The sequence below is a fragment of the Molossus molossus genome, unplaced genomic scaffold (genome assembly GCF_014108415.1).
Source record: "Molossus molossus isolate mMolMol1 unplaced genomic scaffold, mMolMol1.p scaffold_m16_p_3, whole genome shotgun sequence".
Taxonomy (NCBI): domain Eukaryota; kingdom Metazoa; phylum Chordata; class Mammalia; order Chiroptera; family Molossidae; genus Molossus; species Molossus molossus.
This window is the reverse complement of record NW_023425366.1, coordinates 26,069,288-26,339,317: the sequence shown is the minus strand read 5'-3', so window position 1 is coordinate 26,339,317 and position 270,030 is coordinate 26,069,288. Positions and strand designations below refer to the sequence as shown.

The following is a 270,030-nucleotide window of genomic DNA, read 5'->3' as shown; positions in this document are numbered from 1 at the left end:
GGGATGGAGCCTCAGGGAGCAAGGAGGGACCCTTGCTGGACAGGACTCCCTCCCAGCACAGAGCACACTCACACACCCACACTCACTCAGATTGGAACAATGGAGACACACCCGTTCACCTCCCGTGCACATCTCGAGGATGTGGAGGGAAGCCCATGCAGACATGGGGAGAATGTGAAAACTCCACACAGAGTGGCCCTGGACAGGAATCCATTTTTTCCTCATCAACATTATAATAAATGACATTGAACACAAGGACATTATTTGAGGACCTGCCATATTTGCTTGTAGGCCACTTTATTGAAAGTTGATGGTTTCTCTCTACTCACTCCTGTCTTAAATCAGGCCCTTTGGTGCCACAAGCAGTGAAAAGAAAAAAAGAAAGAGAGAGAGAGAGAGAGAGGAAGGAAGGAAGGAAGGAAGGAAGGAAGGAAGGAAGGAAGGAAGGAAGGAAGGAAGGAAGGAAGGGAGGAAGGAAGGAGCCAGGGGAACTCATTCTGGGTTACGTGGACAAGACTCTGGCTGGGACTGGAGAAGGCCTTTTTCCTTTCTCCAAAGAAACAATGCACATAAATCCGGGATCCCACAGGTTCAGAGGCCTCCAAAGCCAGCTTCCCATGGGCCCTCCAATTCCCCAGATGCTAGGCAGCTGGGTTTTCCAGACAATATCTGCAGTCTGCTGGCATCCATGTACCTATCTCAGTTTGTTCTCTCATTGACAATGAAGTTGTTCTTGATTTTGCCCTATAAGAAACAGAGGTGGCAGAGTTAGAGGGGAGGGGCTCCTTCCCCAGGAATGTGCACTGCAGTGGGTCCCAAGAAGCACCCTGGCCCTAGCACACACCTTATAAGTTAAGCCTGTTCCTTAGTCTGTACCACAGGGGGTTTCTGATTCCTCATAAGCCCGACTGGGGAGGACAGGCAGAGATCAGAAAGAGCCCGTCTTGGCACAGGCAATGGTATTTACAACCTCCCTGTCAACTGCAGTAACTCACAGTCCCCATGGCAAAAAATATGGGAGTAAGTTTTGCTTCTGGTCTCGGGTTCATTCTGTCTGCAGTAAGCATATGTCAGGCTTGTCCACCCTGTGGTGTTGGGGGGTTAGAAGATGGACGTTTTCTAACCTTGTATTAATGCATTCTCGGAATCCCAGCCCCCGGGGAAACCTGGCCAGCCCAGGTGTGTTGGGTGCTTCATTTGCATGTGAATAAGGGTTTGTTATCTTTTGGCTTCAAGGTCTCTTTCGTAAAAAGCAAGAGACAAAGCGAGAGTGTTTGCAGTAATGCCATCTCAAGGAAATAATTTACTTAAATCCACTTGTGTCCTGGGGGTACCAATCTGCAAATAAATGGGACTGCGTCCAGAGAACTGGAGCATTTTGCTACCTTGCAAAGCTCCCCCTCACTCCAGGCAGCGTGTGCTTGTAGTTTCATTGCATTGCACTGATCCCGGCAGGCCGAGAGACGGCACACTCCAGTCCTGGTTTATGCCTGTTGTCTGGCATGCTTCATAATAGCTCTTCACTTTCTTTCTCAAAGGTGTCCCTGTTTAGATGATAAATTATATGGACTCCCCATCCATCTCCAATCTGTCAGCCACTGCTGAGAATTCTTCCTCTTCAATGCTCCCATGCCCATATCCCTGCTCTCCCTTCTCAGGGCTGCCATCACTGTTCAAGCTTCATCACTCGGTGCCTGTCTGAGCCACAGCATCTTGTACCTCTTTCTCTTCCAATCCACTTTGCACGGCCCTCCTGTGAAACACATGTGTCACCCACCCAAGCACTTACAACAACGCCCAGTTACACAGAGCAGCGAAACTTAAAGAATCATAAACTGCCTTCGACAGCCCTACTTCATCTTTTCCTTAAGCTTTATGTTTTAGGAAGATTAGCTGCTCCCTGGTCTGAATACTCAGCTGTAGTCAGATTAGCTCTTCACTGAGTCCCACTCCAAGCAAACTCACATCTATGCCTTTGCTCACACTCTGCAACCTTCCCAGTCTTCTCAGACTGCTCCAGCCCCAGCTCCTCTCCCTGAGCCTGCTCACTCTCCTTCCATTAACATTCCTCACGTGGAAAGAGCATAGGTTTCATAGTGAGGAGGACCTGAACCTGATCCTAGTGTCCCAGCACTAACCACTGTTTCACTGATCCTAAGACACACATGCTCCCCCCCCCACATTAACATACTGAGAATGAAATAGACCTTAACATCTGTATCATCTTAGACTCACCAAAATATACTGGCTCTCTGACTTTGTGGTATAACACAGTTTATCTGAGTCTTGGCTTCCTCGTCTTTTAAAACAGGAATAATACCCGGTTCTCAAGACCGTTGTGGGAATTACTTGAGATAAATGCAGTTGAGACCAAGGGGGAGAATATTTCTGTGGGAATCTGGATTCTGTGCCCAGCTGTTTGCCCAGTATCTCTTGGGAAGACCTGTACCACATGGAAAAGTTGTCGCAGCAAATACAAAGGTTTGTGTACTAATAGAATTTCATAAAAATTCTCAGCAGTGTGCAGAGTGAGAAAGAGAAACCAGTCTCACTTATGGGTGGTTTAACCACAATACTCCACTGAAAATTCTTTTCAGCAGAACTAGCTAAAGAGGACATTTTTCCAGCAGTAATGGGTCAAGTAGCTTTTTGTTGAAAGTGTTATTTGCATGGAGAAAATTACAAAAGCAGCTTTCTTTTTAATTTGTTCTTACATAGAACATCTTCAAAAGCTGATTCTAAGTGAGAAGCCCACAAGTAGGTTCTTTAAACATTGGGTCAGCATTGGATGTTTTAATACTGTTCCATTGGACAACTGCCCTCTCTTGTGAGAAGCCCTCTCCTTTTTGTATATAACTGTGCTCACTCCAAGGAGCCTGGCAGCCAGCTACCTTGGGGTACATCCAGCTAACTGGCAAGAGACTCTTGCCTTCTGCCTCTCTTTCCACCACTGAGAAGCCTCAAACCCAGATAACCAAGGCTTGTTTTACCTTGTGGCTCAGGAGAAGGGCTTCTCCCACACCACCATAACACCAATGAGGGTTTTCAGTGAAGGGCAAGAGAAATGGAATGGGGGAAGTGAAGAATAACCCTGTGCTGAAGGATTTGAATTGGAGCTATTAGTAAGTACAAGATCAAGACCTGATATTCTAGCTCTGACAACTGGAAGAGCCTAGAATCCCTGACACCCCATGGCGGTGAGCTGACCTAGAGACCAGGTGCTGGTTTCTGACTATTATATATATATATTTAGAGAGAGAGAGAGAGAGAGAGAGAGAGAGAGAGAGAGAGAGAGAACAGGTGCTCCTTAGAGAATTGGCTGATACTAGGTCTGAGTTAGGAACATTGTGTATACGAAAAGCAAAGATATGTTTAAAGATTATTTATATTCAGTGTCAAAAGGACACTGAAGCCAGATAAAAGGGAATCCCACTGATCAAATCTGGGAAACTTTGATGATCAAAAAGAATAATATTGTTAAATGATTATAACACATTGAGTTAAAAAAAAAAATCACAACTCCATAGTGATTCTAAAAAGAGAGAAAATCTCTGCTTTACAAAAGATTATAGGCTAAGAAATAGAGACTAAATTATAGATTTAGAAAAGTACCATTTCACCTGAATCAAATCCTACAAAACAGAGGAAACTAGAATGAAGGACATTCTGCAGGTCAACCTGCCTGGATCTTCAAAGTGTGTGAAATCAAGAACAGACAATGAGTTTCAGGAGGATAAAGAGATGTCACAGACAAATCAGTGTGTAAAACTTGATTGGATTCTGGGGCAAAAGAATAGCTATCAAGGACATTTGGAGAGAAAATTAGAGAAACTTTAGTCCAGGCTGTATGCTAGATAATTCTATTGAATTAATATCGCTTTTCTTAGGTGTGGCAATGGTGCTATGTTGGTGCAGGAGAAGCTCATCTCCTGAGCCACACAAGAGGCAGCACCCAGGGGTGAAATGCTATCTGCTTTTAGCAAAAGGGAAGTGTGTATATATAGAGAGACAGATAAATAGAGAGAGGAAATGGGTGTGGCAAGATGTTGGTGAATCTATGTGAGGGGTATCTGGGTGTTCATTGTACTGTCTTTTAAACTTTCCTGTGGATTTAAAAAGTTTTAAAACAACAAAAATGTTTTTAGAAGACTAAATAAGAGAATAGGATATAAACAAATTTCTTATTAAAAATATTTTTAAAGTTTCTTTTGATTTCTTTTTTCCCCAAGACTGTGTGACCTTCAGTGATTTGTTCTTTCCATAAACTCTTGTTTGGTTTAAAATCATTGTAAAACCACTTACCATGGGAATGCAATGATGGTTGAAATACTATAGCGACAGGAAATGAAATATTTCTGTTCTCTCCAGAGAAAAGAAATGTATCTCTTTAATTCAACTTTTTTTTTTTATATTGAGTGTCATCTATGTTCAAGATCCTATGAGAGGCACTGTGAGTGATATATGGATGAACAGCCTTAAGGTTTTTGCCTTGAAAGACTTTAACACAAAAATAAACTCAGCAAACATTTTTTGAGGGGCTATTATGAGCCAAACAAAAGGCAAGACTAGGAATCTAATTATGTATAAAACACAGTCCCTGCTATAAGAGTTCCTTGTCTTTTGGGAATTACAAACACAGACATTAATTTTAATACAATAAGACAAGATTATAAACAGACCTTTATCAAGTTCTAAAAATTATGACCACACAATCAGGGACAGCTTTAGAACAAAGAGTACCTCTGATCTGGGGCTTGAAGTGTAGGTCACAATATTTTCAAGACAAATTGGTAGGCACTTCAAGCAAATGGAACAAATTGTGCAAAAGCATGCAGGTATAAAATAGGCATAGCATATTTGGGAGTCTGTAGTTAAATATAGGTAGAACTTTGGACGTTTATAAAGGAATAAGAGATAGAGCTGGGGATATAACAAGGGCTGCTTGATAAAGAGCTGTCATAATAAAGAGTGTGAACTGTACCTGTGTGTGATGAGGAGATTTTGGAGGTGACATAATCAGATTCTTATCTTAGAAAGATAACCTGGTGGTGGAGTGGCAGGTGGATTGAAAGGAGTTGAGGTGGAGAGACTGGGTAACACGTTTGTAATACAGTTGGCCCAAGTTTATGGAGGTTAATCAGTTCCAGACTCTATCGTGATAAATTAATTTCTGCAAAGTAGGATTCTTTATTTATAAATTGAATATTTTTGCAGTTAGAACATAGAAAATCTGTTTATGACCTTTTAAATACATTTTTAACATTATTAGAGCCCACTAGACATGAAATAACACCCTTTAGTCACCATTACACTCATATTACCCAATATATTAGACAAAACAAGAGAAAATAAGACATATTAGATGTTACATATATCATATTATTATTGTACATTTAATTACACACACAGTTCTTACACACAACCATTCACCTATGAAAATAGTGCAGCTTGTTTGATGATGAAGCGATGAAGATGAAGAGATGTACTGCACAGCAAAGAAGGGCAAGGTTACTGCTCCTCTGAAGGCACAACCTCAGTAGGAGAGTCTTCAGGTGGTGCAGTATCTTCAGCAGGTGCGTCATTGTCTTCTTCAGTTGAAGGAACACTAGGAGTAGGCAGTGGGTGTCTGGGTGTTTGGCTGAAGAACATAGTGATAGGCAGTTGCTGGTGCTGTCTTTTCATATGTGTGAGGAGGCTTTTGTAGGGTTCTATCACTCCATCAAGTGCATTCTGGAACCACAATTCACGCATTATTTGTGGGTCCCATTCACCAATCATGTCCTGTACTACCTTAATAGTTCTCATGACTTTTGAGAGATGTTCAAGTGTAAGGCCAAGTTCCTTCACCTGACCCCCAGGAACCTCTGGCTGCTCTTCCTCCTCCTCACACGCAGAGTTAGTTATCTCCACCAGATCCTCATCAGTTAAGGACACCTGTTCTGGATGATACTCACCCTCCCAAAGGATCTTCTGGAACATGCTGTTCATGTAGTCCTATGCTGCTGGCTGGTCAGCAGAGGCAGCTTCTCCATGGAGAATGATACTCTTCAGATGATACCTCTTCTGGAACTTCTCCAACCAAACTTCGCTCTCTGTGAAATCCATGAATGTGACAGAAGAGGTCCTAGTTGAGGTTTATCCACCGTAAAGCTGATAGAGCTGCCCTGCCTCCTCCTGGATGACCAGTGAACCCAACAGAATGTTTTTCTTGTGGCTGTCACTGATCCAAACGGCTGGGGCAGACTCCGTTTTCACTATGAACTTATTATGATGCACTTTGCTTCCTTGTTGAAAGAGACAGTAGCTGTTGCACGAATGTTCTTTTCATCTTTACAGTTGGAGCAAAATGTAGACTCATTCAAGTCATAATGGCGGGCAACCTCCATGATTTTCTTGTCATCTTTGATCATATCCAAAAGTTTCACCTACTCCTGGATGGTAAGCATCTTCCTCCAGTGCTTAGTTTAATTGTCAGAAGGCTTAGAAGAAGCAGCACATTTAGAAGCCATAGTGGGGCTGAGTTAATACAAGTTCTCAGAAATCACAAACCCTTACAAGAGCAAAGATGCTTCCAATGTGTAGCAATGTAGAAGTGTGTATGACAGAAACAAACTTGCATGAGGCTGAGCCAATCAGTGGCCAGGATAGGAAGAGGATAAGGATAGCAGATCAGTGAACAGCATGCTCTGATTGGCTTGGTTTCACCACACCTGAGTTCTTGGAAAAAAGTTATTGCCCACACACAAGGAGTGGTCGAGTGGTTGTACCTGGCATTGAAGAATTCCTGGGGTGCTTGAATACATAGGCCTACAGTAATTACGTACAATAATTTTAATTTTAATTATAATACAGAGGTGTATAATTGACTCAGACAACCGAGTATGCACTGTATCTTTTTCACTGTCTCTATCAACTTTTTAATAAATATATTTGGAAAAAAACCATGATAGAGTGAAGCCACAGAAGTTGAAGCCTGAAGTGGTGAGGGACAACTGTATTCCAAGTGAGAGAAGCTAAGAGTCTAAAGCAAGACAGCAAGGTGAAGACAGGGTAGACACAGGAGACATTTTGTACTCTGCATCAGTAGGGCTTTGGTGACTCAGAGAATGTTGGAAAGTTAAGGGGAGGGGATCATCAAAGATAATCTTTATATTAGGGTTCCTTAGAGAAACAGAACCAATAGGATTGTGTGTGTGTGTGTGTGTGTGTGTGTGTGTGTGTGTGTAGGGCTGGGGGAGGGGAAAAAAGATGAGATTTAAGGACCTGGCTCATGCAATCAAAGACACAGGCAAAACAGAAACCTGCAAGGTAGCCTGGGAAGATGATAGGGGTTGATGTTGCAGTCTTGATTCTGAAGGTAAACAGGAGACAGAATTTCTTTTTCTTTAGGTACTTGTCTTTTCTCTTAAGGCTTTCAACAAATTGGATGTGGCCCACTTATATTATGAAGATTAATCTGCTTGACTCAAAGTCTACTGATTTAAATGGTAATCACATCTAAAAAATAACTACACAGCAACATCTAGACTGGCGTTTGACCGAACAACTGGGCACCATGGCCTAGACAAGTTGACACATAAAATTAACTATGATCACAATCCTTTGAAAGATTGCTTGTGTATTTGTGCCATTACTAAACTATGGCATAGAGAAGAAAAGTTTGGGGAGAAAAAAATAACATCAGTTTAGAAGATATTGAATTTCAGTTAGTCATGTCCAGTAGTCTATTGGACTAGAAACTCAGGAGACAGATATTCCTACTGGGCCAAATGTAGAGATCTCAGTGGAAGCCACAGGGACAGAGGAGAGTTTGTTCATTCATTCAGCAAGTGTTTGCTCTGTGCTTCTTTGGGCCAGACAGTGAGGCTGGGAAACCAGAGTGCACTCTAGTTTCTATCCTCATGGAGCTTACATTTTGGAAGGGTTGGCAGGCAATGAACAAATATGCACATAGGTACATACTTTTAGATAGTAATGCATATTGTTTACTGCTGTATAACAAACTACCTCAACACTTGGTGGCCTAAAACAAGTTTTATTTGCTCATGATTCCATGGGTTTGGCATTTGGGGACAGATCAACTGTAATGGCATGTCTCAGATTCATGTGGTGTTTCTGGGTTCACATATACCACCAGCTGATAGATGCTGGGTAGCAATAGGCTGGACTTTCAGCTGATGTACCTCAGTTCTCCTCCACGTGGCCTCTCTGGCAGGCCAGCTCAGGCTTTCTCATTTAGCAGCTGGGGTTCTAGGAAGGCAAGCCCTTAATATTCAAGCACTTATTGGACCTCTGCTTGGGTCACATTTTGTAATGTCCCAGTGGCCAAAAGCACATCACATGACCAAGCCCAGAGTCCATGTTGGAGGGGACAACACAAAAGCTGGTAATTCATTGGGGACCATTAACATAACAATCTAACGCTTGTTAAGTGCAATGAAGAAAATCCAAACAGGGTAAAAAAGATAGAGAATTCCTTCAGAAGAGGGGGCTTTAATTCACAGGGTGGTCATGGAAGTAACTTTGGAGCAGAAAATTAAACGAAGACAGCAGTTATATACAGTTCAGGAGTCAAGAGCAGGCCAGAGAAAAGGAATGACAAAGAAGACAGTGAAGCTAGAGCTAGCTTGAAGTGCTAAGAAATGAGAAGAAGGTTAAAACAGGAGAGCACAGGGAGCCAGGCTGGGGGTAGAGGAGTCCAAGGTGGTCAGCTGGGGGAGAAAGGCCGAGAAAAAGATCATAAAGGGCTCTATAGACCATGGCAAGAAGATTAGATATTATTCTAAAGGGTGATGATGAAAAGTCAATGAAGGATTTTGTGCAGGAGGTGACTTAATCCCCTTTTCATCTTTAAAAGACTGTCTAGTCTTTGATGAGGAGACAAGCATGGCAGCAAGGAGATCCGTTAAGGGGCTACTGCACTAGTCACAGAAAGAGATATGGGTAGTGGTGGGGGTGGTGAGACATGGTTGGATATAGAATACACTGGGGAGGTTGAGCCAACAGAAATTTTGAATGGATTAGATTGGAGTGTTAGCATCAGAGAGGGATTAAGGACGATGCCTAAGAACTGAATGAGGTAGGGGAGATTTGGGAGGGTGAGGCTCTGAAGATTGGGGTCACGCATTTGAAGTGGGAATCAGCATGGGTGGGTGTTTCTCCAGCAAAATTCAGTTGCTCAAATAAAGATTGGGAGAAGTGAGTTTATTTAGGGATGCGGTTTTTAAAGACACGTGAAGAGGAAGGGGTGAGGAAGAAGTTGAGGGTATATATAATTGAGTGACTACAGTGATGGACCAGAGATTCTAATCTGGGGAAGGAGGAAAGTGAAGGCATGAGAGAAGTGATGGGCACTGAAGAAAACGGCAGTCTCAAGGGTCAGAGGTCCTGGTGAGGTAGCGCTGTTGAAAAGTCTACTAGAGGGAGTAGCTGAGAAAAGATGAAAACGGAGTAGAAAGAGGACAGAGTTTGGACAGGGAAGATTGTTGCAAGTGAAGAGGTCGAAGCACCACGAGGGCAGGGCACTAGCTGGATTGTTTATGAGAAGAACGTCTCCAGAATAATGGTGCAGAGAAGACAGTGAGTGAGATGCTTGGATGAGGAGGGGATAATGGATGGTATGGCCCAAAGGCATTGCCCTAAAGATCCTGAGGATTTTCAGCAAAAAAGAGTGAGAAATGGTCTGGAAGTACCAAGGGGATGTTGCTGTACAGCAGGCCCAGGGGTAGGGCTGGAAACCAAACAAAGAAAAAGTTGAAAAAGCTGGTGATTATGGGTGATTTGGAGATGACCGATGGTGAGCTGCAGAGGGCACAGGGGTGAGCAGAGGGGAGGGCACCTGTTGCATGTGTTGAAAGGCAAGATCAGCTTCCTGACCCTCTTCAAGAAGAAGCAGAATCAGCAAAGTGCACATGGACTCAGCAGTCATTTCTCACACAAAGCCAAGCTGTGCTTCCTTGCAGAGCCTTGGCCATGTCTGAATGACTGAGTTGGCTAAAGAAGTACCACATAAATAATTTTTATTATCATGTCATTTTTAAGCTTTAATTATATAACTGTCTGAAAAAATAAACCCTATCCTACATGGTCTGTTTATCTTCAGACGTGCAATTATAGATTCTGATTTAAGTTCACTAAAAATTAGTTCAGAAAACAGGATTCCAAGGAAGAATGAATGTTAAATCACACATAAAGCCAAGCGATTTTTACCTGACAACACTGCAACATCTGGCACAGCAGCTGCCATCGGGACTGCGGCTTGGTTGACTCTGCTGTAGTCCACGGGATTGGACTGGGGCAAGACTTCTACATTGAAAGGAAACATGACGAGGCCTTGCCCTGAATCCTCCAGTTCTTAGGGATGACACTAATTTCTGCCACCAGGATGCTGTATCAGTTTTGATTCACTGTCGTGGTCGTGGAGGGAATTCTTTTTGGAGCATTCTTAGCTCTCTGCACTCTGGTAGTCTTACTCTAAGCCAAGGAGCCAGTATGAGGTCGTGCCACTACAAAGAATGTCTATTTCTATTACAGATTTGGACCTGGGGAAATGGCCACCAGGTAAAGCCACAGACCCGCTGCAAGTTGGATCTCAGCCAGCTCTCCATGTATCACCTAGCCCCAATATGCCCACACTCGAACAGAGGTCACGGTGATGATCAGTGTCTCTAGGTATGAATGTCCATTCAGGCCTTGCCTAGCAGTCATCAAAATGCTTGGTTATTTCTCAGAGTTCAGTTATCCAAGTAGATCCCCTTGGTGAAGGACAGAGAGCCAGGAGCACACATACACCTGCGTGGTGTTGCAGGGTTTCGCCTCCTGGGGCACGGACTTCTCTTCAATAAATGGGTCTGGCTCCAAAAATTAGCTCAGGACTGGAAACTGGGCAAGAGATTGTGACTTTTTATTGGGGTGGTGGGCCCCCAGCCTCCTGATTATTCATTCTTGACTTCTTTTGATTATGTAGATTGAATACTCTGGTTGGTGAACCATCAGTTTTGCCCCTAGGGATGCAGTCAGTAACTAATAGGATTTTAAGCTAAATTCTTAAAGTGGTTTTTTTTTTGGCTGAGAGAAGAGTCTTCATGAATATTTCTTGGCCAGAGGGCCACACTGTGACAAGTGACATGTAGCAGTCCACCAAAGCGTCATCTTCACCTTGACATCATGTAGAGTTGTTACCAAAAAGGTAAGGTTGCTGAGCCTAGACCTATATTTTCTGGCATCTATTGCATGTAAGTAACACTGTAACTAGATCTTGCTAGAGCAGTGATTTTCAACCCTTTTCATCTTATGGCACACATAAACTAATTACTAAAACTGTGTGCCACACCAATATATTTTTGTTTTGTTTTGTTTTGTTTTGTTTTTATCCTCACCCGAGGATATTTTTCTATTTTTTGTACAGATAGAGTGGGAGGGAGAGAGAGGAATGGAGAGAGAGAGAGAAACACCGATGTGAAGGGACACATCGAGTGGCTGCCACCCGCACGACCAACCAGGGCCGGGGACAAACTGCAACCGAAGTACGTGCCCTTAGCGGGAACCGAACCCGGGTCGACGCTCTAACCGCTGAGCCAAACCGGTCAGGGCCACACCAATATATTTTTTGCCTATCTACTAGAATAATAGTAGGTATAACTTAATTTATTTACACCAGACAGCTATTGTAATGTTGTCTCTATCATTTAAAAAAAAAAATAATCTAAGGGGGAAAAGCTCAGTTCCCCTGACTACATAGTCAGGTATTACATGTTCTAAAAATTCTTGCGGCACATCAGTGTGCCATGGCACATCAGTTGAAAATCGCTGGTGGGACGACTGTAAGAACAAGTGATGTCACTTCCAGGCTGAGATGTATGTCCTTTTCCAATCAACGGCTCATTTTCTACCAGCTGTTTGTTTATGCCCTGGGTGATGTTGGCAGCTAAATGTTGAAGGCAGAGCATCTGTCAGCCTAGGCCCCTAAATAACCACAGAAGTAGAACCACCATCCTGCCAGCAGTATACCCATATTGGACTGTTGTGTATGTAAGAAACATCTTTAATATAGTAGATTGTTGAAATGTAGAAGTTTATGGCTAGTTACCCTGAGTATATGTTCTCTATAAATTCTACATCAAATCATGCCCTGGCTGGTTTGGCTTAGCGGTTAGAGCCTCGGTCTGCAGTCCAAGGGACCCGGGTTCGGTTCCTGCTAAGGGCATGTACCTTGGTTGCAATTTGTCTCCAGCCCCGGTTGGGGTCATGTGGGTGGCAGCCAGTCAATGTGTCTCTCTCATTTCGATGATTCTCTCTCTTCCTCCCTCTCTTCCTTCCACTCTATCTGAAGATAAATGCAAAAATGAAAAATCAAATTGACATAAAATAGTTTCTGTCTGAAAAGATTTTCACCAAATTTAAAGGTATATTTGTGATGGTCTGACTTAGAGTATAAATTGTGTGACATGTTTAAAATTTACTTTGGGAGGTCCAGGGCATTTTACAGAGCTAGGCAGTTATGCCTCACATGAAAATGACATGTTAAAAAGCAATGTTAATATGATCAACTTACACAAGTTTCCTTTTCTGTCTTCAATGTTTTTAAATAAACAGTATTTTTTGTTAACCTCGCCTATGACAGATTTTATTAATTTTAGAGAGAGTAGAAGGGAGAGGGAGGGAGAGAAAGAAACATAGATGTGAGAGAGAAACAATAATAAGTTGTCTCCAATAAGCACCCAGTCCAGGGATCAAACACACCGCCTTTGGAGCAGAAAATGAAGAGAATCAGGAGAGAGGGGCGAGAATGCAAAAAGAAAAAAGAAAAAAAAATGGAGAGAATGCGGAGAGGAGAGAAAGCAGAAAATGGAGAGAATCAGAAAAGAGGGTAGAGAACACAGAAATGGAGAGATTCAGGAGAGAGAGGAAAGAACACAGAAAAGGGTGGGATTTGGGAGAAGGGAGAGAGAACGCAGTGACCAGAGACAATAAGGAGAGGAGGAAATGCATAGAACAGAACGAATCCGAAGAGACAGGAGAGAACGCAGAACATGGAGAGACTCAGGAGTGACAGGAGAGAATACAGAAAGCAGAGATAATTAGAAAAGAGGAGATAGAACGCAGACATTGAGAGATTCAGGAGAGAGAAGAAATAATGGAGAAAACGGAGTCAGGAGAGAGAGAGAAAACGCAGAAAGCAGAGAGAAAAAAGGCAATGCAGAAAACGGAGCGAATCTGGAGAGAGAGGAGAGAATGCAGAAAATAAGGAGAATCAGGAGTGAGAGGAAAGAACGCAGAAAACAAAGAAAATCAGGAGAGAGGAGAGAGAATGCAAAAAAATTGGATAGAATCTGAAATGAGAGGAGAGAACAAGAAAAATGGAGAGAATCTGGAGAGAGAGGATGGAATGCAGAAAATTGAGAGAATCTGGAGGGAGAGGGGAGAAGGCAAAAAACAAAACAAAACAGAAAACATCAGAAGAGAGAGCAGAAAATGCAGGGGAAAAAAGCATCAGGAGAAAGATTTTTAAAAAATCAGAAAGAATCAAGAGAGAGAGCAGAGAAAGCAGAAAATGGTGAGATTTAGGAGAGGGAGCAGACAACGCAGAAAATGGAGAGAATCAGTAGAGAAGGCAGAAAACAGAGAAAATCAGGAGAGAACGCTGAAAAGGATATAATCATGAGAGAGAGAAGAGAACGCAGAAAACCTAGAGAATCAAAATAGAGAGGAGAAAAAGTCATGTGAACCAGGAGAGAAGAAAACACAGACAATGGTTAGAATCAGAAGAGAGAGTGGATGACACAGAAAATAGAGAATCCGGAAGAGAGGAAATACGCAGAAAACAAACAAACAAAAAATCAGGAGATAGAGGAGAGAAAACAGAAAGAAGAAAATCAGGAGAGTGGACAGAATGCAGAAAACAGACAATCAGAAGAGATAGAGAGAACACAGATAATGGAGAGAATCTGCAAAGAGCAGAGAGACCGCAGAAAATGGGGAGAATGATGGGGGGAAGAGAGAATGTAGAAAATGGAGAGAATCAAGAGATAAAGGAGAGAAATCAGAAAACAGAGAGAATCAGGACATACAGGGGTGAATGCAGAGAACAGAGAGAATCAGAAGAGAGAAGACAGAATGCAGAAATTTAAAAGAATCAGGAGAGGGGGCAGAAAACACAGAAAATGAAGAGAATTAGGTAAGAGAAGAGCGAACACAGAAAATGGAGAGAATCAAGAGAGAAGAGAGAATGCAGAAAACAGAGAATCAGAAAAGAGGGTAGAGAACAAAGAAATTGAGAGATTCAGGAGAAAGAGAGAGAAAAACACAGAAAATGGTGAGATTTAGGAGAAGGAGAAGAGAATGCAGAAACCAGATACAATAAGGAGAGAGGAGAAAACGCATAAAACGGAAAGATTCAGTTGAGAGAGGAGAGAACGAGAAAAATGGAGAGAATGTGGAGAGAGTGGACATAATGCGGAAAAGAAAGAAAATAATAAGAGAGAAGAGAGAACTAACAAAACAGAGACGGTCAGAAGACCGATGAAAGAACACAGAAAACGAAGACGATCAGGAGAGAAGGAAGAACGCAGAAAGCAGAGATTCAATGGTGAGAAAAGAGAAGGCAGAGAACATAGAAAATCAGGAAGGAGGGGAGAGAACGCAGACAACAGCGACAATGAGGAGAGACGGCAGAGAATGCAGACAATAGAATCAGCGTGAGAAGTGAGAAGGCAGAAAACAAGGAAATCCGGAAACCGGGGAGAAATCGCAGAAAATGGAGAGGATCAGGAAAGAGAGAGGAGAACGCAGGAAATGGAGAGAAACAAGAGAGAGAGAGGAGAGAATGCAGAAAACAGAGAGAATCCGGAAGCAAAAGAGAGAACGCAGAAAAAGAGAGATTCAGGAGAGAGAGGAGAAAACTCAGAAAACGACGAGAATCGTGAGAGAGAGGAAAGAAGGCAGATATTGAAGAGAGTAAAGGGGGAGCAGAGAACACCAAAAACGGAAGAAATCAGGAGACAGAGGGGAGAACACAGAAAACGAGGAGAATCGAGAGAGAGAAGAGACAGTGCAGTAAACGGAGAGAATCAAGAAAGAGGAGAGAGATTGCAAAAATTGAGAAATTCGGGGAAGAGAGGAAAGAATGAAGAAAACGAAGAGAATCAGGAAAGAGAGTAGAAAACAGAAAAGGGAGAGAATGAAGAGAGAAAAAACACAATGCAGAAAATGAAGTAAATCAGGAAGAGAGGAGATAATCCAGAAAATGGAAAAAATCAGGAGAGAACATAACGCAGAAAGTGAAGAGAATCAGGAGAGAGAGGAGAGAACACAGAAAACGGAGAGAATCCATAGATAGAGGAGAGATGCAGAAAATGGAGGGAATAGAAAGAGAGAGGGGAGAACGCAGTAAACAGAAAGAATAATAAGATAGTGGTGACAACACTGAGAACAGGGAGAACCAATGAAGAGGAAAAAGAATGCAAAAAAAACGAAGAGAATCTGGAAAGAGAGGAAAGAAGGCAGAAAACGGAGAGAATTGGGAGAGAGGAGAGAGAACATGAAATTCGAAGAGGATCAGGAGTGAGAGGAAAGAATGAAAAAATGGGTAAAATCAAAAGAGAGGAGAAAACGCAAAAAAAAAAAAAAAAAAAAGAAGAGAATCAGTAGTGAATGGAGAGAATGCAGAAAATGGAAAGAGTCAAAAGAGAGAGAAGAGAATACAGAAATGGGAGAGAAATATGAGATAGAGGAGAACATGCTAAAAACAGAGGGAAACAAAAATAGAGAAGAGAATGCAGAAAATGGAGAAAAACAGGTGACAGAGCAAAGAACAAAGAGAATGGAGAAAATCAAGTGAGAGAGAAGAGAATGCGAAAAACCAAGAGAATCAGAAGAAAAGGAGAGAACACAGAAAATGAGGAGAGTCGGGAAAAGAGAAGAGAATGCGAAAGCGAAGAGTATCAGGTGACAGTGTTAGGAACACAGAAAATGGAGAGGATCAGGAGAGAGAGAATAGACCACAAATAAAATGGAGAGAATGAGGAAATAGGAAATAATGCAGTAAACAAAGACAATCTGTAAGCATAAGAGAAAAAGCAGAATATGAAGAAAATCAGGAGAGAGAGGAAGAGTGCTGAATACGGAGATAATCAAGAGATAAATAAGAGAACACAGAATATGGAGGAATTAGGGAGACAGATGAGAAAATGCAGAAAACAGAGATAATCAAGGAAGAGAGCAAAGAATGCAGAAACTAGAGAGTATTAGTAGAGAGAAACGATAATTCAGAACATGGAGAGAATCAGGAGAGAGAGAAGAGAATGCAGAAAATGGAGAGAGTCTGGAGATACGGAAAGGAATGCAAAACAACAACAACAACAACACAAAACAAAACAGAATTAGGAGACAGTGGATCGAACACAGAAAACAGAATCAGGAGAGAGTGAAGACAACCCAGAATCGGAGAGAATTGGGACATACAAAAGATAATGCAAAAATCAGAGAGAATCTGGAGAGAGAGGAGACGTCTCAGAAAACGGAGATAATCAAGAGAGACAGAAGAGAACACAGTACATGGAGATAATCAGGAGTAAGATGAGAGAACAGAGAAAACAGAGATGATCATGAGAGACAGTAGAGAACACAGATCATGAAAGAAATCAAGAGATACAGAAGAGAATGCAGAAAATGAAGAGAATGAGGAGAGAGAGAAGACAACTCAGGAAACTAAGAAACTCAGGAGAAAGAAAATGCCATGCAGAATATAAAGAGAATTCAGAGAGAGTGGAAGGAATGCAGAAAATGGAGAATATCAAGACAGAGAAAAGAGAATGCACAAAACAAAGAGAATCAAGAGAGAGAGGAGAGAAAGCAAAAAACCCCAAGCAACTCGTGAGTTACAGAAGAGAAGGCAGAAAACGGAAAGAATCAGGAGATAGAATAGAGAACTTGAAACACGAAGGGAATCAGGAAAGAAAGGAGAGAATATACAAAACAGTGAGAATCAGGAGGGACAGTGGAGTACACAGAAAACAAAGCGAATCAAGAAATATGGGGGAAAAAACTCAGAAAACATAGATAATAATGAGAGAGAAGAGAGAAAGCAGAAAATATAGAGATTTAGGAGAGAGAGAAAAGAGAATATGGGGAGGCTCAGGGGAGAGAGGAGAGAACTCAGAATACAAAGAGAATATGGAGAGAGAGGAGAGAATGCAAAATATGGAGAGAAGCAGGAGCAATTAGAGACAACAGAAAACGGAGATAATCAGACGAGAGAAGTGAACGCAGAAAAACAAGAGAATTAGGAGACAGAGAATACGGCTCAAATACGAAGAGGCAGGACGATTGTAGAGAATACAGAAAAAGAAGAGAATTAGGAGAGTTAAGAGAACTCAGAAAATCATGAGAATAAGGAGAAAGTGAACGCAAAATAACAAAGAGAATCAGGAGAAAGAGATGAGAACCCAGAAAATGGACCGAATCTGGAGTAATTGTACAGAACACAGAAAACAAATTGAATCAAGGGAGAGTGAAGAGAAAGCAGAAAACAAAGAGAATTAGTATAGAGAGAAGAGAATAATGAAATTCATCGCAGTAATTGATGAAATTCAGCAGAGAATGTAGAGACTGCAAAAAAATGGTGAGAATCAGGAGTGAGAAAAAAACAAAAAAAAACAGAAAATGAAGATAATCAGGAGAGAGAGAAGAGAACACAGAAATTAGTGAGAATTAGGAGAGGGAAGAGAATGCAGAAAATGGGGAATATTAAGATAAACTGTAGAGAAAGCAGAAAATGGAGAGTATCGGGAGAGAATAGAGTCTGCCGAAAACAGAGAATCGGGAGACTGAAGAGATGGCGGAAAATGGAGAGAATGAGGAGAGAGAGCAGAGAACGCAGAATATAAGAGAATCGGGTGAAAGTGGAGAGGACGTAAGGTAGAGAGAGAATCAGGAGATAGAGTAGAGGACACAGAAAAATGGAGATTATCCATGGATAAGGTAGAGAATGCAGAAAAGTAGAGAATAATGGTGAAAGTGGAGAGAACGTAAGGTAGAGAGAGAATCAGGAGATAGATTAGAGGACACAGAAAAATGGAGATTATCCATGGATAAGGTAGAGAATGCAGAAAAGTAGAGAATAATGAGAGAGAGGAGAGAAGGTAGAAAAAGAAGAGAATCAGGTGAGAGGGTAGAGAACAATGAAAACTGAGAAAATCAGGAGAGAGGAATGAATGCAGAAAATGAAGAAAGTAAGAAGAGAACACAGAATATGGAGAAAATCAGAAAAGAGGAGAGAACGCAGAAAACGGAGAGAATCAGGGGAGAGAGGAGATCATGGAGAAAATCAGCAGAGAGGAAAGAGAACACAAAATGCAGAGGGAATAGGGAGAGAGTGAAGAGAATGCAGAACATGGAGAGTAGCACGACAGAGAGAAGAGAATCAGGGGAAAGAGGAGAAAATGTAGAAATGGAAAGTATTCAGAGATACAGAATAGAACGCAGAAAACGGTGAGAATCAGAAGAAACAGGAAAGAATGCAGAAAATGGAAAATCAGGAGAGAAAGCAGTGAACACAGAAAATGAAAGTATCGAGAGAAGTAAGGAAGTCACAACGAGAATCAAGAAAGAGTGGAGAGAACCAGAAAACAGAAAAAATCAGGAGAAAGGGAAGAAAACTCACGAATCAGAAAAATCAAGAGAGTGAAGAGAACGCAGAACACAGAGAGAATCAGGAGACAATGAGGAAGAAACAGAAAATGGAGAGAATTAAAAATGAGAGGGTGGAATGCAGAATACAGAGAGAATTGGGATAGAGTGGAGAGAACGCAGAAATGAAGAGAATCAGAAGATTCAGAAGAAAACACACAGAATGAAGCGAAACAGGAGAGAGAAGACGACACAGAAAACAAAGAGAATCAGGAGACAGAAAAGAGAATGCAGAATAGGGAGAGAATCAGAAGAGATTCTGATGCAGAAAACGACGAGTATCAGGAAAGAGAGAAGATAATTCACAATACGAAGGGAATCAGGAGAAAGAGGAGAGAACACTGAACTCAGAGATAATTGGGAGATACAGAAGAGGACGCGGAACATGGTGAGAATCAGGAGAGAGGAGAAACGCACAAAACGGAGAGATATGAACATACAGAAGAAGACGCAGAAAACGGAAAGTATCAGGAGAGAGTAGAGCGAATGCAGAAAATGGAGAATATCAGGACAAAGGGAAGAGAATGCACAGTACAAAGAGCATCAGGAGAGACCGGAGACAACACAGAATACCAAGAGAATCGGGAGAAAAAGAAGAGAACGCAGAGTATGGAGAGAATCGGGAGAGAGATTAGAGAACACAGAAATGGAGATAATTGGAAGATACGGTAGAGACTGACTGCAGAAACGTAGAGAATAATGGGAGAGAAGAGAGAAGGCCAAAACCAAAGAAAATCAGGTGAGAGGTGAGAAAACATTACACACAGAGAAAATCAGGAGAGAGAGGAAAGAATGCAAAAAAACAAACAAACAAAAAAAAACAGAGAATCAGAAAAAAATAGAAGAGAAAGCAGAATACAGAGAGAAGCAGGAGAGAGAGGAGAGAACGCAGAAATGGAGAGAATCATGACAGAGAGGAGAAAACATAGAAATCGGAAAGAATCCGTATAGAGTTAGAGAACGAAGAAAATAGAGAGATTCAGGAGCGAGAGAAGAGAATGCAAAAAACGAAGAAAACATGCAGAGAGGGAAGAGAATGCAGGAAACCGAGATAATCAGGAGAGAGTTAAGAGAATGTAGAAAATTACGAGCATCTGGAGAGAGTGAAGATAACTCAGAAAATGAGAGATCCAGGAGAGAGGGAATTATGTGCAGAAAACCAGGAGGGAGGGATGAGAACTCAGAAAACAGAGAAAATCAGGAGAGAGTAAAGTGAATGCAAAATACAGAGACAATCGGGAGAAAGTGAAGGGAACTCAGAAAACAGAGAGAATCATGAAGATGGCGGCGGGCAGGACAGGAGCAAGGGTGTGTGTGTGAGAGAGTGACCGAGTGTGAGAGGGATCGAGAGTGAATGCGTGTGGGGATGACCAGCCCTGAGTAGTGCACATACGCAGAACTGAACATTCTTGTCCTGTGGATGGGGAGGAGCTGGCTACTGTGGTAAGCAGCCCATTAGTGAGGTTCTCCCTGTGCAGACCAGAGGTCCTGCCATTTTGGAAGATCTCCTGTCTTTTGTGGGAGGAGGAAGCAGGGATGGGTTAGGGCCAAGCGACCTGAGTCCACCAGAGCACCTTGCACCTTTGGACCAGAACACAGTAGAGGCGCTATGGAAGTGTGTGCTGCAGTAGCCAAAACCACATGGGAGCCAAGCACTGTCCCCCATAGCAGAAGCCTGATTGGAGCCCAGCACCTTCCTCTACAGCAGCAGTGACTGAGTAAGAGTGGAACCCCACCCCCAACAGGTGGTAGCAACTCAGAGAGGCAGTTGAGACACATCTCCAGTGGCATCAGCAGAGGCTGATCAGGAGCAGTGCCCCAGCCCAAGCAGAAGGGCTCGGGCAGCGAAGACCTTCCCCTGACAACTGCAGCAGTGTATTTTGAGTGGAGAGCCTCCCCCGTGGCAGCAGAAAAGTCCTGGGAGCGAAGCATCAAAAGATTGGGACCTGAGAGCACGCCCTGCAACAGCAGCAGCAGTAGCAGTGCAAACCAGGAGCTGACACTCATCCCCAGCAGTGACTGGTCAGGAACTGAGCCCCACCAGACAGTAGCATATGCCCAAAGCACACCAATTGGACCCCATGCACTGCAGTAGAACATGAGCTGCTCCCACGCACCCCTACAGCACACCAGCTAGATCCACACACCCCAGCAGCATGCCAGCAGGGCCCATAAACACCAGAAGTGTGCCAGTAGAACCCATACACCCCAGTGGAACCTCACACCTCTTAGCAGCATACTAGTGAGACCCATGCTCCCCAGGCCACAGCAGCACAGATTGGCAGCTGAGACACATCCCCAGCAGCAGCAGCAGAGGCTGATCAGGAGTGGTGCCGCAGCCCAAGCAGCAGCAAGACTCAAGGAGCCAAGACCTGCACAACAGACCAATACCAGCCACCAGTCTTCAGTCCTCCAAGACCCACATCAGGCAAGAGGCGCCACACACCAAAACAGTCTGGGAGGCACAGCAGCCTTAATTGATACATACCGACCTGCCTACACACTCCAACGTCCCTCACTGGGCCTAACACTACCAGACGGCTAAAATGGTGAGACAAAGAAACAACACTCAAAGAAAAGAAAAAGAGAAATTATCAGAAAAGAAACTACAAGAAATACAAGAAAGCAACTAGTCAGATAAAGAATTTAAAGCAGTGATTTTAAGGGAGCTAAAACAATTTTGTGAGAACTACAAGCAACTTAATAAAAATCATGAAGAGCTCACTGGGAACTACTTCAGATCCTCCTCCTCCTCCTTAAAAAAAGAGGTAGAAGCTATGCATAAAATTCAAGAGGAAATAAAGAATGACATAGATGTTATGAAAAATACCTTAGAAGGGTTCAATAGATTAGAAGAAGCTGAAAACCGAATCAGCGACTTAAAAGACAAAGTAGAAAAAAACACACAAATAGAGCAGCAAATGGGGAAAAAAATTAAAAGCAGGAGGAGAGTTTAGGGAAGCGGTGGGATAGTACAAAATGTAACAACATTCACATTATAGGGAACCAGAAAGAGAGGAATCAAAGAAAGGAATGGAGAACCTGTTTGAAGAAATAATAACAGAAAACTTTCCTAAACTGGTAAAGGAAAAAGTCACACAAGTCCAGGAAACACAGAGCATCCCAAGCAAGATAAACCCCAGAAGACCCACAGCTACCCACATCATAATATAAATGGCAAACATTAAAAATAAAGAAAGGATCTTACAGGAAGCAAGAGAGAGACAGAAAGTTACCTACAAGGGAGCTCCCATTAGACCAACAGCTGATTTTGCTCAATAGAAACACTGCAGGCCAGAAGGGAGTGACAAGAAGTGTATAAAGTACTGCAAGGCAAGGGTCTGAATACACGACTACTCTATCCAGCAAGGCTATCATTTAAAATTGAAGAAAAAAATAAAGAGCTTCACAGATAAAAATAAACAAACAAAAAAAGCTAAGGGAATGTACCACCACCAAACCAGCACTGCAAGAAATATTGAAGGGACTGTTGGAAGAATAAGAAGAGGAGGAAGAAGAGGAGGAGGAAGAAGAGGAGGAAGAAGAGGAGGAAGAAGAGGAGGAGGAGGAGGAGGAGGAGGAAGAAGAAGAAGAAGAAGACGATGACGACGATGATGGAGGGGGAGGGAGAGGGGGAGAGGGAGAAGGAGGAGGAGGAGAAGGAGGAGGAAAAACAGCAAGAGAAAGAAAAGGAGAGAGAGAAGAACACAGGAATAAAATAAAAATGACAACTAATAACTATCTGTCAATAATAACCTTAAATATAAATGGCTTAAATGCTCCAATCAAAAGACATAGGGTAGCTGATTAAATCAGAAAACATGACCCATATATATGCTGTCCACAAGAGACCCACCTCACAACAAAAGACTCACACAGGATAAAAGTGAAGGGATGGAAAAAAATTTTCCAACCAAATAGAAATGAAAAGTGGCTGGTGTAGAAATATTTACATCTGACAAGGTAGACTGCAAAATGAGGGCCATAATTAGAGACAAAGAAGGTCACTACATAATATTAAAAGTATCAACCCAACAAGAGAATATAACCCTGGTAAACATATACACACCAAATACTGGAGCACCAAAATATATTTTAAAAATTCTGAAGGACTTCAAAGGAGAGATCAATAGCAATACGATCATACTTAGTGACTTTAACACCCCACTGACACCACAGGATAGATCTTCTAGACAAAAAATTAACAAGGACATAGAGTCCTTAAATGACAAACTAGATCAGTAGGACTTAATTAATATTTACAGAACATTTCAGCCCAAAGCTGAAGAATGTACACTCTTCTCAGGGGCACATGGGACATTCTCAAAGATAGACCACATGTTAAAACACAAAGTAAGTGTCTACAAGTTTAAGAAGATTGAATTCATATCAAGCATCTCAGATCACAATGTCATAAACTAGAACTAAATTACAACAAAAACATTCAAACACTTGGACGCTAAATATCATGTTATTAAACAATGAGTGCATTACCAACAAGATCACAGAAGAAATTTTAAACTTCCTGGAAACCAATGAAAACGAACACACAACACAAAATCTATGGGATGCAGCAAAAGCAGTCCTGAGAGAGAAGTTTATAATACTACAGGCCTACCTCAAGAAACAAGAATAATTCCTAATGGACTTTCTAAACCTACAACTTAAACAACTAGAAAGTATACAAAAATAAAACCCAGAGCAAATAGAAGAAAAGAAATAGTAAAAGTCATGGCAGAAGTAAATGACACAGAGAAAAAAAAACAAAAACAACAATTCTAAAGATCAATGAAACAAAAAGCTGGTTCTTTAAAAAGATAAACAAGATTGATGTACCTGTGCAAGATTCACCAAGAAACAAAAAGAGAAGACCCAAATAAATAAAAGCAGAAACAAAAGAGGCAAAGTAACAACTGACACCACAGAAATACAAAGGATCATCGAAACGTACTATGAACAAGTATACGTCAATAAAATGGACAATCTAGGCAAAATGGATAAATTTCTAGGAACTCACAGTTTTTCAAAACTGAACCAGGAAGAGATAGAAAAGTTGAACAGACCAATAACAACAAAGAAAATTGAATATGTAATTAAGAAACTCCCAGCAACCAAAATCCCAGGCTCAAATGGCTTCACAAAGGAGTTTTACTAAACATTCAAAGAAGATCTAATACCCATTCTCCTCAAACTATTTTTAAAAATCCAAGAAGACAGAAGACTTCCAAACTCATTTTATGAGGGCAGCATAATCCTAATTCCAAAACCGCATAAAGACCCTACAAAGAAAGAAAACTACAGGCCAATATCCCTGATAAACACAAATGCCAAAATCCGTAACAAAATATTAGCAAATCAGATCCAGCAATACATCAAAAAAATTATTCATCTTGACCAAATGGGATTCATCTCAGAGATACAAGGATGGTACAATATTTGCAAATCAATAAATATGATATATTACATAAAATGAAAAAAAATGATCTTATCAATAGACACTGAAAAAGCATTTGACAAAATCCAGCACCCATTTCTGATAAAAACACACAGAAATGTGGGGATAGAGGGATCATATCTCAATATAATAAAGGCCATACAATCCTCATCAAAATACCAATGATATACTTTACAGAACTAGAAAAAATACTTCAAAACTTTATATGAAAACCCCCCAAAAAGGCCCCAAATAGCCACAGCAATCTTGAAAAAGAAGAACAAAGTAGGAGGGATCACAATACCAAATATCAGGTTATACTACAAAGCTACTGTAATCAAAACAGCCTGATACTGGCACAAAAACAGGTATATAGATCAATGGAATTAAACAGAGAACCCAGAAATTGACCCAAGACAGTATGCTCAATTAATATTTGACAAAGGTGGCAAAAGCATACAGTGGTGTCAAGACAGCCTCTTCAATAAATGGTGTTGGGAAAATTAGACAGCAACATGCAAAAAAATGAAGCTAGACCACCAACTTACACCATACACAAGAATAAACTCAAAATGGATAAAAGACTTGAATGTAACTCATGAATCCATAAAAATCCTAGAAGAAAATGTAGGCAGCAAAATTTCAGACATCATGCACAGTAGAATTTTCACTGATACAACACCTAAGGCAATATAAACAAAGGAATAAATGAACACATGGGACTACATCAAATTCAAAAGCTTCTGCACCGCAAAAGAAACAACCATCAAAATGGAAAGGGAACCCACCATATGGGAGACCATAATTGCCAATGATATATCAGATAAAGAGTTAATTTTTAAAATATATACAGTACTCATACAACTCAACAAAAGGAAGATAAAGAACCCAATTAAAAAGTGGGCAGAGGATCTAAAAAGACATCTCTTCAAACAGGACATACAAATGGACAAGAGACATATGAAAATATGCTCAACATCACTAATCATCAGAGAGATGCAAATTAAAAATGAGCTATCACTTCACACCTGTCAGAATGGCTGCCATCTACAGATCATCAAACAAGTGCTGGCGAGGGTGTGGAGAAAAGGGGACTCTGGTACACTGCTAGTGGGAATGCAGACTGGTGCAGCCACTTTGGAAAACACTATGGTGTCACCCCAGAAAATTAAAAATTGAACTCATTCCACCTCTAGGAATATACCCTAAGAAGCTTGAAACACCAATCAGAAAGAATATAGGTACCTCTATGTTCATAGCAGCACTATTTACAATAGCTAAGATCTGGGAACAGCCCAAGTGTTTATCAGTAGATGAGTGGATAAAAAAGCTGTGGTACATATACACAATGGAATACTATGCAGCTGTAAGAAAGGAAGACCTCTTATCCTTTGAAATGACATGAACGAACCTGGAAAGTATTATCCTAAGCAAAACAAGCCAAACAGAAAAAAATAAATATCACATGATCTCACTTATTTGTGGAATGTAATGAACAAAACAAACTGATGAACAAAATAGACTCAGAGACATAGAAGTAAGTTACAGACTGACAAACTTCAGAAAAGGGGGTGGAGCAATGGGAAGAGATAAACCACAGAATTTATATGCATGTATGCATAACCAATGGACATACACAACAAACATGGGGACAGGGTAGGTGACGGTGGGGAGAAAGGTGTCAATGGATAAAAAAGAACAAATATAAATTAATATAAATAATTTTTTTTTTTTTTTTTTTTTATCCTCACCCGAGGACATTTTTCCTTTTTTTTTTTTTTTTGTTGTTCAGGTAGAGTGGGAGGGAGAGAGAGGAACAGAGAGAGAGAGAGAAACATCGATGTGAAAGGACACATCGAGTGGCTGCCACCTGCACAACCAACCAGGGCCGGGGACAAACTGCAACCGAGGTACATGCCCTTAGCGGGAACCGAACCCGGGTCTCTCCGGACCGCAGGCCGACGCTCTAACCGCTGAGCCAAACCGGCCAGGGCTAAATAATTTTTTAAAAAGAAAATGGGGAGAATCAGGAGGGAGCTCAGAGAACTCAGAAACCAGAGAGAACGATGAGAGTGAAGAGAATGAAGAGAGTGGAGAGAACTGGGAGAGAGGGAAGAGAACTCAGAAAATGGAGGAAATCAGGAGAGAGTGAAGAGAAGGTTGAAGCTCAGCCAACACATACTAAAAAGTAACCAAAGTTCTACTGAAAGACATCATCCTAAGATATGGAATGCCTTTGACCGTAGGATCAGACAATGACCCAGCCTTCATAGCAAATACTGTACAGCAGGTAACTAAAACTCTAGGCGTCCAGTGGAATTTGCACATGGCCTACCAGCCCCAGAGCTCAGGGAAAGTAGAACGCATAAATCAGTCCCTTCCGCAGACCATGGCAAACTATGTCAAGAAACCAATCTGCCCTGGACTGACTGATACCAACCTACTCCTAGCTCTTCTGTGAACACATTATACCCCTTGGCAAAGATAGAGTTCTCCTTTTTTGAAATTTTATACGGGAGACCTCCCCCACTGATTAAATTCAAAGGGGATATTAAAAAACTGGGAAATTTGGAAACCCAAAAACCACTACAAGGACTAGAAAAAAACATTATTTTTTTTTATCCTCTTGCGAGGACATTTTTGCATTCATCTTTAGATAGAGCGGGAGGGAGAGAGGGAGGAAGAGAGAGAGAGAGAAACATCGATGTCAGCAAGATACATCGAGTGGTCACCACCTACACGTCCCCAGCTGAGGCCGCGGACAAACTGCAACCACGGTACACACCCTTAGTGGGAACTGAATGTGGGACTCTCCAATTTGAGGGCCTATGCTATAACCACTGAGCCAAACTGGCCAAGGCTGGAAAAACCATTCTCGAGGTACTTAAATGGATAGAATACCATTTCCCTGGGAGTAACTGTACACCCCCACAGACCAGGAGACCAAGTCTGGATAAAAGACTGGGAAAGGAAACCCCTCAAACCAACCTGGAAAGGGCCCTATTTACTTATATTAACCACTCGCACAGCTCTCAAGATTGCAGGTCTGAATACCTGGATTCACCACTCACAGGTGAAGGCAGCTCACCTGCTACATGACAACCGACCTCCCTGGGGAGCAACCACCAGCCAGAACAATCCTCTGCAGGTCTCCCTTAAGAGGACAGCAAAACCTGCTGATCGGTCTCTGGCAAGCACCTGAGGACTCTGCCAGTAGAATTGATGGCCATTGCCTGCTGGACTGATCCCAGCACTGGACTCTGTATACTTAGTAGCCTTACAGGATGAAGTAGACTCCTTAGCAGCAGTAGTATTGCAATATAGAAGGGGTTAGACTTACTGATTGCTGAAAAGGGAGGAATATGCCTCTTCTTAAATGAGGAATGTTGCTTATATGTTAATCAGTCAGAAATTAAAGCATCTCTTAATGCTTTTTATAGCGCTCCTGTTTGGCCCTTGTATTCTCAACATGCTAACCTGTTTCATTTTCTCTCACTTGGAAACAATAAAGCTCCAAATGATGCTTCAAATAAGGACCCCCAACAACTCACCTCTGAACAGTGAAGAACTTTAATTGCTGCATCCCTCCCCGTCAATATCCCTATTTTAGCAGCCAGAGAGATCGTTGCCCCTCTTTCTCACACGGCACTAAGGAAACTTCCTGGCTTTTATGATTCCCTTTCATCTGCCATCCACCTAAACTACACAGGAACTAGAAAGCCCCCAAATACCCGGAGGCTTATCATGCATAAAAGGTGGCTGAAACCTGGGCTTGGGACTCAGCCTTCGGAGGTGACTCCGCTGGGACAGCACCACTGCGCATTAAACAGTCCTTTTCTAGTCCTCCCAGTGCGTGCAGTCTGCCTCTTCCCACTGACCGAATTTCCCACCACACGGGAAGATGGTGAAGGCCATCAACAAGTGGACTGTGAGACCATGGGAGCTAGCTGGCTCCTCAGTGATGAAAACAGCAATTTGGATTGCACACAGTTTTCAGGGAAACACACCCCCCTCCCTTCATGCCATATGTTTCTGTTTTCTGTAAAGCTTGTGCTGGGAAAGCTACCCCCCCCACACCCTGTGCCCCTCTGCAGCTGAGTGGAGTTTAGCAGGTCAGCTTCAGAGGTGGCAGCCCTTGGGTGGAGCAATAAACGGCCACCACCTGGGCTCCAGGAGGCCTAATAAACCCCTGTCTTTCGCAGCAGTCCTCCCAGCTATTTCTTCTAGTCCAAAACAATGCGCTGAGGTTTTCTGAGACCTCAGCACTTTGCGTGACATATAATCCTAATGTATACACTCAGTTGGTCCTTACTTGGCCAAGAATTAGTCCTTGAGGGACCTGCAAACTGTTTTTTTTCCCCCACCCATGATAAAGCCATAGAATGACTCTACTAATTAAGAATCTTGTCTCCGGCCCTGGCCAGTTTGGCTCAGCAGTTAGAGCGTAAGCCTGCTGTCCAGAGAGACTCAGGTTCAGTTCCCACTAAGGGCACATACCTCGGCTGCAGTTTGTCTCTGCCTTTCACATTGATGTTTCTCTCTCCCTCTCTCTTTCTCCAACTCTATCTGAACAAAAAATGAAAAATGTCCTCGAGTGAGGATATAAAAATAAATAAAATTAAAAAAAAAGACGAAGCTTGTCTCCGTGAGTCTCGGTGGGGGTGAGGTGGAGGACTGGAGGTTGGCATCAGCTCTGGCAGGGACGCTGGGAACCAGCAGAGAGCAGAGAGACCCGAAACCCAACAATCTATTCACAGGGTCTTACTCCACTTTATTACTATTGTGTCTTTATAATACAATGTATTTTAGTATCTGGTTAGATTTTCTTCTCTAATCTCTCTCCTAATTCTTTCCATTCTCCGCGTTCTCTCTGCTTTCTCCGAATCCTCTCCATTTTCCACCTTCTCTGTCTCATCATTCTCTGCATTTTCTTCATTCTTTTGCCTCTCTCTTCATTTTCTGTATTCCCTCCAATCTCACCTGATTATCTCCGTTTTTTGCTTTTTTCCCCTCTCCCATTATTCTATCCATTTTGTGCATTCTCTACTCTCTGTCCTTACACACTGTTTCCTGCCTTCTCTCCTCTCTCCTGATTCTCTTCGTATTGTGCGTTATCTTCTCTTTGTGCTGAAACTGTTTTCTGCATTCCCTCTACTCTCCCCTGATACTCGCCGTTTTCTGCATCTTCTTCCCTATTTCCCAATTCTCTCCACTTTGAACGTTTTCTTTTCTCTCTCCTGATTCTCTCCATTTCCTGGGTTCTCTTCTCTCTCTCCTGATTCTTTGTTTTCTGCATTCTCTTCACTCTCTCTTAATTCTTTCCATTTTCTGTGTTCTGTTCAATTACTCCGGATTTTCTCCATTTTCTGGGTTCTCTTCTCTTTCTCCTGATTCTCTTTGTTTTCTGCGTTCACTTTTCTCTCTCCTGATTCTCACTGTTTTCTGAGTTCTCGTAAATCTCCTAATTCTCTCCTTTTTTCTGTGTTCTTTACACTCTCCTTGCTTCTCCGTTTTCTGAGCCATATCCTCTCTCTCCTGATTCTCTCATTTCTCTGTGTTCACCTCTCTCTCCTGATTATCTCCATTATCTGAGTTGTCTCCATCGCTCCTGCTTTTCCCCATATCTTGCATTCTCCCCTCTCCAGATTCCTTCGTATTCGGAGTTCTCTCCTCTCTCTTCTCTCTCGCTGTTCTAATTCTCTCCATTTTCTGCTTTGTCTCCTTTCTCTCGTTCTCTACCTTTTCCGAGGTTTCCTCCATATCTCTCAGTTCCCTTTGTTTTCTGTGTAGTCCACTGTCTCTCCTGATTCTCACCGTTTTGTGCGTTCTCTTCTCTCTGTCCTGATATTCTCCATTTTCTGCGGTCTCCGCTCTCTCCTAATCCTCTTCATATTCTGCCTTGTGTTTTCTTCATCTCCTGCATTGTCTTCTCTCTCTCCTCGTTCTCTTCGTTTTCTGCATTCTTTTCCGTATCTCTCGATTTTCCGTGTTCCGTGTCCTCTACTCTCCCTTGTGATTATCTCCGTTTTCCGCATTCTCCCCTCTCTGCCCTGAATCTCTCCCTTTTCTGTATTCTCTCATCGGTCTTCTGGTTATCTTTGTGTACTGCGTTCTCTTCTGTCTCTCCTGATTAGTTCCCGTTTTCTGAGACGTCTCGTCTCTCGCCTGATTCTCTCTGATTTTTGCATTATCTCCTGTATGTCTCGAATCTCTTCTGGTCTGTGTTCTCTCCTCTCTCTCCTCATCCTCTTCGTTTTCTGAGTTCCCATTCCCTCTGCTGAAACTGTCCGCTCTCTGCGTTCTCTGCTCTCTTCCTTGATTCTCTCTGTCTTCTGCGATCTCTCCTCTCTCCTGATGCTCTTCACTTTCTGCCTTCTCTTCCTTCTGAGCTGATGCTCTCTGCATTCTGTGTTCTCTCCACAATCTCCCGATTCTCTCCGTAGTCTGCATTCTATTTATTCTCTGCTGCTTCTCTGTTTCCTGTGTTACTTTCCCTCTCCCGATTCCCTCCGTTTTCCGGGTTTTCTCCTCTCTCCCTTGATTCTCTCCATTTCCTGTGTTTCCCCTCTGTCTCCTGATTCCCTCCGTTTTCTGCATTCCATCCTCTCTCTCCAGATTCTGTGTCTTGTGTTCTCTCCACTCTGTCCTTATTCTCTGCATTCCCTGCGATTGCTCCCAGCTTTCCTGATTCTCCCCGTTTTCGGCATTCTCTCCTCACCCCCGATTCTCTCCATTTTCTGCGTTCTCTGCTCTCCTTCCGGAATTTTGCCATTTTATGCGTTCTCTCCACTATCTTGACTTTTTTTTCTGCTTTCTCTCCTCTCTTTACTTATTATCTCTGATTTTTAAATTTTCTTCTCTCTTGCTTTTTTTGCATTCTCTCCTCTCTCTCCTTAGTGCCTGCGTGTTGTCCTCTCTGTCCTGGAGTTCTCCGTGTTCTGCATTCTCTGCTCTGTCCTGATTCTCTCATATTCTATGCTCTGTCTCTCCTCTCCGAATTCTCTCCATCTTTGTGCTCTCTCCACTATTTCCTGATTTCCTCCCTTTTCTGCTTTCTCTCCTCTATATCCTCATTTTCTTCATCTTCTGCATTCTCTGCTCTCTCTCCTAATTCTTTGCATTTTCTCCTCTCACTCCGATTCTCTGTTTACTGCATTCTTTACTCTTTTTCCGGATTTTATCCATTTTCTGCACTCTCTTTTGTTTCTCCTGATTTTCTTTGTTTTCTGAGTTCTCTTCTCTCTCTCCTGATTTTCTTCATTTTCTGCCTTCTATCCTGGCTTTCCTGATTCTCTCTGTTTTTAGCATTTTCTCCTCTTTCTCCACATTTATTTTATTTTTTGCTTTCTCTCCTCTCTCTCCTTATTCTGTCCACTTTCTGCATTCTCTCCACTATCTCTTGATTCTCTTTTTCTGATTTCTCTCCTCTCTCTTCGGATTTTCTCTGTTTTCTGCGTTCTATTTTCTCTCTATTGATTTTTTTTGTTTTCTGCACTCTATTCTTTCTCTTCTGATTCTCTCTCTTTTCTGCATTCTCTCCTACCTCTCCTGATTCTCTTCGTTTTCTGTGTTCTCTCCTTTTTTCCCGGATTCTCTCTGTTTTCTGCCTTCTCTTCTCTCTCCTGACTCTCTCCGTTTTCTTCATTCTTTCCTATCTCTCCCAATTCTCTCCACTTCCTGTGTTCTCTTTTCTTTCTCATGCTTTTCTGTGGTTCCGGAGTCGTCTCGCGTCTCCCGACTCTCCGTGCTCTGGGTCCCCTCCATGGCTGTTGCTGGGGCCTCCCGAGCTCCCTCTCCTAGGGCAGCAGGAGCAGTGGCTGCCGCCGGGAGGGTGGGTGAGGGGCCAGGTTTCACTGTGAGGGTGTGAGGACCTGCATCCGCCTCGTCCAAACCCACTCTTAACCTGCATGTAGCATTTATTTCTGCAATTAAAAAATTATTAACATACTTTCAGTAAGCGTGACCAGTCCCTTGCAATCCAATGGTCTTAGGTGACACATTAGACGTAGTCCCAGTCTGAGACTCCCTTCCCACAGTGTCCTCACTGGGCGGGCACGACGGGGTGGGCGATGCGGGAAACGCAGACATTTACTGGGCAGCTCTCAGGGGAGCGCCGAGCAGCTCTGTTCCTGTTCCTTCCCCCTCCCAGGAGAGGGAAAACCCCAGAACAATGAGAGGACAATCAGCAGGGGGAGGAGAAGCCTGGGTGGGCAATTTACATGTTTGAATTTTCCTTATTTCAGGGTCCATTCTATTAATGTGAACTTTTACTAGGGAATCACCCATTTTCTCTAGTTTTCCTATTTGATGCAATGGGTTTATTTTATTTGACTCTTAATTTCTCCCCTCTTTTTATTTATTTTACAGAATTGTTATAATTAACAAATATGGATACATTATAAATGATGAAAGTCTATATTTTACTACATTTCCCACATTCAAAGCTCAGTCTCATTAAAAGCCCCTAACAATCCTCCAGCCAGAGAGGTTGATGCTGACATGGGTTCCTGAGGCCCGGCTGGGTGGTAGGACATGAAATCAACCAGGAGGAAAAACAGGCCTGATGAAGAGTCAACTCTGTGCCTGGGAGACTTCGCTCTCAGTCTCCGGGGGAGCTGTTGGTAGATTTATACATGATGTTAACTTTGAAACATCAAGCTGGTCACAGTGAGTGCGTTAGATCCGACGAGAGGGGGACAGGAAGCACACTGGGGAGAGGTGGTGCTGGCCTGAGCCGACAGGGTCCGTGCGCTGGCAGAGGAGCAGAGGTGTGAGGACCAGAGAGCGGCTGTGGTTGATGCTGCCCTGACGATGAAGCCGGCACAGGTGCAAGAGTTAGTTCCCATGGGGACTTTGTCTCTGGACACCAGCACAAGAACTTATTCTGCTAAGGATGCTATTTGCTAAACTCTTCATTTACCCAGACGTGGAAGTCAGGAAAGAACTAAGAAGGGAAGAGGAAGGGAGAGTGTGTTGATCACATGTTGGGCAGGAGCTACATGTACCCCTCACAGAATCCTCACAGCCACTCTGAGAAGGAGCGGTCACCACCCTCTGACGGAGCAGGAGACTGGGTTTCTGTTTCTTTGCTTGAAGTCACACAACTAGTAGGTCAGCTCTGCACCTGTCTGTGGCTCAAGCACTCCCCTGTAGGGAAACTGCCTCCCTGGACTCCACTCCGAGGGGAAGCAGACCTGTGTTCGGATAGAAGAACACATTTTAAACAGCTGGAGGAGAAACAGGGTGGAGAAGTCACTATTACAGGGATCCGGTGTTGGCTGTGCTCTTGTGAAGGGTTAGTTCACCTCCTCCCTCCCCACCTGTTCCCTTCCAAAGCTTCCTGCTCAAGTCCCACCCCAAAACCCAGGTGCAGCGAGTACATGGCAAGCTGAACCATTAGGTAAGGTGCAGGTTTTCTTCAAATAGAATGAGCAAGAGGCCTCTGGTAGGCGAGAATATACGATTTTAGAGGGATCAAAGATACTCAATACAATACTCTCTAAATCAAAACCCCATATATTCAGAGTGAACATAATAACATAGCATTTCATAGCCAGAGTGGAACAGTATCCGACTTGGGGCAACTTATTCTGTACCCCTACAATAGCATATTGTAACATAACCTTGAATTAATATTCAAGATGTGGTTATTTTGGCGCCAGAGAACAACTCAAGAATCACAGAGTACAAGTTGCACACTAGATAAAATGGCCCCGCCCAAGGTTCTCATTGCTGCCCCCCCCCCCAATTTGCTTGTTCACCTATTGCAGATCCTCAGGGCTCAGAGAAGGAGCCCCATCACTCCAGGCACTGGGGAGTGAGGCGTGACGCTGAGTATTACCTTAATTTTACCTGAAGAACACCTATATTAACTAACCCACAGAGGTGAACACTATACCAAGAGCCCATTACTATTTTGTTTGAATGGAGATTTTAAAGACTCTATCAATAGTCACCAATCTGAAGAAGAATATTTCTATGTGTTAGGATTTATACCAATGTGAATAGAATGCTTTACATTTTCAAGTGTGGAAGCTACTGATGTAAATAGTGAAACAAAAAAACTCAAAGAAACTCCTTAGTAAAATCTGTGGAAATTTCAGAAAACAACCTAATAGTGGTTAAAATCTCAGACATGGGAGGATACTGAGTTTTCCACAAAATTCCTGTTGACTGAATAGATAGCTCCAAACATTGAAGAAACTAGGAGTCAGAGATGAATTCATTTTGCAATGAGCTGATAAATCTGTGCTCATTAGTGTACTCGATATGTAGTGTACCTGAAACACTCCTAAAATAGCGGTTTAATTGCAGTAAACATTGTGCCTAAGGTATTGAAATAGTTAAATATAGTGAACGGAGAGCTAAGAATATGAATGAAAGGAGGTACCCCAAACAGTATGTTGTCTAAGTAACCTGCTCTGACTAGAAGGAAAGGCCAAGTTGTTGACCAAGGCTGGCTGCTTCTGGTGCCGGGCCTGGGCCACTTAACGAGAGGTATGGGGAGGCTTCTGCACAGCTGAAACTCAGGGTTCTCATTCCAAGGAAGAAGGAGGTAAAGATAATGCCTTCTAGTAGCTAAACAACTCCAGTGTTTACAAGCCTCACAACTCCAGACCTCTGTCAGGGGACTTCAAAGCTGTGTTCCTGTAGATGCACAGACACAATGGACAGAGCTTGCTGAAGGCAGATACATCTTTTACTAAAGAAGTTATGCCCGGCCGGTGTGGCTCAGTGGTTGAGCCTTGACCCATGCAGCGGGAGGTCACTGGTTCGATTGCCAGTCAGGGCACATTCCCAGGTTGTGGGCCTGGTCCCTGGTGGGGGGTGTTGATGTTCGTTCCTCCTCTCCTCTCCTCTCCTCTCCTCTCCTCTCCTCCCCTCCCCTCTCCTCCCCTCCCCTCTCCTCCCCTCCCCTCTCCTCCCCTCTCCTCCCCTCCCCTCCCCTCCCCTCTTTCCTCAATGTTTCTCTCTCCCTCTCCCTTCCTCTCCCTCTGAGAATCAATAAAAATTAAAAAAAAGAAGTTATGTGCCTGGGGTGCCACTATCTACTTTGACCTATCAGGAATTTATAATCTGATGACCTAGAGGTTATTTTCCATAGAACCCCATTTTTGTCTACACTGTATATCTTTGGCCAGGGTTTGAGATCTTTACCCATTTTTATTGGAGCTGTTTATAGTACAATCCTTTCTGTATTTTGAGCAGAAATTTCTTATATTTGTTTTGCAAAAATTTTTCCCAGAGTGTGACTGTTTTTTTTATTTTTTTATTTTATTTATTTAAACAAGTGATTTTACTGAGCATTTTTTAAGTTTATAAAGTCATGGTTGTAAGATTGGGGTGAAGCCAAATGTGAGGTGAGTGAAGGGCCCAGAGAAAATTGGATGAGCCCGGGGTGGGGGCCGAGTTGAGCAGCGACGGGAGCAGGTGCAACCAGTCTGTGAGGAGCAGAAGAGGGTGCCCAGACTGTTTCTGGGGCACAAGTCTCAGGTGCCGATTTAAGTGAGCAGTTCCTGTGGGAACACCTTTCGGGAGCATGTCCTCGAGCCTGGACACTGGACTTAGGGGTGCGCAACTCCTGTTGTCGGTTTACTTGAGCATTACAAGCTCTCGGGAGCAGAGCCGGCTCTTGCACCTCGGTCTCCCAGCAACGAATGTTAAGCTACAAAAACGAGAAATTTCTTAGTAATAAAACAAAGACCCTAAGAGGTTTGTTCCCTGTCCAAAAAGACACTGGTTGTAAATGACAGACCCAGGCTCAGATCCGTTTTGGGGACTAAAATCATAGGAGTTTCCTCTATCAGAACTGCTGCCGTTGTCCACGAAGGAGTGAAAATTAGAAAAGGAGCAATTGTAGGCTAAACAATTCGTAATATCCACGCCCCGCCCCCACTGTTGAGAGACCAAAGTGGGTGAGCAAAAAAAAAAAAAAGACTTTTGTTGTTGTCACCACAATAATCTAGGATTTTATGTTTTTTTTAACTAGCCCATGTTTTTCTCTAGTTGTTTGTTTCAAAATGAAAATGGCTGTTTGTTACAACTTAATTAAACGATACAAAAAAATACAATTTACTAAAACATCCTACCTCAAGAGGAAAAAACTGCTTTAATATTAAGTACATACCCTTCCAGACAGCTCTGTACGCATGTACTTTTACTTTCTTCTCCTTTCTGTGGATTTAATGTTCTCTTCTAGGTTCTTACGATGGGTGTAAAACTTGCAAAATTTCAGCTCTTCTCCTTTCTTACTATGTGCACTAATAATGCACACTTTTCTGTAAGTTTTGGTCTGTAGCCTTTTTATTGTTATTAGGTTCTAATTATTTTCTAACTCTGTGATTTATTTGGGGGGTTATTAGTGTCTTTCATAATTTCTAAATATAAGCCCTGGCTGGTTTGGCTCAGCGGTTAGAGCGTCCGCCTGCGGTCCAGAGAGACCCGGGTTCGGTTCCCGCTAAGGGCACGTACCTCGGTTGCAGTTTGTCCCCGGCCCTGGTTGGTCGTGCGGGTGGCAACCACTCGATGTGTCCCTTTCACATCGATGTTCCCCTCTCTCTCTCTTCCTCTCTCTCCCTCCCGCTCTATCTGTACAAAAAATGGAAAAATGTCCTCGGGTGAGGATAAAAAAAAATAAAAAATAATTTCTAAATATAAAAACTTTCTAGTTAAGTTTATTACTGATTTGTAGACTAAATGCAACAGGAGCAAGAAACATTCTTTATGTAATTTATCATTTTAATTTTTTGAAGTTTGTTGAAAAGTGGTTTTCCTAGCACAGTATGGTCACTAAAAAAAAAAAAAAAAGTTTCAAGTGTGACCCTCTGCTGCTATCTAGTGTGCATACTGGAAATAACACCGTAGTGCAGGTCAGCATCAAAAATGGATGAATATAGTGCATGTAATGAAAGTTGAATTTGATTTACTGCTCAAGTTAAGGTTCTAATATGATTACTGATTTTTGGTTGGTGTCTTTGGTTCTAAAAGTGGTATGCTCTGTCCTTGAATGAGAGCTGTGTTAAATGTATTATAATGATAAATTCGCCTATTTTTTTCTTGCAGTTCTGATTTTTATACTGTATTTGTTATAAAGTGCTTGTGAATTAGAAACTTCCTGGTAAATAGAAGTTTTGAGGTGCTCTTCCTTATTTCTAGAAATGCTTATTGCCTTCAAGTCTACGTATGTTATTATACGGTTTTTATTTAGGTTGTTTTCATCACATATCTTTTCACATGCTTTCACTTTCAATCTTTTTGTACCCTTATGTTTTTAGATAGCCCCCAGTGTTTTGTATTAATAATGAGTGCCTGTTAAAATCCATAAGGAAGTGCTTTTGATGGAAGGTATGATCTAGGGATCCAATATTTTTTCCTCTATTTTCTGCGTTCTCTTATCTCTGGATTTTCTCCATTTTCTGTGTTCTCTCCTCTATTTCTTGATTCTTTCTGTTTTCTGCATTCACTCTTTGTACTGAATTTCTCCGTTTTCTACATTCTCTCCTCTGTCTCTTGATTTTCACCGTTTTCTGCGTTCTCTCCTGTCTCTTTATTCTCTCCATTTTTTGCGTTCTCTCTTTTATGTACTGAATCTCTACATTTTTGCCTTCTCTCCTCTATCTCTTGATTCTGTCTGTTCTCTGCATTCTCTTCTCTCTGTATTAAATCTCTCCGTTTTCTACATTCTCTCCTCTAGCTCTTGAGTTTCTCTGTTTTCTGCATTCCCTCCTTTATGTCTTGATTTTCTCTGTTTTTTGTGTTCTTTCTTTTCTGTACTGATCTCTCCGTTTTCCGCATTCTCTATCTCTTCATTTGCTCCACTTTCTGCATTCTCTCTTCTATCTTTTGATTCTCTCCGTTTTCTGCACTCAGTACTCAACCTCTCCATTTTCTGCGTTCTCTCTTCTATCTCCTGATTTTCTGTTTTCTGCATTCTCTCCTCTATTTCTTGATTCTGTTGTTTTTTAAAATGTGTTTTTGTTGATTTTTAGAGAGAGAGGAAAGGAGAGGGAGAGAGAGATAGAAACACTGATGAGAGAGAAACGTCAATCAGCTATGTCCTGCGTGCCCCCTACTGGGGATCAAATTCACAACCTGGGCATGTGCACTAACCAACAATCAATCTGGCGATGCTCAACCACTGAGCCACACTGGCCAGGCTATGTACCTATCATGTTCAGACATGATTCTGGTTAACAGAATGACAGTACTAAATATGAAAAGGTTTCTGTTCTCACCGAGGTTATATTCTCATTGGGGAAGACATATAACAGACAAGAAAATATAATTTACTGACAAACACGGAGATGTGAGCAGGACTAGTGATTTTATACTAGCTGAGTCCTGAATGACAGTCATTGCACAGAACCAAGGGGTGAGGACGTGCCCGTGCTGGCAGGTATCAGTTTGCCATTGATGTGCTTTGCACATGGACGATCCCAGGTGCACGCTCTGGTTCAATAGCAGCAGAAATTTACTTCTAAAAAATTCCTGATTCTACCAAGCCAGATGGTTTAAAATACAAAGTAAACATTTCAAGCAGAAGGTCTTTACTAACCCATACTTGGGAATTTCTCTTTGTCTTAAGGAACTGTATTTTCTTTTATCTTAGAAGTTAATTTTTTTTACTATGTTTTATACTCAACATCATTGAAGAGGAAAGACCTTGAAATGAGAAGGGATGTCATTAGCTTCCTCACCTGGATAACAAATAAAATGGGCTATAAACCTAATTACTTCTAGCTCCAAATGTTTTTGTTTTTATGATTAGCTGATGTTTGTATCATAGTATTTTCTGTTTCACTTCATTTCAAATGCTTGTGTAGATGAATTTACATCTCAGTTCTGACTGTAGTATACAGGAGCTGCCACGGTCTTTGACGTGAGAGGATACAGTATTTCTTTAGATTTTCTCTTGGATATTACATGTTTTTTGTAATATTGTGAAAGGTATCATTTAAAGATTTTGTAATTGGCCCAGCTGGTGTGGCTCAGTAAACTGAGTGTCCATCCCATGGACTGAGAGGTCCTGGTTCGATTCCAGGTCAGGGCACATGCCTGGGTTGTGGGCTCGATCCTCAGTCGGGGGTGTGCAGGAGGCAGCTGATCGATGTCTCTCTCTCGCAGCAGTGTTTCTATCTCTCCCTTCCTCTCTCTCTAAAAATAAATTGTAATTGGTTATTTCTGCTATATAGAAATTGTTTTTGATTTTTATTTATTTTTTATTATAGTTGACATACAGTATTGTTTCAGGTGTGCAACATAGTGATTAGACATTTATATACCTTGAGAAGTGGTCATCCTAAAAACTGTAGTACCCATCTGACACCATACATAGTTATTACAATAGTATTGACCGTATTCCCTATGCTATACTTTACCTTGGTTTTTAAAACACCTTTTCTCTAGTGATCTTGCTGCATTCACTCATTAATTCTAATAGAAAATCCAGCATGATCAATACTAGATAAGCTAAGTGCTTCCTTGTATCAGCTGTATACAATGACAGTTTTAAATCTTTCCCATGCCTAAAAGTTTTATTCCCCTTTTTGGCTTACCGACGTGGCTGGAACAGGGCATCTCAGTGGGGCAGCTGGGGACTGCAGTCATGTCTGTCTAGTGGTTGATGCTGGGAAGACTTCCATGGCTGGGGGCAGGCACAGCTGCAATTCCTCGGGCATCTTTCCCTCCACAGCTCCCCACCTGGGCTCTCCAGCTTGGTGGCTGCCATGGAGCTCCCAAAGCACGTGTCCCAAGGGTCAAGCAAAAGCCGTGGTGTCCCCTTTTATAACCTAGCTTTGGGAGTGGCACTCCATCCCTTTGGTCACATTCTATTTGTTGCAAGGAAAGGAGTATCAGACTCAACCTTTTCATGGGAAGATTATCAAGGAATTTGTGGCCATATTTAAAGCCACTTCAGCTGGTCTCTTGGCCTCAATTATTTACATTTCTCCCTCAAGCATTTCTGAAACCCAGCTGAGCACACATTGACAGGTCCATGGTTAGAAGTCAGTTCTGCTACCTGGAAATAATTCTCCAGGGGTTTTGGATATATGCCGTCTCCCTTCTTTGTCCACAAATGCCGTGGGCCAATGACTGTGTGTCTCCTGTTTTCCCCTTTTTTGAATCAGAGCATTTATAGCAGTTTTCTTATGCCAGCCCCCTGCTGTAAGTGGACAGAAAACTTGTCACTTGAGGACACAGATCTTCCAAGCAAGAAGCATGTCAATCAATGAGCTGTACTTCAGAAAGTACAAGGAGCCTAGTTCACACAGGGATCTCACTTAGATGACAAGACCCTGGGTCTCAAGCCTGAACCTGATGCCGTAGTAGAGAAGACGTGACGGTTCCTGAGAGGGGGGAGGTGTGTTGCATGAAGGCTGGCTTAATGCTGTGGCTGGAATAATCGAAGACTCGCTCATCTTACGGCTGAGGCTGAGCAGACATTCAGTGGGGGGATGGAGCACGTGGGGCCTGTCTCTCTCTATGTGGCCTCCTTAGATAGTCTTGGCATGGCAGCTTCAGGTTAGTGGGATATCCTTCATGTCAGCTCAGAGCTAATAAGGGCAAACAGCAGGCAAAGAGGTGTCACCTTTGATGACCTGGCCTTGTAAGCCACGCGGGATTATTTCCACCACATTGTTTTTAGAAGTGTAGTCACTCTGGCTGGCCCACATTCGTGGAAATTAGTCTTCACCTTTTTATGAGAGGCTATCAAGAAGTTGCAACATGTTTTGAAACCACCACCACACACTAAGCTGCAAGGGAGGCTAGGAAATGTATAGTGTAGCTTAGCAACCATTGTGAGCTAAAACTTAGGGGAATTCTATTACTAAAGGGTAAAAGCAGAGAATGGGCAGAGACTGGGGTGGTGAGCAGCCTGCCACAGGCAGCTTTGTGGAGGAGAAGTTAAAATCTCAACAGATTGTCATGGATAAAGGGAATATGAACAGGGAGAATGGTCATTTCAGGCAAGAGAAGAAAATGAGCAGACACTTGGAAAATGGAATAGGGCAGGCATGTGTGTCTGTTCACATTAAAAATGTGCCTCCAGTTAAGGGACGGGCGACGAGACAGTGGTAAGCTGGCCACACAGGAAGGGTGTGGCACAATAAAGAGAGATAGACAAGCTTTAGCTTTCAGTATAGCTTTGTGATAAGAGCCAGATTTCAGAGACGAACCTGGATTTGAATTCTCTGCCTATCGCAGTTGTGTGATTTTTCAGCAATGGGGCCCATTTAAAAAATGTCGCAGTTCTCCAACCTCTTAATGAGTGACTTTGCAGCAACTTCCAACAAGATATGGAGTCCGGTACGGCCAGTGTTGCTCAGTGGTTGAGCATCGACCCATGCACCAAGAGGTCTCCGGTTTGATTCCCAGTCAGGATACATGCCCAGGTTGTGGGCCCAATCCCCATTGGGGGGCAAATAGGAGGCGGCATTCGATGTTCTCTCTCAATGATGTTTCTGTCTCTCTCCCTCTCCCTTCCTCTCTCTCTAAAATCAATAAAGGGGGAAAAAAAGATATGGAGTCTGTTTCCCCACCTCTTGGCTCTGGTCTGATACTGGGTCTTGCTTTGGCCAACAGAATATTGCAGAATTAACAATGTGCCAGTTTTGAACCTAAGCCTCAAGAGACCTTGCCCATCCCCACTAGCTTTCTTGAGACCTTGCCAAACGTCCTGTGAATCAGCCAAGGCTAACTGGAGGATGAGAGCAGGAAACAGAGCTCAACCATCTCATCTGAGGCCCTACCTAGACCCCTGAGAAAGCCAAGGCCAAGGTCAACACAGTGGACATGGCTGCAGTTGAACTGCAGGCAGACTGCCCCGCTGAGCCCAGCTCAAACTGATTTATGACCTACACACATTAGCGTTGCTTTAACCACTGAATTGTAGAGTGATTTGTTACACAGCAAAGCTGTTGCAGCGAGTTCCATTGCCTTCTAAATCTCCGTATCAATGAAAAACAGGTTTGGTAGCACCTACACCATGCTTTCTGTGAGGACACAGGGAGATAACGATGGTAATGCACCCGGCACAGCCTGAAATACAGTGTGTGCTGAGCAGATGGTAGCTAATGCCCCCGGCCATGTCGAAAGAGAGGGCCGAAGAAAAACCACAGTGGAGTGTAAGAAGTCTTACTTAGAAATCCAGATGCTGCGCTTTTCCTCCTGGCTTTTCTTCATTCATTTGTGCGCTGGCGTGTGCTCACACTACACACTACGTCTGCATCTTGGGGACGCAGTGTCCCCTTTGAGAACTCTCCTCCTCGCACTCTTGCTTTCTGGGCCCCCCTTTAACACGTCCGCAGACGGCCCCCACACACTTGCCGTGCCACAGCCAACTTCTCGTTTCCTGTGTTTATACCTTTTACCTGAACGAGTTTCTACGCCTCTTAAGACGGTTTTGGTTCCTTTGCAAACCCCATAGAAATACTTTTTAAAAAATCTGAACAGCAAGAATTTAGTAAACATGTAATAAAGTAAAGTAAATTAAATTGTTATGGTTGGTTTTGATCCTTGGGGTATCTCTAACCATGAGGCCTATGAAATTCCAATGTCAAGTTACAAAGTAAACTAATAGAGAACAATTCCCCCAGGAGATCAAAGTTGTAGGAATTCCTTGTCTTCTCTTCTGGTGGGTCATGAGGAATCATGAGAACTCTAATCGGGCATCTGGTTCTCACCAAGCCAACATCTGGGTGCCTCAGGGGCAACAGGCCCTGTTTATGTCTCAAACTGCGAATCAGCTGAAATCCTGTTATTACTTGAAAGAGAAAACAAAATCTCTGGGAAAACTAAAGATAGGAACAGATTATACACTTTGAAAACCTCTTCAATTTTCCCACATAACTTTCCCCGACTGAAAGTACTTAAAGTTTTATAAGTGTCTTTTTTTTTTTTTTACTTCTGAGGTTTTTTTTTTAACTTAAGATGTTTTCTTCTCAATGAGATGACTTTTTTTTTTATTGAAAAATGATTTACTGATGTGACCTCTCAGTGGTGTGCAAGGCCAAGCTCCTGCCAGCGCTCGGACCAACCATGCCTGTCGTTACAACTCTGCGCACAGTGATGTCTCCTCGCAGCTTGAAATCAGCCCCGGTGGGAACACGGACACCAGAAAACCAGCCAACACTCCACAGCGGGACTGTGTTCCCTGGAGAACCCGCGAGAACACTTACCAGAGCTCGTTACCCGGGGATGACTGCTCTTGTCTCCTTGAGCATGACACGGGCTTCCACCAGGAAACACGTTACCGTCCTCACTGCTGGGCAGCGAATATACACTAGGTTGGGGGGCTGAGAAAGTGGGGATGAAATGAAAGGAAGAGCCAGCACGGCTGCAGCAGGAGGAGGCGGAGTGGAGGGAGACAGGTCGGAGGCACGCAGGGCAGAAAACACAGGGTACTGGAGCAGGGATTTGTGTTTTGCTGAGAGAGTGCTAGTTTTGAGTAGTAGAGGCGTCTATTTAGATTTGTGTTTTATAAAGATCCCTCTGGGCACCTGGTCTGTGGAAAATAGTATTTATGGGGAGCTGAGGGGGTGGTGAGGGGTCACAAAGGTGGAATCATGTGGAACCAATGAAGACGCAATTTGGGGCCAGGGCAATGGGACGGCACCATGGCTTCAGACACCTGCCTGACACCAGCTCCGTGCCCTCCCCACCCCCACCTGTGCGTGGACTCTCTTGCCCCCGCCCCGAATTCCTTTCCCTCTGCCGTATTGCCAGACCAGCTCAAGGCCCACCACCCCTTCACGAGTCCTTCCCCGGCCATCCCAGAACCATCGACCTACCTGGGATCTGGAATACCACTTCCTGAAACTCAGACTTTTGTGTCACCTTTTGTGGCCATTTACCATGTTCTCGTGCTTTTACCTGATCACCGTAATACTCCTCGAGAGCTGGGGCTGTGATCTGATCACCGTTTGTGGCTGAGGGAGCCCCTACAACGGTCCAGGCAGGTATGATGCTGGATCTCTTAGGTCATGTGGAGGAAAGACATTTTCTGTCTTTCTGGAGCTCTAATCAATTTCCTGACTGATTAGGCAGAAATGAGAGGTGATGCTGAGCCAGTCTGTGCTGAAACAGGGAGAGGGGGATATCGGGGAGGTCCTTCAAAATAGTGCACAAGAAACATGATAGCACCCATCTCAAACCTGGGGACTGTATTTCTAGCATAACACGTGGAGTCAAAACCCTACTATAGCCGACAATTGGTTATAAAAGAAATGTTGTACTTCCTGTACACTTGCGGGTATGCAAACTCTTTCTGTAAAGTACCAGAGGTAAACATTTTCAGCTTTGCCGGGTGTCTGTCACTAGTCAGCTCTGCCATGGGGCACAAGTGCACCTGTCGACACACACACATCAACGGGTAGGAATCTGTTCCAATAAAACTTGACAGAAGCAGGTGGAGGGCTAGATTTGGCCTCTGGACTGTAGTTTGCTGCCTCAGACCTAAAAGATTAAAATTATATATTCTGAAAATGGCCATGCCAAACAGACTCCGGGCCCATTTTCTCCCACATACCATGTTTCTCTGATCAATTGTTGTAATAGGTATAGATATACTAGTTAAATTTAGTTTGCTGTATACGTGTTTGTTCCCTATTAGATAATAAGCTATTAGTAGGTGAGGATTTTCATATTATCTAAAGCACTTATTTTGACACCAACACATATTTCTAAAATTTATCAACTAAAGGTCCCAATGCATGAGATAACACAGAATTTACCATAGCATGTATATGACAACAATGTGTTGAGTAAAAAATCAAGTCAAAAAAGTTTGTCTTCTTAGATTTCTTAACTATATTTAGAGAAATTAGGTGCCCCCTCCCACCCCCCACCCCCCTGAGCTATCTAGGATGCTGTATACAAAAAGAATAAGGCAACTCGAAGGTACTATGTGGAATCCTATCTAACATTATTCAGGGAGAAAAGCAACGTGCAAGAGAATTTATGCTTTTATATGTATTTTTAAAAGAAAAGGGGACAAGGATCATATATGTGAGTATATGCTGAAAATATTTCTGGGAGGGATACTTGAGAAAATGGTAGATATTTGTTTCTGGGGAAGGAAACTAGGTAAGCAGGGGCGATGGCTTTGAGGAAATGTAACTTGAACCATTTGATGTTTTTAAAACCCACTTATATATATTCTCCAAAAGAACGGAAACTTAAAACACGAATATGCTAGGTAGTCCCAGTCTGCAGTGATGCCATTTCATATTGACGCCTTTCTCTGTAACAAGCAAACATTCAAAATTACTCCACTGACCACATACCAACCTATTAAAACCACACACAAATGAACGTATGCAAATTTGGTGAAATAATTCTCTGGATGGAGGAAGCTCATGCATTTCTTTTTCTATTAAATATGTTTCATTGATTTTTTAGAGAGGAAGGGTGAGATAGAAACATCGATGTGAGAGAGAAATGTCGATCAGCTGCCTCCTCCATGCCCTACCCACACTGGGGATCGAGCCCAAAACCTGGGCATGTGCCCTGACCGGGACTCGAACTGGGACCTCAGTCCATGGGGTGACGCTCAGCCCACGAGCCACAGCAGCCGGACACCAATGCATTTCTTAGCTGTGCTGCTGTTCTATGGTTGTGCTGAGACGCTACCACTGGGGAGACCTCCCTGTACATCCCATGGCAACCTCCCCTGAATCTATAATTATTTCTAAATAAAAGATCAAAACAAAACGAAGCCCTCGACATGTCAAGGCGTGTGTGCAGAGACCTGGCTTTGATGCTGCCAGTGCCCTAGTTGTCACGCTGTCCTGTGCCTACTTCCTCACAGGCAACGGGTGTGGGTGGTCGGCCAGGATACAAGAATCACACAGGAATTCCAAGTGGTGAGCTGTGAAAAGGCACGTCGGCCCGTTCTCTCTGGGCCTGAGATGAAGACAAAGACAAGAACAAAACCTCCTGGTCACAGCTCACCTTCCTCTCGTCACTCAAGGCCACAGGTGCTCGGCAGCACCTGCCCTCAGGTACTTCCCAGTCCTGGGGAATTGGGGGGGGGGACATTCCTGGGCATAGCAGAGGTGGGGAGAATCGGTAAGAGAAAGGGACATTGGGGAACTGGAGCTGCTAAGGCCCCCTATCTGGCCGAGGGGCCTCCACAGGTGAGACCTTGTGTCCCTAGCTGGTTCTTTGGGTTCATTGGTGGGTACATGGCCTACCCATGTCTGCTGCTCCAGTGATCAAGGCCGCAAGCCAGATCATGATCTGCCACCGGGCACATTCTGGGTTGGGCCATAAGAGACTGTTCAGCCCAAACACACCTTGATTTCTGTGACTTCCTTGAACCCCATCTTTTACCTTCTCAGCTGTCTTGGAGTCATACTCTGTGCCTACAAGAGCAGTCGAGATGTCTACATGTCTGGTTTAGACTGGTGTTGAGGGCATGAAACATACAGCTGAGACACCCTGAAGCCCAAAGCCTTAAAACCCCAAACCAACAAAAACAAGATCCCATATGTATTTAGAGCCACCCCGATAAAGAACATACACTGTGCATTAGCTAATATCTTTTATTATCAGACTGTCTGGGAGCCAACAAACAAGGATTTCAGTTTCACATGGCTGTCTGTAAGGGGTAAGGCATCTTTTTTCTTTGTGGGTAGACTTCGTTGGCCTAAGTCGTGACAACTTTTCCATATGAAAATAAGAGTCCAAGACCAGATAATTTTTCTTCTGGTCATAAATGCTGATTTATTTACAGGTGCCTTTTTCGGACCACCATTATAAACTCGAGATGAAATATGTGTATTATATTAAAGCCTCAGCATTTAATGTTAGGGTCTTTTAAAGATGCGCACACATATTCCACCTTTGGGGAGGTACAGCATTTCTCCCCGTATTCAAATGGTTATACAGTAATCTACCTGGAGCGATACAAGCTAACCTTCAAAGAAACATTTTTTTTTAACTTAAATCTTTTAGAAACTAAAGACTCCAAAATGACTTCATACATTTCTAAAAACAGCCCTGAAGCCAGCTGTTTAAGAGTGGTTTATAAATACAGTTATTTGCAGGCTGCATTTCTGTTTATAATACAGCAGACACAGAATGCAGACTTTGCTACATGTATAATAAAACTGAGTCCAAATGTGGCTTTCGAAATACAGCAAGGACAGGAAAATCCAGAATTCGGTTTGTTAATATCACTGCCTTATAAAGTTAACAACTGGAGACTATAACTCTGAACTATTAAAATATACAGACAGACTGTTTACACCATTGCACTTCCTTTTTCCCTTTGCTTTTAATACTCTTGAAACAGTGATTAAAGTGGTGAGTTTATGAACACATGCATGCACAGGCCAGCACAGACACTTAAAAGATGAAACAAAAAAAGTTACTATGTGTTGCGAGGAAGGCTGCCAGCAGCACCCCAACTAAGATACACTGTCTCCTTGCGCTCCCTGCCCCCTCCCCGCTCCCTCACCTTCCCTCAAAGTCGGGAGATCAGGCTGAGAGGTTAGTGCATAGGTGACGGATAAACGCCCCCACCGCCAAGCTCTGTCAGTCTCCCCGGCAAGGGGGAAGCTTTCCCTTCAGTAGCACAGTTAAGGTCCGTTAGTGTTGCTCCCACACGTTAAGGCACTTTTGGCTGCTTTGGCGGCAGCGTGGGTTTTTTCTTCTCTTTTTTTTAAGGCATGTGTCATCTAGGAGTAGTGAAGCGTTGGAAATTGGGTTAAGGTTGACAGCTTAATACATGATCACTGAAGTGGACAGGGCGAAAGGTCCCTCGGGGACACCTCCTCCCGGAGGCTTCCCGAGAGCCTGGGCAGCTGTGCTTGGGCTCTGCCCGCAGGAGCCAGCTGAGGCCAGAGGGGGGCGTGTTCAGGTCCTGAGGACACGTGGGCTCCGCCTGGTTCACCTGGAGCTGCCCTGGCTGCTGACGGAGCGCGAGGTGCTGTAGCGCTTCTTCACAATCATGCTGATGTAGGCTTTCATGAGCTTGGCCACGTCCACCACCTGCCAGGGAGGCAGATCGGCACAAGGTCAGCTGGGTCAGTGGGCACAGCAGGACCAGCTCACGTCCTCCCAGCAAAAGCCACCAGCCTGCCATGCAAATCCACGGCTCGCGTTTTGTACGAAGGCACACGTTTACCCGCTTTTTCCTGTTCCGAATCAGAGAGGGGCAACTGGCTTTTCCAAATACAGTGTGCACCACCGGCTGGTTTTTTCATGCAAAAATGTCGGACTTTGCATATTAAAAAACCAAACAAACACCCTATGACACTAAAATTGGTATTGCTAGGGCTGGGATCTCTCTCCCTACTTAAAATGAGGGTAATCACCAGGGCCCACAATCACAGCTGTGAAAGACTGGATCGCACAGTTCTAGTCAACTCACGATGCAGCTGGGCAAACCACCACGGCTCTGGGGACAGGCAGAGTGGCAGATGGCCAGTTCTGCTCCTTGCCAGCTACGATCTCAAATTTGGCCCATCACTTCTCATGGCTGGCCTGGATCCCTGCTAAGACATCCTAACTGGCTTCCACTTCCCGGTTCTCCGTTTCCTGCCAGCCCTAGCCCACATCACTGTCTGTGAACGCGCCGTCCTTACAGCGTGCACCGAGATCCCCCAGAAGCTCCCTGCTGTCTACTGGGGTCGACCAAACTCAGCAGCCTGGCACCTGAGACGCTCTGGCCAACGGCCCCACCTCTCTCCACCTCTAGTCAGCCTCGTCCAGCTCCCACAGCACGTCCTTGGTCTGACCGCTCCTTCCAGCCCCTCTCCAGGACCTAACAGCCACAAGGGCAGCATGGATCCATCTCCATTCCCTGCCTCTGCTTGTAGGCAGCTCCTTCAAAAGGCTTCTGGTATTATCATTATTATTATGACATTTCAAGCTTTGGAGTGGATAGAATACATATTTAAAGTGTGTGCGGACGGGCGCACGTGTGTGTGTGTGTGTGTGTGTGTGTGTTTTGTGAGCCAGAATTAGCTCTGCCCAGCAGGTCACAGCCCTTGCTCCTGCTCCGTGGACACTACAGAGCTGAGTCTCACTGCTGTTACTCACTGTCATCAGCATCTCCTAATCTTCACAAGGCTATACTGCCCACCTATATATTTTTTTCTGGAACATCTACATCATTTCTCTTTCTCTTCCTTTTCTCCATGGGTAAGACCCCGATACAAGCGAACCAGATTTCTCTGTGGCAGAGGTATAGAGAAGAAGTCTGGGGTGATCGGATTTCAGCCCGAGGAACCTGAAGCTGGGCAGGGCCGTCATACTGTGTCCCCATGCCTTAACAGAAACGTTCAAATAAAACTGCTTGGCCAAAAGCATCAGAAAGTGGCGTGTTGTTTTTTTGCCTGTTCAAGGCCCTGCTTTGCCTCTTACCTCACTGGTCTCAAAGAGCAGCTCCCTCTCATCCACCACAATCTTGTAGGTGTTTGCCAGGGGGGCGCCGAAGGAGAGGATGTGCTCATACTGGAAGACTTCTAGCGGTTTCCCCTCCCCGCGCTTGTAGACGGACACGGCGTCTGCGCTGACGCCCAGCCAGAGGTCCTGGGGAAAGCCGCCTTCCTTGCACTGCGGGGGCAAGAGTCAGCGTAAGGTGTTAGACCAGGAAGCACAGGACCAGAACACACAAGACAGGTTTTCAGGCGAGTCCTCTGCACAGAATATTGAACACAATCAATGCACATTGATGTCAGGGAACCCGAATACGAGAAATGATATCCCTGCCTGACTTATAATCGGTACATCCCAACACCTTGCTCTGATTCTCCAGCTCTGGATGGCACCCCTCTACGGGTCATCTGAATCAACCACGTGGAGGTGGCCGCATCGAGGAACCGACAGCGACCCCAGCAAACCAAGCACCTGAGCCAGGTCTGCTCTTCCAGCTCTCCTTCTGCCTCCAACCCTTCGATGATTATCTTTCAAATACAAAATCTAGGATCACAGAGGAAAACTGTTTAAATCGCCCTGTGCTGAGCAGTTTGGCTCCTTGTGAACAACATGTGTCTTGATGAGGAGCAGCAGTGACCTGCTGTGTACACAGTGGTCGATCTCACTGGGTAATGACCGACTTTCCTGCACAGATCAGTGAAGGAAAACAAGAGCCCCAATGTAGGGACAGCAACTCAGGGCCGAGCTGAACCAGCACAAACAGGAGGGTGCACATCAGCGACACCAAGAGGAGCCACGCGGACAAAGCATCTGATTTGTACTCAAAAACCAACATACCTGAATTAACCAACCAAACCAACCAACCAACCAAACATAGCATCCCACAAAAAGCCACAGAAGGATCTTGACATATAGAATCAATATTTAGATTTTTTTATAGTCTCATTTAAAGGTCATCAGATAACATGCTGAATAATTGTGACAAGAAAAACGGAAGCTCCTCTGGACCTCTGGTGTACTCATGTTAAGGGACAGACAGGACCTGTTTTAGGCTTTGTGGACCACATGGTCTCTGCCACAGCTACTCAATTCTGCCACTTCAATGTGAAGGCAGCCGGAGAAGATAAAGGAATGAGCATGGCTGGGTTCTAATAAAACTTTATTTAAAAAAGAGGCAGGCATCTGGCCAGTGTGGCTCAGTGGTTGAGCGTCGGACCCATGCACCAAGAGGTCACTGGTTCGATTCCCAGTCAGGACACATGCCCAGGTTGTGGGCCCAATCCCCAGTGGGGAGCATGCAGGAGGTGGCCAATTGATGTTTCTCTCTCTCCTTCTCACTTCCCCTCTCTCTAAAAATCAGTAAAGGCCAAAAAAAAAAAAAAAAGAGGCAGGAACAGTTTGGCCCTCAGGCTGGTGGCCAAGCCTGGATCTAAACCATTAGTAAGATTTTCTTTCAGTAAGTGTCTACTTCAACAAAAGTAAAGAAGGTATGAATCCATACTTAGTTGATGTTAATGGCTAAATTCCAATTATGACAGAGAAATTCTTCCCTGCAAATAGTCATGAGGAAAAAATGTAAAATTCAAGTATACCCCAAGTTTCTAGTTTTGTGTACATAGTTCTAAACATTTTTTTAAAGTTTTCAAATGCAGGTTTTAACCAGCACTTTTTATTGGATCTATAGCTTCCATTAGAGTAGAAATTATTTTAGAATAGGTGATATCTTAATTTTTCACTCACTCCTAATATTAAAAAAGAAGAGACACACCAAAGAACTTCTGCATGTAAGCAAACCAATGGACATAGACAACAATGCTGGGGGGGACGGGAGAAGGAGGGTGTCAGGGGAGGTATCTGTAACAAAAATAAATTAATTAAATAAAAAAATAATAAAATGAAAACGAAGTCAAAAAAAGCACTTAGTATAAAGAGGTAAACGCCTTAAGTGGGTGGGTGTGCTAAGGGTGAGATTTGGGGCTCTAACAAAAGTGGGTAAACAACAGCAGCGTGCAGCCCTTCCTCCCTTCGCCCGAACCTGGCCATGGGCCCCGATATATGCTCTGGGGCACAACCAGATCCCACAGCCCACGGCAGCCAGGTCTCACCTCCACGTCAAAGAGCGTCGACCCATAGCCAGGCCACTCCTTGATCAAGGCCATGTACTTGGCCATGGCCTGTTCCTGGCTCATTCCCTGAAACTTCTTCCACTTGTCGATGATACTGGCTCGAGCAGAGGAGACTTCTTCCTTGACCCACATGTCCAGCATCTGCTCCTCCTCGGCCTTGGGCCGGACCACAGAGCCAGTCCGGAAGCTCCGCCGCAGCGTCCCCTCCAGGAAGCTCGTCCGCCTCTGCCGCTCACACGGGGTGAAGCTTTTGGTGGACTGGCTGATGCGGGCCCGGAGCCTCTGCAGCGAGTAAACCTCTTCCAGGGGCAGGACGGCGGTGTGCAGCGAATAGTCGCCCTGCAGGTACTGCAGCCGCAGGGCTGCGAGAACCTGCAGGTTTTCTTCCGGGGCCGGATAGTGGCCGTGGATGACAGCTTCATGGGCCTGGAAGGAGGCGGGCAAGGGCGTTAGGGGCAGACACAGGGGCCCCCCCCGGCTCACACCGCCCGCTCCACCAGGATTTCCATCAAATGTCACCTTCCCAAAAAATGGTGCCCTGATCCCGCTTCACTGCTTTAAATTTCCCCCTAGTATGGACACCAGCTAACTTGTATATTTTACGCCTTACTGTCTCTCTCTCTGCCCAACTACAACAGTTTCTGGAACAGGTGTTCAAATAAAATGTGCGTCGATTTCATCTACAGATGAATGCAAGCAGCCGACCCTGTCCATGCCGGGAAACTGCTTGCTGTGCATGATTTCTAGGACTAGCAGTCAGCTTACCAAGGACATTAATGGGTGTCACCCCTGTTCTCGGCTAAAGGAATCTGTTTCTAAAAATTCCTCTTACCTGCTCAAACATAAATGCAAATTCCACGCTGTCTTTTGGCACATTGTCTGTGTCCAGGAAGCAGTAAAGTTTGAAGTAGAATTTCCAGGGCAGGTCACCCACCTCTGAGGTGGCAGCCAGCCTGCAGAAGAAGTCGAGAGAGACTCAGAGAGCAAAATGAGAGATGGGCCTTAGGTGACCCTCAGGGAGCTGGCTTGACTTGGTTTATTCCCCGTAAGGATGCAGACATCCTGCCCGTGCTCAGATAACCGCGTGGTGGAGAGGGCGAGAAAACAGAACAAGAGTGAGGTGTACCAGAGTCCTTCATGAACTTGACCAGAGAGGGACTGTTTTCATCCATGTCTCATTTTAACACAGCACACAGATCCCTTCCATTAAACTAGGCTAACAAGTATTCTTCAGGTGCCCCAGTCTCATTAGTACTAAGCATCATGCTGAATCCACACAAAGAAAAGTAGCAAAGGCTGTTTCTTCGCTCCCAACCCTTAAATAAACTACAAGATTTATAAAAACTGACACGAATGATATGGAGGCTGTGTTTATATTGAACAGAAATATCTTTTAAGGGGATAAAAGAGGAACAGATCAAAATTAGAGTTCCAACAGAGATCAGAGTTTCTAAGGTGGCTTCTGCTAGCCCTGTTTCAAAGCGAACGGACAAGTGAAAACCTGCGAATCAGGAATCTCAAGGTAACGAGTAAAACGGAGGTCTGAAGGGATGGGGTGAAAGAATCACATCTGAGACAGGGGCTTTATCTAGGAATTAAATAATCAGCCCACAGAGATGAACAATCAAATAAGCTCCAACATGGGTAAGATAAAATATAAACTCCAATACACGCCGAAGCTGAAGACGGAGGTTCAAATCCCCAGCTCTTGCTCTTAATTGCCGTTATTTAATCGGCTGGAACTTCAGGGAGAAGGAACTCACTTTTCAAACTTTGCTAGCACATCGGCCACAATAGTCCGGCTTTCGATGGCTTTGTCAACGTGTCCGTTGGACTCAAACAGGGCGAACATGTTCCTGCTGTCCTCCATGGCCAGGCCTCTGATCAGCTTCTCCACCACCTGAAAGACACACCCCGAGGTCACCAGCTCCCAAAGCCATGGTTCTAGAATGTTCTCGCACCTGAACTCAGGGGGAGCAGCCAGCAAAAGTAAGGGTGCAAATAGCCTCCTAAAACTGCCATGTGTGTCACCCAGAATGTCTCAGGTGCCGTTTCTCTTTTGTTCTCTTGAAACCAGTTTCATCTCTTTCTTGCCAAAAAGAACACAGGTGGAGGCAGATGTAGACCCAATGTCTTTCAAACCCATACAAGGAGAGAAAGGGCATGAAAACTGAAGGCTGTGTTTCAAAAAACTCCAAGAAACAGCCTGGCCGGTGTTGCTCAGTGGTTAAGCATTGACCCATGCACCAAGAGGTCACCGGTTCGATTCCTGGTCAGGGCACCTGCCCAGGTTGTGGGCCCAATCCCCAGTGAGAGGCATGCAGGAGGCAGCCAACCGATGTTCTCTCTCATCGATGTTTCTATCTCTTCCTACTTCTCCTTTCCTCTCTCTCTAAAATCAATAAAGAAAAAAAAAATTAAGAACTCCAAAAAACAAGTGCGACTTCCTCTGATGTTTTCTACATGAAAAGTATTTTGGGTTTTACTTCAATTTTAAGAGAGGGAAAACAAACAGAAACAAAAAACAAAGAAAGGTGTTCATCTGACCCAACATTCTAGATATCCATGTGGCAAATATAAATACCTTATTGCAGAAGCGTGACACCCTGGTCATAGTGGACGGCCTGAGTCAGGGCTGTGATCTCTATGTGACACTCAAATGCTTGTCAGATTAGCAGGACGGGGATTGTCTCGGATATTTTGGCCCTTTGATTTGGTGTCTATACTCATCTCTAATACATGTTCTGATCTCTCTATACATGTGGTTGGACGCAGGTTATGTTTGTTTCTGTGTTTACTGAGCAGCTGCACTGTGCAAACAGCTGGGCAGCCAGTCTAACTGGGCTTAGGCACACTTTCCTGACTTAGGCACATGGACAGGGGGCATCAAGGGAATGCGCCGCAGGCCACCCCTCACCTCCCCGGCTGTGGTGTGGGAGTTAATGGTGATTTTGCAGGAGCCGCCGCCGTGGCAGTACACCATGGATGTCATGTCCTGCCTGTGGATCAGAGCTTCTATTTCATCGCGGGAAGGCACAAATTCTCTGCACTTGGTTTTCTTAAGAGATTCGTAAATGAAGAGCGCGTATTTTTCCATCTCGGTTCCTGGGAACTGTTCCCGTATCCTAGAAGACAAACACTAACTGTTAAATCGCCAAACTGAGGACGGGTGGCAGCTGGGCTCCTTGGAGGCGGTAGGCAGACACCTAGCCGTGAACGGAGCAAACACCAACCACTTCCTGGCAGGGACCAGTGCAGCCAGTGCAGGTTCCGTTTAAATACAAAACAAAAAGAAAAACAAAAAGCCAGTGTCTGGCTGGGGGCAACTTCCACCTCTGCAGGGCCTGTTATACTTGAAGGAGTCCTGCTTCAAACTGGTGTGAAAATTGTTTTTCCACGGTTAATCAAAATCTGAATTAGACTGTTTCTACTGCTGTTTTATCTGGAATAAGTGCCTAAGTTTTCGGGTTTTCCTATTTATATACAGTAGTAGTAATTAAATGTATCCACTGTCCCACACTTTGAGAACACTACCCTGAAGGTAACCTGGTCCCTGAAACAGCCGTGTGGTTGAGAGAGAAAGATGATGTCTGTGCTCATTCTGTGAGCTCGCTTACGTGACCGACAAAATCTGACCCAAATCTCTGACCCACACTGGGTGTCTCCTAGACCAGGTCCTCTCTACCTGAACCACAATCCATCAGACCACTGGGCTCTGGCCAAGCCACCACAGACCTTTCTATATTAAAAAAATTTTTTAATTTAAAATTACAGTCCACATCAATATTATATTTGTTTCAGGTATACAGCATTGTGGTTAGACATGTATATACCTTACAAAGTGATGCTCCCTTCCCCCCATAAGTCTAGTCCCACCTGGCACCACACATCATCCTCACAGTGTTGACTATATTCCCTATGCTGAGCTTTACATCCCGTGACTATTCTGTAACTAGCAACCTGTACTCGGTCCCTTCACCTTTGTCACTCAGTCCCCCAACGCCCTCCCTCTGGCAACTGTCAGTTTGTACTTTGTATCTGTGAGTCTGTCCCCGTTTTGTTTGCTTGTTTATTTTGCTTTTCAGATTCCACATGTACGTGAAAGCCTACAGCGCTGGCCTTCAGCTCCCGTACCTCTTCAGGTGGAACTTGAGGTACTTGAGGATCCCCCGACTCGGCAGGAAGGTGCAACTCAAGCACGCAAGGATCTGCCAGCTGCACAGGTTGCCGGCGCTGCCCGGGTGCGGCACGTTGTTGGTCTGCTTGATGAGCTGGCAGTACAGCTCGTCTCGCAGGGGGCGCAGGTCATGCCCCGTCTGGAGGATGCCCTGGATGATGGGAGTGGGGTCAGACATGGATTCCAGTTGCTGGAGGGAATTGAAGATTTTGATGGCTTCATCCTGGAGGGTGGTATAGCCTTTGTCCTTGAGCACTAGGAAAAGCAAATCAACGCGTCACACAGGAGGTCAAAGACGGTACCATCTGAGCAGCAGATAAGAGCAGGGACAGACCACTGCACTTCATGACACTGCTCACCACAGTCCCCGTACCTTTCAATCAGCTGGAAAATACTATCAAAATACAGGGGGTGCCCTGGGCAGTGTGGCTCAGATGGTGGAGCATCGTCCCATACACCAAACTGTAGCAGGTTCAATTCCCAATCACGGCACACACCCAGGTTTCAGGTTCAATGCCCGGTCGGGGTGTGTGCAGGAGGCGACTGACTGATGTTCTCTCTCACATCAACATCTCTCTATCTCTCTCCCTTTCTCTAAAATCAAAATAATAATTAAAAATAATAATAACGGGGCAAGTTATCTTATGTAATTCGTAACTGTTTATGTAATTCACTGTTTTGTTATATAATTTAACTATTTTATTGTACAAAATTCTTAGTTGAAAGTTGGTCTGCTGCCAGTTGGTTCCATAACCGGAATCCAAGGCTGCACGGATGTGTTCTCGAGGGTACGAAGGCGGCTGAGAGCGCTTGGGGCCACTGGCATTTTCTGCTCCCTTACACGTTGTTTCCTTTAGTACCACAGCCCTTGCACCCCTATAGCCAACAAGTACTAACATTCCAGAGCTAAAGACTTAACAGGGAAACAGAACCCGTGTCTGGAGGCAGGCGGAGCTGAGGACTTACAGGTGAGATTGATGTCTCCGTAAGGCAGGGGCAGGAGCGGGGAATGCAGGGGGTGGTGGGTGTGGCGGAGGATGGGGTTCCGCTTGTAAATCTGCTCCACCACGTCCGAGTTCAGGCAGTTCTCCTTGAAAATAAAGGGGCCGTTACAGAAAGCAAGCAAACAGATGGTAAAAAAACATGTAAGCATCTGTATTCTCCTACACACGAACATTTTTCAAAGGTCTAAACCACCCAACAACCCCAGAGAAGGTGGTGGAAATCCAGCATTCGTAATTACCACCACAAAGACCCACAACCTGCGTCTGAAAGCAAATCACAACCACACGTTGTTCTTTCATAACTCTTTCTCTTCGTCTCATATGCATCTATTCTCCCACGGTATTTAAGTTTCCCCCCGAAATTATAAATGTAGTTAAAAAATTAATTTCAAGTTCTCTTGCTAATTATTTAGCCATCAATCATTTAGCCAAACCATGTACCTTTATCTGTAATTCATTTAAAAATGTATTTTGTGCCCAGCCAGTATGGATTGAGCATCATCCCATGGACTGAGAGGTCCCAGTTCGGTTCCCAGTCGGAGCACATGCCTGGGTTTTGGGCTGGATCCCCGGTGGGGGGCGTGTGGGAGGCAGCCGACCAATGTTTCTCTCTCTCATGGATATTTCTGTTTCTTTCTCTTTCCCTAAAAAAATCAATAAAAACATTTTTTTTAAAAATGCATTTTGTTAATTCTTTGTCTTTTGTATTCTCTCTATACCTGAAAGTGTCTGCCTTCTCTTTCACACCTGAAATGTAAGAGATCCTCTCACAGAAATACATCATGTATTTATGCTCCTAAAATGTTAATGAGATGCAAAAAAAAAAAAAAAAAAAAGCCAGTTACTTTTATAACTTTAAATAAACAGAAGAGTTGGAGGAGCGGCAGTGAATCACTCTATCCTGGTCATTTCATTTCCACTTGAAAACTTTTTCAATAACACCCGATTCAAAGTAGGAAAAAAACTTTAATTACTTAGAAAAAAGTGTATGGACTTAATTAGAGCAATTTAGTTTCTTAAAAAGAGCTGTTTCATATTTGAAAAATTCTATTACTCTTTTAATGTCTGATTTCAAATTAATTAGAGACTGTAAGACCAGATAGAGCTTTGAAGAGAAGATTCAGCTGATACAGGCATTTTTTACTCCCACCGCAAAAGAAAGCTTCAAAAATATATTTTGAAGGCTAGAAATAAAATTATTAGCATCCAGCATTCTGGACTCCACAGGAAGCTTTGCAGAACCTTGGAGAATGACTCACTTGGTGGAATTTAGCTTCCAATTCCCAGGAAACTATAACTTCGGCATCAAGAGGCCGACTTGAATTTGGTGGGAAATTACTACTGATACAGGAGACCCTTTCCCACCTTTGCAAAGGTGGAGTTTGCCTCCTGGATCCAATCAGATAACCTCCTTTGAGGCACATCAGTAAATACCTGCCTCACTATCCCTCTGGAATCAGCCCCAGCTCCTTCCTTTGTTGGGAAATCTGTGTGTGTGGACAACAAGGAGGTACGGCAGTAAAACGAATTCCTTTGACCTGGTTCTGCACCGGGGGCTGACCAGCTAGGCAAGCAAGGCTACCAGAACACTCCATGTCTGTTTCCCTTCCTGGAACATCAGTGCAATAATCCTCATGCCGGACACAAATTTACTGAGCAACTTATCCTCATACATACACAGGACACAACAATTTAACATGGACAATGTTGGTCCAGGGACAGGAGCTTTTGTGAGTCTGGAGGCCTCTGATACAGATTCCAAGTTTTCTAGACCCATCTGGGCTCTCTATGAATCCACCTGTGCGGTCCAGAAACTGTATATAGTTAAGGGTAGAATTACCGTGTTACTCCTAGAAGGTGCTCAACCCAGGGCTAAAGTTACCTTTGGCATAGGTGTGTCCCCAACACAATTCACACCACATCCCTTGATGGGGAACCTAACTCCCAACCACAGACCACTGTCCGTCTGCCTATAGAGCCCACCAGTCAGGTCTGCCTCCGTAGCAACTTCAAACACCTCCCTAAAAATATTTTAGCATAAGATTTCACCCAAAATCTTACATTTAGATTCCTAAAAGCAAGGGTACACAAGTCATTTACCAAGAGTCAGTTTTGATTACAGAATAAAAAGGGAGCTTGACTAATGTTGACACCTTGATGTTCTCGGGGTGAGAATCTCTGCGCTACGATGCACCAGCCTGATGAGCTCGGCTGCACCTTACCTTGATGTCTTGAATCAGCTGCTGGGTGGGGGTATCGATGGGGGCCTTGGTGTCAGTCACATTTTGAATGGCGCTGGACCACCTGGTGGCCTCGTTGAGCAGCTTGGTGTAGAGCCGATAGCAGTGCTTGCGGCCGTACACGGTGACGTTCCAGTAGCCTGTGACGGACACATGGCGCACATAGCAGCGTCAGTCTCAGGACCCAGGTGACGCTCCTGCACCGAGTCCCAGAGCCCAGCAGCACTGAAGCCTACGTCGCCCCCACCTGAGCCCCTTAGTTACTGAATCTGCACGTGCCTGGCCCTACCCTGGGTCTCTAGGTATCTAAAGATATGAGGAGTTTATAGTCAAGAGAGGAAGACAAACAAAAAAATAAACCCAGAACTGAAGGTGTAAATTGAAGTCCCTTTCAAGGCTCTGAGACTAGAATAAAAACTGCCCACAGCTTTCTCTTCACTTCCCGAGACGCTCCCTTCACAACACGTGAGCTCCGTAAGTAGTCTGTGTGCCCAAGACGAGTTGTAATCTGGAATACAGGAGCTACACTAAAAACATACAAATATTTTTCTGAGTGGGATAGCTATATTTTTAAAAAGCACAAAATCACAACTAGTAACAAAAATCAAAATAAGTCTAGACATTTTTCTGAGAAGAAAAAAACACGTATGCTTACAGTCTCTTCTATTTAAGTTACGTTTACTAGAATGTAACTTCTCAGGTTGCATTGTGTCTCTCATGCTACAGTAATAAAAAGGACGAAATCCAAGCAAATAAAAATAAAGCTTCCTATAGGATGATATTCACCTGCTTCCATGGTACTGTCCTTAGAAGACTCTTTCTGCCACTCAGTAAGTCAAGGCTTTTTACTCTAGTTTAAATACTACGTGTTCTTACAGCTAACCACAGACAGCCTCAGAAGATAACCAGCACAGAGCTTCTTTTGGGGAAAAAGCACACGCTTGGTAGGAATCTCATTCCTTTGCTCTGAGCCGACCCCACCTCCAAGGATTTGACGCGGTTGTTCTGGGTCCCGCTCGCCACTGGCACACGGCGCTGGTTACCTGTCTCCTTGAAAACCTTCTCGTCCGGAGGGACGACCGAGCAGAGGCTATTGAGGACCAGGGTGCCCAGTTTCAGAGCATTCTTCTCCGAGCTCTTGTAGTAATCCAAGGAGTTGTGGGTCAGCACAAACCACCGCTTCTTCAGTTTCAGCGAAGACATCTTCGGGCTGTTCTTGACTTCTTTGTGCAACCACCCTGGAGAGAAAGATGAACGTGTAAATCGGAAACTGCGATGAGAAACACCAGAGACCAGTTAATAATCTGCAGGATACTTACACATGGGTCGTAATCCTAAAGATTTGCTAGAATCATGGTCATTTCTTATTTCATATTTTTAGCAACTTCAAGAGTCAAATGACTGGAAAAGCTGCTCAAAATGGAAATACTGTGTTGTCTGGTAGGGCTCAGTAGTTAGAGCATCAGCCCGCAGACCAAAGGGTCATGGGGGTTTGATTCCGGGTCAAGGGCACATACCGGGGCTGCAGGCTTGATCCCCGGCCTAATTGGAACACATGCGGGAGGTAACCAATCAATGCATCTCTCACACCAATGTCTCTTCCCCCACCCCCATTTCCCGCTCTCCCTAAAAATCAATGGAAAAACAACAAAAGCAATACACAATGGAAATACTGCAGACGACCATGCAAATCAAAACAGGACTCCGTGAAAAAGGGAAGCATTGGTGGCAGTCACCTCTCACGATAAATTCCTGGCCCTCGACCCTGGTGTCGCCCTTGGATCTCTGCAGCAGTGTGATCCAGTGATGCATCTCCTCCGGCGTGTCGGCGTTGCAGTGGAGCACCCGGTTGGCTGTGATGATCACAAACGAGTTGGGCCTAAGCAACAGGGCGAGAAGAAAGCAAAGCCTCTTAGGGCTACTGTGAGCATCACCTTTGTTTGAACCAGGACGGAATGCCTTTCTCCAGGCTTCTGGGTCAGGGGCATAAAAACTGGCCGTGCTATTTGTATTTTATGGTAAGGACAGCAAACCTTGCTCATTTCCGCAGGATTTATTTTATGCATCATTAACCTTTAAACTTGGAGCGACACACTCTGAAGGCCCTGGAAGGGAACACACTTCTTCATGCAAAACTTTCCAGATGAAACTCGGTTCTGGAAAGGCTAACTAAGGTGACCGTGGGGGGAAATTCTGTTTTGATGCCTCGCCAAAGTAAATTTCTTTCTGCCTCTGGGCACTGCCTTGGATAATATTTCTGTGAGTCGGTAATGAAATGTCAGACACCAGGAATAGAAGATCAGTAAATAGGTGTAAATGGAACATCTTATACACTTGATTATGCCTGGTACAAAAAGCCACCTGGCTCCACGTTTTCAAAGCAATCTAGCAAGGGCTCATTTCCCAGTGCGGGGTGACAGAATAATGGAAATTTCCTTTCTTCCCCTCAGTGCCCTGAGCCTCTCATAGGTCCTTACTCACACGAATTCCTCTGTCCAACCGCTTAAGCTAATGACCGAATCTCTCACGAGTTCCCTGTATTAAGTGCAGCAAACGTTCAAGGAAAAGGAAGGAAGGTTGACAAGAGTGTAGTAGATAGAAAGAGACAGGTGTTCCTTAGAAATAAAGATGTTCTATCGTTGGTAGGGAGCCAGGTGGGCAGCTGAGGAAGAGAAAGCCCGAGCAGAGATAGCAAGTCCTACGCATGGCTCCCCACATGCCCAGCCGGATGAAATGAAGGGGTTGGGAGAAGACACAGCTGAGGTAGAAATGTGACCGTCAAAGTCAGAATCCGGGCTCTGATTACTGGCCTAACACACGTGTGTTACAGGTTCCTGGGCCGGGTGTAAGGAGGTGCAGTGTGACTACCAGAAGGACGGACCTGTGGTCCAGGAGAGCCGCATCCTCAGTGGGCGATGGAGACTCCAGACCTCTGGTGCTGCCTAGTGGACACTAGTTCTGTTGTCAATTTGAATACATTTCTGTTCACTTTCTAAAGCTGTTACTGAAGGCAGGAGTCAATGAGATTCTTACTCAGAATTCACAAGCAGCAAAGAAAAATAGAGATGATAAAAACAAAGGTCACTGGGACAAGACTTCTGAGACCATCTCCGAACACCAAAACCAAAAGCATGCTATTGTGAAGGCACAGATAAAGTGAAAATGTCAATAATAATAATAAATGTATATGGCTTAATTTATTAATATTCTCTATAAAAGTTACAGTCCTTCGACATCTTTTGAATTAACGATTAAGTGTGGACAGAGGAACTGCACCCTTTCTGTAATACATGCTGGAACACTTTTCCTACGCGGGCACTCTCTTCCTGCACGAACCCCGAGTTCATGCTGGATCCAGACAAAGGCTATTTCTCTTACATGTGTTTTTATTTTAACTGACTGTCTGCATTAGGTTTCCACTGTCTCCCCCAGCACTCAAAAGAAACCCGGAGAGGAAGACTTGAGGTGATGCAAGACCCGTTCGAGGAGCAAAGACTCCGGATTGCTGAGGCTGACCAGCGGGAGCAGTAGCTTCGAGTTCACAGCCCAGCGAAGAGGAAGGTAGCCCAGGAGCAGAGAGAACTGAGCGCATGCAGATCATGAATTACTGAGTTGTTAAGACACATCTGGGCTCACCTGTCTGGGCTGTCGGAGGCGCACACGGAATCAATCAGCCCCACATCCAAAGTGCCCTGGAATGGAGCAAAAAGCAGAGAGGTGAGAGAACCATCCAAGTACAATGCGCATTATCTTAATACCCCATATCATGACCCCCTGGGTGGGCCAAAAAAAGGCTCCTTTTTGTGTTAACTACATAACAGTAGTTATCTAAAAAAGGGTCTGAGTGAGTGCAAGCAGCCTCCAGGCAGTTCATTCATTACAAAATCATAAATTAGCCAGAGGGATACATCCATCAGCTGCCTCCTGCACACCCCCTAGTGGGAATCAAGTCAACAACCCAGGTATGTGCCCTGGTTGGGAATCGAACCTGTGACTTACCAGTGCACAGGATGATGCCCAACCAACTAAGCCGCACCTGCCAGGGCTTTCTGTTTTTTTCTTAAAACACCCCCAGTGAGGAGTGATTATAAACTCCTTTCAGTAGCACACATGGTTTAATTTACACTATGATCCATCATTAAATTTTATACTTATTCTGCTAAGAAACTTCGTTTCACGTTAGTTTTTCTTGTGAGGCGATAAAACTTTCTTTCTAAAACAGGATTTTTATGGCTCTGTATATGTGTCAGGGACAGAGTGAAGACAGAACAGTTTAGAATTCACCAAGTCCTTGGAAGAAAGTGTTAAGCGCTTCCATGGGTTGGTAAAACTGGGATTTGCTGCTGCTGTTCTTATAATGGTTTGAGGCAGGAGAATTGGAACCTGTTACTACTCCTAATCTATAACTTATTCTGTTTTTCTGTATGATTTTTAACCAAAATATCCCAAGTTTTCTCTTTAATTATGATACTGTTACTTGAAAAATAAAGATGGTCTAGAAATGTGCGGCCTCCTGGCCTCCCTCAGGACGCCACCCCCGCCCCACCGATGCTCACGCACCACGGCGTTCTGCGGGTTCGCCTGCTCGTCGTGCATCTCCCGGATCTCCTGGTCGGTGGACGCGTGCACCTGACTCAGCACGCTGAACCACTGGCTGTGGGAAGGAGGGAGCGACGGTGAGCGGCCAGCCGCTGGACGTGCCAACAGCCACGCCCTGCACACAGGAAGAGGACCTTTCCTCTGACCGATGCTGCCTCGCACCTGCTTACACGTCAGGGCTTTGCAGGTGCTTGACAGGTTTCCTACTACCGAGGAGCAAAGGGAAAAGAAAGAGTTCGAGTTCCTTAGGTACCATCTGCTGCTCTTTCCGATCACTGGGAGATCTTCCCTCCAAGTACCACAGACCTTATAGACACTGACTAATGATAATGAGTTCCTAGAGAAATTGGCAGGAAAAAATGAAACCCTCGGTTCTACTCAAAACTTTACATGAAAAAATCTTTACTGAAGAGATTATTTAAAACCTGGGGTCATCCAAGTGCCTTTGCATTTTTGCCAAGTAAACTGCACGGTCAGAAGGCCAGTAACGTGGGAGCACCTTCTCCGAACGGCCCCTGCCGTCTGTTTTCCCTCCTCATTCCCAGGATGGGGTTTGCAACCACCCGGCAGCACTTCTACTAAAGTGAATAAAACCACAGGAGAGCTGGACACGGAAAACAGCTGCCTGAAGTAGGAAATGGAAATCTGTTTTGATCAGAGAACTCACTCTGTATCTTCACTTCAGAAGTTTTCTCCCTTCCATTGGAATCAGAGAGTAAAGGAAAACGTGTCATCCCCAGAGAAGTGAAGGAGAACAAAGGTCATGATGTAACTAGAAGCTCAATACATGCTTGAGGAAAACGTTCGTGAATATCCATCTGTCTGTCTGTCTAGCCAACATTTATTAAGCAACTACAAAATGTGAGCAGTACCAACTATGAGAAACACTGGGACATCCTCCTTCTGTAGGGGCCAATGGTACTGGACATATTGGGGGACCACACTGTAAAGTACATGCTTGTCTATCTACTGTGTTGTACACCTGAAAATAAAACAAAATAATACTGAATGTAAACTGTAATTTAAAAAAAAAGACATATATACATACTCCTACTAAGTAAGGCAGAGGACAAAGTACTTAATCCACATGAATATTTAAGTAAAAGAGTAGTACCTACGGGCAAATATAAGTCACGTAAGTTATTTATAGCAAAGCACTAAAATCTCTTTCTCATGATTCCTGAAGGAGAAAAATGTAACCAAGAGCCTGAACATACTCAACAGACACAGATGCCAAGGAAGACACGGGAAGCTTCTAATATGAATTTGCTTCATTAACTCAATGACTAATGACAAGTCTTTAGTCATTGCTTTATGTGGAAACTCAAAAATATCCCAAATTAAACACTACAATCACATACACACATGCAAGATGGAGGCCACACACACACACACACACACACACACACACACACACACACACAATCTGCTGTGCTTTCCATCTGTGCAGAATAACTTGGATTCTGAAATTTTTAAAAATGTGTTCCACTGGTCAGGGAAAAACGTCCTTGGCTAAAATGTTCCAAATGTTAAATTTAGCAGGTTCATCGTGGCACAGAACAGACAGGGCAGCTGCCAAGTGCCGAGCCTGTAATTCAGCTATAAATCTGTGGGCATTCCCTGAACCACACACACAAAAAAACTCACACGTGGTCTCTAGGCGTCCCAGACAGAATGATGGGGCTATAATTCCAGGTTTGCTTGTTTTTCCAGTTTGTGTCATAATTTATGGACCTCAGCAGGTTGCAGGTTGCTCCCATGGGGAGAATTGCTTTCTCTGCCCTCAGTGCTTACCATGGTGTGCTGTCAACTCAGAAATACTCAAAGGGCAGGGCTGACAGAAGACCCTACGAACTCGCTGGAGAATCTAATGATTTCGGAGCTGAAAGGGGAAGATGTCACCCTCAGAAACCGGGAGGTCCTCCCTGGCACTGCTCACAGATGACAGAGACCGCCAACATAACCCCAGGACGCAGAGTAGCAGGAAGCACTCAGAATATGGCCCCAAATCCAGTAAGCTCTCTAGGAGTTAACAGTCTCTTCTATCCTCTGGAATGCTTCAACATCAAGGCCTTGAGCACCTTGCAAATGTCACAGCACTCTCCTTTGTCTAAACAGCCAGTGGAAGCCTCCTGTCTTTTCAGTCCTGTAGCAAACACAAGCTGTTTCCTTCCAAAGCTCCTGGGGGTGGGCTTTCGGCTGCTTGTAGCGGCAGTTCACACAGGCTGCCGGTGACACCAGAAGCCCGAGCAGGGGCGACAAAGGATCTGGCGGGTGGCACTCGAAGCTGGGAACCCTGAACTGTGTGCTGCACGTGGACAGCTCTGCCCAGGAAAAGTCTCCAGAGGAAAAAGCACATCACTCTCTTATGACTCACAGTCCCTCAACCATCCTAACAGAAAAACCCATCTAAGAAATCAATTAAAATCTCTTCCCAGCGAGTGGGTTTAAGCAGGGATCTGAGAGACACCCAGGCCTGTGCAGGAGTGAGGGTGTAGTTACGAAGTCGACAGCACAACGCCTCACCTGGCATCTTCTGGGGACTCCGCGATCAGGTGGAAGGTCCTATCGGCCATAATGATATCAATCCCGTTCTCTTTGCTGGTGTTATCTATGATCTCTCTGGGGAAAGAAAAAACACCAAAAGCAAATCAGGAACACAGAATTCTTAACAATAAGTGAGAAAAGCAATTTCACCAAACCGATGTTTGAGCTGGAAAGTAATTGAAAAATCAGACACCTACTTCGGCCAGTTTTTTAAGAAATGATGATCACTGTGGCCTCTAGGGGGAGCCATATTCCTCATTCCTTTGGAGAGAGACCGGGGCTGCTGGCCTGGCCAGGGGTACAAATTTCCTTGACTTCCCTACTAAGGAGGGGGCCCCTCTCTTCTCACACTGGCCCACTGGGAGCCTGGGCCCGCTTAGCCCCAGAAGGCTTGGGGCTGCAGCTCGCTCTGCCTCCCTTTCCCTGTGGTGCCTCTCACAGCTCTTCCATGGAAGGACTCACAGGGATCAGTCTGTCAGAGTTCTGTCAGAGTTCATTACGGCTTCCCATCAGTGTCAGGCCTTGGCTGACTCCTCTGCTGTACTCAGCCTGATACAGGCACATTATTTCCAGTGGGAGCTTTGGGGTGTTTCTGGATCGCAATATCATCTGACTATCACCCCAACACTCCCTAAACTGCCCTAGAGGTTTAAAATCAGTGGAGCGGGTGAACAACATCCAAGACAAAACACCCGCAGAGTCAGGACTGGCCCAGAGAGGGGACGACATCTGATGAAGGATCTTGGGGATAAACCCAGCTTGCTTGGACAACTGAATTAGTACAACTGTTCACAGTACAGCACTCATTTTACATCTACAAAACTAGTCCAACCGATTAGAAAAAAAATAAATGTATAATCTTATAGCTAAAATCACCGAGTCAGGATAAAGTACTAAACAAAAATATCAAGATGTGCCCTGGCCGGTTTGGTTCAGTAGTTGGAGTGTCGGCCTGTGGTCCAGAGAGACCCAGGTTCGGTTCCCGCTAAGGGCACGTGCCTCGGTTGCAGTTTATCCCCGGCCCTGGTTGGTCGTGTGGGTGGCAACCACTCAATGTGTCCCTTTCACATAGATGTTTCTCTCTCTCCCTCCCGCTCTGTCTGAAGAAAAAATGGAAAAATGTCGAGTGAGGATATATTAAAAAAAAAAAAAAGATGGAAAAAGAAATATCAAGATGTAACTTTATTATAGAGGGGTCTGGGGTGCCTTCTCTGAGGGGCAGGAGAGAGGGGAGCAGTGGGGAGGGACCAGCCAAGGTCTGGCAACAGAGCCTCTGGTGCAGGATGATAATCCCTAGGTAAAAGTGTCCAGACCAAGTGGTCCTGGATTAGCCACTGTGCCTCCTAGGAACTCAGTCAGCAACCTTGAATGTTGAGAGGGTGAGACTGTGATCTGGCTACAAGGTTGTGGTTTTAAATTCTGAGAAGTGTTCAGAAAACACAGGCAGGGGGCACTCTGTGGGTGGAACTCAGGGGCCTGTATTTGTAGAAAGCATCCTTGGAGATGGGGGTGTGAGGAGGCTGTCAGGACCATGGTAAATGACAATGTGTCAGGGAAAGAAAAGATGGAGGGGGAATTTATCCATTAAGGGACTTGAGATATCTGTCAACTGACTAACATTATAAACCTTATTGGGCTTCTGATGTGAAGAAATAAACCAACGCAAACCAACAAGAACACTATCACCTTCGTTTTTAAGACAACTGGGGAAATTTGAACAATGATTCAAATTTGGATGATAAGAAGTTAATGTTTTTTTAAATGTTACAATAATATAATTAATCTTCAAATGTATACTAAAATATTTACAGAAGACACTGCATGATGCCAGGGACTTGCTTTAAAGGATGTCGTTTGTGGGGGGATTGAGGTGGCGGGGGGGGGGGGGGCGATGAACAAAACACTGTGGCCACGGTGCGTCACTGCTAAAAGCTGGGTTAATGAGACAGGGATTTTATTACATTCCACCTGCTCTTGCATGTGACTGAAGTTTTCTATAATAAAACATTTCAAAATATGAAATAAAAAAATCTTAAACTTAATTAATCTTAATAAAAAATCCTAATGTGGTGAAATCCTAACAACTCATTGCCCGTCCTCTAGAGACTATGACAGTAATGGCTGAGAGCTCACATTTCCTTAACTCGGAAATGTTTGCAAACACCTGGAGAACAGGGCTTCATCAAGAGGCAGAGGGAGCTGTGAAAGGAACATAATCACTTCCCACAGGCGAAATTCACCCCCGGACTCAGGTGCTCTCTCATCTTCCTGGCATCGGGACCCTCCTACGGGGCGGACAAAGAGGAAGTCACGGTCTGTAGGGCTGAGGGAAGACCGTGTGAGGCAAAGGGCTGTGCCATCTGTGAAAACTTGTGTGGGGGATTCAGATTCGAATCCCCCCAAACTCACTTTTGCAGAGCATGGGCTCCTAAAATGAACCAACTCCAAAGGCAGCCCGGAAAAGTCCAATAGTCTGCCGTCTACACCTCATTATCTGCCTGTAAATACACAAAACAATTTCCTTTCCTTGTTTAACTTCCCACTTTTTAATGAGTAAGTTTCTAAAGTTGATAATGCTGGCTGATTAGAATCAATGTCATTTTCAAGACTCATGACTTCAGGAGTTAATTTGATCTCTCAAAGCTTATTTTACCAGTTTTCCAAATGCGTGTGGTTGCTCGAGTGCAGTGGAATATGGCTACAGGTTCTGTCAAACAAGTTTTATGCACAGTTCTAGTTACCCAGCTGTCCCTAACTCCAACAATTTTCTGAAAACCTGACAATGTTTAACAAGAATAATCGGTCCTCAAATGCTTTGGTTCTATAAGAGGGTATCAGAAAAGGGGTTCATGTTGGGTTCAAAGAGCAGTTCCGTTTCTCTCATTGCTGAGAAAGAAGATGGTATGTATTCACCTGAAACAGATCTATTCAATACAGGTAGAAGACAAATGATTCATTTCAAAAAATACCTCATGGGTAGAAGGTGATCAAAAAGTACAAAAAATGGGTGAAGGTGGTCACAAGTTACATACAAACCCCCCATTATAAAATAAGTCAGTCATGGGGACATCATATGCAGCATGGAGACTGTAGTCAATAATACCATATTGCAGATTTTAAAGTTGCTAAGGAAATAGATCTTAAAAGTTCTCACCACAGGGAAAAAATGTGTATGGTGTGCTGATAACCATTTGGCAATATATACATATACCAAATCTCTGTTGTGCACCTGAAACTAATAATGTTACATGTTAACTGTATCTCTAAAAACAAAACAGAACATGGAAAAACTAAACACCTCCAGACTAGCAGTTGGCTCCCAATTTCGCAATCTGCTGGCATAGCTGAGGGCATACAATAATCGAAAATGGTATGGTGAGTGATAAAAGGATAAAAAGATTCTCAGCCCATCATTCAACCTTCATTCATACCATGAGTCCTGCAAACAACCAATCACATCTCCAATGGGCTAATTATAGGTCCAACGGGCATCTTACAAACCAGAGCCAAACGTGTGAATGTAACCACACGTGAGCTCTTCACAGACGAAGCTGTTTCGTTCCACTGAAGTGAATGATGAGGACTTGCTCAACACCCACTACCATCTACCGTTTCAGAGAACGCACACCAGTTGGCTTTGAAGGCATCAGCACAGATGATCAAGCCGCACCAGAGCACCACCCACTGGGCCACATCCACGGTTCGTCAACCCACCTTGCCGTCCGGACTTCCACGGTGCCCTTGAGTTTCTCCTCACTGTCATTTTCAAAGTACATCAGCTTGGACTGGCGGAGGACGAACCAGCGCTTCTTCCAGTTTCTCCTGGACAGCGTGGAAGAGCCACCACCTTTTTTGTGGAGCCAGCCTTGCTTGAGGGCCTCCTGCTTGGAGCGGAACCACAGGAAGGTCTCGTCCTTGAGGACACACCAGCGACGTTTCCAGGAGTTCATTAAGCCACCTGTTCCCCCAAGACCGGGTAGGGAGGGGTTTAAGAAGTTAATCAAATTGGATGACAATATCAGTAGGTCTAAGGTCTAAGGTTCAGCCTGTCCTTAACTCTGCTTCAAGTGACCTGCCCGCAGATCCCCCTCAGTGAAGGAAGGTGGCACTGCTGGCTTGTTCAGGGGATGCTGGACAGGTATTACACCAGCTTGGGGGATGATACAAGAACGTGGTCCCTCCCGTATACCGAACTGATACTCTAACCCTGCAATGAGTGGGGGCCATGGGACGAGAACCATTTCTGTATGTTTATCTTCAAATGCCCCACGGGGGAAATGAGTTTATAACGTTGTCAGAGTTGACACATTTTCTTCCTTAGTTGGTTGATGAAACATGGCTTGTAAGTGATTTTGAAATTGAGCAATAGATTCTCACTTACATAGGAAAATAAAATAAAGAGTTCTTTGGATAAACACATTTAAAAAAAAGTAACATCATCTGAAAATGGTTCACATGTACAAGGTATACAATTAGAATGTGAAACAAAGTAAGTACTCCAAATTGAATTGTGATAAGACCTAAAAAAATGAGAATTTAGCTATAATTTATTTAGTGGAAAACTTTTTTTTGGTTGAGTCAAATTAGATAAGGAGACAAGGGTACACAGATGTCATTTTTTTTTTTTTAAATGTTTTTTATTGATTTTTTAGAGAGAGAAACATCGATGTGAGTGAGAAACATTTATGGGCTGCCTCCTGCATTCCTCCTGACTGGGACTCAAACTGGGACCTCTCAGTTCATGGGACAATGCTCATTCCACTGAGCCATGTTGGCTGGGAATAAATGTCATCTTTTATAAGAGAAAAAATATTTCTAATAGCTTTCTAGGATAATTTTATCTTAGCATTCTAGATTTTTCAAGGACACTCAAGAGCGATGTCTTACCACCATCATTCAAAAATCTGTTTCAATGTATTCACTAAGAACATAATCTCCTTCAACAATTTAAACATTATAAACATTATAAAACATTATAAAATGTCCAAAAGTTATTTTTGTGGTCAGCCAGTAATGATAATAAGGGACCTTTAAACATGGATACCGAAAGTCAGTATAAAGAAAGTACTTTTCTTTTATAGATTAGAAATACATTTAAATAAAAGACCTTCTCAGATTAATTTCTTGAGTGACTATAGATCTAAACCTCACATTGGAGCAGACTCGGCAGTGCCGACACTGGTCTGTGCTGGGTGTGCACAGTGCACTTGCGATAGACTGCCGCCCTTTCTGTATCTGAAGCACTGCTTGCTCACCTAGCTGGAAAGTCTTTGTGGTCACGCCAAGCTGCAAAGCTGTTTCCTAACAAACAGCAAACTTGCCAAGGTCTACCAGAAACGTTCTTTTTGATTTGTGACTTTAATCTGGGTTTCTCAAACAAGCCCAGAGGAAATGGTAACACAGAGTTATTCTATTGTCTTATCTTTAAATGATAAAGGTTATTCACAGTTGTTTCAAAGACACACGGGTTATTCTAGTCCTCACCAGAGCCGCCGCCACCAGCTCATTCACTGTTGCTTTTATGCCATAATAGGACTAGATCCCAGCCCTTCCTCTACAGTTCCAGTTGCTCTCTCAATAGTCCATCATTTAGAAAATTTGATCAAAGCTATAATTTTCAACTGCAAACACCTTTAGTAGGCTATTAAGCTGGTGAAGACTCATTTATGCTCATAAAATATCTGGTGGTTGGATTTTATCACTGATTTCTCTGATTTTTTTTTGGTCACAGCTTTAAGACTTAATTAAAGATTAATGAGCCCAGCTGGTGTGGCTCACGGGTTGAGCATCGACCCATGCACCAAGAGGTCACTGGTTGGATTCCTGGTCAGGGCACATGTCCAAGTTGTGGACCCAACCCCCAGTGGGGAGCGTGCAAGAGGCGGCCAATCGATGTTCTCTCTCATCGATGTTTCTTTCTTTCTCCCTCTCCCTTACTCTCTCTCTAAAATCAATTAAGAATAGTTAAAAAAAAAAAAAAAAGATTAATGATACATTTATACAATAACTTTTTTAAGAGGTGAGTTTGCCAAAAATTTACTTACTTAGCTCTTTGAGCTTTTAATGCTTTGATGTTGAAACTTAATGCTCTGAAGTAACGTATGTTTACTTTTTCCTAATCTTTCCTTATTTGTCTTAATCAGATAACTATGTAACAAACCAATGCCATATATTATAAATAAGAGTAACATAGTGATACAGAGAATTTGAAAGGTAACTTATGGACTAAAATTAAATAGGGGGAGGGGGAAATACATTAATAATAAAAATCTTATCTTTATTCTGAAAAATACATGAGAAAATCTTAAGAGCTATGGTTAGATACATATTAAAGCATTAGGGCCTGATTTGTGATTACATGTTTTCCTTTATCGAGTGATCCGATGCTAGCTAGGTCATTTGGTTAGACTTTCTCAATCTTTGTCAATCTAAGGTTCCTATAAAAACTTCCACCAACCAGTGACTTCTGCAATAGGCAGATCTCCCCTAAAACAAACCTGGTGTCGTTTCCATGAGCACCTTGGGGATCGGAGGCTGAGAACAGCAGGACTTTGAAAAACGAATGACTGATGTTAGTAACTAAACCAATGTTGAAGAAGGGGAGCAGAGTGGCAAAAATAAAAAAAAATAAAAAAATAAAAATCAAATGAAAGCAAAACATAAAAACAGAAACAAATATTAAGGAGGACAAAAGAGGTATGAAAAAATAAATATGCCGATGTCCTGGCCAGTACGGCTGCGTTGTCTGGGTGTCATCCCATGCACCAAAAGGTGGCTGGTTTGATTCCCGTTCAAGGGCACATGCCAGGGTTGCAGGCTCCATCCCCAGTACAGCGCATGCAGGAGCAGCGATGATGTTGTGCTTTCACATTGATGTTTCTCTCTCTCTCCCCACTGCTCTCTCTAAAAACCAAAAAACTATTCTTTTAATAAATAAATAAATAAATAAATATGCCAATAGAAGAGCGAAGCAGAGGCAAAGAATAGAAGAAACAGAGAAAGGAACACAAGATAAATAAAAAGTTTTCATGGAGAAAAAAGAAAAGAAAAACCGTATGATTCAAGATGGCCGTAGAAAGAAAGTGAAGAAAAGGGGCAAAGAAAACAAAAAACTTGATTCTGGGGAAACAAAAAGAAAGGAGAGAAAAGAAGGGGCCACAAAGTGAAGGACATCATCTGGGGATACTGGTTCTGTCACCCCTGCCCCATCCCCAGGATCTGGACTCTGGTCCCTCATCCAGCTAGGGCCATGTGAGAAACGCAGCAGTCCCCTTATCTGACAAGCCAAGTAAAACTCTGACCAAAACCTGGCGATGGTTATAGTTTCTCATGGCCCCTGTCACTGATTCAGAAGTCGGAGTCGATCATAAATAAGACATGAGTACAAGGTCCTTTCCAAAAGGAGTGTGCTCCAAGGTCCCCAAGGAAAAAGGACCAATACAGTCCATTCAAAGTTTAATAGCAATCAAAACGTACAACTACAATTCTCATCATCAGTGACAGTGGTTGTAAACTCTGTCCGAGGAGAGCCAAGGCAATGCCCTTCCTGGCATTACCCACATCATGCCACCATGGTACCCTCCATGCACCTAGAGAACCTAATGCGGGGCAAAGGTAGGTAGGGTGATATTCCTAACACCCTCAATCAGCCTCAGTGAAAATAAAATCTCAGCTTCCAACGCTCTACCCCTGGACCATGTGCCACGGAGGCCGGGGTCATACCTTTCATGTACAGGAAGCTGTGGAAATAAGGCAGGGTGACGCAGCTGTACACAGAGTCCCGCCGGTAGGACAGTTCATCGTCCGTATCAAACCTCGAGTCGAAGTCCTCTTCACTGTCTTCAAACTGGACAAGAAGAGAGCCAACAGTAAGCAAGAAAACCAGAGAACAGGCAACAAACATGCCCAGCGTCTATCAACATTGAGAAAAAGAAATATGACCAACAAAGAAGCAACATGCCCGTTTGTAACATTACAGCAGAGTGGTCGTCAAAAATCCAGAGTTACGAAATACCGCCTTTTCAGGTCAAATTGCACCTTGCATGGATACATTAAAAACTCTAGACATACTTTCACCCAAAGGCCATCTATTCTAAAAACAACACTGCTGTTTAAAGGTGTAATTTTCATCAAACCATCCAACAGTTAATTCCCTTTAAATTACTAAGCTAGAAATATCAGGTCTTAGGACGTCAAGGCAGTCTTTAATGGACGGCCAGTGGGGGAAACACATAAAAGTAAGTGATAAATGAGCGCAGCAGCTGGAAGGGCATGTTTAAGCCCTTAAAGATCCCTCTCTTACAACCAGAACAAGCTAGAACATCCTGCGGTGTGGTCTGTGAAGCTACTGTAAGGAAAGTTCTCCCAAAGGCCTTTGGCAATTCTAGTTCCCATCAGGGCAGGTCTCATTTCCCGACTGGCTGCAAAGCAGTGACAGATACAGCTGAAGTCTCCACTGAACATGCCAGTTTTCTTAGGCCTTGAGCAAAGTGCAGTTCTGGGCTTTGTGTTTAATCTACAACAGATACATCAGAGCTCCATGTACTAATCCGATTGCTTTTGGGAGAGAAAGGGGTTTGAGATCATCTTTAAGGGCCTAACTCTGAAATCCTGGCATGGTCTGTGAGGAGGTCTTCATCCAAGTGAATGTGCAACAGGGGTGTGGTTCAGGACAACTCCTACCTCAGTGTGGGGGAACCTGGGCCCCCCCAGGGGAGAGGATACTCACCGAGGACTGTGCCCCTTCGGAGCTAAACCGGTATGCCCCAGAGCTGTTGTAGGTCCCCACGGAGCATCGGTAGTCTGGGGACCACTGGCTACTGCAGGAGTTGGAGAAGGTCACGCTGCTGCCGGAGGTGATGGCACCGTCCTCATAGTCGTCCTGGTCGTAGTCGTAGTCGCCCTCCGGGGAGGGAAGGCCCCCGGTGTTCTGGGGCATGCAGTAGGTGGGCACCCCGCTGGAGGAGCCCTGCTCCGAGGGGGCCAGTAGCACGGTGCTGTCGGCACTGGGGCTGGTGGGCACCACAGTGTCGTTCATATAGGGATCCTCCTCCGAGGACTCGTCGCTTGTCCGAATGCCACTTGTTCGCTGGTCAGAGTGGCCGTGCTCGCTCGGGTTGGGCGAATCCTTAAAGGCATCGTCATCGGCCTCAAAGCCCTCGTCGACCTCCTCCTCCGGGTAGGGCTGGCTGAAGTTGAAGTTGGGCTTCTCTGCACTTGCACTCTCAGCAAGCTCACCCAGCTCGTTGGAAAACTCGCTGCCCACGGACAGCGAGCGCTCGATGTTGCGCACGCACTCGTCGATCTCGTCGAAGTTGAGCGACTCCAGGAACTCCTGGGCGGCTCGGCATGCTTCGTCCTCCAGCCTCTTGAGCTCCTCGTCCCGCAGCTGCTGCAGCTTCTGCAGGGAGGCCTCGGTCAGGGACAGCTCCTGCCGCTCCTTCATGCGCTGCAGGTCCTCGATTTCTTTTTCCAGGCGGAGGATCTCTTCCACCTGTTTGTTTTCTTTCTGCTTCTCCAGTTCCCGGCTGAGTTCAGCTTCCCTCCGACTCTTCTGCAAAGCTTCCAGCTCCTGCTGCTTCCGTTCAGCTGCCTCCTGGACAGAGAGGACGGCAGGTGTTAGACGTCAGTGACAGGAGGGTAAGCATGCTTCTCCTTTGCACTGAAGAACCACCAGATGCTGCTTTGAGCTAAAATTGTGACACCCCTCCCCCCCAATTGAGATGTTGAAGCCTCAACCCCTAGTATCTCAGAATGTGTCTATATTTGGAAATGAAGTCTTTAAACAGGTGATTAAGTTAGAACCAGGTGTTAGGTGGGACCCTAACCCAATCTGACTGGTGTCCTTGTAAGAGGAGATTGGATACAGAAGATACCAGGGATGCAGAGCCAGAACGTGACCACCTGCAAGCTACAGAGAGAGGCCTCAGAAGAAACCAAACCTACTGCATCTTGATCTTAAACTTCTAGACCCCAGAATGGTGAGAAAACCACATTCTATGCTTTAATCCACCCGGGCTGTGGTCCTTTGTTATGGTAGCCTGAGCAAACTAACATAGAGGTTATGTTCGTTCAGAGAATTTATGCTGTCATGATTCACACTAAAATTTTAGACATGCACGGATTTTCACCCAATTGTATCATGTTAGACATTGCACCATAAACATCTCTAATGTTCTTCCTCCATCTTTATATTTATTTCAGCTTTAACTCCCGAGTCAAAGGGTTTGAAGGGGGAGATGGGCCGATGAGAAGCCACCCTGTCCCTCCATTTGTCACCTGTTGGGCACGGAGCTCAGCTTCTCTTCGTGCCTTCTCTCTTTCTCTAAGAACAGGAAAGAAAAAAGACAGTGAAAATAAACACAATGGGAAAAAAATCTCAGAGCCATCTGTCAGACAGCTAATTTTCTTAACAGAGCCTGAAGGATAGGACCTCTTCCTTTGGCAATATACCTATCCTGTGCATGAAATAAACACACACACACAGAACCGGCTCCTCAATGCTGCGGAGGAATTTTACATTTGAGTCCCCAGAAGCTACTGTTTCCAACAGCAGGTTGGGCAGCCTCCACTGGGAACTCTTGCTGAGAGGACGGATACTGAGCCTAAAGCTCCAAAGGTGTCCCTGTGTGTCATCCAGGCAAGAGAGGTGCTGCACCTTTCCTCTTGCTCTCGCCTCCTCCTTTCCTCTTCTTCCCGCCTCCTCTTTGCTTCCTCCTCCCGCTTCTCGGCCAGCAGCTGTCTGTAAAGTCGCCGCGCCATCTGACCCCTGAGCTGCTTCTGGAAAACTATGGCTGCTTTCTTCAGGCACAGAAATCTCCTCCTCAGCAGGAAGGCTCTGTAATTCTTCTGTATCGTCACCACACAAGAAAGGACCTTCCTGTACTGCTTCCTGAAAATGAAAACAAAAACACATCACAACAGAATAACTGTCCAGGTAGTGAGGCTTCGAGCTCTTCAGAGGAGTTTCCATTCAGGCCCCAAGACAAAAGAACGAGACCCCGTTTGGGAGGAACCTCTCATTACAGAGTCTGGAGGCCCTTTTGGACAAAACAAAGCAGAAGAAACACAAAAGAACAGTAACCAACAAAAGTCAAGCAAGAACCCTATCATGATCTTGGCAAAAAATAAACACAGAACCCCTAATGCTGACTTTGAAAAGTTTTGGCAGGAAGTTGGGTTGTAAACATGACCAAAAGAGATTTTATATATTCTCCTGTTCTTATGAAGAAAAAACAACAACAAAAAGAACTTGTCACAGCAGGACAGCTTTGCACTAAAGAAAAGTTAACAGTGTAGGGCAGCGGTTCTCAACCTGTGGGTCGCGACCCCTTTGGGGGTCGAATGACCCTTTCACAGGGGTCGCCTAAGACATAACAGTAGCAAAATTACAGTTATGAAGTAGCAACAAAAATAACTTCATGGTTGGGGGTCACCACAACATGAGGAGCTGTATTATAGGGTTGGGCATTAGGAAGGTTTAGAACCACTGGTGTAGGGTTTCATGGGGCACGCTGGTCCACAGAGGTGAAGAGAACTCAAGTGCACATGAAAAGAAGCTGCCTTATTTGGTAAATGTTGAAGAGTGGGCCTCCGTGGACCCAGAGAGACACCAATGTCAACAGCCAGGCTGCCTCTGGCTTCAGGATGAAGGAAGATGAACCGGGGAAGCAATTTAAATATCTCAGCACAGTCCCCTAATACCATTGCTCTCGTTGAAAGGTTGGAGCCCCCCTTCCTACTTTCTGCCAAGGTCAAGCTGACTAGGCATCTGGCACCACTAGCTAGGAGCACTCCTTAGCCTGACCCTGACCCTCCATTCAGGTCTATTTTAAGAAAAAGCAATCAACCAGCCTACCCCACCCAGTGGATTATCCTGAGAAAGGTCTCACGAAGCTTAATGCCTTCTCCCCTCTGATGCTTCTTACCGTGCCAAGTAGCCCAAGATGTGGGCCCGGATCACCATGGCCGCCCGGTTAACTTCCTCTTCACGCAGCTTCTCCAGTTTCTGCTCCAAGGATTCTCGAAGGAAGACCTGCCCAGGAGGGAGCAACACGGAAGAATCAAAGAGTGTAGAGGAAGGTATCTCCGAGTCACAGATATTTTGGGGGGGGGGGGGGGTAGCGTTAGGCTTTATTCCCCCTCTCAAGTTTGCTCTGAACACACACACCATGCTTTCCAGCCCAGAGCTTCTCAGCTCCCTGTGGGAAAAAGCCATTGTTTTCATTTTTTTACAGAAGAAGTATTAACACATAACATATCAGTCTCAGGTGTATATCACGATTCAGTATTTGTATTGTCGAGGAGGGAACAATTTCCGCCCTACCCTTCTTCCTTCTTTTGGCTGATCTAATAATTAAATTGACTAAAGACAGGTTAACAAGAGAAAAAACAATCACATCCACAGGGAGGTCTCACAGAAATGGGCCCCGAAGTGACCAGAGCAGGCTGCTTGGATGGCAGTTTTAGACACAGAAACAATTACCCGAGAAGATTAGACAAAACAAAGGGGTTTGTGTTTGGGGCAGCAAACCGATGAAGCAACAAAGCTTCTTCATGCAGCTTTCTCAGCCTTGACTCCCCGTCTCTAGTGATAAGGACGCCTCTGTCCTCCCATTGGGAGGATAATTCGAGGGAGGCTCATGTCCTGCTTTCAAGGGGAAAGTGGGGGAGGAATCAGAGAGCCTCCTTTTTGCACTGCTGTTTTGCAAGTGACTTTAATTTAAAATAATCAATATGCCACTGTGGTATCCTTTGGGATGGCCTGTCCTGAGCCACAATAGTATATATTAAAAATGATCTCCACAGTAAGTCTAGATAACATCCGTCACCATACACAGACACACATTTTTTTCTTGGGGTGAGAACTTTATGCAATACAGTATTATTAACTATAGTCACCATGTTGTACATTACAGCCCCATGACTTACAACCGGAAGTTTGTACCCTCTACCTCGTCACCCGTTTTGTCCACCCCCACCTCTGGCAACCACCAATATGTTCTCTGTATCTACGAGTTTGGGTTTATTTTTTGTTTTTTAACCCCCTTCAGTTTAGATTCCACATATAAGAGATCATACAGTAGATGTCTCTCTCTACGGGGCTTATTTCACTTAGCATGATGCCCTCAAGTTTCATTCATGTTGCAAATGGCGAGGCATTTATTCTTTCTTATGGCGGCATAATATTTCGGTGTGTGCGTGCGCGCACATGTGACAATTTCTTAATCCATTGATGGACACCTAAGTGGCTTCCCTACCTTGGCTACTGTGCATATATTTTTTGAATTAGTGCTTTTGTTTTCTTTAGATATATAGCCAGAGGTGGGATTGCTGGGTTATATGGTAGTTTTTTTGAGGAACCTTCACACTGACTTCCATAGTAGCTGCACCAATTTATATTCTCACCAACAGTGCACAAAGGTTCCCCTTTCTCTATATCCTCGCTGAGATTTGTTATTTCTTACCTTTTTGATAACAGCCATTCTGACTGGTGTAAGGTGGTACCGCATTGAAAGGGTTATTTCTGTTAGCATTGTTTCGATGATGAGTGATATTGGCATCTCTTTTCATGTACCTGTTGGCCATCTATGTCTTTAGAAAAATGCCTATTCAGATCTTCTGCCCATTTTTAAATTAGATTATTTTGCTACTGAGTTGTATGAGTTCGTTAATTTTGGAAATTAACCCTTATCAAATAGATGATTTGTAAATATTTTTTCCCATTCAGTAGGCAGCCCTTTCATATTAAGGGCTTCCTTTACTGTGCAGAAGGTTTTGATATAATTCCCTTTGTTTAATTTTGCTTTTGTTGCCTACTGTTTTTTCAAGCTTTCGATCTGTCATAGACTAAGACATTTGTAAAACACAGTAGAAATAATAACTAGGAAGAAAAAAGGATATAGAAAGTAAAAGTTTCATTTTATGGTCGTTATTATTAGATTCAACAGGCATAAAAGGACTATGATATTGTTATAAAAGTTTGTGAATTTTTATCTCATCATGGGCCAGGACAAATAGTTCATAGACTAGCACCAGTCCCAAAATAGTATAAATAACAAGAGATACAAAGATACTCCCTACATAAAAAAAGAAAGAAAAGGAAGGAAGGAAGGAGAAAAGAAGGGAGGGAGGGAGGGAGGGAAGAAAAGAAATCTAAGAAGTTTACAAAATGATCTTTATCATCACATGAAAACCCACTCTTCATGCGCATCGAGTGATTACAATCAGAGCATCTCGGCCTCAAAAACGTTAATGCACATAAAAAAAAAAAAATTTACATCAAGAATGTAGTTCTGAAAACTCAATTTGAGATTGTTTCTTTGGTACTGAGGCCCTTACTCTAATGCTTTTTACTCTAGTGAGCAAAAGAAAAAAATAAAATAAAATCTTGGGAAAGCGTGGTGGTGACAATCATGAAACAAACTGTCGATTCTAACAAGCGATACATTAGACAAAGAGAAACCTTTATGAAGCAACAATATCTTACACCTTATCAAAAGTCTACAGAAGGTCTTGGTTGGCATTCGAATCAGACACACAGCTCCTTTAGTTTTACACCCATTAAAAAAATAAGCTCTCTGCTCTATTAAATTTCCTTGTGCATTTCATCCAGATTCTCCTCCACTAACCCGAAAGGCAAACAAATGGAGCAAAATGCTTTCAGAGACCAGACTTGGCTTCTCTAAGGACATCACACTAAATTTAGGCAACACCACACAGAAAGTGATGCCAGCCCTTCCAGCCCAGCGGTGAGTCACTGCCACGTCCCCATGTGTCCAGGACGCGGCCAGGAGTCAAAGGGACCCAGCTGCTCTGAGCAGAGGCGCTGTCCTCAGGCACCATCGAAAGGGAGTGCCCAGGCCAGTGCCTGCCCTCTTACACATGACTCAATATCCACCACGAACAATTTCACAATTAATGAAGGCTCCTCTTTTAACTGGATTATCTGCCTTTAACAAAAAATTTTGAATGCCTTTTTCCATCCTTATCTCAGATAACTCAAGAGCCTATGGGTTATTCTAGTAAGATGTCTTTATAAAAATACCTCCTGCAGGCCTTATTTCCATAGAACAGAGGGGAAAAGTCTAGCAATGTAATCCAGATGATCAGAAAAATGAAAAGTGCCAGAATCACAAGGCAGAAGGGAAAATCAAAGCCAGGAACATAGAGGGGAACAGCTCACCTCTGTCACCCTCCGCTCAACGTCTCAGTCTCCCGCAGGCTTCCTACCTTCTTTAGAAATGTTTCCGCAGCAGATGGGAATTCTTGCCTGAATATGTTTTACTTAAACTGGCTAATTCAGATCTGGTGCCAGGTTTAATTTGCTGGCTACAATACTGCCCACATTTCCCTCCATCATGTAAGTACGATGGTAATTTCCTTACCAGAAAATCCAGATGTTCATCAGAGGTTCAAGGCTTTAAATGCAAAGACCTTCTGGGGGCACTCCTGACCAAAACACATGCTAATGTGTAATTAAGTCAAACATTAGTCAGTTAAGGTCAAAGCTATTTTAGTGCACACAGTTCAAATGCTCTGTTTACATTTACTTCCCAATGTTTCTGATAAGTCTCCTTCCTACTACTTCTTGCAACTTTTTTTTAATCCTTACCCGAGGACATTTTTCCATTTTTTTGTTCAGATAGAGTGGAAGGGAGGGAAGGAGGGAGGGAGAGAGGGAGAGGGAGAAAAGAGAGAGAGAGAGAGAGAGAGAGAGAGAGAGAGAGAGAGAAACATTGATGTGAAAGGGACACATCGAGTGGCTGTCACCCACATGACCCAACCAGGACTGGGGACAAACTGCAACTGAGGTATGTGCCCTTAGTGGGAACTGAACCCGGGTCTCTTGGGACCGTAGGCTGACGCTCTAACCGCTGAGCCAAACCAGCCAGAGCAATTTCTTGCAACTTTTTACCAATTACAATTTAAATCTTCTTTAAAGATTCCCTCTTTCTGACTACTCTGATCATTTCAATCCACGGTGAGCTCTCTCCTAGGGAGTCTGTGTTCGGATTCCTTAAAGAGATTAGAACGTGTGATTTTTTCAGTTGTATGTGGCAGTCTCACCTCCCAGCAACAGAGCAAACTGTATCCCCTGTGCTATGCATGCTCCCAAGCCTTGCTTGGGCCTGGTTTCCATAGTGGAAGTTGTAGGTCAAGTTGGACTGAACCCTCAGAGCTCAGAAGAAACTGTTACTGGCTGGCTGAGTCATGATGCTCTCCGATGTTACTCCAATGTACAAAGAAGTGAGACAGGAGATCAGTTTCTAGAAAGTCTTCCTTGAGTGATGAACACACGATGCCCTTGTGCCAATGACTGAGCTCCTACTGTGTGCAGTGTGTAGAACAATCAGCTCTCCGTTCTCCGTTGCGGCTGCAGAGAAGTCAGCAGCAATGACAAGACGGCGTGACAGAGGCTGTGAGTTACAACAGGGTCAAAAATAGGATGACGTGAGATGACAGAGGAGGGGCTTACCCCAGTTTCGGGGAGAGCTTCTGGGATGGGTTGCACTGAAGAATGTCAGAAAGGACTCCTGTCTAAGTCTACATCTAAGGCGATACCCGAAGGATGACTTGGCTAAAATAAGGAGTGGGGGGAGCAGAATTCTAGGTAGAGACTCAAAAACCTGTGAGGACACACTGCAAGGGGACGCTCCCCAATGAGTTACATCTCTATTTACTCAGACTAGCGTAGGTGGAACCTGCGACTTCCTTCTGGCCCACAGAATATGGCAAAGGTGACTGAGATGTCACTTCTGTGAAGGTGTCAGGTTATATAAGACTCCATCTGAGGAAACTGGAGAAAGAGATTATCTTGCTGGTCTCGGAGAAGTGGGCTGCCATGCTATGAGAGGGTAAGGGAGGGGGTCATGTGGTCAAGAAAGGGGGAGGGGGGGGATAGGAGCAAAGAACAGCTCCAGGCGGGAGCCAGGAAGCAGAGTCCCTGGAAAACTCTAAGACTTCGCATAAATACTGTTTGGGAGACAAAAGATTATGTAGGGCATGACCCTAAGGGTATCTTTCCAATGTTGGAAAACGGGTGGTCAGCAGTACCACAGAGCAGCGAAGCCGTGGCAGGGCCCTCACACGGCTCGGGGGCCCGGGCGCCTTCTTTCTGGGACTCTACCTTCGTCTTCCCCAGCTGCCACTCGCTGCGGGAGGAGTCGCAGAGCTGCAGGAGGGCCGTGCACTTGCCCCGGATGTCGTCGGGCACGGCCATGGTCCTCATCAGCACTCTGTACCTGCAACGCAAAGGGCCAGCGTCACCTGTACTGCCATCCCCTCTTTGCCCAGTCCCTCTGAGAAGGAAGTGGATGTATTCAGTTCCATCTTGCCTTTTGTAAAAGTCCTGGAAGGGTCTCCGGACAGCATAGCCAGCTTTGCGGATCCTCACCGTCTCCAGCATCCCAGAGTACCGCAGCTGGTTCAGCACGACCGCCTGGTCAAACTGGTCTGGCATCTGAAACATGCGGAAGGTGAGATGATCAAGTTAACAAGGCCACCCCACCACTGCTGCGCGCACACACACACACACACACAACACACATACACACATGCACGCACACATACATGCACACACATACACACACATGCACACACACGCTAAACCTACACAAAAGAACTCAGAAAGTGAATCCCCCTCCAGGTACCCATCACCCCTATCAATCCTGCCTCATCCAGGACCCCACTTACTCCTGGATTTTTTTGAAGCAAATCTTAGATATCACACTACCTCATTTGTAAATATATCATTATAATTTTTTATATAGCCACAACACCATTCTCAGATAGTAAAACACACCAATAAGTCACCACAAAGATACCAATAATTCCTTGATATTAATGTCCATGTTTCAATTTCTGATTGTTTTATAAATATCATAAATGTACCACCATATTTAATGTTTTCCAAAGAATCTAAAGTGCCATATAAATACCATTTTATTTACTTTTTAAACTTCAATTACAAGGCATTTAAAGATATTTTTTAGCTAAAAAATACAGTGACCCAGTTAAGGACTGGGAGAGGGGGTTGGGGTGGAGAAAAGAGACAAAAAAGAAGAAGAATTTTAATTTTCTCAATTTCTCAAACACTCCATTTATGGAGAGTTCCATACCATAATCACTAAATAAATTAATCCTGGAACATGCAAATTAAAGAAAGAGGAACTCAAACCAAGCCTTAACGTTCTGAAACATATTCTCTTATCCACTCACTTGCCAAACAAACTGGCATTGCTCACAGGACAATAAGTCTTTCAGAGTCAAGCCTAAAAGTAGGCCACTTCCTATTCACAGCTTTGTGGGCAGTGATTTGTTTTTTAATTCAAATACCCACCCCCTTTAATTAATTTGAATTTTGTTATCCTACACAACAGTGTAGAAAATGGCTGGAAAATAATGCTACAGGCTACAAGTACATTGTTTAAAAGTGCAAAATGTGGAAAGTGGTTCAAATTTGTGAGCCATAAAAATGTAGTCCGTCAATAACACAAAATTAGGCTGAAACCCATGTTATTCTGTATGCTTTCCAAACTAGCAAAAAATAAACTTAAAGAATGCTTTGCAAATCTCCCTCACAGCTTTTGGTGGAATAGCTGCCACCATCTCCAGCAGGCGACTTATATTTAATTTCTTCTGCAAACACTGGTCAAATTGTCTTTACTCAGCAGTACGCTACCCAAGGACAGCCAATAAACGAGGGCAAACATCCCAAGAATTGTGGCTCACAGGTTTTTAGTCTTGATTATTTCAAACATCCTTAGAAAAGTAGGAAAAACATAAAAGTATAAAAACAAAATTACCCTTGGCTACTGTTCTACCTTAATATTTGGATTAACAAAATGGAGAGAGACAGCTGTACTGAGGTATTTGGTTAAAATGCGTGTTGCATTTCTTTGGGAATATAATCTGATCAGCAGCAAAGCCTAGCATAGAGCTAATATAAAACAAACACTGAATAAAGCATCAGACTTAGTCAACTTTGTTAAATTCATAACCAGAGAAACCTCATAATTTAATATATAATTATTTGATGCTCCAAAACTTTTTAAATAAAGACTCTCTCTCAACTTTTCACCATTCCTGACGCATACAGCTTTTCCTTGCTTCTTTTCTTCCAATCTCTGTTTCACAAAGTCCGTACAACCCCTTCACTTGGCACTAGTTTTGAAATGTTCTAAAATATATTGCTAAAGGGATGCCCCGTCCAAAAAGTTCAGCCGCACTTACCATCTCCCAGTCTCTCCGAGGAACATTGCACTTTCAGTTTGGCTCCGGGGCCAAAATTCATATGGAAAACAACTGCCACACTGACCTTTTAGCCACAGCTAAAGACACTGAACAATAATGAACACCATTCCTGTGCTTTAAAAAGTGCTCGGTTGCCATGACAACCCCTTCCATTCTAGGGCTAATTAGTGTGGTGTGGTTGTAGGATTTCATATGGCCCAGGGAGGGGTCGGAGGGGAGGGAGAGAGTCACCAGGAGTGGCCACTCTTTCCAGGCACCCACTGCGATTGTGTTTCTGACCCTTCACAGAAATTTAACCAGGGGCAGGGGGATCTATAGGCAGATTGTCACCCGGGGCAACCCACGCTGCTATCATGAGGGGGATAAACCTGTATTTCCACTGGTGGTTCTCTTTGGAGTTTCCACTTTCTTTTCTGGTGAATTTGGCATTTAAGGATGACACAGCTGGAGACTGGACAAGCCACAAACTTAAAGGCACGGTGCTCTTTGAAACTTGGCGAACTTCCAGTCTTCACTGGTAACTGGCTTTCCAGAGCCGGAGGTCTCGCCCAAAGACCCCGGCAGCGCACTGGCAGTGAAGTTTTGACGGTGACAATTAGGGTGAATTTTGGAAGTAACAGCCATAAATGGGGCAATTATAGTCACAGGAGTCTGGTCTTAATCTATTTACTGAATACTAAATTAATAAACACCTCTACAAGCAAGGTTCCATGATTCTCGCTCAGGGAGAATTAAAAAATAAGGGGGGGGGGGGCTAGATTTTTTTTTTATCCTCACCCGAGGACTTCTTTTTGCATTTATCTTCAGATAGAGTGGGAGGAAGAGAGAGAAACATCAACGTGAGAGAGACACATGGAGTGGTTGCCACCCACACGACCCCAACCAGGGCTGGGGACAAACCAAGGTACGAGCCCTTAGTGGGAACCGAACCCAGGACTCTCTAGGCTGCGGGCAAACAATTTGACTGCTGAGCCATACCAGCCAGGGCTAGATTTTTTTTTTTTAATCTAATCAACATCCCCCACCAGCAAGGTACCTTTGTTGTAACTGATAAACCTACACTAACACATCATTATCACCCAAGTCCATAGATTACATGAGGGTTCACACTTGCTATACATTCTAGGTTTTGGTGACTGTAGAATGAAATATATCCACCATTAGAGTTTCATTCAGAATAGTTTCCCTGCCCTAAAAACCCTCTATGCTCTCTGCCTATTCATCTCTCCACCCTCAAAGACTACTAACTACTCATCTTCTTACAGTCTCCATAGTTTTTTTAAATCCTCACCCAAGGATATGTTTATTGATTTTAGAGAGGAAGGAAGAGAAGGAGAGAGGAAGGAAGAGAAGGAGAGAGGGAGGAAGAGAGGGAAGGGGGAAGGTGGGGAAAGAAACATGGAAACATCGATTGGTTGCCTCCTGTATACATCCCAACAAGGGATCGAATCTGAAACCTTTTTGGGATGACCCTCCAAGCAACTGAGCCACTGGATGGAGCTCCACAGTTTTTTTTTTGGGTTTTTTTTTTTTTTTTGGTGCTTTTTAAGACTTTTTTTTTTACAGTAGTGTTAGCTTCAAAGCAAAACTGAGAGGAAGGCACAGATTTCCCATAACCCCCTGCTTCTCATACACTGCATAACTTCAGAGGGGCTGCATTTTGTTTCCAAGGACCCTGAAATTTAGGATTGTGATGAGTATGCCAAACATTACTACTTCTATAATCGAAAGCCTAAGACAAAACCATAATACAGATTAAAATTAACTTCCTTGGGAATATAAGAGAGAGAGAAATGTGAGAGAGAAGAGACTATGGGAGGCTCATGAATTTGAGCCCAAGTCTGACCCAGAGTTTGAGCTCTCACAAGTATTATTATTCAGTGCTTGAGTGGACAGGCCATTCAACATGGAGAACTTAGCTCAAACAAATGCTAAGAGCCGGCAAATGGACCTGGCGTGTTCAGTAGTTGGGCTGAGAGTGAGCAGAGGGAGGTGGGAAGGGATGATGGTGGACACGGGGCTCAACCTAAATGGCCATTGTTTTCGAGATAAGGGAGGGGAGCAGGAGATGAACACAGTCACACCTATGCCATAGAAGGATCCCCTATTGGCAATGGCAAAACTGGGAACGGGGCATAATTTGTTATCATGCACATCATGAACTGTTATGTAGCCATTAAAAAAAACAAAACAAAGTAAAGCTACATCAGTTGGTTCTCATGCCTTTCACAAGGTGGGAAGCAAGCCACAGGAATTGCAATCATCCCATTTATGTAAAGCAAACTATGGCCTTATGTACATGTGCATGAATATATATGTCTAAATACACACCCAAGAAAAGCACAGAGAGATATAAGCTGGGTCTTTACTAACACTGCTCTGGGTGGGGGGAAGAAGAGACAGCTCAGAAAAAAGGTAAAGAAACAATGAGGTTACATTGAGGGAAGGCAAGAATCTCATGTATGTATGCATGTATATTTAATATGGAAACTTTCTTTATGACCATGTATCATTGAAGACATACAGAAAGTAGTATTGTTCGCCAGGTAAAAATCAGATACAGAATAGATTCTAGAGGTCCTGAGTAGAATCTGGGGAAAGAGAGAAAGGGAATCAGGGGAATCAAGTAGGAAGCTGCTGTAAGGGTACTTAAAGTAGGAACAACCCAAATGCCCATCAACTAACAAAATGTGCCGTATCCACACAAAAGAATATTATTTAGCCATAAAAAGGAAGAAAATATGTACTGACCCTTGCTGCAACATGAATGAGCCTGGAGAAAATTATACTAAGTGAAAGAAGCCAGTTACAAACGACCACATATTATCTGATTGATTTCATTCATATAAAACGTCCAGAATAGGAAATCTGCCAACAGAAAGTAGAAAGGTGGCTGCTTCGGGCTGGTGAAAGGGATGGGGACCGGGGTGGGGTTGAGGGGAGGAAATAGCCAAAATGGATGGGGGTTTCTTTTTGAGGTGGTGATAATATCCTCAAAATGACTATGGTGATGGTTGTACATATCTGTGAATATACCAAAAACAGCAATGAACTGTACACTTTAAAGGAGTCAACTGCATGGTAGGTAAATTGTATCTCAATAAAGCTGCTGTTTGTTTGTTTGTTGTTGTTGTTGTGTGGGGTTTTTTTTGTTTTTTGTTTTTGTTTTTACAAGACAGTATTTTAAAAGCCAGACAAACATGGAGGCATTTCAAACAGACCAGAAGAGATGGATGCGAGAGAAATTCTGCATCCCAGAGACAGGATTAACTATATTTAGTTTCAGGTAATCTCATTCTACAAAAAAAATTAGACAACCATTTTTTTCCCTCTAAAACCTAAAAAAATAAGATTTCAGAACGTCTAGACAAAACAAATAGAGCATGATAAACCCTCCACAAAACTCAATTACGGGCAAGCCCTTCTTTCTGCAGCTTAAAATCTAAATAAAGGGCAATGGGACAGGGTGGTGATTTACAATGAAAGGACAGAAAGAAATTCATTTATGAGTTCATGAATATGATTACCCTGAACATTACCTTGCTTTCCATAATTTCATAAATACTGCATAAAGAAAATAAGAGTTGTGACAGCAGACCTGGAAATCATTACCTGTCTATAGTATGGAGACATTCAAGTTGTGCTTATTTAATTAAGAAAATAGAGTGTGGTTATTAGCTTTGGAGCCTTGAGATTCTAATGCTTTTCATTATTTGAGAATCTCACTGAAACCAACCTAGGACCCAGGGAGAGGGGTGGGGTGGGAACCCAGCCTGCCACTTGGAGGCCAGTGGGGTTTGGTGGGGGCTTTAGAGAGAAGGTACCTTTCTCTACTCTGAAGGTAAAAGTCACACATGCACGACCTCTGCAAGACACAGAGCCAGGTGGTGGTGGGGAAATCAGCGCAACAGCTAGGGTGAGACCATCTGTCTCCTGCAGAAACAATACTTGTACCACTTGTCACTCTAAGAAAGGAAGACAAGGTAGATAAAGACATGGGACAGGCACATAACTGATTCTAATTTCACTCTGCCATCACCCATGGCTATGCAGTATCACTTAACCTGGACCAATGAGATTACATTTTTTCAAATTTGGTTTGAAGGGGGTTGAAAGGGGATCTCTCTAGAAGACATAACATGCGTTATTTCACGAAAAATTTGTAAACTGACAACCATGTAACTCACTGTGATTTACTTTTACCCTACCTTGTGCCAAAGGAATGAAGGCAAGATAAATTGAAAATACAGTGATTAAAAGAAAAACCAGAGTAGAAAATGCTTGGTATTCCCCTTTTTGCCTTGGCTGACAGGAAGCCCAAAGTTAAATTTCATTCTCATTAATAACTGCCGTTAACCAGGTATTTTATATTGTCTTAATTTTTGAATGACTTCATAGGTGTTAATCAACAGATGTCTCAATTCCTTTAAGAAGCATATATTTTTAAAGTCCAAAGCAACCGTAAAAACATGTTAAAAACTGCCCTGGCCGGTTTGGCTCAGCGGTTAGAGCGTCGGCCTGCGGTCCGGAGAGACCCGGGTTCGGTTCCCGCTAAGGGCACATACTTCGGTTGCAGTTTGTCCCCGGCCCTGGTTGGTCGTGCGGGTGGCAGCCACTCGATGTGTCCCTTCACATCGATGTTTCTCTCTCTCTCTCCCACTCTATCTGTACCAAAAAAAAAAAAAAAACATGTTAAAAACTAATCATTTATTATTTTTTTAAATATGTTTCTATTGCTTTTTTAGAGCAAGAGGAAGGGAGAAAGAAACAGTGCTGTGAGAGAGAAATATCTTGATCGGCTATCCCCCACACGCCCCTCACTGAGGATGGAGCCCACAACCTGGGCATGTATCCTGACCGGGAATTGAACCAGGGCCTCTCAGTCCACGGGACAGCGCTCAATCCACCGAGCCACACAGGCCAGGCAAAAACTAATAGTTTTTTTTTGTTTTTTTTTTAAAGAAGAACTCTATTACTCAACCTTCACAGACCTGCTGTTGATTATACACAGAATTTCAAATCCTTGTTTAGCAGTCTTGCAGGAACCAAACACTCGTATGTGTGTGAGGTACCAGCAGCCATCCTTCAAGTCATACACCACTTGACCACATAAAGCCCGAAGGGGTGGGTAGCATGGGTAACATTATTCCATTCTGTAGATAAGGAGAGTGGAACTGAGCAAGGCTCGATGGCCTGTTCAAACCAGTTTGAATATTTGCCTAAATCAAACAATTAGAAAAGCAAGTCTCCAAGAGCTTTGCATTCCTGAAAACTAACATGGGAATCAAGCTTGTACACATCAAACCTATTTTCCTACTGATGTTATAAAACTGGCAGCATATTTCCATGGGATACCTCTCAGAAAGGAATGTGTTGGAAATGTCCTTAGGGAAAAAACTATGCTGGAATCCAGAATTCTTTACTTTGATCAGCAAGTACTGTGGAATAGGGGACAGACACGGCAACAAGCCTTACAAAGAGGATTTAATATATTAGATATGTTGTATATTCATTACCACTATGGGATCTACCTCCACCCCAATTCAACTTCATATACAAACAAGCAACAACAGCAAAAACTAAAACCCCTTACCTTTGATACCTCTTCTTCAACTTTAAGTCAAACATTCCAACATTCCAGAAGTCGATTATGTTACACTAATCCAAGTATCATTCCCAGCCCTATACTGACTGAGCAAGTCTTACTAATAAACAAAAAAACAAAGATGTAAGGCCTCTCGATCTTTATTTCCTTTCTCTGCTACATCAAACGCTCAAAGGCAGAGAATAAATACTGGATGAGACATTTATCAGGCTCTGATGGTTTTCAAGAGCATGGTTGTAACGCAGCGATGATTTCCCTGACCTTGAACAGGCAGCACACACAGCCGACAGAACTGGCGTGAGTTCGTCCTACTTACAGCAATCATTTCTCTCCTGGCTGGGAAACATTTTACACAGTTGTTGCCACTTTGCTAACTCACCCATTCCGATAAGAGAGGCAGAAACTAATGTTCCCCAGAGAAGAGGCCATCCTCTCCCAGGTGAGGAGCAGGAAGCACGGGGGTTGCAGGGCTGGCACAAGCTGAGTCAGTCCTGAAGGTCAGAGTATGGAAATGGCTCACTGACCAAGCACAGCCTCCCCGCCGCACCCCCTGCCAGCCCACGGTCACCACCTGAGCAAGGAAACCCCAGCTCTGTCTCAGCTAGAGCTGTCGTGCTCACCTCAGAGCCACACAAACAACATACATGTGCCCAAACACATACATGAATCCTTTCTGAGGTGCAGCTTTAGCCAGATCATACCTGTTCACACACTTCCAGCACACACCAAGTTAAGACAAAGGCTTCAACTGCACAAGAAAGTCAGTCCCCCACAGTATGTCCCCAATCTACCCTTCCAGTCAATAAACCCTTCCTCATACCCTACACTTGAGTCAAATGGTAGGTAACTAGCCGTTTCTGGCTAAGACCTTTACCGCCTGCCTCAGCTGAACTAGCCTTAGCTTCTCCACCGGAAGTGTTGCCTGCTGTCTCGAACTGCCGAGTTTCATCAACTTCTCAGAGGTTCCCCCTTCAATAAACTGTTCCTGATGCAGCCAGCAAATGCCACCTGTGATCTCCTGGTCCCTGGGTCCCTGGGGCATGAGGTGACCTTGACCATGCTTTCCCTGCTGTCACATGTGTTTGCATATCCATTAGAAACATCCATGTGAATTCCTCCTTAGAGCATAAAGTCTTTTAATTGGAGGAGCTAAGTTTTATGAATTTCTCATTGCATTGCCTAGCACTGGAACTGACACCCCCCCCACACACACACACACACAAACTAATTACTGCATAAATAAAATTGTGGATCTGTTTATAGCTGTTTCTAATGTACTTGGTTTGGCAATGACTTAGAAAACATATCAAAAGCACAGTACACAAAAGAAAAAATTGCTAAGTTGGAGTTCATGAAAATTAACAACTTCTCTGTGAAAGACACTGTTAAGTAATGAAAGACAAGTGAACACACTGGGAAAATATTTGAAAAATGGATATCTGAAAAAGATGGTATCCAAAATATACAAAGAATATTTAAAGCTCAACAATATGAAAACAACAACCCCATTTTTAAAACAGGCAAAAGAGCCCTGGCCAGTTTTCTGAGTGGTTAGAGCATCGGCCCAAAGACCCAAGGGTTGTGGGTTCAATTCCCAGTCAAGGGCACGTAACTTGTTGCAGGTTCGATCCCTAGTCAGGGTCATGCAGGAGGCAGCCAATCGATGTGTCTCTCTCACATCGATGTTTCTCTCTCATTCTTTCTCCCTCCCTTCCACTCTATGTAAAAATCAATGAAAAATATCTTCAAAAGATTAACAAAGAAACAAAAAGTCATAAAAATAAAGCAAGCAAAAGATCTGAGCAGATGCATCATCCAAGGATATATTGAGACAGCTACAAAAGCCTATGAAAATATGTTCAACATTAGTTGTCCAAAGAAATTGCAAATTAAAACAAATACATGCCACTACACACCCATTAGAATGATTAATACTCCAAAACTAAAAATACCAAATGCTGGTGAGGACTTGGAACAACAGAAACTCCAGTTCATAGCTGGCTGAGGGCAAAACGGTAACAGCCAACTTGAAGACAGCTTTTTACAAAGTTAAACATAGCCTTAACATATGACCTACAAATCATGCTCCTAGGTATTTAGCCAAATGAATAAACCCTTATGTCCACAGGAAAAAAAAAAAACATGCATGTTAATATTTATAAAACTTATATTCATAATCATCCAACTGGAAGCAATCAAGATGCCCTTCAACAAGTGAATGGACAAAGAAACTGTGGTACATCCCTACAATAAAATATTCAGGTATTTTTTAAAAAGAGCTCTCATCCCGGCTGGTTTGGCTCAGTGGTTAGAGCATCAGCCTGAGGACCAGTGAGTTGTAGGTTTGATTCCAGTCAAAGGCACGTACCTCAGTTGCGGCTCGTCCCTGGCTCTGATTGGGGTCGTGCAGGAGGCAATCAGTCAATGTGTCCCTCTCATGTCGATGTTTCTCTCTCTCTCTCCCCTTTTCTCTCCCCCTCCCACTCTAGCTGAAGATAAATAGAAAAAGAGTATCCTCAAGTAAGGATTAAAAAAAAGAGCTCTCAAGCCCCCTCAAAGACAGAGAAGAGCCTTAAATACATAGTGTTAGGTGAAAGAAGTCAGTATGACATGGGTACACGTTATTTCATTCTAATTACATGACATTCTGAATAAGGCAAAGCTACAAAGACGATAAAAACATGAGTGGTAGCCAGGATTTGGGAGATGCAGAGTACAGGGACATTTTAGGTTGGTCAAGCTATTTTGTATGCTACTGCAACAGCAGATATATGACATTACACCTTTGTCAAAAATCTGTAGAACTTCACAGCACTAGAGTGAACCTTGGAGGATCATCCCAGGAAATAATGCAGTGTCACAAAAGAATCTAAATGTATGACAAATATACGAAAGAGCCTCACTGAAGGACTGGGGTGAAAAGGGGGCTGGCTTCAGTAACTTTAGGAAGGAGTCTGGAAGATTAAAGACAGAGGGAGCTACATCTGAGCACTATACTGTAGCTGAGAGAGTGGTCTTCTCTGACAATATGGGGTAATAATTCTAATACTATTACACAATTAAATAAACAGATGGCGGGTGGTGGGAGCCAAGTTTCTCATTGTTGGAGTGAGAATTTTACAGGAAAACCTTAATGAAATGAATTCTATTCAACTAGATTTTATGTAATTTCATGAAAACAGTAGCAGAAAAACTCAGTTCTGATGGTGACTTAACTGTCCCTCAAAGGATTGCCAGCCACAAGGTGCAAGCAGTTCTCAAAAGGTGTTTCTAGAGAACAAGCCCCAAACAGAGCTTAATACCGAGCTATTTTTTCAACCACTCATATAACCTAACTGAAATGTATTTCTATGGACAATGGTTCAGTGACAAGATGTAATGAGTAACTTTTCAACATAGATTTTAATGAGGGTGGATATACAAGAAATAAGGAGATACAAGTTGTCTCATTTTCTCCATTAAGTTGTCACTAAATGAAAGAATAATACATGCAAAGGTCCCCCCACCCAGAAATACAGAGAATAGATACAGTGAAAATCCCACAGCTCTCCTAGAGAAAACCATTCTTAGCAGCTTCCGGTGTTACCTCCCAGACATGTTCCATGCACAGATACACACACACACACACAGTTGGAAAAAATGCAGATAAAAACATGCTCCACATTTTGCTCTTTTCACCAGCAGACTCTCAGAGAGTGAGTTCCCTGGTAGGACACAGGTCTCCCATGTTTTCTCAGAGCTACAGAGTCATCACCAGAATGAATTGAATCAGATGTTCCCTTCTGAACATTCAGGTTGTTTTTACTCTTTTGTTTTCTATTCAACTTTTACTGAATGAAAGGAAATAAAATAGTAGAGCCGCAGAGCCACACACGTTTCCTGTCGACGCCTCCACCTCTGACCTCTCCAGAATCCTGTTTCACAGTGAGCACATCTTACACTCCGGATGGCCAACCGTCAGAAGCACCGTGAACCGGAGGCTGGTCGATCACTCTGATGGGAAGCTTGGTAACATCTTCCGTCCCTGTCCTAGTGAGGTGCCTTAGTGTGAGGCAGGCTTTGCTCTACAGCAAAGATGCCACTGCAAGACTCCTCTGCTCCCATTCATGTAACGTGTCAATGCTAGTTCGACATTTTGTCAATCAGTCAGAAAGTAATTACTGATGAGAAGACTCCAGCGATTCAGTTATGCCAATTTTCTACTATGCTCTAGTATGTTAGTCCATAATACTATTTCTAGTCCAAATGATAGAAATCTAAAAGAATAGATTATGACTTTAAAAAAAGAAAAACAGGCTATGTCTTCAACTGACAATTTCATAACACAAATAGCTCTACCTCTCTGGCCGGGGGACTCAGTTGATTACAGTGTCATCCAGTACAACAAAAGGTTGCGGGTTCAATTCCCAGATTCCTGGTCAGGGCACATACCTGGGTTTCTGGTTCCATCCCTAGCTGAGGCTCATAAGGGAAGCCAACTGATCAAACAATACTCCTCCCCCAACATATCCTCAGGTAAGGATTAAAAAATAGCTGAAATGTGCCTTAAGTGTAAAATACACACCACATTCTGAAAATCTGGTATGAGAAGGAGAATATAAAATATCATTACCACTTTTAATGTGGAAATGATAACATTTTAGATACATTGTTTAAATAAAATTTATAATTGAAATAAAAATAAAAAAATAGCCCTGGCTGGTGTGGCTCAGTTGGTTGGGTGTCATTCTGTGCACTTGAGGGTTGCCAGTTTGATTCCCAGTCAGGGCACATGCCTGGACTGTGGGCTCAATCCCCAGAAGGGGGCATGCAGAAGGCAGCCTTTCAATGTTACACTCTCACATCGATGTTTCTGTCTCTCTCTCTCTTCCCTTCCTCTCTCTCTAAAAATCAACTTTTAAAAATCTTTAAAAAAAAAATAGCACTGCCTATACCTTGAACACAAACTGTTTCCATGTATGATCTCACTTAATCCTTATAACCACACTATGAATGAAATCAGACCATATTGATCAAATTAAATGTGATATAAGGCAAACAGAGCAACCATTCAGAAAATGCCATTAGCTAGCATTCACACATTCCGAAGCACTTGTCACCCAACATATCCTGTGCTCGTTTCTCCTACCCTGCAAGTGGGCAGGTCACTAATATTTTCATTAAGTAGGTCCAAAGAATCTGAGTGACCTAAGCCACATCCACCGTAGCTACCAAGCCAGAGAAGCAACAGACACCCACTTTCAGCATCAGTATCCCTGCAGATTCTGTCAAAGCTTCCCTAGCACACTTAACAAGTTCAAGTCCAAAGTGACACCATGTGAGTAGCTGCTGGGAATCACCAGTGAGTGGCTGATGAAGTCGAAGAGCCTCTGTTCCGGTGCATGGGCTGGCTAGTGTGTTTGCATCCCTCTGGTGGCGGCAGCAGCAGCACCAATAAAAGCAGCCAGCAGTCGCGGCCGCAGTCATTGTGAAGGCTAACACGTACCTTTGCACTCACTATGTAGCCAGGCACTATGCGAGCTTTACCGTGCTGCTTTTATTTAATGTCAGCAACTGTCAGGTAGGTATTATCATCATCCCCATTTTACAGATGTATAACCTGAGGCACAAAGAAGTTAATTAACTGGCCTAGGGTCAGAGAGCTTATGCCTGACCGAGCCAGTTTTCAAATCCTGGCAGAATGCGGGTGAGTCCTAGCCGCACTGGGCATCACGAGGGTCACTGCTGGCTCCGCTAGGTGCCCTTCAGGAAGGGGGAGGGACAGTTCCTGCACTTCCCAAGTATTCATTCTTTAACAATGGAGTGTGTTTCCTGGTACATTTTTCCTGAATATTCTTGAATGAAATTCATCACAATAGCTATCTCGGTAGTGGACTTTAAGCCAAAACAGAAATCAACTTCTGTGAACTAAAACACTAATAAGACAATACATGTAACTAATTTAGTTAGAGCAGGGGTTGGAAACTACCACTGTGAGCCCCATTAGCCTGCCACCTGTTTTTGTAAATAAAGTTTTCTTGGAACACGGCCACACATTGTGAAAAAGCCTAAAATATTTACTATCTTGCCAGTTACAGAAAAAGTGTGCTGACCCGAATTAGAGAACAAAAGCCAGGCAAATAGTGCAAACTGAATTGCGTGCTAAAGGTAATTATACACCAGAATTTTTTTTTTTTAAAAATCAATATGAGAAAATGTAAAATATTTCATTAATAATTTTGAAATTTACTATGTTGAAATGATAACATTTGGGAGATAGCAGGCTATGATATATTTTTAAAACTAATTTCACAAAACTAATTCCTTTATATACCTTCAAATGCGGCTATTGGAAGAATTTTAGTTTCATATCTGACTCGTATTACTTTTCTACTGAACAGTGCTTCTGTACTAAATCAGGCTGAGCCCCTGGTCTATTTGGACAGTGCAAAAATAGCAAGGCTTGCCCTGGCCGGTTTTGCTCAGTGGTTAGAGCGTCGGCCTGCGGTCCAGAGAGACCCGGGTTCGGTTCCCGCTAAGGGCATGTACCTCGGTTGCAGTTTGTCCCTGGCCCTAGTTGGGTCATGCGGGTGGCAACCACATCGAAGTTTCTCTTTCTCTCTCTCCCCCTTGCTCTCCCTCCCACTCTATCTGAACAAAAAAAAAAATGTCCTCGGATGAGGATGAAAAAAAAGAATAGCAAGGCTTAAAATTGTAATTTTATTTGCATTTGTTTGATACTTTGGAGTACGTTTTATATAAATGAACTGTGAGACCATTTTAATACAAGGCTTATATAGAGACTAAAATAAAATATATTACTAACGAAAAACAGTACCTATTATTCAACGATGAAAAACACAAAAATGTGAAACAGAATAGTTTTCAAGAGACTAACAGACTCCAGACAAATATATTAGGACATGAAGAATTTCCATTGACTTCAAATGAAGACAATGATTCTCAAACAAAATATATTCATTTCATTTTTCCTAATAAACTTATATTTAGTTTCCAAAGTCACTCCAAAAGATTCCAAGGATTTTTTTTTAAGCAGGTCATTGAATCCTGCATTTTCGGCACCTTTTGTAACACTGCAAAGAGCACCAGTGGGGGAATTTGTAAGAACACTAGTCTGAATAAGGGGCACATACACTGTGATTCCTGCCCCCCCCAAACTGGCAAATATATATGCTTGGAAAGGCTAAGGTTAAGAGCTCCCCAATGTGCAGTCAAGCACCTTCTCTTTCATTGCATCCTGGGGGTACATTTGCTCCTTTGAGTCTTAGCTTCCATTGTGCCCATGTCACATACTTGTTTCCAAAACCCACAAGTGGCCTGAAAACCGCAGTATTTAACGTTTGCTTGAATGCTTCCTTGAGCTACAAGAATGCAAGCCCACCCTCCTCCAGAGGCTTCTTTCTTCCATTCTTATTCCTTTCCGGTTTCCTGATTCTAAGCACCGCCTTTGCACCTGCCTCTCTGACTTCTCTTCCTCCTGGCAGAACACTGCACACGGCTGGCTTTCCTGCCCTCCTCTCCTGCACACACCGGATGCAGACGCCCCATTCTGCCTCCCGCCCACCTGTGAATCCCCAGGAAACTGCAGGAAGTTCCCAGTCTTCAGGCCTGCACCTCCACCTCCTCTCTTGGGGACAAAGTGCCTGGGACTTTCCTGTGGACACCTCTGCCACAGTGTGTTCCTGCACATACAGGACCCCTGGATGGCTAACATCGGAACTGGTGTTCAATTCTCAATACTGAAAGAAAGCTATGGTTTCCTTCCTGAACTGAAAGCAAAACAGCATATGAAGAGGACATACTCTTTAAATATGGGTTACTCCAGACCAAGGATTTTTGTCACCTTAATTAAATCTCAAAGAACCCTACTGAGGCAAGTGGGCAAGCCAGGTATATCACTCCATGATATACATGGGGGAAGTGAAGCTGATGCAACCTGAGTGGCATGCCCAAGGCCACGTGACTAGTAAGCACAAGGACCTGTCTAGATTCTGTGCTCCTCCTCCTTGTAGAAGAAGGGCATGACCCCCCGTGTGGCCTGTGACGAGTGCTGGACTACGATATGTTTACCAAAACTGGGAGTAAGCACTTAGGAACTTTACAGCAATCTGACATGGTTGCATCAATCTTACTGAACTTTTTCAAAAGTACCAGTCCACAATTAATTGGCAACAATAAAAAAGGTACATAGTTAAAAAATTCACATATAGTTTAAGAGTCAATTTTGAGCATGGCTTGTAAGACATTTCTTGATATTTGTGGGTACATTATTACATATTATTAATTAATGTTACATAAAGTACTAGCCTCTTTCCCTCTCTATTGCTGAATGTCAAATCAGGCTCAGGAGATAAGAAAAGTACATTTTACCTAAATTCTTCCTCAAAACTGTTACAAGCGTAAAATGTCTATCCCGACAATCTGATATCACATCCCTACTAAAAGTTCTCCGAACCGTCCACAAGATAAAACCCAGACATTTTCGCATTTCTATCTATCCATCTTCACCTCCACTCCTCATCTCAAGTTTACTCAATCCTCACTTGCTCGTGGAACTCCCATTGCACTCAGGGCAGCTTTGCTCGGACTGAGATCCCTCCAAGCCAACCCTGCAAACCCACTCCTCTTTGCCAGACACCCCCCCCCACCTCCCCCCCCCCCCACTTCCTGCGGCGTGAGGCTCAGCCACAGGTCCCGTCTGGCCCTAGGAACAGGGAAATAGGAGGCAAACCTACTGAGGGGCTCCTGGGAAAATGTTTTCCCTTCCTAATAAAAGAGCAACCCATTTTGGCAACAGCCCGCATTCCTTTAGGAGTTAATGTTTACTCTAGGACGACTAGGTCTCTGTTTGCTTTATTCAGTAATGCATCCTCCCAAGGGCACCACAGATACTCACTCAAAAACTATTTGCAGAAAGAAGTGAATGAGGATGTTCTCTGAGGACGTGCTAGTTGCCATGTTGCAACCTTAAGGACCGAGAGAACCAGAGGCATCTATGCAACGTCCCGACATTGTGCAGCTGCTTAAACAAGAGCTTATTTATTATTAAATGTGATACTTATGTGTATACACTGTGTAGGTCACTGGTGGCCCAGTTATTTTGTGTCTTGTCCCTGAAGAGTCAAAGTCTGCCCAGAAGGAGACTTGAGGGAGTAGCAAGTGTGTGGCATACAGTGGAAGGGACCCTGTGTAGAAAGGGCTGAGACTCCAGAAAGACCAAGATGTATGATGATAAAGCGAGGTTGGTGCATAGCTTAAAACTCTACAGTGGTCAATGCTGTTAAGTCTCAAAAGGCAAATCAACAACGAAGTAGATAGAGGCCAGCAATGGCAACATGAGCTGGTTTACTATACCCAAGCTAGATGGACATCACAGGGTTGTGGTCAAGTTCAAACCTAGGTCTGAGAAGTCAGAATCAAAGACAGAATGCATGGAACCAGGTTCTGTGGCCACAGTGAGAACCACTAGGTTGTGGCCTCACCTGGAACAGCTCAATAGCCAGGTGGCCTGGAATGGAGTAGTTTTAGGAATTGGCTCTCAGCACGTAGTGAGGACCTGACAAAGGAAGACAAAGAGAAACAACACGGTGGAGGAGGGTGGCGAGCTGGCTGATGACAGATGTTCTCAGTCCTTTGGTGGATTACAAGGTGAGCTCATGCTGGAGTGGGAAGGTTGACATCAGGTTCGGGAGTGTGGGAAAGCATTGGTGAGTGGGGTGGGGGAGGCAGGGAGGTCTTCTCCCCCTCCCAGGCTGGTGCAAATGTGAACTATAACAAATCACAGCACATCTCCAGCAACACCATGGGATGTGCCACAGAGGCGAATGTGGGCATTACTTAAGACAAGTCTGGCCATCTGGAGGGAGGAGCGGGCAGCGAGTCAAGGGATCTTCTGGAAGTCACAAGTTCAAGACTAAAGGGCTCACCATCTCCCTGAGCCGGGATGTTTTATGTCTGGGCTCTCTCTGTGTTCATTCAAAGATAGACACTTAGGATTTGACTCCCTTTTAAAATATGTAAAAAAAAATATATGTCATGTTCCAATTTTAAAAAGTGTTTTAAAGGCCCACCAATGAATCCAACTGAGGAAAGGAAATAATGAAATGCTACAGGGGGTTCATGGTGAGACCACCAGGAACTAAGAGACTGAGAGGTCTCTGTGGTGAAAAGAAATACATTCACGCCAATTAGGGAGTAAAAACAATGGAAAGATGAGAGGTTCGCATGAAGAGACAAATTTAAATTTTGGATAAGTAATAACTAATCCGGAGAGTCAATTAATATGCGCTGAAAGAGACTCTCAGAAAAACACAGAGAAGAAGGGAGCAGGAAGAAAGGGAGGGAACTAAAGATTTGTTCTACATCAACCCAAAAGCCTGGGTAAAGAAACCAGAAGGTCCAACCCTCAGTGTAAATCCCATCTGGCAATCCTTAGAGCCGCCTCCCTCTGGGGTATGATCTATTGCCATTTTATCTAATGTACGTAATTAAATCCTTTTTATCTTGGTAAACTAATCTCGCTCTATTCATCATTATTAACATTTCTTCTTCTCCGTCCACCGCATTGAACAGGTCACACCTCGTCCCTCTATTCAGACTCACTCTGAAAATCACACCGAGAAATACAAATGAGAAGGCAGCTGTCTCTCTTTGTAGATGTTGGCAAGGTGGCTCACATCAGCCGTTCAAATGCCAAAAAGCTGTGCAACTTTCCAAGTCACCTGTGCCCAGGTTCTGTAAGAGTGAGGAGGACACTGAGGTACTCAGTAAAGAGTGGAGGATGAGGAAGAAGACCAGAGACCCACGCCCCACGGCCAGACATTCTTGCTCGCCCGGCCAGGTGAATCTGCCATGCTCGGACTTTCCACGCTTGGCCAGTTACTGCTCTTACAGTGCTACACGTCATTCTTTTCTTCCTAATGGAGATGGGACAGGGTCATGGCCACCATGGACGCACAAAACAGTTTCCAGGGAACCACCAGGAGAACACACCCATGTGTTTCTTGCTTTAAGGTGTTTGAATTCAGAGACAAAAATCTTCCAAAAAATGTTTAAAAACTAAAATACGGAAGAAAACAATGGGTCTCAGAAACAAATATGTAAAAAGACAAATTAGAAAAAAGGAGTTTGAACTGCCACAAAAAGTGAAAAATTTGAGCCCAAAGCCAGAAATGTCAGGGATCAGAAAGAGTGTAAGTCCACAGGACTCAGGTGAGCTGACAGCAAGAAAGGACTTGAGAAATGACCCCACCCATCAACCCCTTTATACAGGAAGAAACCAGGATGAAGTGCCCACTCTCCATTTGCTTAACAAAATAAAGCCAAGGAGTTACCTCTTTGAGACTAGATATAGCTGATTTATAAATATTCATGAATATAGATTGGGATATCAGAAAAAAAATCAAATGGAGACTTTTACTTGAAAGCTGTTTAAAGTGGGTGCCCTGAGAGAACCGTTAACATAACTGGCAGGTCCTCGTAGACTCGCTCTGGAAGGAAAAGGGAGGCCTGGCCTGGTGGGGAGGCTGTTGGCCCGTGCAGCTTCCTCGGACTCCTGCCTCTTGCTTATTCGTGTATCCGAGTGGACGTCAGCGAGTCCTAATGGGAAATTAGCCAGCCTCAGACACGGCCAATATCTGTTCCGTATAAATTAGGGACCCACCGCATATTCCTCGGAGCAGCTGGGCGTCGCTAGGCGTCGCTAGGCAACGGGAGGCCTGCGATGCTCAAGGTCAGGTTATTCCCGCCCCGGGGCCTGGAAAGGACTCGCTCTGGCTGCTCAGCTGCTCGCAGCATCGCACCAGCCAGACCCAGGGGCCAGGCTTCTGAGCTCTGTGACTCAAGCTGCTTCAATCCACATGCCCCCTTGCGCTCCCTCTGCCCCCACGGGGGGGGGGGGGGGGGCAGCAGCATGGGAAGGCCACGCCTGCTCATCTGCAACCTGGCACTTCTCCTCGAGACACTGCCTGAGAAATGAATGCCACAGAAAGAGTTTTAAGTTGAAGACTAACTTCAACTGACTGAGCAAAATGGTAAAAAATAAAAACGATAGAGAACAAACATGCTCCTAAATCCAAGGACACATGAAGCACACACATGACAATAAAATACTTTCTCCCAACCTGTCCTTCAAACAACATCCGTCTTCCACATCTTTAGGACCCGGTGGACTTGACCTAACCTTTACCGCAGTCCCCACTCTCGGATGTAAAGAGTAGTTTCAGGGTCCTGATAATCCTCTTCCCGTGAATTTATTTATGTTTCTCTACACCAACCCCAAAGTGAATGTATGTCCCTCATAAATTCTACTGGAGGATGTGGTGCGGAGTTCAGTCAGTGGAGCATAAGTCCCAGTGATGAGTCATAGGAGGAAATGAACACCTCTTTACGCTGGGACAGCCACACAGTGGGCATCACTGGTGTCGGCCATGACACACGCAATGCCTCTTTCATAATGACAAATACAATCGTTATTATTTATTAGCCACCATGACCATCAGTGGCCGTTGCGTGCCAGAGTCTGAACTAGGAGTGTTAGACATGATCACAGCTAATCCCTTGGAACCACCCTAGAAGTGGTTGTTCTGTCCCCACTCCATCATGGAGAAAACTGAGTTCCTAAATGACAGAACCGTGGCTGGTGAAAGCAGTGGGTGCAGCACTTTCCACAAAACTTCGCTCAGCCCGGCCAGTGTGGTTCCGTGGCTGAGCGCCAGCCATGCACCAAGAGGTCACTGGTTCAATTCCCAGTCAGGGGCATGCAGGAGGCAGCCAATCGATGTTCTCTCTCATGGATGTTTCCATCTCCCCCTTTCTCTTCCTCTCTCTCTAATATCAATAAAGAAAGAAAAAAAAAACTTTACCCAGTCCACCAAGAGACTCGGCCTCCCGGTACATCTTCACCAATCATTTTAATCCAGAAACATTTAAAGAGCAACTTGTAGTATCATCCTGTTAACCATACACTGCCTAAAGGACAGACCAACAAAATCAACGTGTTCAGAGGATTATGAAAGCTTTATGCCATTAGCTCCAGAATACGAAGAAAAACAGGCCCAATTTCAATGATTGCCACAGCGTCACTACTGATGAGTGTTGAATTAGAGTTTAAATTCTGTGATTCAGGGAACAAGGCCACATGAGACCATGTGATGTGAAACACTGGTGAACTCTAAGAAATCCTCTGGGGATCTCCCCAATCAATGCTCTGGCATCGTGAGCTGGGATCTAAGGCTGGGCAGCAATATATGAACAGAACAGAAATAATTCAGATATGATCTGTTCATCTCTTCACTCCTTCATAGATGTTTGCACCCACCCCTCAATACAATTACTATGCAACATCAGAGGGTCTGTTTATTTATACCTACACATCAGTGCCCCCTCTAGGCTATACCCTAAAACCTGTTTTAGGCATGCTTACCAAAACGACCAGAACAAAGAACAAGAAAAAAAAAAGCCTGGCCACCCAGGCCAGTAGCTAAAGGCCCATCGAATATTCCCAATCTGCGTTCTCAATCACTGAAGCACGTTAGATCAACATGTTGGAACAGGAGAGGGGATGCGCTTTGGACAGGCCAGTGAGTAATGGGGAACAAACTGGCAGCTGTACTGCAGCTGTACGAGAAGGGAAAGACTTTCACTGTGAACAAGGGCAGAGCCCGAAGTCTGGGTAAACCAGGGCTACCTCCAGCCCAGCTCCAGAGAGCAGAGGCTCCTGAGCAGAAGTGGCCTTTGAGATGCAAGCAGGCTCGGATGTCTGAGAAATGGTCAGTTACATCAAGCTTTGTCGTTTTTTAGACTCTGCTGCACCGTCCATACCACTGGCCCTGAGGACTAAAAGGCTGGGTCCAGAATCCTGGAAATCCAAACCAAGAGATGTCACAACCAGGTCTAACCTGCCACCTCTGCACAGGACTACATTTCCCTAATTTGCAAGGTACCTCCGATTAAGAGGCCCTAAGAGCTCCAACTATTGTCCAATTTAAATAGAATAGTCTAAACCTTCCTGGAATTGATGTCATTAAGTCAATGAGTCAAATATATAGGCCAGTGTTTCAGAGTTAACACCAAAACCAACAAACAAAGGAGAAAATGAAAAGCAGCCAGGCCAATTTTCCTTCTGCCATTTCTCAAGCCACAATTAACATATTAAAACAGCTTTACCTTTAGCTCTAATGGTCTTGTAGGATTTATTTATTCATTTGGCTCAGTAAAATTTGTCTTAGTTCTCTACTTATGTAGTGTAATAACCTTAATGTCCCATGGAAAATGATGTCAAGGTATGCCCTCAGAAATATCAAATTCAAACCCTGTCCTTTGCCTATCAGGCCAAAGCTGAAAAACCAGTTACCCAAATTTAGTAGAGAGACTTTAAAAAGCCTCACTAAACGGTATCTAAAACACTTGTTGCTAGTGAAGTTTTCACCATTATAAACACACAGAAGAGCGGGTGTTTGTGGGGGGGTGGGGAAGAATGCGACAATATTTTTAACGAGGACATTCTTCTTTCATTTCATTAAGGCAAACTGAGTATGTCACACTATGATTCCAAAGCTAAACAGTATTCCCTTTTAGCCGAAATACTGACAAATGAAGCATGTGCCCCCTTTAATGAGCTGCTCTGTCCTTTCAGTGCAGCTGAAATGAGGGCAGCCATTCATCTGAGACAGTGGGCAGCACAGAGATTACGTAATCCTGCAGGGCGCGCTGATGGTAAGGGCACCGAGCCCCCACCCCCCGCCCCAATCCAAAATTTCTACTACTACTTACTAGGAAAGGAAACAATAGGTGTTTAACTTAAAGACTGAGTACATCTGGAAAATGTTAAATGCTACTCAATTTTCTATTTTCACCATGTAGTCAATAGTAAGACACAAGGTTCAAAGCCCTAACAAGCACTATAATAAAAATTAAATTGCACATAGATGTCATTTTTACTGAGCAAATGAAAAGGGGGAAAAATAGTAATAATCAGCATTGACACCTTAACCTAGTGATTTTCAGTAAGGGGTAAATGTGTCCCCTGGGGCATGTTTGGTGGGGTTGGGAGACATCTGAGTGAGGGGACTGCTACACATCCTACAATGCACAAGACAATGCCCCCAGCACAGACCTGTCCCGTCCAAAATGTCAGTGATGCCAAGGCTGAAACACTCGACTGTGACCCGATAAACAAGAAAAGGGTTAAATGAGGAAAGGAAAGAATGTGAAATAAAAGTATGAAGACATTTCCATTTAAAGTACTGGCCAGGTGATGTAGACCAGCACAGAACTAGAAACTTTAGAGAACTAGGAAAAAAGTAGTTCACAGAATTAGACTATGAGGCCACAGCTCAGAAGTCTGGAGCTGGAAAAACACAGTGGAAGGGTACTCACCTAGGCTGAGGGTGGAAGGAGAGAAGTGAGCATTCCTCCAGAAACAGGCAGGTGAGGGAGAAACCTGAGGCCAGGCCTCCACCCAGGGAACCAGTGGAGAGCGAGAGGGGGAGGGAGAGGGAGAGGCTCGTCAGAGAGGTGCCAGGAAGGAGGCGGTGACTGCTAATGTCACGGGCCTGGGGGTGGGGATTAGGCGCCGGGCAGAGAAAACTGCACCTGGGAGCTTTGTGCTGGCTCTGATGGCATAACATTAGAAATAAAAAAATGGGCAGGGGCTCTTTTTAGAAATGTTCTGGTTGTGAAAAGAAGACTATTTAAAGGAAAACCATATTCACTCCCACCTCCCCTCCATTCATTCATATATATATATATACACACACACACACATACATATATGTGTGTGTGTGTATATGTACACACACACACACATATAATTTCTATATTAAGTACTATATTAAAGGTTTCGATATACTTAACACCAGAGTGTGAACAAGGAGATGGACTCCTGGGAGAAGGAACTTGTGATGGAACAAAAGAGAAACATCTGATGGAATATGGTCCCAGGGAGGCAAGAAACATTAAATCAAGAAGACAGGTAGTATATTTGAGTATCAGAAAGGCTGCACCAAATTAAATTCCCAGCAGCCTGGTACATTAATGGCAGTTTCTTAACTATTTACAGACCCTGGGGAGCGGTATGAAAAAGCCACACAAAACCAAACAGCTCCTTTGGTCTTCACACTGGCAAAGTTACCTCCCTGTTTTAAGCTTGGTTTCTTTGATTACACCATTGACGTTGGCAGGTTATTTTCCATTTGTATTTCACCCTTTGAAAACGCCTCATTTATGTGCTTTACTCATTTTCCTACTAAAACATTTGTTGTTTTCTTATTGATTTGTAAGGGTCCTTCATTGATTAAGGTTATAAATCTACTGTTATCCATGTGGCAAAAAAGTTTTCCTGTCTGTTGTTGACTTAATGAAGAGCAGCCTGGCCATGTGTGTATGTATACATCAAAGTCATAATGTGTATGCTCTGATTTAGCAAATAAACTTCTGAGAATTTACCTTATGGAAACAGTCTTGAATGTGCACAGATATTTACACACATGAATAACATACCGACACTGTCTAAAACAAATAAAGAAAATAACCCAATAATAGAAATTTGACTTAAAAGTATAGCCACTAGCAGAATTCTATAGTCATGAAAAAAAGCACAGAAATATTTTAAGATATAGTATTTTTTTTTAAGTTATAAAATGAAGGTTGTTTATGACCCAAATGTCAAGGAAAGAAAGTATATATACAACCCAATGTAAACAGGATTGTCTCTGGGTGGTGAAATTATGGGTAATTGTAATTGTAAGGTTTTTGATAGTTTGCCTATTTTCCAAATTTTTATAATCAATAAGTATTGCCTTTTTTTTTTTTTTTGGTATGTGCCCCTAGTGGGAACTGAACCCAGTACTCTCTGGTCCATATGCCGATGCTCCAACCGCTGAGCCAAATCGGCCAGGGAGGGCTAAGTATCGCCTTTTTTACTGGGGAGGAGTGGAGGCAAAACCCAATACTTATAATGGTGCTGTACTTATTATTGTTTCTATTTATTTTGGTAGTATATTTAAGTATCAGAAAGAGCCAACCTGAGGAAGGAACAGGGAACCTCCCCCAGGGTCAAAGGCCAACACAGTGAAATGCAGAGGAGAGGCCAGAGGTGCATGGGCCTTCCCATGGCTGTGATAAGACCCTGGGAGCTTAGATGCTGAGCCCGAGCACAATCTCAAACCCAGCCCTTTGTTCCAGAGTCATGGAGGGAAAGCACAGCTTTTGGAATTGGACCTTTGTAAAGCTGCTGGGTGAGCAGTGTTGGGTGTTAGAATAAAGCCACTAACAGAAATCACCCATTAAGGAGACCAGGATGTCTGCCTGTGAAGATGCTAGCACAGGACCACTTACAGAGATCAACAACATCTCAGTCGGCATAAGACTGATGGATGGGCTGGGGCTGGGGCTGGGGTTCTGATTGGGTGCTACTCACAGGGTTCATCGGAATCAGACCACGTAAAAGGCACAGACACAGGGATGCAGTGAGGAGGCCGTGGCTATTGGCACAGCGGGCACAGCGGCAAATGTCCACCCCATTTTATCAGCTAGCTCCTCCTAGGAGGGAAGCAAGGAGGGCAGACTGGGGTGGTGTCTTCCAGAATGTACCCTTTGACACACGATGGTACTCGTCAGACAGTGAATATTACACATTAGAAAGTGAATGTATCCAGAGCTCAAGCCCTCTTCCAAGAAAAAAGCAATGGGATTTTAAACTAGGGGTCCAATATTTAAACACACAAATACGGTGACAAAACATGATGGGTGAGGCAGAAATACATGGTACTTTCCCATGACTTACTCTCTTTCTCTTATGTTGGTAATTAATTTTGTATCGGATTAATTGCTCTTAACATTTTAAAAACTGATGGTAAAAATAAAACATTCTAGCATTTGATTTTTACAAATTATCTCAATGAAAGCATATTGAGTTAAGTAGCAGTCAGACACATTATCATTCGTTTCTTTTAAATGTAACTCAATTTAAAATGAAAGACCACCTTCACATTTAAAACTGTTACTCCCTTAAAAGGCACTTTTAGCAATTGAATAGAAATCAACTGAACACATTCATATGTCCCCTAGAGGAAGAGATTAGCATTTCAGTCTCTCTTTATTATGTTCTTTTCTTTGGCGACATCTACTTTGGGGAATCGGGGAATCTCAACAAAATGTGCCTTATCAGGTTTCTCCAGGCAGATTGCAAAATCCCAGCATGTGTAAACTCATGTGAAACAAGCACAGAATATTCAACAGATGACCATTCAGCTCCAGTAACTCTCCTATTGTGCAGAAACCAGTTTATGATATAATTTACAAAGCGATGATTACTCTTAGGCAGAGTTCTTCAAAGTTATACAAACCACAAGGCAAGCTGCATGCCTGTATAAACTTCTAAAGAGAAATTGTTTGAAATAAAAGAAACCACCCCTCACAAATTCTCCCTGCACCCTACCATGAAAAATGATTTTTCCTTATAAGAGGTGAATTCCTTCTCAAAAGCAAATTGCATGATCTGATACGTGCGCCACACATGTCATCCAAATCAGCACTCACCCACTTGTTTATAAACTAAACACTTCTGGTGCTCACAGAGGCAGCAAAACCTGTTCCCCTAACATTGAAAAAAATTCCTCTAAAATGTTACACTCTCACGTTCACTGCAAGGTACTCACAACTCTTAAGCAGCACAAATAAGAGTGAAACTCCTACCTTGGGTGTCTTGTCCCCCCGTCAGTTTCTGTCCACAGTAAATGGCTGCATGGGTTAGCAGTCCGGACTCGGAGCATCTGAGCCGACAGACACAAAAACGGGCTTTCTTCAGCTGGCTGGTGTTCCCAGTCTTTTATGTGGTGTCTTGGGCTCTGCTTGCTTAATTCATTCCTGACTCTACTGAAAGGAAGTCCAGCCTGGCGAGGCTAGTAGGGTAGCAACTGCTGAAGGCACTTTTGACTGGGGGAGCAAATCAACCACCTTCTATGCACCAACAAATGTGCAGATACATTTGAAGGCCAAAGAAGCTTGATTTTAAAAGATAACCTATGATGATTATTATTATCTAATGCTCCGGAACAAAATCAAGTAAATTGTGATCTCAGAAAGTCTACCCTGAGAACAGCACTCTTCCCTTGAGCGAAGCTTCATTTATGGCTATTTATCCTGGTCTTTACATAGCACTACTGAATAGTTGCTATGACAACTCGGTAAACAGGATTCAAGTGACCACCGAGGGGCTTAGTGGCATTGTTTTCTTTAGGGAGAAGAATGGTAGCCTTAATGCTTCCTTTACTAAAATTTCCTGAAAAAGCAAAGCTGCCTTTTCACAGGTCCTCTGTACGTGATGTTCTCAAAAGTCAAAGATGCTGGCTGTGGGGCTCCAGTTACAGGACGACAGAAAACGTGAGTGGCAATCAGAAAGATAGGAAGAATTACGGGCGGCTACTGAATGCTAAGTGGGCACATTTCAGTGAGAAGGTAGAAGAAATGGAACCGTCGCGAATCGCTGTCAGACTAACTAAATGCAGGGAGGAGTCGTGGGGGCTGATCGTCCAGACAGTTCTAAAAATCCTAGCTCCCCAAGCTTCTTCACTCCCCTTTTGATTCATTCAGTCTCTGCTACATAAAACAGTATTATTCACATTTTAGCGGGTGCAATAACACTTTAGTCTTAATACTTCACCTCTGACCAATCACAAACTATCCTACTCTTATTAAAAATATTACTTTAAAAATATTAATCTTACTGTGAATAGCGCATAAATACTGGGCATTTGGACACATCACGATGGCATGCAATCCACTGCGCTTCTCCAGTAACAATTCCACACAGCGACCCTTAATGTTAACTATGTGCTAAATACCAGTTCATTAGTGATAACCACACTAATGAACTGGTATTAGTGTACCACACTAATTCCAGATATTAATAACAGGAGAAACTGTGTGTGTGTGTGTGTGTGTGTGTGTGTGTGTGTGTGTGTGTGTGTTGGAGGGGAAAGTCATATAAGAATTCTATGTATGCTCAAATTCTCTGTAAACTTAAAAGTGTTCTAAAAAATAAAGTCTATTAATTTAAAAAGCTTGAAATAAAAATGTTCATCCTATAACAATGTCAGTGATTAAAGGAGTCTTTTTAAAGAAAAAGAAGCTATTTACAACAATTCCCCAAAGACAGGTGTTTTAAAACTAAACCCAAAAATGAAAAAGTCTGGCAATAGTCTTAGAAAGATTTTCTGTGATTCCACTGAAATCAAGGGGTGAACCTGTGAGGATAAAGTGAGGTGTAATCTTGTCACGCATGCTGTCCACATTCAAACATATAACTCAAGTCTGAAGTATTTCACACGGTCGAATGTAGCCGGTTCCATGTCCACATTACCTCATTTAATACCTACTACTTGCTCCCCAAGCAGGCACTGTCATTATACACACTGGAGAGACGAGGAAACAATCCCAAGGACACCCAAATGCTTAGTGACAAGGCTGGACAGAAACCCAGGTGCACACCTTTGATCTATTTCTAGGTCGTCCCGCTGCTCCACGGGCTCTGCACCTGTACATCTCTGCAGTGGGCTCCCACGTGCACAGGACTGTGGTGTACACTAACAGGTGACTCGGGACACCTCATGCCTGCGTCTCAGCAAGAATGGAGCCATCTATGTCCTTGGCATGGAGCAAGAATGACCTAGTTTCCCAGGTTCTGCAGGTAACCCCACAAGCGCACGGAGGGAGAGGGGCTGGGGGTAGGGGGACCGTGGGAAAACAGTCACAGAGGAAGGAACAAAATTAACATGAATGAGAGACACACATTCAGTAGTCAGACAAGCAAAGCTCTACAAAGTCCAGGTTCCCCAAGAGCCTTGAGGCTTCGTACCATTGTGTGATGTCTGAATAAAAATTCTGAGATAATGTTTTGCTTCGGAGGGTGTTTACTAGAGCAGAAAAAAAATACATTTATTAAGGGTTTAAAAATATCTGAGACACTCTTAGGAATAAATACGGATCTGACATTTCACTTGAACCTTCAATGACCAGATGAAAATCAGGGAAGAGAGGCAGGAGTGCTGATTTCTCCTGCAGTACAACTAAGATTTTTCCCATCAACAGTAAGGGCTTAAAAAATAATCACAACAGGCGGCCTTTGGGTGTGAGGAAGGCGTAAATCCTCTGTCCCTGAGGGTTATTTGAAAAGATGATTCTTCTGTGTCATATCTGAAGGGGATAAATAGACTATATTTCATCAATACCTGGGTGTGTGTGAATTTCATCACAGCCTTTCACTCTACCTTAGCAAATTCTGGGCATTACTGGAATTACTCCCACTGAATCCAGCTATCCTTTAAATGGCACCAAAATACTACACTACAGTTTCATCCGTGAAACCGGATCTTTTTTTTTTTTATCTGTAGAGAGACCTGGAAACAGAGTGGCAAGGTTTAACTGTGATATTAGAGAAGCAAATATTTGTGATGGAGAAATGACCTCTGGGGGGTCCCGAAGGAGCCACCCCCGAGATGTGTCACAGTGGTCTGCAGATGACTTTGAGCTAAAGGGAGGTTTAGCTTCAGGCTTAAGAGAAACTTCTCTTTACTCCCCTTTCACTACCTAGAAGAACTTGAATTAGAGGCTCCGCCCCTAAGAGATTGTAAAAGATAACTTCTTTTGACCTCTTTATAGGGCTGGGCAAACTTCTATTCACAAAAGGTCTGCTCTTTCTATCATCCTGAAATGACCTTGTGAGGCCTCCAAGGCACCTTACCTCATCCTGAGCTCAAGGTGTCTTATATACCTCAATCCCTTACCTCTGAGCCTCTCCTGCACGTGGGGTCTCTGACTCTCTCATGTATGGGGGGTTCCCACGCACATGAGATTAAGTTTGATTTTCTCTTGTCAATCTGTCTCCTCTTGATTTGATTATTCAGCCAGCCAAAAGAGCCAGAATTTTCCCCTTCTCCACACCTCCCGTCCACGTCCATACTTTCTGCAAAGCGACAACCACGGGCTGGGCGCCACATCCCGTGCGTGCGGGGTTAGTAGGCAGAGCTCCTGCGTCCACAGCGGGCCGTGAGTAATGGTGTGTTTTACCATCGTGGGAGTCTAAGATTCAATAAAATATGGTAACAGGGAACGCTTGAACTGACCGACGTACAATTCCAGAAAGTTCAAGCAAAAGGTAAAAATCCAACGCTTAATCTTTCCCTTTAAACCCTTGTGGTGTGACAGATTCCTACTCCAGACCCCCTTGCCCAGTCGCCACTGGTAACAAAGGCCCTGGGCGCCCCATTTAGGAATCCGAGTCTCTGATTTGGCAGTACCAGCCCCAACCTAAAGAACTGTTTGTGAATGCGCCTCTGGGGCTGTGCTTGGCTGTTCCCAAAGGGCCGTGGCCCCTAGCAGGGCAGCTGAGAAGGGTCGGCTGTGAGAGGCAGGCAGGGAGAAGTAACACATTAACATAGAAAGGCATGACCTACAGAAACGTCCTACACACATCCCCAGAGTAACTGACCTATAGAAATGTGCCTAGGGTACTTCAACCACACAAATCAAAGATAACCTGGAAGTGAAAAACCTGCCAAAAATAAAAGAAATTAATTAGAATGGAACCTTTAGCAATAAGGATTAAAGATGGTGCATAAGAGTTTATCTTTGGCAAAGTTAAGCACCCATATACCATGAGTACCTCTCCAGTGTCTTGTCCTGAACATTTTGATCCAACGTTTGCTGAGCACACACGACACCTGGACACCGAGCCAGGCACAAGGGACTGAAAACGCACAAGGCAGGCCCTACAAAGTTATTGTGGTCACGGTCTCCTATATCTATGGACTACTGTACTCAAAACACAGGATTAGGGTAGAGAGACCAGAGCCTAAAACGAAATGGAAAGGGTTGCTGAAATGAAGTTCAGTAAGGTTAATGAGAAATAAGATGAATAAAATGAGAGAGAAAACAATAGAGGAAGAATAAAATTCAGGTAGTTCATAGACTGCATTATCATCAAAACCTTTTTTTTTAATCTTCACCAGAGGACAATTTTTGCATTTACTCCAGATAGAGCGGGCGGGAGAGAGGGAGGAAGAGAGAGAGAGAAACATCAATGTGCGAGAGACACATTGAGTGGCTGCCACCCACATGACCCCAACCACGGCCAGGGACAAACTGCAACCAAGGTATGTGCCCTTAGCGGGAACCGAACTCCGGTCTCTCTGGTCTGCGGGCTGATGCTCTAACCGCTGAGCCAAACCAGCCAGGGCTAACATCAAAACCTTTTAGAGAAATGTTTGGTTTTTGTTTAAGGCAAAAAAAAAAAAAAAAAAAAGGGGAGGGCAGCACCTGGATGACATAAATATGATTCCTGAGGATTATATGTGTGACCTTTCACTAATTCAGTCCAAATCTTTATGCCTCAATAAACAAAAGGCTCTTATTTCCATAATGTGTCCCATCATCCTTACTTCACGTGTGCATGGTGGCTGAGGGTGCTGGCCGAATGAGAAGCCTAGTTTCATGTCAACAGTGACAGCATGAACAACAGGGATGCAGGTCACGAGGATTCGTTTAAGTGCAAAATGCTGGCATTCTCTGACTTTTCTCAAACACTTGAGATTCTCCTGTCTCACAGAGACAGTGCTTCAAGCCAAGGGCTAGCCCTGCTCAGGTGGCTCAGTTGGTTGGAGCATCGTCCCATACACCAAAAGGTTGCGGGTTCGCTTCTGATCAGGGCACACACCTAGGTTGCAGGCTCAATCTCCAGTCAGGGCGTGTATGGGAGGTAGCTGATCTCTCACATAAATGTCTCTCTCTCTCTCTCTCCCTCCCTCTCTTTCTCTTAAAAAAAAAAAATCAATAAACATAACCATGGGTAAGGATTAAAAAGAGAGAGAGAGAGAGAGAAGGCCTAAGCCTTATGTCTCCAGCTTCATTCTCCTCCTTGACATCCCTCTGACAACTGCAGTCCACCTCACAGACCTCGCGGTTTCCCTCCTCTGGGGCCTGGCCTCCAGCCTCCCTCAGTGTGGCCATCCCTCTGCTCTCTCCTTTTCCATAAACTCTCCTCGGAGCAGCCTGTCTTTCAGAAGCCTTCCTCCACCAGCTCCCAGCCCAGAGCTATTCTGGTGACTCCAGCCCTGCCTCTGTGAAGAAGACCTGGAGGAGTCTTCAAGAATATTGTTATAGCGGGTTAACAATGTAGAGAGGATGCTGCTGGAGTCAAGTGCGTTTCCTCCCTAACACCCGAGGGCTCCACACATCAACCTGCAGAAGGAACCGCGCGGAGAGGCGGCCAGTGGAGCAGCTCCAGGTGGCGGCCCTGCTGCTTCTGCAGGAGTGGGCCCGGCCTCGCGGCGGGGCTGGCAGCCCAGACAACCGGCTCTCACAGCTGGGGAGGTTTTCCTGATGTGTATCGTCTGTTCCCTTCTGTAATTCTGTCCAGCACCTCCTCAGGCTTTTTCTGAGGAATGTTAATGACAGACTTTTCTGACTAGAACTCATTTGCTAAAATACCAGGCATGGAGGGAAAGGAAAGATCACAGGCCATGGACACCCTTGGGGAGAAATTCTGAGAAGGCAAAGCAGGTTTCCTTCTATACAGATACCTCCTGGGCTTGGTTCGGGCACTTTCGGCCAGAAACAACTGCCTAAGCAAATACAAAAGAAAAGAGGTAACTGGCCACATCCCCGCCTAAAAATTGTCTAACAAAGAAGTCTGCTCTTTGCAAACTGAAAATTCTGAGTCATGTAAGGACTGTATCCTTCAGTGCTATCTAACAAAGGACTAGATCATTAGGTGTGCTTTTTTATTAATTCACTTTATTTTATTCTTTAAAATATCTTTTTATTGATTTTTTTAGAGAGAGGGGAAGGGGGAAGGAAAGAGAGAAAGAAACATCGATCAGCTGCCTCCTGCAATCCCCCACTGGGAATAGAGCCTCGACCGGGAACTGAACCGGTGACCTCTCGGTCCATGGAGCGACACTCAACCAACTGAGCCACACCAGCCGGGCTATTAATTCACTTTAATTTCTTTTTTTTTTTTTTTTAATCATCCTCACCCGAGGACATTTCTCCATTCTTTGTTCAGATAGAGTGGGAGGGAGTGAGAGAGAGAAACATCGATGTGAAAGGGACACATCGAGCGGTCGCCACCCGCACAACCAACCAGGGCCGGGGACAAACTGCAACCGAGGTACATGCCCTTAGCGGGAACTGAACCCGGGTCTCTCCGGACCGCAGGCCGATGCTCTAACCGCTGAGCCAAACCGGCCAGGGCTATTAATTCACTTTATAACTTAGTACCAGGCAGACTTTCCAATGACACTGGACAAGTGCCTGTTGTGCAATACCCAATATTAGTGGCAAGTGGTTTGTTAAAAAGAGAAAAGTCCACCTATTACTATAATTGAACGACTTAATTGTTCAAGCATTTCAGTTATATTCTCCCTGCATGCACCTGCTTTTCAAAGCAAAATACAAAAACCTGTAACACTCAATGCTTGAGGCCCAAGGTCCGCTGTGAGCTTCGCACACTTCCTAGCAGGGGAGGCTGCCTGTCCCGACAGCCTGGGCCCAGGCTGCTCACTCGCCAGCCAGCAGGGGTGCCATGCTTCTAAAGGACAAGGCAGCTACTTGGCTTTTTCTAAGGCCACAGTCCTCCAGGCCACAGACCTTAGAGCCGCTGTTCTTGTCCCTTTCTGGCCACAGAATTGCACCTCCCCCCAAAAAACTTGCAGAATCTACCCAAACCCATGATACACGAAATACCTACATACACATGTATTTGAATAAATGCTCTCAAGCTCCCGTGATGAACAACTCACTTGGGAAGGGTGTGAGGTGAGGGGAGATGGCCTCCTCCCTCCATGCTGGAAATACACATGCCCCATCTCTGGGGTGAAGGGAGGCAAGATTTTCCCTGTGGAATTTCTAGAAGCATCTATCTTTGGACAAAAGGGTATGTTCGTAAGAAACTCCAAGTGAGGGCTGCTTACACTCGTCATGGAACATAATCACTGGTAACACTCCCATATTTTCAATGGAACCAAACGAAGGTTGAGCAAGTCATAATTTAATATCTCCATATTCTAATTAAAAATCACACCTACAGCTTAGGCCTCAAATAAGTCAGTTCTTGTGTCTGTGACTTTACTGTCTCAGTGTCTTTTAAAATGTCACCAAGAGCCCTGGCCGGTTTGACTCAGCGGTTAGAGCGTCGGCCTGTGGTCCAGAGAGACTTGGGTTTAGTTCCCGCTAAGGGCACGTACCTCAGTTGCAGTTTGTCCCCAGCCCTGGTTGGGTCGTGCGGGTGGCAGCCACTTGATGTGTCCCTTTCACATGGACGTTTCTCTCTGTCTCTCTCTCTCTCCCCCTCCCACTCTATCTGAGCAAAGAATGAAAAAATGTCCTCGGGTGAGAATTTTAAAAAAAGTCAACAAGAGCCCAGCCAGTGTGGCTCAGTGGTTGAGCATCAACCCATGCACCAGGAGGTCACCGGTTCACTTCCTGGGTCAGGACACATGCCCAGGTTGTGGGCCAAATCCCCAGTGGGGGGCATGCAGGAGGTGGCCAATCAATGTTCTCTCTCATCAATATTTCTATCTCTCTCTCTCCCTCTCCCTTCCTCTAAAATCAATAAAGGAAAAAAAAAAATTAAAAATAAATAAATGTCACCAAGACGTTTTTGTCAAAGTCTTTACAGCCCACCTCTAGGTGTGCTATGAATGAGTGTCTGCCCCAGGTCAGGAGAAGAAAAGGGTTGTGAGCCAACACAAATGGAAATAAGAGTTTGGGCTGGATCATTTTTTTAAATGCGAAATCCAAAGCAATTAGGCACAATCAAATCCCAGCGAGGAAAAATAAACATCAAAAAGAGAGTCACGTTTTCACGATTCTGGCTGCTGAACAGCTTTCAATTCACCAGGGCCTAATTTCAAACGCAACCACAATGTAAAAGCATTCCTATCCTTACAATAAAGCTGAGCTAGTAGGTCCCCGTTCTGTGATTCTGAGATGCCCGTTTCTGGAACACTGCGACTGTGTTCCACTTAGCTAAGAAAGCGAGAGCTCCCGTTCAACTACAGCTTAAGCTGTAAATCCCCAGCTCCAAGAGACGTAAGCTGGGGAAAACCATGTTTAAGGATGAAATACAGTATTCTCATCTGTTAAAAAGTCAGAAAAAAATGCTGACAGATGTTAAACAGCTCCTGTGAGTGTAGACCCTAAATGCAAAGCCCATTTATACCGTCTTGTAAACACTGCCCACTGGGGTTATAAAGTGAAGTATAAACTGGCTGGCATGGTATATGGTGATGTCTTAACTATTCATTTCCTATGTCATGTCAAAAAAGCTATATTGCTTATGTGTCATTTTTTTGGTGGTAACCTAGAACAGTTCAATGCAAGTTTGAAAAATGGGGAGGTGAGTTACTATTCAGACTACCAGAACAGGCGCACATTAAATTAAGTCACAGCAGCTCTTCTATGTGAGACCAGTCTCCACCACCTTAATGCCATTCCCGTGCCAGTTCTCACCATCACACTTCACAATGAGGCAACAAACTGAACAGGTTACTCTTCCATAAAGAGAATGGGTACTTTTGGCTTCTGAGAAGAATAGAATTCCATACTGTGATTCTTATAAACATCTTTAAACCATAAATCAGGAACCACTATACTCTTATGTCAAAGGCAATTGGTAAACAATATAAACAGATATAGCCTCAGCCACATTATCAGAATGTAATCTCATAGGACAAATCTCATAGGACACACTTTGGGTCAGATTCCTTATCTTAATCCTTATGAGGATGACATCAGTTTTCCAACATGAGGGGCCCTCGACATTACTATCTTGTCAGGTTTGCCTCTCTTCAGTGGGGGTTACTAAGAGCTAATATTTGCTAAATCAAGATAATTTCAATTTTTTAACAACCCTAAAAGGCAAGTTGCCCATTTTAGTTTTGGACTCAGCAACTGTATCTATACCTAATACTACATTTTCTGTGTTTAAATAGCTTTTTCTTTTAAAATTCACATTGTTTCTGATCAGGACATTGCTAAAATCTCCAAGCCTAGACAAGAAAAGTCATGATGTCAACGTTTCAGGAATTTTCAAATCCGTTACGACCATCTAAAGTCCTCAACACACAGAATGCAGACTCTTCATCACGTTTAACAACAAAGCAAAATAAAAGGAACAGAAAAATCAACCACAGAGACACACCAACTATCTCTTCTAAAATAGAAGCCTGCCCAAGAATTTCACATCAAATGCTTAAAAAAAAAAAAAAAGTGAAGGCTTTACAACGTTTCCTTTTCAACTAGATTTCTCTAAAGCTTAATGGCAGCATTCAAAGGCAGATGAATAGGCCCGAGACAAAGGGAATTTTGCCACTCTGCAATGTTAGCTTATAATAATGCCATATACATCTCCAACCATCTATAATGAAAGCACTTTGGAGACACCAAATCTGTGAGTAACCAGGAGGCAGTGTTCTTAAAGACGGGGTCTCAGTCTAGAACCAGCCTGTCTTACCTTCTGCATGTTTGGCTTGACACAGCGAACAAAGAAAGGGTTAGAGGAGCTTAGCGTTGCCATCAAGGAATGCAGTGAGTCCTAAGAGAAAGAAAAGAAAGTATATGGTGATTTAGTCCCTTGCTATGTCATTCTTTAAATTTCTCAGCACCGTAGACACTTACCAGAAATAATAATTAAAAAAAAAAAAAAACCCCAATATAAATCAGAGGAATACTAGTTTTTATTTTTAATTATGTCATTCTAATATAAAATAAAGCAAAGATATTATAATTGTCACCAAAATTATTTCACAATGTAGGTATACACAATTTATTTATCACTTCCTTAAAACAGTTACCACTAAAAAAAAAACTTCTGTGAACGAGCAAAAATGGCATAGGGTATTTCAGTGGGTAGCACAGTAAACCTGAGATGTATGCCCTCTCCCACTAGACTTATTTCTCCTAACTCATTATTTCCATCAGAATGACAGCCTCTACCAGCATTTGGTTGATCTTTGACCTACAACCTGCACTCTTACCTTCAAATCACCAGGCAGATCAATATTCTGTAATACTACTTTCTTTTCTTTCTTAAGTTTCTTTTTATTGTGAATTTTTAACATTTATCAAAGCAGAGTATAATGACTACTCATCATCAGCTTCAGCTCACAGCTAATCCAATTTACTCTGATTCCTGTCTTCATACATACTATGCCCACTCCTTGTAGAAAAGCAAATCCAAGACACTGTGGTATTTCATCCCCCAATATTTCATATGTACTATTAATGGAAGATCATTTAAAATATATATAGATAACCATGTTCATATCATCATCCTAAAAATATTTACCATGAATTCCTTAACGTTAACATTAAAAAGTACAACTGGCCCTGGCCGGTTTGGCTCAGCGGTTAGAGCGTCCGCCTGCGGTCCAGAGAGGCCCAGGTTCGGTTCCCGCTAAGGGCATGTACCTCGGCTGCAGTTTGTCCCCGGCCCTGGTTGGTCGTGCGGGTGGCAGCCACTCGATGTGTCCCTTTCACATCGATGTTTCCCTCTCTCTCTCTTCCTCTCTCTCCCTCCCACTCTGTCTGTACAAAAAATGGAAAAATGTCCTCGGATGAGGATTAAAAAAAATAATAATAAAAAAAAAAGTACAACTGTCTGAAGTTTCATATAAAAACATTTAACTGTCACAAATTTCATTTTTAAATGCTTTGTTCTCTGAATTCAGAATACAAACAATGTTCATGTATTGTACTTGGTTGATATGTCTTGTAAGTCTCTTTTAATCCATTCGTTTCCCCTCTCCATCTCTCTTTTTCCTTCTTACAATTTTGCTGAGGAAACTGGGTTTCTGCAATACTACATTGATTAGTTACTTTTCTGCTTGGAAAGCTTTAGGGTTTTCACATGACAAAATGTCCTGGGCATTCACGGCCCTTCATGCACTGGTACCAATACGTTCATACAAGGTGAGTGGTCAGCTGGCCCATATTTATTCACAATCCTCCAGGGACAGGACTCATCACATTCCTATCTCAGGAACCCTTCCCTTGTTCTTGTCTCTACCTGGTAGGTCCACCCACTCTTTTTCATTTCCTTTATTCCTAGTCCAACTTAATTCCCAAATATACACAAAGCCTTCCAAGACAACTCCAGACAACACCAAACCAGAAAAAGAAAACTCCACTGGGAGCGTAAAAGCTGGGTTTTAGAGTCAGACAGACTTAGGTTAAATTCAAATCCTGCTCAGTCCTCAGAGGGGCTGAATGGGTCTCCATTTCCCTAAACCTGTTTCCTCATCTATAAAATGGGGACAATAATATGTACTTATAAGATTATGAGGTGAACAAGATAATGTATATTAAGTGATTAGCCCCACACCTGGCACATAATGTTTATATAATAAATGGTAGCTAGCTATTATTATTATATCCTATCTGCCCCTCATGTGATTGTGCTACCCAGCACCGCCAGCCATGTTGGGTGTATCTGGCTCATTGCCAACCACTCTGCACAACCGACCACACAGACTCCCTCCGATGCATCTCACTGGGAGTCCATGAAAGCCCCGCACAGGCAGAGGTTCTAAATGTCTGCAGACTGCTGTGGATTAAGTCAGAAAAATGGTCATCATATGCTCTACCTCTAAACCATATAAAAGGTTTCACATTTAAAATTAAAATGTTCTTTATTTCCCTGAATTCTGAACATGTCGACACAATCACTGACATTAATATTACTTAAATATGTACTTGGTGATTATTCCTAGTTATGATATTGTAAATATACCTGAGAAAAATACAAAAGAAAAATACAAAAACCCAGACATGGCAAGATATACACACTGTTTTCACATGATCATCTGAATACAAATCAGAGTGATCCCACATGGCCAAACACAATCCCACATGGCGATTCTTAAGAACTGCTATTTCATACTCTTAGAATAAGCAACTATTTACTTTTAACAACAACAACAACAAAAAAAAAACCTACATATTTTCATCTGGCTCAGAAAAAAGTATATTTTAGTTCTGGTTTAAAGTGTGATATAAAAAAAACAAAAAACACGCTCATGGAGCTCTAGTTCCTAACTCCTGTTTTCAATTCCTAAATCACAGTATTGATGAACTCACGAAAGCCCACAGCAGAGACTAACCTTGAACTGGGAGCTGACCGTGGGTCGCCGGTGTTTACTTCCACACTTCAAGGTATCCTGGTTGTTGCGGCTTGAAACGTGTTCAAATAGGTCATAGATGAAGTCGAAGCTGTGAGAGCAAAGAGCAGAGGACCGTGAGGGGCACACACCCAATTATTAGGTGCTAGATTACTGTAATTATAATGCATTTTCCCACTGACAGTAACACACGGAGGCCTGGAAGAGCTAAGATAGCTTCCAAAGATTTCAAACCAACCACTGCCAAAGAGCATTAGGCATTGGGGGGGGAAAAAAAAAAGTGGCCGCCTTCAGAGCACTAGTCTCGCAGAAGAAGGGTGGATTGTGGTGGAAGTGACGGACAGCCCAGGGTGACATGCCAGTGGAGTGCTGTGCTTTCCAGAGCTCCACCTAAACTTCTGCAGCCTTGATTCCCCTGCCTGTAGGAGGGATGTATTTGTTCTGCTTATCTCACAGTGTTACAATACCCAATCAGTTAACAAATGGAAAGGTGCTAACTCTAGAGTGAAGCAGACTGGGGTTCAAATCCTGCCTCCGCTACTTCCTGGGCAGGATACCTGGCTCCCTCCAGACCTCAGTATTTCCATCTGGAAAATGGGAATAATTTTAGAATATATCTCATAATTCTGGGGTGAGAATAAAATGAGAAAATGTACAAAAGGCTGAGCAGGGTGCCCGGCACATGGGAGGTACTGATGTTAGTAGCTGTTACTATTACTAAAAAGTTGTAAAGAATTCATTGCCCCTACTAAGACAGTAAAAGACTTCTCAATAACTTCTTTTTTTTTTTAATCCTCACTCGAGGATATTTTTCCACTTATCTTCAGATAGAGTGGTAGGAAGCGGGGAGGGGGGTAGAGACATCAATGTGAGAGAGACATCAACTTGTTGCCTCCAGCATGACCCCATTCAGGGCTGGGGACGAAATGCAACTGAGGGACGTGCCCTTCACTGGAATCGAACCCGCAACTCTTTGGTCCTCGGGCCAATGCTCTAACCGCTGAGCCAAACTGGTCAGGGCTGAATAACTTCTTTTTATCTCCCTTGCACGAAGACGTTATGAGCTATAACATGGCGAGTGGTTTGGTGGCTTCACTGAGACCAGGACATTTGGGGACAACGTGCGGGCATCCACACCTCCCAAGGCACTGCCAGTGCTTCCCCTGTCCCTTCTCACTCTGCCCCAACCGCTGTTCGATTCTGTCCCAGGGTGCTGTTGCATGCTTGCTCTTTGAAGTTCCCCAACAGTGCTTTGAGCGCTATGGAAAAAAGCTTTGGTGCCATTAAAATGTCACAGATGTCAAAGGTGAAAGAGCAGAGTGAGCAAACAGCCCAAGCCCCTCATTGGCAGAGAGAAACCTGGGGCTGAAACAAAGTTTTTTACTCCAATTACAAATCTACTTCACACGTGAAAGCGAAATGCCATCTTGCCTGTGAGCTTTTCAATATAACGAAATGCTTGTATTTAACATCAAGACACTGCTTTTATTTAAAGGTATCACTTTAAATCTAATAACTAAGAAAGTCTTCGTTAGATAACGTGCTACAGCATTTTTAAAGGTCTAAAAACTCATCTAAAAATAAAAATGGATATTGTTGTAAACAGGGAATTTTCAGATTAGAGAGTTAAAGTACATCTAAAGATTGAAACTTCCAATTCTGAGCTTCTAAGCTGACACTTCAGATGGGCTCCCTTTAGCTAATAGCTATCTAAGTCACAGGGTGGCCACCTGGCCTTGACATTCCTAAAAGTATTACAACTTTTAAATAATTGGGCTACTTTCCTTCCTTACATATTAAAAATATATTTCTGTTATAGATTCACTCTGGATCTGACACAGGAATTGAAAGCTTTAACGCAGGGTTATCCCCCCCCCCCCACAAAGCCTCATAGTTTAATACACATCAATAGCTAATCAACTATTGATTTAATGGTATGAATTTATAATTCATGAATGAATAACTGAATGTGTGATAAGTTTATAATTTTAGCTGTATTAACACCTGTTTCTCTCTCTTGACAGCCTTTATACTAACCAGAGACATAGAGAGCCTACAAATCCAAGGATGAGATCAATGTAACCACAGCTCTAAGCTTGTCATTAAGAATGTCGGTCATACTGGTTAGATCTTGGGTTCTTGAGGCGAGCCGACTGATCAGCACTAGTGGGATACTGGGCAAGTCATTTAATTGCTCCAAGTCTGTGTCCTCATCTGCATAACAGGATTGATAATAGTATCTAATTCGTGGATCTGTTGTTCTTATAGCACCTCATTAAATTGTAGTCATGGCTATTTGCATATTTTATATCTCTTGGTCATTTATTGATGAAATATTGCCCAGGGAAGAAGATAATAAAGTTGCTTCTATATTAATTTTTTCTATATTGGTAAATTCAAAGCATTTGTGCAAATATTACTTTGCTTGCTAATGACATCTTAGGGAAGAGACTCACATACCGGCTTTCCCTTAGCAAGTTGAGAAGATCATCTCTGAAGGTGTCTCTGTTCTTCTCCAAGATGCCCCGGACATCATACTGCACCTGGTTTTAAGAAAATAAATGTGAGACGGTAGAATTGATCAAAAGAGTCATTTCAGGTCATAAGCATGGAGACTCCCTTTAAGATAGACCCATGAAAAGAAGTCATTTCAATGTATTTATGACTGGATTCTGAAAGTACTACTTCTCTAAATACCAAATGGGCGAAGGCCAAGAAGGATCTTAATTAAGAAGTTACCTCTCCAGCATAGTGTTTCACTCCAAAATTGTTGACGGCGACTCTGGGCTTCACGTAAAAGTGGTTATTCTAATAAAAAAAAACAAAACACATATAAATGCCTGCTTTTACTTACTGATTTCCACTGACTTTCAGAGAAAAGTACAATAGACAGTGAAAACAATGTCAAAACCAGTCATATGGGAGACATAGCTGGTGATGCTTGTACATGAAAACCATGTGCCTCTTGGTGTTATTACCACAGAATTCTATACTCATAAACTAAACATGGGCATACCCTGACAAATGGTCCCCAATCTATCTCTTTGGCTCACTTTAACTTAGTTCTAGAAATCAAATAAGAGCTCCTTTAGTTTGAGATTTTTTTTAAAAAAATCAAATGTGGGAGGCATGGGGGGCAACGGCACTGAAATGTGTCCCATGCAGTCTAATCTGCAGATGTGCTATCCAGACAAAGCTAACAATTGGCAGGTCTTGACATACAGCATGTTGATTGTGTAGCTTCTCCAATAGCGTGCTATCCGTGGCTTGAGGAAAATGGCTTTCTTCATTGATAAGAGCCAGGAGGCCGAGTTTCTAGAAGAGAGAAAAAAGGTTAAATGAATTAAAAGTTGACCGTTTGCTTCAAAATATTTTAGAGTTCCTTTGCTCTCTACTGTCTAGCAAATACGAGAAAAGGCAGAGCAATTTCTTAGATTGAAAACATTCAGAATACTATTATCAAGAAATCTAATAAATTTAAATTCCACATAGATATAAAAAATAATACTGAACCCACCACAATTTCATGGACAAAAAAACTTTTACAGTGGGCCAGTCTACTATGGGTACTGGCAAGGCCTTGGATGCTGACTGAAAATCTAAGTGAAGCAGATCTGCACGCTGCTGATCCTAAAATACTGCATTCAAGGAGACAATAGTCCTAAAGCAGCCAAGTATTTAAATTCAACCTTGCACATTTACATTTACATTTCCAAATGGTCCATTGTGTTCTAAACATTCACATCTTTGATGTGCGTGTTCACACAAGCTATTTCGTTCCCATAAATATGAATCAGCCCAGCTGGACACCCTTGGGACTAAAACAACTCTTCAACAATACATTACCTTCTCGATCAAGTCCAGGCATTCTCCATTGTCTATCCAGTCAATATCTTCCCACACTAATCCTTCCCTGTAGAAAGATGAAAAAGGGCTGCGTTATAGTAACATATAGCTTTCTAATTTAGTGGCTGACTTTCTTTTTAATTGAAATAGAATCCCATGAGTGTTTACCTGCTATATTCCAGTTGTTCTAAAGAAAAAATATGCTTGTTGAAATATTCCTGAAGTTTCTCATTTGCATAGTTTATATTGAACTGCTCAAAGTGATTAACCTAAGGGAAAAAAACATTCAAAAAGTATCTTTAGTGCCCTCACCATTATATATAAAGATGAAAGCGGGAAAAAAATCTGCACAGAAAAACATTAGTGCTTGTTACAAAAGTTTTGTTGAAGATCAGCCAAGAAGTGGGTCGAAAAGAATTCACGTGTCCCACCCATTGGAGGCATACCTCAAAGTTTTCAAATCCGAAGATGTCAAGAATGCCGATAGATTTGAAGTCGTCGCTGCCTTTGATCCTGCTGTTGATCTTCCTGATCACCCACTCAAAGCAGCGTGCATAAAGTGCCATGGCCAGGGAGTCTCTGCTATCTACCGCCTGAGGAGGGGAGGGGACGTGGTCACAGTTTCCCACTGAGAAAGGGGTGGTCCAGGCAGGCAGGTCCACCCCAACCCTCTCAGGAGTCCTCGGGAGACACGTGCTAAACAGGGGTAGCAGCTGTGCACCCAGTGTCAAGGAGCTCAATACCATCTAGGAAAGCACAGACTTGAAAAGATACACTAGGGCTTGCTTAGTACTTTGCAGCAGGGGTCACCTTTACATATCAGGCTCCAAAGTCAGCCTTATATGTTGAGTTAAGGATGAGAATCTGAGCAAATTTTATATGGTTTAAAACAATAATTAACACTGAGTGCTTTCCTTTTTATCTTCTCCTACTTTACTTTGTACACATAAAAGTTTTCTTCATAGGATATGGTTAGCTTTTTATTTTTTATAGTTTATTGATTTTGAGAGAGAGAGGAAGGGTGAGAGAAGGAGAAACATGGATGTGACAGCATAATATCAATCGGTGCCTCCTGCACAACCCCCACTAGGGATCAAGCCTACAACCTGGGCATGTGCCCTGCCCCAGAATTGAACCAGCAACCTTTCGGTGCACAGGACGATGTCCAACTAACTAAGCCACACCAGCCAGGGCAAAGTTAGCATTTTTTCACTTATCTAAACAAGAAACAGAGATTATATGGGCTACAGCATATAACTTGCTCAAGGCAGTAGCAGGGTCAAAATAAGTAGTACAACATACTGTTGCATTGTTTTCACGTGTAATAATGTATTATAGTTAATGTTTATTTAGTTCTTATTCTGTGCCAATCATTAAGTACTTAGTTTTCTTATTATTATCTTTACAAGAATCCTCTGAATTAGGTATGATAATTATCTTTGTCTTATAGAAGAGGAAACTGAGGCACAGTGAACAAATATCCCAAGAACAGAGAGTAAAAGGTGGAAAAGTCAGGACCCAAACACAGGCCCTCTGCACCAGACCCAACCCTCTTAAAGACTCAGCTACACTGTCTCTTAGACACAATTCAACAATTTTATCTCAACAGACATCCTCAACGGGGAAATCTTTGTTTTGATTGTGAGCCACAGTTACTCGTCTGAATCAAAGCCATGGATCTGAAAAGCCAGGAGTGTCATTTCAAACAAGCTTTGATAGCAAAGCTCATGTACCTGTTGAACGTTGAGAGGTGTGAGGATCTCTTCCCCCCTGAGGAACATCGATCTCTGGGTCAGAGCGTCCGTGAGCTGCGTTGGGTCCAGCCCAAGTAACTCGGCAGACCTCCCCAAGGCTGGAAAGGAAGAACAGGCAAGCGTGGACCCCCAGCCCCGAGAAGGACCAGCCCACGGGACCCCAGTGGGTTCAAAGCTAACCACACACAGCAGCACATTAAAGCGGAAAACTTTCCTAGATCCCTCAGGCAGAATTTAGGGAATACACATTTTATTGGTAAGTCATTCACTCCTTTATCGAGTCCGAAGTTAATAGCAAAGAACCTGGTGTAGTCCAAGGACCCCATGATGAGGGGGCTTTCCTAAGACCCCGTCACAGGTTTGTGAAGTCATAACTATTTTCAATAATGATACTAAGATGTTATTAACTTTTTTATTCTGTCTCTCACCAGCATACAGATGCTTTTTCCAGTGGCTACGTGACCGGAGGTATCTTGACAAAATAAATGCAAAAGCAGATATGAGAATCTAGCTGTCCTCCATTACATTAAAGAAACTTGCAAAAATGTAAGATGTTACTATTCCCACTGGGTTTGAAAAAAATCTTAAATAAAAATACGTATTATATTTAATAGGCAATGGGTTTATTATGGCTATTTTGGAGTGAATTTTTTTAAATGCCTGTTTTAATTCCTAATGTTATAAACATCAACAGGTAAGACTCACACCTGTTTTTAAAAGCTCTTTAGGGTTCTCCACGATGTTATGATGACGGCGAGGCACCGGGACCAAACGTTCAGAGCTCCTGCCTGCTCCCTGGGCTCCTCTGGACCCTTTGCCTTGAACTCATCAAGTCCCCAGCCTCCACGCCCTCACACACTGCTTCCACCAGGATAGTTTAAAAATAAAAGCATAAACCACTCCAGGAAAACGACAACAGACATAGCTGTGTGCATTAACTCATTTAATCTTGGCAACATATCTCGGAGGCACTTTACCGACAAGAAGTTGCCAGTGCTGAGGGGATACGTAACACAGGAAATAGCCTGAGCTGCGGGCTGCGGCCCAAGCATTCTGGCTAGAAAACTCGCAGTTCTACTAACCACGGAAAACTATGGCAACACTATCCCACCCCCACCCCGACCCAGAACAGTTCCTACACCTCATCCTGGTACTCAGATTCCCCTCATTCCGCCCGTGGGCCTTCTTTCTCAGTGGGAACAAGAACACGGCCACCATCCCATTCTGTAATAAGGTCTCATGTTCTGACCCTTTATCTGCTGACAGTTCACACCAGGTGCCAGTTCACACCAGGTACAAAGTGCTGTGGATCTTTATTTCAGGGGTCAGAAAGTTCTTTCTGTAAATGGCCAGATAGTAACTCTTTTGAGTTTAAGTTTCCTAGGAGGAGAAAGCCAAGGAAGGAGGGAGAGGCAGGCAGGGAGGGGCACTCTTACCCGTTTTGAAGGAGACCTGTGCCCCGCCAGCAGTGATAAATTCTATGTTCCCGAGATGCAGTATGCCCGCAAGCAACCTCAAAATCTCCCGGACTTCCTCCTTACTAAACTGCATTACGTCCATGGCTGTCTGGAAGATAAGTGACACGTTTAATTGTTTTTCATGTTGTTGTGTTTTTTTCAAATTAAAGAAAATTAAAAAAAAAAAAAAAAAAAAAAGCTCATTGCTCAATAAAATAATTCGATATTGTTCTAAAAGGCAAGAAAAGAAGAAAGAGATGCATGGCCACTTTTAAATGACAAAGACTTGACACAGGTACACATAAAAGAACATGATGTTGAGAACTGTAGCATGTTGAGAACCCAATCGATGAAATAAAAATGAAATCTGCCTGATGGGCAAGCCTCCTAGTTATACTACAAAAAAATTGCCTAAGAGAGTCACAATAATAATGGTGACAAAGAAATACTTTTTTTCTACAAATATCAAAGCATAATGGAATATTTTCTTACACATAAAAAATGGGGGCGGGGGGCAATTTGGTGGAGGTAGGACTGCATTTGGGTCCTCCAGGGTAAGCTCTGGGGCTGTCTCCATGCTAAATGCAGCAAGGACTCACAGAACCGGAGTAAAACTCTGGCCGGAACTCTGCAGGTGGGAGAGACTTTGGATCCTTTTATAACAGATACTGATGGAACTATGAATGGACCTGAGTCTGTCTCCCCAGGACATTCATCACGTCTCTAGTTTTCATTTCTCCAAAGGGTTTTGAAGGTCCTGTCTTGACCTCTGGGTAGTAAATGGAACTTAACATAATGCTGTTTTGGGAAGAATAAAACTAAACAGGAAAGCTACTACTGGGGTTTTGTTCCCAACAAATATCTGAACAACTTTAGTCAGGCGTCTTCTCAATCATATCTAAGATTTGTTCATTTTCTGTTGGGATTTAGGAGCCATATTCATGCCAGGACTCTCACACACACACACACACACACACAACTGTGGACAGAAGTGGCGACAATACTGCTGAAAAGGGCCTACAAAGAGGACTCGGACCCGACATCACTGCAGTGACCACAGGAGCTGGGGAAGAAGGAAACCACGCACTGCTTTGAAGCAACAGAAATTGCAAAAGGAAACAACTGGCGATTTTAAAATGTGAGACGTATAATTTCTTTACAAGGAAAAAACAGTGATGTTGAAACAAAGGGCAAACACAATAGACAGGGAAACAGAATTAGAAGAAACAAATGTAAGGGAAAGAGCAAGAACTATACTGGGAGATACACGAGCAACAAAAATAAAATAGGCCCTTCGCAGAGAGGAAGCACAAATCCACAGAGAAATGTTCTCCTTCAGAGAAGTGAAGCGAATTCAAGAAAATCGAAGAACACTTCTATTAAATTAGCAAAACATTTTTTAAGGATCAACCTAAAATTGGTGAAACTGGGATATTTAGGCGCTGGCCAGTGGGACTATAAATGAGTGTGATCTTTCTGGCACACAAGACTGTGCGGCAGCACTGTGCTGGGCCTACATGTCCAAAATCTTATACTAGTCCAAGAGGTTAAGGAAGCTTCTCAGGGCTGCACAACCAAGACTCAAAGTCAGGCTCAACACATCCAAAGTCCAGGTACTTATTATCTATCCAACTTTATGATTTTCCAAGGACATTAAAAAAAAGAAAGAAATCGCCTGTGTAATCTCCCATAACTTCAATGCTGGAAACTGTTCCAAGGAAAATGTCAAAAATAACCAAGTTTTGCAGAATTTCACTACAGTGCTACCTTAATACTTTCAGAGAAAAATAATTCTATCACTATCCTATAATTAGACAAGTCAGAGTAAATCAAGTTGTTAGAATAGTGTATAGTTTATAAAGGAAATTCTAAACAATATATAGAGACATGATTTATATTTGCTTTCTGCTAAGACTCAAGATTATATATATATATTTTTTTAGTTTCTTTTTCTTTATTGATTTTGAGAGAGAGAGAGGGAGAGAGAAACAGAAACATCGATGAGAGAGAACATCGACTGGCTGCTTCTTGCATGCCTCCCACTGGGGATTAGGCCCACAAGCTGGGCATGTACCCTGACTGGGAATCAAACTAGTCACCTCTTGGTGCATGAGTTGACGCTCAACCACTGAGCCAGGCCGGCTGGACTCAAAATTATATATTTAAAATAAAAAAAAACAGGAAAGGAAGAAAACTTACAAAATTTAAAAAATGTTAGTGTCGGTAGGCTCATTAACACTGTGTTCTATCATGTCCTTTAATACTGTTGACATCTTTTTAAACAACAAATGAGACTAGTGATGGGAAAATATCAAGTTGCTCTCTATTCAATGGAATACTACTCACCATAAAGAGGAATAAATTGTGTTATGTGAATGAGTGAAAGAAAGCAGATACAGGACAATACATTCCGTGAGATTTCCTTTACACAAAAGTCTAGAAAAGACAAATCTATACTATGTAGAGTGACTGAAAGATCAGTGGTGTCCCAGGGCTATGGCGGGGTAGCTGGGATTGTCTGGGAAGGGGCGCAAGGAACTTTTAGGGTGTAGAATTGTCTTTTTTTTTTTTTTTAATCCTCATCCAAGAATATTTTTTCTATTTACCATCAGATAGAGTGGGAGGAAGGGAGAGAGAGACAGACACATCAACTGGTTGCCTCCTGCATGACCCGACCAGGGCTGGGGACGAACTGCAACCAAGGTACGTGCCCTTGACCAGAATCAAACCCAAGACTCATTAGTCTGTGGGCCAACACTCCAACCACGGAGCCAAACTGGCCAGGGCTAGAATTGTCTTTTATATTGATTGTAATTGTAGGTACATGGTGATTGTAATTGTAGTTACATGGGTGTGTAAATTCAAAATTCATTGAAATGTATACTTTAAATGGGAACATTTTATTTTATGTACATTATATCTCAATAAAGTTGATTACAAAAAGTAAAAAGACCATGAATTATTTAACCAAGAGTGAGAACATTCATTTCATGGGTATAAAAAAAAATTGATGCAAAAATAAGAATGTATTAGTTAAGTGTTTAATCAATACAAAAGGCGTATGGAAGAATATTCAAATTTACTTATTCTAAAAGCAAAGAAATATGGCTAAGACAGACTATTATGTTCAAGACTTTAAAACAGTGGTATCAGCAAAATCATTATAAAGCACCTATGCTGTGCAAAAGTTAGTATTTCCTTTCTCTATGACTAAAGTTTTCCTCATATCACAAGACATGTTCAATACTAATTTATAAAAATGTTCTAAAGTTGTTATAGGCAGTTAGACAAACATGAGCAGAGCAAGGACAGTGGGCCAGGTACAGAAACTCACCAGGGCAGAAATCCCCAGATGCCTAGAGCAAAGGGCAAGACTGGGAAAACAAAAACCTAGGCCCCAGGGTAACCTTTCCTCCCCTAGCATATCACGGCCATGTGGTTTGAACTCCTTGACTTTCCATATCGCTGGTCATGCGGTTTAGACCCCCGACCTTTTCTTCCCTCAAGATAACATCTAGGCCTCAGTAGCATTTCAGCTCCAGGCCCAGAAAAGCAGCAAAACCTGACAAGCGACGCTGTGGCTGCCCCAGGACCAGCTGCACTGACTAATGACCCCCTGCACTGGCTCCGACCAATCAGCAGAGACCAGACCCTGAAAGAACACACCTGGAAAGCCGATAAATATTCTATTGAGACCCTCCCTGAGGCCTCTCCTCAGATTCCCACTTGTGGGAGAAATAGAAATACCCTCGACACAAAGGACCCAGAGTGTGCTCTCCCCCAGGGGAGCACGCCAGCACCCTTCTCTTCCCCCTTCTTCCCTCCAAGGGACCCCAGGAGACCCGCAACCAGGGGAGCAATGGGCCGCAGCAGCTCCTCCCGGGCTAACCCCCTGAACCTGTCTCCGAGGCCTCCTTTTCTGACTTCCCAGTGAGCCGCCGCAGCCCAGCCTAGGTCTCCTGCTGCTGCTTCTACGCCCTTCCTGTTTCACCATCTTGAGTGTGTTTTTGCTGCGGCCAATACATTCTTGCTTGCTTTTCTATCCTTTCTCTCTTGACTGAAATCTTTCCTTCAAGAAGACAAGAACCGAGGTCTTGTCATCTCACTGGTAACAAGGTCATCTTAGAATGATCACAGAAATGAAAATCTTCTCGGTTTAAGTCACCTACCCAGACTGTAAACATCATTGGAAGAAACAAGATTTTTTTTAAGTTTTTTTTTTCTTTATTGATTTTTAGAGAGAGAGAGAGAGAGAGAGAGAGAGGAAGGGAGAGGGGGAGAGAGAGAAACATCGATGAGAGAGAACATCCTGCCTCCTGCATGCCCCCCACTGGATCAGGCCCACAACCTGGGCATGTGCCCTGGCCAGGAATCGAACTAGCGACCTCTTGGCGCAGGGGTCAGTACTCAACCACTGAGCCACACCGGCCGGGCAAGAAACAAGATTTTTGAAAACTAAGTTTACAGTAGCAAAAAATTTCAAATGAAAAATATCAAAAGATGCCCTATGAAAAAAATTATTGGTTAAGTTGTGAGAATACATACTAAGATTAATATGGAGATACAAAAGTAGATGGATAAAAATGTGCTTACTTCATTAATAAATTTGTGACTTCTTCACTTTCAAGTCCAACTCCAAGTGAGTTAATTAGTGAGGAGTGTGGTGATAAGTGGTAATTGCATTAATCACACCATAGGGTAATTTAATAGCTGTGACCAATTATCACATGTGGGTGTGGGTGCCAAAAGCTGCTGGCCAGAGCCTCCATCCATTGTCTCCCACTGTCCTGTTTACCGCATTTTTAGTAGCAATCCCCACCCTTTTGGCAAGGGTAGCACTTTAAGGTTTATTATAATTATCTTATTTTCTCAACAATAGGGCTCAAGACTTAAAAAAAAAAAAACCCTGGGAAATTCTCAGTCCAGTTTAGAAGCGCTACACAGCAATTTAGCTATAGAACTGGCACAGAGTTATACCAAATATTTTCAATAAAGTCTTTATTAAGCCCATAAAAATTAAATGTTTGCGAAAGTGTGTGAGGCGATGGGGGGAGGGGTGTGTGTGTGACAAACACGTGATACAGTCCCAACCACTGGGACTATGGAAGCTAGGCTGTCACCCTTGAAACAAACAGAGAAGAGCGGTGAATTCTAGGCAGTTCACAGCCAAAGGTGTGTCTGCTCAGGGTCTCAGACATTGGCTGGGAGTGGGGAGGATCCATTCAGGAAGGCAAAGGGACTACAGAGTAACCTTCAGTAAATGGTACAACGGAAATAGTGGAAGGAAGCGCTATTCTGGGCTTAGTCAATTACTACAAGTAACTTAATAATTTATTATGTGATATTATAGCAAGGCCATCATATGCTATTTTATTATATTAAATTTGCTTATACTCCCAAGTTTTCCAACACTGAAAGTGACTGTTTCCAAGCTTGGCAAAATCACGGTTATCAGGTCAACCCTTTACATTTTCATAAAATCTGACTCATGACGAATGAATCTGTGTATGTGTACACGGGCTCACACCATGAAACACCCATGGACATGCCCATAAGGCCGATATGGTGGGGAAATCCCGGAGTGGCCCATGGCCACCACACTGTAAACATTCAGTACTACGGAAGAGGAGGATGACGAGATTACGGCTCTAAGACTCACCTTATCTCACACACATCTCATCAGCCACCATGCTAGTAGGTCAATGCAGGCGACCAAATACATTAGTTGTTACTATTGACTTGAAATAGCTTTTCATCCTGACTGATCAATTCACAGGCAACTGGGAAGGCCACCATAAAAAATGGCCACAAAATTCAGCAGGTCACTGTCCCTGTCCTAGGAAAATATAGGTCCTCCTAAAACTGCTCAGAATACCTCACAGATACTTATTTATATTAACTTCACCAGTTGATGCCAATGATGAATTCTAAAAATACATACATTCTCAATGGAATAAGCACAATTCTTAAAAAATCCTATTGCTAGAGTATATGGACATTAAAGTTGACAAAAAGAATAATGATGTTTTTTGCCCTGGCCAATGTGTCTCTGTGGTTAGAGTGTCGACCCATGCACCAAAGGGTCTCAGGTTTGATTCCTAATTAAGGACACATTCCTGGGTTGCAGATTCAATGCCCAGCCACCACCCCGGTCGGGGCACATGCGGGAGGCAGCCAATCAATGTGTCTCTCTCACTTCGATGTTTCTCTCTCACACATTTTCTCTCTTTCTCTCTCCCTCCCTCCCTTCCTTCCACTGTCTCTAAAAATCAATGGAAAAAATATCCTTGGATGAGGATTAACAACGACAAAAAAAAAGAATAATTTTTTTAGTAGCTAAAAATGAACACCAGCCCTGGCCAGATAGCTCAGCTGGTTAGAGTGTCATCTGGATATGCCAATATTTTCAGGTTCAATCTCCATTCAGGGCACATACAAGAATCAACCAATGAATGCATAAATAAGTGGAACAACAAATCAAGGTTTCTCTCAAAAAAAGAAAAATAAATCAAATTAAAAACATGACCACCAGCCCGGCTGGTAGAGCTCAGTGGCTGAGCATCAACCCATGCACCAAGAAGGTCGACAGTTCGATTCGCAGTCAGGGTACCTGCCCAGGTTGTGGGCCCAATCCCCAGTGGGGGGCATGCAGGAGATGGCCAATCGATGTTCTCTCTTATTGATGTTTCTCTCTTTCTCTCCCTCTCCCTTTCTCTCTAAAAATCAATAAGAAAAAAAAATTAAAAACATGAACGCCAGAGGTGACATGTTCATACATTTTCATAGAAATAACTTCTCTCCATTAGCATTTTAACACACTCTGCAAACAAATGTGCTTGAGCCTCAACAGAATGTGGTCCCTTTCCTTCCTTCAATCCCTAAACCTCTGGGAAAAAGGGCTTTATGGAATTTGAGTATGAAGATACAAATTTAAATGGTATTTGCTCTTAGAAGGAAACATTGAGATGAATTACCTTAAAAAAACACACACAAAAAAAACAGTACAATCTGTTCCCATCATTTTTAGCAGAATGCAGGAATCTTATGGTTTGCTCATTGCCTCCCCAGCGCCTGGCACACAGCAGGTGCCCAGACATGCTGGACATATAAAGTCAACTCCAGTCAGAGGAGTTTGGGGTCTTCTTAACCATTTCTGTGTCACTCCTGGCTACAGAGTGCTGCTCAAGGCAGAAGGACAGGCTGGCTGCTACTAACAATGATATTTATGATCATATTCCTATATTACAGAGTTATGATTTTTAGGAATATAATCATAATAATTATAAAGTTGACATATTTGTTGTAAAGATACATCAGAGAGACTGGTAGAGAATGAAATACAATCCTAGAATTCTGCCTCATGAAGTAACATTTTTGGTATAGTTACAATGTTTTTCTGCATATATAATTATTATATATGCATGTTATATATACAGGGTGAGGCAAATGTAGGCTTACAGCTGTTTGTATGAAAAATAACAATAATTAATAAATAATAATACGAGAATAAATTGTTTTGTGCACGCACAACTGTAAACCTACTTTTGCCCCATCCTGTATGTATGTGTGTGTGTATATAAAATGCTTATTATTATTATTTTTTTTTTTTCTTTATTGATTTTTACAGCGACAGGAAGGGAGAGGGGAGGAGAGAGAGAGAGAATCATCGATGAGAAAGAACATCGATTGGCCGCCTCCTGCATGCCCCCACTGGGGATTGGGCCCACAACCTGGGCATGTGCCCTGACCGTGAATCGAACCGGAGACCTCTTGGTGCATGGATTGATGCTCAACCACTGAGCCACACCAGCCAGGCTATAATGCTTATTATTGAAATAAAAAGATTATAGTACTGTATCCTGCCTTATGCACTTATGTAATAAGCAAGTTTTTCCATACTACTTAATATACATGAGCATATATTTTGCTTGCTACAATAGATCTTGTTTTACGGATATAACAAATTATTTAAGCCAATCTCTAATTCATAATTTTGTAGGGTTAGGGGGAAATAATCTTATTTTTTATAGAAAAGACTATTTTTTCCTCCTTTCTGAAAAGTTGTTCATTTATGTGTTTCTTGTCTGACTACACTGCTTAGAACTTCCCAGAAGAAGGTTAAATAATAACAAAGATTACATGTTCCTGATTTCAATAAACACCAGCTTGGTTGTTGTTGACATTTCTGATGGGCCTACACTAAAAGGTAATTGCAAAGTAAATATTCAGGATCTATCAATAGAATACTTCTGAGTCTGTCATGTACATTCACAAAGCCAAATTTATGTATACATTTTTCTTCCTTTCTAGAAGACCAAAAAGCCTTTCATCATAAGACCAAATTTCAAATGTCAAAACCTATCATTTCAATTTAAAAATAAAAGCTAGCAATCATTGAAACTGGGACAAGCTCCAAAAGTTAACTTGTAGCTAACAAAAAGAACAAACAATTTTGAATCAGAAAAAGATGCCCCAAGAGGAAAGCCCTCAGAGTACCTCGTCAGGTACTCAGGACAAGGGCAGACCTCGATGCCCAGCGCACCCTAGTGGCCACTCAGCTAATCAGTTTCACCTGCAGTGAAACTAAGACTTCGATCATTACAAATCTGTCCATAACCAAGAACAACGTTCTTCTATCATAATGCATGGTTGACCAGCTTCAAGAAAGAAGCAAAATATTGTGTTGAGAATTTTGGCATCTATGTTCACCCGGGATATTGGCCTGTAATTCTCTTTTTTTTGTAGCTTTTTTGTCTGGTTTTGGTATCAGGGTAATGCTGGCTTCATAGAATGAGTTGAAAAGTGTTCCTTCCTCTTCAAATTTTTGGAATAGTTTGAGGATAGGTATTAATTCTTCTTTAAATGTTTGGTGGACTACACCTGTGAAACCGTCTGGTCCTGAAATTTTGTTCAAAGTTTTTTTGATTAGTGCTTCAACTTCATTGCTAGTAACTAGTTCATTCAGATTCTCTGTTTCTTCCTGGTTTCATCTTGGAAGGTTGTATGTTTCTAAAAATGTATCCATTACTTCTAGATTGCCGAATTTGTTGGCATATAATTGATCATTCTTTAATGATCCTTTGTATTTCTCTGGTGTTGGTTGTAATCTCTCCTCTTTCATTTTCTGACTTATTTGTATTCTCTCTCTTTTCTGCTTGATGAGTCTTGCTAAAGGCTGGTCAATTTTATCTATCCTCTCAAACTATTAACTCTTAGTTTCATTAATCTTTTCTATTGTTTTTATTTTCTATTTCATTTATTTCTGCTTTGATCTTTATTATTTCCTTCCTTCTGCTTATTTTGGGTTTATTTACAATAACCAAGATATAGAAGCAACCTAGGTATCCATTGATTGTTGAATGAATAAAGAAAATGTGGTGGTGTGTGTATTACACATACACACAGGAATAATATGCAGATATAAAATAATGAAATCTTGCCATTTGGGACAACATGGATGGATCTAGTGAAATATTATGCCTAGTGAAATAAGTCCTACAGAGAAAAACAAATACCATACGGTTTCACTTATATGTGGAATCTAAAAACAAAACAGACTCACAGAAACAGAGACCAAAGAAATGGTTACCAGAAGGGTGGGGTTACCAGGGGGAGGGTGAAAAGTGGGAGGGCAGTATAGTCAACAATATTTGTTTATATGGTGACAGGTGGTTACTAGAATTAGTGGGGTGATCACACTGTAAAGTATAAAAATGTGAATCATTTACTGTACACCCGAAACTCATATAACCAATATAAGATTGCATATCAACTACACTTAAAAAATTTTTTTAAAAAAGAAGCAAAAATAAAACAAAATAGAAAAAAATTCTGAGACAAGTCTTTTTTTGGCAACTCATCCAAAATAAGAATGAGTGTTTTTATTTATTCTAAGACAAGATCTTTCAGCAAAGAGAGTAATACAGTAAATGAATTGTGAACAGAAAAAATCTGAGTCATGAGAGAAGTTTTAAGAGCCAAAATACAATTGAGAAATAAAACAAATACTGTTCTCAGACAGTGGTGCAAATGTAATTAAAAAAATTTTTTTTGGAAACAGAAAATAAAACCTGTCACTTTTGGCGGGGGTTGGGGGGGGGGCACACTCCTAATAAGGGAAAATAAGAAAGTAACTTACAATAACTTCCCTAAAGGATTCCTGGTCACTGATTGTCTTGTCTTCTACACATCCAGACTGATTCAAGTAGTGGTAGTTTTCTGGCACAGATAAATAGAATTCTTCTACAAAAAGGAAAAAACAAACAAACAAAAAACAATATCAATACTTGACTGGTTGGGATAGACCAAATCTGTTTTCACTTTAAGATATTAAAATCAAATACATACATAATTTTGTGCTAATAGTCCCCTATTAAGATCAAGTTCTCAATCAGATCAGAAAGATAGAAAGAACTTAATGAAACTAAATGAGATGATAGAAATGTTACTAAAAAATAATAATAATCGATGAGGATCCTGTTTTGATTGTTTTCTCTTAAAAATCAAATGTTCAGTCCTGGCCAGTGTGACTCGGTTTGTTGGGCAGTGTCCCATGCACCAAAAGGTTGCTAGATTCGATCCCAGGTCAGGGCACCTGCCGGAGTTGCAACCCGACCCCCAGTAGGGAGGGTGCAGGAAACAGCTGATCAGTGTTTCTCTCCTTCCCTCTCCCTCTAAAAATCAATAAAAGTATTATTTTATTTTTAAAGCAAATGTTCAGAAATTAGCTTTATTTGGGCATAGCTTCAAAGTAAAACCAGTTGTAACACATTATACATATATATTCATATTCTTTAATTCAGAAAAGTACCAAGATTCCAAAAACAAACAAAATTTATTATTTCCATATTGATGATTTTCCTTGTACATAATTTGGCTCTAAAAGGAACTCAACGTCTTTTGATATTCTCATACATTTCGCATCAATTGGTGGACCATCAACAAAGTCCAAACCATCCTGATGGTTTTTACATGGAAAACAAGTCGCTAATGCATATTTCTCCGGGCTGTCCCATTCACTTACCTGTCTGTTCCCGCTCCAGCCCCGCCAGCAGTGCATAGAATATGTGGTAATTCCTCTCCCCAGGATTCTGCCTTACTACTCGGTTCTGTGGAAGTAAATCAGATTTCTATTCAGAGATGTTTCCCCTGCTTAACTAACACAAACCAATACTTTCTGAAATTTGTTATTATGAAAGAGAACATGAATTAAATCATGCTTACTTACTTTTTCTAATAAATCTTCATGTGAAAAGCAATGGCAAGTCAAGGAACAAAACCAGGATGTGACCCACTTAATTAGTCTTTAATTTTCTGTTCTTTGTTACCCAAATAATTACAATTTCCCATTCCTCTGACATTGAGACTTCCGGTAAGCCCTCCAAGTGCAGACTATTTCACCTAAATCCAATTTCGAACATGACACATGGTGCCCTAGGACCTACCCAAACTATGTGGCAAAATTGATTTTAAACAACAAACAGCTGATGTTTGATCATAAATCCATTTTTTCAGATTATGGACATGATATCAGAGATTTCCAAAAGAAGAATGGTCCTTTATCTCCTAGAATAATTAACAGGTCATGCATAGTAATATTAAAGCAGTAACTAGGTATAAAAAAACAGACAGAGAGGTTTCATTTTCAGTCTTCATCTGTCCTTATAAGAACAGTTTCTACCAGTGGCGTCAAATACTGCAGACAAAAAAACTAAACAAAACAGGATACAATCTACAATTCTCCCGCCCTGAATATTTCCCTTCTGGCAGATGTTCAGCTGAACGAACTTCCCAAAGCGACTGGAGTTGTTGTTGTACACAGTCTTGGCATTGCCGAAAGCTTCCATGATGGGGCTGAAAAGGAGTCGGGACAGCGGAGTGTTAATTAGGGTGGATCTCAAAACACCAAGGACATTCCCCACAGATGTCAAAATATACCAGTGCAAGAGAAGTCTGAAATCAAAAGGACCCGCGGGGATTATTTCTTACAGAGGAGCCAGATTTTCAAAGCACTTGCTGAAATGGGTTTATCATGAATGTCCATCTTGAAGGTGAGATCTCATGGCTGGTGGTAGGGTCCAGGATGTGTGGGTACAGGATGCTACACGGAGTGAGACCATAAAGGCTCAGCCCTGCACAGATTAGCTTGGGTTTATCGACACCAGCCAGGATTACACAGAAAAAGCCCCTATTCCAATTCTAGAGACTGAAAATAATCCAGTCCTAAAAACTCGACCCATTTGTTCTGTGTGCTGGGAGCAGGCCCTGGTTCTTCTCTGATTTTAATAGTGGGCAGACTAGATCAAGGGTCAGCATGCTTTTTCTGCCAAGGACCAGATAATAACTAGTTTTGGCTGTGTGGGCTACGAAGGCCTTTGTTGCACTAGCTCTGCCGTGATAGCCTGAAAGCAGCTACAGATAACCATAAACAAATGAGTGTCTGTGTCCCAATAACATTTAATTCATAACAACAGGCTGCAGCGGGGAGGTGAAACATTCTGAAGATGGATGGTGGAAACGGCCACATACAATGTGAATGAACCTGATGGCACTTCACTGTGCGCTACAAAACGTTTCCAGTTCTAAATTATGTGTATGTTATCACAATTTTAAAAATAAAGTTTGAATGCTAAAAAAACAAAACACACACACACAACAAAAACCAGCTGCAGGATATGAACTAACAATAAGGACTACGTTTGTAGATTCCTGGACTGATTTCTACATAATAGGATCTATAAAGTCCCTATAGATTCTAAAATATTGTAAGATGCAAATCAGATACTGGGCAACTGCATATTTTAAAGAAAATTCTAGATGCGACCTCACCACACAGCCCTCTTTCAAAGGCTTGAGGCTCACTGCCATCAGATGTACCTCATCTTCTGCCACATGACGCTACAAAAGTGCCACCTGCTCACATGGCACTTCCAAAGGGCAGATGGCAGAGCAGAGTCCCCCTGCACACAGTGGTGGGGTGCCGAAGTGTCTGCTGATAAGGCCTCCAAAATGCTAGTCGAGGACTCTGGTAGGAGACCTCCCCAACACATGCCTGGCCCACGGATGGAGGAGCCATTGTTGGTGGTAGGGCTACTAGAAACAGCTATGGGCTACTAGAAACAGCTACAGGCTACTAGAAACGGCTATGTGCATGTCAAGACTTTTCCTTGAGAACCCGTAAAACAGAAACCAAGAGAAAGAGAAAACAGACCCACTAATCGAACTCTTTAAGCCATACCGTGAGGAGAGGGAATCCTGTTTGCTGGCAATGAGAACCACGAGAAAGAAATACCTGCTCTCCAGGATGGCTTGTTCAACACAGGATGTCTTGTCCTTCACAGAGAGCTCCAAAGACTGTTGACTGATGACTGATAAAAACTTGAGGATCAATTTAGTGCTTTCGGTTTTACCTGCCCCACTTTCACCACTGAAAGACAAAATGCAAAAGTGTGTGCTTCTAAGTATAATTTCTTGTACAAAGATCATCTTGGCCAATGTCACCACAATCTGTCCACGGCACTGCTGCTGAAAGGTGGGGGAAGAGGGCTCAAAGCGCGTCTCGAGAGCTGAACGAAAGTGGAAGCCCTTGGTCCCGCTGGCCACACCGGGTGATGAATGCCAATCAGGGCACACACGGCCAACAGAAGTACCTTTGCTAAGGTCACACGATAAGATAGACAGCGCCTTTCACAGGTCTACTAGAACATCCCAGACATCTCAACAGTGCCGGGCCGCTCGCCAACATTCGGTAGAAGTTTGTTAAATGAATAAGCCTGTTAACGGTATGTTTCTGGGGAACTTTAAGCAGGTCACTGTGCATAGAAATGCAGTCAGTCAGCCCTGGCCAGTTTGGCTCAGCAGTTAGAGTGTTGGCCTGAGGACCAGAGAGTCCCAGGTTTGGTTCCCGCTAAGGGCATATACCTCAGTTGCAGTTTGTTCCCAGCCCTGGTTGGAGTCGTGTGGGTGGTGACTGGTCGATGTGTCTCTCTCACATCGATGTTTCTCTCTCTCTCCCCCCTCCTTTCCTCCCGCTCTATCTGAAGATAAATGTAAAAATGTCCTCAGGTGAGGATTAAAAAAAAAAGGAAAGAAATGCAATCACTCAAATATTATTGCGGGGACAAGGAATGACCCCCAGGTACCCGACCCACACTAAGTGATTTTATTCCCACGACAGTCCCACGAGGGAGGCAGTGGCTAGACATCCAGTCAGAGCTGAACGGCAGGTCTGCCTGAGTGAAGTCCTGCAGAGAATGAGCTTCAGTGCCGGTTACGGAAACGTGTACAGGGTACAACGCAATGCAGAGGGAAGGGGCCAATGGGAGAAGTAACTAAGGGAAAAGCTGTGCCTTTAACAACGGGCAGACACCAGCCAGGCAAAGGAAAGGGGAAGGCCTGGGTGAAGACAATGCGAGCGAAAGCGCAGAAGCCAGGAGAGCTTCGAAAGGCCTACGAGGCAGCAGGACTCTGGCTGGGTGGGCGGGACTGAGAGGTGGAGGAGAGTGTGGGGCTGATGGACCGCGTGTGAACACTGGGGGGCACCTGTGGGGGACAGAAGGCAAAGACAGCTCACTGAAGTTGCCGGGGAACAACTGGGCTCTGGAGTTAATGCCCCAGGAGAGAGAGGTCCCTCGGGGAGATCAGCTGTTATAATCCAGGTATGCGGTCGTAGGTCCTGGACAAGTCCAACCAGGCTGGAAATGGAAAGGAAGGTATGGAGATGGAAGATATTTGAAAGGAGAAACTCAATTTTGTGTAAGGCACCATGCTTGGTCCTGTGGGGAGAACAGAAGTCGTAAACCAGGGACATGAGCGACAGCACCTCAACACCAGCAACATCACAAGGCAGCATGTCAACAACAGCTAACTGGGCGACAACAGATGAGCTGCACAGACCTTGTACAGAAGCACTCGCTGAGTGCCAAGATCTATGGAGTTATCACGAAAGAGGAATTTTGCTGAAAACATGGTGAAAGCACATGGAATAAAGGAGAGGAAATGGCTCAAAAATGATACCCTCTGTTCCCTGCTGGGTGCCACAGGCCTGTGGGGAAGCCCACTGGTCCAGGCTGTCGCAGTAATTCCCCTTGCAGGCTGCCCGAGCAGGAGTCAGGATCTCAGCCAGACAGACTGAAGTCATGTGTGCTGAGGGCCCCCGGGGAGGCCAGCATGCACACCAAAGAGGACAGGCAGAGACCCACCCCCACTCCACATGGCTGCAGACATCAAATACCTGGAATCCACACCTTCCTTGAGATCATAAAGCAAAAACCAAGAACAGCACCCAGCAGGAGTGGCTGAATCCACAACCCTGAACCAGCCCAAATTGTGTTGTCTGAAATAATAAAGGCCCATGCAAGTTAGGCCACTCTGGTTGGGTTTTCTGTTGTCAGAAACCAGAATCTTCCCAGTACGGGGCTCACATTCATCTTCCCATAACTGGCACCTGCCCAGCTCAGTGGCTGGCACACTGGAGGCATTCAGCAGGGATATACTGAGTGAGCAACACAGAAACCAAGAGAAAGTTGCAAGAATAGATTTAAATAAGTCTCGCTATTAAAAACACACACACACACACACACACACCTACCTTGCAGTTGATGATTAAATTACGTTCAAACAAACAGAACTGAAAGCCGTAAATTCTCTTCCTAAACATGTGAGGCAGAAATAACGTTCCATGTTCCCCAACCCCACCTCTTACCCTCCAGCACACAGAAGTAGACAACATCCCAACCTCCCTGCAGGGAGAACAGCAATCAGTAACAGGGACTGGATGCGGCCAACAGAACAACTGAGCAAGAGGGACATGTGCCGTTTCCTTGTCTGGTGCCTAAAACCCCCTCCGTGGTCCTCTGGACTCTAGACTCCACCTGCCTCACCTGCCACCCAGGTGCCCTCCGAGATCCAGACAAAGTAACGTGAAGTCAAGTCGAGTCTCTCAGCTTCCCAGGTGGGACTGCTAGATGAGCGAGAAAAATACCATGCCTGTTACACCCCTGCAGTTTGGGGGCTGTTGCTGCAGCAATCAGCCTGCCTGAACAAACACAACACGGCAAAAATACAATCACAGAGAAGACACCACTCAAACTCAAGGCAAAGACTGGCTGGTGAAGACGACCCAGCACTCTCATCGTCATTCACAAGTCACGGAGATCGATCTGCATCAACCTTCAGCCTCATTTGCTCTCACTGGAGCTATTTTCTTCAAGCATCTCCTATAGTACACCTGTTTTGATGTTCTGGTAAAACTTGAAATGAAGATGAAGCCCGGATTTACACCGTGCTCTGCAGCAGCTTCTCAACCTTGGCTGCACACTAGAATCATCGAATACGTCCCTCCTCCGAACCTACAGAGAACTCAGTCATCACTGCTTAAGACTTGTCCAGATGATTCTCCGCTGAAGCCAGGTTTGGGAAGCCCGACTCCTGAAAGCAGTCTCACGCACAGGGCTGCCCCGGGAGATGAGAAGGGGGCTGCTGTGAACAGACCACGGACATGGTAATAAACAAGGCAACAAATAAAAAGAAATAACTCACAAGTCGTTAAAATCCACACATGCCGGATGATCCCAGTCATTAATGTCCAGGCAGAAGTACACGTACTCTAGCCCTCCCTTGCCCCACCCCTGCCTGTGACGTCAACATTCCTGATGAAGACGATTTACTGAGGGTCAGGCAGGCACAATCTCTCAAGCAACGGCAGGAATGTCTCCGCAGGTGTTCCTTCCTGCCCTGAACTTTCAGCGCCTCTGTGTGTCAGGCTGTGCTGAGGGCTGGGCCACAGCCATGAGCAAAGCGTCCAAGGTCAGTGTTTGTCTATGATCTCAAAGCAGAAACACAGACGGATGGTCAATGCTCTCAAATGCCAATCTCAGAAGATGGGGATTCATAATTTAGACGGAGGGTGAGGGTTCAGTAAAGACCTCTGGGAAAATGACATGCAGGCTGAAATGCAAAAATGTGCACAGGGGTTAACTGGGTGAAAATGGGGGAGGAGAGGGAAAGGGAAGGGAAGGGAAGGGATGGCAGGGGAGGGCAGAGAAAGAGAGGGAAGGGCAGGGGAGGGGAGGGAGGGAAGGGGAGGGCAGGCGAGGGCAGGGCAGGCGAGGGGAGGGGAGGGGAGGGCAGGCGAGGGCAGGGCAGGCGAGGGCAGGGCAGGCGAGGGCAGGGCAGGCGAGGGGAGGGCAGGCGAGGGGAGGGCAGGCGAGGGGAGGGCAGGCGAGGGCAGGGCAGGCGAGGGCAGGGCAGGCGAGGGCAGGGCAGGCGAGGGCAGGGCAGGCGAGGGCAGGGCAGGCGAGGGCAGGGCAGGCGAGGGCAGGGCAGGCGAGGGGAGGGGCCAGGATTTCAGCCAAAGAGAAAACCAAACACCAAGAACAGTCAAATTAACAAGACTAATTTAACCCTCTGGCTAATTCTCTCACTGTGACTGCCTTTTCGTGGAGTTGAACCTTTTCTCCCTGGGCCAGGTGGTGACTCTTTATCCACCTCCTCCCTGGCTCCAGCCACTGTAAACCAGGAACTCCTGCAGCAATGCCAATGCTATTTCGCCTTCGCAAACGTGTCACTCACATCTCCAGTCCCACACTGTTCTCATAGCCCAGGGCACCAACATGCCTGCAAACGCAAACATGGGCTTCAGTAAACATGTACACCGGACGGACTCAAACGAGCTTATACTTTATAAAGATACTGGTGAAAGAAAAACACCCCAAAGTACCGCATGAGGCCTCGAAGGCTGTATCAGAAGTTCTGAGAATTCCGTCACTGGCAGAATGGAAGTCACAGGACAGCTGCTCCGGAGGGGGTCATGATCAGGTTCCAGGTTTCAAAGAGTCACTGTGCAGAGTTTGGAGAGTGGAGAATGGATCCAGGGGAGCAAGACAGGAAGTGGGGAGATAGGATGAGGAACAGGGATGAGAAGTGAGCGGCCCAGGACAGACTGCAGGGGTGGGGGTAGGGGGATGAAATGGCTGGTGGCCCTGGTCAGAGGGTTTGTTGGTAAGTGACAGGGAGCGTGGGGAGACTCCGAGAGCCCAGGGAGCTTGCTGGCATGATGACCTGGGTGTGGTGACACAGATGTGCACGCCTGTCGGTACTCATCAAACCGCACATGTAAGAACAGTACACTTTGCTATATGTAAGTTTACTTTGGGGGGGGTGCTTTTATTTTTTTGTAATATTATTGGTTCTTTTTAAAAAAATTTTTTTCTTTGAGAGAGAGACAGAGAGAGAGAGAAACATCGATGAGAGAACATCGATTGGCCACCTCCTGCACGCCCCCCACTGGGGATCAGGCCCACAACCTGGGCATGTGCCCTGACTAAGAATCGAACTGGCGATCTCTTGGTGCATGGGTCGACACTCAACCACTGAGCCACACTGGCTGGGTGGGGAGGTTGGGGGGGGGGGGGAATGGATGCTTTTAGATCCAAGAATGACTTCTTGATCTCAGGCTTAGAACCTGGCAGAATGGAAAGTCTACTTGCTGAGAATGCAAAGCATGAGAGGAGAAACCACTTCTGGGAGAAAATTAGGACGCATTAGGACATGCCACCCAAGAGGCCCACAAACACCTTTGTGAAGACACCTCAGGGGCACGTGGCTTCCGTCTGGAACTTGGAGGAGAAACTGGCGTGGGAGGTGTTGAAGTCTGGGGTCCCGAGGTCAGAGGAAAGGCAGCTCGGTTAGCAGATGAGGTGGAAAACGGCTGAGGGGAGGCGTGTCCAGAGAGCGAGGAAGAAACCCAGAGTGGTGGAGCGCTGGGGAACCGTGTGATGCGATGGGCTATGCAATGTAAGGTGCATCTATTGTTTTTTAATGGAACACAATAGAGATTTTTGAACGATGACTCCAGATATCCAGGAGAAAGGGAGAGGTCAGAAAATCAGGGCAGGAGACTTCAAAGACGGAGCAAAGACCCAGGGAAGCAGAGGAGGGATCTGGACCACACAGGAAGGAAGGGGCCTCTGATGTGAACGGGCCCTTTATCCACCCCACAGGCCAGTCTCCAGATCAGGGCAGGTGCGTCCGCAAACTATGGCCCCCAAATCTGCCTGGCTTCCCCTTCTTGTAAATAAACTTTTATCGGAACACAGCCTGGCTGTTCATTTGTGTACTGTCTATAAACGCTTTCACGCTCCAAGGGCAGAGTTGAGTGGTTGTGACAAAAGTGGTCTCACCCACAGAGCCTCTAATATATGCATACACCTTGGCCCTTTGCTGACACCTGACACATCTGCATCCTGTCGATCAAATCCCTCTGGTTCACATGATACATCAATCAATTCCTTGCTTGGAGAAGACCAGGGAAACATCTCTACTGTCTAGAGTAGCGGTTCTCAACCCGTGGGTTGCAACCCCTTTGGGGGTTGAACGACCCTTTTACAGGGGTTGCCTAAGACCATCAGAAAACACATATTTCTGATGGTCTTAGGAACTGAGACACCGCTCCTCTATCCATCTCCAGGAGGGTCTGCCCACATGCAGATACGCCCACATAGAACATGAGGAACTGTATTAAAGGGTCACAGCATTAGGAAGGTTGAGACCCGCTGGTCTAGAGGATTTAGTCCAAAGGGCTCAGCAAACAGGACAAAATCCTTAAAGTTCGACCCTGTTCCAGGAATTAGGATTCTGTTCTGACATGAACACAGCGAGACTCAAGTTCAAAGCCTGTGTCGGCTGTTCATAGCAGCTCTCGGGGTGCTCTGAGGATGACACACAAACCTGTCTCCTCAATAAAAGTCAGCTCCCTTCCACTCTTTGCCCAGCTCCCTCACGCCCCTCAGCCAGCCCCACAGCCTTACTGCCAGAGTCCATTTCCTAATTCTTCTTGCTTTGCCAAATAGCTATGTTTTTGCAAATGCTTCTGTGCCCTTCCTCCCAACTATGCCGGCAAAACTCCTACATAATCACATGCCACTTTCTCTATGAAATATTCCCTTGGCTCCTTCTTGAGTATCTACTGCCACCTTCTCTGACCAGCCATGCATTATTTCTCTTACAACATCTGGCAGGCTGAACTGAAATTATTTACACCAGTTTCTTCCCGTCAGAGTAGAGGCTCCTGAAAGGCAGTGATTGGGTCTTTTTTAAAACCCCCAAAGCCTCGCATAGTAACCTACATATTACGTGAGCCTGAGACGTGCCCTATGCCTTATTTTTGTTGGTACCTTCCTAAGCCAGGATGCAAGTTTCGTTCACTGTTCCAATTCAATCATTTCTAAATACATTACGAGAAAAAGAAAAATACAGAACACCTTATTATCATTCCAGGATATAAACAATATAGGTAAGAAGAAATCACTTTGGTTTTGGAAAACCAAAATATGCAAAGGAAGCAGAGAGCTAAGCCAACAGTCGCTCCTTCTGTTCATCCTTTGATTGACAACTGTTGAAGGCTGGCCCTCTGCCAGACACTGTCCTGGGCACAGGTGAATTAGCCACAGACCTTGCCTTCAGGGTGTATCTTAAAACTTCACATATACTAAACTCTGCCTGCTCAGTAGAATGTATGAAAAACTGAAGTCAATACAGAATGTACTAGATTAACCAAGATCAAATGCTGACCTGGTCAGTTAGATGGAAAAGAATTCTTAAATAAGTTCTAAATGTATACATTTATATTTTTAAAACAATAATAGCATAAGAATTCTTCACTTAAATGTGCACAAGCTCGAGAGAGGTCAACAACCTTGAAAGTGAGGCCAACAAAAGAGGCTTGGCATAAAAGCCGAGAGTGGCACCAACAGCAACTAGCCGGGGACCTTGGCCAAGTGATGTGGGCGCTTAAAGTGAAAGAAAAATGTATCTATGAAGTCTTGTCTAGTTCCAAACAGGCTTATTTTCTGATTTAAAAGATATCAGCATGAGATGTTTCGGCCACCAGGGGGCAGACAATGCCTGAGGAAATCTAAATAAGGCTTTGTATCCTGCAATTTTTATTTTTGTACTCAATTTTCTCTTAATTCCCACAGCCCCAACCTCCACTTTAAAAAAAAAAAAAAAACTGCCAGAGAGCTATTAAAAGCCAAAACACATTTTAATGAGAAATCTATTCTTAAAGACTGTTTCCTGAGTTAATTTAGATAAATACAGTTCGTTTTTCACATTAGCATGACACAATGGGAGCTTTCTGCTTAGGATCCACTCCCCCACCTCCTCCACCTGACTGCCAACTCTTTTCATTTTATTACACACACACACACACACACACACACACGTGCACAATGATCTCATTTGATTTTTCACTTTCTTCCTAAGCTACTTTGTCTAGCAAGTAATATATTACTCCTCCTCTCATTTTTTTCCACTTAAAGTAATAAGCACGAGCCATTACTGATGACAAATATTCAGGTACCTAAGTGTGGTCATCAATTCAATCTTCTTAAAATAGAGTAAGTTCTCTTTCTTTCTGTTCATCTTATTCCACTAGATTCTGCATGTTGAAATAGTGATCTTAAATTCTAACTTCTGAACTTTAGTGAAGTCATCTGAAAGAACCCAGAAATAGTGCTTCTAGTCATAAGGCAAGTTACTTCACTGGGAATGTGACTCTCAAAAGCTTGGTTTTTATATGAAGCAAGTAGCTTTATTTACATTAACTGCAAGTTATAATCATTCCTATTTACTTAGCTGAATAAAATGGCAGTCCTTCTATCTGAGTGGTTTGCACAGCCCAGCACATGGGCACCAGTAAGGTGATGGAAAAAAGAGTATCAGCCCAGATGTTTCCCTCCCCTTAAAGAAAGAGGAAGAGAGAGGTGGGCAGAGAGAATATGGGAAAGGCACTGTTTTGTGTTCATATTCCTATCATGCCGATTTGTTACAAAAGCAAGGACCCAAGAACAAACTGCCAGTAAGAAGAACACGACCCCCGACAGTAGTTTTGTGTGTGTAGGTATCATATGGAAGGACCACATCAAAGTGCTGCTGAAGGCTTCAACAAGTTGATGCCTGGGAAGTTCTTGGCACAGTGTCCAATACAGTTAACCCTTCAGAAAAGGACAGCTGTTTTATTTCTTAGTACCTTCCACTGGGTACCACACAAGGCAGGGCGAGTACCTTGCAAATGCCCTTGGCTGGGGGCCCCTCCATTTCCCCTCCCTGGGGTTTCCATGAAGGGCTTCCTCTGACATGTCTGCCCCCCCACAACCCCATGACCCCTCCATCTTCACAGGACAAGAGCAGCTCCTCTGACAGGTGAATTGGGGGGGAAGTTGGTCTGCTCCTCACCATCTAGCACTGGTTTCCCATAGGACTGTGGCCACCAGTTACCTGCCTGTATCCGCGACCAAGCGGGTCTGTCAATTCTGGGCTGCAGTGCTAGCAATCCTAATTGGCTGAAAGTCTAAAGCTGCCATATGACTGTCGATCTGTTTCCTGGACTTCCATTGAGTCAAAAATCCAGAGGGTAGGTGTGGCCTTATTCATTATCCTCCCCAATCCAAACACCCTTTCCTCTCGAAACAATGTAATTATTTTGCCAAAAGTGGGGACTAGACAGCCATGTAAAAGAAATGTCAAAATCTTTCACTCCCCCAGTTCTGTTTGTACACCGCAGGTTCTCAGTGACAGCCTCGCTCCATAAGCCAGTGCCTGGAGGATGAATGAATGAAGTGCCTGGGCCGCCACAGAAACCACTGAAGGTGACCTCCAGCCCGCCTGCTTTGGATACCTTCCAGGGCATTCTGATCTAAACGAGAACAGGATTCCCATATAAACAACTAGTAAGATCCAATAAGATGTCACCAGAATATAGGTGATGAGGCACTTTGAATTAGTTAATAAAAACTAAGAAGTGTTTTTAAAGAAATAGATTCTATTGGTTTTTTAGACAGTTCCTAGTAATCTAGGTTTCCACAGTGGGACTTCTGGAGGTTTATTTATTTATTTATTTTTTTATCCTCACCCGAGGACATTTTTTTGATATTTTGTTCAGATAGCGTGGGAGGGAGGGGGAGAGAGAGAGAGAAACATCGACATGAAGGGACACATAGAGTGGCTGCCACCCGCACAACCCAACCAGGGCCGGGGACAAACTGCAACTGAGGTACGTGCCCTTAGCGGGAACCGAACCTGGGTCTCTTGGGACCGCAGGCCGACGCTCTAACCGCTGAACCAAACCAGCCAGGGCTGGAGGTTTATTTTTTATTTTTTTAATTTTTATTTTTTATCCTCACCCGAGGATATTTTTCCATTTTTTGTACAGATAGAGTGGGAGGGAGAGAGAGAGAAACATCGACGTGAAGGGACACATCGAGTGGCTGCCACCCGCACAACCCAACCAGGGCCGGGGACAAACTGCAACTGAGGTACGTGCCCTTAGCGGGAACCGAACCCGGGTCTCTCCGGACCGCAGGCCGACACTCTAACCGCTGAGCCAAACTGGCCAGGGCTGGAGGTTTATTTTAATAAATGAGTAAGACTCGGCTGAAATAGATATGTCAAGACGCCTCCTTCTCTCTCACCAAAAGAAATGAAATACAATAAGCATGTCCTTCTATAAGTTCCTTAACATATAATAACGATCCCTTTTCTACAGCCAAGTCAAAAGTACACTTTAGTAGCATCCAAGTAAAACCACGAAAATGTCTCCAAATTTTGAAGATTTCATCTAGAGTAATATTACATGCAAGAAAAAAAAGGCTGCCCAAACATGCAAGCATTCTGTCTAGCGCTCTAGAATAACAAACATTTTAAATTGAAGGAACTACGCAACATGTCCTTAAATCCACAGGAAGACCAAGCCTCACAATTGGAATAAACTGAAGAATAATTAAAGCAAATTAGAAAAAAACAAACAAATGGAGTAATTATTCTAAGGACAAACGTCAACAAACGTCATACACGCTGCTATTCTAAGGGAGCTCCTCCTGTCTTAAAGCTGTAGTTATAAGCCATTCAAAATGGAAAACTTCATCTGAGAAATTCAGGCACTGAGGAATTTTTTCCTGACTGTGCTCAGCAGGTTAGGGTGGGGTCTGGCTGAGAAAGCGCTGCAGGTAGACCCCAATGGGTGCGGACGGCTGGCTCTCCAAAGGTCCCCTCTGCAGCCGCGTGGTCGGTCGGTTACCTGATGAGGACGCACTGGTTGTCGTGACGCTTCCACAGGCAGCGGTAGCACTCGTTGGCCACAGCGAAAATGTGGGGGGGCAGCTCCCCCAGGTGGCCCTTGCTGTAGCGCTCCATGGTGGCGTGCTCGTACAGGCCGGCGATGGGCTTGTACGGGTTCACCGAGGCGATGATGGAGCCGATGTAGGTCTGCAAGCACAGGGACACCCAGTTACACGCGGCACTGCCCCGAGGAGCTGGGCGAAGGCATCGCAACCTCCACCCACGCCGGGGCTGGGGCTGGGGCTGGGGCTGGGGCTGGGGCTGGGGATGGGGCTGGGGCTGGGGCAGGGGCTGGGGCTGGGGCAGGGGCAGGGGCTGGGGCTGGGGCTGGGGAATCTGCAGGCAGCTCAGTATGGCTCCGCTCTGAAGGGGAGTCGCTGCCACATGAAAGGCTGGGGAAGCCTGGGCTTGAACAGAGTCCACCAAGTGTGGGAAAGGTGACGTCTGCTCCCCACTGCATACGTTTTTCCTGTAACTTTTTTTTTAAATCCTCACCTGAGGACATTTTTGCATTTATCTTCAGATAGAGTGGGAGGGAGAGAGGGAGGAATAGAGAGAAAGAAACATCGATGCAAGAGAGACACATCGAGTGGTTGCCACCCATACGACCCCAACCAGGGCCGGGGACAAACTGCAACCGAGGCACGTGCCCTTAGTGGGGACGAGGCACGTTCCCTTAGTGGGGACGGAACCCAGTTCTCTCTGGTCCTCGGGCCGACGTTCTAATGGCTGAGCCAAACCGGCCAGGGCATCTCCTGTAACTTTTGATACAAAATCTTGTCATTCTAGACAAGTGAATAAAACCATTCCAAAGGGGACTTGCTATCAAAGGAAAACAAGAGAAAGAAGAGGGTGAGGCGGCCCGGCCCGGAGCCCTGTCCCCGTGACCTCCTAACCCTGTCCTCCGCAGGTGGGAGTAAAGAGAACAGAGAGGCCGAGGGGCTGGAGGAGGAGGGATGGACAGTTACTGTCGAATGGGTACAGAGTTTTGTTGGGATGGTGAGAACTTCTGGAGACACACAGTGGTTATGGTTGCAAAACAATGCAAATGTATTTTTTTATTTTTCAATTATAGTTGATGTACTATATTAGTTTCTGATGTACAACCCCATGATTAGACATTTATATAACTTATAAAGATCACACCTATAATGCAGATGTATTTAATGCACTGAGTTATACACGTAAAAGAGTCAAAATGGTAAATTTGATGTTATGTGTATTCAACCACAACATTTAAAGGTAACAAGGCCATTTGAAAACCCTAGGTAGTCAGTCATCTCAAAGGGTTCCTGAGGTACCACACTGCTTACCTGGAGCGTAGCTGACGGACAAGCTTACCTTTCTGGAACAAAAGCCAGGCCAGAAACTAAGCCAAATCTTCAGAGCAACAAGACAGAGGCCACCGAGTTATGCAAATGGAGGGCCTTGTGTCTTCCATATGGAAATACATATCCACTTGCACTTCTGCAAGATGCTAGCAAGTTTGGTTGTCTGGTTTCCAGGCTCAGACCCGAAGAGAAGGAGGAGGCAGAGTCCTGCAACCACCGCCCACCCGCCAGCCAGCTTTTAAGGCACTTGTGAGCTGTGCAAGGGCTTTAGGGGTGTTATGGGCTGAACTGTGCCCCTCCATTGGATACAGCCTTTAAAGAGATGTTAACCATTAGGGTGGGCACTAATCCAATCTGACTGGTGTTCTTATAAGAAAAAGAAATTTGGACACAGAGAGACAGCAGAGATGTCTGTGCACAGATAAAGACCACATGAGGGCGCTAAAGAGAGCACAGAAGGAGAGAGCCCTTGGAAGTAATCAGTCCTGCCAGATAACTTGACCTTGGGCTTGTAGGCTCCGGAACTGAGAGAAAAACCAACTCCTGCTGTGTAAGCCTCGCAGTCTGTTACTTTGTTACGGCAGCCGGAGCAGACTAGTACAGAGGGCCTTGATCCCCTTCAACACTCACAGTAACCCTGGGAGGGCCACAGTATTACTACCCGTTTTTCCGATGAGGAAACCGAGGCACAGAGAGAAAATTCCGTGGACGGTCACAGAGCCAGTAAGTGGTAGAGGTGAGACTTGAATGCTGGCAACCTAATGCCAGAGTCCTCTCTCGTTCACTGGCAAGGCTGGGCAGCACAGCAGAACCAGGCAAGCAGGAAACACTAGACGGAAAGCCCCAACATCCTGAGAGCATCTGTACCATATTACAGCAATTTGTAATCATTTATATTCATGGCGACTGCCAGGAACATCGAGCAAAGGATCCTATGTTCCACATAACTGTTCTCAAATGTAAGGGGGTCTGCAGTGTGTGTTGGAAATATATTGAACCAAAAAAGGTTAAAAACATAAAAGAGATATTACCATATGACCCAATGATTCCTCTCTTAGGTATATGCCCTAAAGAATTAAAAACAGGTTCTCTCATAAAGACATAGCAGCAATATTCACAATAGCCTAACCATGGAAACAACCCAAGTGTCAATCATCAGAGAGATGGGTCAACAAGAGGTGGTATATCCATACAATGGAATATACGCCACAAAAAAATAAAATACTAGCCCTGTCAGTGTGGCTCAGGGTTGAGCACTGAGCCATGTACCAGGAGGTCGCCGGTTCGATTCCCAGTCAGGGCACATGCCCAGGTTGTGGATCTAATCTCCAGTGGGGGGGCATGCAGGAGGCGGCCGATTGATGTTCTCTCTCCTCAATGTTTCCATCTCTCTCTCCTTCTCCCTTCCTCTCTCTCTAAATTCAATAAAGAAAAAAATTGTTTTTAAATAAAATAAAGTACTAATTCATGCTACAACACAGATAAGCCTTGGAAACACTATAAATTTAAAGAAGCCAAACACACAAGCTCACATATCCAGAAGTAACAGATGCATCATGTTCCTTAACCTTAATGTAAAGTTTCAGAATACACACCTTCAGATTTCAACCCAAACTGAGACACAAAAATGCTCTGGTGACAAATTATAGATCATTTATCGAGGGAGAGAACAGAGGCAGTTAGATTTTCAGAGATGAAATCATCTCATTCGAGTCCAGATAATAAATACGGATGTGGTGGCTGATAATAAATTCAATAAACAGACTCCCACGTACCAACAGGAACAACAGAATATGAGCCAAACACAGTCAGCTGAGACCTCTTACAATAAATTTTAAAAAGAAAGAAATGTGTGAACAGTGTGCCTGGCTGGTATGGAGAGAGAACCCAATTTTCTATTTTTTAAGATTCGAGGAAACCCAGGCTCATCTAGAGTTAAACTGCCCCTGAATGGCAAGAAAGGCCCCTAGGTCCCAGGGTGAGGTAGACTCTGAAACACAAAGGCTCGAGTTTGACAAGTTCACCTCCTCACTAATGACCCAAGTCATTTCTTAAAAGGCTTGTCGCCGATTTTAAATGACAGCTAGGCCTCCATGTTTCCAAAGCAGCTTTACCTGACATTTATAACCGTGGGGTACAGAGGACCATACTACCACGTCATGACATCGTCACACGCCCTCATGGGCTCCAACATAACCTTGAGGTGTGGTCAGGGCAGAGGCCGCTGCTCTGCGTCCTCTGACAGAGAAGTGAGTGCAGGATGCCAAGTACTGCCCCTGCTGTCACAGCGCCAGGCACCGATGTCACACTGCGGGTCTGCAGTGACCCCTTCCACACCTGCCCACATACAGAATGGGAACCATCCGGACGCTGCCCAGCCTCATCGTCAGGGGCCAGTGTCTCCATGTCCTGTGAGAATCGTCAGCTTCCCCTGCATCTCCGCCGCCCTGACCTCACTTGCTTAGATTCCCATAGAGCCTGCCTCCCCACTGATTCCCTCATGGTCCTTTCTGCTCAGTCCAAGCTCCACAGCCCACAAAGAACTTCCGAAGATGAAACTCTCCTGCTTAAAACTCTTCATCAGTTCTCATGACCGGCAGGGTCAACTACAGGAAGATTTAAGAAGGGAGTTTGGGGGGAGGGGGCTCCAAAAAGGTAATAGACCCCCACATCCTAATCGATTACTCTCTTTACAGCTACAGAAGGGGGGCCTTCAGTACCCGGAAGGGTCTTCACAGACTCACTGAGTTTTTACTGCTTGTGTCCACGTACACATCAAACAACACTTATGAACCTCCCCCCAAATAAGTGCAAAATAACATGGCGAGAGCAATAGCTCCAATGCTTTATCCAAAGAAAGACACCGCGAAATCTCAGAGGTCCATCAGCAACAAGTCACTGCCCCCCACAGGACATCTCATTCCCCCCACGACCTTAAACTACTACTTCACACGAGTGATTTTCTCACTAAATGAACAACAGGTTCGGTGAATAATAAGGAAAGTTCAACAGTTAATAAAATGTACAAATGGCCACTGGAGAACAGAGAGGGCAGGAGAAGGGCCCGGTTGAAAAGCAAGTACCAAGCGAGCAGAGAGAAAATGTGGCAAGAAACCCCGAGCGCCAGGAGACGACATTTGTGACCTGCTTGTACCATTTATCACTCTACGAACAGGCATTATTACTGCCCTAAAAAGGGTCCTGATAACACCCCACGGTTCAGACCCCAGCCACACGCCACTCTCCAACCTGAGGTGGGACCAGGCATCGGTTTCTTCACACTGGACCCCGAATTCCCCAGGAATAAATAGCCCGGGCATTCTAACGGCTTTTCAGAAATAGAAAGCACATTCTATTTTGAAGCACATAAACCTTTTTTTTTTTTTTTTTGAGTCAGAAAAGTTCCACACAACTCACCAAAAACTACATTTCCTTGCCCACTTTAATAATCTGGAACAGCTGGGGCACAGACTGCTTCAAAATGTTGGGCGGAACGTCCTCCACTTTTTTAATCCAAAACCTACCAATTCAAGGATTTCAAAAGGCATAATAAGAGTATACTACCTTGTCTCTAACCCTCCACCAAAAAATAAATAAATAAAAATCAACTACAACCAAGAAAACAAAGTGACCCGCAGTCTCAGAGCTGCTTGGAGACGGAGAAATCCGAGCTACTGTTGGGAAGTCTCCACTCCAACGCAGGAACAAATGATCTGGACAGCGAGGTGTGGCCACGCCAGACGGTCCTCAGTCTGGGGCTGCCTTCCCCGGGACACTGCTTAACTCCTTGGGCCCAAGATTCTGATCCATAACACCACCTCCTCTGCCATCCCACATGATCGCCACACGAAACTGCTGCCTAAGTCAGAGGTATTTATGATTGTCTTTGTTAATGAAAACAAAACCACCACTGCTCTTCATCATGTGGTCCTGAAAAGCTGGAAGCGGACCAAGTCATGGGACGCGCACTCAGGAAACGGGTTCGAGTCAGCGCCATGCCCACTTTGCTAAGGGGGGAACTCGTTAAGAAGCGGAGTCATCAGCCATCCATCCACCATTCTCCTCTTTCCTTCTCTTTGCATCTTCTCAGCTAAAGATGGCCATGAGTTACTTATGGAATCCTTAGGTTGAATGTAGCTTCAGTTCTTTTAAAAATTTTTTCCCTTTTATTGATTTTAGAGAGAGAGGAAGTGAGAGGGAGAGAGATAAAAAACATCAATGAGAGAGAACATCGATTGGCCACCTCCTGCAGGCTCCCCACTGGGGATCGGGCCCACAACCTGGGCATGTACCCTGACCAGGAATCAAACCGGTGACCTCCTGGTGCATGAGTGGATGCTCAACCACTGAGCCACACCAGCCAGGCTCCAGCTTCAGTTTTAAATGACAGGTCTGTGTACTCATTGGCGCACTGGCCATCTTCACTCGGATGCCCCTTAGCTCAAACTTAACCTGGACAAGGCTGATCTCTCCAAAACACCTGTTTCTTCTCATAGTCACATCACAACAAATGGCACCAGAATGGTTAATCCAGAAATCTAGGTATTATCCTATAGAAATTCAGCCTACCTGCCCCTGACACCATTAAACACTCAGCATGTTTTAAACTCAAAACTCTCCCAGGACTGGTTCAGAACCCCATCATTTCCCATCTGGTTTGAGGGTCCCCTCTGCTCCTCGACCAACACTTTCTGCACTCACCAATCACTCTGCAGCCAGAGGGAGTTTTCCCAGAACTCATGTTTAAAGATGTCCCCTCAGCCTTCACCAATAAATTCAAGGTCACTACCCTGGCACACTACCCTCCTCGTGTGCTCCTGGCCTCGACCTTCATCCCCACATCTTCATGTCCTGCAGATGGACAAACACATCACATTGCATGATTTCGTGTCTGTGCGCATGCTGGCCTTCTGCCAGGACGGAGCCACCCTCTTCCTCGACCGAATTCCCCAGTGACTGCTTCAAGACTCGGTCCAACTAGTGCCTCAGCTGGGAATCCCCTCACCTCCTGCTTTCAAGGCTCACTCTCTGTTCCTAGTAAGTACTTTTGTCACATGCATTGTCACCCTGAGCTATTTGTCAACGGTGTGCTGTGTCTGTCTTCACCAATAAACTGGGAGGTCCTGGAGGGGCAGCATCTTTCGTTTATCCAGACTTTCAGGAAGAGTAGTTCTGTATCACTGGGGCCCAGCACACACCCTTACACAGAAGCAGGGCTGAATCGACATAGATGTACTGGGGCCCACGTTCTGACCACCAACCCACTACACAAACTCACACCTGAACCGTGTTCCAGTGTTCTAAGCCGTGTACACAAAACTGTTGGTCATCGCTGTCCAATTAAATAATTTAAAACATTTTTAAACATTTTAAAAGACTGTGAAACATTCAAGGTTGCTTAAAACCAGATCACAACAGATACCTCCAGGTGTTACTAACGTCAAACACTTAAATTTAGAGGTGGCATTTCTATTTCATTTGAGTGACTCTGAGACAAACTTCCCCCTTGCTGAAAGAAATCTGACCCCAAAAAGAGGCAGGGAAGAAAAAATATATCACAGAAACAAAGTTGGTAATTGCCACCATCATGTGCTGATGTGGAAGTGGCCACTGGAGCATAAACAGTTGGTAAAGTTTAAAAATATATACATAGTCAGACAGATGGTTACAATCATCTTTTGGCAACACCAGTTCTTGATTTCATGTGAAAAAACCCCTGACAAACCACACTGAATTCAGCTGTTCCCGGTATGAGACACATGCCAGGACTACTAATCATTGGACATCGGGCCGTCCCTGAATCCGTGAGAGGCGCGCTGTTACTTGACACTGGCTTTGGAAAGGAACAGAAACAAACCAAAAAAAAAAAAGACTCTACTTTAGGAAAACTCAGCTCAAGGAAATGAAATGCAGATTTTGATCCGCATGGCCAAAACGGTACCCTCCGTAGCATGGCGTGCCCGGTCCGAACACCGCAGGTGAACTCAGTCCACCTGCCTCCTGCAATCAGTAGGTCTGACTGGCTGGTGCGTTTTTAAAATGCTAGCAGATTGAGCCTGACAGAAGCAGGCTTCCAAGTTAATTCAGGAACAACATCAAACACATTTACAGATTCCGTCTGGAACGCCACCTAACCAGAGGAGAGTATTTTTGAAACACCTAAAAATACATGAGCTGTGAAGAATCTTTTGTGCTGACATGAGCATTTATGTATAGACACAGCCCCACGTCTCAAAACCAGCTTGGCTGATTCTGTTCTCTGCACTGTTTGTTCAACAAGACCAACCAACTAACCGAAGGTCTGGGTGGAACGGAGCGGGGCGCCCTCCGGGGCCCTCTCCGCCCCATAATTGCAGGCGTACTCTAGTTCCTGCAGCTTTCTCCTGAGGTGGTTTTGAGCCATTGCTTCAAGGCTGTGACAGGAGTCTCCGAGAAACTGACCCGGAGCATGACAAACCCTATGACAGACAGAACAGGCTTCTCTGCCATTCGGCAAAATCAGAAAAGGCCATACCACGGGTCCTGTTGGCAATGCCTGCACTCTGGACACGGGGCTCACCTTCAATACCACACTGTTTAGGTCCTGGGTACATAGCAATTTTAAATGATCCAGGCCCAGAGAGCACAGTACGTCAGGTATCCAAAACCCAACTTGTCTCCCCTCCCCCCTTCCCTCCCCCTCCCCTCCCCTCCCCCCTCCCCTCCCGGAGCTGCCGGACCATCAGCACCATGTTCTCAGGCCCATCTGGGCTTGACAAAGCTGGGAGTTACTAAAGCGAATCCTTTCTCCTTCACCTCCTCCCCCACACCCCTCATATCTGTTCGTGTCTTGCTCACGACCATGTATACTTTTGTCTAACCCCCTCAGCTCCTGACCCCTGGATTAGTGCAACGCTCTGTAAGCCAACTCATAGTGTCTCATCTCGTGTCACTTCCCTGTCACCTCTTCCAAAATCTCTCTCTGGGAAAGTCTCTCTTCACAAACCTTTAACCAAGATGGCGTAGTCTGTACACCACTGAGCCCAAACTTTGCCGACTAGCTTTAAGGCAGGCAGGTTCCTCAGCCTCAGCACTTCTGACATCTGGGACCAGGCAAGTCTTGGTTGTGGGGCTGCACTTGCACTGTGGGGCGTTTAGCAGCATCCCTGGCCTCCACCTACCAGATTCCTTTAGCACTCTCTGCCGTAGCTATGACAAGCAAATATGCTTCCAGATACTGCCAAATGTCCCCTGGGGGACAGCATCACCTGCTTGAGAACCACTGCTTTGGGGTGTCCCAACCCCAGCCTGCCTATATATCTATATCTGTATCTATATCTATATATCAATATCATTGCCCAGAGCTCCCCAACAAACACCACATTCCATAAGCAAAGACCCTTCTCCCAATCTAGAGAGGCCACCGCACCAAATTCACTCTCAGTCCTTCTTCGTGCATGGTTCTCACTGGTCTCTCCTTCTAACCAGCTCTCCGTTGTATCAGTACGGCCGCTGCCCCGCAGGGCTTTTCACAGCCAGCTCAGGCTCTCACCCACCTATCAGCTCTTTGTACCGCGAACACATACCCGCCCCTCCACTCCCAGTCTTTAGGAACTTACAGATGTGAGTACGTACTTGTCTTCAGCAGGTCTTATCAGTGGCAGGGAGAGACAGAGGAGGGTGGGGCACCCATCAGATCATCTCCAAGGGGCAAGCCTCTGAGGCAGGAAGCCCAGAGGCAAGAGATTCCAGGTGGAAGTCTGGGATGGGCTCCCAGGTGGGGAGCTGAAGTGCTGAGCTGGCCTCTCGCCTGGGAAGTCGCCAGAGGGTGGGAAAGGCTGAAAAGGTGAAGCCTTAAGCGTGAGGAACCTGGAGTTCCAGGGAGGAAACCCAGCATCAGGGCATCTGCTCTGATCCAGGTGTCAGAGCCCAGCAGGTCCAGCAGGCACTGACCTCACAGTCTGCACAGCCGCTATGCCCCGAGGACATGGTGCCAAGTGCCAGGAGGGAGCTTTCTAGATAAAGACCTGGTGGTATCAGCTGAGGTGGGGAGAAAGGTGCAAAGGTTAACAAAGTTTCTAAAGCTCTCTCTTGTCATTTCATTTTCAAACAGCCCTGTCAGGTATGGGGGTAATGGCAGCTGACCATTAAAATAAATAAATTTAAAAAATGACACCCAAATAGATGAAGTAATTAACACAGAGCCCAAGAGGAGGTGAATGGAGAAAAGGGGACTCAACCCTGATATGATGGCTGGTGAATGCTTTATCCCTCTACCACTCTCTACTCAATTTTCATAGAGAATGCCAGAGGCTGGAAAACAGATTCTACTGGGGTCCGTAAAGTCCTCAGGCATTAAGGGTGGTCCCCAAGGAGAATAAAGCCAATGGTCCTTCTTAACACAGAACAATTGACCTCTCTACCTGGAGATGGGTCCCCTCACCAGCGACCTGTGTAACCTGCCAGTTCAGACCAGAAAGCCAACAAATAACGCAAGACCCAGAGTGGGGTACAAACCCACGGAGCTTCTCCTCAATAACATGACCCAAAGGAGGGCCCCTATGGCAGGCAGAGAAACACATTCCCACCCCCCGATGTCCACGCCAAATTTCCAGAACCCATGACTTGTGTGGTTACACAGCCAAAGGACTCTGAAGTGGCCAACATGGTCAACTCTGAGACAGCGAGCCCACTCTAATCGCATGAATCCTTAAGAGCTGAGAACCTTTCATAGCTGCAGAGACACATGAAAAGGAAGAAGAGAGATCTGAAACCTGAAGTGATTCAATCCCCCACTGCTGGCGTTGAAGGTGGAGGGAGGGGACCTCTAAGCTGGGCCGGTCCTCAGCTGACAGTCATCAAGAAAACATCAGTCCCACGACTGCCAACAGCTGGACTCCACCAGCACCGGAATGAGCAGGAAGCAGATCCTCCCCCAGAACCTCCAGAACGGCTAACAAGAACACAGCACCCATGTTGTAAGTGAAGCCATCTTTTCCCTCGTAAACATACAGACGGGCATCACAATGCTGGGATAAAAGGCGGGAAAGCCATGCCTCTGTGACAGGTGCTGGCTTTGTCTCTTTGGGGCAGTCTGACAGGTACTGGCACCCACTGCCAGCAGCTTCAGCGATGACACGGAAAGCATGGTGGCTGCTTTATGGATAATAACACAGTTATCCAAGTCTCAAAAGGAAGGCAGATAGGGCAAAATGAACTAATCTGAACTGCAAATTGGATGTTCAAAAATCCTGTGTTTTTCCCTCAAAGAAGGAAAAACATTTCAGGGGAAAACAAACAAACAATATCCTATTCACAAACCAAGATCCTATTCACAGGGTTTACTAGGCAATTTAGCTATTAGGTTTAACATCATCATCATGGAGGGGAAAAAAACTGTTATAAGGCTGTCTTTTAAATCCATTGGGTAGTTTTTATTTCCTCCTAATTACTTACTTTTTCTGGACTATTAAATGCATAGTAAGAACTTGCATGGAAAGATATGAGTTCTGAAGTACTAACCTACAAGACACGTACACCAATAAAAAGTTTTTCAATCGAGCTTCACATGTCCTTGCCAACTAGAATTGGTTCTCTCTAATATGTATGGCATTTATTTTTTTAAATGTGTTGTATTGATTTTAGAGAAAGAGGAATGGAAAGAGAGAGAGAGAAACATCAATGTGAGAGAGAAACATTGATCGGCTGCCTCCTGCATGCCCCCTACTGGGCATCGAGCCAGAAACCCAGGCATGTGCCCAACCAGGAATCGAATCAGGAATTGATCCATGGGACGAGGCTTAATCCACTGAGCCACACCAGCTGGGCTGTATGGCATTTATTTTACAAACATTTACTGCACAACTACCAGGTGCCTGGGAATGTCCTTGGCTCCAGAAAGACAAAATAAGTAAGTCCTGGACAAACCAAGGAAGGAAAGTGCTATGTAAACAAATGGCTACATGGAATTGTCGAATGCATACTACTAACAACACAGGTACGGTACATGGTAACTCAGACACCTGTGCAGCGGGTTCCCTGGGAAGAGGGAGTTCATGTCGCCCACGAGGTTTCTGAGACGGGAGCAGAGGCATCAGCGCACACCAGCACATGCAAGGCAGGATACTTATACGTAAACACGCATGAATGCTACCTTTCCTGAAGAACACATGGAAAATATTTCAAATCTGAAAACTTAGCATAAGCAAACTCAGCAAGTCAGAGGACTACAACACGAGGCAGTTTCTCAGACAAGGTTGTTTGAAAACATTTGGCAAACATTTGGTGAATCTGGCAAAAGTGACACTTTCACAATGTAAAGAGAAGGCAAATAAACATACTTTCTAAAAAAGATGAATAAAATTGAGCCTAAAACCCCCCAAATCTCTCCTCCTTCCTCTTTCCCAACTCTTCTCTCATGGTCTAAGGTGGATAATTTGGAGGGTTCCAAGTCCTAAGAATGCCTTGAGTATGTTCACACCTAGTAGTTGTTCTAAAAGCTGGTATCACTCATCATCACCACAAACACATTAGCCAAGTTACATGTAACTCCGAAAGAACAAAAATCATCCAAAGATGAAGGGTTTTTGCAATATTAAAAACTGTATGAAATTGAATTTGACCAGAAAAACAGACATGTATAAGCGGTTGTCCCAGTTTAGTATAAAGACCTGCAAAACAGGCAGATAAAAAAATGGATAAAATCTCAAGACCAATCAATTTTGAATGTAATATATGTACTTTAATGTAAAAAAATGGTTATGATAGGAGTGAGTTTAAAAAATTCCTTTACAGTACGGGAATAGTCACATTTCATGAAAGTTGAGGGAAACATGTGCATGTCTGCTTTTTCTGGACATGTTTCATTCAAAACAGATCCTACAAATAAGGGAGATGGGTTCCCTTGAATCCAAATATCCCCCTGGGTGGGACCCAGAGCCAGAAAAAAAAGAAGAAAATCCATAAAAGGAGAAAAACACAAGAAAATGAGAAAAAAGCTTAAGATCTGGCACACTGGTTTACAAATCCACATTTCCCCCGGCCCTTAATTGAGGAAGTCAAACCACTCCTCGTGACTCTTTATACGACAGAACATGTACAAACAACGAATTCACATGAAGAAAGGTCAAATTACCCTTCCATTTAAGTAATCCCTCTAATAAAATCAAGGCAATAAACACAAAGAACATGATTTATTGAGCACATTTCTAATTTGGCAAAACACCTGAACAGAGAGTTTTACTTAGATTAACTACAGGCTCTCCAAAGGCAGGAAATACTCTTTGAAAACGATAATTTTGAAAAATAGTACTGAATTCATTGGGGGAGGAATCACTTTGTAAGTTATATAAATGTCTAACCACTATACTGTACAACTGAAATGAATGTAATATTGAATGTCAACTGTCATTAAAAATTTTTTTTAATAAAAGGACAAACGAGGGGTTTTTAAAGGGTATCGGAGCAGCACTTACATAGATCTGATCTCTCTTGTAGCGCTGGTGTAAATTGTGCATGATAGAGCCCCCGTGCAGTTCTGTCAAGGTGGCCATGTCATCCACACCCTCCTCATTCGTGGGGTGCATCGCAGTCACCTTCTGGTGTGTAATTGTGCTCTGCTTGTATGTGAATACCTGTGGAGGTGGGGATTCAATAATTTAGTTATCAGCAACAAAGAGTTTCTAAAAGTTACCTGAACATACAACACAAATGATACAAACTCAGTATAATTTCAGCAACAAGATCCTGAACAGGGCAATAAAAAAAAAGTAAACTACAGAGAACTTTCTCATTTTCGTTGTGCCACCCATCTTTTTTAAAGGGAGCAATTATTTTGACAATTGCTGTTAGATGGTCTTAAAAGACATTATTAGTTCAAGTGCTAACCATCCTTTGGAAACCACACAAATTACAACTTCACAGTTCACCTCTGTGCATATTTCTCCCACTGATATAAATCAGTGAAGAAACTGGCTAACCAAGCTTTTAGTAAGTAATCTGGTTTCACTACATGTTTCACACAGGATCATATATTTCAAAGCTTCGTAATAACATTCTTTTATTTAAGTGTTACATAAATTCACTGTGTCTATAGATTCGTTCAAAGATTGAAACATATCTGCACAGGAATGTTTGGAAAATATCCTTGGACACCGTCCCTTCACTATCGGGATATATAGCATTCATGTGATCTTTAAGCAAAACAAATCCCCTCTCAGATTTAAAATAAAATCGGGTCATTTGCTTGACAGCCTGTCCTCCTGAAAGTTCCAAACAGCCATGGGGAGTGCTGGCTACATGCTGTGGCGTGCACACGAGACGCCGCCGATCCTGTGAGGCTGATGACGGAATGTGCGTGTGTTTCTCAGATCTCGGCACTCCTCTCTCACAACTGATTTGGTTTAGGATTAACCATTTCAAGTCAGCTCCGTGTGTCGACCAAAGCTTGTGTAGCTTTATATACAGACTCAGGTAGTAACATAATTTCATTATGGCATCTACTCCATATTTATTCGCTTTACACTTTTACTATATTCATCCTCAAAACAAAACAAAAACACTGAGATGCAAAAATCAAGAACATGAAAAATATGCAGTCTCCATACACACACATACTCTCGTGTGCACAGACACATGCCAAACTTTCTGGAATATTTGCAGAACTTCTTGACCAGGGATTCTGTTTTTAAATATCAACCAGTTGCCTACATGGCAACAAATGGCATGTTATTGCAAAAAAGAATGACACATCAAAAAAAAAAAGCAAAAGTGCCAATTTGATGGTTTTCATAAGCCATGGAAAATGGCATGTTTTCTTTTTCTAGAAAAAAATTAAAACTTCAGCAGTGGCGTTTCTGCCACAGGAACCACAGGAGTCGTTCAAAAGCAGCCCTGAGAAACTGCTCAAGGCCAGGGCCGATACCCAGCAGGTCTTCTGAGAACCAGCCACTCTCTCCAGCTGTTTCCTGTGTTCGGACACCCACCGGGAGATGCCCCAGTCCCAGCAGTCCCCCTTCGTGGCAAGGTGGCCACCCCTGCCACGTGAGCACCCCCAGGCCCTCAGAGGGTGTGCAGGGTGGAGTAAAGAATACACAGGAACATTCAAGAGTGCAGAAACACTCCCAAGCTTGCATTTTAACTCATAAATACAACAGAAGTTAAACAGAAAGGTTTCGGCTCAGGGTACAAGTAGTTTTAGGGCAACCTGGAAAATCCCAGAAGCAACAGCTGAAACTCTCTGCCTTCCCCAGTTTCCTCCATGCCTGTGATGTCAATCCAGGCAGGTTTTCCAGAAACACCGCAGTGGGCAGGTTACTTGGCCTTCCACCAAGTGACTGTGACGGTAGGGGCAGAAGCAGAGCTTGGCTGCGCCAGGGAACGGCTGGCAACTGAGGAAGGCACAGAAGCGCTGTGTGTCCCCCTCTTAGCTCCCAGCACTCCCAGGAAGGTCTCTCCCCACGCTGCTTGCTCAAAGCTCCTGCCAACACAGCTGGCAGACGGGTTACTCAAGTTCCCCGGAAAATCTTTCTTGTAGGATCCCAGGCACGCCACCAAAGCCACCAAAGCCAGCTCAACCTTCTCCTGCTCAACCCTCTGCAAACTCACCATCAAGTCCTGCCCAAGATGAAAACAAACAACTTTCTCCACTAATTGTCTGAGTAGATGGGGAATTCCAAATTTAAGGACAGAAATAATTTAGAATACTAAAATTGTTTGTATTTATGTTGATTCTGCTTTTTTGGAAGTAATACACACCGTACAACACTTAGACAGTAAAATATATATGAAGAATGATTAAATATTTATGTCCTATGTAAACATTTCACTGTTTTTTAATGCGCTAGGAACAGCAAGACCATTGTGAGCACAAGTAAACAGCTCAGAGCTGGTGACGTGGCCAATGAAGAAGTGGCCATGACTTGTAAATAGTGTGGCCCCCTTCCACACTGACTTCCCTTAGATATTTTCAGGAACATACGGAGTAGGCAACACGGGCCCCTGCGCATTCCAGGAGACAGGAGATTAGGAGAACCAGATCAATCCTCATGACCTCAAGGAGAGGAACCCAGGATGGAAGATAACAGTTACATAACCCAGAGGCTACGAACAGAAAAAACAAAAACAAAACATTCCACCAAGATATAGGACTGCAGCCGCTCAAAACAATGGTTATTTAAAAAAAAAAAAAAAGTAGAATCGTAGAAAAACATGTTTATGAAGGAAAGGCAAGGATGACCATCCATTCAGAAACGGGTTAATATCTATGAAGATTTCAGAATGATGTCTGCCACCTCAAAGGTGCTAAATAAGTGTCTGAGAAATTAAGAAAATCCATTCATTCAAGCCAATATTTACTGATGTGTTCTAAGCATCAGGAATATAGCTTACATTCCAATAAGGGGAAAGGGGAAAAACACACATATACAAGTAAGTAACAGAATCACGGATGGTGATGAATGTCCATGAAAACACAGAGGGGAAGGGGATTGAGTACCAAGAGGGGTTACTTGATATTAGGTATCTGGAGATAGCTTCACTGGGGGATGACCTCCAAGTAGAAACCCTACGGAAGTGAGGATGTTCAGTATGTTAAATGCATACAGAGTGGATGTTAATGCAGACAGGGTGGGGCAAAAGTCAGTTTACAGAGGTTCATATGAAAATACAATAAATAATAATACAAGAATAAACCCTGTGTTTCACATACTCATAACTGTACGTCCACTTTTGCCCCACACTGTATTTGTTGAATAAACCACCTGATGGAATTTTCAAAGATTTCAACAGATTAGTAAGACCCACAATCTTATTCAAGAAGTTTTAAGGAGAGCCCTTTGAACGATCACAACTCATTTCCATGTGCAATTAACAGGGTATTTGTTGCACAAGACTATTCTGAAATAGCAGAGGTTTAAGGAATGGAATTTTTTCAGGAACAGGCAACTGCCAAAACACAGTAACAAGATATATTCCAAAAACCCCACCTCAGAATAAACTGAGTTACTTCAGTGGAGCATATAGTGGGAGCAAGGTGGTGAGGTTAAGAAATGGAGCAAAATATGGGAGATTAACAGACAGGAAAGCAATTTAGAGAAAAGGGGGCCTCAGAACAAATAGCTCCTGTTACAGAAGTAGAAGCCACTGGTCACAAGATGGCCTGGATTAAACATGGAGAACAAAGGAAACCAATCAACACTACTGGGAAAACAACTCAGGACAGGCTTGCCCAAGGCTGTGTCCACTTCTGTGTGGAAAGGCACGGAGTCAATTACTTAGATAAAAACAGCTGAGCCATTACCAACCCCCATCCCTTTTTGACCTTGGGATAGTACACATTGCAAGGCACCCCCCGCCATGCTTCCACAACAGTTTCTCTAGTAGTGAGTAATGTATACAGATTTCCCCTGTTACAAGTCATTATGAATCCTCAGTCACAAAACCTAACTTTTTCTACTTAAGGGGGGGGGGGGGGGTATCATGTCCTCTCTCGATGAGCAGATGGCAAGAGGGTATTCTCAATCTGGGCAACTTCATCTCATGTTAGCCTGGAATTTTCTCTAGATAAGCTCTCCATTTTGCACCCCCACCCCATCCTAGGAATATGTGTTGATGTCTGAAAGCATTTTGGGTTGTCACAGCTGGGGGGAGGGAGAAGGAGGCTATTGATATCAAGTTGGTGAAGGTCAGGAATTATCCAGCCCAAATGTCAAGAGTGCCAAGGCTGAGATACCCTGGTTTAGAAGTCCCACGACAGGCCAACCAACCAGATGTCAATGCAGATTCTAGAAAATGACGAGAGTGAGCTGGCCTATAAGCAAAACCTTTCATAGAACATAAAAACAAGTCTTTCAGAAACAAAGAACTCAACATAGTGAAAAGAGGTCAATCAAAGGTCAGAATGGCAATATTATGTAACTTAGTTGTTTTTTTAAAATAATTTTTCTTTATTGATTTTAGAGAGAGAGGAAGGGAGAGGGGAAAGAGAAATAGAAACACTGATAAGAGAGAACATCGATTGGCCGCCTCCTGCATGCGTCCCATTGAAGATTGGGCCCACAACCTGGGCATGTGCCCTGACTGGGAATCGAACCGGCGACCTCTTGTGCATGGGTCAACCCTCAACCACTGAGCCACACATGTAACTTAGTTTTTGATTCTTCCTTATTTGAGCCAGCTTAAGAAGGGTAGTGGTGGTGGTGATAATCATGATAAAGATTACTATTAGGCATTAGGGTTTACTTATATTTTTGTATTCTAGTTATGCTGTGTTATGGTCAAACAATATGGTCCATACTATTTCTACTTCTGTCTACCTGGCCCAGGGCTCCTGTGCCTGCTGCTCCCATGTCTGAGGCACTGACACCCTGATCCTCTCTCTTCCCTGAGGTCTCAGCCCAAGGGTTCCTCTCAGCAGGAATTCCATCGCTGTCCTTCTGAAGACACTTGTGCTGTCTGCATAGCTCATTATGACCATTTGTAATCACTCATCTAATCTATCATTCTACTTGTTTAAACACCACCTCACCCCCATTCAGGTCAGTGACTTTCAACTCTTTTGAACACTACCTACTGTAAGAAATATGTTTTATACTTTAAACTACAATACACATAGTTTCCTAAAACACATCACGATATTTGATACATCCCAATATTTTCTATTCTACTTCTTTTATGTGCTGGCTGTGACCATCTAAACAGATTTCACACCTCACCATGACCAAGTCATAAACCACAGTCGGAAACTGTGCAAGCAGGAAGCAGGCTGGCCCTGCTCCCCAGTGCCCAGCCTTGACCCACTACAAAGACTCAAGAACACGGACTAGATGGTCCTGGCCTTCCAAAGGTGGCGTAATGACCAAAACTTGGTCTTGGGGTCAGATCTGGATGGATTCATTTCTCCTTAGCTCTGTGCTATCTCTAGCTCAGGGACAACGAGCAAGGTAACATCTCCGGCCCACAATTTCCCATCTGTAAAATAAGAAAGGTAATAGTAATACCTAACTCACAGAATTGTTATGAAAATGAAAGAAAATAATGTAGCTAAAAGTCACAGCCATTGGCACCAACGAGACCTCAGTAAAGTAGTTATTTCTGTGAGGGGGGCGTAATGCTAGGAACAGCGCAAAACATTCTACAGGGAAATAATCAGTCTGGACCCAGACGGAGGAGCACCCTGCAGGCAAGACTGAACACCGGCTGCGTGGGAGAAGGGACGGAGCAAGAGGGAGGGCCGCACGGTTAGTTCTTCATATTTTATCAAGAGCTCTTGGCTTGTGCACTGATGCAAAACTATCTGACATAACACTTACTTCTTCTATTTTCACCCCTTTGCACAAATCTGGGTGGCCTTGTTTCGAGGTTCCCGGGAATTCTACATTATATCTGGGGATGCCTCTCAATTTATTTCCTTCTTTCTTTCATTTTCTGGCTCAATATTTCGTGAATTAAAGTATGATCAGTGACAAAGGTTAAGATGTTTGCCTCCTGACATGTGGCTAAAACAAGCAAGCATGTAAATAAAACACGAGCTTCCTCATGTTAAGCTCCACTGACTCACGCTATGCTCTTAAGACAAGTCTAAGAAAGAAGCCAAACACTTCACTGAAACTCTGCCCTGGCCTGTTACTGTGCTGCTGCCTTGGGAGACTGGAGAACGTATCTGGGGCATGAAAATGTACAGTCCACTAGAAAGTTCCACTGGAATCTAATCAAAAGCAAAATTATACACATCTAATGGGGAAAAATAGTGCTTTTAGCTCAAATTTGTCAGAGACTTAGCACCCTAACAACCATGGCACAGGAGGTTAAAATTATCTTTACATAAATAAATATCTGTTACTTTGACCTCCCTTGGGTGAGTTTGTTAGATAATCGACTACTAAATATAGATAAAGCAAAGACTGATAGCTTCTTTTTCAAAGACTCTATCTAACTAGTCTGTGAGATTAAGTCACTTAAATTGTCATCAGGTTTTCAATACCCAGCATTCAGCCACAGAACCAAAATAAGGAAGCAGGCTGGGCAGAGGAAATTGTACATATTGAGTGCTGGCTGCATGCACCAGGCATGTTGATTCTATTACCTCACTTGATCCTCAGCAGGGGAGGAAATACTGTTTATCATTTTTTAAAGGATGAATTCACAAAAGATCAGAGAAGTTAGGAAACCTCCCCAATAGCACACAGCACAGGCAGCAATGAATCTCTTGGGATCAAGGAGAAGCATGCAGGTCAGCGACAGACCTTGCAGGGATGCTAGTTTCAAGATGGCCTTTTCATCTGGCTCTGCCACTTGCTGCCTGTGCATCCCTAGGCATACTCAGCAAGGGAAATGGGAAAAACTCAGGGGGCCTCTGAATTCGAGAGCTGGGGTGGAGAGGGGAAAGGGAAAACACTGGACATTGCTTTTCCAGCGTGCTGGGTTTAATCTCTCTTTTATTCCATGATTTTTCATTTACTCTCTCTAGTTCCCCCGTCTTTCCTGCCAGCTATGTGCTGGACCCTAGGAATACAATGATGAATTAAATGCCCTCCTTCAAAAAGCTTAGCATCCATTGAGGGATCAGAAAAACAAACAGGCAATCCTGCCCACATGCTGGAAATCCCCAGGACACAATGGGAACTAGCCACGCAGGACGGAAGACAGCCAGGGAAGAGCACACCTGGGGGCCAGGCTGCACAGGGCGTGTGCTTGGTGGAGTGTGGCTGGGCAGCGTGTGGGGCCCCGTGCCCTGCAGTGGCACTTGGCCTTTGACCTGAAGGAGCTGAGGGCCATGTAAGGGGGGCAGACACTTCTCTACCCACTCATCATCACGGACAACTCTTAATATCAAACATGACACTGATTTTTCTAGAAGCAAAACACAGAAGAAATCTCATTATAAAACACAATTCAGTGAGACCAACTTTCCAGAAACCCCCCAAGAAAGCAATGTCTGAGTCATTTCTAGGAGTGATCACTACAAGCATGGTTGTTCCCAAACAGAGGATCCCTTCCTGCTTTCATGTGCACAAATGACACACCACAGAAAGCATCAGCAATGATGCCCACAACGCAAGGGAGATGGAGGCTGTGCAGGGGAGTCCCTGGGCAGCCAATGTTAACCACTGAGCAGGGATCTTTTTGATGACCCTGCAGTCTGCAGGCAGACTGACAAGATTAAGAGTTCGAGAAATCTAAGACACCCGGGCAGCCAATGTGTGGACGGCACATCTGCCGATGGAGAGGCAGAGCCGCGACATCGTGACACGCCACACGATGAAGGCAGCCAGCTCGCCTGCACAGCAACTGCCCACCACCCAGGAAGGCCTAGAGGATGCACTGGCCCTGGCCCCGCGGGTGCACTTCAGAGAGAGAAGTGAACTCTTCACGTGAGCTGGCAGAGCTGGAAAGAATGGCTGATACACACACACACACACTAAAGAACATCGCAGACTATTTGCATATAAAGGAAACGAGACCTCCAATCTGAATTTATTCATAACATTAGCAAATGTGATTTTATAAAAAAATTATGTACAGATTTTTTTGAAATGCTAAACTACATTACTTATCCATTAAAGAAAACTATGTGTGTAAATTTTCGGGAAATTCTGCCCAAAGGAAGTCACCCTTGTTGTTCCAGCTGTGCTGGGAAATGTCTCAAAAACTTTCTTGTAGCTTACACCACCACGCAGGCCACGTCTACCAAGGAAAGGAAGAGGTTTGTGCCCCCTGAGCTGGTCTTTCCACGTTGAAGAATTCAGAGTGCAGGAAAAGACCATGATACACAAATGTTTTTTCATTACAGAGTTATACCAAAAGCTATGGTGGAATGATTCTACGCACACATACAGTATAGTCCTAGGCTTATTATTATTATATTATTTATTATTATTATTTTATCCTCACCCGAGGACATTTTTTTGCATTTATCTTCAGATAGAGCTGGAGGGAGGGAGAGAGTAAGAAAGAGAGAGAAACATCAATGTGAGAGAGACACATCGACTGGTTGCCCCCCACACGACCCCAACTAGGGCCGGGGACAAACCGCAACCAAGGTACGCGCCCCTAGCGGGAACCAAACCCAGAACTCTCTGGTCCGTGGGCTGATGCTCTAACTGCTGAGCCAAACCGGCCAGGGCATCTAGGCTTATTTTTTAAAATACACACACACACACAGGCACACACACCAGTGACTACTCTGGGGCCTTCATTCCAGATCAATGAAAACAATCATTTGCACAAAGGCTTGCACATGAATGTTCATAGCAGCTTTATCTGTCACACACGAAAGCTAGAAAAGCCAGTCCCAGAAGGTTACAAGCTGTATGATTCTGTGATATACTACTTTTGAAATGACGGTTCTAGAGCACGGAGAGCAACACTGGCGCTGGCCAGAGGTTAGGGGAAGGGAGTGTGGCCACAAAAGGGCAGCATGTGGGGTGCCGCTGCTGATGGAAAGCTCCTGTATCTTGACTGGATCAGTGTCAACGCCCTGGCAGTGCTGTTGTGTAAGATCACTGAGGGAAACTGAGTCAAGGGTACCGGGGTCTTTCTATATTATTGCTTCCGTACACGTGTGGGAGACAATGATCTCAAAACTACTGAAGTTTACAAATACAGACAAAAAGACTGGAAGAAAATAGATCAGAACTCCAATGATGGGTTGCAAGTGACTAGGTGTTTTTAATTTTGTTTTTTCATACCTTTTTATGATGTTTTTCTCAAAATTTTAAACAATTCCAGACGTATAAAGACAAATCAGTCCAATCAGTGTCACTATCAGTGAACATATCTGGATACATATAACTGATTCAATTTTTTTAAATTATTTTCAAAAGGAAACAAAAACTAAACAAAATAATCCACCAAGAATCACCAAGAACTCCACCAAGAATCACAAACTATTAGAAGGAAAACGGGCTTCTCTTCTAATCCACTTGTCTTAAGCACAGTAAGGTTCTGCCCAGAGAAACTCTACGAAGAAGCGGAGATGGGGTGCAAGCCCAGGAACCCCAATTCTTGGCCCAAAGATCACTTGATAACTGATCGACAAACTCTCGTTTCTGGGGTTCCTTTTCTCCTGTCTTAATGTCCTGGTCTTTGTTTTAATTTAAAGGGTCCCTTTCTGAATCCTTTATCCTGAATCATAAGCTTAGACCTTTATAGCATGAATGTGAACCTCCACTCCTAAAATTCTAACCACACCGATGTTTCACACGCATCTTAAAAAAACAACCACCAGCAAACAAAAACACCAAACCCAGATCGCTATATCTCCTCACTCTCTGCCTACTTCCTCATCCCTTTCCCAGAGAATGACTCCTTCAGCTCAAGTCAGAAACAGAATCAGCCTAAAATCCCTCCACTTGCTGGCTACCACATCCACCTCCCCAGTCCTGGTGATTACATGACCAACACTCCCTGGAATCCATCTTCTCTCCCTCCCGCCTCTGCCATGGCTCACTCCTCGCCCTTCCGTCCAGACCCTCACACCGCTGCCTCGCTCGTTGCTCCGCCTCCACTGTCCCGTGGTATGAATCCCGAGCACTCAAGTTGGAGGCCAAGAAACATTTAATTTTGAATTTTAATGATTAAGAATGTTCTGTTGTCCGAACAGTGTGGCTCAGTGGTTGAACGTCGACCCATGCACCAAAAGGTTGTCAGTTCGACTCCCGGTCAGGACACATGCCCAGGTTATGGACTCGATCCCCAGTGGGGGGCACGCAGGAGGCGGCCAATCAATGTCCTCTCTCATCGATGTTTCTATCTCTCTCTCCCTCTCCCTTCCTGTCTCTCTAAAATCAATAAATGAAAAAAAAATAAAGAAATTTTAAAAAAGAAAAGAATGTTTTGTTGTTGTTGTTTTGCCCTGGTCGGTGTGGCTCAGCTGGTTGGCCATTGTCCCGTGTACCAAAAGGTTGCTGGTTTGATTCCTGTTCAAGGTACATGCCCAGGTTGTGGGCTCGATCCCCAGTGGAGGTTGTGCAGGAGGCAACCAGTGTTTCTCTCTCTTTCTTCCTCCCTCTTTCTTTAAAAATCAATTTGAAGAAAATGTTTTCTTGGTTTCTGTTTTACTAGTTTTAATGACAAATTTTATTAGCATTGATAACTTAGACTTGCAAGACATTTTCAGAGCCATAACTTGGGTTTCTTTGGCTGGTGTTTCTTAGACTGGAATTGACTAGGATCTTGAAGGGGACACAGCTCAAGTCTGAACAGCAAGTCTAAACAGTAAGTCTGAACTCCACTCTGCTCCCCAGTGGCTGAGTAACCTTAACTTGCTCCCATGACTCAGTTCTGTAACCTTCCACTTTATCATGTACGGAAAAAGGATGATAATAATTCGTACACCTCACAGAGTGGTAGGGAGCTGAGTACTTGGAGCTAAGTTAGCAATTACAATACTTCCGGTGTTAGTCCTGGTATTGCTATCAAGGATGCATTCTGATCTTGCCCTGACTGAAATTCTCTCAGTTGGTTCCCAATCACTCCAAGGATGAAGAGTGATTCCCTTAGTGTGGTTGCATACAAGGCATTCCCTGAGGGCCCCTGCTGCTTCTCCCACCAAGCTCACTCCAGCCCTGTCTCTTGCCCTCTCTCCTGCCCCTCCTGCGGGCCACATTGCGGTAAACTCTCCTAGGGTCCGCCTTTCATTCTTCCTGGACACCCGCCTTCCAAGCCTCAGCCAGCACACCCATCCTGAGCAGAGTGCCCTTCTCTCCCACAGCACCTTGGACAGAACCGCTTCTGCTACCACATTATACTGTAATCTTTTAAAAAATATTTTCATTACATTTATTGGGGTGACAATGGTTACTAAAATTATATAGGTTTCAAGTGTAAGGGGTTAATATCCAAAATATGTAAAGAACACAAATAACTCAACAAAACAATCCAATTAAAAAATGGGCAGAGGACCTGAACAGACACTTCTCCCAAGACGACATACAAATGGCCAACAGACATACACAATCTCTTTCTCATATCTTCCTAAGAACCAGGGTGGCCAAATGTTGGGCTCCTGCTTGGAAGTGGCTGATTTCCTGGAGCAGTGTGATGAGGATCTGGGGCTCCAAATGGGCCCGTGGGAAGGCGGGCAAGATGTAGTGATGTTTACAAAGGACAGGGCCATGCTGCTGTCCCTTTATTGGACCAGTATGGGAGGATCTAGATGGTGTCTCATGAAAACCTTTGGTCCCCATCACCTAGTGACATGTCTGGCACCAGCAGCTTACTAACTGGTGCTAAGGGGATGAGCACCAGCTATCCTATGGTGCTAAGAGCATATAACAAGTACCTTGCATTTGCATGTAAAACCTAACTCCAAAGGCTGAGTTGTAAATCAACATTTTACTTACTGGCTGCCTTGAAACTGCCTGAAACTGTACAATATGGCAGTAATTCCTTGGCTGCTCTAAAGTAAAATGAAAAAATGTATATTTGAGCCAAATATGCACACATCTTGGAGTTTTAAACAAAGTCACAATCAGTGTTATGAATCCGAGCTTTAAGCACTCTGTTTTATGCATGCTACTCATTTCCAAGTGTCAAGTAAGAATTAAGAGATACCATACAAGGTATTTATGAACCCAATGAATAACGATAGACTCAAAATGATTCCAGGTTCCAGGCTGAAACCAAAAGTTGTTGTTGGCTGTTAGTTTGCTAAAATATCTACAGGGAGCCAAGAGGTCAGCTTGGTTCAAGCTTATAGCCCAAGAAGTAGAAGAAAACAAATCATCCAGAAGATAATAGGAAAGGCCAGAAATGAGGCACAACAGCTTGAAACATGCGATGATTAGTTCCCACACCTTCCCCGCATGCTAGCCCAACCCCTCCCTGCCAAGGAAACCCCTGGAAATGTCAGGAGAGCGCTACATGAATTATTGAAAGGATTAGGAGCAGGCAGAAGGCTGAAAGAGAAAAAACTGAAAAAATATAGGTCACTAAACGATGGCAAGGATCTCTTTAAAAAGACATATTTATTAAGAAAAATTAGTACTACGTACTGAGTTTGGGACCACAAACAACATTAAGAGGGCTAAAAAAGAATACTGCTTGTTTGCTTCCCTCTGAAAAGTGTCAACAAGACATTCTCCGTAAATGTCTGTGAATGCAAAGGATATAAAAGCCTTGCACACCTGCTGTAGGACATCTGGTCCAAGTGTCAAAAAGCCAGAGTATCTGAGGTGTAGGGAGACTGATGGACATCTGGTTGGAATCTTCATCTCAGCAAAAGTTATGAGGGAGGAACATGAGCGGGTCTTGGTCACTATCACTCTTTGCAGAGCTTCCCATCCACCTCTGAGCTTTCCCCAAAAGAGGGTCTGGAGATCCTTCCTTTCTGGTAATATCCTCAATAACGTGCGTCTCTTCAGATTCGCACTTTAGAGTGTTACACAATCAAAACAGGCATAAAGACGAAGGGCTGCCGCGCGCGCTCAGCACCTGGTCACCACTGGCACGGGGAAGCCCCTCCAGGACGTGGTGTGACCCCGCGAGCTCCACCCCCGCTCCTCCTTTCCCTGGGTCACCCCTGCATGGCTGCCGGTCTTCAGCTACCCAGGCCACTTCGCCTTCCTCTGCCTTCTAGGGACAGAATAAGGTGAAGGCTGAAACCAAAAACTCCAAGACCCCACAGGCCGTGCGAGGGGCAAGGCGACCACAAAGACTGCGATGGTGGAAATGCAGCCGTGACAGCCTCCCGCCTCGTGGACATCTGCAAACTGGGAAAAGCCGCATCAAACCCAGAGCGGTCGATCCCTCAGAGACCTTAAGATTTGCTTTAGAAACGAATGAATAAATCCACATTATCTTAAATGACTACATAGAGATATATATATAATTTATTTTATTTTTCCATCACCATTTATCCCCTCTATGCCCTCCTCCACCTCCACCCACTCCCCTCCCCTCCACAATCACCATACTGTTGTCCATGTCCATGAATTCTCTAAGTTTTTTTTTTTTATCCTCACCCGAGGACATTTTTTCGATATTTTGTTCAGATAGAGTGGGAGGGAGAGAGAGAGAAACATCAATGTGAGAGGGACACATTGAGTGGTTGCCACCCACACAACCCAAACAGGACCGGGGACAAACTGCAACCAAGGTACATGCCCTTAGCGGGAACCGAACCCAGGTCTCTCTGGACCGCAGGCCGACACTCCAACCGCTGAGCCAAACCAGCTAGAGCATGAATTCTCTAAGTTTTAAAAAAATTCTCTGCTCTCTTAATCCCTTGATAGCTATATATGCCCGTTAAGAGTATGTGAGTTAATACTCTGCTGGAGGGAATGTAAAATGGTGCAGCTGCTTTGGAAGACAGTCTGGCAGTTCCTCCAAAGGGTAAACATAAAGTTACCGCATGCCCCACCAATCCCGTGCCCAGGTATATACCTCAAAGAAATGAAGACGTGTCCATGCAAAAACCACTGTACAGAAATGTTGTTAGGAGCATTAGTCCCACTAGCCCCAAGGTGGAAACAGCCCAAACATCCATCAGCAGATGAATGGACAAACATCGTGTGGTATACCTACACGGTGGAATATTCTTCACCAATAAAAAGGAATGTGAAACTTGCTACAATATGGCAAGTAAAAGAGGTCAGACACAAAAGCCCACACATTATGATTCCATTTATATCAAACATCTAGAATAAGCAAATGCAGAGTCAGAAAGATGAGTGGTTGTGGGGGCTGGGGGGGTGGAGAGGGGAAAACGGGGAGTGTCTGCTATGAAGTCTGAGCTTTCCTTTGGAGGTGATAGAAATGTTCTGAAAATCATGAGGTGATGATTGCTTGGGGGTAAGTTATACCTCAATAAAGCTGCTGGTTATTTTGCTTTTGTTTTAATAGCTGAAATAGGCACTTGGGCCAGAAGGTGACACACGAAGAGATCCATAGACTCAGGTGCCCTTCCTTCACTAGCATGCTGAGCCCACCTCCAATATTGTCACTTGCCAGATGAAGCCCTGCACAGATGTCATGCGGACCACCACTCTGCTGATTAAAATTCAGATGCCCAAGGGGCTTAAGGGAACTGCGGGCAGAAATCAGGTAAAACCGGCACTGGCAGAATGAGGAAGGCCAACCTTAGCAGAACAGCTGGACCCACTCCATACAAATCAGAAGCCGAAGTCTGACCACAGAGAAGTGAAGCTGAGCCCAAGGCAGGCTGTAGAGGACAAGGCTGGGAAGAGGGAGAGGATGGAACACAGGTAGCTGAGAAGGCAGAAGCAGAGGATGCCCCAGTGCCTCTCAAACGGGACCAGCCTGGTCACTGTCCCTGTGCCTCATTACTCGGCGTACACCCCACCCCTGCCCTCTGGTTTTCACCTGCTCTTCTCCATGAACGTCTCTACCATCTTGGCCTCAACCCAACCCTTTCTGGCTTTACACCTACTAGGTAAAGAACTGCAAACACTAACATGGGGCTCACCGAGCACCCCATCCAAGGTGAAGTGCACTTCCAATATTCAGACAGGAGACGTCTTCATTGTTCCATAGTATGTGTTTAACACCCAGACCCTGGCCCCTAAATGCCTCTGGCTCCAGTTTTAGTGGCAACAAGACAGAACCCTACGCGCTTCCAAATGCCATGATGGGCTTGGCAGGAATGCACGGGGCTGCGTGAAGCAGGGCATCTTCAGTGGCCAAATCAGGTACACAGAGCTACACGGGGGTGGAAGGAAAACTCCAGGTCCCAAGTCACCAGCCAGGACTTGCTCAATCTATAGCATACACAATTTTGTGACGAGTCATTGCAGTTTCTGGCCTCCCACTGACCTCAGTTCAAACCCCAGCTCACATCCTGTCCATGTCCAATCAAGGCAGCGTGTCATCAGGACTGACACCTCCCCACTGTGTGCCTCAGTTTTCACAACTGAAACCATGGCAATGAGAGGGCCTGCCTCCCATGACTGCTGTGAGCTAAGTCATGTCAAGCACTTAGCAGAACCCTTGCCTCAGAATAACTTCTCAAGGACACCTGCTATTCTTGATCAAGGTCACTGGGCCTATGCAAAAGCAGTCTGCACGAGCTCCTTCCATGGGAAAGTTGTTATGCATCAAAAAGCTCGAAATCTCTTCATTAACCACTATTTCAGATGATTGAAATATCTAAAAACAATACTGTTTTTTCATTAACAAGAACCAAATAATGTAATAATCATCTTAGCAAAGCAAAACATCAGCTTCATAATAATTTAGGCTGGCATTTCAGACCAGTGCAAATCACATGAGTTACTGCTGTCTTGTTGAAGCCCAGGCACAAAGCCACACAATCGTCTACCAGTTTCTGTTCTACATGCAAGGTGGCCCAACATCAAGAGAATGGTGTGTGATCAGAACGCACGGTAAATGCCCATTGCTAAGGCCTCCTTTCAAATGTCCCAACAGTCTGGATTCTTATTCCCCATAAAACTACCATGTGAAGATGGGCAAACAGGCACCATGCAAAGGAATGCAACCTCTTTGTTTACACGGTACCTCAGAACAAGATCATATTTCATTAATCAGTGAGAAATGTGTTCTTTAATACGGAAAAAAGATCTTTCTTTAATCTATTAGTAGAGACACGACAAATAATTATTTACTGGATAAGCCCTCAAAAATCATTAAATGGAGGAACTGAGAATTTTATTTCAGAAATAGAAGCCAATAGGCCTTTCCTCACAACTTTCTACTGAGAAACATTCTCTCTGATGATTGTGAATAAGATGTTACATGAACCAAATAGTATAGAGGTTTTTTTTTTAACTGAACCAACCTCTCAAATACAGCATTATTTATGCAAAAATGAGGGAAAACCAGAACTCCCAGGAACTTTTTGTTAACACTGCAGAGGACTATAGAATGTCCAACTAGCTGCCAGGATAAAATTCCTGTTTGGGACGCTTACCTCTTTAAGAGGATATACCATTCCAAATGATTGCTTGCGAGAATATCGAAAAGCACCAACAATGGATTGAATAGATTTTTACAAAAGATATCCACCTCCAAAACGTGAAGACAAACACTGGTAAGCACACTAAGACTGAGAGTCACTGGGTGACTTTCCTACACAGGCACTGTGAGTCCCTGGGTGGGTGGCAGTGAATCCCAGGAAAACTCGGAGAAATGGCATCTGTTTGATTTTCACTGTGTCTGAGCGTGAGACACTCCACAACACGCTTTAGCACAATCATCACCAAGACTCAGAAACAAAATCAACATCATCACCTTGCTTTTCTGAGTTGATTTCTGAAATTTCAGTGAACGCCTAATTAAAATGGGGAGCAGTACCAGAAGATGGGGCCAGGATTACAGTAGAAAACCCTCATCAAGGCCAGGCTGAGGCAAGACATGGTGAGGATCAGCCTCCCGCTTCAGTGTGTCCCAGAATTACCCTGCAGAACTGGTGGGCAGTGCGGCCACCTGGGTCCCTCCCCCAGTGGGTGTGACAGGGGAGAGGTCTGGAATGGAGCCAATAAACTGGGCTTCTGGTGTCAGCTGTGAAGACAACAGAGCAAGTGACAACTGGGAACCACTGAACGGCACCTGAGGCCATGGTTTGTCATTGTTATTACTGATGCATGTGTGCATCCCGGTGTGACCAGATGGGGACAGAGACTCAGAAAAGGGGTCCTTGAACAGTCAGCATGGACGGATGTGGATCTGAATTCAGGGCACTGCCTGCACATGAAGACAGAACCCACGGGCTGTTAACCAACTAACTCAACAGCTGGGAAGAGGGTTTCAGGATTTGTGTGCTGGGTGGCTTAGCAGTACATGTTAGGGAAATAAAGCTAGGAGGAGGAAGATTTCAGAGATTTTAGTAGCAATTCAGTGGCTAGGTGGTTAGGAAAACAAAACAAAAAAACCCCACCACATTCAACATTATCTATAAGTCCAGCGTTCAAGTCCCAGTTCCCCCATGCCCTATACTCTGGTGAACCACTTTGTTACAGTTATAAGAGGCTGTGTGCTTCAATGCCAGGTTTAGGAAGAAAGCAGGAGTCTGGCAGCCAGAAGAGAGATGAGTGGGTCTGGGTGAGAAGGAACTGGGGTGAACCCAATGTGGCAGGCTCTGACAATCCCTGGCCAGGTCTCCTACCAACAGACTGTAACCCGGGAATTAAAAAGATAAAGTAACATGGAAGAGCTTAGGCACATCTGCCCCGAGCACTCTCTGCTTGACATTTTACTAGCAACATCTTATTTTTCCTGCTCTTAGAAGCCTTCCTTGAGAAATACTATGGCCTGGTACCCTCCACTACAGGAACAGCAGGACTACCCCCACACTGGCAACGACATCAAATCTATAGTGTTTACATTCTTCAGAGGAGATGTTATAATTGCCAAAATGGTACAACAAAAAATAGGCTTTAAGCCTTTATTTACAACGTCTGGCTGCTATAAATAACATTAAAACCAACGTATGGTGGGGGAGAGTCTACATATGAAAAGCTAATTCAGTTTCAAAAAATAAAAAAGAGGTGATTAAAAATGTTTAGAAGCTGTTTACATAACCCTAAAGACCCAGAAAAAAGTATTATTCGGAAACAATTTTTAAATGAATTCCGTTCTAAAGGTCTTTTCACTGTGTATAAGAAGAACTGAGATATTATGGGTAATTATTTTGTGGATTGAGCTAAGCCTATTAAAAGAGAGACAATATTTCTGTACAAAAGGTCAGAACAAATGATTAACAACGCACACAGTTCTGTCAAGCAGGCTAACACTCGTCAGGCGGATGTTTCAGATTTTAGAAAAACGGCTTAAAATGTCTTCACTTTGAACTGACACCAATGTTGGCCTCTGCGAAATTTCACACCCTTTAAATTATGCATGAGCAAGCATGAACCAGCAGAGCTCCGGATTCATTTTCACGTGAAAACTCTTAATTTTTCACCTTTCTCTGAGACAGAAAGGACGGTTATGTTTCATAAGCTCCACAGACACAAACACACACACACACACACCCAGAGCAGCCTGGTGCCTGAGACACTAATAACTAAGTTGGCTCACCCAAGCCAAGTTCTATTTGAATGTGTAACAATGGAAGCTGACTTCTATGCCAACTCTCCTTGCAAACTGCTTTTCATTAATAAGATTTTTTGTAAGTATGTCTAATAATAAAGTCCACGATCTCTTTGTCCTGGCCTCATTATCCAGACCTAGGCAAGCTCAGGGGCCTGCAGTGTTTCCAACCGGTTGGGCACACATTAGCCCACACCCGGGCACAGCCTGCTTCCTGCTGAGATTCGCACAGTATCTGATACCTAGACAAAGAGGACTGAGTCATCCAAGCCACGAGACTAATCTTTTTTTTGGGAGGGGGGGGTTCTTAAAATTGGATATAGTATTACACAGTAAACAAACAAATTAGGTGGAAAGTCGATTCTTGGTTTCACAGTATAAAGTAGCCCTTGAAAAACAGCAACTTAGAGAAAACCCTCTACACCTATATATGTGCACTTCAGAAAATGTGACCCACATCTGTCGAAGTTCAAATAAGTGTAATTTCTGACACATGTGTTGACTGAGATGGGGGTCTAGGTCTGCTCACCTGCCTTTTGCCAAAAGCTCTTTTGTTCAAAATGTATTGACTCTGTGCCCGGCACTGTTCAAGGAGCTGAGGAGATAGAGACAGATGAAAAAAGGTGCTGAGAGCCAGTCAAGGGAAGGGAAAGATGAGGAAAATGATCCCGAAAGTATCTTAAAAGGTGCCATAACAAAGGTGTAGGGACTCCACTCAGAGGGAGACCAACATCCAGAAATCACCTCCTCACAGAGGTCTCAGCACCTTCAGTGATGCGACCAGATGTGAGTCGGTCCACTCCTTGGAACCTTCCTAATCTGTCCAAAGGCTGAAAAATGCCTTCCTCCCCGGCAAAAAGGCTGCTGTAAGCGTCAGACAGGGGTCACAATGCACAGGTTCAAGGGACTTGGCAGCGTGGGCATCACTGGTGCCAAGATAAGATGCCTGTTCCCATTTGGCATGGGGCCTTCAACTCAATCGTGAAACTGTCAAAGGCCTGTTTCCCTGGAAATCCTGCTGCAGATTCTGGTTCCATTTGCACTGTTTTGGCTCATTCCTCTTGTTCTCCGAGCCCTGGCCACACATTCACGAGGCCACTCCCTGCTGTCCTGACAGCCAGCCGAAACCACACCCAGCTAGACCAGTTCAGCACTGGCCTCCACACATCATCAGACTGTCCCCGTGCTCCAGCTTAAATCATGTTCCCTGCTCCACCCTTACCTTTCAAATGTCTATGTCAATGACCTACTTCCAATTATTTCTGTAACTCATGTGTACATCTATGCACACAAATATTCCCAAATACACATACACAGACGTACACATATAATTATGGCAATTCTTATCTGTTTAACCTGGCAAATACCTACATTCTATCTGGCAATCAGCCCTCTGGGAAGCTCTCTGAATCCAAATTTTATAAATGAGGAAACTGAGTCCAGAGAGCTTAAATAACTTGCCCAAGGCCAGTAGATGGCATGCAGGGCTGGGAGCCAAAGGTCCGTCTATCAGTGTACAGGCTACAGCTGGAAGTTCAGGCTTGCGTACCACCAGTGTGTGCCATATTGTCCTGTTTTGGAATATGCTGTTTCATGTGTTTCATAAGGTCCTAGTACTACCTTCCCTAACTTTCTAAATAATATTAAAACAGTCGCTCTTACCTGCCCATTGTTAAAAATCAAGTTAAATGAAACAGTATTTAAAAGGCACCTATGCTAAGCACTTGGACTCTTATTAGTGCAGCACATCAAATGGGTGATGATGGGTCAAATGACAGATTTTCTGTTTTGAAGAGTAACACAGGCATGGGAAATGGGATGCTAACACTGAATCAACATGCTTCTCGGGCTGCCGAACTTCATTAATAGCATCCAAGCTAGTTCGCACAAGTGAGGCAGAAGGGTTAAGTGAGGACACCAGTTAATAATAATTACATGGTTACATGAGAACTTTAAATACTTAACCCGTATTACTTGATTATAATTTATCCCAACAAACAAAAAGACTGACCCACAAGATGGAAAACTGGGCAAAACAAGAAAAGTGGGCTGTCCCAAGTCACTCAGTGAATCGGCGACTGAACCAGTCACAAATCACAACCAACTCATTTCCCGCCCACATTCCCTCCTCCCCTCAATCAGCCTGAAGAACTCTGCTCCGTATTTCTATCCAGTTGTCCCTGTGAACCCCTAAAATTCTTCTTTCAAATCATATTCCTGGGAAAAAATCTTGTTCCAAACAATTTTACCCGCTTTTTTTTTTCTTTGAATAATTAATTCCTTATCCACCTCAAGGTTGATAATTTGGGCGCTGAGTATTTTACATAAATCACAGAAGAAACACACATTTCGCTGCTATCAGGTCCACATTCCACATTAGCACAGACCTTTAATTTTCACGTCGTTTTTTCATTCTCCAAGCAACTTAGTGAGGTAAGTGGACAGAGAACAATGACTCCTGAAGATAAAGATTACATCCAAGGACTCCAAGATTAACCCCCTATGCTTTCTCCTATAATTTGCCTAATTGGCTTTTCTTTTCTTTTTTATAGTCACAATCAAAAGGGGCAAATGTGCAGTTATGAAAGTAATTATGATAAGAAGAATATGAACAAACAAAGCAAGAAAACTTACTCAGTTTCACTTTTTGCTAATTAATCTACCGGATCAGAAAAGTAAAAGATGACTGGTCTGGCAGCACGTTAGAATGCAGAGCTGGTGTAAACAGAATTCCACAACCTCCTCTACACTCAACCACTAGTTCCCTCTTTCACCTTCTGCACTAATTTCTGCCTTAAAAGTATAACAACCCAACTATGAAGTCAGGTGAGAATGACAGAGCACTAAGAGCATGTTACATTCACTAGATTACTCTCAGTCAGTGGTATTTAAATCAAGCCTCCAGAACTCCATTTCAGAGAGACCAATTAAGGAAAAGGGAGCTATTTCTGCCCACTTCTCCTTGGATAGTCTGTGAAATCTGTAAACCTCCAGTAACAGTTTATTTGAACAAAAGAATTCCAGATATACATATTTCCTTTTTTGAATAACTCTTAATTATCCTATCAAAACCTATAACTGACACCATATCTAGCTACATTGAAACCTTATTTTTAAGCACAAGGAATGGGAGTAATTTAAAGTACCTGCTATAGAACTAAACCTCTTGCTGAGACAAGGTTCAGGACTGGGGGTGTATTTTCTGCGCGTAAGTAAAAGATTCCTATTGTTGAATTAACTACAGCAAGGACTTCCAAACATATAAGTGGGGCTGCCCCTCATCAATAGCCAAACAAGAAGACAACGAAATTTTTTCTAAAGCTTAATTTCTTCAATCTAAAATGTTGTCCTTTATATTGAAATTATGTCCTTCAACACACTTCCAATGGGTTGAAATTGTCTTAAAAATAAAATGATGGCCCAGGACTTACACAATGCCCTCACCTGACCATATAAAAGACGGGATAGCTCTCTGCCAGTCTCCTGGAAGTTCTGAGTGGAGAAATCCAAAGGCCTGGGACCAATGAGCTACAGTGTCCAGGCACCGAAGAACATCAAATGCAGACTGATCATGGCAAAGTGTTTTTGTGGGTTGTACTATTGATTTTGTTTTCAAAGTAAAATGAGGCCAAACAAAAAGACAAGCTACTGAAGGACCAATTAGAACATTACTATCTTTAAGTGTCATTAGACTAAAAGGATTCGAATGATGTTTCCTTCACACCAAGCTTTTCGAAACACTGAAAACCACTTTGAAGTCAGTGAAGGGTGACAGCCGTTTCTGGGTGTGAGACAAACTGTTCTAGAATGGACCTGTCAAGTGCCTTGTCTTCCTTCCCTCCCACACCCAAGCATAAAGGCTAACACCTGGCTCCAGAGAGTCCATTACCATGAAAAGAAATTCTCTTAGATTCTGGTCACTGTGAAAGCACAGATTTCACTGATCATCTTCCAACACCTTTATTACCTTGGTTCTTTGTTGTCAAAAGCACAGGCATGCCTCGTTTTTACCTGTGCACTTCACAGATGTTGCATTTTTTTACAATTTGAAGGCAAGACCTTCTACCAGCAAAAAGATCACTACCTCCTTTATTGCAATACTCACTTCATTACGGAGGTCTGGCACTAAGCCTGCAATACAGGTATGCCTGTAACTAAAAGAGGATGAAGAGAAGCTGGGTGACCACAAACATGTCCCTAAGTAGCCAGTTGGCATTAAAAGGTGGGGAAAATCATCACTGTGCAAGGGCCTGTTTTGGGGAAGACTTTCATAACACATGACAGGCACTAAGTATACACAATGCCAGCACATCCCTAAGCACCCTCATGCATTCCCTCCCTCTTCCTCAAGCCAACCCTGAAAGGTAAGTATCACCATCTCACAGATGAGAAAACAGAGGATTCGTGTTGTGTAATTGTCCAAAATTATTCAGTTGGTGGCAGTCACAGCAGGGACTCTGCTCTGTCACAAAGTCACATCTAATCTCTAAGATGCACCTCTTCAGGCCATTTAAGATAAGTCATTTCCCCATGCCCTCAGCACAGCTGTAACTAAGTCAAGAATGCAGAACTCATCTCCATCCCTTCATTCATTCATTATTTACTGGACATCTGCTATGTGGCAATATTCTGGGAGGTGCTGGGTGATGCAGAGGAACTAATGTGCTGTCCACCCTCTTGGACTGCAGAGTCCAGGAAGGGAGACATGCAGGGCCATACACATGTTAAAGTTATTTAAAAACAGTAAAACATCCAAATGGGACTCGCACCCTAGAGAAGACAGTGTTGGTATGAGCTGAGTAACACTGATTCTAAGAACCGAAATGAAATGGCAACCACAAAAAAGGAAGCGATGTCTGGCTCAGCATTTCCCAAAGTGAATGTATGCTAATTAGTGAGCACTAATTTTATGAACAGCTTCTTTTGTGGTTTGGGAAGCATTATTAAGCAAAGCATGAAATACATTTATCGGCAGAAATTATGATTAAATGCATGCTCTTAAATTCTGAAAAATAATGTAGCCTTTCCCCACCTGCTTCTTCCTACATCAGTTAGGAGTGGTGTTCCCTAGTTAAGTGTGGCAAACACTAGTAGCTAACACTGTCAGTAGTAAAACACCTGGAGTTGACACCTACCAGCCACAGACGGAAGGACCAGTCTCTCCACCAGACTCAAGAGGTCAGTGTCTGCACCAGTATTGGTCCAGGTGCCGTAACTGCCAATGCTGTTTAGGAATAAATTCATGAAGGTAGAGATTCACTATGGTAGCTGCCTTGGGCATCAGCATACCTGTGGGCACAGGAGTTTTTTCAACTACATTTGGGAATAGGAATATTATTCAGGAAGATTAAATAATAGCAACCAGAAAGAAGCCCTTCAATTGTTTATTCGAATTATTTTTTCTCCTCCCATTCTGATAACTGAAAAATACTCTCAGTACATAATCTGCACATCACATGCATTTACTGATTGCTCCACTCTAATCTGCTGCTGGGCAACAGTGGAGATTTACTTCCCTCCCCCACCTTAAAGAAGCATAATGGCTTTTCCACAGGTAACTAAAAATAAATCCAAGAGATAGCTTCTGGGAACCATTTTAAGAGTAACTGATTAACATGAAAGTCAGTCATGACTAAAATTTTATTAATGACAGAGTCTATCTGTGCCAGCTAAATAAAGTACACACCTATAAAAGCAGAAATTAGCAAAGATCAAAGTTAAGGTTGAATCGGGAGAATACATTTTAAGATTGTTGCAGAGTCGGAGGTTGGGAGGGGAAAACATTATCCCACAATACATTAATACACCAAAATATTTCAGGTTCTAACATTCTTTCCCTATATACACTGACACCAAATCATAGTTGCATGATTCAGACATAAGTTAAACATCTGGACCAAAAAAAAAAGATTAACAACAAATTTAGAGAAGCATTCAAGGGCGTTGAATAAATGGACTTACTTCAAAAAACACTTGTTCACAAAATATTTGAACTAGTAAACTTGGTCATGAAAAAAAAATACATCAACTTATTTATGTTCTTCCCTCACTTGGCTTGAAATCTTTCCAACATTTCAAAACAGCTAACATACATACCAACCCATACAAAAGAAATTAAGATGGCAGCTGTGGACATCTGCTTTACCCTAAAAACAAAAGGCGCTGCGCTCTGTCTCGCGGGCCAGCAGAAGAAAACCACGTAAAACCGAATGGCTGAGACTTCCTCAGCACAAAGTAACTAAGAAGACAGACATCTAAACTATTTACTCAGCAAGTCTCATCCTAATGGCAATTTTAGACCCGGCATTTCTGTAAGACAAAGAAGAATGCTTTTAGGTGAGCAAAAAATGAATTGGTCTTCACTGATATCCCTCAGCATATCAGTCATTCTGCTTAGCCCAGCAATTGTAGGAAAGATGTTTTTATCAAAAAGCACCATCCATTCACTCAGCTGTTTCTTGTTTATACTGGCTTGACATCTTACATCTGACATTCCAACTCCAATAACTCTGCTTACACTTTTTTTAAAAAGAAGTTTGAAAAAGTGAAATAAAAGAAATTCCCAGTTAAAGAGCCTAACAGTGCCAGTAGTGAACGGACTGGACGGGAGTGGACAGTGGCAGGGAAGAGCTGGCCACGGAGCCATGTACAGGTAAGCACAGCTAAGGCGACGCTAAGCCTGGACGTGAGCGCTCTCTGGAAGAGCCGGTGGGAGCCGGGGCTGGTGGCGGAGCGCAGAACTCACTGGGGCTTCCTGCCCTGAGAAAGGGCTTTTAACTAGAAAGTAGACAGCAATAAAACTTTACTTCTACCCTGAGGTCCACTTGCATTTCTGAAGCTGAAGTCTTTTAGGGAAAGAATGAAAAGTGGCCATTATGTTTGGGTGTTATTCTGTTTGTTTGTTTTTTTAATAATGTTTTCGCGAGTCATATTTATTATGTGTATCACTAGTATCCACAACAGAAACTTTTTTTTTAGATTTTTACTGATTTTTAGAGAGAGAGAGAAACATCAATATGATAGCAAATCATTAATCAGCTGCTTCCTACACACCCCCTACCAGGGATCAAGCCCACAACCCAGGCATGTGCCCTGACCGGGAATTGAACCGCAACCTCCTGGTACACAGACAACACCCAACCAACACTGGCCAGGGCTATTCAGGTGTTTTTAGTTTTTGTTCTCTAGAGAGGTGGCCTTAGGACTCTCCCCTCAGCTACTTTGTTTTATACTGCAAAATCAGGTCACGGTACTGACGGACCTGAAATTTCTTCTGTCTGTGCAATGGAGAGCAACTGGTTAATAAATAGATCTTTATAAGTGACATTTTAAAAATTAGAAACTTGGGTCACATGATTATTATGATAACCAAAATGAGATCCATCAAATGAAAATGCCTTCCGAACAGTGGAGAACTATATAAATGTCAGGCTTCTGCAAGACTTCCTCACAAACTACCTCATTTTAGTGTTCACGGGGATAAACGGAGGTGGTGACCTTTCCAGATAAAGAATGCAAAACTGTGATCAAATTGGGTCTTCTGGTAGGATCAAACCTAATAATATACACTTAGAAAAAAAGTACCAGTTGATACACAAACACATGGTATTCCTGGTTAATTTAGTTGAAGGAATCAGAATTGATTTGCTAACTACTGGTTAGGATGGATTAGAACAGACACATAGCCAGAGACAGGTACAGATGTGATGAGCAAGCCCTATACAAAACAAGTCTGCATATAACTTTAGACACATTAAAAGGGCAACACAGTTGAGGGTATAGGTTAAAAAGGACACAATGTAACAAAAGGTACAGATTCCAAGTCAGAGGAGCCATTCATTTATTACTGTTCATGAATGACTTCGTACAATGGCTTAATCATGGGTGTATGGAAACAGTCCTCCTCTCCATGCATATGTAAATTAGCTCATTCATCAGTGAGAGCCTCATTTTTAGTTATCCTAAATGCATCCATTCACAGGGGTTTATTGGGCAGCAGGTACCAAAAAATTAACTCACTCCTTTGTCTCTGGTTTTCAGACATTATTTGAATTTCTGACCGGTTTTGTGATTTCCTGTCACGATTCCCTCACCACCATCATGTTTCGGGTCATTTGTGCTACTCTCCAGGCCTGGCCTAGTCAGCTCTCATGACCCTCAGGCAGGAGATGGTCAGCAGAACCGATGAGGCCTGATCTTTGCTCCTAATACTTGTTTTCTCTCTCAGGCGACCTTAATCAAAGCACTCTGAGCCGATTCCGCTCACACATTAAATGACTCGAGAAAACAGATGATCCCCTAAGCTCTTTCCTTCCTCAAGGTCCCAGTATTTAGCAGATAACTAAAACATGCTGGAACTAAAATGACCTGTGCAAATTCCTGGGGATTTCTTCCAGGAATTCCTCAAGAGGCTTTGCTAGGCAGCCACAGCGAGCTGAGGAATAACAACAGTAAGCTATGGAGATCCTGGGGACCAGTGAGGGTAGAACCAGAATGAAAAGGCACCACTTAGAGCAGTGGTTCTCAACCTTCCTAATGCCGCGACGCTTTAACACAGCTCCTCATGTTGTACTGACCCCAAACATAAAATTATGTTCGTTGCTACTTCATAACTATAATTTTGCTACTGTTATGAATCGCCATCAGAGATATGTGTTTTCCGATGGTCTTAGGCGACCCCTGTGAAAGGGTCGTTAGACCCCCAGGTTGAGAAGTGCTGACTTAGAGAATCTCAAAAATCCATTATAAAAAACTTTGTTATCAGACTTCATTTCTTTTTTCTTTATCAATCCTCACCTGAGGTTATTGTGAGGACATTTTTCCATTTATCTTCAGATAAGAGTGGGAGGGAGGGAGGGAGGGAGGGAGGGAGGGAGAAAGAAACATCGATGTGAGAGAGACACATCAGACTGGTTGCCTCCCGCATGACCCTGTCCGGGGCCAGGGACTAAACCACAACCGAGGTACATGCCCTTGACCGGAACTGAACCTGCCACTCTTTGGTCCTCAGGCCAACACTCTAACCTCTGAGCCAAATCGGCCAGAGCTCATACCTCATTTCTTAAAGCTATACCTTCTCTAATAGTTGCTACAGTTCTACAGCACTGTCAAATGTCCAGGCCACCTGCAGTGACCACCGTCTGCCCCTTTGAGGTCAGGATGATAAAATACAGTCTCACCTGTACAAGGACACATTTATGACATTCTCTCACCTGCCTGAACGGAAGAGGCAGGAAGAAAATGACCCTGACAATCCTCAGGTCTAAAATCTATGACATTACCATTCTTCCAAACAGAACAGAGGTCAACTATTTACTCTCAATGGCTAAGTGAACCAGCCTCTGCTGTGATCCAAGCTGTCCACGAAGTCCTCAGGTCAGGACAGCCGGCAGCACAGGGAGGGCCATCCTGTTCGGACTGAAGTCCATTCTTCCAAGTGGAAAAGATGAGCTGCTCTGCACTATCTAAGCACCCTATCTGCTTAAATTAACCCCTAACCTCCTCCTGGCTAAACAACCCATCCTGGGCTGCTTCTGGAGAACTCAGTCTCTACACCTCTGATTGCTCAATCTCCCCAGAACTATATATAAAAATTAAAAAGCGTTGAGCCCATTTTCAGATATGAGGCCGAAACTAGAAATACTGCCTAAGGGAAATTCTAAACTGTTTTCTTAATGTATATAAGAATTATCTCACAGCTCTCAATTATTATTCTGATCGCCAGCTTACACATCAAAATACCACCCTCAGTTTTAGAAATACTAAATGTGTGAGCCATCATTAACCATATAAAAAGTGGCTGTATGTGGCTAGCCATTCTTTTGATATCTTTTATATTTTTCTTTTCTATTTAGCTTTTAAAAACCATTCCTTTTAAATAAAATGTGTCATATCTATACAATGAAATATTACTCAGTAATGAAAAAGAATGAAGTACTGATACATGCTCAAACATGGATGAAATGGATGAACCTTGAGGATAGTGCTAAGTGTAAAATGCCAGATACAAAAGATTCCATTTGTTTCATTCCATTTATATGAAATGTCTAGAATAGACAGATCTATAATGACAGAAAGTAGGTGCCTGTAGCTGGGAGTGGCGGAGGTGGGGGGGTAAAGTGTGGTGGGATGGTTTAGGGATGCTGGCTAAGGGGTACAAAGGTTTCTTTTTGGGGAGGTAATGAAAATGTTCCCAAATTGATCATGCTGATGGTGGCACAACTTGGTGCATATAATAAAAGCCATTGAGTTGTGTACTTAAAATGAGTCAATTTTATTAAATTAAATGAGGAAATATTACTTTTCATTTCAGACCAAAGCCCAAATTTATAAAAGTTATTAACTAATCATATCATAGGTGCAAAAATGTGGCTACAACCGCTTTTGTTCTTTTAGCTAAAAGTAACATCTGCAAACCGTTTTATTGATTGATTGATTTTAGAGAAAGAGGGAGAGAGAGACAGAAACACCAATGAGAGAGAACATCAACTGGCCGCCTCCTGCATACCACCCACTGGGGACTGGGCCCATAACCTGGGCATGTGCCCTGACTGGGAATCAAACTGTTGACCTCTTGGTTCATGGGTCGACGTTCAACCACTGAGCCACAATGGCTGGGTTGCAAACTGTTAAAATCTCTATCAAAGATAGCAATAAGCCACCCTGGCTTGTTTGGTTCAGCGGTTAGAGCATCAGCCCACGGACCAAAGCATCGAAGGTTTGATTCTTGTCACAGGCACCTACCTTAGTTGCGGTTCATCCCTGGTCCTAGTTGGGTCGTGCAGGAGGCAATTAGTCAATGTGTCTCTCTCACATCGATGTTTCTCTCTTTCTCCCTCCCTCCGTCCCTTCCACTCTATCTGAAAATAAGTGGAAAAATATCCTCAGGTGAGGATTAAAAAAAAAAAAAAAGAGCGATGAGCCAACAATGTTTACTTCTGAACATAACTTTCCTCAAAAGGCAGGAATTACTTTCCCTGTGGCAATTACACCATCGCAGGGAATGTCCCAAGCAGGGAACCTCCAAAACAAGTGTGGGGGTTTGGACGTTGACACCTCCAGTAAAAGTTCATTAGGCCCATGTAATATCTTCTGAGGCAGGTTAAAAAGAAATTTAAATTGTAATTGTGAATATTTTTAAATCAGAAAAAAAAATGCTAACATTGAAAAATCTGCAATTTTAATCTCCCTGGTTTACCACTGCTCCGGGAAGGAAATTAGGTTAATCGGCCGGGATTTGCCCTTTACAAAGGCCTGCTGGCAACATTCCCCAGTGGCCTGATCTCTTTTGAGTCTTTTGTTACAAAAGCTTCCTGAAACTGGGGACAGCATATGCTCGGGCCCATTGTCACAGGAGTGAGGGGGTCTCTGTACCACCCAGTAAATATCTGTCACTAGCTCCCTTTCCAAGAGCGAAAGCAGATGCTTGGAGCAAGCTACTGTGAACTCTGACATGGTAGGAAGAGGGATACATTTCAGAACAGAAGATCATTCCAGAGGACAAAAATACTTGCTGAATTCTCAAGGGTTAGCTACTTGGTTACCCTCACTGGAAGACTTAGAAATAGTAATGATTAATTCAAAATCAATACAAGAACCATTTGGAATACCCAAACAGCAGCTGAAGACCAACTTGAACCTCTGAAAGAAGCCACTGCCAAATTTGGAACTTCTAATACAGTCCATGTGCTGAACTTACGAATATAATGTTATAACGTTAGAGAGGATGGCACAGCCTTCGTCTAGGAAACCCTATGGGGACATTTATCCCTCAAAAAATCATGTGGATAATCAATACCATCATATTATACACTGCACTGCATGCTACAATAATTTAATCTTAAATAAGTTGACAAATGTATTGACAAACACATTTGAAAACAAATACCAAAAAAAGACTTCAGAAGGAGTCGTTTCTCAGAGTATTTTTAAAGTAACAATAAATCATTCAAGCAAAGAAGGGGGAAGAGGGATGCTTGATTCCACAGATGGGCCTCTTGACCTAGGGAGTCTTGGTTACATTCTGATCACGACCAGGACTAGGGTGAGGTAAGTGCTGGGTGCACAGTGTAAGGATAAGCCAGTTCTGGATGGAGGTCATACAACCGCAGCTACTGTACCTGCAGGACCCTGTGAGCTTCTGCACATCCCTGCACCCTAAACACCTGACTCACCTACCCCAGTCCCGGCCCCCTTTCTAGTTACCAGTGCAATGTTTGCTATGCCGGGGTGACATGGGCAATGGAATACAATGGCATATTAACCACAGGGTAACTATCAAAACCTTGGGGGTCCTAACAGAAGCCTCTAAAAATACAGGACCTCTCCTTCCTTCTCTGGCCTTAGCACCTCAGTTAGAAAATGAGGGCTATGTATTTGCCTACATGGCAAATGGTGAGTTAACAATTTTTTTTTATTGTTGAAAGTATTACAGATGTCTCCCTTTTTTTCCCATTGACCCCCTCCTTCCCACTCCCACCCCCCTCCTGCCTTCCCCAGCCTAGTGTCCATGTCCATTAGTTGTGCATAGATGCATATAAGTTCTTTGGTTTCTCTCCAATATTACATATATGCATGAGGTGCCAAAATCCATACAGCAACTTCTGAACGTGTACACGCATGATCAGCTCACGGCTGAAATACTTCCTTGGAAATGCGCTGAGTTGTAATGGACACACAACCCATAGGCTATTCTTATGTTTACTGTGCCTGGGAGTGACTCTCCATTAACCCAGAAAAAAAACATTGGGCTAGAGACTAAACCTTCAGCGGTGTTAGTATTTAAAACTAAGATCAGTGGCCTAGGTCCTGTTTCTGACAGGCACTGTTCAAATACTCCCTCTAGGGCTGCAACAGTCAAAGCTACTTGGACTCAGGGACCATCTGTGTTTCTAAAGAGCATGCTTCGGGGAGAACACTCTATATCAGATGCTTTTATTTAGAACATGGATTTTTTTAAAAATGTGTGCACACAGCCTACCAAGCCCCATAAACTGGTTCTTAAAGTGGCTTCCAGACCAGCAGCATCAGCAACACCTGGGAGTAGAAATGCACATTCTCAGACCCCACCTGGGATTTGCTGATGCGGAACTCCATGTTGAGGCCGAGGATTCAGAGGTTTAACAAGCCCTCCTGAGGTTCTGGTGCCTGTTCAAGTCTGAGAGCCACTGCCCTACAAGTAGCAGGAGACACTGGTTTCACCACTGATGAGCTTTATCCTCTTGGGCAAAGTATTTCCCCTCCCAGGGAAAACACAGCAATGGGGCTTCACTAATCCATCTGTTTGTGGAGAGGGGTGTGGTCATAGCACTGACTCCTGAGGGCTGGCTGCAAATACAGATTGCTGGGCCCATCTCCATAGAGGCTGTACCATCGGGCACAGGGTGGAGGCCCAGGATTCTCATGTAGCAGCCCTTCATGTGATTCCAATGTATAGCCAGGACTGGGAACCACTAAAGGGCCCCCTGTAGCCCTAAATACCATGTCAGAAGTAATTGGGGAAAATGAGCCCTTAGCTCAGGGTCAGCAACCTTTTCTGCAAAGGGCCAGATGGTAAATCCTTTGGGCTGCTCGACTATGTGCCACTGTAGCTGGAACTCAGTCCCAGATGACAAATCAATAAATGGACATGGCTGAGTTCCAATACAACTTCATTTAAACCGAATTTCTTATCATTTTCACGCGTCATAAAATATTATTCTTTTGGTTTTTTCCCCCCCAAACATTTAAAAATGTTAAAGCATTCTCAGCTTCCAGTCAGTACAAACACAGCAGCGGGCGTGGGCCGTGGCTGCCACTACGGTTTGAGTTAAACGCTGGAGTAATTATATACACTTTATTGAGTTCGGGAATGCTGTGTTCCTGACATATGTAACTTCAATACAGACAGCTGCCTTCCAACAGGCTAGATGTTACTTTTTTAAAAAACTGAGGTTTCCTTTGCACACAGCAAAATACACAGCTTGACGAACCACACAGAAACAAGATGCTGAACATTCCCTCGACCTCAGAAAGTTCACTGGCGCTCTCCCCCAGTCAGCATTCCTTACAAGTAACCATTTACGTGATCGCTCGGACGTTCGTCTCCTTCAAACCGGCACTGCGAGCAAACAGTCTGGAGTAAAAGCCAGAAGCTCACACTTTCGCTGCAGTTCCAAGCAGCACAGCTCCTCAGGCAGAAGTTACCAATAGGCACCCACCGGGCATGCGCCCTCTGTCCTCTCCAATGTTGGGCAGCTTCTTGGGATGTCCCACCCCTTCTTCACCCTGCGTCTCATCCAGCCCAGGTGAGGTCTTCCGAGCCATGGAGGACAGGTACTTCACTGGAGGAATGGCGATGCCACACCAGGAAGGCCAGCCCCCTCCCCAGAGCCCTTAGCCTTCCAGGGCAGAGGGCAGCCCAGTTTGAAGTAAATCACAAATGAGAGGGGCTGAGAAGAGGAAGGAAAGGGACTCCCCAGTTTATCTCAGGTCAAAATACCCACTGTGTCCGTGCTTTTCCAATTTCAATGTGAACAGATGCATCTGGGAACTGTTATACTATAGATCCCAGGGCCACAGGCACAGAGAAGTGGACTCCAGATCTGGGGTGGGGCCAAGGAGCCTGCATTTCCCACAAGGGCCCAATGATGGTCATACATGGAGAAACACTGTACTAGGATTTGGGATGTTCAAACTCAAATGCCCCCTCTCAGGGAGTATCTAACGTGAGCGGGTGGGTGGGAGTAGAGGCGGACATGGGAAGAGGAGGAGCAGATACAATTCCCAGAAGAGAAAGACAGACGGACAGAGGGAGCTGCAGTCACAAAGAACATGCGCCCAGGAGACATTTCACAGGGTCATCCAGGAAAGGGGCTGGATGGGAAAAACCAAGGCCTAGGAATCACGAGTAACATTAGCACTAAGTCCAGGATGCAAAGGTTGTGCTTTTCCAACAACTTTTAAGGTAATATTTTGATATGAGGCTCATTCTGTCTATAAAATGGTTCTGAAGTTGGCTGCTCACCAAAGGGCACCCAGGAAGATTTTTAAAAACACACCCTGGCCTGAGTCCCAGTGGAGACTCGGATTTCATTGTTGTGGGGCAGGGCCAAGGCTCCCGGTAAACACTTCCCAGTGAATCGTAAATGCCAGGTTGACAGTGACACCATCAGAAGCAACAAAGCAGGACTGTGAATACGAGCTGATGAAACATTAAAAAAAAAGTGACTTTTGCTGACCCTTGTATCCCCCTAGACTAGAGCAATAAAACAAAGGGGAAAGAGCCCCCACAGAAAAAGAGAAAGGTGGGGAGGTGGCATGAGAACCTGCCAACCTTGAAGGGTGACTTCCAGAGAAAGCACAAATGACACGACAAGAAAGACGACGAGGGGCCGAAAGAGAAAGAAACAGCCCATGCAGGGTGTAACGGCCTGAGACGTGAGCCTGTCACCCCCACCACCAGTCTCGGCCTACTGCACACCCTCTGTAAGAAGGGGTGATAAAGTGAAAAGATGATCCAAACTCCAGCTCTGTCCCTCATCGCAGACCAAGTGTGGACTCTTGTACATGTTCTTGCACCAAAGCTCCATGTCCAGATCTCTGAAACACGGCCAGCCACACCTCCCTCTTAGGGTATTTGCGGGGATTACCTAGGACAAACAGGTAGAATGCACCAGCATGGTGTCAGGAAGAGAGACGCCACCCGCAACTGCCATCCTCTTCCCTGGCCATCCTGAATGCCAACCCTGATGAGGAAGATATGGCTTAGCAGTGGGGTGCCCCGTCTTCTCACCGCTCACCTCTCAAGGAGGTGATCATGGGAAGAATGCAGTTTCCTAATCTCCCCATGGTGGCATCCTAGGTTGCAACTCTGAACACGTTTCAAGTTAAAATCTGGCCATACAGGGCTTTCCCAACATCCCGGTCCTGCAGTGCAGGTACCTACACAGGTCTTTGTGGATGGACTGGATGCACCAATTCCCCACCTATATCATCGGGTCTTTGGGAAAACTGGTCATCAATGAATTTTTGAAATTGAATGCATATCAGTCGCAAACTGACAATGGTCTGAATTTGTTTTAACAAATTGCCTCTGCTGTTTCTACTGAAATCACACCCAGCATTAAATGGTGCCATGTCTTGTCAGTGGATAATTTCTAAATTGTTTTTTTTTTCAGACAAGGTCTTCGCATACATTTTTCACAAAATGACACTTCTAATAAGAGCACAGTATTTTAAAAAGGCTCCAAAAAAAATGAAAACCAAGTTTTGATTTAACATGAGCTTAGCATCCAGTGTTAATTATCTATTTTCAGTACTCATGGGTACAAAAATGCAAGATAATATCCTGCTTACCTTCGAGTATGAACAATTTAATTTACTGAACTAACCACAAAACTAAAAGCAACAGTGGGGGCCAGAGGCACAAAACGTCAGCCCTTCACTTTGTGCCTGGATGCTACCATTGCAGGACCAGGATTCTCTCTGGTTGAAGGAAGTGCCCAGATACACCACCAGCTTACACAGAAACAAGTCGGCTGAGCTACCCAGATGCAGAGCCTGGAACCCCGAAGTCAACCAAAGATAGGAGGCACAGGCAGATCAGAGGGAGGTCTGAGTCCAAATAGACGGAGCCTAAGAATTGGGAAGAAGCTTATTCAATACATCCAGGGAGGAAAGAAGAGGCCAAAGTCGAGAGGTATCCACAATGGAAGAAGTTAGGTTGGTCCAAAGGGCATGAAGCCAAAGGAGGTTGTGACCCAGGGCAGAGACCATTTGCTATCCTGCAAAAACGTGTAATACGTGTGTGTGTGTGTGCAACTCCAGCCTCACTGGAGCCAGTAAATACCGCTGATAACGATCCATTCCCCTCCACATTCAACCACCCACCCAGTGCAAGGGCCTGCTGTTCAGTCTAAGGAAGCTGGGGCTGGAAGTTCTAAAAGAAAGGGTCAGAAATTAGCTGGATTCCTAATCCACTTAAGCTGGATGCACTTAAAGAAACAGGTAGCCAGACCCCAGAAACTGGGGGTAGGACAGGAGGTCTTACCAATGGATTTTCAGAGGAGCTGGACTATGACAGGCAGCAGAACAGAAATGGTGTGCTCCCCTGCAGGCTGAGGTCTCCAACACTTGACACAGCCCACATTCTTAGAACGCCAGCCAATCTTACAGTGTTTGTCCCTGTAATCTGTTTCCTGTGTCAGTGTATATGCTGAAGGATATGGAATAACAATCTCAAGTTTCAAAATGCCAAACTTTGGGGAAATATTCTGAACCAAACTCAATATCCACCTACTCCTCCTCAAAACAAATGAAAATGCAATTCATTTATGTTTGAAGTTTATCAAATGAAACAATTACTTTGAAAAAGGCTCTAATTATCATCAGTGTCCTTTATTTCACTCCGGTCCTACGGTCCAAGCATGGCTTATTACTGCCAGGATAGGACTTGCATAGTGAAACTCCCACAGTGACTCTTCTGACAGGTGGCTTTTTCTTCTGTCCCTTGCAGTCCTTTAAGACTTGTCATTTCTTTTTTTTTTTTATTATTCAGATAGAGTGGGAGGGAGAGAGAGGAAGAGAGAGAAACATCGATGTGAAAGGGACACATCGAGTGGCCACCACCCACACAACCCAACCAGGGCCGGGGACAAACTGCAGCCAAGGTACATGCCCTTAGCGGGAACCGAACCCCGGTCTCTGTGGACCACAGGCTGACGCTCTAACCGCTGAGCCAAACTGGCCAGGGCAAGACTTGTCATTTCTTTATTACAATGTTATATAACAGCCTCCGCAGAGCAGACAGCATTCGAATGACTAGTCTGGCTTGTACTTATCGAGTGCCTCCCCCAGCCCGGTGCTCCTAGGTGCTAAGGACACAATAATGAGAAGGCCCCTTCTCAGAGAGCTTGGTAAGGAGAAAATTAAATAAACACAGTCGTAGAATGAGAATGTCAAGGTGGTGGCTCTTTGGGATGAAGAGGTGAAGAAGGCCTCTCTGAGGTCTCCAGAGTGAAGGTGGGAGAGCCGGGCACATCTCTGTAGGAACCAGGTTCCCCAACAGGGAAGGCAAGCTCCTGGGCTGCTGGAGCGACAACCTCCTCCCAGGTTACAGTGAGTGAGCATTCCACACAGAGCTGTGATTTGCAGAAACTCCCATCTTTTTTCTAGAGCTAAGTATACTAATAAACAGATATCATTTTTTTCCTATCATCCCAGAGTGAAAATTAATGGAAACATGTGATTTCCTATCTTTGAGCCATAAGATGCCAAATCAAATTCTTAGAAGAGGTCCAGAGAGTCAATCGCGTGGTTTTCAGAGCATAAACACATTTTTTTTCACTCATAAACCAAGTCAGTTGAACTTGACTTGCTCTTCAAAGCAAGACTGAAAGCCCCAGTGGTGGTCAGTCTCTGGAGTACAGACCTCCGATTCTGACAAACTCCGTGGGCTGGGGTTTCATACCCCTCCCAGAGACGGGTATTTCCAGGATGAAACAGAAGATTGTGGGAAAAGAACAGAATTTAGAAGCTGCCCAGCCCAGTGCTGTCCCTCTAATACAGCTGCACTGTTTTGATGGAAGTGAATTCCAAGAGTAACAGATGGACCCATACTGAAGTTTCAACAAAAAAAGCCAAAAGCATCTGATTCTTAAAAATTGCCATTTGTCACCATCGTGCTCCTCTTTCCCCTTAACTTCTGAATGACTGTGGAGCCACCTTCCTGTTAGGAAGGGCCCTCTGCCCACCCACAGGGCAGTACCTTCCACCCCGCACGCAGGCCACCGGCCAGTGCCGGATGCTCGGAGCTGGCAGCAGTCCTGAGGCACCATCGGCTCCCCCTCCTCGGACTCTGGACCTAGGTCTAAAGCAATTCTTTCCTGATGCCGTCTAGTCCTTAGGAAAGGACACGAACCAGAACTTCCAATGTGATTTTATTTCTAAAATCCGCACAAGAAAAGGCATCCAAGAGGAAAGTAGCTTTAAAATGCACTGTATAGGGACGCAGTACTTAACAGTTATAGAGCTTCTGTGTGGGGTGAGGAAAAGGTTTTGAAAATAGGTAATGGTGATGATTGTGCACATCACAAATGTAATGAATGCCACTGAATTCTATGCTTGAAAATGGTTAAAATGGTCAATTTTATGTCATGTTTATGTACCACAATAAATCCCCATACACAAACATGACGATAGAGGGAAACCCCCGCCCCAGCTGAAAAAAATAAACTGTATATTCATTCATTTTTCTTTCAGCTCCAATCTGGGCATGCGAAGCAGACACCAATCCTGCAAATCTTTAGACATTCACCAGAAAACCTGAAAGGTGTGCCAATGTCACAGCTGTTGACAAGCATACACACAGCGACAGGGCTGAAGACGGCAGCGGCACCCCAAAAACCGGGGCTGCATACTGTTTTAGGGATGTGCTTTGCCCCTCCACTCACCTGCAAAAAACATTATTTCATTAAACTTGACTATTCACCATCACAAAAATTCCACCTTTAAATCATCAACATGGAGCAGCTAAAACACAAAATGAAAGAGGGCCACTAATATGCTCTTAGGAGGAGCCACATGAAATTGCCGATATTCAACTCCCACGTCCTACAGAGACGGCGATTTCATATGGTTCAACTGGACCCCGCAGGTGGATTTGATTGGAGGCAGCAATTGCAGAGCATCTGAGACTTGAGGCCACAGGAGCCAAAAGACATATAATCTATATTTCTTTCCTTTTCAGAAAAAAATGGGTATGATTTCTCCCAAATACATGCATTAAAATGAGAATGTTTTGCATCACACCAAAAAAGGAGATAAAAAAGTTTGAGAAGGAGATAAAATATTCTTAAAAAACAAACCAACAAAGGGGGACTAGGTGAAAGAGGTGAGGGACTAAGAAGCACACACTGGTAGTTACCAAACAGTCACAGGGAAGTAAGTAAAACATAAGTAATACACTCAATAATATTGCGACAACTGTGAAGGGTGCCGGCTGGGGTACTGGAAATGTCAAGGGGGACACGATGTAAAGTATATGATTGTCTAACCACTAAACTGTACACCTGAAACCAATACAAAATAAAATTGTGGGGACAAAAAGAGCAAGGGAATTATGTCCAGGACAGCTGACTGGAATGAATCTGTCCTGTTGTCCCGGAGTTTGGAGTTTGGCCCGAGAGTCAAAGAATCCTAATGACACTACCTTTGCATCATTAACCTTGTCCTCCATACTCCTTTTTCTCCATCTGCATAAGTTTAGGTGTCTCCTGCTTCCTCTACCACTCACAGCCTCGAGACTCTTTCCTGGACTGTGAGCTGCCCTGGCGACCCCAGGTGGTCCCCTCCTGCTGGCCACCTTAACTGGGGACCGTGCCCATTGCTGCTCACGTCCCACGGGCTCTTGTGGAAAGACAGGGCAGGAGAGGCGTCCTTCCCCCGGCAGCTGCTCTGCCAACAGCTGGCTGAGCCATGAGGCCTGGAACGCAGCGCCCCGGCTGCTGGAAAGCGCGGGCATTCCTGGGCTCTCGGGACCGTGTGTGCAGTCAGCTTCCTCTCAGATGAAGTGTTTCAATCGGTTCAAATGCCTAGGATCCCCCACGTGCCCTCAGCAGTCAGACCCGGCGTGTCCCCTGCGAAGGCTGAAATCACGGAGTTCTAGTTGTGCAATTCCTGATCATGTGTGGGTCCCAGTGTTACCTGGAGTTCTACAACGGGAGAGCGCCGTGCTGGGTGGACCCACTGTCAGTACTGCAGCACCAACAGGCCTGGGGAGGCTTCTCCAGGACACAGGAGTGAATGGAAAGGGGGTGTGGAGAGGTCAAAAGGCTGCCCGCGTCCACATGGCAGTCAAGGTACACACGAGGGAACCAATGGGGGCAAAGTGGAGGAGGGAGCAAAAGAAAAGAGGCTGGCCAGGGCACAAAGTGTGTGAAAATGACCAAAAAGAAGGAAAAAAAAAAAAAGGGATGAAAAATCACTACACTAACCCATTATCAAGTTTCACAAAATTGGGCCCATCTTATATTAATTCCAACAAGTCAAAAACAGAAGGTCAAACCAAAAAAGGTTAGAGACGGCTTTCAATGGGAGATGTGATTATGAATGATTAGGACTGTGTTTCCTGTGTGGCCCGGGGAAGTCTTTCTTACAGGCTGAGAAGAATAACTTTGAAAACAAAGTCTAACTATGCTTGTTGCAAATAAAAAACGAAGGGCATGGAGGACGTCATCTATCTGTAGATTGGGGCGATTAAATCTCCTGCCAGTGAAGTCTTTGAGAGAGACTGCACACAGAAAAGCCAACACAATCATTGCAGGCAGTCATCACCCTGAGTTTATGGTGGGAAGTTAAATAACTACCCTTTAAAATACAATTAGGTAAATTGATCTCTCTCTAAGCCATTGCACAGCACTCAAATTAGTTCTTTTCAAAAAAGATAATAGTTCACCCTCAAAGTAAAAAATCTAATTTAGAAGTATTACCCAATTCTACAATGTGTGTAAAGGGTGTTATAGTGACCGCCCATGCGCCCCCTGAATGTTCCGGAAAAGACATGCTTGGGTAAGACTGGAAGACAGCACTGGACAAAAGTTGATCGTCCAGCCACATCTGCACCCTGCAGAACCGTGGTGCCTTTTAATCTGGCTAAAATCTCTGTGCAAAGCTTGTTATCTAAGACGATAAGCTAGTAATTTAAAAACGTCAGGACATGTGCTGACCTGCCCATGTGCTGAGTCCTCCCAAGGCCACAACTATGCATATTTTTCAACCAAATGTGTTAGCTTGTCACTTGCACACTTCTTTTTCCATCTGCAAATACTTCCTGGTGACTGTAACCTAAGTTATGAGTCCAAGGGGAATATTTCAGTCCTCCGTATTCCTACAACTAACCAACAGCAATTAAAATTTTCATGAAATGGCCCTGGCCAGTTTGGCTCAGCGGTTAGAGCATCAGCCTGCGGTCCGGAGAGACCTGGGTTCGGTTCCCGCTAAGGGCACGTACTTCGGTTGCAGTTTGTCCCCGGCCCTGGTTGGTCATGCGGGTGGAGGGCCATGCGGGTGGCAGCCACTCGATATGTCCCTTCACGTCGATGTTTCTCTCTCTCTCTCCCTTCCTCCCTCTCCCTCCCACTCTATCTGTACAAAAAATGGAAAAATATCCTCGGATGAGGATAAAAAAAAAAAAAATTTCATGAAATGAAATTTTAAATGAACTTTAAAACTATCTCCCTGGCCAAAAAGAAAAAGAAAAAACCAGCTTGCGTGAGTGTGCAAAATTCTCAGAGACTGAATGAATTAAGAAAAACCTGCCCTTCCCTGGCCCATTTGGCTCAGCGGTTAGAGCATCAGTCTGTGGACCAGAGAGTCCCAGGTCTGGTTCCCGCTAAGGGCATGTACCTCGGTTGCAGTTTATCCCCAGCCCCAGTTGGGGTCCTGTGGGTGGCAACCACTCGATGTGTCTCTCTCACATCAATGTTTCTCTCTCTCTTCCTCCATCTTTCCCTCCCACTCTATCTGAAGATAAATGCAAAAACGTCCTCAGGTAAAGATAGAAAAAAAGAAAACGTGCCCTTTTGTGTTGACACACAAAAAACACCACACTATCATCTGCTACCTCCCAGGGTCCCCCAGCTTCCATTTTAGGATTTTAGTTATACAAGGCTCTGCTTGATCTCTAACACTAAACAGGATTTTTAAAACTGCTTTTGAGTCTACCTGAGGATTATTATGCTGAAGTCACACCATCCCTGGCCATGCTCAAGGTGACACAGTTGTCAGAAGGGAGGGCACGAAGAAAAGCAAAGCCTCAGAAGGCCCAGAAACGCTTCCGGCGTTCGGTATAGTCCTCCTCCTCATCTTTGTATCCTCCACAGAGTAGGACTGGTGACGACACACATAAGAGGCCTGAGAGTACCTCCCTGTCGGAACCACGACCCCAAGGTGACCTTCGGGAATGTCTTCTAAAACCTCACTACTCAAATGGGGTTCCAGAACCCTGAACAAGACCCTCATGTGATTCATGGACAGTCAAGTTTGAGATGCGATGCTCTAAACCAAAGTGTGATTCGTTTTTCAAGCCATTTATGTTTTCAGAAGCCATATTCTGGCAACATAAAAATTGCACCAAAGTTGTTTTTAAAGACACATAAAAATACCCTTTTGACAGGTGTTACCAGTTACCATGTGACCTCAAACACTAATATCTTGTGTGTGTGTGTGTAGTAGAATATCTATACGAACGTAAAAGTTGCCATCTTAACCATTTTTCAGCAAACAGTTCAGTGGCATTAAGTCGATTCACACTGTTGTGTAATCATCACCACCATCCATCCTCACAACTTTTTCATCTTGCAAAACTAAAATTCTGCACCCATTTAACAATAAATTCCCATTCCTCTCTCCCCCAAGAAACACTAATTTCTTAACACCTTTTAATAACATACCAAACTGGACTGAAATTAGCCAATGCCTTGAAAAGTTACTATACAGGGGCTTGACTAGGACAAAGCCATATTCTGCATATTTGACCCCGATCCCTTCACAGCTTCATCCTGGCCCAGTTTGAAAAGCAGGCGTTCCTGTCCTGGGCACCAGGGCCAGTTAACAAACTTCTCCTAATCCTCAGTGACCATGCCCCTCTGTCCCACAGTGAACTTCTAGGTCAGGAGACAAAGAAACTAGAGTATTTTGGCCGCTGTGTTCCTGATCCTAGTCTAAGCCCAATTCTTTCTATCTCACCTCATTTTCCTCGTATTTTTAAACCCTGCAATTCCTACACAAATCATCCAGCTAATTATACTTGTTAGACTTGGGAATGACAGAGCAGACAACGTTAAGGCCAAGTGATTGAAGATTAGAAGTCCAAGTAGAGAGCTGTTTTCACGTTTAAGGACACGTTATTCTGGTTTCCTTCTTTCTAAACCCACAATCCATAAATACTGTCAAGAGTGAACAGAACTATGGCCCTGACTGTCCCACCCCACTCCCCCCGCCTCACCAAGAGCTGCCTGCCGACAGGGGCCCACAGTGTCTTCACACGGCACAGACTACCGACGTGTCACGGGCAGTAGCACTAAAATGCTGCTGAAGTTGCCATGGTAGAAGCCTCTGCCAAGCAAAGGGTAGACAGGAACAGAAAGTATCTTAGACCTTCGAGGGCTGTTAAGCAAAATAAGCCAGTCCCACAAAAAGCAAAACTCAGCAAATACTATATGATTCCACTCACGTAAAGTATGTAAAGCCGTCAGTCATAGAGACAGAAAGTAGAAAGGGGGTTACCAGGGCTGGAGGAACAGAGATGGGGAATCAGTGTTTGCGGGGGACAAAGTTTCTGTGTCACAAGAAGAAAAAGTTCTAGAGCTGTGTTGCACAACACGAGTGTACTGAACACTACTGGACGGCACACTTACCGTGGTTAATATGGTACATTTAATGTTATGAGGCTTTTTAGCACATTTTTTTTTAAAAGAGAGAAAAGGTTTTAAAAAGTTATCTTTGGGATTAAAAACTAAATCAACAACAACAAAAAAGAATTTCATTACAAATCCATTTTACAATACTTTTAGGAAAAGTTATGTCAAATCAGACTGAGTATTGGTTTCCCTCTTTATGTCACCTTGAGAAGTATGTACAGGGCCTGAGAGGGACTGAATTCATGCAGCCAGGAGGAGGGACACAGGCAGAATGAAGGCAAGACAGAAAAATGGTGACCGAGACGCACAGGAACTTCAACATTAACGCAGTGCCCGACCCTGAAGTGCAGCAGAAGGCAGTCCGTCCTTCGTTTACAGATCACAGGACACTACCTGGCCGCCGGCCGGGAAAGAAACCAGACTGGCCACCAGTGCCGTGAGCACACCGGCAATGGCTGTCAGACATGTGATCTCTTTGCCACTTTCTTCCTACCCGCCCCCCAATCTACAAAACACTGCTGTATCTTCACCACCAAACACTAAAGAGCAGCTCAAGACTCAGATGAAAAAGAAACTGAGGAATTGCAAAATAGTCCAGTAACACTTCTCCTCACGGAGCCAAGAAATGAGAAAGGTACCACACCAAGGTGCCATCCAGGCGAAGAGGCTGCGACAGCCCAGCACCCTGCCTGCCTCGAACCACACAGCCTGCACTTGCAGTCCCTGCTCAGCACAACCTACAAACGAGATTCAGAAACCAGGAGGGTCCTTCTGCTGTTGTTGTTGTTTTTTTTGGTGTTAATCATCATCCAGGGATATTTTTTTCATTGTTTTAGGAAGAGTGGGAGGGAGGGAAGGAGGAAGAAACATTGATGTGAGAGAAGACACATAGAGAGAAACATCGATTAGTTCCCTCCCATATGTGCCTCAAACCTACAACCCAGATATGTGCTCTTGACCAGGAATCGAACCCAAGACCCTTGGGTACTTGGGCCAATGCTCTAACCACTGAGCAAAACTGGCAAGGGCCAGAAACCATGAGTTTTAAGTGATGATATATGACTTCCTTTTATTTCTTTATGTCTTAAATTTCGATATGTGCCTCTGAAGGAGGGACCCATTTGTAACATTAAAATTAGTTTCTTAATACACTGGAGAGACTGGGCTCCTTTCACAATTATTCAAATATAGTTAATGAACAACATGTTAGGGACACCAACCCCCCTTGCACAGTAAAAAAATCTGCATAAATTTTTTACTCTATCAGAACCTTACTAAGATCGGAAGCCTTACCAATAGGATAAAGTTGATTAACATGTTTTGTATGTTTATAGGCATTATACACTATATTCTTACAATAAAGTAAGCTAGAGAAAAGAAAACGTTATTTAAAAAACCATAAGAAAAACATATTTACAATATTTATTGAAAAAAAATCCACGTAGCCCAGCCAGTGTGGCTCAGTAGATTGAGCAACATCCCATGAACTGAGAGGTCCTAGTGCGATTCCCGGCCAGGGCACACTCCCCAGTTGAGGGCTTGATCCCCAGGAGGGGGCGTGCAGGAGGCAGCTGATCAACATTTCTCTTTCACATCGATGTTTCTATCTCTCTCTCCCTTCCTCTCTCTAAAAATCAATAAAAACCCACATATAGCCCTGGCCGGTTTGACTCAGCGGTTAGAGTGTCGGCCTGCGGTCCCAAGAGACCCAGGTTCGGTTCCCACTAGGGGCGCGTACCTTGGTTGTAGTTTGTCCCCGGCCCTGGTTGGGTCGTGCGGGTGGCAGCCACTCGATGTGTCCCGTTCACATCGATGTCTCTCTCTCTCTCTTACTCTCTCTCCCTCCCACTCTATCTGAACAAAAAAAAAAGAAAAATGTCCTTGGGTGAGGAAATGCATACATACATACATACATACATACATACATACTTTAAAAAAAAAAACCCATGTATACATGGACCTGCACAGTTCAAACCCATGTTGTTCAACGGTCAGCTGTACAATCACTGAGCCAGTCTCTGGGTTCACATGGTATTTGCTTTCGGCAATAGGGCTTCTCATTTGTTTTACACTAAAAAAAAGGGGAACAAGGAGCAGCTCAATTCCCACATAGAGAAGGAACTTTAGTTGCTTAACAAGGTGGATAAGGAAGCTCAGGTTAGGGGTTTAGTCAGGCTAATTCTTACAGGGATCGGGACACCGCCACACTACGTTCTTACTGGCAAGTCAGTATTTCCAATACTCTATGAAAGTTTAAATATTCTAAGGGAACGTGGTAATGAAACCAATTAGCAAACATCAATATATTCCTCCAGCTGCTTGCATTCCATACTTCTGATTCTTGGACAAGATCCCAGGAAGGAGACCAGCCAAGTGGAATGCTCTTCTGTCCCGTCCTGGTTGGCACACTTTCTGTGCTCCATCTGGGAGAACGTGACTGCGTCTCGCAGACACCTGAGGTGTGCACTCCACATCCCTTTGGGCCAAGGAACTGTGCTCACCTGACCATAGTCTGTCCGGAAGACGACGACGCCCTCTGCACAGGAATTTACAGTACTTGGAAAATGCTGGCCATTTTCTCTCAGCCAGACCCGCGTTCCCTGTAAACAAATAACAGAATTGAATGAGTTTGGATTACCTTTGGTGGCAAAGCATCACCCTCAACATTACTACAACTACTATATTCCTTTTAAAAAAAATCTTTTTGGGGAGGTAGGTCAAGATGGTGGCATAGGTAAACGCAGTATCATGTCCTCCCACAACCACATCAAAATTACAACAAAACTACCATCATTCAGAACCGCCTGAAATCGAGCTGAATGGAAGTCCTACAACTACGGAATTAAAGAAGCCACCACATTGAGACTGGTAGGAGGGGCGGAGGCAGACAGGCTGGTCCCACACACACACACGTGTGGCAGATAAAAATCAGAAGGACACCTCGGCTGGGAAGATCCCCTGAGGACTGAGGGGACCCCGTCCCACACCAGGTGCCCAGCTCAGGGTCCCAGTGCCAGGAAGAAAAGTCCCCATAACTTCTGGCTGTAAAACCAGCGGGAACTGAGGCTGAGGGAGGCTGCACCTGTGGAAGCCCCAGCAGTTCCTCTTAAAGAGCCTGCAGACTTACTCAGACCCGCTCCCTCTGAGCTCCGAGGGGAGGCAGCTCGAGGGGCACCAGAGAACAGGGAAGAACTGAGCTGTTTGGTTTCTGGACAAGGGCTGGAGGGGCAGCTTTCTCCTGGACAGATGTGCTGGTGGAACCCTTTGGGGAGCCCTCCCCCAACAAGGCAGGCAGATGCTGCCATATCTGGGACTCCAGCAACCTGGCTCACACTGTTGGCCTGGCCCTGGTGATTCCCTGAGGCCCCGCCCCACCCAACTCGCAGGCCCATCCAAGCTGTTTCCAAAGGCTTTACTATAGGACTGGCCTATCTTGGATCCTGCTTCAGAGTTTCCTAAAATCTCTCAAACAAGCAGCATCTGGTACCTGAGCCCACTAGTGCACCTGGTACCATTGGGCCAGTGGACACCCAGTGTCAACACAGACCAGTGCACAGTAGTGGAGCTGTCAAGGTGCTGGTTGCGAAACCGCAAACGGCCAGGAGCCCAGCACCATCCCCCGCAGTGGCAGCCCAATCAGAGTAGAGATATACCCCCAGCAACAGAGGCTGGGGAGTTGACATCCATCCCCGGGAAACAGAAGCACAGACCAGCAGCAGAGAACTATCTCCCCCAAAAAATATATATATATAGCAAAGGCTGAGCAGAAGCTGAGCCCCACTGGGCAGTAGCACTCCCCAGCCACCAGGTGGGACCAGGGGCTCCATAGGGCCCCTGTGCTATCTAGCGGCCCATAAGAGCGGTGTGGAGCCGGGGTTCTGGTTGGACCTGTGCAACCCAGTGGCCCACAAAAGCGGTGAGGAGCCGGGCTCGAGAGGGGCCAGTCTCAGCGAGCCTCATACCTCTCCTTAAGTAGCCCCAGGCCTGGCACTAGAAGCAGCCTTGGTTCACAACGTGGCTTTTCCTGGACACCTCCAAGCCCAGCACAAGAAGCAGACATCTGCAGTTCACTTTGTAGTTTATGCCAGGTGGTCCCAGATAGAACACAGGCAGTGGCTGACCTTGCCCCAGAGCCAGCACACCTGGTGGACAGCTTCAGACCACATCAAAACGCCACCACTCAACCACCTCCACAGTGACACACTCAATGAGTGGACTCAGTGGGTACCAGAGCCCTGCTGAAGTAAGTCTTGCTCTGTGTGGTGGGCCCCTACACAGCTGATCGTCCAAGGTCCAGTCCTTGCAGCTGACCAGCCTGAGTAAACCTCTTCCACTGATGTGCCAACAGCAATCAAGACTCAATTACAACCAAAGGGTGTATGGTCCACACTAGGGTTATGCCGCGAGGGCCCTGTTGGGGTGGTCAGGGAGACTGTGCCACTGGATCCTACAGGACACCTACAAAAGTAGGCCACCCTATGAAGCCTAGGAGGCATAGCAACTCTGCCTAATACATAGAAATAATCACAGGGAAGCAGCCAAAACGAGGAGACAAAGAAACATGTCCCAAATGAAAGAAAAGATCAAAACTCCAGGAAAAGAACTAAAATGGAGATAAGCAATCTAACAGATGGCAGAGTTCAGAACACAGGTCATAAGGTTGCTCAGGGAACTTGGTGAGACATCCAAGGGACTTAGTGAGACCTTCAAGGAACTTAAGGAGACCTCTGAGGAACTTAGTGAGAACATCAACAACATCAAAAAGGGCCAGTCAGAAATTAAGGATGCACTAACTGAAATAAAGAATAATTTACAGGGAATCAGTATTAGAGCAGGTAAAGCCAAGAAGCCAACCATTGATTTGGAATATAAGGAAGCAGAAAATACCCAACTAAAACAGCAAAAAGAAAAAGGAATCCAAAAAATGAGGACAGTGTAAGGAGCCCTGGGACAACTTCAAGCATGCCAACATTTGTATCATGGGGTGCCTGAAGGAGAAGAGAAGAGAGCAAGAAACTGAAAAACTATTTGAAACAATAATGACAGAAAACTTCCCTAACTTGATGAAACAGACATACAAGTCCAGGAAGCACAGAGAGTCCCAAACAAGTTGAACCCAAAGAGGTCCACACCAAGAAACATTATCATCAAAATACCAAAGGTTAAATACAAAGAGAGAATCTTAAAAGCAGCGAGAGAAAAGCAGTCCATTACCTACAAGGGAGTTCCCATAAGACTGTCAGCTGATTTCTCAAAAGAAACTTTGTGGGCCAGAAAGGAGTGGCAAGAGATATTCAAGGTGATGAAAAGCAATGACCTACAACCAAGATTACTCTATCCTGCAAAGCTATCATTTAGAATCGATAGCCATATCAAGAGTTTCCCAGACAAGAAAAAGCTAAAGGAATTCATCACCACCAAACCAGTATTATATGAAATGTTGAAGGGTCTTCCTGAAGGCGAAGAACAAAAATATTAATAACGTGGCAATTAATACATATCTATCAACAATTGAATCCACAAACAAAATGAGCAAGCAGAACAGAAACAGACTCATAGATACAGAGAATTTTTTGTTGCTTGCCAGATGGGTGGGGCTTGGGGGGATGGGTGAAAAAGATGAAGAAATTAAGAAGTACAAATTGGTTGTTAGACTGATGAACCTCAAAGGGAAAGGAGGAGGAAGGGTGGGATGAGATAAACCAACGAACTTCTATGCATGTATGCACAACCGATGGACACTGACAATAGTGTGGGGAAGGCAGGAGGGAGCGGGAATGGGAAGGAGGGGGGTCAATGGGGAAAAAAGGGAGAAACATCTGTAATATATTCAACAATAAAGATGAGTTTAAAAAAAATAAAATAAAAACTTTTTGAAATGCAACTGTTCTTCTCAAACAAGCAAAGAATGACTCTTTCATGCTTCACTAGAGAAAGGTATGACTGAGAGGTAGTCCCACTGGACAGAGAGAGCAAAGAAGAGGCTGAGATAATTCTAGCCTGTGTGTTACTGAGTGCTATCAACTCATGGGGATTATCTCATTTCACCCACAAACATCTGTTGAGGCAGGAACTATTATCATGCCCATTTTAGAGATGGAGAAATAGAGGCCTGGAAGTACAGTAACTTGCCCAGCATCACAAGACTGAGAGAAAACTCAACCCCAGGTAGTTAGTTGGGTTCTAGAAATCATAAATTTGGCCAGGTCACTACTTGGCTTCACCTTAAGATGAGAATTCTTTGGGACCTATGGGTTCACATTTTCCCAGGTCTAAGCCCCATGCACTTGCCCTTTTAGAGGGCATTAGAACACTCCAGCGACTTCCTACTTGTACCAAATCCATGTGTCAACTGAACTCACCAAGACAGGGACTAACGTTTTAGTAAATATCAGAACCCAATCCACTGGGATGAATTTTGGTAAGATTCCAACAGACACCTAATGCACTTCAAAGTCTGGGGTTGTAGCCTAAAAGATAACTTCCAGATCCCGTTGTTTTAACCGAGGGCATGTTTTGTTGACATTCATTTCATTTCCATTTTTATTTCCCCAATGGACAAATGAAATGCTAACTACCTTTTTAGATTTCAATGTTAAATATCCTCTTTCTTTGATTTCGCAACATTAAAACTATTTGTTTCCAAGGATGAGTGATAAAAACAAATTTTAAGAAATTACTGGGTGTTCACTGGCAATTTCAATTATAAAGAATTATCTTTTTGATGCATGATGTATACTCATGTGATGGACAGCTTTAGTATCTCATTAAGTTATTTCTACTCTGATCAAAAATGTCATTAACGCCAACAAAAATGACACTGGAAATAATATAGCAAAATTATCACTCGAAATAGCACTTACACGGAATAACTACTTTTTCTAGAAGATTCAATCTCATTTCAATGGTCTGCTTAATTTCTGTTTTGATTTGAAATAAGTAAAATATTTACAATATATTGGTTATGGTATGTTCAACCCAAGTTTAAGGGGTTACCTACTACTAGTTCTATTAACAGAGAGTTGGCAGAAAATAAGTAATACAGAAGTATGTATACTCATGACTTTATGCTTTTTCTCTTTATAAACAGCAAAAATAATAGCTTCCAGTAATGGAGTGTCCATGAGGCATCCCGGTCCAGTGCTAATAGCCTCAGTGACACTCTATATCTAATACTAACCCTCAGTCAGACAGGAATCTCCCCTCCCCCCGGAGGAAATGAGTACACAGCCTGAGTCCTTGCCTGATGTAACACAGTTAGTGACCCCAGTCTCACATCTCTCCAAATCCTAACCCATGCTCTTTCCACACATCACGACAACTCTATTTGTCTCCTTAAAACAATTCATAAATAAATCAGTCAACATTACTAGATCAGTCAACAATTAAAATATAACACAGAGATCCCTTTAAATGGCCAGTTATCAACATACAACCATTTGCTCTCTCTCACCCTCCTAGGAGGAAAAAATTAGGAAGATATAAAAACCCCCTTTATATCTCCCTCCATGCCATCGATGACCTTGTTTTAAAATACACCAGCCAGGATCTAAAACATGTGCTGTTACACCACTGTCGCTCAGGACCCAGGAAGTCACCTTGAATTTGATGAAAGCATGTGGGGCCAGCTAACTAGACCCAGGGCCTCTGGAAACAGGGGGACCCAGAGGCAGGGGCCACATGTTCATGAGATTCTACAGGCACTTCCAAGATCAAGGTGGCTGAGGTGTAAAGTTGAAAGGGCACAGGTTTTTGTTCCTCATGACTGGCTCACAGAATTCCCCATGTGAGTTCAGCAACTCTCCTACCATCCCTTATTATACCCCCACACAAAGCGCTGCCCATGGGTACCCCATTTCTTATTATTATGGGAACTTTAAGTTGTTAACCCCATCCTTCCTTCTTCCACCACTTTTCCAAAGAGAGGTTGAACTCCTCCCCGATCAAGGTGGAAAAGAACAAAGAACATCAGAAATGAATATGAATCGTTTCTCTATAAATCCTGAAGTCTGTTTATTTAAAGAACCCACATAACACCAACAGTGGTGAGTTCCCATCTCCACAGGAGTGGGTCACATATCTCTGATGCCTAATTCAGGCTGAGATGCTGGTAACACCCAGAAACAATGAAAACCAACTGCCTGTCAGTCCTGATTCTTTATTAGCAAACAGCTGCTCCCCAAAAGAACATTTACTTCGGACCTCCTATGAGACTGCTCTCTCAAATATCATCCCACTCCAAACTGCGGTACTAGTTATGCTTGAGAAAAAGAGTTCCAAGGGCCTCAACAACTTTTCTCATCGTCTTTTTAATTCACACGTCGGAGACTGCAGCATTTGAAAACTTTGAAATGCCTGCAGACATGTGTGTGCACACACACACACATACACACACCCATATTCAAACAGGAAATGTCAAAGTCATGTCAGGTGAGAACTTTTGCTCAGTAGGTAAAATCATGAAATAATAATCCAGCTGACCTCCGTCCCAGAATGCTAAACCCAAATCATTGTCTTCTATGCCCATCACCTGCAGTGTTTTCATCAAAAAGGGCTCAGGTACACATTTCCCAATTATTCAAATGGCCTATTTCGTAAGGATAAATTAAGATTTTATTATGAAGCGTTACTGAATTAGTATAAACTGTCACCATGATTAATATAAACCTGTCTCCAGAGGCCATAAGACAGGCAGCTCCTTTTATTTGAGTTTGTTTCTTTTTACCTTTTCATTTGAAAGTGCCATAAAGCCCTTTGTTGGCACAGTCGTACATGATCAAACACACAGTTCAACTTCCTTAGTCCAAAGGTCTTGCTCAACAGGTGTGAAGAGCTGCTGATAAGCAAGTTTTACGAACTCCGGCTCCAAATAGCAAATCTCGAGTCCATGGGCCAGGTCCCATAGGCTGCGGCAGCTGCTTCCACAGAGTTTTGCATTCAAAACTCCCTTTGTTCTCTGAAAAAGTTTAACCTGGCAATTTTCATAGAATCGGAATTGCAAAATAAAACCGTTGCAATGAGTATTTTTATATAGATTGTTTCCTGGTCGTTTCTCTGGGCCCCCAAACCTTCTACTTCCATTCTATTAGAATAGAACACCATGCCAAGGTCCAGAAGAGAGGCCACCCACAGGTATTGGAAAATGAAGTCACAAGCAGACATTTACCAGACCTTCCAAGTTTGAGTGGGAAAGAAAAATTTGCCTAGCATATGCAAACCATTATATTCTGTCATTGTGAAGTAAGGCTGATAATTTCATGTACAGGGCAGGCATATGGAGGAAGCTCACAATCTGAGTAAGAGATGCCTGTGTAAGAAGGTAGAACAAGCTCGACCATAACATACACATTTTATTAATACTTGGGCAAGTTTTCATCTTAATTTCTGAGACGGATATGTGTTAAATTTAACAGCTAAAAACTTTTCTGCGCACACTCACCAGTAACAGTTTTACAACGGAAAGCCCTTGCACATAAATCTCATCTCCTTTGAACTTCAGAGCAATCCTGTAAGATAGGGAAGAAATACCATCCCTTCTTCCAAAGTGAGGTTCATAGGGGTCCCACTTCCCATCGCCAACAAATGACTTCCTAGCTATAATAAAAAAGATCAACTCTACCAAGTGTTGGTGACAATGTGGAGAAAAGTGGTGAGGGTGTTAAAACAAACATGTTTCCACATAATTTTACCATATGTCCCACCAATTCAACTGCTAGATATCTATCTACTCCAAAGAAAAAATTTTAAAAGCCTTGCAAGCAAATATTCATAGCAGCATTATTCATAATAGCCAAATACAAAAATCACTTAAATGTCCATCAACTGGTACAGGGACAAAATGTGATAAATCCCTACAACGAAACTCTTCAGTAATAAAAATGAATCATTGATAGAATCAGCAAATAATGATGAATGTCAAAAACAGCATGCTAGCCCTGGCCGGTTTGGCTCAGCGATTGGAGCATCAGCCTGCGGTACAGAGAGACCCGGGTTCGGTTCCCGCTAAGGGCACGTTTGCAGTTTGTCCCCGGCCCTGGTTGGTCATGCGGGTGGCAGCCACTCGATGTGTCCCTTCACATCGATGTTTCTTTCTCTCTCTCTCTTCCTCTCTCTCCCTTCCGCTCTATCTGAACAAAAAATGGAAAAATGTCCTCGGGTGAGGATTAAAAAAACAACAACAAAAAACAGCATGCTAAGTGAAAGAAGCCACACAAAAGAGTACATGTTACAGGGTTCCAATTACATGAAATTTTCAGAAGAAGCAAATCCATTGACACAGAAGGTAGAACAGCTGCCTGGTAGGGAAATAACCCTGGAAAAACAATAATGATGATGGACTTCAAATACCATGCTGTGTGGCATGTCCCAATTACAGACTCGTGGAAAAGAATATTCTTCAGCAAAAAACACAACTCAGTCTCAGACCCAGAATAGGTCACACCACCTACTTTTGTCCCACAACTGCTTACTTGGCCTATGTTAAGTATCACTGTTCTGGATTCTATAACAATCTGTATGATAAAATTATAATTAGGTCCTGAAATGTGGTCTTTTTTTTTTTTAAAGAAAAAGAAGTCAAATAATTTTGTAAAGGATAAATTAAAAACATTGTTTAGCCCTGGCCAGTTTTCTCAGTGGTTAGAGCATTGGCCTCAGACCGAAGGGCCTTGGGTTGATTTCCCAGTCAAGGGCATATACCAGGGTTGCAGGTTCAATCCCGGGCCCTGGTGGGAGTCATGCAGGAGGCAACCAATTGATATGCCTCTCTCACATCAATGTTTCTCTCCCTCCCTTCCTTCTACTCTATCTAAAAAAATCAATGATAAAATATCCTTAAGTGAGGATTAACAACAACAAAAACAAAACCACTGTTTAAATCTGCAGTAAATTGAGTAGCAGAAAGAAAGTTCTTATCTTTTTGCCTGGAGTGACTTAGTGAAGAAGCAAGCTGGCCCAGACTTCTCATGTGGAAGTCAGACTTCTCATGTGGAAGTCTGGGGAGTGGGGGAGGGGGTCTTTGTTGTGAGTGGTACTGAATTCCAGAAACTGGATGTGGATCGTATTTTATAGTACTGAGGATTTAACTAGCACTTTTTCTCCTGTTCATTTTTTATTGAGATATAATTGACATAAAACATGATTTTAGTTTCAGGCATCCAACAAAATTAATCAATATTGTGTATATTAACACCTATCACCATGCATAGTTACTAATTTATTTTCTTGTGATGAGAGCTTTTAAGATCTACTCTCTTTGCAACTTTCAAATATGCAAAACAGTATTATTAACTATGGTCACCATGCTGCACATGACATCCCGAAGACGTATTTATAACTGGAAGTTTTTACCTTCTGACCCCCTTCACCCATTTCTCCCACCCCCACTTCTGGCACTCACCAATCGGTCCCCTGTGTCTCTGAGTTTCTTTTTTTTTAGCTTCCATATAATAAGTGAGATCTCTTCTGTTTTATTGTCATTTTTTTTCTATTGAAAGTAGGAATACCTTTCCAACCTAACAGATGTTATTTTTTCTAACCCTTATTACTAAAATCTACTTCAAAGGACACATGGCTTTTATAACATGGCTTTTATAACATTCAAAGTTCTAACGCTGGTTTCTCAACTTCAGCATTGTTAACATGTTGGACAGTCATTATGTGGGGGGTGAGGGGACTGTCCCCATTGACAACCGCTGATCTAGAGTAATACAAAGTTCTGAAGGAGTTTTCAAAACCATTCACTGTCCAAAACATAATTAATTGAAAGCAGATTCCACTGTAAATGCCAGGAATTTCCACAGCCTCCTGAAGTAGGATCAGCCCGGACACAGTATACCTGGGACAGATCTAATTTCCAGTGACTTTCAACTGAGTGTGTACAGAGAGGGAACAATCTTTGAGGTAGGATTCAAAGCGTTTGGCAAACAAGGCAAAGAGCCTCGGAGGCAGCGGTTTGATGGTGGTAACAGAGGGACTCTCCTTTTCCATCTCTCTGCCCACTGGGCTGTTTTTGTTTTTCTTTAATGCACTTTAGTGTTAATTAGAACTGACTTTTAATGTTCTTATGCGGTTGACTGGAACTGCCCACCGTGCCTTTTCACCTCTGGAGTTATTTCAGCCCTAAGTGCTTGCAAAGCCCAACGCAAAACTTGTCAGAAAGCTTGGAAACGGGGCAGAGAGAAGAAAGGGACAACATAATCACACTACGAAGTAAGTATGAAAAATGCAGCGTGAACACAAGCAGCGTGAACACAAGCAGCGTGAACACAAGCAGCGGGGACAAGGGAGTACTGTTGGCTGGGGACACACCCAGGAGACTTAGAAATTAAAGGGGAAGGTGGAACCTAAGATTCTTCCCCATCAGCTGGTTAGACTCAGTGGGGTGCCTGGAAATAAGGTGGAGGGGGAGGGCACCACTCTCTCCCAGGATCCCCACCACAGTGGGTGGTCCTTTAGCCTCTGCCACACAGCATGCAGAGTGTGGACCCACAACACTGAGTGATCCCAACTCATTCCCCCCCTCGTGCGTGACTGCAGGGTCTTAGACCTGAGCCTGGCAATCAGTTCTGAACAACCGTATCAGATTCCGAAGAAGATGGCTTCAAGTCAGCCCTGGGCTGCTCAGGCTCTGTCCTCAATGGCCAGCACCAACCATTGAGGAAGAGAGTGTAACAAAGGGAGGCTCAAGGGAGCAACTGTGAGCATACAGCCCATAATGTTAGAAATGTGGTGTGAGGACCCCAGTCTGTGCCATTTTACTGTTGGTTGTGGGACTGCAGTGGCGTTTGTTTTCTATACAGGCAACCCCAAGAACAACGGTCCTGCTCCCCCCAGACATGATGCCACCATTAAAATTCCAGAGGAAAATGTGTTCCTGACACTCCGCTTCAGGACTCCCCTCCACCCAAAGATTATAGCAGAAGTGCTGGTTTATTCCCAAGGCTGGCCTGTGCAGGTCTTTACTGGTATTGCTTACTAAATAAGAAATGCATTCAACTTTTTGTAGCTACAACATATTTGTAGCCACAACATATTTGTAGCTTTCAGCTATGTCATCAATGTCATCGTCATCATTACTGAGATCATTTCTTGGGCTCACTTGTGGACCTAGGATCCTTCATAGCACTATTTTCACAGGAAGATACGTGGTGTCCCAAACAACTAACTCACAAACACACCTTAAAAACAGTATGGTTGTTAACTGAGGTCTGTCTGCATGCTTAACTATCAAGTTCACAGACAGTGCATCCCAGGCATTTGGACAGTTCCAGTCTCCAGGGAATCCAGGGAGAAGGACCAAACGGTGCCAACATTCTTTCCCATTGTCCTGCTCATGAGGTCAAACTCAGTCATCACCATCAGCTACTAAGAACGGCAGCTTCCATGCAGAGGCTACTACAAAACTGTATGAAGTGTAGGTGGTGGAAAGGGAGGAAAAAGAGGAATGAAAATGGAAAAAGGTATCACCAACAATAACTTTTATATCTAGCAAAGATTCATTGGCACCCACCCACTCTCAATCCAAATCAAAACAAAAACGAATTAGGCTAAATGGTAAAATGCCTAAAGTATGAACTTATGACACTGTAGAAGAGTTTATTCCCATGGTTGTAGGGGTCTAACTTGCCAATTGATTCAGTCCTGATTTCATATTCTGATTTTCCCTACCTTTCTTGCAATTCCTTGAAATAGTTTTTCAGTTAAACTATACTGACATAATTTTTTCAAAAAATAAAAATAAAAACCTCACAAATAAACAAAAAGTGGTAAGATTATCTCAATGAAATCCTAGCTGTGTTCTGGTTACCATCTGTTTTTAGAAAAAAATACACAAACTTACTTGGAACAGGAGTTTATCAATACCTCATAAAAAATGAATGATCCAAGAACACAGTGGGAAGTAAATAAACTTAAAAGAGCTATTTCACATTGCTGTCTATATATGCAAACTAATGCCTTTGCAGAATTTTATTAAATTTCAAAAACAGTTAATTTTTTCATGACATCATACTTCCAGAATTAAAAGGTGCCTAAAAGAGCCCTGGCCGGTTTGGCTCAGCGGTTAGAGCGTTGGCCTGCGGTCCGGAGAGACCCGGGTTCGGTTCCCGCTAAGGGCACGTACCTCGGTTGCAGTTTGTCCCCGGCCCTGGTTGGTTGTGCGGGTGGCAGCCACTCGATGTGTCCCTTTCACATCAATGTTTCTCCCTCTCTCTGTTCCTCTTTCTCTCCCCCACTCTACCTGAACAAAAAATGGAAAAATGTCCTCGGGTGAGGATTTAAAAAAAAAAAAAAAAAGGTGCCTAAAAGATAATCCCATCCAATCAAAAAAACAGATCCATGTTGGTGAGAATGTGGAGAAACAGACCCCTCATAGGCTGGTGAGAAAGCAAAATGGGCAGTTAACCAAAGTTACCATATGACCCAAGAATTCTGCTCCCAGGTATATCCCAAGAGAAATGAAAACATATGTCCACACACAAACACCTATACCAATGCTCATAGCAGCATTATTCACAATAGCCCCAAAGTGGAAATAACCCTGATGTCCATCACCTGATGAACACATTTTTATAATGTGGTGTATTCATATAATAGAATATTACTCAGTGATGAAAAAAACAGAGAGCTAATCCATGCTATAACATGGATGAGCCTTGAGAACATATTATGTGGAAGAAGTTAGGCACACAAAACCACACATTGTATGACCCCCTTGATATGAAATGTCCAAAAGCTATATCCATAGAGAAAGAAAGCAGAATGCTGGCTTCCTAGACTGGGAGTAGGTATGGGTTTCTTTATGGGCTAATGAAAATATTCTGAAATTAGATAGCAGTGATGGTTGCATAACTATTAGTATACACTGGTATTAGTGTTCCAGTGTACACTAATACTAGTATTTAGTGAATATACTATAAACCATTCAATTGTATAGTTTTTTAAAAGGGTGAATTTTATGATGTGTGAATTATATCTCATAAAAAATAGAAACGGAAGAGAGACAAACAACTACACAGAAAAACAAGCAGACTCACGTCTGACTTCATTCACTCCCTAGATCCAGTTATCCCAACGGCCACCTCCATCTCTGCTTCTCACATTCCAAATGCCCAGAAAGTCCTCTTTTCAGCTTTTAATGGTTTTTGTTGCGCTTCTATTACTTACAAGCAAAGGAGGATCAGCTATTGTTTGTCACACAGAAGTATGACTTTCAGAAGATCTCCAGGAAACAATTCACTCATCAAGAGATCTAGGCAAATGACCACAACTGGTCTTTGTGTGTTTTCCCTGGAACACCAAAACAAGTTATTTCAGCGCTTTGACTATTTGATGGATGTTACACTAGATTTACATCATTTCAATGGTAAGAGGCAGAAATGGGTTAGTTTTACTTGCCCTTGAATCCCCAGCACTGAAAACAAGGCCGGGCATACTCGATGAGGGCTAAGTGTTCATTAATTCACTCCCAACCCCAGATCCTACCAGTGCTCTGCTCAATGCCCAGTGAGCACATGGTGCATCTGCAAGAACCGTGTTGCAGAGATAACCCAGAGTCCCCACACATCCCCCAGCGGTTAACATCTCACACTGCTATGGCACAGTTGTCACAACGAAGGAACACGGGTACATTACTATGAACTCAACTCCACACTTCATTTGGATTTCACCAGTGTCCCCTAAAGTCCTTCTGTGCCAGGAGCCCATCCAGACATTTCTCATTGCCACGCCTCCTTCGGACTTCTCTGCTCTGTAACAATCTCTCGGACTTTCCTTGATTAAAGGAAAGATTTGAGGAGCACAGGTCAGGTAACCTGTAGAATGTGCCTCAGTCGGTGATTGGGGTTTTTCTCAAGGTTAGATGTTTTCAGTGACAGCTCAATCCAGGGGGCCAAACCGCCTGAATGGGAGTCCTGACTTTCCTGCATCTGAATGTGGCCCGGGACAAATGAACCACCATGGGCCTGTTTCTTCATCTATAGGAGGAGAAATAAACACTCCCTACCTACCAGGTCACTGTGGGGGGTTAACAGGCTAACTCTAAGACGAGGATGAGTGGCTAAGCAGAAATTCCCCATGGAGAGAAGTGGCCACTGATCGACTGAGCAAGGAAGACACATGCCAGAGACACAGTCCGAAGTTGAATGACACAGCAGAGCTTGCCATCTAGCAGGGATGACACTTGGATCTTTAAACTCAATGCCACAGGGCTCATTTAGGGGTACATTTGTATAGAGTACCCATACTTTAGATTGCTGCTGAAGGAAGCAGGCCTCACCAGATCTGGGTTCTGAAGGACAAATGAACAGGACAAACCTCAGGGGGCAGGTGAAAGCCTCAAGTTGAAAGGTCCAATTCTGCAAATTAGCCAAGCGCCACTTCGGCTAAGACCCACTGTAACTAGGCTTACCTGCTTGACTTAATCACCATCCGTAAACTATTAACAGCTCCACACAACTGAACAATGAAGGCATTCACCTTTGTCCAGACCAAGAAAGAAATAAGTTTCAGACTCTAACTCACCAAGCGCTGGAAACCACTAAGGACTGTAACTGCCTCCCCCGTACCAATAAACTGTGGGTCATATTATATTGTCTTGCAATGCAATAGATTTTGTTCTAGCTATGTTTTTACAAAAACAAGAATAAAACACAGCAGCCAAGTCATTTTGAAGTATCAACTTTGAATTCCATCTCAGTTCAAAAGACCCTTGGTCATGCAAAACTTGGAAATTCTGCAGATCTCCTTGAGCAGACTAAAAGCAGGGGCTGGATACTGTAGTTAAGATCCCACAGGGTGGACAGGAGAGCAAGCTGAGCACAGTGCAATGAAGTCTGTGGCCTGCCAACCAAATGTGGCTGAGCCCTACCAGGGCAGGTAACACAACGCTAAGCTCTGAGATCTGAAGCTAAAAAAATGTTCCTCCAAATTCCTCCTGGCTGCTGCTGAGCTTCTCCCCTGCTCCAGGATGCCAAACCCCATCTAGACCAAAATGGCCCTGGTCCACACTAAGGTCCTTTTGCTCTCCTTTCTGAGGGCCAGTGGTAAGAACAACAGGCTCAATCCTGCAAAGGAGCTGCTTCCCCAGCAAGACCAAAGGACATTTCCTAGGAATGGAGTCCATCCTCCCTCTCCCCCCCCCCCTGCCCCCCACTGCATCCTTCCCATACCACTCCAGCCACAATTAAAGAGACAGACACACGCACGCGAGCGCGCGGGCACACACACACACACACACACTACCCTATACAGTACAAAGCCCGACTCCTGGCTGGAAACAAGGGCAGGCCTGCAATAAAAACCCACAATAGTCAGCCCTTTGTACAGAGGGGCTCTTCTTCCAGGACTGGGTGGGACAGGATGGAGGATGAAGCACACTGAGCAGGGCCGGGCAAGAGCTCCACCGAGGAGGCAGGATCTGCTCCGAAGCCATCCACCTGGCCCGTGCTTCTCTCGGTGGAATAGGGCCCTTGGCCACTGCACAGGCTCATGGAAGGGAAGTCACTGTAGGCAGAGAAGTCATAACTCAGATGCCAGGTCAAGCACATGTCCAGGAGACTATCCAGGGATAGAAATGCCCTGAAGGAAGGCTCTTATCCTTGACTTCACAGCAGAATCAAACCTGCTGAAGCCCTTCGACCTCAGCAGAACCCAGGGATCCAGTCCAGATGTGCACACCTGGGATGGCAGGAGCTGGGTCTTCATGGCTCCACAGTGCTTCTGGGCCCACTTGGGGTGGAGGCCCAGGGCTCCTAACCCTGCCCCCATTTGTATATTCACCAACTCAGTGACTCTTAACCCTGGTCTGACTCCTAGGAAACAAGGGCTCCCACACAAAGCAAACACCAGCTCAAACAAAGAGCATTGGGTTTAAAAACATGAATCTAAACAGCTGCCCCAGAGGGGAAAGCACTAGGTCTAAGCCAAACCAGGGAGGGAGGGAGAAAAGTTAAGTTAGTTAGCAACAAATACATTCTTTCACAAAACAGAATGCGTCGCTGAGTTATTTACTATACAATGCCGACACACACCTCTATATCTATTATTTACTCCAAAAAAATCAACACTCACTGCAATCCATGTATTTGTTTTGAAATTAGTCAAGTCATTTTAAAATATGTCATTTAAAAGTTATTTTAGAAGTTCCCTCAATACTGCACCTATAACAAAGCCGGCTTGCTAAACATCACTTAAAATTTTACCCTTTTAAAGAAAATGTCCTTAATTAGCATTATTTAGGGACTTTGCAATACCACTGGAGACACTGCAATGGAATACCACAATAGCCTATTCCAAGACACATACATGGGTGTGAAAAGAGCTTCCCAAGATAAACCCACGTACATCTGTGTTTAAGCCCCAAACTCAGCTTTTCAAATGGCAGTAAATCTTTACAGAAAGTCTGTGCGCTGCTCTCTCCTGCTAACACCAGGCCAACTAAAAGGCCTCTATGTCCTACAATCCAAACTCCTTTGTTCATCCAACAAATGCCACAGAGGTTTGTCAACAGACACTGGAAATCCAGAAAATAACCCTTCCTCTCCACTGCCTCCATTTACAGGTTATGGTGACAACTCTCCCTGGGGACATCTTGCCCGGGCCATGAGATCTAGCATCATTTAGAAGGGCAGACCCAAAAGGATCCAAACCCCTCACTTGACACAAAAGAGCAAAAGCCCCCCAAAGAAGTTTGTTTAAATGCAAATGGGTCATTGAAAACTAGCAAGGACAAAACGTTCTCGGCAGTTAACACAGAATTCAGAATGATCGTCGGCAACCCACCAAAGGCTATCAAGCACTTGACGAGTGTCACTAAAACTCTACAGACCCTCCTAATCTTAAGAACTCCTTGAACTCTTTTTGTTCTAAGAAAGAGCTGACCTGTGTGCCTCTTGCTGTCATCAATCATAGCCTGGCAGATAAGCAGAATTCTCCTAAGAAACACGGCTGGCAGGCAGGGGAGGCCTGGAGCAGCTGAGAAATGAAGGAAGCAATGGGTTCTCCTTGGGGTAAGGGCAGCAAGAATTATCACCAGCGGTTCACAGACTCCGGGAGATAAAACCATCAGAACTCCCTCCTCCATGGTTCCCAGCTCCCTCTGGGCCCTTCTTGCCTCCTGGCTAAGTGCATCTCCAGACCAATGTTCACAGAATCCATGCACGCCACAGGTGGGATTTTAAATTTTCTAGTAACCACATTAAAAAAAGAAATAAAAAGAAATAGGTAACCTTAGTTTTAATACTACCTGTTATTTAACCCTAGAGATGCAAAATATTATCACTTTTGTATGTAATCAATATAAAAATGTGTTAATAAGAATTTGACTTTTTTTTTCATACTAATTCTCAAAGTCTGGTGGGTATTTTTTTTTTTTTTTAATTTTATTTCATTACAGATGTTTCTCCTTTTTTACCCCATTGGCACCCCCCCTCTCCATCCTCCCCCGCCCTGTCCCCGGCTTTGTTGTCCATGCCCATTGGTTATGCATACATGCATATAAGTTCTGTGGTTTATCTCTTCCCACCCCACCACCCCCTCTTCTGAGGGTTATCAGTCTATACCCTACTTCCATGTTTCTGGGTCTACCCTATTCCTCAGACTGTTATATTCATTATATTCCATATATACGTGAGATCATGTGGTATTTGCCTTTTTCTGCTTGGCTTGTTTCACTTAGGATAATACTTTCCAGGTCCCTCCACGTGGTCTCAAAGGATAAGAGATCTTTCTTTTTTTTTTTGTGGTATGTGCCCCTAGCGGGAACCAAACCTGGGACTCTCTGGTCCGCAGGCCGACGCTCAACCGCTGAGCCAAACTGGCCAGGGCGAGATCTTTCTTTCTTACAGCTGCATAGTACTCCATTGTGGATATGTACCACAGCTTTTTTATCCATTCATCTACTGATGGACACTTGGGCTGTTTCCAGATCTTAGCTATTGTAAATAGTACTGCTATAAACATGGGGGTACATATATTCTTCCTGATTGGTGTTTTCAGGCTTCTTAGGGTATATTACTAGAAGTGGGATCACTGGGTCAAATGGCAGTTCAATTTTAATTTTTTGAGGTAACATCATATTGTTTTCCATAGTGACTGCACCAGTCTGCATTCCCACCAGCAGTGTACTAGAGTCCCCTTTTCTCCACATCCTCGCCAGCACTTGTTGTTTGATGATTTGCCTGGTGGGTATTTTAGACTCACTGCACATCTCACTTCAGAACAGCCATGAAGTTATAGCCACCAGAGTCCAGAGACATCATTTTGTGAGCTAAGGTGGGGGGCAAAGACAATGTCTTCTTTTAGTTTGCTTTTTCTCATTTTAGGGAATAAACTTCCCCAGTGACAACCAGTAAATGAATGAATTCTTCATCATCTCTCCTGTGCAACCCTACCCTACCTTAGTACAACATTCACCTAGAAAGATCAAACAACCATCTTTTTCTCTGCCTCTGAAATAATAAAAACATATGATAAATCAGAATTGCTCTGAGAATATAAATTCTACATGCCCACTATATGGGATGATTAAAACAGCATTGGGGTCCTGACCGGTCTGGCTCAGTGGTTAGAGCGTCGCCCGTGGACCAATGAGTCTCAGGTTCGATTCTAGTCAAGGAAATGTAACTTGGTTCTGGTTCATCCCCAGCCCGGGTCAGGCCATGTGGGAGGCAGCCAGTCGATGTGTTTCTCGCTCATTGATGTTTCTCTCTCTCCTTCTCTCTCTCTCTCTCTGTCTGATGATAGATGAAAAAATATCCTCGGTTGAGGATTAAAAAAAAAACCCGCATTGGGGAACTTAGTACATAAATTCCCCTATGACATGTTTTACCAAAGGTAGGAAGAAAAGCATACCTGTTTACTGTAATACAAAACTAGCAGCAATTTCAACAGCAATGTTTTATAAATTCTTGAACACTTTATTGTACATGTCAGCTCATTAACTGAGTTATTGGTGATTTAGAGTTAAGACAAATAAAACTAGACAATTAATTATAATCAAGCAGCAGAAAGCATGTGCTTTCACCCCAAAAGTGCCCTCTTCTCTTCCCAACTATGACCAGATATTTTTAATGTGGTAAAAGAGGAAAGAGTCTTTAGGACCTAAAACGTCTTCTAAGGAAAGTGTGTGTGTGTGTGTGTGTGTGTGTGTGTGTGTGTGTGTGTTGTTTTTTTAATTCTTTTTTTTGCAATTTTTACTAATTTCTTTTTGTTACAGATGTTTCTCTCTCCCCACCCCAGACACCTTCTCCCAATCCCTTCCCCATCCCACCCCACCCCCAGCACTGCTGTCTATGTCCATTGGTTACACATACATGCATATAAGTTCTCTGGTTTATCTCATCCCTCTCCCCGCCCCATGTGTTTTTAACTGGGGTTTCCATGTGCTACAGGTTAGAAAGTGAAATGTATTTGAACGACAGTGATAACCCTGGAGCCTAGAGCAGGGATCTGAAGGAAGACTGCAGAAAAACTTGCAAATTCCCCCAGTACCCAGCAGGGAGGTGAGCAGCTGAGAGGCAAATTGGCTTTCAAAACATGGGGCTGCGCCATCCAGGGACAAGGGCCCAGCTAGACCATCTGTTCTCAACACTTTCCCATGTCTGATGCCCCCACCTTCCTCCCTATACCCAGCCCTGTGCCTCAATTTATGGGACACCAAGAAGCCAGTGTAATCCTTGCAGACCCGCACCCCTGCCCTACTTAAAGCCTTTTCACTTGGACAAACTCTCGCCCATGGCCTGTGGACTGTGCACACTCTGGCCCCTGCCTCCCCCTCCAGCCTCATCTGGACTTTTCTCAGGTCTCAGCCAGGCTGAGCCTTTCCCCACTGCTCTGCCAAGGATACCCATGCACCCTTTTAGCCTGGGCATCAGCATCACTGCCCCCGGGAGGCCCAGGCCTGCCTCTCCAACTCTGCACCTCCGCTCCTGCACCTTTGTCCCCTGACGGAGAAACTGGTCCATAAATAAGTAACTCCTGTAATGCCAGCCCTCTCTCCTAGATGAGGGCCAGGACCACGTCTGCTGGAAAAGACAGAAGGACCCTCATAACAAAGACCCAAGAACACGGTGGACTTCAGCATGAACTCCACCCATCTGGACACTTTGCCTGGATACTTTGCATCTATCTTTCGCCAGCCCTCTATTAACAATGACCTTGACGTTTTGTGTCCACTCCCTTCCTTAAGCTGACCTCTGTAGCATTAAATAGGTGTGAGAACTGATATTAGTTTCTGGGGTTCACATTTGTGGAAGCCAATAAAACAGGTGAGAGCTACACCCTAAAACATATCATCATACCCTGGATTACCTACCAATACCCACCCTGTTCTAGAGCCTCTGCAAGGAGCAGTCAGTCCCTGCTTACCCTGGAACCCAGACACTGGCCTCCCTGCTCACTGCCCCAGCCCTGCCGTGTCACCTCCAGTGCTGGCCAGACTCAGTTTCTAGATTGCGGAAATGGCACAGGAATTCCCCCACCAGCCCAGCCCTGAATGCCCCAGCTCCCTGGCAGCCTCCAGAGCCAGACCAACATGAGGCCATACTTTCCACATGGGTGGGAGTTCATTTAAAATGACTGATTTGAGAAGCTGTTTGCTTTTTCAACCCAGGCTGAGGTATACAAGAGGATTTTCCAGAACTCTGACCTGGTATTCTATTTCTTTCATGAATCCCAAGGTAGGTTCTCAACATTTTAGCAAATTCATTTCACCTAGAGAAGCACCACCACCCAAAATTCCAAATGCATTCATTCATTCTACAAATATTGACTTAGCCCTTGTTGGCAGTATCAGGGCCAAGAAAGACACAAATTCAAAGGCGAGGACATGGGCTTCAGAACCCAGCAGACCAGACTCCAAGGCCTCGACTGGCAACATGACCCTGGAGAATAATAGACACATCGGCCACCTGCCAGACACTGTTCTAAACACTCACATGAGCTGAATTGTTTAATTCTAACACCAGCAACTAATAATATCCCCCTTTAACAGATGTGAGAAATGAGGCACAGAGCAGTTAAAGAACTTGCCCCACATCCCAGAGTTAACAGGTAGTGAAACTTTTTTTTTTTCTTCATTGATTTTAGAGAGAGAGGAAGGGAGGAGGAGAGAGACAGAAACATCAATGAGAGAGAACATCGACTGGCTACCTCCTGCACACCCCACTGGGGATCGGGCCTTGAACTGGGAATTGAACTGGCGACCTCTTGGTGCATGGGCCGATGCTTAGCCACTGAGCCACACTGGCCAGGTGAAACTTTTTTTAAAAAAGAAAAACAGCTTTATTAATGTAAAATGTATATACCATAAAATTACAGCCAGGCATGTCTACCCCTCCTCATTCTACATAATTCCACCTCTCCTGTCACTTAGCTTTCCTGAGACAGAGTTTCCCATCCTACAAATTGCAAATAAACTCTAATCAGCAGAGCAGTGAAGGGATTCAATTAAGGAAATAAATATTAGTAAAATGATGTTAATGTCTGGTAGAGAGAACTGCTCCATAGCCTGAAAATGGATAGAAGACGGTGGCTCTCAGAGTTTAATCTAATCAGAGATGAAACTGGTAAATACAGAAAACAGCCGTAATAAAATGCCGAGAGATAAATACACAGGAAGTGCACATAAAAATACAAAGGCCAATTGTGTGTTTAAATGAGAGTGAGGATTTGTTCTGCTTTTTTTTTTTTTTTCATCCTCACCCGAGGACATGTTTCCATGTTTTTGAGTGGGAGGGAGAGAGAAGAAGAGAGAGAAACATCGACTTGTAAGGGACACATAGAGTGGCTGCCAGCCGCATGACCAACCAGGGCCAGGGACAAACTGCAACTGAGATACGCGCCCTTAGCAGGAACCGAACCTGGGTCTCTCTGGACCGCAGGCCAATGCTCTAACCACTGAGCCAAACCAGCCAGGGCGGATCTGTGCTTCTTGAGCTAAGTATCTGCAAAAGAGAGAACGCTGAGCTGACTATCAGGCTAAATCAAAACACAAACTATGAGAAGAGCCTGGAGCTTCTATTAGGCAAGTCTTGCATATCTGACCCCCAAAACATGAGGCAAAGAATCATGCTTGCTGTGGATAGTGGTCTAAACCCCCTTTTCTAGAGATGGGTATGGCGGTCTTTAAGCAAACCAACACACACTTGTCTTCCAAACTCTGAAGAAACACTTCCAAGAATGAAATCAGTGTACTCAACCTCAGACATTTGTCTGGTCTCATTCTGCAAAGTTACTGTTGTCTGCTGAGAACAGTTGTCGCCCTCACTGACCTTGAAACCCTCCTTTTCAAACTGGTACTGCCCATGCAGACAGAGTCCCGCTGCCAGAGCCACCTCCCTGACACCCAGCCTTCCACTGGCTGCAAGAACAGCCCCTCCCCTGCCAGGGCAATGAGATCCACTGATTGACAAGTGCCCCAAAGTGAGAAAGTTCTGCTCTAGGGTCTGCCAAAGCAAAAGGCAGTATTACCTTGGATATAACTCACTTTCAAATATATTTCATTGCTCTCAGGAACCCAATGACACCAATTGATCTTTTGTTTGCTTTAAAGAATCAACTCCCTGCTAGGGGGAGAACTAAGAAATGTAACCCCTGATTTCAAAGATACCAGCTGGCTGACAAGAGCCTTCACACACACATCATCCTGCACACTGGCCCCCACTGCACAATGTATGGGGGTCCAGGGTGAGCAGCCTGTTAACAAAGTGGCATCTGAGGAGGGAGAACAACCCAGCAATTGTTGAGTCCAATTTCCTGTTCCATATCTTCCATGGTAAATCAAACACAAAAAAAGGGAAGAACAGTCCTCACAGATCAGGGTGCACACATCCTCAACTGCAGTTCCTGTCAGAGGCAACAGAGATTTCTTATGCTTGGCATTGTCACAAAAGTGGTAACGGTATCTCTCTCACATGCAGCTCATATCCGTTAGCAGGCCCTGAAGGTACCCACCGCCTGATGGAACAGCTGCTCCAGGGCCACTACCAAGGCATCCCCTGTGATCACAAGCACTGGTCCTCCCTCCCAGCTCCCCAGCCCCACTGCTACAGACTGGAATGAGGAACCAGCGGGTCTGCCTAGGACCGAAGGAATGTAAACCCTTTACTTAAGGAGAGGTCTAAAGCAGGTTTCTCAACATCAGTACCACTGACATTTGGGGCCGGATTCTTTGTTGTGGGAGGCTCTCCCATGCTCTGCAGGACGTTTAGCAGCACCCCTGGCTTCTACTCATTCGATGACCCCACCCCTAAATGCAATAAGCAAAAATACCTGCAAACATTGCCAAATGTCCACCAGTGCGGTGGGCAAAATGACCACCACCGAGAGCCATCTTTTCTTTAGACCAGAGGCTATTTCAGGCCCACTGACATCCCACCTAGAGGTAGTTTCATGTATGTGTTTTAGATTTCAATCAAGCTTTTTAATGAAAAGATCATAAAATAACAGTTTCTCATCACTGTACATTCAGACTACACACCTCTGAATGGACAGATCAGTCTTCAGTGAATTGCTATTCTATGATAGTTGCAGCTCTGACCTGAATTTATCCAAACTCTCGAGGGAAGTAAACTCAATGTGATGACTGAGAGCAGTGGCGGCCAGGACAGGGTGTGATCACGGAGGCCACTTTAAATCATGAACTACCAAGGACCAGATGTCAGAAGCCAGCATGGCCGAAACCACCCTATCATCTCTTCAAACTTTCTCCTCCTCTATACCCATCTGAAGGCTTCCACCATCACTAGGTAGAAAGCTGATAGTCTAAATAATCCCATCCCCTGCATCCAAGAGGTGTCAGAATGCCATAGATCCTGCCCATTTACCCCTTCTCTGCATCTCTTCGCTATATGGAGAAGAGGAAACTATGTACATTCAGGGAACCAGACCATTGTGATTTTTAATAACCACTTGAAAAAGTTCACTTTCTCCTTTTCTGTTCTTTGCTTGCCTCTTTGTAACTTTATTAAATAGTGGAGCCAGGATTAAAAACAGAAGTCATTCTAGGGCACATCATTATTATACTGCCTCTCAAATGACAGAGAATAAGCCAACACAGGAAACAGAAGAAGAGTGGTATGCTCACAGGAAGCATAACACGGGCTGGGGGAACACAAGGAGAAAGTATCAAATGCTACAAAGAGGACCAAAGAAGCTGCCACTGATCACTCGATCTTCTGATGACAGATCACTGGTGACAGCATTTTCATTTACAGTGATTTATTAAATAAAGAAAAGACAGAAGATACAGAACAATTTAATCTATCTCTAAATTTAGGTAGGGGAGAGTGGGGTATGAATAAATCATTTAAAATAAGTTTATTAAGCCCTGGCTGGTTTGTCTCAGCGGTTGGAGCATGGGCCAGCAGACCAGAGAGTCCCAGGTTCAGTTCCCAGTAAGGACACATACCTCGTTTGCAGTTTGTCCCCAGCCCTGGCTGGGGTCATGTGGATGTATCTCTCTCACATCAATGTTTCTCTCTCTCCAACCCTACTCTATCTGAAGATAAAATGCAAAAATGTCCTCAGGTGAGGATAAAAAAAAAAAAGGTTTATTAAACAAACTGAAAATTAAGGTACAAGATGGGACCTGTGTTAAAGCTACTATGATACTACATACCAGAAACACAAATAAAAATACACCCATTCCAGTTTCTCTAAATGTGGGCCTCTTGCTAGAGAACTCAATACAGTCGTCCCTCGCCACTTCGCGCTTCGACTTTCACGGCTTCACCCTATTGCGGTTTTTTCAAATATATTCATTAAAAAGTTGATCAAGACGGTGAAAATGATACAGCGCGCTCGATTGTCTGAGTCAATTATACACCCCTGTATTATAATTATAATGAAAATTACTGTACTTATGGACTGTATAGGCCTATGTATTCGAGCACCCCAGGAAATCCTTCAACACCAGGTGCAACCGCTAGAGTCTGGAACGGGTTAACCGCGATAAACAAGGGACAACTGTATATACATTATATTTAGGGGATGTATTAAAAATATAGACATTATTATACAATGTGTTTTACACATTATTTTTTTTAAAAGCCAACACTGGAATATTATTCAGCCATAAAAAGGAATAAAATACTACATGCTACCAAGTGAATGAAACTCAAAATCATGTGAAATGAAAAGTCAGACACAAAAAGTCACATACTATGATTCCAATTATATGAAATATTCAGAATAGGTAAATTCAAAGAGACAGAAGGCAAATTGGTGGTTGCTGGGGGTGGGGTGAATGGGAATGACTCTTAAATGGGTTTGGGGTTTTACTTGGGGGTTAAATTAGGCCATAAAGATGGAGCCCTGACCCGACAGTATTAGGGTCCTTGTGAGTAGAGACACCAGAGACCGCACTCATGCACGCATGTACTCTCTCCTACCCCCATGCTGAGGACACAGCCATAAGGCAGCTCTCTGCAAGCCAGGAAAAAAGCCCTCACCAGAAACTGATTCAGCCAGCACCTTAGTCTTGGACTTTCAGCCTCCAGAACTGTGGAAAGGAAACGTCTGTTGACTAAGCCACCAGGATGTGTCATTGTGGTGTGGCAGTTCAAGCTAAGACAAGACAGTTATGATCAAACCCATTTTACAAACAGAAGCACTGAAAGGTGACTAGTCTGCCCAAAGTCATACTCTGGGCAGCAGGAGGGCGACGTTCAAACCCAGGCAGTACACTCCACAGCCTTCCCCTCTAAACTGCACTCTACAGGGGGAGGTCCTCAGTCAGTGCTGAATGAATGTTAAATGACACAGACGGACGGGACAGAAGCTTAGGGTGGCATCCAACTTTCCAAACCTCACAACTCTGCAAAACAAGCAGAGTAAACTTTTAATCTTTTTCCTCTTTCAAAAGACAAAATTATTCAGCTTCTTCCCCAAGCCTATGGGCGATAGGGCTTGGTGTGGACTGTGTTTGACTAGAGCTCACAGACCTGGGAGAATTAAGTAAAATGTAAGGAAATGGGCCAAAAATACCGAATAACATGAGGATCCATTCCAAAAGTACAGAAATTTAACCTCTCAAAAACAGTTTCAAAGTAAATATTTGTTTGGAAGCAAGCTAAAACTAAGGGGAGAAAAAAAACTAACCTAAAGGGAAAAAAAACAAAAAACAAGACTAACCCAAAGCCATCTCATTCCCTTTCTTTGCTCCAAAGTTAAGAAGGATCACTTCTTCACTCTTTAAGGGTACAAGCCACAGTCAAGTTTTGTTTGGCCCACTCAATACAGACCAAAATGTTCTGGCCCTGGTGGGGTAGCTCAGTTGGTTGGAGCATTGTTCCCATATACCAAGGTTGAGGGTTCAATCCTCAGTCAGGGCACATACAAAAATCAACCAATGAACGCATAAATAAGTGGAATAACAAATCAATCTCTCTCTCTCTAAAAATCAATAAATATTTTTTAAAAGTCTATTTTAAACATGTGTTCTGCATTACTTGTCAAAGTTTTACAAACTGAAACAATTCAAAGACATCTACATATCTGGCCTCTCTTTAAAAACTAGAAGGCCTGGCAACACTGGGCTTTAATTCTCCCAGATCTGTGAGCTCTAGCCAACCACAGTCCACACCAGGCCCTATAGCCCACAGACTGGCTCATTTCACTCATTCTTCTTACCTGCTGGCCCCTATGGGCCAGTATCTGCAACCCTTGTACATACTACGTCATCGAGTCTGGGTCTCAATGTAGGGTTTAAAAAATGTGTTATTTTGTACATAGTGCTTCCATTCAGAGTAAGCTTTTGAAGGGAAGTGTTTCTATTTTTTAATGGGCTTGTCAAGCAATGCTCTTAATTAAACTTGGCTCAAATCAAAAGGAAAATGAGTATGTTTTTAAGGCAGTCTTGGACATAATATATTGAATCAAATCTTAATTCTGACCAAATGGCAGCATAAAGCCCTTTTTTAAAGCATGAATTTTAGCCAGTCAAGTGAGTAAGTATTCTATTTATAGCTGCCAGGGGTTAAGGCTTCCAACATCATTCACCCACCACCCTGCCCCACCACTAACATGCACAAGTGGGCAGGCACACACACACACATGCACACACACACACCATGTCACCACCTCAATATTGAATTTCAGCCTCCAGCAAGTCAGACTTTTTTCATTAGTTTGGTTTGGGATAATTCCTGAACTAAAGGCATGCTTCCTGGCTGGCTGCCAACTGAATGCCAGAACGCAAGGAAATTCTGTTTATTCCTCAAAAAAATAACTGATTATATCTCCCCTTTAGTGTTCGTCACGTTCACCAAAAAGGAGCTTACATGTCTCACAGTGCTTCCATTCTTTCGTGATTAACAGCCTAACACAAATATCAAAAATTGTTGCTTTTCCCTAGTTATAAAGCAAACTACTTTCATATTCAAATTTGAAAGGTGCTAAAAACTCACCAAATAAAAAAGGTACAAACAGCTATCACTATTCTCTTAAAACCCGCCAATTACTCTTAAAAATCCAAAAATCCAAACCTGAGTAATATAATCAACTCTTCTCTGATTGGAAATCCAGCAGGAAGCGGGATACAGGACAACTCTGTCAGGAAATCTAGCCTTTGTGCCATAACTGCTGGTGAACATTTCCAACTAGTATGTTCTGCTTCTCCTTGCCTGGCCATCTGAAAGTCAGGAATGAATGATTCAAATTCTGCCCAGGGAGAATCTCCTCCTTCATAGGCCTGTCTTTGGAGCAATTGCATCTGCAAGGTGGAGACTCCTGCTAAAAAAGGTATATTAGAACTGTCACCACTGAGACCCCAGGACAAGTCAGAGACTGGTGGGGCGGCCAGGAGGGGTGGTCTACACAGAAGAATGATCAACCCTGGGCAGTGGCCTAATCAGGGAAGTGGGTGGGGTGGGTGTGGCCAAGGGACCACCAGATCTGGAGTCAGAACAAAAGTGACCAGTTAGAACCACAATACATCTGTGTGTATTAAAGTTAAGAAATAAGGCCAGGAAAACAACAACAACAAAAAAAAAAACCCAGAGCTCCAAATACAACAGGCAAAGCCAAGCCTATACTTACTTGGGGTGCATGGGGAAGGGGTGGGTATGAGGATGCTGCCGAAGAGGCAGCAGCAGAAGGCAGAACCTCCATAATGTGGGATACTCTCTGTACCTCAACGCTGAATGTTTTGTGTCATTTCAGTAAGGCAAGAAACAATATACAACACCCAGCTAGCCTGAGCTCCTCAAAGGAAGCAGGCACCTGGCAACATGGACTTGAGCAGTAAGGAAGGTCTGAAAAGACAGAGCTACATCTGTCAGATCCCAAAAAATGATAAAGACTTTACTATTAGAGCAACCAGAGAACTCACTGCTGAAGTCTGCTCTGCTGAGCCCACCTGCTGGCCACACAGCCATTCTATGTGATCCTGCTGTGACACCTTCCCAAGGACCTTCATGAGCTTGTGCTGGAACACCCTTTGAAGCCCACAGGGCCCATTTATAAAATAACCTAATGCTGATATCCATCATCAGTTAGTCTACACTATCAGAGAGCAGCCAGCAAAAGAACAAATCACTATGTCCCATAGCATCTTGGGACCGGTGACATCCGAGGAAGCCTGTGTGGCTCGTGTATGTCATTATTAATTCTGCAGACCTGTTATTTTTGCTAAAGCCACTATTTTTGTTTTTCTCACTTGCGATATTGAGTTTCTAGCCCCAGATATGTCCTATATTTGAGGAAGTCCTAGACAAAACACACCCTCAAACTGGGTACACAAGCCATGAAAATAACCTTGAAACATGATCGTTGCCCAGTGTGGGATTATACAGCACTAAGAAAAGCCCAAACATCTGATAAATCCACAATCTTCCAGACTGGAAATGCACCTGGCCAGGGGAACGGTGATAAGCTCTTGAGATATCAACACGGAAGAAAAATATGAACACAGGCTCTAAAGTCACAAAAACTTGGAATCCCATCTACCAGCTGTGTGACTTTACTAGTTAGTCTCTCTAAACCACAACTGATCAACTCTATATTAGATTAACAATAGTTCCTAACATGCACAGGACAAGATGCGTATAAAGGGCTTGGCACAGTAAATGCTACCCGGTAAGTGTATCATAAATGTACCCTATTATTGTCAGTTTTAGAGGTTTATAGTATCTGAGTAAACCTTAGGAATGCTTCAGGTTCATCGGTTAATCAACTGTACTTCCTCAGTGTCCTCAGATGCCCCTCTGAAAATAATTGGAACAATACTTACAAGGTCACACCCTTACTGTTCTTCCCAAGCCTTCAGGGGGATCACACTGGAACCCAGATGTCATAGCCTTAGTCTCACACATGCCAGGTCCTTCACAAGTCCCTTGGCACAACTGAATCGTGTTGAATCCATCAACAGTGGTCTTTAACAAGCGGTGATCTAAAGCTAAGAAATCATTCACACCATACTCGAGTTTCTTATTAATCTGAATTAACTGACCTGGTGAATAAGTACTTGGTGCCAGTCCCTTATAAGCTGAATGGTCACAAGAAGTCTAAACCTTGGTGACAATGTCATCACTGAAGACTCATTACCAATCTATCAAGCCCAGATTTCCATTATGAACCATCTCCAGAGACCTTAATTCCACATCAGGGTCAACTAGTGCCCAACAAATTATCCACTTAAATTAATTCTTTGTTAACAGATAGTGGCACAGACACTTATTCTATCAAATTAAATATCCCATTTGGAGTCCTGCAGAGTCTATTTAAAATGATTCCCACTCAATAAACAAAGCATACATGACACAACAGATCATCCAGAAAGAAGTCTCATTTACAGCATCTTACACATTAAAAAGCAATAAAGTCAAAAGAACATCAGATTGATTTTTTTTTCTGTCTCCCTGCTAGAAGGGGTTGGGGGAAATGGGTAAGGAGAAACATGGAAAGAACCCAATCCTACCATGATGTACACTTTAAACATCTTACAATTTTATATGTCAATTATATCTCAATAAAGCTGAAATTAAAACAAACAAACAAACAAAAACCTTATTCCTAAACCACAGATTAAATCCAGAAACCCAGAAACTTTAAAACAAACCCAACTTAATTTCCCTCCTGCCTGAAGGTTTGGGAAGAATAAGGGTGTGACCTTGTAAGTATTCTTCCAATTATTTTCAGCTAATGAGAGGTCTGCTTGCTGATTCAACTGCCTTTATCAAGCTTCCAGTGATTCATCCCTGTGGCTTGCAAGAAAATAACATGCTAGGTGAAAATTAACCAGAAAGAAAAATCACACACTTACTCATCAAAACTGAGAGAAGTGGAAAAGAGAAGTGTGGAGTTGTGTTGGTCAAGTTTCATTTATCTCTGGTTCCAAGAAGCTTGATCAGAGTCAGTAACCTGAGTGCTTGGTAATTAACTAAAATAATCAAATGACAGGGAAGGTCCAGAGAACAGAATGCAGATCTCAGATGCTGGTCGCTTCTAGCTTTCTTCCGGGTTGGATACATATCAGTTTCCTGGTGTTGTGTGATGCAACTCGTCCAACTGTCTATCCTCTTGCTGTTTTAGGATAAGTGCAAACTCCTAGTTAAGGAAGCCTGGAAAAAAATAACTTTATATCCCACTATATAAATATACATTTTTATATCTAATAAAATACATTTTATTTATTTTTCATTAATACTACAAAAATCAATTTCAGAATAAATATAACTAAGCTATTACTATAGATCTAGATATATAGTATAATTAAACTATAAATATAATTCAGATATTAAAAGTAATTTTTAAAAATCAGATGAATGTGCCTTGGCCAGTTTGGCTCAGCGGTTAGAGTGTCGGCCCGTGGACCATAGAGTTCTGGGTTTAGATCCCGCTAAGGGCACGTACCTCCATTGCATTTCATCCCTGGCTCCGTTGGGGTCATGCAGGTGGCAATCATTGATGTGTCTCTCTCACATCGATGTGTGTCTCTCTCTCCCTCTTCCTCCCTCTCTCCCTCCCGCTCTATCTAAAAATAAATGCAAAAATGTCCTCAGGTGAGGATAAGAAAATATATAAAAATCAAAATCAGATGAATGCATCATCTGCACACACACGTGCACATGTGCCTCTACAGTACACACTGTAGGAATGATGTCAGCACTGTTGGCATCTGGATTAAATCAATCTGTGTTGTGGGAGCTCTCCTATGCATTTTAGGATGTTTAGCAGCATCCCTGGTTTCTACTCACAACCTCCCGCATTGGTGGTAACAACCAAAAATGTCTCCAGACATCGCTAAATATCCCCAGGGAGGCAAAATTGCCCCAAGCTGAGAACCACTATTCTATATAAAACATAATTCTAATCCAATTCCTAAAGACCTGCCCAGCCCTTACCAACATCCAGACTGCACACTTTATGACAAAGAACACACCTACTGATATAACCATGCCAGCCTCCTTTGTAAACTGCAAAATCTGTCTTCACTAGGAATGAAAAACTTTAGCAGCTACCATATCACTATCTTAACAGAATTACAGCTTTGCAAAATCGACTTAAATGTAAACCATTAATTATCTTTTAAAAATCTCACATCGCCCTGGCCAGTCTGGCTTAGCGGTTGGAGCGTTGGCCTGCGGACCAGAGAGTCCCGGGTTCGGTTCCCATAGGGGCACGTACCAAAATAGATAAATAAAAATCTCACATCACTTGAAGGAAGGTCAATCTCTCAAATGGTTCCTTAAAATTTTATTACTTGCTGTGAACCTAAAAGTGCTCTGGGAAAAAAAAAAAAGCCTCTATGAAAGAGAATGTAAACCTGAACATGAACGAAACAGCACTTTCAGCTGTCTCTGCCGAGGAAGATGTGAACAGCCCAATGTATAATGACAGGGCCACTGCCATCTACAAGGCAGACAAACGAGAGTCACGCACCAGCCCACAGATTCCAAAGCAAACATGCCTCTCACGGCATCACTTCATGGGAATCTGGGGTTTGTCAGAAACAGACAAAAGCCACGACAGATGACTTAGGACATTTGGTGTGACCTTCGCCTTCAGTAGAGATGCTCCCAAAAACCTATAAAAATGTCACTGAAACTAGTCTTGAATCTTCTTCCCAAACAGAACGCCTACTGTGCTCTCACTCAGGATGAATGGTCACTTGCTGCCATCACACTAACAATCAGGAGGACTGTTTTCCCTTTGTGGATTACAGGAAAATCTCTATTCCTTGTTCCAGTCACTGGCAAAGATGGGTACTTCTTCCCCAGCATGCAGCACATGACTTCGGCCTGCTCTCTGTGAGGCACACACCTTCCCAAAGATCTCCGCACAGACGCAGCCGGCACCTCCTTCTACAGGACCTACTGCCCTCCACACAAGCTCAAGTTCCAGCTGAGGTCCAAATCCTGGCTCTACCACTACCCAGCTGCGCGAACTTGGGAAAATTACTTAACTGCTGAGACGGTGTATTCCTGTATGTAAAATGGAGAGGAGAATGGTACCAACCGCATAAGACTCTTAGGGAGATTCAATAAATTAATTCACGTGAAGAATTTAACACGAACCCAGCCTGTGGTAAGTGATCAATAAATTTACACCAGAAAATGCAGATGTGGAGTCTGAAGAGACAGCACACTGGCTAAGCCACAAGACCCAGATTATTCAAACTGTTACCAAAGTCCCCCATGAAATCCTAATTATACATCGTATTTCCTTCTTGGACAAATAAACCACTGACTTGAGTTAGGGAACACTGCTAGGATAAATATTTTTTCTTTACAAGGTAATTTTGTCCTAAGGTGGGTAAGGTAAAGACAGGGTATACCCTTTATAAAAATAAATAAATAAAATAAATAAACAAATTAGCTTCCAAAATTCTGCTTTCCTTAAGGGAATAGCTCTTCCATTTCATCAAACATTTTATAACAATGAGAAAGAAAACCCTCCTGGGGCCTTTTATTTCCAAGGATATCCCGTTTCCTTGTCTCACATGTGCACGCCAACTCTAAAGATTCCCATTTAGGGATCAGGTGGAGGTTTATGGGCATGCGGGGATTTTAAGAGACTCAAAGGACACAACCTAAGTTATATTTCTGACCCCATCTGTGCCTCAGGGTTATAGGAATCTACTTGACATTGCAGAAATAAACAGGCAAATAAAGATAGAGGGACACTGCCCTGGCCGGTTTGGTTCAGTGTTTAAAGCGTCTGCCCGTAGACCAGTGAGTTGCAGGTTCGATTCTGGTTAAATGCATGTACCTGGTTGAGTTCGTCCCCAGCCCTGGTCGGGGTCTTGTGGGAGACAACCAGCCGATTGTTCCTCTCATGTCTGTCTCTCTGTCTCTCTCTGTCTCTCCCTCCCACCCTCCCTCCCACTCTATCTGAAGATAAATAGAAAAATATCCTCAGGTAAGGAATAAAAAAAAAGAGAGAGACAGAGGGACAGCCCTGTTAAGACCTCTCAACTCTTTCAAAGAGACTGTCCACTGCAGAAGTGCACTTTCTCAGCACTGCACACAACCCGCAGAAGAAAGAGCAGGGCATCAGGAAGCCAAGCTAGAATGATTTTTGGTCCCCATTTTTACTCTTAGAACTGATGACTCATGTTTTCATTTATTTTTATTATATAAAATACTGGAGCTCCAGCTGGTCTGGCTCAGCAGTTAGAACATCAGCCGGAGGACCGATGAGTCTTGGGTTCGATTCTGGTCATGGGCATGTACCTCGGTTGCAAAATTTATCCCCGGCCTTGGTTGGAGTCCTGTAGGAGGCAGCCATTCGATGTGTCTCTTTCGAGTTGATGTTTCTTTCTCTCTCTCTCTCTCTCTCTCTCTCTCCCTCCCTCCCACTCTATCTGAACAGAGTGGAAAAATGTCCTTGGGTAAGGTTAAAAAAATACTGGAAAACAACTATGGTGAAAAGACTGATGTAGAAATTGCCCTTCGAATGTAGGCAAAACAGCCCTTGACTTGCTTTTTCTCCAAAATACTGTATGGTAGAATCCACTGCTCATTTCAAAACCAAGAGTTTGTTTTATCAGATGTTTTCTTCTGCTGCTGTTGACTTGAAAAAAGAAGAGATTCCATCTTCGAAATATTTTTAGAGAAGACACACTGGCCTTTGCATAGAGAACCTTAAGCGAACACAGTTTTAGGAGCTAAAATACAGTAACCTCACCTATGAAATCTATACAAAGGCAAGAAGAGAACTGTTACCACTGGGAAAAAAAAGTGTTACCAAGAGAAACATCCAAGAATTCCAGTGGTTCTCAAGGTCTGAAAAAGTTAATGTCAGAATTTACCATCTACACCTGACTTCATATTCTTGAAGTTGAACTTGGCACCTATTTTTGAGAGAACACCTAGAGAATGAAAATCTTTTGGATATGCAGTACCTATAATTCACAATGCAGTCTTCTGATGACCGCACCCTATAGAAGGCAAAAACATGTACAAGTGTGAGGAGGCTGTTAACTCTTATCTTCTTAAAAATCTGTAAGTAGTTCAGAAACACTACCTGCTGAAGACTCTACTTCTGACAGCAAAATAACGTATCTACCAGATGTTGGAAAAAAATCTACAGGCAACATAGCCTTGGTAGGATATTTGGTGTCCAAGAAAGAGAGACTCGTCCAGGCTGCTTTTGCTTAGTGGTTAGAGTGTTGGCCCATGGACCGGAGAGTCCCAGGTTTGGTTCCCACTAAGGGCAAGAACCTCAGTTGCAGTTAGTCCCAAGCCCAGGTTGAGGTCGTGTGGGTGGCAACCAGTCAGTGTGTCTCTCTCGCATAAATGTTTCTCTCTCTCTCTCTCTTCCCCCCCTCCCTCCTGTTCTGTCAGAAGATTAATGCAAAAATGTCCTCCGGTGAGGATAAAAAAAACAAACAAAAAAGAGAGAGACTCAGGAGGACAGCAATGGCAGAAGTAGGAAAGATCACCAAGAACCAAGATGTGGCATTACAGACCAAGGCTAAGATCACCCACAGCTTCACATTCTCAATTACTATATATGGATGTGAAAACTGGCCAGTGAAGACGACTCATAGGAAAAAGATTGATCCCTCTGAAATATGGGGTTGGAGGAGAGCTCTGCAGACACCCTGGACTGCCAGAAAGACCAACAGTGGGTCCCTCAATCAAAGTAAGCCTGAAACACTGCAGGAGTCAAAAGTGACAACCTGAAGCTGTTCTCCTTTGGGCACATCATGAGAATGCTGGGTTCTCAGGAAAAGACAAGCATGCTGGGAAAAATAGAAGGCAGCAGGAAAAGAAGACGACCAGATATGAGATGGACTGACTCGATTTAATTATAAAAGGAGAAAGGTAGCAAGATCAGCGATCGGGGTGGTGTCAGACAGAGCCCAGTAGATTGGCACAGAAATTGGCTACACGTGTGAGGGTAGTTCAGCGTCCTAGGACTGGGGTAATGGGATGGCTCAGCCCCCGGCTGATCAAGGGAGTGGAGGCTATCTCATGCCACATCTCTCACCTGATGATCCCCTCACTGCTGTCCCCACCACATTCCTGACTCAAGTCCGAGCACCTTCAATGGCCTTAGAACTCGTGGCTTACATCGAAGAAATCCCCTTTCCATTCAGTCCTGCTGAGATACTGATGGATGAAAGAGAGCGTTTTTTTTTGTTTTTGTTTTTGTTTTTGTTTTTAATTGATTTGAGAGAGAGGAAGGGGGGGGGCATGGATATGAGAAAGAAACATCAATTGGGTGCCTCCCGCACATACCCCAACTGGGGATTTCCCGAACCTGCCACCTGGATTTTGTGCCTTAACCAAATCAAACCTGCCACCTTTTGGTGTACAGGATGACACTCCAACCCTGCCACACTGGCCAGGGCGGGAATATCTTGTTGCATTTTGTTCAGCATGCCAAGAAATCTTGGCTCTAGCAAAATCCAACATCCATTTGCTCACTTGGCTAGTCCATGTGGGACTGTGCCATGTTAGGGTTGTGACATCAAAGCATTCACCATGCAAAAGTCATTTTATTTCATGAAGTTTCTGTTTCAGGGAAAGAGACCAGGAGTAGGAATCTGCTAGTTGGTACCGTGATGAGCATAAATTCAAATGCACCAGGTCTGAGCGAATGTACCTCAAACAACTTGAGACCTAGAGTCATAAATTTAAAAATACTTTGACAACAGCATTTAAATTTACTACAAGGAGTAAAATAAGGAGAATCTGAGCTATTAACAACCATGGGACAAAAAGAGTACTTTATTATGCAAATGACTGTTAGCCTCAGAATGATAACGGGTATTAGCAACTGGTATTAAATGAGGATCAGAACAATGGAGCACTCTCTACTTAGCAATGGAACAAAGTATCCACGCACACAACAACGTGGGTGGGTCTCTAAGGCACTGAGTGATAACCCCATCTCCAAAGGTTTACATACTGTCTTTCATTCATTTAAGTAACACAAATGACAAACTTAGAACAGATCAGTAGAGACAAGGGACTAGGGGAGGGAGGGAGTATTTCTCATGGGGTTGTACGAAGCCTGAAGAGTTCTGTATTAGGACCATGCTGGAGGTTACTCGGACCTGTACATATGAGAACACTAAAGTGTGTCTAAAAACTGCTGAGCCCTGGCTCAGCAGTTAGAGTGTCAGCTCGTGGACCAGAGAGTCCTGGGTTCCGTTTCCGCTAAGGGCACGTACCTTGGTTGTGGTTTGGCCCCGGCCCCGGTTGGGGTTGTGTGGTGGCAACCAGTTGATGTGTCTCTCTCACATTGATGTTTCTCTCTCTCTCTTCCCCCCTCTCTCCCTCCTGCTCTATCTGAAGATAAATGCAAAAAATGTCCTCGGGTGAGAATTTAAAAAATAAATAAATAAAAACAGGTGAAATCTAAATGAGGTGTGTAGACTGTACCAATGTCAATTTCCTAGTTTTGATATTATACTAGTTATATGTCACCACCGAGGAAGCTGAGTGACAGGTACACAGGACCGCGATGTACGAATATACTAATTTGGCAACTTAGCCTATTGTTAAAAAAAAAAAGAACCAAGCATCCTAGAATAAAACTGTATGAAATAAATATGGGGGAACGGGCAGGAGATATGACTTAGCTCAACATGTTCTCAACCTTAAGAGAATATGTCCTTCTAGGGAACAAGTGTCGGTTTCATTACTCAGTACAGTATAATATATACTGCTCTAACGCTGTAGGGAGCGGATCTGAAAGGGAACTTAGGGTGTGAGAGGTGGAACACCAGAAGGGGGACCAACAAAATCCTTGGGGCAGATGGTACAGGAGGACCAGACCAAACAATTTAACGCGTGACTTGGATGATAAACAATGACTTAGAGTTTGGATACTAAATAGAATACAACTTCAACACTAAGAAATGTGTGCTCCCCATCACCCAAAAAGATGGAAAGCAATCAGGAATCCATATAAATGAGGAAGAGTGTAAAAGCACTGGTGAGATCCAATTTAATCTGTGGCCATAGAAGTGTGGACACAGCCCGGTGATCCCCAACTGGAGCCACTCTGCGCCCCTTCCTCCCAGGGGACGTCTGCAGTGTCTGGAGACATTTTTGGTTACCACAACCAAGGAAGGTGAGTGCTACTGGCATCTAGTGATTAGAGGCCAGGGGTCAACATCCCACAATGCACAGGACAGTCCCCAACTGCAAAGGTTGCACTGCATGAAAATGTCAACAGGGACGAGGCTGAAAAGGCCTAGAAAGAGGGTACCCTTGTTCACATCTGAAAATCTGAGGCTGAAAACTACCGGAGGGCTGAATACCTTGGTCTTTAGCCCACATCATTAAAAGAACAAAATGGGGGCAGAAATACACAGAGGCAAACCTGCACAAAATTACAATATCGTAAAAACGTAGTGCTATTTGAACCTAGCACTCAACACTTTTATTTCATGGAAAGATTTCCTGGGGGTAATTAATTAGAATAAGCCTTAAAGTCACACACACACACACACACACACACACACACACACACCAGTGTGGCATGTCACCCAAATCCCTACAGTTAGAACCACCACCACAGAACGTTATGGCCGTGTTAACTCCCAGTGCAAAGGAATGAGAATTAAAAAAAAAAAAAAAATCCATACAAACAATACCCAAACAAATGGTCAATGGCTCCCCAGGCAGCACAACGCTGCATCCCTTGTATGTGCTTTGGTCTTAAATGAACATTAGCAACCACAATGGGATTTTCTGTGGGCCAGACATAAATCAACAGCCCTGCTATTAACTGAGAAGAATGCTTCTCTCCTCCACCCAGATTCACAGAAGAACCTAACAGTGAACACAGAAATCTAGTAGTCAATGTTAACATTAAGAGGCTGACAAAAGGTTATGAAATCTCTCTTACCATAAGTGCATCATGACAGGGTGTCTCAACTGTGCCTGCAGCAAGCTGCACGGACACATCTTATAAAACTTTCGCTGCCAAATAAAAGTCAAAATGTGAAAAACCCTTTGATCAAACATCTTCACTCCCAGAAAATATTATCCTCAAGAAATAATCAGACAAGAATGCAATGATAAAGGTACAAGAATGTTTGTGTGCTGTCTTCTATAAAAGCAAACAACTGGAAACAACCTAAAAAAGGTCATATAAATGATACATGCCCAGGAGAAATTGGCAGGGCCACTCTTAGGACTGGACACCTAAGACTCTTGCCTTGGGCTGTAGGCTTCAGAGCACCCTACACATCACAAGACAAAAAAAAAAAAAGAAGAAGAAGAAGAAGAAGAAGAAGAACAGAAGTTCCTGAAAGAGCTAATCATGGTATCATGGTCTTGGGTGAAAAAATATTATTCATTTTAAACGTGCAGTAAGTGGCAGGTATTTGATATGAACTATTGCTTAACATTATTAATATTAGCAAAAGTAATATTTTTTTAAATACTAGAGAAAAAATGTTCTCAATCAAAAAGGAATGAGTGTGAAACATGCAACAAAATTGATATTGCAAGAAAATATTTTAAAAATCAGATTAAGTAGAAACATTTGTATGACTAGGAAGGAAAAAATTCACACATACATAATCCCCAATCATATCATCATGCAGATCATTTCATGGCCAAGGTGCATTAGGGTATAGTCTCATCCAAAAACAGATTTTTGGCCCTGGCCGGTTTGGCTCAGCGGTTAGAGTATCAGCCTGCGGTCCTGAGAGACCCGGGTTCGGTTCCCGCTAAGGGCATGTACCTCGGTTGCAGTTTGTCCCTGGCCGTGGTTGGTCGTGCGGGTGGCAGCCACTCGATGTGTCCCTTTCACATCGATGTTTCTCTCTCTCTCTCTGTTCCTCTCTCTCCTTCCCACTCTACCTGAACAAAAAATGGAAAAATGTCCTCTGGTGAGGATAAAAAAATAAAAAATAAAAAAATAAAAATAAAAACAGATTTTTGCCCTGGCTAGTTTGGCTCAGCGGTTAGAGCAGGGGCCCTCGGACTCTTGGGTTCCATTCCCGGTTAAGGGCACATATCTGGGTTGCAGGTTCGATCCCTGGCACTGGAGCCCTGCAGGAGGCAATCAATCTTAACCTCAATCTCTCTCTCTTTCCCCCGCCACCTCCCTCCCTTCCACTCTATCTAAAAATGAATGGGAAAATATCCTCAAGTGAGAATTAAAAAAAAAAAGTAAAAACAGATTTTTAATGAATTAACTTCTGTGTTCAGTTTTCTTTATAACATATACAGCACTGAGAAACCTAAAAAACAATTTAAGAAATATTTAATGGGCCTAGAGATTGTCTTAAGAAATTATGAGATTCGTAGTATCAATGACACTGACAAAATAAAATTACAAAATTTTGTACATCCTGCAATATCAATAATTTATCACATGCAATCCTATTCCTTTCCTTTTTATTTTATTTTATTTATTATTATTATTATTTTTTTTTATCCTCACCCGAGGACATTTTTCCATTTTTTGTACAGATAGAGTGGGCGGGAGAGAGAGGAAGAGACAGAGAGAGAGAAACATCGATGTGAAGGGACACATTGAGTGGCTGCCACCCGCACGACCGACCAGGCCCGGGGACAAACTGCAACCGAGGTACGTGCCCTTAGCGGGAACCGAACCCAGGTCTCTCCGGAGCGCAAGCCGATGCTCTAACCGCTGAGCCAAACCAGCCAGGGCCTATTCCTTTCCTTTTTAAATCTAAATATTGCTGTATGAGTTTTGTTGACAATGCCAGTAACTAACAGCCAGCCTTAGCAAAGCAGGCCTTCTGCAAACTGAAATTAAAAAACAAAAGAACTACAATGACTCAAGAAAGGTTTTCTAGTTTGGTATTACTATCATTAAAACATAAATTATTGTGAAAATTACAACAATAATAAAATTAGTAATTTTGCTGAAAAATGGGCAAGAAAAATAGATTTATGGAAAATCTATTATGGAATATATGTCTATTGCTCATGCAAACATCACTGGCCAATCAAAAGGACACCCAGATGTGTGCAACTATAATTATCTTCATTCATCTTTGATAGTCTGCTGACTTGCAGCAATAAAACCATTGCTTCCGATGTTTTTCAACTGTGTCCTAATGAAGGCATACTTGTCAAGGCAGGAGAACAGAATAGATTTTATTTACCAGTTTGCAAGCTTGATTCATAACCTTTAAATATTTCGATATGTGATATGGAGTATGCATTTGTACTTTGCCCCTGCCCTAAACACATGCCAACTCCTTGACATATAAAGGTTTTCTAAATCAACCAGTACATGACAAACATCACAGGTGTACTTTTACACAAACATACACAGAGGCATACACCACAAAACATTAAGGTAGGACCCAGGCAGTTTTTGCCTTTTGGTTATGGCATTTTCTAAATTTCTAAACTTGATGTATAATCTTTGCAGAAAAAAAAAAAATGGTTTAAGAATGACAAAGAAAAGTAATACAGCAAACCTATGTTTATCAAAAGCTTTTTTATTTTCCCCAGAAAGAACTCTTCTAATTCTAAATATATTTCTAGTAACCTAACTGAAGTATCTATGAAGCAAATAAAACCCCATATTTGTGTGTGGTAGGCCACACACAAATATGCAGTGAACTAGATAAACTTTTTAACAGAATTTGAACATGCAAAGTAGTTATCACAAGCAGACTCTTCAGAGAGAAGTCCACCTCTCTCCATAATGTCCGTGGATACCACTCGCATGTTATTAACCGACCCAGAGAAAGGACATTTAAAAGAATTATGGGATTCTTTTGGGACCCAGTGTTGGGTAAAAAAAAAGACCAAGTCAAAAAGCTACAGTTCAATATCCCCATGTCTTGTTTTATCTTGGACTCTAAATCACAGACAGGTAGTAAAGTTAAGTGTGCCTACCCCAAAATGCAAAAATTCAACCTTGCCTACCTTTTCTAACATATTTCATTTTTAAAATTACACCAATGTAAAATGCTTCTATACAGAGGCAATTTTAATCCTGAAAGCAGCTACTGAAGCTTGGGTGAAGGCAGAGGTCTGAAACACACAGCTCCCAGATGTCACTCCCTGGCTCTGGCTGTATCTCAACAGATGTGTCAGGGCTTTGCCATAAGAACGCGAACACCTTTTTCTGCAGCTGGCCAAGTCTGGTGATATGTTGTCACGTGACATGAGGTGCAAGGCTGAAACTGGGGACACAAGTTTCTTATTTTTGGCCTGGTGGACACATACTCCAAAAGCCCTTATCAAGGAAGCAAAAAAAATTGTCTTCAAGGAAGGGTCTTTGAGAAACATTCCTCCCTGCTGTCATCATGCCATGAGTGCTCATAGCTAACAGGGAAAACACAGCTGATGTGGGGAAACTCTGGGAAAGCAGCCAGGATCTTTACTCGAAAGAGAAGATTCCATCAGAAAACCTCAAAGAGGAATGAATACTCCAATAACTGAGCATTAGAATTGGGGAGAAAAAATGAGCTGCCCAACACTTTCTTTAATAAAATAAACACTTCTGCCCTGGCCAGTTTGCTTCAGTGGTTAGAGAGTCGGCCCATGGACCAGAGAGTGCGGGGTTCGGTTCCCGCTAAGGGTACGTACCTCAGTTGCGGTTCATCCCTGGCCCCGGTTGGAGTCATGTGGGTGGCAGCCAGTCGATGTGTCTCTCTCACACAGATGTTTCTCCTGCTCTCTTCCTCCCTCTCTCCCTCACACTTTGTCCGAAGATAAATGCAAAAATGTCCTCAGGTGAGGATAAAATAAACAAACAAATGCTTTCAAAAACCCAGTTTTTGTCGTTGTTGTTCAGACAGAGTGGGAGAGAGAGGAAGAGAGAGAAACATCGATGTGAAAGGGACACATTCAGTGGCTGCCTCCCGTACAACCCCAACCAGGGCTAGGGACAAATCGCAACTGAGGTACGTGCCCTTGACCGGAATCAAACCCACGACTCCTTGGTCCACGGGCCAGCGCTCTAACTACTGAGCAACCCGGCCAGGACAAAAACCCAGTTTTCTAAGTGCCTGCTTTTACAGTCTTCCTACCATCCTCAGGAGGTTGGGGCCAGCAGCTTTAGAAATCACATTTTACCAAAAAAAAAAAAAAAAAAATGTTGTCTTTTCTACATAAAAAACAAACCAAACAAAAATTAGTGGCATGTTCAAAAGCTGATTCACAATTTCCTGCTGGGTTTGCAATGTTTCTGGGGTGTGGACCACTTGTTTTCCCAAACTCTCATGCTGTTTTCCACTCAAAAATCATTTCCTCAGTGCCCACTATAGATGGCACTTCATCCAAGAGCCAGGAAAGGATGATGTTGGCGTAAGGCTAAGGACACCAACCGGAGAGAAAAGCATGGCCAGGCATGAAGAGCACAGCAGCTCTGGAGGCAACCTGTCTGGGTTCAATCCTGGCTGTCATTTTCCAGCTGTGTGACTCAGGGCCCATCACATAACCTCTCTGTGCTTCCCTTTCTTCATCTGTAGGGCCTTCCTGATAGGGCTGTTAGATGGATTCAATGAGTTATTGAATGTCAAGTGCTCAGGAACATGAGGGGCACAGAGTGAGCACTCAGTAAACATTAGCCATATTTATTATTGTCTTCAAAGAATCGTAAAATGGTTTGTAATTAATGAAAAAGGTTATGAGCATCTTCCCTCCCGCCATAAAAATATCTGTACCTGAGGAGAAAGTAAAGGCTATATATACAAGGATAGAAGCCCATCCTTAAGGACCTTCCAGTGCAAACGAGGTGATAAAACCTGTGAATGGGACACTTAACCTCTCAAGGCTCTGTTTACTCATTTGAAAAGGGGGAGAAAGGTATGTAAAACCTCTAGCTAACAAGAGGCGATTCCTAAGGTGACCAGGACAGAAAGGCAGGGCCAAGTTCAGAGGAAAGAGAGGTAGGGGGCCAGCATGAACTAGACCTGGCAGAGGCGGTTCCAAAAGGGAACTGGACAGGCAGGCCATCTGACCAGCAGTGAGGGTAGTATACACAAAGTTACCAATCAGGCCTAGTAAGAGGGCCCCTGGGGTCCAATCCATGCAGGGGGAAAAATGAAGGATGCTGCAAGATCAGAAGGCCTGGAAAACCCGACTCAAGAACAAATGTGAACTTGATTTTGTAAGCGAGATGGACATACTTTAGACAGTGTTCTGGAAATACAAAATCTGCCAGAAATGTACAGGTTGAAAGGGGGCAAATTAATAAATGCAATCCCAGCACAAGAAATGATACTGGGGAATAGCTCTAAGGCTGAGATTTCCCTGCACCCTTGAGTACTGGGACTTATTTACCACTGAGGGCCACACTCATTAATTTCTCAGTTACTATAACTAAACTCTTCTTATTATTCTACTACCTACCATGTGCCAAGCGCTTTGTATATCTTATCTTGAATCTACCTATAACCATGCAAGGTCAACACTATTATGCCCACATACAGACCAGAGAAATAAAGGCCAGGAAGGTCAGGTAACCTGGCCAATCTCCCACAGGTGGGAGGGGTACAGCCGGGGCTCCCAGAGGCCACATCTTTTCTACTTTTTAAGGACGAGGTGCTTTTCCCTCTGAGTAGGGGGCTTTAGGCATGGGGAAGTCTTGCCAAGCTTAATGTAGACTTCACAGGTTACTCATCCTTAAATGTTTCCTGCAAATTAATGACATGAAAATGTTAGGTCGCAGTTCCCCTGAATGCAGAAGTTTGAATCCCATTAACAATAAGGTACCCTAGCCTACCAGCCTCCACAGAAGAGCACAAGTCAAGGTTCGTGTCCTTACAGGTGACCCCACTTAAAGCAAGCAGAGCTGGAAAAGCAAACATTGTGCTTGCTCTCTTCACCACTCTAGTTAGTATGAAGGTCCTGCCCATGCTGGTTTGTGCCTGGTTTTGTGACAGGTGAGAACAAGAACAACAGGCCACGTGATATGGAGGGAGCAGCCCCTCCCGGAGCGCCCTGGCCAGGGAGATCAGGGCTCCCTGCTAGCAACAACTGTCTCGCTCGCAGCTGCTTCTGGGCTTTGCTGTTCCCAATGCAACAGGAGCCAAAAAATGTACTTGACAGTAGAAATCTTTGAGAGTGTACAGAAAAGGCAAGACACTGTAACTCCACTGTGAGAAAAAGCAAATGCTCTGATTCTATATAGTCGTCAAAAGGATGGGTTTCAGAATTTGGTGGGACAAGAAGGTGCTCAGCCCTTCACTATTGCCTGGGACAGATGATTTGGGGAGAGGAAAGGAGCCGCTAAAAATAACAGTCTTAAATTTTTTAACCCAAACAAGAGATATCAATAAGGTCTAGAACAACAAAATCAAATACTAAGAAAAAAATAGGCTCAAGAACTCGTACCAGCTTAAAAAGCTAGTTGAACAACTCCAGGTAACAACCAAACCCACATTGAGGGGAAAGGAGGAAGGTGTTTCCTCTTGCAACTTGAGTCTGTTCCAACCCAGAGTGAACCAGACTGTAAGAAATAGTGGAAAATATTCCAGCTGCACCTAATACTTTGTCCCTTAAAACACTCTTACCTGCTTCCTGTATCTGTATTAGGAGTATATTTGTGTAAATTTTACAAATTTATTCTGAAAATCAAAGTGTATGTGTCCCATTAACAAGCCTCAAAAGATCTTTTGCTTGAACAGCCATTATGCCACCCCTATTCCTAGAACAGAAAACAGAAAAGTCAAGCTCATTTATGAGTTCAACTGTTAGGTACTTACTGGACCCTCCAGTGTTCTAGGCGCTGTACTTTGGCCCTGGGGACATGGAAATAGTGTACACTTCAAAATATCAACAATGCCTTTGCAGAGTAGTCTTGCCACTTTGCTGGTTCACTTTACTGCTTTTTTTCTTTTAATTGCTTCGGTTACAAACATAGCAAAATTTAGTTGCTGCCTGAAGTAAACTTTTTAACAAATTACCTTCAAATGCTAAAAAAAAATTTTTTTGCCAGAAGTGCCCAGAAAATGTGCTTGAGAGAAGCCATAAAAATCTAAGGCAGGACATGAAGAAACAAACCCCATTAGGAAGTGAGGAGTGCTCAGTCTTTCCAATCCGGGGTCCACATCAAAGTCTGTGGCCATCAGCCGAGAAACGCCTCACCAGCTTCCCACTGACGGGCAGCAAGACAGATGTCTGATGCTACTTAAAGCAGGCACTTGCAGTCGAGAAGGCCGTGTATGCAACATGCACGAGAATTCATTACACAAGGCAACCGCTTAGTAGGTATAGCTCAGCGGTTCTCAGTTGGCAGTGATTTTTGCTCCCCGTGGCTCATTTGGCAGTATCTGCAGACATCTGAGTTGTTGCTAAGTGGGGGCTCTACTAGCATCCAGTGAGTCGAGGCCAGGGATGCTACTCAACATCCTACAAGGCACAGAACAGCTCCCCCCTCCCCCCAAAAAACAAAAACAAAGAATGAACCAGCCCACAATGACAATGGCACTCAGTTTGAGGAACCCTGGTCCCTGCTCAAAGTAGCAGCTGCTAGACCCAGGTAATAAATACAACATCTCATTCAGTGTTTTTCCTCAACTGTTAACATTAGCTTCAAATTGTCACCCAATAAGCAACAAGTCATTATGCCTAAATCACAATGGGAAAAGTTACTGAAGACTAGGACGCCAATTAATGATAAAGAGGCCCTACAATTTTGCTGTCCTTGGAAATGTATCTTACTGTTTCTACTCTAACAGGACATAAGATTTTCTTCACTGGACAGTTTAACAAAAGGATGCTCTGTCGTAAGAAACAAAATAGAGACAGGATCTATGTTAGGAGTTTGTCTTCAATTAATACAGCACTGTGTGCCCACTCTGACTGGCCCTGCTGGCCCCCACCTTAGGCACAGAACTTTGACGGCTGATTAGATATACATCACTAGATTAAAAGTATAACTTTAAAATATGAAAATATTCACAAAATGAAAAGTTCCACCAGCAGCAGAGGGAAAAGGCTCTGGATTCTATAACAAGCTCTTCAACCTTGGGCAAGTGACTTAACATCTTTGAATTAAAATTCTTCATCTAGGAAATGAAAGGAATGGAGTAGATAACAGCTAAAGGCCAACTTTGATATATTTATCATTGAAATAAAATCCAACAACCAGATTTCCTTTCCCTGAACCAAGGTATAGTGTAATTGGGTCAGCCTCCTTCCTTTTGCCCTACTGCGGGTCCAAAAAGAAAAAAGAAAAAGAAAAACTTTTTCAACCAGAAAATATGAGGCAGGTTGCAGCTGTCCCAGGTTATCCTGCAGTTCCCCCCCACTGGCACTAGGGGGCAGAGTTCTTCCCAAGGGGAGGCCACGGACCCCCTGTAGTCCACAGACAAGCTTCATGGGGACTGGGATCCCAAAACACCCAATACAAATTCTAGGCCTCATGATATTGCCTAAGGGACCTAGAACACACAAAAACAAAATAAAGCAACTACAACAACAAAAAAGTTAAGAATTAGTGTCCCGCAGGCAGAGCCTAGGTTTTCTTACAGAGAAAGGCAATTAAACACAGCCCACGGTCTTTCATCATTGGTTAACCTGCAACTCCTGCAAAAAGTTCTGGTGCCTTCCTACAGCCGTGAGGTTCTAGGGATTCGAAAATGCTACAGTTTCACATTTATAGATTTCATTCTTAAAAAAAAAAAGTAGAAATATACATGTTGATGGATGAGTAATTCCTTTCCAGCCCACCTCTCACAGAGAATGTGGATATCACATGTGAGATGCCACTTTGAAAAAACTGGGTATTACTATTACACAGGAATATATCGATCACTTTGGTCATTATAGTTGTCAAAAGTGGACATCCACAAAGCAGAATGACTTTAAATAGTATATCCAATTAAGTCGGATAAAGCAAGTTAGCAACACAGAGGCAATCTCTCACCAATCTAATTTAATGGAACATTCTAAAATTGGCCTAGATTCACAAAACACCCCCTGGCTTTCAATGAAAGTCACATCGGACTCCCTTAAGTCAACTAAGTTTACTTTGAGCCACTTCAAACCTCAAACCTAAACAGAATTTATTAAATAAACACATCCAAGAAAGTAAAGGGAGCCAAGAAACCACAGTAACTCTCGATCCCGGAGGGAGGGTGGGGGTGGGGTGGTCTCAAGTCAAGGATTTCAAGTAACTGGAGTGTGCCGCCCTGGATGAACCCTAAAAGAGGCATCAGCTGAATATTTTAAAATAGCCGTTGTTTGCCCTAAATGATTTTCTTCACATTCAAATTCAAAACCTGCCAAGGACAGTCAGCACAAATACACGATCTTTTGATCTCACCTTCTGGAATGATCTCAAACCCTAAAAGAGAGCTTCTTGGTGGAAACTACAAGTTAGACCCAAAGGTCCGGCGGGCAGAGAACACAGTGAATGATTAAACCCTCGCCTTTCCCGCTCACACTTCATTAAAGCCTTCTCCCCTGGAAGTGTTTGCACCCCTCTCACAGGAAGCCGGCACGTTTTGCAAAGGAAATACCAGACTTTTCTTGGAGAAAGGCACGTCCCGGTTGAACACTTTATTGGGCTTCCTGCACCCAGGCAGTCGGGCAAGCAGATGTCCTGGCCGGGCCCGAGCGCCCGCCGACTCACCTCACGCGGGCGCCGCGGGGACACACCGGTGAGCCAGCTACCCACGCAAAAGGAAGCACCTTCGCTACCTCCCCGGGCAAAGTGGAAGCGCGGGACAAAACAAAACCTGACTCGGCTTACTCATCTGGAGGCTCCCCGGAGGGTGAGGGGGGTGATTTCAGGCTACTCCCGGGAAGTTTCGCCCTCTCGGGCTTGGGGCAAGGTACCAGAAGCGGGCGCGCGGCGCGGTCGGCGGATCCCTCCCTCCAGGGCACCCAGGCCAGGTCCGGGCAGGAAGGGAGCCCGCTCCGGGTTCACGGAAAGAAGCCCGAGCGGAACCGCGAGCGCACTCACCTCGGGGAAGAAGTTGTCCATTGTTCCAGTGCGTTCCCCAACTTGCCGGAGTCGGGCGTCCAGCTCGCGGAAGTCAGCCCAGCAGAAGGTCCGGGGAAACCATGCGTGTCAAGGCGCGACTCCCAGAAACTCAAGCCCTCGAGGCTCCCCCGTTGCCATCGCCTTATCCTCTTCTCGTCTTTCGCACCTTTTGTTTGCCCAAACCCAATTCTCTAACTCATCCGTCCCAAACGCAGCCTTTGTCTCCTCTTCTTCCAAGTTCTTCACTTTTGGGCGCAGCGCACGCGAGCGGAGAACAGCTGGTGGCACATTCTTCCCCCAGGCGAGGGGAGAGCGGAGGGGTATTAGGGAGTGCGCCCCCTCCCTCTGAGCTGGGGCCGAGGCGCTGGGCGCCGGCAGGGGGACAGCGGCCACAAAGCAAGCCCCGAGTCGTTCTCCCAGAGCGAGCGCCGCCGCGGTAAGTATTCGGGCGCCGCGGCTCAGCTGGCTCACCGCGGCTAAGAGACTTGCAGACAGGAGCACACGCCCCGCCCCGCTCCGCTCGCCGGCTACGCCTACTCGCCCGCCTCGTCCCGCCCCTCTAGGAGCCCAGCCCTCAGCCAACCCCTCCCGGCTCTTCTGCAGGGTCGGGCGCAGCCCACCGGCGCGCCCCGCCCCACCTACCACCCAGGCCCCGCCCACTCCACGCCTGGGCGGTTCCAGTCTCGGCAGCGGGCAGGGAAGGCGGATTCCAAGTGGCTCCACTCCTGTCCCCGCCTCCCCGCCTCCCCACCTGGGGCTGGCGGGGGAGTTGACTCTTCCCTCTGGTGATAGAGACCCAATAGTCACCGGGGAGGAGGGGTTGAGGGATTCTTTTGTGCCTTTGATCTCAAGCAGACCCTGGAACCCGCTCAACACGGATCTCATTAATTCAGCCAGGCAGATGAACGACCCCGGGAAGGAAGCGCGCTCTGCGGAGCTGCCCCGACTGTTGGGCCAGATCAAAGCCGTGAATGGGGGCTAATCAGAATTTCTGGAAGCTGCCTTTCCGTGTTGAGTTTCTCTCCTGCCATCGGTTAACAGACGGTTTCATAGCCGCGAGGAAAAGTAGTTTTGTAAACTGGAAGAGGACGTGGCCAATTGCACCTTTAAAAATGCAAACTTTTTCTGTGATCTAAAGGAAACTGAGATAAGAAAGTCAGATGGATGAAGGATCAAACCCACCTGGTACCTGGTTTCCTCTATGGCAGGCCCTCAGACTTGAGCGTGCACAGGAATCACTTGGGAATTTTGTTAAAATGCAAGCTGGAATTCAGTGGGGCGAGTGCTGACAATTTGGATTTGTAACGAGCCCTCAATGAGTGTCACCTGGTGCTGTGCAGGTCTGCAATCTGGAGTCTGTGTGTAACAGGTAGAGCAATGTAGAACACAGGTATAGAAACCTTTGTAACGATATTTAAATGCCACGAAATCTAAGCGCATGATCGTTGGACTCTTTGAACCGAGTATAAACCAGTTTGGGTGTTGTCAGACTGCATGGTGAGTCATATACCTGGCACAGCAGTGATCTTGTATTGGTACCTAGCCTATTGGAAACAAAAACGACTGGTTCTTTACCACAAATAGTTTGAGGCACACTCTGTAGGGGATTTGCCAACTGCTACTCATGCTTTAAAATTCAAACCAGAAAGTCACATCTTCAGAGGAAGCCTATCCAGAAATGCCAAGCCACTCATACTGCTCCACCTAACCACGGGTGTGGCTTATTCCTAAAACTGTTGAGGAAACTACATCATGCTGTAAGAGGTTTTTTATTGGTGTCCTACACATCGTCAGTTGGGAAAATGGAAGCTCCTTAAGAGAGGGAACTGTGCTTTAAAATTTGTATCCCCAGTCTTTCTCAAAGAATGAGTTTTTGTGTGAAAATCCAGCCATGTTTGTAACCCATCTAAGAGCAGTTCCCCAGCTTTAACATATATTCATCCCGTAACCCTTTGGAAAGAGTCAAGGTAAAAAATACTGATACTGTGCTGTGCCATTGCCCTGTTTCACAGGTTTAGACACTTAAGCCATGAAAGACTTTGTCCCAGAGCCCTGGCCAGTTTGGCCAACGGTTAGAGCTTCCTCCTGTGGACCAAAGAGTCGCGGGTTCCATTCCGGTCAATGGTAGGTACCTCGGTTGCTGTTCGGTCTGCTACCTTGGTCGGGTCATGCGGGAGGCAACCAGTCCCTGTCTCTCTCACATCGAAGTTTCTCTCTCTCCCTCCCTCCCACTCTATCTGAAGATAAATGGAAAAATATCCTCAGGTGAGGATTTTTTAAAAGTCCCAGTTTGCAGGGACAGTTAAAATTGATAGAGCCAGGATAAATACCAATAATTCTAGGCACCAGCCAAGGTGCTTAGTCAAATGAGCCCTGGTGCCACCTGTATTCTGATATGGGAGCAGAACAATTACAGTCATTGTGGTATCGATCTGTATAGAACAGTTTTGGAGAGAAATTACCAGGCAGCTTTCAAGTAATTGTTGCGGGGGGGGGGGGGGTGCTCTCAGCATTAGCCCAGGCACTGACTGATGTATTGGGCCACCTTGGCCAAGAAACTTTCCAATATTGGCTCATCAATTGTAACAAATGTACCACACTAATACAACATGTTAGTAATAGAGGAAACTAGGGAAAGGGGGCAAGGGGGACGTAGATGGACACATTCCCCTCAATTTTTATGTAACCCTACAACTGCTTGAAAAACTAAAGTCCAATTTTTTAAGTCACTTTCCTGTTGATTAAGAAGATATAGTTAATTACCCCCCCAACTTGACTCATATGGAGAATGTAAGCCAGATCCAATACATAAGGGTTGAATTTTACTGAATTATTATGATTCTTTAAAAAGTTTATACCAGCTTATCAAAGTCCCCTGGGACTGTTGTTTAAAAAACAAACAAAAACAAAAAAACACTTGATTCTTAGTCTCAGGGGTGGGCTAGGTGCCTAAGAATCTGCATTTTAATAAGCACCCAAGCAGGTGATTCTAAGTGTAAGAATCACTGCTTTAGCTTGTCAGAATTCATCAGATTTTCCTTATAAATTCACACTCTCAAAAAAGGTGTAAAGATAAACGGAATAGTAAGACTATTTGCTGAACAAAAAGCAAAGTGCGTGTTATTTTAAACATTCTAAATAGGATATCTAACTTTCATGTGTTGGGGTTGAATCAGTTGTTTAAAAGGACTGTGTTACATTGACAAGGGCTTTGATAAAATTGGGCAAAGATGGGAAAGCATTTTAAATCAATAGATTTCTAAGAATATCCACTTTTGTTACCATTTTTAACAAGTTAAGTGCTTCCTTTCATGGGTCTGTGTAACCCATTGGTCAAAGCTGTTTGAGCTAAAACAAACGCTGTTCTCTGAGAAGTAACAGAGGCTCAAGAACGTTAATGCTCTGAGGCAAAGTTCCTTCTCAATTATCCTACTTTCTCAAAGACACCATGCTACTGGAGTGTTATCTTTTCAAATTAAAACATCAAAAAAGCTTGAATTACATTCTCTTTAGCTGCACAAATGAATCCACAACTGACAAAACTTTGTTTTAATGCAGATGGGACCATTTTCGCCACTTTAAGGGAGGATTATGTATGCATATATATGAGTGAAGTACTATAGTCTTCCTGTTTCTGTTTTCCACCGCGTGTTTGTTTTTAGTTGAAATGGGTTGTCTTAACTGCCTTTGTGATTTCAAATTGAGTTCCTTTGTTGTTATTCTGTTGCTTTTTAGCAGTTCCTAATCTGGGTGTGTTCCTGTGTAAAGTCTTTTCCATTACCTTTGTTTTTATAAAATACCTCTAATTGCTCCAATTAGAATAATGGTTTAATTACTAGTTATGGAAAGGGAAAGTTCTGGAAGATTCTTTCACACAAATTAGAGGTTAATAATTGACACAACTGTAAAATACTGTTTTTCATGCTTAACTAAACAACATTTCATCCTTTTGGTTCACTTATTGTCCTGAATGTTTAAAAATTCACGTGTGTTTGCCTTTCTGAACAAACAAGAATTAAGAGAATTTTTTAACGTTCTTTAAATTTTTAGACAAGTCTTTCTTTTATTTCTCATAACTTGCCATTCAAAAATCCCAAAGAATATTTTTTTTCATGTGAAACTGCAAATCATTGTGAGGTTTCTACAGAAAGAATAAAATTGAAGGTGGGCCCTGGCCGGTTTGGCTCAGCGGTTGGAGCGTCCACCTGCGGTCCGGAGAGACCCGGGTTCGGTTCCCGCTAAGGGCGCGTACCTCGGTTGCAGTTTGTCCCCGGCCCTGGTTGGTCGTGCGGGTGGCAGCCACTCGATGTGTCTCTTTCACATCAGTGTTTCCCTCTCTCTCTCTCTACCTCTCTCTCCCTCCCACTCTATCTGTACAAAAAATGGAAAAATTTCCTCGGGTGAGGATAAAAAAATAAAAAGCTAAAAACAAAATAAATAAATAAATAAATAAATAAAATTGAAGGTGGGAATACCTGAAATGCTTCACATTGTAATAGAATTAAACAAGTACAAAAGCACAGAAATAAAGCAAGGATAAGACACTCAAAAACCTATTTTACTAGCAGTCATTTTTCTGAACAAGATGGAGTAGGGCTAAGAGGACATTCACCTCATCAGAGAGCACTCAGTGGACAGTTAATTCTGACTAAATCCAGTCACTTTAAAACTACAACAATGGTTTCTAAATTGAGATGTCACACAAACACTGAGAGTTGTTTTCATAAATTCATCCATTTCCATTTAAAGTGGTTAGTCCTGGTCTTGCTGATTGTGATAAACAAATGGTATAAGTCCTAGAAACACTCGGTGATGATCTACTCTGCCCCATTGGACAATGTTCCTCAGCAGCCTTCTCTCTCTATTTTTCTGTATCTTCAAATTTCCACTCTTTTCTTAGAGTGGCTTTGGGGTTGACTTTCCAGAGTTACCATCGCTCCACTTCTGCTGTACTTTTGATTATGTTAATGTTTCCACTTCCAAACCTCATGCCCTTACTTATTCCTCCCCCTTCCGGAATCTTCCTGCTGACATTATCCAAGCCAATAAATGTGATTGGGTCTATTCCTCTTGAAAATAGCTGTTTTTTAACCTAATTGCTCCCTGAACTGTTAAGCCATTTCTCTTCAAGCCCCTGACTTGTTATTGCACTTCATCTTCAAGCAATCAACTCTTAAACTCCTTACGATTGGATTTTTGGCCTTCATTCCACTCTCTTGAAGATGGCCATGACCTCGAAATAATCAAATTCAATAGCTTGTTCTCACATTTCATTCTCCTTGACACTGACCCTCTTGTGAAAGCCTAACTTTGTAGCTTCCAGGGCCAGCTTCACAGCTCTGCAACCTGCAGTTAGTTGTACAGGCTCAGAAGGGGCTCCATTTGTTCTTGGTTTTAATACTCTGTCGTGTTGTCTTAGAACTCTTACTGATTTTTTTTAACAATGGGCTCTGCTTTTCCATTCTGAACTGGGTCCCGAAAATTACATAGCCACTCCTACCTAGCTTTTCTCACACTGCATTTGTCTGGTCCTTCCAGCTCTTTGACCTCAGTCTCTCTCCCTTTTTTCTCCAAACTGTGGTCAATCCCACGCACACATTCTCTTCCCTACTCTTACATTCTCACATTAATTCTCAGTATTTCCACTGTCCCTTCATAAATGATGCCCAAATCCATAACTGAAGCTCTGTGAAGCCCCCTCCCCACATTTCCAACCATCTGTTGGATTTTTCCTAGGGAGGTTCTTCTCATCCTTCATACTCTCCTCATCAACATCTACCAACTTTCCTGTATTTTACATGCTAGTATCTTCACATTGTGAATCCCTTCAACCCAACGGAGAACCTTTAAGTTCCTTTGGCTCCAAACATGTAACTTCAGTTCTACCAATTGGAAGTACCCACTTAAGATTTAACTTAGGAAACAAATGACGTGAAGATGGGAGGCTCAGAGCATCAACGTTGGTGGGCCAGGACATGGCAGAGGCAGTATGTTTTTGTGGTCAGCTGTGGGGGCAGCAACTTACAGACTGCAGAAGCAGAAGCAGATTTCCTAGGTTGGTATGTGAAGCAGCCTCTGACCAACCTGGCTTGCTCTGTGCTGTGGTTCTAAGAATTATTTCTGGAAGCTTTGCCTAAAGCCCATCCTCTTGCTCTTTCAATGATATGGCAAACCTTATAGTAATACTCTTCAATCTTCTCTTGCTTAAGTCCTCTGAAATAGATTTGTTGTCTACAATTTGCCAATACCTGAGGAGGACTTGACACCCTCAAGTCGAAGGCCCTGTGGTTGAGGATACATTCCTCAAAATGGTCTAGGTCCCATTTGGTGCTGGGACTGTCTAGGACTGGTAGTGTCATTCAGGCCACCCTGGACCCAGATCAGGTCCTGTGTGGGCCTTACGGTCTGTCTTTTCCCCTCGGGGCACTCACTCACCTTCTATCATGCACATGGTGTCAGCCAGAAGTCCAGAGCTGGCATTTATTGGGGTCTTGACGAAGCTTATGGATGACCCCAGTCCCAGGAGGCCAGCTACCTGGATTTTTCTCCTGAGCAAAGCAGTGTGTTTTTCATAGGATTGTGAGAGATTGGGCCACCAGAACAATGCTGACAAACTGATTCTCAATGACTTTCACTCACCTCAGACAGAGGTGGACTGCAGTACTCTTTGTCACCAAAAGCCCCCTTTTCTACCAACAATCCCCCAGTGGTTGGGCTTAGCCTCATGTGTGAACTCCTATGTCAGGCCTCACCTATGTGTTCTGATAAGCAGTGGTACTGCCTGGGCCTACAACACCCGTAGGTAGTGGTGAGGTGGCAGGTGTCTTCATCCTGTGTGGTCCCCACCCCAGGCACACAGAATAGTTATCCTACTCCCTTCACTGGCTCTAAGCCTCATGGCAGGCAATCTTCCCAAATTAACTGCCCCCCATTTCCTCTTTGCTCTGCATTGTCAGTGGGCCCTTCCAATCAATGTCCTCTCTTCCCCCAATCAATCTGGTGTGTTTGCTCTTGTGGGAGGTCCTTAATCTGAGCCAAATGAGAAATGAACATTTCTTGCAGAAATGGGGCAGCTCTTTCCACTCCACTCATGGCCCCTCTCCCACCTCCACATTGGTGCTGGTGCTGGAAAGCCCAGTGCAGTCAGCATTGAAATCACCCATATGCTCAGAATGCCTTGATTGCAGCCTGCAGAGTTCCAGAGAAGATATCATTGGGAGAGGTGTTGTTCAATGGTTATGCTATAAGATTCTCAATGGTGAATTTTTCAAAAATTTATTTTTCAATTACTGTTGACACACAATATTAGTTTCAGGTGTATCACATAGTGACTAGATATTTATATTCCCTATGAAGTAATCACTTGGATAAGTATAGTACCCATCAGACTCTCAATGGTAAATTTAACATGACCCAGGTATGAATTATCATTCACGTTTTTCTGCATATTCTGGGTTGGATTTGCATTTGTGGCCATCACTAACAAAGCACTGTGACAACCATGGAGAGTGTCACTAGTGGCCAGTTTCACAGGCCCACAATGGACAAAGTGGACAACAGTGTCAAACGATGATGCAATTAGCATTAAGTAAATGAAATTAAGAAACTGCAGAGGTATGAATTTCTGTATTGTTTTAATACAAACACGTTCTGAAGATCCATGACACTGTAAATAATAGGAGTTTCCCTACCCTTCTCTCAAGGTACAAGATAGGAAGTAGCCACACAAGAACAACGTGAGGTGTTTCCTGAATGTGAATGGAAAAAGTTGCTGCCTGGATCCTAAGAAGAATCTTTATGTACATTCGTTGGAAATCACAAATACCCTGGGGCTCATTCTATCTCCATAGAGAAATCATCTCACATGGATCTATGAACTTTTTAACAAATTGTAATTAAATTATTTCTATATACAAGGGTCCCACATGCCCTGTGAGAAGCCCTGAAGAACAAGACAGAAAGCCCAAGGCTGGCACACAAGTGAGAAACTCGGGGATAGGATTCTCAAGCTACATCACAGGGCCGATTCTACGCAAACTTTCTTCAGCAACCTGACAAGGCCTTGTTTTCCCAGCTAAATGGCCTGAAATCACCACTATTGCTTTTGCTTCTTTAATAAGTTAGAATATGTTTGGAATGTTTCTTTCCCTAGAGTTTCCATTAGCCCTGGCCTGTTTGGCCTAGCGGTTAGAGCGTCAGCCCGTGGACCAATGAGTCACGGGTTTGATTCTGGTCAAGGGCATGTACCTTGGTTGCGCTTTGACCTGGTCCTGGCTGGGGCTGTGTAGGAGGCAGCCACTCCATGTGTCCCTTTCGTGTTGATGTTTTTCTTTCTCTCTTTCTCCCATTCTCTCTGAACAAAAGTGGAAAAAATGTCCTCTGGTGAGGATAAAAAAAAAGAAAAGAAAAAAAAATGTAAGTGTGCTGCTGCTGAGATTATTAGGGGGAAAATCAGATAAGAGCAGAGAGTTGTTTATGTAAGAATGCCCAGGACAGAGTTGTTTGGAATAGTTAGGAACCTGGACCCGGCGTAAGTGCCTTGCGGCAGGAGTCTGGTTGAGTGAATTATGGTAACTGTGCATGGCAACACGCTCATTGGGTTAGTTATCTGTTTCTGTGTACAAGCCACCTAAAATGAAGTGGATTCAGACAACAGTGACATTCTTCCTCACAGTTCTGTGGCTTGACCGGACTTGACTGAGTTTGGCATGATGGCTGCTGATGTCAGATGGGCTCTCTAAGGCAGCTGCAGGCAGATGGGTGCTCCGCTGTGGCTGGTGATGGGACAGGGCCTTCTGCACACGACAGGAGCCTGGCTGGGGCAGCTGGGACAGCTGGCTGCTCTCTCCACGTGTCTTTTTTCACACTGTGGAAGTCTCAGGACTCCATTTACAGTATGTTTATTGGCATTTATTACATTCACAATGTTGTGCAACCGTCTATCTAGTTCCAGAATACTCTCATCACCTCGAAAGGAAACCTTATACCCACTAAGCAGTCACTCAGATTCCTGCCCAACCCCAGCCTCTGGCAACCACTAATTTGCTTTCCATCTCTATGCACTGGTTTATTCTGGATATTCCACATAAATGGTTATGTGTAACTTTTGGCTTCTCTAATTCAGCATAGTGTTTTCAACACTCGTCTATGCTGTGGCATGTATCAGTACTTCATTCTTTTGTATGGCTGACTAATATTCCATTGTATGGACAGACCACATTTTGTTCATCCACTGGTCAGTTGATAGATAGTTCCGTTGTTTTCACTCTGGGACTATTGCAAATAGTGCTGCTGTGAACACTTGTGTACCTGTGTTCAGTTCTCCTGTGCACATACCCAGGGGTGGAATTGCTGGGTCATATGGTAATTCTATGTTTAGCTTTTTGAGAAACCAGCAAACTGTATCCCTCTGTGGCCATTTTTAAGCCACCATACTATCTATATTTATTGATGTGGAGATATGAATAAATACAAGTTAGAGAATGATATGTTTCATCTGTATGTTATAGAAATTTAAAACAAACATTGGTTAAAGGCAGACATGTTTATTTTTCCCTCATAAACAAAGCCTGGAGGCCTGTGGATGTTCCATAAAGTCTTCAGGGACACTGACTTCTTCCAGCTCTCTCCCTGCGGTTGTGCCTCAGTGACTCTGAGCCTTGCAGTTTGAGAAGGAAGCCTCCCTAAGCAGCAGGAAGCAGCGAGGGACCATGACTGACCAGGGGGGTGGCGGGACAGGGTACAAAGAGCAGGCCCGCAGTCTGTTCGGGCAGATTCGCAGGAGTCACCACACAGCACACGAACTCGTGTTCTAGTGACCAGAACTTAGACATCCGCTGCAAGAAACACGGAGAAACGTAATGTTCATTCTGAGTTTTTCTTTACCCAGCTAAAAACTATTATTGCAAGAAGGGAAGGATAGATATTACAGAACAGCTGCCTGTCTCTTCCCATCTGATAAAATTCATTGTGTAGAGAACTTGGAAGAAAAAAACAAACAGCTATTATTTCTAGATAACAAGGACATGGACAATTTAAAAAATTATTCTTGGAGCCTGAAACACCAATCAGGAAGACTATATGTACCCCCATATTCATAGCAGCACTATTTACAATAGCTAAGATCTGGAAACAGCCCAAGTGTCCATCAGTAGACAAATGGATGAAAAAACAGTGGTACATATACACAATGGAGTACTATGCAGCTGTAAGAAAAAAGATCTCCTGTCCTTTGAGACGACATGGAGGGACCTGGAAAGTATTATCTTAAGTGAAACAAGCCAAGCAGAAAAGAACAAATACCACATGATCTCACTTATATACGGAATATAATGAACATAACAGTCTGAGGAATATGGTAGACCCAGAAACATGGAAGTAGGGTACAGACTGACAACCCTCAGAAGAGGGGGTGGTGGGGGTAGGAAGAGATAAACCACAGAACTTATATGCATGTATGCATAACCAATGGGCATGGACATCAAAGCCGAGGATGGGGTGGGGGGGAGGGGGAGGAGGGTGCCAAGGGGGTAAAAAAGGAGAAACATCTGTAACAAAAATAAAATTAA

General features: G+C 43.9%; 1 protein-coding gene across 1 annotated transcript; it reads right to left on the bottom strand.

Moving 5' to 3' along the window:
• Positions 1-47,000: 47,000 nt before the first annotated feature.
• MYO10 (myosin X) lies at positions 47,001-259,925 on the bottom strand. The gene is made up of 41 exons (XM_036279221.1): positions 259,442-259,925; positions 211,627-211,725; positions 166,196-166,354; positions 153,371-153,558; positions 142,586-142,720; positions 141,023-141,147; positions 140,522-140,535; positions 140,318-140,402; positions 139,433-139,536; positions 129,274-129,403; positions 127,817-127,935; positions 126,530-126,676; positions 126,252-126,352; positions 126,084-126,150; positions 125,460-125,552; positions 124,977-125,045; positions 124,698-124,780; positions 122,220-122,328; positions 119,573-119,653; positions 83,537-83,661; positions 83,329-83,443; positions 78,128-78,234; positions 76,858-77,091; positions 76,479-76,524; positions 74,929-75,795; positions 73,923-74,046; positions 69,915-70,158; positions 66,180-66,275; positions 63,615-63,708; positions 62,691-62,746; positions 60,791-60,933; positions 60,098-60,292; positions 59,037-59,194; positions 56,777-56,900; positions 55,768-56,065; positions 54,551-54,758; positions 53,397-53,533; positions 52,466-52,586; positions 51,613-52,059; positions 49,493-49,684; positions 47,001-48,115 (listed from the first exon to the last, which is right to left on the bottom strand). The coding sequence occupies exons 1-41, from the start codon at positions 259,460-259,462 to the stop codon at positions 48,014-48,016; spliced, it is 6,162 nt and encodes a 2,053-aa protein (XP_036135114.1). The 5' UTR covers positions 259,463-259,925; the 3' UTR covers positions 47,001-48,013.
• Positions 259,926-270,030: the final 10,105 nt, after the last annotated feature.

What these genes read in the sequence shown, in the direction of transcription:
- MYO10 (XM_036279221.1), bottom strand. Translation starts at nt 259,462, where the DNA reads ATGGACAACTTCTTCCCCGAG. An exon ending in TCAAGCCAAACATGCAGAAG is followed by an intron (nt 83,662 to 119,572) that starts GTAAGACAGGCT and finishes CGCATGTTTCAG; the next exon opens with ATGCCAGACCAGTTTGACCA. An exon ending in GCCTCCGACAGCCCAGACAG is followed by an intron (nt 60,934 to 62,690) that starts GTGAGCCCAGAT and finishes CCTGTTGCTTAG; the next exon opens with GCCCAACTCGTTTGTGATCA.